The 288,358-nt window shown below is 40.4% G+C and overlaps 6 protein-coding genes and 3 non-coding genes across 23 annotated transcripts in view; 6 read left to right on the top strand and 3 right to left on the bottom strand.

Moving 5' to 3' along the window:
• The window catches only part of LOC112581868, a 10,023-nt gene extending 4,037 nt beyond the window's left edge, over positions 1–5,986 (top strand). For all 3 annotated transcript variants that reach the window (XR_006640576.1, XR_006640575.1, XR_006640577.1), the window contains 3 exons: positions 520–589; positions 3,995–4,160; positions 5,735–5,986. This is a non-coding gene — a transcript (uncharacterized LOC112581868). The remainder of the gene's footprint in view (positions 1–519; positions 590–3,994; positions 4,161–5,734) is intronic.
• Positions 5,987–22,682: 16,696 nt separating this feature from the next.
• Positions 22,683–23,062, bottom strand: LOC123331610 (cytochrome c oxidase subunit 7A2, mitochondrial-like). Its single transcript, XM_044936157.2, has one exon. It carries the CDS (start codon positions 23,060–23,062, stop codon positions 22,811–22,813), a length of 252 nt encoding a protein of 83 aa, XP_044792092.2. The 3' UTR covers positions 22,683–22,810.
• A 3,084-nt stretch (positions 23,063–26,146) lies between these two features.
• On the top strand, positions 26,147–26,291 carry LOC123465357. The gene has a single exon (XR_006640588.1). It is a non-coding gene; the product is annotated as a small nucleolar RNA SNORA43 (small nucleolar RNA).
• Positions 26,292–37,567: 11,276 nt separating this feature from the next.
• On the top strand, positions 37,568–59,445 carry LOC112581789. The gene is made up of 3 exons (XR_003106418.3): positions 37,568–37,994; positions 40,725–40,856; positions 58,374–59,445. It is a non-coding gene; the product is annotated as an uncharacterized LOC112581789 (transcript).
• A 34,110-nt stretch (positions 59,446–93,555) lies between these two features.
• Positions 93,556–116,967, top strand: ACSM4 (acyl-CoA synthetase medium chain family member 4). The gene is made up of 13 exons (XM_025275589.3): positions 93,556–93,756; positions 95,692–95,902; positions 99,582–99,789; positions 105,469–105,612; positions 106,347–106,503; positions 108,783–108,862; positions 110,441–110,564; positions 111,596–111,676; positions 111,814–111,915; positions 112,390–112,517; positions 112,610–112,709; positions 115,571–115,690; positions 116,835–116,967. Exons 1-13 carry the CDS (start codon positions 93,556–93,558, stop codon positions 116,919–116,921), a joined length of 1,743 nt encoding a protein of 580 aa, XP_025131374.3. The 3' UTR covers positions 116,922–116,967.
• Positions 116,968–117,643: 676 nt separating this feature from the next.
• THUMPD1 (THUMP domain containing 1) lies at positions 117,644–125,076 on the bottom strand. 2 transcript variants are annotated; one of them, XM_006062625.4, is made up of 4 exons: positions 124,732–125,076; positions 123,283–123,460; positions 122,060–122,308; positions 117,644–121,555 (listed from the first exon to the last, which is right to left on the bottom strand). In XM_006062625.4, the coding sequence occupies exons 1-4, from the start codon at positions 124,960–124,962 to the stop codon at positions 121,137–121,139; spliced, it is 1,077 nt and encodes a 358-aa protein (XP_006062687.1). In that variant the 5' UTR covers positions 124,963–125,076; the 3' UTR covers positions 117,644–121,136. The 2 variants fall into 2 exon arrangements, with proteins under 2 accessions (XP_006062687.1, XP_006062688.1); XM_006062626.4 differs by having other exon boundaries at positions 123,283–123,457; positions 124,732–125,070.
• A 29,245-nt stretch (positions 125,077–154,321) lies between these two features.
• Positions 154,322–211,801, top strand: ACSM3 (acyl-CoA synthetase medium chain family member 3). Of its 3 annotated transcripts, none has more exons than XM_044935812.2 (14): positions 154,322–154,454; positions 162,433–162,702; positions 163,496–163,706; positions 186,234–186,441; positions 190,810–190,953; positions 194,609–194,765; positions 195,251–195,330; positions 197,044–197,167; positions 198,522–198,602; positions 207,409–207,510; positions 208,168–208,295; positions 208,400–208,499; positions 211,033–211,152; positions 211,549–211,801. In XM_044935812.2, exons 2-14 carry the CDS (start codon positions 162,502–162,504, stop codon positions 211,633–211,635), a joined length of 1,743 nt encoding a protein of 580 aa, XP_044791747.1. In that variant the 5' UTR covers positions 154,322–154,454; positions 162,433–162,501; the 3' UTR covers positions 211,636–211,801. The 3 variants fall into 3 exon arrangements, with proteins under 3 accessions (XP_044791747.1, XP_006062695.1, XP_006062696.1); XM_006062633.4 differs by having other exon boundaries at positions 154,371–154,506; XM_006062634.4 differs by lacking the exons at positions 194,609–194,765; positions 195,251–195,330 and having other exon boundaries at positions 154,371–154,506.
• ERI2 (ERI1 exoribonuclease family member 2) lies at positions 211,023–228,294 on the bottom strand. 3 transcript variants are annotated; one of them, XM_006062632.4, is made up of 9 exons: positions 228,156–228,294; positions 224,369–224,436; positions 224,199–224,282; positions 222,781–222,908; positions 222,015–222,171; positions 220,541–220,641; positions 219,901–219,982; positions 214,196–214,284; positions 211,023–213,994 (listed from the first exon to the last, which is right to left on the bottom strand). In XM_006062632.4, exons 1-9 carry the CDS (start codon positions 228,176–228,178, stop codon positions 212,657–212,659), a joined length of 2,070 nt encoding a protein of 689 aa, XP_006062694.4. In that variant the 5' UTR covers positions 228,179–228,294; the 3' UTR covers positions 211,023–212,656. The 3 variants fall into 3 exon arrangements, with proteins under 3 accessions (XP_006062694.4, XP_025130351.3, XP_025130352.3); XM_025274566.3 differs by having other exon boundaries at positions 222,036–222,171; XM_025274567.3 differs by having other exon boundaries at positions 224,199–224,277; positions 228,156–228,279.
• Positions 228,295–228,403: 109 nt separating this feature from the next.
• REXO5 (RNA exonuclease 5) lies at positions 228,404–286,719 on the top strand. 8 transcript variants are annotated; one of them, XM_006062629.4, is made up of 20 exons: positions 228,404–228,543; positions 228,722–228,866; positions 236,996–237,108; positions 238,043–238,169; positions 239,283–239,379; positions 242,856–242,999; positions 253,191–253,279; positions 254,540–254,655; positions 258,624–258,762; positions 258,905–258,999; positions 263,879–263,981; positions 266,029–266,120; positions 266,886–267,006; positions 273,755–273,859; positions 274,345–274,482; positions 276,227–276,319; positions 281,408–281,624; positions 281,863–282,047; positions 283,177–283,295; positions 286,434–286,719. In XM_006062629.4, exons 2-20 carry the CDS (start codon positions 228,726–228,728, stop codon positions 286,549–286,551), a joined length of 2,352 nt encoding a protein of 783 aa, XP_006062691.1. In that variant the 5' UTR covers positions 228,404–228,543; positions 228,722–228,725; the 3' UTR covers positions 286,552–286,719. The 8 variants fall into 8 exon arrangements, 5 of the variants coding, with proteins under 5 accessions (XP_006062691.1, XP_006062689.1, XP_025130348.1 ...); XM_006062627.4 differs by having other exon boundaries at positions 228,473–228,615; XM_025274563.3 differs by having other exon boundaries at positions 228,478–228,619; positions 281,408–281,486.
• Positions 286,720–288,358: the final 1,639 nt, after the last annotated feature.

The raw sequence follows: 288,358 nt of genomic DNA, 5'->3' as shown, positions 1-288,358 counted from the left end.
CCTTTTCTCATTACTATAAAATTAGTCTATTTCCCTTTATGAATATTTATGTAATACCTGGTCACATATAGAAGACAACTTATACAGAGACAGGAAAATTGAAAAATCCCCCTGTGGCCCAAAAAAAGAACTCCTGTTCATGTTGAGGGTTTGTTGATATTCTGCCTATCCAAGGATATTCTCATTTCAGTTTCTAATCTGAGATTAAATTGGGATTTCCTCTGACATATATTGGGAAACGGTTGCTTCAATGTTGATTTCCAGCTAGTTGAGACCATCCACAGTTGGTTGATTAGTTATGAAAATACATGAACTCTGGCCCTGTGGTCTTCCTCAAAAGTCAGGGTCTTGCTCGCCTCCTGGGGATCACTTGAGGCATAGGGGAAACCCTTGACCTCTGGTAATGGACCTGAGAGTGGAAAAGACTGTAAGGTGGTGGAAGAAAGTACGTAGGATTGTTTTTCTTTCTCAAAATCTGTATAAATTTGAATAAACCTCCAATCACTTCTCCTTTATCAGATACAGGACCTGGCATGGCTCCCATGAGAAAGAGCAATCTTTCCCTACTAAGGATGTACAAAAGGGCCAGGTAAATGCTGTGGTCATTTATGGTTGCAACTATTTCTGGAAACTTCTTTTTATACAACACCCTTTCTTGACTTCATCTCTAGATTGTGTGGTTGATTTTGCTATATCTACCATGTCATTTTTACTTGGGAAAGCAAACTCCTCCCCAAGAATCTACAGGCTTCTCTGTTTTCAGCTAGTCACATTTGGTATCACTCCCAGAACCGGCATAAGCATGGGTTGACAGTGGTCTGTCATGAGGTCAGGGGCACCGGCAGCAGCATTCCTAAGAAGCATGGCATGTTGGCATAAGTCCTCCTAGAGGAGGTTGCCATTAGGCTTACCACAAAGACTATAGCCCTTCCTTAGAGACTACAGACCTTAGGACTGGGCCGCCTCAGGCCAAACCATAGAGGGAGAGAGCACAACCCCACCCATCAGCAGAAAATTAGTTAAAGATTTACTAGCATGGCCCTGCCAACCAGAGCAAGATTCTGTTTTCCCCACAGAGAGTCCTGCCCATCAGGAAGCTTGCACAAGTCTCTCATCCACAACCATCAGAGGGAAGACAGAATGAAAACCACAATCACAGAAAACTAACCAAAATGATCAAATAGATCACAGCCTTGTGTAACTCAGTGAAACTATGAGCCATGCTGTGGAGGCCCATCCAAGACGGATGGGTCATAGTGGAGAGTTCTGACAAAACATGGTCCACTGGAGAAGGCAATGGCAAACCACTTCAGCACTCTTGCCTTGAGAAACCCATAAACAGTATAAAAAGGCAAAAATACGTGACACTGAAAGATGAACCCCCCGGGCAGGTAGTTGCCCAATATGCTACTGGAGAACAGTGGAGAAATAGCTCCAGAAGGAATGAAGAGGCTGAGCCAAAGCAGAAATGACACCCAGTTGGGGATGTGAAAACTGGATGAAACTCACCCAGTCTGGTGGTGAAAGGCCAAACTAGAGATAGGGAGCACAACCCTACCCATCAGCAGAAAATCGGATTAAAGATTTACTGAGCATGGCCCAGTGGGCTCTGGAATCACTGCAGATGGTGAATGCAGCCGTGAAATTAAAATGCCTGCTCCTTGGAAGAAAAGACAAATCTAGACAGTGTATTAAAAAGCAGAGATATTACTTTGCCAAGAAAGGTCTGTATAGTCAAAGTATTATTTTTCCAGTAGTCATGTACTGGATGTGAAAGTTGGACATAAAGGAGGCTGATTGTCAAAGAATTGATGCTTTTGAACTGTGGTGCTAGAGAAGACTTTGAGAGTCCCTTGGACAGCAGAAATCAAACCAGTCAATCCTAAAGGAACTCAACCCTGAGTATTCATTGGAAGGACTGAGGCTGAAGATGAAGCTCCAGTACTTTGGCCACCTGATGTGAAGAGTCAACTCATTGTAAAAGACCCTGATGGTGGGAAAGATTGAGGGTGGGAGGAGAAGGGGGTGACAGAGGATGAGATGGTTGGATGGCAATATTGACTCAGTAGACATGAGTTTGAGCAAATTCTGGGGGGTAGTGTAGGACAGGGAAGCATGGCGTGCTGCAGTCCATGGTGTCCCAAGGTGTCAGACACAACTGAATGACTCAACAACAACAACCAGAACCATAAGTGCTTAGAGACTGAGGCCTGCCCAACTTTCTACTGTGTGTTCCTGAGGCCTGCCCACTGTGTGTTCCTGGAAATAATGTGAGAAGGATGACAGATAGCTCCATACTTAGGTCTCCTGGCACAGTTGACTCCCTCCTGATCTCCTTTGGGAATGTTACTAGATTACTGAAATGTGATATTACTATTGTTATTTTGTACCTTTGTGTGTTCTGTGAAAATTTAACGTACTTCACTTCAGTTCAGTTGCTCAGTCGTGTCCGACTCTTTGCAACCACATGAATCACAGCACTCCAGGCCTCCCTGTCTATCACCAACTCCCGGAGTTTACCCAAACCCATGTCCATCAAGTCGATGATGCCATCCAGCCATCTCATCCTCTGTCATCCCTTTCTCCTCCTGCCCGCAATCCTTCCCAGCATTAGGGTCTTTTCCAATGAGTCAACTCTTCGCATGAGGTGGCCAAAGTACTGGAATTTCAGCTTCAACATCAGTCCTTCCAATGAACACCCAGGACTGATCTCCTTTAGGATGGACTGGTTGGATCTCCTTGCAGTCCAAGGAATTCTCAAGAGTCTTCTCCAACACCACAGTTCAAAAGCATCAATTCTTCGGCACTCAGCTTTCTTCACAGTCCAACTTTCACATCCATACATGACCACTGGAAAAACCATAGCCTTGACTAGATGGACCTTTGTTGGCAAAGTAATGTCCCTGCTGTTTAATATGCTGTCTAGGTTGGTCATAACTTTCTTGGATAATATAAATTTTGTAATTCATTGCTACCCCATCTCTGTTGGAAAATATGCTAAACAGAATCATTCTAGTGACAACTAGGTTTAAAAATCTCAGTTTTCAGAAATATTATATTTTTAGTGGAACATGTACACTAAACAGAGTAGTGAAGGTCAATAATAACCTGCTGGGGTGATTTCCAACAAGCCCTTACATTGTGTTCATGTGAGCAGGTTGTGTCGTGCCCTTTAAGCTGTTAGAGCTGACACCTCTCTCATCTTACATCACAGGATTTATATACCTGAAATCAAAACACATTTGACTTAGTTCTGTTATTTACAGTGCTCAATTCTTTTTTTTCCATAGTATGCATTTCCCATAGGGTAGTTAAAGTTCAGAATTTCCTATGTATTAAGATAAATGAAACTGGGCCTGTCTGTTTATCGGTTTAGGATTCCCTGAAATCTTAAAACAGATGCATGGCTCCCCTGCAGGACTCCAGGAATCCCCATCTCCCTAGACATCTTTGTGCCCACGGGCAGCACGTCCAAGGAGATTAGGTCTCCTTTGTCATTAAGGAAACACAGAGGATGTGGGCATGATCTTGCAGGCAGAGCTTTTCCTAAGAGTAGCTATGATTCCATGTGCAGAGAATGGGCTTTTCATTTCCTTTCATTCTCTCTCTTTTTAGTGTACAAAGAACAAGTTTCTTTGGTGGTAGTGAAGGAGTGGTGGAGGGTTCTTCTGCACATGGAGGCCTTCCTGTCAGGAATATGCTACTTTAGCACTTTGGTATTTCCTCTGTTAATCCTCTGAGCTAGGACCCTTGACTTTATACATTTATAGATGCAGGCATTAGTATGTGTTAACAGTGTTTTATACCCTTTTAACCAATGCTGTGGGCAGGACCTAGAAAGATATGTGGAGTTCTCTGGCATTAGGCTGCTCTCTTGGAACCTGGAAGAGGGGAGGGTACCAGGTGCTGGGACCTGCTTCATTGGGTTTCAGCTTTTGTTGATATTGGGGCTTTTGTCTGTCATATCAACATATTTTAAACTTCTGTTCTACAGGTCAGTATGGATGCAAGAGGGCGCTTTCCTTTCCCATGACCACCCTGCTGCATGCCCTACCCCATGGGCTGCCCTTTATCACCACTCAAGGGCTGTGGGCCTCTTCCACCTCCTCCACCCTGGCTTCCTCTGGGACCCCACCCAATGCCTCCATATCTTTAAGATGGTAAGATGATCTGAAGAGTATGCTAACTTGCGAAGCATGTTCATTTATTTTTCTTTTGAGTTTTTAGAGGCAATGCAGATATGTATACTGATGGCTTTGTAATGCAAAGACAAACCTGACTGAGGTCATTGTAACATTTATTCCTCAAGTTTCTCAGGACATACATATGATGGACTGGTCTTCACATATACTGATGGGCTGGTCACCCAAACTGAGCTGGGCATCAGGTGTTCCTTGCAGAGAAGAAAAGAGGCTTTTTAGAGAACGAGAGAAATACCAGTTTTGCAGATTTGCCTCATACAGAAACCACTTGTTGGGTTCTGTGAAACATAAGACACATGCCTAATTTCAAGAATTAAAATATCCCGAGAGAAGCAGAGAGAGAGATAAATGATACATAAGTGACCCAGAATTTGTGATCATCGTAACAGAAGCACCAGTTCAAGGCCCTAGAGTGCAAAAGAGGAATCTGTGAGTCACACAGGAATACATGGGATGTTTTAGAAGAAAAAGTAAAAAGTGAGGTGGTGTCACTTAGATGGAACTGGAAGGCCATTCCCAGCAGGGCAAACAGTTTGGGCAGGAACTCTGAAGGCAGTAAGATGTCCACACGGGGCCGCTGTGTGTTGAAATGACACAGTTCTGGCAATGCATTATCCCCTTTAGACGCCATTGTTGCCGTAAAGCCCTTAGATAATAATGTCTCATTAGGATTATTGTTTTCATTGGATTTCTGAAAGTTCTGATTATGGCTGAAAGAAGGCTCTGGATATCAGGGGAACAGGGATGTTTAACTTGGTTCTTTCAGAATATTTTGTGTGGCTGAAGTTTTTTTTTTTTTTTTTTTTGGTCCAATGATTTGAAAATGCAGTCAGGATCTAGCCTTCAGCATAAGGCAGGCTCTTCCCAGGGAATTCAAGGTTGATCCAGGGCCACTCCTGCAGGACCCCTGTCACCACATCCTTGCATCCTCTAGTCTCCACCCCTGACTGTCAGCTTTGCATCTCCCGCATTTTCCTCACAGTATATTGTACATGATTCTTTGCTTGTATACCTGTTGTTCAGTCCCTAATACTCAGTGGGACCTAGACAGAGTATGAGCTTTTTATCATTAAAACAGGGATAATATTGATTTCTGATGTCATCGTGAGAAAGATGAGATCAAGTACATATAGAATTTTGCAGACTGGCTGAGACATGTTTGTCGCTCACTGCTCTTGTAGTTTAAAAGAAAATGTCTACACACAGAATCATCAAAGATATCCTGGAAAATACATTAAATTAACCTAAGGATATAAGCCCTGAGGCCTAGAGCTTAGCAATCTGTGCTTTAAAATACAAGGCAAAGACACTCTTTCCCCATAACAATTCATGTCCCACTCGTTAAAAAAGAAAGTAAGAGTGTGTGTACATTCAGAGATCTGACAAGAATTGTTTTCACTACGTATAGAGTCATAGATGCAGCCACAGAGTAAAGTGTTCATCAGAGATCACAGATATATTAGAGAAGGCAAAATGTGTGTAGGGAAAAATCAGATTACATTGAAATAAATCTGAATGTCTTTCCCTTACAGGAGAACCAGTTTAAATTTGAAGAGGATTTTGAGCCATGACAAGCAGACTGTGGTAATTGTATATTTAAAGAAGGTGTCAGGTCTACATTCTGGCCCGAATGTTTCCCTGCCCCTTCCGCTACTGTCTCTCCCATTGTCAGCCCTAATAAACCTTCCACAGTTCTATCTCTGTGTCAGTGTGTGCTTCCTGGAGGACCAAGAGTCACACCCATTGTGTACACGGGGTGTGGTTCATTGACACCCAGGTCACAAACAGGCAGGACCTACAGCAATGGGGCAGAAGCAGGGGCATCCGCAGAGGTGGTGTTGAGTGCAAGGGGGCCCAATAGATCCTTCCAGGGTGCTGGACACATCCTATGTCTGGACCTAGGGATGGTTGTGTTTATTCAGTCTATAAATACTCACTGAGTGCACGGATCCTGTCAGTCACAGGGGTGTCTGGTCATCAGAGAGACAGGCATCTGTCCCCACGAAGTGGCCATTTCTTATTGTGAGGAAAGGAGGATTTGCCAGGAGTGGCTGAGGGAGTCCAATGCGGGGGTCCTGACTAATCCAGGCTTTGTACTCTTCTTCCCCCACCCTGCCGGCTGTCCCTAATAGCACAAATCCAGGTGGCTCTGAGTGGGGTGAGTAATGGCAAAAGTTTCCTTAGTAAGTCCCATGAGCTCCTTTAAGCCTCCCACAATCTCTTTATTGGCAAATGTGCAGTGATGGTTGAGACCCCCATCAGTGTCTAGAAGAAGATGTTGGGTAGAAATATCTATCTCCCTTCAAGTCCCCCAATCCAACCCATCCTGCCCCAGTAGCCCTTGGAGCCTGCAGGGTCCCCCCTCCTTCCAGGTGGCAGAGGCACCAAAGTCCTTCAGCAGCTCTGGGGTCAGGGCTGGGCCACCAACAGGTCCAAAGTGTGACTGGGCTGCCCAGGAATAGCTGGGAGCCCCAGGGCAGCAGATAATACCAGTATGAGCAGTCTCTAAAACAGATTCTTGCCCACTATGAGCAGAGCCTGGGCCAAATCTTGCCAATGAGGGTAGGAGGACTGGGAGAATTGGTGCCCTGTGGGCCTCGATAGTGATGGACTGGAGCAGCGTGCCTGAGGGCCTGCGGAGAGAGAGATAGAGGAAGGGAGAAGCAGGGAGAGAAACAGTGATTGAGAGAGAGGGGTAAGAGTCAAGTCCCAGAGAGTGACAGAAAGTGCCAGAAGGGAACAACTGTAGAGAGAAGCAGAGATGAGAGGAAGCAAAAAGGAAGGAGTGGGCCAGTCCAGTGTATGTGGTGGGGAATGATGGACCAGAGTTGAAGCCACTCTGTGAAAAGACCGAGAGTGGAGGAGGCAGAAAAGGCAAGATTCCTAGGCATCACAGTTTCTGGAGTTCTGATGCTGCATCCTTCCTGAAGCTGAGCTTCCTAGGGATCATCACACTTGGAAAGATTTGTACCTTCCATTTTGTTTGGGATTGCTGGTTCCAAAGGATTAGCTTTCAGGAGTAGAATTTCCTTTTAGCAATAAATCCTAGAGTCTAGCTTGTGGGGAGTTGACCCTGACTCCTCATATACCTAGTCATGTTGCATTTCCCACCGCACCAGCTGGGCCTCCATTGTTCAAAACCTGACTTGAGGCAATGTGCTGGCCCCACTATCCATAGCCTGGAACTAGCAAGGATGGAATTGAATCCCTCCTGAGGTTATCAGGCTTCAAAGATACTGGGTCTCTTACTGTCAACCAGCTTCCCTGGTGGCTCAGGTGGTAAAGCGTCTGCCCGCAGTGCGGCACACCTGGGTTCAATCCCTGGGTCAGGAAGATCCCCTGGAGAAGGAAATGGAAACCTACTCCAGTATTCTTGTCCGGAAAATTCCATGGATGGAGGAGCCTGGTGGGCTACACGGTTCATGGGGTCGCAAAGGGTCAGACACCACTGAGCGACTTTGCTTTCACTTTACTGTCAGTCAACCGGAATTCCTTCCAACCCTAAGGAGCTGGGACCACCAATAAATTACTGAGTAGTATCAAATAAAATGTATCGTGGATTCACACTGAGCACTATAATGTGCAAATTGACCAAATTAAGTGCACTGTTGCATTTACATAACTCTCAATAACCCATTTTGTGGATGAGGCAACACAGAGGGGCTGTGAATTTCCCAAGGTCTCATGGGAGGGGGTACTATAACTTTGCCTTGAACCAAGGTCTACCTTGGAGAAGGATTCTACCTTTTACAATCCTCTTCCTATGACCTCTCCCTGAGGTTTTGAGGAAGATGGTTGATTCTATATTGGAAAATTTCTCCTCCAAAGACATTAAGTCATGCATCACTCAGGACAGACATGGTTATAGTGTGTTCACTTGTGATTCAGATTCTCAGTGGCTTCCCGCATGAAGGTTTAGTTCTCTCACAAACTGCATATTTGCAGAAGGTCAACTGTGTTTCTGGTCCACATCATCATCTTAGTGAAATTTAGGTTAATAGTTTAATGTCCCTTTGGAACATAAACATTCCTGTGAAGTTTCAAGGAAGACTTGATAAGGCACCATTGTCTCAGGAAATTGGCTCCCTACTAGTGTTAAGTCATGTATCATCATAAATAATAGAAAAACCCCTCAATCCAATATGCATATGACCAATATTTAAAATATAAGTAATTTTATGAAATATAAAGCACTGCATTGGTTTATTCCATGACAAATAAGACATAACACTTACAATGAATTGCTGTTTCGAATGGGAAAGTGGTGAAAAAAGCAGTGTCATTTCTGCAGAGATGCAGGTACTTCAACTCTCTAGAACAAGCTGAGTAAGTTTACAATGCTTTTCTCCATTACCAGTCCCTCATCACATACACCCATCCTGAAATGAGCATCTGCTTCTGATCATAAAAAAGCTAAAAACCTGTGCACACATTACCAAGCAACATATCAAATACACAGATCACAAGATACACACAGACACTGTCAATTTAGTTGCCTGACAGTGCAGGTGTGGGTGTCGATTATGATCTGACACCTCGGCATCTACACAGAACATCAGATTGAGAGAGGGAGGCATGGGGTAGAGGGATAAAATGGAGACAAGGTACAGTCAGTCATATACATGCATGTCCATCACCCAGCCACAAACCACCCCGTGTATCTGTGATCTTTTTCCTTAGTGACTAGCGTAACAGAATGTTTGACGCACAATCAAAAATACAATCCTGTGCAAAGTGCAAGAACTATGATCAATAAAAGAAAAATTAAAAAAAAAAAGAAGACTCATATAGATTAACATGTTGGAGTTAGATTAAAAGGAATTCAAAACAAACACTATATAAAGATTTTAAAAATGAAATTAGTAGAAATAAAAAATAATTTTCGTATAGAATGCCAATTTATTAAAAATCAATTGAACATTTGAGAGCAGATATCCTAAATTATATTTGAGCTGAAGAACTCAAAAGAGAACTTGGGTAGGTTGGACTCCTAGAAGGTTTAATTTTTAAGCTTTAATACAGTTAGTGGAAAATATCCCAAACAAACAAAAAACCTAGAAAAATATTGGGATAAAAAAGAAGAAGCTATCTAAATAATTGGGAAATCATGAACTTATTTATTTATATGCCGCTACAAATCTCCATTTCCTTATCTGTACAACACATATATGCATTGCTTCCTCTGTGGTTTTCCCAGGGTTTACCCTGTATCTGTTCAAAGTGCTCTGCATGAGCATGTAGTCTGCACTGGGATCCTCTCGATTGGTTGGTTGGGGATTTTGAATAATGCAAATGTCTTGGGTATTTTGGGGAATCTGTATCCTCATGACTCTGTCCTCCCTCCCTGAGCTTTGCTTGCTTACTGCTCTGCCAATCCCAAGAAGAGACCTGAGAAAGAAATGTGGTGTTGTGGCCTTTGGCAATGCAACCACATATGATAGGGATTTCCCCTTTTCCCTGATAACTCAGTTGGTAAAGAATCCACCTACAATATAGGAGACACAAGTTAGTTCAATTCCTGGGTCTGGAAGACCCGCTGGAGAAAGGATAGGCTACCCACTACAGTATTCTTGAGCTTCTCTTGTGGCTCTGGTAAAGAATCTGCCTACAATGCAGGAGACCCAGGTTCGATCCCTGAGTTGGGAAGATCCCCTGGAGAAGGGAAAGGTTACCTACTCCAGTATTCTGGCCTGGAGAATTCCATGGATTGTATAGCCCATGGGGTTGAAAAGAGTCGAACACGACTGAGTGACTTTCACTTTTCGCTTCACTTGCACTGAAGTGAGTACATCTTCATTCCTGGAAGATGTAGAGTTTTCTGCCTCTTTTCCATCTCCCGGGCCTAAATCTTCTTGCCCAAACCAGGTCATGTCCATGACTCTAATCTCCAGTTTTGCTCTGCCTAGATCACAGTGATTCTTCCTGTAGTCAAAATCTCAGTAAGGAATTACATCCTATCCAACATATACTCAAGGCTTCCCTGGTGGCTCAGACGGTAAAGCGTCTCCCTGCAATGTGAGAGACCAGGGTTCAATCCCTGGGTCAGGAAGATCCTCTGGAGAAGGAAATGGCAACCCACTCCAGTACCTTTGCCTGGAAAATCCCATGGACAGAAGAGCCTGGTATGCTACAGTCCATGGGGTCGCAAAGAGTCGGACACGACTGAGCAACTTCACTCACTCACTCATTAATGTTTAAGATTGTTGACATAATAATGTAAATACCTTGAGTCATCAACATATTAAATATAATATTGCTGCAGGAAGGGGGGCCCCTTCCAGGGCCCGAAAGTGGGCTCTTGTCTAACACTCGGAAATGAATCATCCAAGGAGACACATGTGCTGACAAAGCAAGAGATTTTATTGGGAAAGGGCACAAGGGCAGAGAGAAGTAGGGTAAGGGAACCCAAGAGAATTGCTTTGCCATGTGGCTCACGGTCTCTGGTTTATGGTGATAGGATCAGTTTCTGGGTTGTCTTTAGCCAATCATTCTGACTCAGAGTCCTTCCTGGTGATGTATGCCTTGTTCAGCCAAGATGGATGCCAGAGAGAAGGATTCTGGGAGGTGGTTGGACACGTGATGTCACTTTTTGACCTTTCCTGAACTCTCCTGGTTGGGGGTGGCTTATTAGTTCCCTGTTCCTTTCCAGGACCTCCTGTCATAAAACAACTCATGCAAATGGTTACTCTAGTGCCTGGACCGGGTGGGCAGTTTCAGTCAGTGTGTTTCTTCTAACAATATTAAGTATAATACTTCCATTGTGCCTAAGTTTAACATAAATAAAGTATTGTATCTGTTACAAATTTGTCAGCCCCCCAAACAATTACCGCAATGTGGAAAAAACTTTTAAACCTTTAAGGAAACCAAGATATGTTTTTCTGTCATGGTCTGTGCACGGGTTGGAATAGAATTTCCAGACATGAGACAGAGTGAGAAGGAAATAAAGTTTATTATTTGTTAGAACAGTGTGCCAGCTCAAGGGAGAACTGACATTGAACTAGGGGTCCCTAGTCCACCTTTATACCCAGGGTCACTGCAGATGGTGACTGCAGCCATGAAATTAAAAGATGTTTACTCCTTGGAAGAAAAGTTATAACCAACCTCTACAGCATATTAAAAAAGCAGAGACATTACTTTGCCAACCAAGGTCCGTCTAGTCAAGGCTTGCTTTTTCCAGTAGTCATGTATGGATGTGAGAGCTGGACTATAAAGAAAGCTGAGTTTCAAAGAACTGATGCTTTTGAACTGTGGTGTTGAAGAAGACTCTTGAGAGTTCCTTGGACTGCGAGGAGATTCAACCAGTCCATCCTAAAGCAAATCCATCCTGACTGTTCATTGGGAGGACTGATGCTGAAGCTAAAACTCCAATATTTTGGCCACCTGCTGCAAAGAACAGACTCATTTGAAAAGACCTTGATGCTGGGAAAGATTGAAGGCGGGAGGAGAAGGGGACGGTAGAGGATGAGATGGTTGGATGACATCACCGACTCAATGAACATGAGTTTGAGTAAATTCCAGGAGTTGGTGATGGACAGGAAGGCCTGGCATGCAGCAGTCCTTGCAGTCGCAAAGAGTTGGAGACGACTGAGCACTGAACTGAACTGAATACCCAGGGTGCAAGGAGTGGGATAGGGGTCTTGTGGGTCATTTGCTGATTGGATGAGGCACGTATACTGGGTGGAGGAAGAGTAAGGCAAATACCTTCTCCGTGTGAGGCAGGTTAAATGCTCAGGATGACCTGAAATCCCTTAATAGTTACAATATAGGGGAGGGAAGGATGATAATGGTTTTTCCATTCCTGCATTCCAGGACCCTCCTTGGTTTTATCTGCTCTTTCATACTTTAGTCACTGCTGAGGTCCAGCCCTGGCTGATCCAGGGTATTCGAAGGGGAGACGGCTTCAGCGAGTTCACTGGATACAATAGCTTATAGCTTTATTTAAATATTAATTAGAAATATAAAGAGAAATAGAATGAGGATAGCTCAGTAGGAAAATTCAGCGGAGAAAAAAGGCCAAGTAGCTTGGTTTACACGGAAAATCAATATAACCTGTGACATCAGGTTAGCTCTGACTATGGAGGCCGCAGGCGCCCTCTCGAATAGCAGAAGGTGCCCCACCTTAGACACCTTCTCGAGTGGGTCTTAGAAGCCCAGGCAAATAAATGGTCTCAGAGGACCTCCACACTCCAGATGGAGACTCAGCCGGAATGTGAAAAGAAAGAATGACATGGGGAGACCAAGCTTTGGTGAGCAAGGCCCGTAGCTTTATTTTCAACAGGGGCTTTTATACCATAAGTTGTACATAGAGGATAATAGGGGGCATGAAACCATGCAAAGTCAGCAGTCTTTGATCCTTATCAAAACCAGGGTTTCTTTCCTGCAAATTTATCTTATACAAATAGTTTAGGTGATTTACATCATCTTCTGGCCAGAAGGCCTATTAACATTTTATGACTCTTGACAAAGGTTTGTCAACCATAAGACTTATTTTCTCTGAGAGTAATTATTTTAAGGTTTGGCACCATCCTCCGAAGGTATTAGATAAAGCTGCATTCCTATAGGGCAGAGGTGCAGTGGGTTTACAACAAAGGAAAGAATTTATTACCTTAAGGGTCTAAAGTTGCTAACACCAAGGCCACTACTTATTTTTTCTACATACAAACTATATTAATTAATACACATTCAAGGATACAATACAGGGGATGTGGAAACTTGGCAGCAAGCATTGGCTCATCAATGAAATCTTTTACTAGTTTTATTCTGACAGTTTCTAACTCTCTGACAGGCTCTAAGCTATTTGAATATCTTAAGCTTCCCGTGCCTCTAGAGACTGAGAGACTGTAAACAATCGTATGCATAGCTGTAGGAGTCCAGGTAAATTTGTCAGGCAAGTTAGAGAGCTATCTGAGGGGTTTGGATATAAACACTCCTAATGCCCAGGAACTTTATTAACCAGAGCTGTAAGTTAACTCTTTATCAGAGAGAGATGGTGGTGGGGGGCAGCCCCCAGTAAAGTCAGAGGTGGGAGCACAAAGCAGTAAAGTAGGCAGACTCTGGTTTTGGGGGGTAGATGCTCAAGAGTATCCGGGGGGACTCCTGAGGCTCGATCCCGCCTTTGCGTATGTCGAGCCTCCTTCCTCATGACCTTTGCCATGGGTGGAGGTCCTCACGCCAGCTCCCCGCAAGTCACCACATCTTTCAGTAGACAATATGAGAAAAAAAAAAATACTGAAAACAGTTATACATGATCAGGGTTTCCTAAGACTGAATTAAATTTTGTTGGGTAAATGATTTATGGGAGTGACCTAAGACTTGGATTTGGTTTTTTTACTTTCTGTTTAGAAAAAAAGTTTTCTTGGAAAACATTTTTGATAACAGATACCTTTTAAATAATCTGAATTTGCCTTTAAATATTTTATTGTCACTTTGTTTTGTTTTGTTTTTTAATTTAAATTTATTTATTTTAATTGGAGGCTAATTACTTTACAATATTATATTGGTTCTGCCACACATCAACATGAATCCACCACGGGTGTACACGTGTTCCCCATCCTGAACCCCGCTCCCACCTCCCTCCCTGTACCATCGCTCCAGGTCATCCCAGTGCACCAGCCCCAAGCATCCTGTACTGGAACCTGGACTGGGATTCGTTTCTTATATGATATTATACATGTTTCAATGCCATTCCCCCAAATCATCCCATCCTCTCCCTCTCCCACAGAGTCCAAAAGACTGTTCTATACATCTGTGTCTCTTTTGCTGTCTCCCATACAGGGTTATCGTTACCATCTTTCTAAATTCCGTATATATGTGTTAGCATACTATATTGGTGTTTTTCTTTCTGGGTTACTTCACTCTGTATAATAGGCTCCAGTTTCATCCACCTCATTAGAACTGATTCAAATGTATTCTTTTTAATGGCTGAGTAATACTCCATTGTGTACCACAGCTTTCTTATCCATTCATCTGCTGATGGACATCTAGGTTGCTTCCATGTCCTGACTATTATAAACAGTGCTGTGATGAACACTGGGGTACACGTGTCTCTTTCCCTTCTGGTTTCCTCAGTGTGTATGCCCAGCAGTGGGATTGCTGGGTCATAAGGCAGTTCTATTTCCAATTTTTTAAGGAATGTCCACACTGTTCTCCATAGTGGCTGTACTAGTTTGCATTCCCACCAACAGTGTAAGAGGGTTCCCTTTTCTCCACACCCTCTCCAGCATTTATTGCTAGTAGACTTTTGGATCGCAGCCATTCTGACTGGCGTGAAATGGTACCTCATAATGGTTTTGATTTGCATTTCTCTGATAATGAGTGATGTTGAGCATCTTTTCATGTGTTTGTTATCCATTTGTATGTCTTCTTTGGAGAAATGTCTGTTTAGTTCTTTGGCCCATTTTTTGATTGGGTCATTTATTTTTCTGGAATGGAGCTGCATGAGTTGCTTGTATATTTTTGATATTAGTTGTTTATCAGTTGCTTCGTTTGCTATTATTTTCTCCCATTCTGAAGGGTGTCTTTTCACCTTGCTTATAGTTTCCTTTGTTGTGCAGAAGCTTTTAATTTTAATTAGGTCCTATTTGTTTATTTTTGCTTTTATTTCCAATATTCTGGGTGGCAGGTCATAGAGGATCCTGCTGTGATTTATGTTGGAGAGTCTTTTGCCTATGTTCTCCTCTATGAGGTTTATAGTTTCTGGTCTTATGTTTAGATCTTTAATCCATTTTGAGTTTATTTTTGTGTATGGTGTTAGAAAGTGTTTTAGTTTCATTCTTTTACAGGTGGTTGACCAGTTTTTCCAGCACCACTTGTTAAACAGATTGTCTTTTCTCCATTGTATATTCTTGCCTCCTTTGTTAAAGATAAGGTGTCCATAGATGTGTGGGTTTATCTCTGGGCTTTCTATTTTGTTCCATTGATCTATGTTTCTGTCTTTGTGCCAGTACCATACTGTCTTGATGACTGTGGCTTTGTAGTAGAGCCTGAAGTCAGGCAGGTTGATTCCTCCAGTTCCATTCTTCTTTCTCAAGATTGCTTTGGCTATTCGAGGTTTTTTGTATTTCCATACAAATTGGGAAATTATTTGTTCTAGCTCTGTGAAAAATACCGTTGGTAGCTTGATAGGGATTGCATTGAATCTATAGATTGCTTTGGGTAGTATACTCATTTTCACTATATTGATTCTTCCGATTCATGAACATGGTATACTTCTCCATCTATTAGTGTCCTCTTTGATTTCTTTCACCAGTGTTTTATAGTTTTCTATATATAGGTATTTAGTTTCTTTAGGTAGATATATTCCTAAGTATTTTATTCTTTTCGTTGCAATGGTGAATGGAATTGTTTCCTTAATTTCTCTATTTTCTCATTATTAGTGTATAGGAATGCAAGGGATTTCTGTGTGTTGATTTTATATCCTGCAACTTTACTATATTCATTGATTAGCTCTAGTAATTTTCTGGTGGCATCTTTAGGGTTTTCTATGTAGAGGATCATGTCATCTGAAAACAGTGAGAGATTTACTTCTTCTTTTCCAATTTGGATTCCTTTTATTTCTTTTTCTGCTCTGATTGCTGTGGCCAAAACTTCCAAAACTTTGTTGAATAGTAGTGGTGAAAGTGGGCACCCTTGTCTTGTTCCAGACTTTAGGGAAAATGCTTTCAATTTTTCACCATTGAGGATAATGTTTGCTGTGGGTTTATCATATATAGTTTTTATTATGTTGAGGTATCTATGGGGTCACACAGAGTTGGACATGACTGAAGCAACTTAGCAGCAGCAGCAGCAGCATTTTGAGGTATGTTCCTTCTATTCCTGCCTTATGGAGAGTTTTTATCATAAATGATGTTGAATTTTTTCAAAGGCTTTCTCTGCATCTATTGAGATAATCATATGGCTTTTATTTTTCAATTTGTTAATGTGGTATATTACATTGATTGATTTGCAGATATTGAAGAATCCTTGCATCCCTGGGATAAAGCCCACTTGGTCATAGTGTATGATCTTTTTAATGTGTTGTTGGATTCTGATTGCTAAAATTTTGTTAAGGATTTTTGCATCTATGTTCATCAGTGATATTGGCCTGTAGTTTTCTTTTTTTGTGGCATCTTTGTCAGGTTTTGGTATTAGGGTGATGGTGGCCTCATAGAATGAGTTTGGAAGTTTACCTTCCTCTGCAATTTTCTGGAAGAGTTTGAGTAGAATAGGTGTTAGCTCTTCTCTAAATTTTTGGTAGAATTCACCTGTGAAGCCGTCTGGACCTGGGCTTTTGTTTGCTGGAAGATTTCTGATTACAGTTTCAATTTCTGTGCTTGTGATGGATCTGTTAAGATTTTCTATTTCTTCCTGGTTCAGTTTTGGAAAGTTGTACTTTTCTAAGAATTTGTCCATTTCTTCCACGTTGTCCATTTTATTGGCATATAATTGCTGATAGTAGTTTCTTATGATCCTTTGTATTTCTGTTTTGTCTGTTGTGATCTCTCCATTTTCATTTCTAATTTTATTGATTTGATTTTTCTCCCTTTGTTTCTTGATGAGTCTGGCTAATGGCTTGTCAATTTTATTTATCCTTTCAAAGAACCAGCTTTTGGCTTTGTTGATTTTTGCTGTGGTCTCTTTTGTTTCTTTTGCATTTGTTTCTGCCCTAATTTTTAAGATTCCTTTCCTTCTACTCACCCTGGGGTTCTTCATTTCTTCCTTTTCTTGTTGCTTTAGGTGTACAGTTAGGTTATTTATTTGAATTTTTTCTTGTTTCTTGAGGTATGCCTGTATTGCTATGAACTTTCCCCTTAGCACTGCTTTTACAGTATCCCACAGGTTTTGGGTTGTTGTGTTTTCATTTTCATCCATTTCTATGCATATTTTTATTTCTTTTTTGATTTCTTCTGTGATTTGTTGGTTATTCAGCAGCGTGTTGTTCAGCCTCCATATATTTCCATTTTTAACAGTTTTTCTCCTGTAATTGAGATCTAATCTTACTGCATTGTGTTCAGAAAAAATGCTTGGAATGATTTCAATTTTTTTGAATTTACCAAGGCTAGATTTATGGCCCAGGATGTGATCTACCCTGGAGAAGGTTCCGTGTGCACTTGAGAAAAAGGTGAAATTCATTGTTTTGGGGCAAAATGTCCTATAGATATCATTTAGGTCTAACTGATCTATTGTATCATTTAAAGTTTGTGTTTCCTTGTTAATTTTCTGTTTACTTGATCTATCCATAGGTGTGAGTGGGGTATTAAAGTCTCCCACTATTATTGTGTTACTGTTAATTTCCTCTTTCATACTTGTTAGCATTTGTCTTACATATTGTGGTGCTCCTATGTTGGGTGCATATATATTTATAATTGTTATATCTTCTTCTTGGATTGATCCTTTGATCATTATGTAGCGTCCTTTCTCTCTTTTCACAGCCTTTGTTTTAAAGTCTATTTTATCTGATATGAGTATTGCTACTCCTGCTTTCTTTTGGTCTCTATTTGCATGGAAAATCTTTTTCCAGCCCTTCACTTTCAGTCTGTATGTGTCCCCTGTTTTGAGGTGGGTCTCTTGTAGACAACATATATAGGGGTCTTGGTTTTGTATCCATTCAGCCAGTCTTTGTCTTTTGGTTGGGGCATTCAACCCATTTACATTTAAGGTAATTATTGATAAGTATGATTTTGTTGCCATTTACCTTATTGTTTTGAGTTCGAGTTTATACACCGTTTTTGTGTTTCCTGTCTAGAGAAGATCCTTTAGCATTTGTTGGAGAGCTGGTTTGGTGGTGCTGAATTCTCTCAGCTTTTGCTTGTCTGTAAAGCTTTTGATTTCTCCTTCATATTTGAATGAGATCCTTGCTGGGTACAGTAATCTGGGTTGTAGGTTATTTTCTTTTATCACTTTAAGTATGTCCTGCCATTCCCTCCTGGCCTGAAGAGTTTCTATTGAAAGATCAGCTGTTATCCTTATGGGAATCCCTTTGTGTGTTATTTGTTGTTTTTCCCTTGCTGCTTTTAATATTTGTTTTTTGTGTTTGATCTTTGTTAATTTGATTAATATGTGTCTTGGGGTGTTTTGTTTTGGGTTTATCCTGTTTGGGACTCTCTGGGTTTCTTGGACTTGGGTGATTATTTCCTTTCCCATTGTAGGGAAGTTTTCAACTATTATCTCCTCAAGTATTTTCTCATGGTCTTTTTGTCTTCTCCTTCTGGGACTCCTATGATTCGAATGTTGAGGCATTTAACATTGTCCTGTAGGCCTCTGAAATTGTCCTCATTTCTTTTAATTCGTTTTTATTTTTCCTCTCTGATTCATTTATTTCTACCATTCTATCTTCTACTTCACTAATCCTATTTTCTACCTCTGTTATTCTACTATTTGTTGCCTCCAGAGTGTTTTTTATCTCATTTATTGCACTATTCATTATATATTGACTCTTTTTTATTTCTTCTAGGTCCTTGTTAAACCTTTCTTGCGTCTTCTCAATCCTCCAGACTATTTATCTGTGATTCCATTTTGGTTTCAAGATTTTGGATCATTTTCATTATCATTATTTGGAATTCTTTATCAGGTAGATTCCCTATCTCTTCCTCTTTTGTTTGGTTTGGTGGGCATTTATCCTGTTCCTTTACCTGCTGGGTATTCCTCTATTCTTCATCTTGTTTATATTGCTGTGTTTGGTGTGGTCTTTCTGTATTCTGGCAATTTGTGGAGTTCTCTTTATTGTGGAGTTTCCTTGCTGTGGATGGGGTTGTATGGGTGGCTTGTCAAGGTTTCTTGGTTAGGGAAGCTTGTGTCAGTGTTCTGGTGGGTGGAGCTGGATTTCTTTTCTCTGGAGTGCAATGAAGTCTCCAGTAATGAGTTATGAGATGTCAATGAGTTTGGAGTAACTTTGGGCAGCCTGTATTGAAGCTCAGGGCTGTGTTCTTGTGTTGCTGGAGAATTTTTGTGGTATGTCTTGCTCTGGAACTTGTTGGCCCTTGGGTGGTGCTTGGTTTCAGTGTATGGATGGAGGCATTTGATGAGCTCCTGTTGATTAATGTTCCCTGGGTCAGGAGTTCTCTGGTGTTCTCAGGATTTGGACTTAAGCCTCCTGCTTCTGGTTTTCAGTCTTATTTTTACAGTAGTCTCAAGACTTCTCCATCTCCTTTTGAAGACACTGGGCTGCTTTTCTCAGTGCCTGATGTCCTCTGCTGGCATTCAGAAGTTGTTTTGTGGAATTTACTCAGCGTTTAAATGTTCTTTTGATGAATTTGTGGGGGAGAAAGTGCTCTCCCATCCTATTCCTCTGCCATCTTAGGATTGCCCCCTTTATTGTCACTTTGGCCAAGTTTCACAGTGACCCATGGTCGGTTGTATTTTAAAATGTTACTTGGTGTTCCTTTGAAAAGTCTTCCCAAATCAAACTATAATAAAGTTCCTTTGACCTCTAGCTAACTTTGGGGTGCTTCAAAGTTCCCCTGAGGAACTCCAAAGGGAGATATTAAACTAATCATGTTTATTTGGTATGTTTGGTTTAAGGGAAGTGTTGTCAAATGAATCATAAACTTTGTTATATAATATGGCAAATGGTACAGATATTCTCAAGATTATAGGGAGTTCCTACAAATCTGCTATGTCTTGGTAAAGTATTATCAGTCATAATTTTAGTTATCTGAGAATGCTACGTGTCACAGCGGTAATCAGATTAAAGTTTGTCTTTTTTAAAGCCTTTTGTTAATGTAGACAGTTATGGTTTTACTCTAATGCCTTTACAAAATGTCTCATCTTCAAGATTTATAAAAAAGACTTTACAAGTTTCTGACTTTCAAAATATAGTACTGAACTGAATAAAAACTTGAAGAATTCTCATGGGAAACCTGACGACTTCATAAAGCTGTTAACAAAAAGGATTATTTATATAAAACCTAAGTAAACTGGTAAATATGGTTGTAATTTTTATAGATTTCAAGGATTACTGGCTTAAATTTATGTTTTCCAGGTGAAAGAAAAACTTCTCCAATTAATTATGACTTCCAATAGTTTGGTAGATTATACCTTTTGGAATATATATCTTTTTCTCTCTACCTGGTCAATTCTGCCAGTAACACACACTCATCTCAAAGATTAGGCTATGCATAAGTATTCATGGCCAGTGCAATGAAACTGTAGATAGCTCTTTAAATCAGCTATGGCTCCTTTGGTCACTTGATTATTGCAACTGGATTACAACTACTTATACTGATCATCTAATCATTATTTATATTTGTTTTTTGTTTTCATATTGTGCTTTGTGTCTCCCTACCGCACTGTGTCTTTGCCTACATTATTTATATCCAGTTTAATTTATAAGATTGTTGTCTCTTGCAGTAACCAATGTGTAATCAGGCCTCCAACAAAACTTCTATGGCTAAACATTTTAAGAAACTCACATTTGTAATATAAAATATTTGTATTTTATAGTATAAAATACTCTGATTCTAGGTATGGGAAGAAGCAACAAGGGAAAATGTCTCCTGGATTATAGTTAGAATCCAGAGAATTTTTAATTGTTGATGGGGCCTGATCTAAAACTTAACACCTGGAATGGCATATCAAGAAATTGTGACTGAACTGGGATGAGCCGTCTAGTAATGTGGGACAAAAGTTAATGATGAAATGTTTCCCAGATAATGCTCATTCATGACCAAGAGGGGAAGACTTGAAGAATGAATCAGCAATTGCAGCCCTTCAATGTGAGCCAGTGAACCCCAAGGAAGGTGAATACATGCCACTTATCAGTCCATAGACTGCAAGCATTCCAGCCACTCCCAATGGTGAACCCTGAGGAAACTGAGAGTGCAGGATTGCAGGCCCCAGATGGGTGAGGTACATACCAAGGAAATAATTTTAATGAGCCCTGACTTTTGCATCTCCCCATACATAGAATCTATGTATTCCCTGGTGGCTCAGCTGGTAAAGAATCTGGCTGCAATGCGGCAGACCTGGGTTCGATCCCTGGATTGGGAAGATCCCCTGGAGAAGGGAACAGCTATCCACTCCAGTATTCTGGGCTGGAAAATTCCATGGACTGTATAGTCCATGGGGTCACAAAGAGTCGGACACAACTGAGCAACTTTCACTTCATACATAGAAAAGGTCTAAATTTCTTAATTTGAGGTGCTGTCTCATGTATTTGAAGTTCAGCTTTTCTAAGCCTACCAGTGTGAAATAAACACTTTCCCAAAAAATTAAAAAATGAAAGACAAATCTCAACATCTGAAACACTGGCAATGAGGGCAGACACTCCCTGAAAGATCCATCTGACTAAGCAGAAATATCGTCACCCCCTTTTCCCACAAGATTGTGGAAGGGACTTTGACAGTGGGGAATTGTTGCACAGAAAAAGCCAAATTCCTACATTTTGGAAATGGTTTCTTTGACTTGCTTTTCATTGCTTTTGCTACTATAATCATACAGAATGGCCTGCCTCAGAGAATCCTGCCCCTCTGTCTGACTGTTAAATTAAGTGCCCTTGTTCAGAACTCTGTTCACCTGTAGATGGCAGGAAGGAAGAAATTAATTCATCTCTGCCTGAGGCTTGCCATTCTAGGAGATGTTTGCAAGATGAATGGCCTTTTTACTTTGATTCCTCACCTCCTGCCATATCTCTGATCTATAAAAAACCCAGCATCCAGATCAGATAAGATGGTTATTTTGGGGTACTAGCCTGCCATCTTCTCGGTCAGCTGGCTCCTCAATTAGTCTCTTCCTTGCCTTAACCCCTCGTCTCTCAGATTCATCGGCCTGTCGTGCAGCGAGCAGAGCAAGCTTGGACTCAGTAACAAATACATTGAATAATCAATATAGAGATCTTCCAAGAAAATAAACTGGTGATCCACTTTCCAAATAATCTTGGGAAAAGAACCCCAGGTAACAAGTGAAAATGCACGCCAGTGCATAATATTCTTTCACTAATTTTTAATGGCTGTTTTCCAACAGCATTGAAGTAGCTGAAAATTATGGAGAACATGACAAGTAAGTATGATAAAACTTACATTATTTTAAGCTTAAATATTTCATTTATACCCAAGTGAAAGTCGCTCAGTCAGGTCTGACTCTTTGCAACCCCATGGACTATACAGTCCCTAGAATTCTCCAGGCCAGAATACTGGAGTGGGTAGCCATTCCCTTCTCCAGGATTTATACCCAAGGCAGAGTTTATTATAATTTTACTTTACTGCCTTTAATAAAAGTAAAGTCATTAATAATGTTTTAAGAATTTACTTGTTAGCTTATCTCCTTTTCAGCTGAAAGACTTGCTGTGTTTTACAATTTGTCATGATCTACAATGATTTTAAATAATTTTGAGTGATTCAGCTTACTAAAAATTCATTCAAAGGACCTCACTGTAGTTATTATTGTTAAATAAAAGGTTAAGACCATATTAGAATTGGTTAAGATTTAAGTAAGCAAAGTTCATGCATCAGTTGTCTTTTGTTGTGGTTTTTTTCTTTTTCTTTTTTTTTCATGGTAAAGACTGGTTTATTGGTGGCAGTTAGTACCAGTCAATAAATACTGATCTCCAAAGAATTCGGTTATGTATCAGATTACTGGCCCACAGAGAGCTGAATGGAATTGAACCAACTCATTGCTGGGAGGATAAACTGAAGTCAATCCTGCTTCTTGGGAAATGAAGCCACAGCCAGCTCATATATGGCATATGCCATTCCACCAACTATAAGAATCATGGTGGCTCTATACAGGAGGGCATCAGCTATCCCACTCTTCAGAGGCACTGGAATTCCATTATCTTCCTGGAACAGCTTTTGTTTCTTTGGAACCTTATTTTCAAACTGCCTGCCTGAAGCAGTACTTATGGTCCTCTTAGTAATCTGATGGAGAGCAAGAAAATTCTGTAGCATCTTGGCTCAGTTACTGCTCACCAACCACGACAACTGACCACTAGGAACCCGTGCATCAGATTTAGAAGCAACAGCACAATGGTGTTCTCTTTTAATTAAAAAAAAATTTTTAAGGTATTTTTTTCATATATAAACATTGATGCTTGCTTTCACACATTTACAATTTATTTTTCTTTTTTGTGTACTTTCTAATTCAGATATATTCAGATGTTTTCCTATGTCTTACATTCATCACCTATACGTTCAAGGCTCATTTCATTTGTTGTAAGAAAGGACATAGGCCTTGTACTGCTCATGTGGCTTTATATAATATCAGAATTGTTTTTTTATATCTTTGTTAACACCACTATATTGAAAATATCATCCAGTAATGACAAGTTACATATATAATCACATCTCACTATAGCACAATGATTTTATTTCCTCATAGTGTATTTCTTCATTTGATATTTTGTGTCTATGTATTTATTGGCTATATGTATACTAGACATGAGATTATTCCGTCAGTTCATTGAATTTAAAAGTGATGAAGTATTTTTCTTGTTACATTCTCAGTAGTTACAGGTCTAACATAATTACCTAAGAGCATTTTAAATTCCTTTTGAGTTTTATTGCACAATAAGGGCCATAATTAGCTGTATTCTTAGGTGTGTTGTTGTCGTTCAGTCAATAGTTATATCTGACTCTCTGCAATACCATGAACTGCAGCACACCAGGCTTCTTTGTCCTTGCTTATCTCCCAGAGTTGACTCCAACTCATGTCCATTTAGTTAGTATTGCCATCCAACCATCTTATCCTCTCCTGCCTTCTTCTCCTCCAGGCCTCAGTCTTTCCCAGCATGAGGGTCTTTTCCATGATGGCTCTTCACATCAGGTGACCAAAGTATTAGAGCTTCAACTTCAGCATTATTCCTTCCAGTGAATCTTCAGGGTTGATTTCCTTTAGGATTGACTGGTTTGATCTCCTTCTAGTCCTAGGGACTCTCAAGAGTCTTCTCTAGCTTCACTGTTTGAAAGCAACAGTTCTTTGGCACTCAGCCATCTTTATGGTCCAAATGTCACATCCATACATGACTCCTGGAAAAACCACAGCTTTGACTATTTGGATCTTTGTTGGCAAAGTTATGTCTCTGCTTTTTAATTTGCTGTCTAGGTTTGTCATAGCTTTCAAAGAGCAAATGTCAAAGAGAAAATGTTTATTCATTTCATGGCTGCAGTAACCATCTGCAGTGATTTCGGAGCCCAAGAAATAAAAAGTCTGTCACTGTCCATTTTTTCCCCCATCTATTTCCCATAAAGCATTGGGACCAGATGCTATGATCTTAGTTTTTTGAATGTTGCATTTTAAGCCAGCTTTTACCCTCTCTTCTTTCAACTTCATCAAGAGGATCTTTAGTTTCCCTTCATTTTCTGCCTTTGACTGTGTGGATCACAATAAACTGTGGAAAATTCTGAAAGAGATGGGAATACCAGACCACCTGACCTGCCTCTTGAGAAACCTATATGCAGGTCAGGAAGCAACAGTTAGAACTGGACATGGAACAACAGACTGATTCCAAATAGGAAAAGGAGTATGTCAAGGCTGTATATTGTCACCCTGGTTATTCAACTTCTACTCAGAGTACATCATGAGAAACGCAGAGTACATCAAGGAAACAAGCTGGAATCAAGATTGTCGGGAGAAATATCAATAACCTCAGATATGCAGATGACACCACCCTTATGGCAGAAGGTGAAGAGGAGCTCAAAAGCCTCTTGATGAAAACGAAAGAGGAGAGTAGAAAAGTTGGCTTAAAGCTCAACATTCAGAAAACGAAGATCGTGGTATCTGGTCCCATCACTTCATGGGAAATAGATGGGGAAACAGTGGAAACAGTGTCAGACTTTATTTTTTGGGACTCCAAAATCACTGCAGATGGTGATTGTAGCCATGAAATTAAAAAATGCTTACACCTTAGAAGGAAAGTTATGACCAACCTAGATAGCATATTGAAAAGCAGAGACATTTCTTTGCCAACAAAGGTCTGTCTAGTCAAGGCTATGGTTTTTCCAGTGGTCGTGTATGGATGTGAGAGTTGGACGGTGAAGAAAGCTGAGCGCCGAAGAATTGATGCTTTTGAACTGTGGTGTTGGAGAAGACTCTTGAGAGTCCCTTGGACTGCAAGGAGATCCAACCAGTCCATCCTAAAGGAGATCAGTCCTGGTGGTCTTTGGAAGGACTGATGCTGAAATTGAAACTCCAATACTTTGGCCACCTCATGCGAAGAGTTGACTCATTTGAAAAGACCCTGATGCTGGGAGGGGATGGGGGCAGGAGGAGAAAGGGACGCTGGATGGCATCACCAACTCGATGGACATGAGTTTGGGCAAACTCTGGGAGATGGTGATGGACAGGGAGGCCTGGTGTGCTGCAATTCATGGGGTCATAAAGAGTCGGACACGACTGAGCGACTGAACTGAACTGAACTGAACTTCTTAATCTCTACTACTTGTTAGGTCCATACTGTTTCTGTCATTTAATGTGCCCATATTTTCATGAAATGTTCCCTTGGTATCTCTAATTTTCTTGAAGAGATCTCTAGTCTTTCCCATTCTTTTGTTTTCCTCTATTTCTTTGAGGAAATTAAGGTTTCCCTTAAGAAAGCTTTCTTCTCTCTCTTTGCTATACTTTGGAACTCTGCATTCAGTTGGATATAATTTTCCCTTTCTCCATTTCCTTTCACATCTCTTCTTTCTCAGCTATTTGTAAGACCTCCTCAGACAACCATTTTGCCTTCTTGCATTTCTGTTTCTTGGGGATGGTTTTGGTCACCACCTTCTGGACAATGTTGAGAACCTCAAACATAGTACTTCATGCACTCTATCAGATCTAATCCCTTAAATCTATTTGTCAATTCCACTGTAAAATCATAAGGGATTTGACTTAGGTCATATCTGAATGGCCTAGTGGTTTTCCCTACTTTCTTCAATTTAAGTCTGAATTTTGCGATAAAGAGTTCATGATCTGAGCCATAGTCAGCTCCCCATCTTGTTTTACTGACTATATAGAGTTTCTTCATCTTCTTCTTCAAAAGAATATAATCCACTGCCCTGCAGATGAGGGACTTGGCGGCACCACGGGTGCAGCCGCCCTGCTGTGCCTGTGCCGTTGGGGCAGAGAGGAAGCGGCTATTTCTACGCTCAGTGCTCAGAACTGTGGGCACTAAGAATGGTTTGTAGCCGGACATCAGTGGGAAAAAAAAAAAAAGAATATAATCAACCTGATTTCAGTATTGATCATCTAATGATGTCCACTCAGAAGAATTATACAAAAAAGATCTTAATGACTCAGAAAACCATGATGGTGTCATCACTCACCTAGAGCCAGATATTCTGGAATGCAAAGTCGAGTGGGCCTTAGGAAGCATCACCATGAAGAAAGCTAGGGGAGGTAATGCAATTCCAGCTAAGCTATTTCAAATCCTAAAAAAAGAGGCTGCAAAAGTGCTGCACTCAATATGCCAGAAAATTTAGAAAACCCAGGAGTGGCCACAGCACTAGAAAAGGTCAGGTTTCATTTCAACCCCAAAGAATGCTCACACTGCCACAAAATTGCTCTCATTTCATATGCTAGCAAAGTAATGCTCAAAATTCTCCAAGCAAGGCTTCAATAATATATGAACCAAGAACTTCCAGATGTTCAAGTTGCATTTAGAAAATGCAGAGGAACCACAGATCAAATTGCCAACATTTCAGATAACATCTACTGCTTCATTGGCTACACAAAAGCCTTGGACTGTGTGAATCACAATAAACTGTGGGAAATTGTTAAAGAGATGGGAAGACCAGACCATCTTATCTGCCTCCTGAGTAAAATGTATGAAGATAAAGAAGCAACAGTTAGAACTGGACATGGAACAATGGACTGGTTGCAAACTGGGAAAGGAGTATGTCAAGGCTTGTGTATTCTCACCTTGCTTATTTAACTTATGTGCAGAATACAACATGCAAAATGCCAGGGTGGATGAAGCACAAGTTGGAATCAAGATTGCTGGGAGAAATATCAATAACCTCAAATATGCAGGTGACACCTCCCTTACTGCAGAAAGAGAAGAGAAACTAAAGAGCCTCTTGTTGAAAGTGAAAGATGGGACTGAAAAAGCTGGCTAAAAGCTCAACATTCAAAAAATGAAGATCATGGCATCCGGTCCCATCACTTCATGACACACAGATGGGGAAACAGTGGAAACAGTGTCAGACTTTATTTTTCTGGGCTCCAAAATCACTGCAGATGGTGGCTGCAGCCATGACATTAAAAAAATATTGCTCCTTGGAAGAAAAGCTATGACCAACCTAGACAGAATATTAAAAAGCAGAGATGTTACCCTGCCAACAAAGGTCCATCTAGTCAAAGCTATTGTCTTATTTCCATTAGTCTTATATGGATGTGAGATTTGGACCATAAAGGAAGCTGAGCATGAAAGAATTGATGCTTTTGAACTCTAGTGTTGGAGAAGACTCTTGAGAGTCCCTTGGACAGTAAAGAGATCCAACCAGTCAATCGTAAATGAAATTAATCCTGAATATTTATTGGAAGAACTGATGCTGAATACTCTGGTCACCTGATGCAGAGAACTGACTCATTGTAAAAGACCTTGATGCTGGGAAAGATGGAAGGAAGGAGGAAGAGGATGACTGACGATGAGATGGTTGGATGGCATCACTGACTCCATGGACATGAGTTTGAGCAACTTCTGGGAGTTAGTGATGGACCAACTCAGGGAAACCTGGTGTGTTGCCATACATGGGGTTGAACAGACTGAGCAACTGAACTGAACTGAACTGAAGCTCCTTGAGCAGGAATCTTAAAGTTGTTGTTACAGGAAGTGACCGCAAGGTGGTGGCATGTCTTCATGCCTGACTCTGGGTCCTTGGGCAAGCAGAGCCTTTTGCAAGTACTGCCAATTAGAGTCAGTGAACCAGGAGAAACACCCAAGGCCTGTGTCCCATTACTTCTTCCCCCATAGCCTTGAGTCCCAGGACTCATCCGAACTCCTGCAAAACCACACTGCCAAAGGGGCGATAATCCATAGCTGAGGTCATACTAAGAAAGGTGCCAGTGTTGAAATCCTCAGTCCAAGGGACACATGGAGCCCAGGGTGTTTGGAAATCTATTACAGACCAGAGGTTCCACTGCATTTGGGTGCAGTTCGCTTGGATTTCCTCGAGGAAGGCCAGCCAATATCCAGACTTTGGTGGGCTCAAGGAGATGGCACGAGCCACTCCAGGTCCATCTGGGGTCACACTGGCATCCACATGCTGCAGGCTCCCTCATTCCACATTCCAGCCTTGGGGCCCCCGTCTCTCAGGCTCCAGGGATGCGACTCCACTCACGTCAGAGTGGCTTGAGGGAAAGAAAGTCTGAAATTTTTTCCTTGTTTGTCCTATAATTGGAACTGGGCTGTACACATTAGTCACAATCTTGGGGGCTGTGTTTTTTTGTTTGGTTGGTTGGTTGGTTGGTTGATTTTTTGCCTTCTTTCTTGTTTTTCATCTACAGCAACAAGATTTGCCTATAGATAGAAACATACATTCTTCTTGGCTTCTTTTTCCAGATGGGTTGCTATGGAGTGTTGAGTAGAATTTCTTGTGTTACATACTGGGTTTCTTTGCTGTTTTGCTTTGTTTTGTTTTTATACTAGTGAGCACATGTTAGTCTGAACCAGTTCATTTCACCCTGCCACCCACCTTTTTTTTTCTGGTAAACATAGGTTTTTCTTCTCATTCTCTGAGGCTGTTTCTCTTTGCTAAACAGTTCATTTGTATCTGTTCATAGGGGTGCTGAATATTTTCCCTGTGTCTAATGCAATCTATATTTGTTCCTCAAAGAAATCTCCTTTTCTATTCTGACCCATTGTTTTGTTTTGTTTTGACCAGGGGAGGTTGTTTGTATTTCCAAAATGTAGCTGCATGCGCTGTGTGTGTGTTTTGGAGACAAATCCCTTGTGGGTGTCTTCATCTGTTAATATTTTTCCTATTCTGAAGGTTGTCTTTTAGGGTTTTCTTTTCTGTGCAAATGACTTTAAGGGTAATTAGGTCATGTTTTCTTATTTCTGATTTATTTTCATTATTCTTAGGGGTCCATGAAAATGTTCCTTAATGCGATTTAAGACAAAGCATGTTCTTCCAATATGCATGCATGCGTGCTTAGTCACTTCAGTCCTGTTTGATCCTGTGGGACTCTATGGGCTGTAGCCTGCCAGGCTCCTCTGTCTGTAGTATTCCAGGGAAGAATACTGAAGTGGGTCACCATGGCCTCCTCCAGTGCATCTTCCCCACCCAGGAATCGAATCCTTGTCTCTTATATCTCCTGCATCGTCAGACAGGTTCTTAGCATAGAATTCGACCTGAGATACTCCCGTCCTTTGTGATATATTCCTCAAGGTTTCCTAGGATCCGTGCCTACACTTGACACTTTTAATTATTTGTAGTTGCTTTTGGTATATGGTGTGAGGAAATCTTCCCATCTCATTCTCACTTACATTGTTTACGGAACCTCTGCACTGCACTCCATCATGGCTCTTACCATTTACATCCTCAGCTGCGGTGGAGGAGGGTTCCCTTGTGTCCACACCCCTCCACAACTTACTGTCTGGGGAGGTTTTGACAGTGACCATTCTGATGTGTGCAAGGTGATACCTGGTGGTGGTTCTGATTTCCATTTATCTAATACTTCATGGTGTTGACAACTTTTCATGAAACTTGTTTAAAACGGCATGATTGAAACTAGCCTTTTGAAATCAGCTTCTTTAAGGTCTGCCCAGGTTTAAAATCGTTTTGGCTGACCAGCCCTAGGACATTGCCTGAGGGGAGGTTTTTCTCACTGACGCCCATTGGCCTTTGGGAGTATTGAGTGCCCATCAGCATAGCTTTGCAAGTGGTTTTATGGCAAAAAAACAGAAGGTGACAGCGTGTCTTCAGGCCCCACTCTTGTTGTTTTCTGCTGTAATTTCATTATTATCGTGTACGGGTGTAGGATTCTTTCGTGTTGTGTTTGTTTCTGGTGTACAAGAACTTGATTCGGTTCCATCTAGAATTTCATTAGTTTTGGGGAGATTTTTTTCTTTACGATGATTACGAGGTGTTCTTAACTTTTCCTGTGGTATTCAGTATGTTTGTGTAGCTTATCTATTTGAAATATATTCATCTGTAGATGTTTATTCCAACCTCTTAATTACTCCCTGTGCCCTCATATTTTCTTTCTGAGAATCAGAAGTTATTTAAGTTTCTGAGTGTGTTTCTTTGTGTAAAGTAGTTCCTTTGTATGAATTTTTAGATCCACCAGTTAGGGACATCTTGTGATATTTGTGTTTCTGTTTCTGACTCAGTTCCCTTAGTATCCCAATCTCTTCCATCCATGCTGAGGCCACGTTCACTATTCTGTTCTGTTTTCTATAATAGCAAATTGCAGTGGAGAGGTGAGCTACTTAGACCTCATTTTTCTCTCCTGATACATTTGATTTCATTCTAATGTCTTGGCTCTTGTAAATCGTGCTGCCCTGAAAACAGGGGTGCATGTGTCATCTCAAATTCACATTTTCTCTGGATCTAAGCCCAGGAGTGGGAGAGTGGGATTGGCCAATCACATGGTTCCTCTATGCTTAGTTTTTTTTGTTGTTGTTTGTTTTTTTTTTTTTTAAGGAAACTCATGCCTCTACCCATACTTCCTATACCCATTTACATCCCAACAAGGAGAGAAGGAGGATTCCTTTTTCCCTAAGCCCTCTGCAGGACTTCCTTTTAATAGACCTTTTTGATGCAGGTCATTCTGAGTCATGTGAGGTGATTTCTCATGGTGGTTTTGATTGGCATTGTTTTAGGAGTTCGTGGTGTGGAGTATCTTTCAGGTGCTTCACTACTGACCTCTTGAAATTGGCTTCTTGAAATAAGGCCCCAATTTGAAATCTTTTAGGATGATTTTCTTAGGGACATTACTTGAGGGCAGGTGTCATTTACAGCTGCACAGGCCATTTGATACCAAGGGAACTTTCCATGCAAAGATGGGCACAATAAAGGACAGAAACAGTATGGACCTAACAGAAGCAGATGATGTTAAGAAGAGGTGGCAAGAATTCACAGAAGAACTATACAAAGAAGATCTTAATGACCCGGATAAGGACAATGGTGTGATCATTCACCTAGAGCCAGACATCCTGGAGTTCAAAGTCAGGGGGGGTTAGGAAGCACCACTACAAACAACGCTAGTGTAACTGATGGAATTCTAGCTGAGCTATTTGAAATCCTTAAACATGATGCTGTGAAAGTGTGGAACTCAATATGCCAGCAAATTTGGAAAATTCTCAGTGGCCACAGGACTGGAAAAGCTCAGGTTTCATTCCACTCCCAAAGAAGGGCAATGCCAAAGAATGTTCAAACTCCCAAATAATTGCATTGATGTCACAGGCTAGCAAAGTAATGCTCAAACTTCTCCAAGCTAGGCTTCAACAGTACATGAACTGAGAACTCCCAGATGTTCAAGGTGGATTTAGAAAAGACAGCGGAACCAGAGATCAAATTGCCAACATCCATTGGATCATAGAAAAAGCAAGAGAACTCCAGAAAAGCCTTTGCTTCTGCCTCATGGACTACACTAAAGCCATTCACTGCTTGGATCACAAAAAAAACTAGGTAAAATTGTTAAAGATTTGGGCATACCTGGCCACGTTACCTGCCTCCTGAAAAATGTAGATGCAGATCGCGAAGCAACAGTTATAACTGGACATGCAACAGCAGACTGGTTGCAAGTTGGGAAAGGAGTATGTCAAGGAGGTGCATTTTCACCTTGGTATTTAATTTATATGCAGAATACATCATGCGAAATGCCAGGGTGGATGAAGCACAGCTGGAATTAAGACTGCCATGAGAAATTATATCAATACCTCAGATATGCACATGACATCACCCTTATGACAGACAGTGAAGAGCAACTAAACAGCCTCTTGTTGAAGTGAAGAAGGAGGGAGAAAAAGCTGGCTTAAAGTTCAACATTCAAAAAATGAAGATCATGGCATCCAGTCCCATCACTTCTTGGCAAAGAAATGGGGAAATGATGGAAACAGTGATGACTTTATTTTCTTGGGCACCAAAATCACTGCATATGGTGATTGCAGCCATGAAATTAAAAGACGCTTGCTCCTTGGAAGAAAAGCTATGACCAACCTAGACAACATATTAAAAAGCAGAAATCTCTGCTGACAAACATCCATCTAATCAAAGTTTTTCAGGAAGCTTTTTCAAAGGGTTTACAGGAGTTGTGTATGGATGTGAGAGTTGGACCATAAAGAAAGCTGAGTGCCAAAAAATTGATGCTTTTGAACTGTAGTATTGGACAAAACTCTTGAGAGTTCCTTGGACAGCAAGGAGATCCAGCCTTCCATCCTACAGGAGATCAGTCCTGAGTATTCCTTCCAAATAATATTCACAACTGATGATGACACTGAAGCTCCAATACTCTGGCCACCCGATGCAGAGAACGGACTCTTGGAAAGACCTTGCTGCTGGGAAAGATCAAAGGCAGAAGGAAAAGTGGATGACAGGGGATGAGATGGTTGGATGGCATCACCAACTCGATGGACGTGAGTTTGAGTGAGCTCTAGGAGTTGGTGATGGACCACCTCAGGGAAGTCTGGTGTGCTGCAGTCCGTGGTGTCGCAAAGAGATGAGCACAACTGAGCCACTGAACTGCACTGAACTGAGGCCTTTTGACCAGTAAGAGCCACTGAGCAGGAATCTTAAAGTTGTTGTTAGAGGACATGACCACAAGGCACCAGCATGTCTTCATGCCTGACTCTGGGTCCTTGGGCAAGCAGAGCCTTTTGCGAGTACTGCCAATTAGAGTCAGTGAACCAGGAGAAACACCCAAGGCTTGTGTCCCATTACTTCTTCCCCCTTAGCCTTGACTCCCACGACTCATCCGAACTCCTGCAAAACCACACTGCCAAAGGGGCGATAATCCATAGCTGAGGTCATACTAAGAAAGGTGCCAGTGTTGAAATCCTCAGTCCAAGGGACACATGGAGCCCAGGGTGTTTGGAAATCTATTACAGACCAGAGGTTCCACTGCATTTGGGTGCAGTTCGCTTGGATTTCCTCGAGGAAGGCCAGCCAATATCCAGACTTTGGTGGGCTCAAGGAGACGGCATGGCATGAGCCACTCCAGGTCCATCTGGGGTCACACTGGCATCCGCATGCTGCAGGCTCCCTCAGCATTCCACATTCCAGCCTTGGGGCCCCCGTCTCTCAGGCTCCAGGGATGTGACACCGCTCACGTCAGAGTGGCTTGAGGGAAAGAAATTCTGCATTTTTTTCCTTTTTTCTTCTATATTTGGGACTTGGATGTACAGGTTAATCACAAGCTTGGGCGCTGTTGTGTGTGGGTTGTTTTGGGGGAGTTTTTTGCCTTTTTTCTTGTTTTTCATCTACAGCAACTTGGTTCACTTAGAGATAGAAACAAAGGTTCTTCTTCAGCTTCTTTTTCCAGATGGTTGCTATGGAAGGTTGAGTAGGGTTTCTTGTGTTACATAGTGATTTTTGGGGGGTTCTTTTTCTGATACTAGTGAGCACATGTTAGTCTGATCCAGTTCATTTCACCTTCCAACTCACCTTTCTTTTTTTGGTAAACATAGGTTTTTCTTCTCATTCTCTGAGGCTGTTTCTCTTTGCTAAAGAAGTTCATTTGTATCCATTCATAGGGATGTTGAACATTTTCCACATGTCTAACGCAATCTGTATTTGTTCCTAAAAGAGATCTCATTTTCTATTCTGGCCAATTTTTTTTTTTTAATGAGGAGAGGTTGTTTGTATTTCTGATATGGCACTTCCCATGCTGTTTGTGTATTTTGAAGACAAATTCCTTGTATGCATCTTTGCCAATATTTTTCCTATTCTGAGGGTTGTCTTTTAGGGTTTCCTTTTCTGTGCAAATGGCTTTAAGGGTAATTAGGTCATGTTTTCTTATTTCTGATTTATTTTCATTATTCGTAGACGTGCATGAAAATGTTCCTTAATGCGATTTAAGACAAAGCATGTTCTTCCAATATGCATGCATGCATGCTTAATCACTTCAGTCCTGTTTGATCCTATGGGACCCCATGTGCTGTAGCCTGCCAGGTTCCTCTGCCCGTAGTATTCCAGGGAAGAATACTGAAGTGGGTTGCCATGGCCTCCTCCAGTGCATCTTCCCCACCCAGGAATCGAATGAGTGTCTCTTTCGTCTCCTTCATCATCACACATGTTCTTTATGTAGAATGCGACCTGAGATTCTTCCATCTTTTTTTTATATATTCCTCCAGGTTTCCTAGGATCAGTGTCTACACTTGACACTTTTAATTATTTGTAGTTGCCTTTGGAGAAGGAAATGGCAACCCACTCCAGTATTCTTGCCTGGAGAATCTCATGGACGGAGGAGCCTGGTAGGCTGCATTCCATGGGGTCGCAAAGAGTCCGATACGACTGAGCGACTTTACTTTCACTTTGGTATACGGTGTGAGGAAATCTTCCGATCTCATTCTCAGCTACATTGTTTAAGGAACCTCTGCACTGCCCTCCATCATGGCTCTTACCATTTACATCCTCAACTGCAGTGGAAGAGGGTTCCCTTGTGCCACACCCCTCCACAACTTACTGTCTGGGGAGGTTTTGACAGTGACCATTAAACAGTGTGAATACTGTTGACCTCCTCAAATTGGCTTCTTGAAATTGGACTCCACTCTGAAATCTTTTGGAGAAGGCAATGGCAACCCACTCCAGTACTCTTGCTGGAAAATCCCATGAACAGAGGAACCTGGAAGGCTGCAGTCCATGGGGTCGCTAAGAGTCAGACATGACTGAGCGACTTCACTTTCACTTTTCACTTTCATGCATTTGAGAAGTAAATGGCAACCCACTCTAGTGTTCTTGCTTGGAGAATCCCAGGGACGGGGGAGCCTGGTGGGCTGCCATCTATGGGGTCACACAGAGTCAGACACGACTGAAATGACTTAGCAGCAGCAGCAGCTGAAATCTTTTGGGGTGATATTCCTGGGGACATTACTTGAGGGCAGGTGTCATTTAAAGTTGCACAGGCCATTTGATACCAAGGGAACATTTCACTCAAAGATGGGCACAATAAAGGACAGAAACAGTCTGGACCTAACAGAAGCAGATGATGTTAAGAAGAGGTGGCAAGAATTTACAGAAGAGCTATACAAAGAAGATGTTAATGACCCAGATATCCACAATTGTGTGATCATTCACCTAGAGCAAGACATCCTGGGTGTGAAGTCAAGGGGGCCTTAGGAAGCATCACTACGAACAAAGCTAGTGGAGGTGATGGAATTCCAATTGAACTGTTTCAATCCTTAAAGATGATGCTGTGAAAGTGCTGCATTCAATATGTCAGCAAATTGGGAAAACTCAGCAGTGGCCACAGGACTGGAAAAGGTCGGATTTCCAATGTGTTTCTTAGGTGTCCAAGAGCTTTATTCAGATATATATAGATGTGTATCTATTCTTGCTCTGAAAATTGTGTTCAGTAGCATTCTCTGTGCAACTCAGTGTGTCCTTTCTGATTATCTAATGGATACATATTAGTGTGTATGTGATAATGCAAAAGTCTTAATTTTTCTTCTTTCTAACTTTTTTTTTTTTTTTTTTTTGGTAATCATAAGTTGGTTTGTGAAGTTTGTAAGTCTGTTTCTGTTTTGTATGGTAGTTCATTGGTATAAATCGACAGATTCCACTGGTAGGTGATATCTCATGATATTTCTGTCTCTCTCTCTGATTTACTTCACTGCACATGGTAATATCTTGGTCCATCTTTGCTATTGCCAATGGCATTATTTAATTCTATTTTATGAGTGAGGAGTATTCCAGTGTCTATTTGTCTCACTTAGTCTTCATTTTTCAGTCTCTGGCCTTGGTTGATTCTCTATCTCGGCTCTAGTAAATAGTGCTGGTCTGAATATAGGGGTGCACAAGTCATTTCAAATTATGATTTTTTCCATATCTGAGCCCAAGAATGGGATTGCTGGATCATATAGTGCCTGTGTGTTGAGTTTTTTAAGGAACCTCCTTGCTGTTTTCCATAGTGACTGAACCCATTTACACCCCCACCAAGAGTGTAGGAAGATTCCCTTTTGTTTCCAAGCTCTGCAGCATTTAATCTTTGTGGCTTTTTCTGATGATGGCCATTCTGACCATGGTGAGGTGATTCCTCAGTGTTGTTTTGATTTGCATTGATTTGATAATTAGTCATGTGGAGTATGTTTCCATGTGCTTTTTGATCTAATACAGTGTGAGTATAGTTTACTGTTGAAATTGGCTTCTTGAACATCGACCCGGTTTTGGATTCTTTTTTTGGTGATTTACCCCAAGGATTTTATTGAGGGCAGGTGTCCTTTCCAGTCCCGCATGCCTTGTGAATATTCAGAGATCACTAGCACCAGTTTTAAAGTTGTTATAGGAAATGGCGACAAAGCAGCAGCATTTCTTCCTGCCCTACTGTGGTGACTTAGGCAACCAGAGCCTAAGGGAAATCCTTGCTCCTGGATTGTCAGTTTGAGCAGAATGTGGCAGAAGTAACAGACAGCCAGGGTGAATTGTGTCTCTTGATTTCTTGTCCCTTAACCTTTATTTCCCAGACACGTGCTAATTCCTGCAACTTCACTCTGCAGAGGGTGATGTCATCTGCAGGTGGGGTGACCCCAAGGAACCAGGTTGGAGTTGGGATCCCCACCACCAAGAGCCTTGGAGCCCCGAGGACTTTTCAAAGCTCTTCCATCGCCAAATTCCAGCATCCTTTGGGTGCAGTAGGCTTGGGTTGGCTGCAGGAGGACCTCACCCAACCCTTGGAGCTAGAGAGTCTCCAGGTCTTTTGGTAGAGGGCTCATTGCCAGGCACATCTCACTAGCCCCCTCAGATGCAAGATACTCCAGCCCTGGGACCCAAGTCTGCACAGGTTCCAGGGATGTGACACTGAAGAGGAAAATTTTAAACTTACACTCAACTAGAAATAATTTCATGCTCATTCTGCTTCTGTAAGATGCTTGCTGCACTGAGCAAGGAACAAGATGATCTAGCAATCAACTATATGTAACCATAGAAAGAAAGAAAGAAAGTGAAGTCTCTCAGTCGTATCCGACTCTTTGTGATCCCATGGACCATAGTCTACCAGGCTTCTCTGTCCATGGGATTTTCCAGGCAAGAGTACTGGAGTGGGTTGCCATTTCCTTCTCCGATGCATGAAAGTGAAAAGTGAAAGTGAAGTCGCTCAGTCGTGTCCGACTCTTAGCGACCCCATGGACTGCAGCCTACCAGGCTCCTCTGTCCATGGGATTTTCTAGGCAAGAGTACTGGAGTGGGGTGCCATTGCCTTCTCCGAGGGAAGCCCATATGTAACCATAAGATACTCTGATAAGCATGGAATGTTCTGTTCCTGCTTCTGTGAGTTTCTGTCTGGAAATTCCCTGCATGTAAGCCATACCAATTCCTGTGCTCTGTAACTGCTCATAGCCGATAGCAACCAGGTAACCAATCAACCAGCTGTACTTGTGTATACTGACCCTATAAGAGTAAAGCTCACCCTGAGCTCAGGGCCCCAGAATTTCAGAGCATTAGCTCATCTGGGACCTCCAGCTCAGTAAACCTGAGTTCTCTTACCCTCCAAGTGTGGTGCTTGGGTTCTCAACAGTCCAACTCCTGCAGTATTTCTGGAGGCCTCAGTGAGATTCCAACCACACCGGCCCCTTGAGCTGCCAGACTGGTGGCTTAGCCAGGCCAGAGCAGAGGAACTCTGAGACGACCAAGGCGACACACCACCTGACGGTTTTCTGGGTTCTCTTTGAGACTGGTGTTCTGACTTTCCAGACAGCTGAACCCTGACCAGACTCATTGGAGGGGCAGACCAACTAGCCAGGTAAGGCCACAGGATAAGGTAAGGCCCTGAGGCACACTACCCAGCCAAGTCCTGTCTCTGGATGGAAGAGGAATTTAATCACCTCCTATGGTCTTCAGTAAGAAGACCACCAGTTAGGGACCTTTCCAGAGTGGGGAGGCACTGTGATAAACTCTGAACTAAACGTGTGTGTGAGTGAACACTCTGGTTCGCCCTTGCTCCAGGGCGATTGTGTGGCTCCATGGCCCTCATGGCTACAGAGTCTGAGTGGGCCCTAACCTGTAGTTCCATGGTAACATCATACGGCTCAGAGTGGTGTCTGTCTCTGGGGGACCCAGTCCCTTCCTGCAAGTCAGATCCTGGTCAGGGGCTTATACTGACCCACCAAGGCTAAGAGATACCTAAGTTCCCCACGGGAACATGGCCAGGTGGGCACCTGAATGGTCCCCTCTTTTGAGGGGGCACCCACCCTTGTTTGTCTTCATGCCACCAACACAGGGCAGGATACACAGGGAGGGGAATAATTGGTTACTGATTTGATTTAGAAGTGGCGTATGTCCAAATGTTCCTTTTGCCCTAGGGCCCTCTGCCAAAATTACTTTCTTAAAAATTTTAAGGCTCACTCTCCCCTTCCATCAGTTGACTCTTTGAGCTGACTTATTGAGAAATTGGGTTTTTCTCAAAAAACTTGTCCCTTTTGCCAAACAGATCTGTACCTCCCTCTCTCTTGGTCCCCTGAGCCAGCCCATGTGGACTGGCAACTCTGACATGCTCCTGCATACTTTTGGATTTTCATTACAAGGCTTCCTTCCTCTGTCACCTTTTCCTTCATAATCCCCTGATTCCCCAAGGATTTCAGGCCCTTCGCTTAGGCGAGGAGTACACGTACTGCTCTCTCTGCCAGCTTAGCACCCTCGAGAGGGTCAGTCACCCCAGATCCCCTCTGGAGCCCCACCTGAAATTATTCCTCTGTGAATCCCATTACAAGGGATCACCTCCTTTGGGTCCTATCTCCCTGAGGCATTTAGCGATCAGGGCCATCTTCAAAGAGGCATATAATTGTGCTATCTGGGAATACTGGGCCTTCCAGGACTGGTGACATCAATGCTACCTAGGTCTCCCTAAGATGAGGCCCTTTCCTTCCTAGCCAAAGAGGTGGATTACATTTGTCAATATGGGGGGAAGCTCCTCTAAGCCAACTGTTTTATACTGTATGATAAAAATTTTAAGAAGGGTTTTTCCTTAACCCCATCGGGTTAAGATGACCTCAGGGTTAAGATGGGGTTAAGATGACCTTGAGAAAGCTCCGCAGCCTGTGTGAGTCAGAATGGCCCACCTTCGGGGAGAGATAGCCTGCAAAGGGTACTCTAGACTTTCCTATAGTTAGAGCTGTATACTGAGTGGTGACAGGGGCCCCCAGGCACCCAGACCAGTTTCCACACGTAGATTCCTGGTTGCAGACTGCCGATCGGCTACCTCCTTGGGTTCAGTTCAGGAGCACTGGACAGACAGAGATTACTGCATGGATGGTACCGAGGTCCTGGATGGGGCGATAGTCATTCCCTCCAGGCTTCTTGACTGGTAGCAGCAGAGTGATCTAGGGAACCTGACCCTCAATCAGAATTTTAGCATTGCATAGGCTTGGATGTGGTCCCAAATTCCCAGGTGTGCTTTCCATGGTACTGGATATTGCCTCTGTCTGACAGGAGTGGCCCCTGGCCTCAGATCCACCACAATGGGTGCATGGTTTTTGGCCAAACTTGGGGGCGCCTTTTCTGCCCAGACAGCAGGGAGCTCTTTTAGCAGGCTGGTTGGATTTGTTTGTTCTCTCCTTGAAGAATAGAGGAGCCATTCAACTTCCCTGGGCACAGTCACAGCCATCATCAGGAAAGGACTCTACTGAAGTCAAGCCTCGCAGGGGCTATAAATGTTTACTTGTGGTAGTCTTCACCTACTCAGGATGCAGTGAGGTCTACCCCTCCCACACACACTGAATGGGCACAAGAGGTTGCCAGGCCCTACTAAGAGACACAATCCTGAGATATGGGCTACCCCTCTCCATAGGGTCTGACAACAGGCCAGGGTTGCCCCTCTCCATAGGGTCTGACAATGAGCCAGCCTTTGTGTCTGAGATAAACCACACTTTGTTCAAGACACTGAGAGTCAAATGAAAGCTCCATGCTGAAAACTCCATACTGCTTACAGGCCACAAAGCTCAGGGAGAGTTGAGTGCATGAATTGGACCCTCAAGACTATGTTAGCTAAGCTCTGCTACCCAGTTACCTTGGGTTGGCATGCTACCCCTACCCCTGCCCTGAGCCTGGTGCACCTTGAGGGCCTCAGGCTCTTCTCCCTTTGAGATCTTATATGGGAGACCACCCCCAGTGATAGGGAAGCTCAAGGGAGACCCCAACTACTAGCTGACCTTGAGATGTCCCGACACCTCCAGACCCTGGGAAAAGTCTTCCACCATATCACTTGAGAAACCTTAGGAAGGATTTCCATTCCTTTGGGCAATTGGGTTCATCCCTATCCATCAGGAGATGAGGTATGGGTTAAAGACTGGGAAAAGGAATCACTTCAGCCAGTCTGGACAGGCCTTCATAGGGTCGTCCTGGTGACCCCTACTGCTGTTAATGTCACCCCGTGGATTCACCAAAGCCGGGTGAAGAGAACAGCACCTCTAGAAGGGCAAGAGACCTGGACTGCTGAGGCTCATCTGAACCAGACGCTTCTGGTTTTTTTTCATAGGCACCTGAATCCTGCCCAAGATCTTCAGCCCTGCTCCGGTCACTCCAGGGCTGGCTGGTCCATGCACGGCAGAAGCTTGAGGAATTCAACGAGGGACATCTGAGAGTCAGGGTTATGATGGCACCCTGCCAAGTAGGGACTGGTTGCACCACTGGCCTTGATGCTTTCTGTGGGTCAAACACGAGGGGTTGCTTTGGCTATAGTCTACCCAAAAGGAATGGGTTTATTAAGTGCACTCAAATGTTTAGTGTAATAGCGGTTTATATCCTGCTGAGCTGTAGTGCATTAGAAAGTAAAATAGACCCCTCATGTACTCCATGCGTATGCATGACTAGATCAGGTCAGGGGGTCACTTGGACCTTGCTTTACTATATTCACTTCTCCTGTGAAGGAGAGGTCTGAGGAACCTGTGTACATAATAAAACAACCTATTCTATTTGTCTACAAGAAAACAGACAAATTTGTTTTGACCACCTGTCCCTCCCCACTGAAGATCGGTTAGAGGTTAGGCACCAAGAAGGAGGGATTCTGATTAACCAGACACGAATTGAAAATTTAGACCTTCCAGTGTCGGTATACTTTGATGTATGTGCTGCTATTGACAAAAACCCCAAGAATGTTACAAATTGCGGGAGCTTATCATGGGAACAAACATACACACACAATGACAAATATATGTGTCAATTAGCATCCCCTGGCTCCTACTGCTGTGGTGACCGCTGGTTTTACTGCCCTTACTGGAGCTGTGTCACGTGGGCAACCTGGGGAGATAAAAGCAAGATAGCTCACCTTCAAAAGGGAACTGCTAGCCCCAGTTGTAAACGAGGGACATATAATCCGGTCAGTTTCACTGTCTTCAATCCCAGAGACTCAAAATGGAAAAATGGTGTCAAAATCGGTACTTATATCTATGGGACAGGTGCTGACCCAGGAACTGTGTTAGAGTTCCGCCGTATTTCTGTTCCATACCAGACTTCTTTACACAAGGTCTTCCATTCTTTTCATGAAGAGATAGAAAGTGGTCCCCCCTACAATTTCAGTCAAAACTAAAAATCTGTTCTTAAAATCTTAAAAATCTGTTATTAAAAATAGCCCAGACATTAATGGTTTCTTCTTGCTATGTAACCATTCTTGCTATGTGTGTGTGTGTGGGGGGGATTAATATAAGAGAACCATGGGCCTAGGAAGCTAAAGAATTAGATCCCCAGAGACCCTTCAACAACTCAGGGGCAGTGGGGCCCATTATTCAATGTTCTGGTAGGAAACCTCTCTTGTCTTGGCCAAAAAATATTATAATGCAACTACTCACACTTCTGATTGGTGGGGAAGCCCAAACTATATAGAGCCTAATCTTCACCCTCTAGCAAGCTTCCCTGATTTAAAGACCAGCTGGGATGACTTGTCCACTGAAGGCCGTTGGTCTGCTCCAGAAGGATTTTATTGGATTTGTGGGGTTAACACATATTCAGTTTTGCCAGCCAGCTGGTCAGGGGCATGGATATTGGGGACTGTCCATCCCTCCTTTTTCCTACTTCTCCTACCCCAAGGTGAATCACTGGGAGTCCCAGTTTATAAAGACACAGGCCTCCCCAAAAAGTGCAGGTCTCTATAGATTGGAAACTGGAAAGATGATGAATGGCCTCCTGAATGCATAATGCAATACTGCAGGCCAGCCATTTAGGCATAAAATGGGTTCTGGGGCTACCAAAGCCCAATTTACATGGTTAACAGAATTATCTGAATCTAGGCAGTGGTTGAGATCATTACTAGTGAAACGGCCAAGGCTCTTAATTTATTAGCAGAACAACAAACCAAGATGCATAAAGCTATCTATCAGAATCACCTGGCCCTAGATTACTTGCTGCAGAGGGGGGTGTCTGTGGGAAGTTCAATCTTAGCAACCGTTGTCTACAGATAGATGATAAAGGCAAGGTTATAGAAGCCATAACCAGGGAAATGACTAAAATAGTTCTTGTCCCAATCCAGACTTGGAAGGGATGGAATCCCAGAGAGCTATTTCAGGGATGGTTTTCTTATCTAGGAGGATTCAAAACTCCAGTGGGGGTAGTCCCAAGGAGGACCTTGGGACCTGCATCCTCTTCCCTTGCCCCTTGCCATTATTCGTGAGGATGGTTTCCAGCCTAGCTGAAGCCGCCACAGACAGGAGGGCTACCACACACCTCCTAGCCCTGAGAGGTTATCAGCTCCTGGGCCAAGAAGATCAAGCAGCTGATGCCTTATAAGATTTAAGGGGTATCAAGAGGGGGGCCAGAAGAGGAAAACTGAAAACTTACCCTCAGCTAGAAATAACTTCATGCTCATTATGCGTCTGTAAGATATGCTTACTGCGCCAAGATAGGAACAAGATGACCTAGCAATCAACTGTAACCATAAGATGTTTTGATAAGAATGGAATGTTCTGTTCCTGCTTCTATGAGTTTCTGTTTGCAAATTCCCTGCATGTAACCTGCAGCAACTCCCACACTCTGTAACTGCCCATAGCCCATAGCATCCAGGTAGCCAATCAACCAGCGCCAACTGTTCTTGTATGTACTGACCCTATAAGAGTAAGGCTTACCCTGAACTCGGGGCCCCAGAACTTCAGAGCATTAGCTCGTCCGGGACCACAGGCTCAATAAACCTGAGTTCTCCAACCCTCTGAGTGTGATGCTTGGTTTCTCAACGGTCCAACTTCTGCAACACCATCAGCCTAGGCCACCATGTCTGAGGGGACTAGAGTCAGCATTTCCATTTCTTTTTTTTTTTTTTAATTGTATCATTTGAACTGGGGGATATAAGCGATTTATGACGTTGTAGATATTTTTTCCCCAACAGACAACAACTTTATTCACTTATTGGAGAAGGAAATGGCAACCCACACCAGTGTTCTTCCTTGGAGAATTCCACAGACAGGGGAGCCTAGCAAGTTGCAGCCCATGAGGTCGCATAGAGTCGGACATGACTGAGCAATTTTCACTTATTCACTTATGTATAGACATCTGTATGTTCTTTTTGGGTGCTTTTCCCATATAGGTTCTTGCAGAGTGTTGAATAGCGGTCCACATGCTATACAGTGGGTCCTTCTGGATTATTTTATTATTAGGAGTGTGTTCATGAACCAGCTAATTTCTCCCCAACCCCTTTCCTTCTTGGTAACCATAAGTTTCTTTTCTATGTCTGTGAGGCTGTTTCTCTTTAGAAAAGATGTTCATTTGTATCCATTTTTGATTCCACCTAGAGATGGCAACCCACTCCAGTGTTCTTGCCTGGAGGAGGGGGAGCCTGGTGGACTGCCCTCTATGGGATCGCACAGAGTCAGACACAACTGAAGCGACTTAGCAGTAGCAGAGGTGATATCATATAATCCTGGTCTTTTCCTGTCTTTCTACTTCACTTAGCATGATCACCTTTATTTTCATCTTTGTGACTGCAAATGGCCTTATTTCATCCTTCTTGATGGTTGAATATTACTGCATTGTGTCTCGGTACTCATTTCTTTATCCATTCATCTGTCCTTTCACACTTGGGTTGCTTCCGTGCCTTGGCTACTGTACCCAGTGTGGCCGTGATTGCAGAGGTGCTGCTGCTGCTAAGTCGTTTCAGTCGTGTCCGACTCTGTGCGACCCCATAGACGGCCTCCCACCAGGCTCCCCCGTCTGTGGGATTCTCCAGGCAAGAATGCTGGAGTGGGTTGCCATTTCCTTCTCCAGTGCATAAAAGAGAAAAGTGAAAGTGAAGTCGCTCAGTCGTGTCCGACTCCTAGCGACCCCATGGACTGCAGCTTACCAGGCTCCTCTGTCCATGGGATTTGCCAGGCAAGAGTACTGGAGTGGGGTGCCATTGCAGGTGTCCTTTAAAACTGGTGTCCTCAGGATCCAGAACCAGACATAGGGTTGCTATCCCATGAACTTATATGTTTAGTTCTTTAAGGAAACTTCATACTATTCTCCCTAGTGGATGTTCTGATTTACCTTTTCAACAACAGTGAGGGAGAGTTCCCCTCTCTCCATACCCACTTTAGGATCTATTGTTGGAGATTTTTTGAGATAGCCATTCTTGATCTCGGTGATGCAGCAGGGAGATCTTAATTCGCTGCCCAGGATTTGAACCTGGGAAGCCTGGATGAGAACCAGGAATCCTAGCCACCAGACCAGCAAGGGTTAGATGCTACAAACTATTTTCCCCTGGATCTTTGCCCTCAGTGAAAAGTGCATTTGTCCCAGAGGCAGAAACTATAAATGCGGGTACAAAGTTTATTATTAGAGACATAGCACAGCAACAAGTGGGAGAGCACATAGATAAACTGTTAAGTAAGACAGAAGCAAGGCAGAGATGCACACCAGAGAGAGAGGGAGAAAGGGTGTGGGTGTCCCCCTCACCCCGCCCCCCGCAGTGAGGAGTGCAGTAAAGAGGAGGTCAAGTCATTTATATAGGACAGTTCTTCCAGGTCTTTGTCTTCCTTCAGGCCAATTATCTTGTTTCTTTTTCCACACCTGACCTATCCTGGGACCCTCCCCTGGGTGTGCACGCACCCCTCAGTCAAGATGGATCTCAAAAGGAAGGCTTCTGGGAGGAGCAAGATTCATTATGGCCTGGCATTATTCCTTGACTTTTGACCCACAAGGAGCTTTTCTGTGCATGTGTAGTGTCTCCCTTGTCCAAAAAGATGAGGGAGGGAGATCCCTTAATCCTTTCCTCATGGGGGGTTTTGTCCCCTCTTTGTCCTTGCCTTGGCTACTGCTATGACTATCACCTTCACGTCTTTACAAAAGCAAACACTGGTATTTTCCCTGTTTGTTGTTGCTTCCATTTTGCAGGGCAAACAGGAGGCTGATTGTAAATACCTTACCTGGAGCCCACCTGTCTCTTGCCTCAGGAAATGTTAACAATTCTAAGTATTCAGCCTGCAGCCTGCTTCTTCGCGCCCAGTGTAATGTAAACAAGAGGTCAGTTGTAAATGTCAAACCTAGAGCCTACCTGTCTCCTAACTCATTCTGACTGGTTTGAGGTGATATCACATTGGACTTGATCTGCCTTTCTCTTATAATTCGTGATGCATCTTTTCATGTGTCTTATGGTCCTGTGTCTACCTTATTCAGAGAAATGTCCATTGAGATCTTTGGTTCAATTTTTTTAATTGAGTTATTTATGTCTGTTTTTTATATTGAACTGCATGAGCTATTTCTACATTTTGGAGTGAAATCTATTTCGTTTGCAGACCATTTTTTCCCACTCTGAAGGCTGTCTTTTTCTTTCGGTTAGGCTTTCCTTTGCAATGCAAATCCTGTTAAGGTTAATTAGGTCCCATTTATTTTTGTTTTATTTTTCATTAATGTAAGTGGTGGATGAAGAACAACTTGCTGAGGTTTATGACAAAGTGTATTATGCCTATATTTTCCTCAAGAGTTATATAGTACCTGTCTTTTTGTTCAGATTTTTAAACTGTTTGGAGTTAATTTTTGTGTATGGTGTTAGGAAGTATTCTAGTTTCATTGTCCTTTTCATTGTGTAAGGAAGATCCACAGTGTCCTCCAGAGTGGCTGTTCTCAATTTATATTGCCAGCATCCGTGTAGGAGGGTTCCGCTTTCTCCACACATTCTCCAGCACTTATGATTTCTAGGGTTTTTACCAGCGGCCATTCTGAACCGTGTGCGGTGATACCTCGGTGTCGTTTAGATTTGCAGTTCTCTGTATTTATTGATAGGGACATTTCCTCCATGTCATTTTTTGAATGGGTGTGAGTGAAACATGCTTCTTGAACATCTCCCTGATTTGAGTCCTTTTCTGATGACCATGCCTAGGACATCCCTGAAGGCAGGTGTTTTTAACTGATAGCCCCACAGGCCTTGTGAATATTAAATGCCTATCAGTGCAGTTTTAGGATGTTGTTACAGAAAATGACCACAAGGCAACAGCGTTTCTTCTTGCCCTACTTTTTTGTGGTTGTATTTTTCATTTTTATTGTGTATTGTGGTAGCATAGATTTCTGATGTTGTCTTTGTTTTAGGTATCTAGGAACTTGATTCAGATATACATAGACATGTATCTATTCTTCATCTGGGTTATTTTCCTATATAGGTTTTATGGTGCGTTGAGTAGGATTCCCTGTGCAACTCAGTATGTCTTTTCCGATTATCTATTGGATATATATTAGTGTGTATTGGTTAATGCAAGAGGCTTAATTTATCACTCTTCCTAACTTGGTTTTTGAAGCTTGTGAGTCTGTTTCTGTTTGTATAGATTGATAGATTCCACCTGTGAGTGATACCTTATGATATCTTTTTCTCTCTCTCTAATTTACTTCCCTGTGTATGACAATGTCTTGGTCCATCTATTCTTCTGTCAGTGGCATTATTTCATTTTGGTTTTTGACTGAGGAGTATTCCAGTGTCTTGGATCCCATTTAGTCTTCCTTCGTCAGTCTCTGTACATGCTGGTTGATTGTCTGTCTTGGCTCTACTAAATAGTGTTTAGTAGAAAATAGGGTGCACAAGTCATTTCAAATTTTTATTTTCTTTGATTTTGAGCTCAGGAGTGGGATTGTGGGATCATGTGGTACCTGTGTGTTGAATTTGTAAGGAACCTCCATGCTATTTTCCATAGTGGCTACACACATTTACACCCCCACCAAGAGTGTAGGAAGATTCCCTTTTGTCTCCAAGCTCTGCAGCATTTAATCTTTATGGATCTTTCTCATGATGGCCGTTCTGACCATGGTGTAATGATTCCTCAGTATTGTTTTGATTTGCATTGATTTGATAATTAGTCATGTTGAGTGTGTTTCCATGTACTTTTTGATCTTATACAGTGCGAGTACAGTTTACCTGTTGAAATTTGCTTCTTGAACATCGGCCCTGTTTTGAATTCTGTTCTTGATGGTTCCCTTGGAGAAGGCCCTGGCACCCCACTCCAGTACTCTTGCCTGGAAACTCCCATGGACAGAGGAGCCTAGTGGGCTGCAGTCCATGGGGTCGCTAGGAGTCGGACACGACTGAGCGACTTCACTTTCACTTTTCACTTTCATGCATTGGAGAAGGAAATGGCAACCCACTCCAGTGTTCTTGCCTGGAGAATCCCAGGGACGGGGGAGCCTGATGGGTGCCGTCTATGGGGTCGCACAGAGTCGGACACGACTGAAGCGATTTAGCAGCAGCTATGAGATCACCTGTGGTCAGGTGTTTTTTCCAGCCCCACAGGCATTGTGGGTATTCAGAGGCCATCAGCACTGGCTTTGAAGTTGTTGTTATGGGAAATGGCCAGCAGCAGCATTTTTTCCTGCCCAACTCTGGTTACTTAGGCAATCAAAGCCTGTAAGAAAGCCCTTCTGGATTGTCACGCAGAGGAGAACGTTTCAGAAGAAACACCTTCCCTCTTACCTTTTATCCCCTGGACGTATCCCAGGTCCTTCAACACTCTTCTGTGGAAGGTGATGCAATTCGTAGGTGGGGCAACCCATAAAGAGTGAGGCTGGAGGTGGGAATTTCACCACCAGGGACTTGGCACCCAGGGGACTTTTCAAAGCTGTTTCATCTCAGAGGTTCAGTATCCTTTGGGTACAGTATGCTTGGTTTCACTTCAGGACACCCCCCCACCCCAGATCTGGTGATCATGGACTTATGCAGAGGGCAGCAGGAAGTCCAGGTCCAACCAAGGGAGGCTCATTGTCTGGCACATCCTCTCAAGCTCCCTCAGATCCAGGACACTGCAGCATTAGGACCCAAGCCTACTCAGGCTCCGGGGATGTCACATCCACACTGGTCACCATACCTGAGGGGAATGGAGTCAGCATTTCTTTTCCACTTTTTTAAGATATGATGTTTTCTTAATTTTTTTATCTCTAATTGAAGGATAATTACAATATTGTGATGGTTTCTGCCATACATCAACATGGATCAGTCATAGGTATACATATGTCCCCTACCTCTTGAGCCTCCCTCCCACCTACCACCCCATCCCACTCCTCTGAGTTGTCACAGAGCCCTGGTTTTAGTTCCCTGAGTCATACAGCAAATTCCCACTGGCTATCTATTTTACATATGTTAGTGTATATGTTTCCATGCTACTCTTTCCGTTAGTCCCACACTCTCCTTCCTACCCACCATGTCCATAAATCTGTCCTCTATGGCTGCATCTCCAGTGCTGCCCTGCTAATAGGTTCATCAGTACCATCTTTCTAGATTCCATATATATGCATTAATATATGATATGTATTTTTCTCTTTCTGACATACCTCATTCTGCATAATAGGCTCTATTTCCATCCACATCATTAGCACTGACTCAAATGTGTTCCTTTTTATATCTGAGTAATATTTAATTGTATATATGTACCATAGCTTCTTTATCCATTCATCTGTCAATGGACATCTAGGTTGCTTCCATGTCCTAGCTATTGTAAACTGTGCTGCAATGAACACTGGGATACATGTGTCTTTTTCAATTTTGGTTTTCTCAAGGTATATGCCCAGTAGTGGGATTGTTGGGGCATAAGGTAGTTTTATTTCTAGTTTTTTTTAAGGAATCTCCATACTGTCTTCCATAGTGGCTGTCTCAATTTAAATTCCCACCAACAGTGCAAAAGGGTTCCCTTTTCTCCATCCCCTCTCCAGCATCTATTGTTTTTAGATTTTTTTGATGATGGCCATTTTGCCTGGTAAGAGGTGATATCTCATTTTAGTTTTGTTTTGCATTTCTCTAATAATGAGTGATATTGAGCATCTTTTCATGTGTTTGTGGCCATCAGTATGTCTTTATCAGAGAAATGTTTGTTTAGGTCTTCTGCCCACTTTTTGATTGGGTTGTTTTTCTGATATTGAGTTACATAAGCTGTTTCTATACTTTGGAAAGTAATCCTTTGTTAGCTGTTTCATTTGCTATTATTTTCTCTCATTCTAAGGATTGTCTTTTCACCTTGTTTATAGTTTTCTTTGCTGTGCAAAAGCTTTTAAGTTTAATTAGGTCCCACTTGTTTATTTTTGTTTTTATTTTCATTATTTTAGAACGTGGGTCACAGAGGATCTTGCTGTGATTTATGTCATAGAGTGTTCTGCCTATATTTTCCTCTAAGAGTTGTATAGTTTCTGGTCTTACACTTAGGTCTTTAATCCATTCTGAGTTTCTCTTTGTGTATGGTGTTAGGAAGTGTTCTAATCTCATTTTTTTTTTTACATGCAGCTATCTAGTTTTCCCATCACCACTTATTGAAGAGACTATCTTTACCCCATTGTATATTCTTGCCTTCTTTGTCAAAGGTAAGGTGCTCATAGGTGAATGGGTTAATCTCTGGGCTTTTGAGCTTGTTCCATTGGTCTATATTTCTGTTTTTGTGCCAGTACCATACTGTCTTGATGATTATAGCTTTGTCAGTTCAGTTCAGTTCAGTTCAGTCACTCAGTCATGTCCGACTCTTTGCAACCCCATGAATTGCAGCACACCAGGCCTCCCTGTCCATCACCATCTCCTGGAGTTCACTCAAACTCACGTCCATTGAGTCGGTGATGCCATCCAGCCATCTCATCCTCTGTCCTCCCCTTTTCATACTGCCCCCAATCCCTCCCAGCATCAGAGTCTTTTCCAATGAGTCAACTCTTCGCATGAGGTGGCCAAAGTACTGGAGTTTCAGCTTTAGTATCATTCCTTCCAAAGAACACCCAGGGCTGATCTCCTTTAGAATGGACTGGTTGGATCTCCTTGCAGTCCAAGGGACTCTCAAGAGTCTTCTCCAACACCACAGTTTAAACGCATCAATTCTTCGGTGCTCAGCTTTCTTCACAGTCCAACTCTCACATCCATACATGACCACTGGAAAACCATAGCCTTGACTAGACAGACCTTTGTTGGCAAAGTAATGTCTCTGCTTTTGAATATGATATCTAGGTTGGTCATAACTTTCCTTCCAAGGAGTAAGCGTCTTTTAATTTCATGGCTGCAATCACCATCTGCGGTGATTTTATAGCCCAGAAAAATAAAGTCTGACACTGTTTCCACTGTTTCCCCATCTATTTCCCATGAAGTGATGGGACCAGATGCCATGATCTTCGTTTTCTGAATGTTGAGCTTTATGCCAACTTTTTCACTCTCCTCTTTCGTTTTCATCAAGAGACTTTTGAGTTCCTCTTCACTTTCTGCCATAAGGGTGGTGTCATCTGCATATCTGAGGTTATTGATATTTCTCCCGGCAATCTTGATTCCAGCTTGTGCTTCTTCCAGCCCAGCGTCTCTCATGATGTACTCTGCATAGGAGTTAAATAAGCAGGGTGACAATATACAGCCTTGATGTACTCCTTTTCCTATTTGGAACCAGTCTGTTGTTCCATGTCCAGTTCTAACTGTTGCTTCCTAACCTGAATATAGGTTTCTCAAGAGGCAGGTCAGATGGTCTGGTATTCCCATCTCTTTCAGAATTTTCCACAGTTGATTGTGATCCACACAGTCAAAGGCTTTGGCATAGTCAATAAAGCAGAAATAGATGTTTTTCTGGAACTCTCTTCCTTTTTCAATGATCCAGTGGATGTTGGCAATTTGATCTCTGGTTCCTCTGCCTTTTCTAAAACCAGCTTGAACATCTGGAAGTTCACAGTTCATGTATTGCTGAAGCCTGGCTTGGAGAATTTTGAGCATTACTTTACTAGCGTGTGAGATGAGTGCAATTGTGCGGTAGTTTGAGCATTCTTTGGCATTGCCTTTCTTTGGGATTGGAATTAAAACTGACCTTTTCCAGTCCTGTGGCCACTGCTGAGTTTTCCAAATGTGCTGGCATATTGAGTGCAGCACTTTCACAGCATCATCTTTCAGGATTTGAAATAGCTCAACTGGAATTCCATCACCTCCACTAGCTTTATAGCTTTGTAATATAGTCTAAATTCATGAGGGTTGATTCCTCCAGCTCCATTCTTCTTTCTCAAGATTGCTTTTGCTCTTTGGGGTCTTTTGTGTTTCCATACAAATTGTGAAAATGCTTGCTCTAGTTCTGTGAAAAATGCTGTGGTAATTTGACAGGGATTGCATTGACTCTGTAGATTGTATTTGATAATATACTCATTTTCACAATATTGATTCTTCCAACCCCGGAATATGGAATATCTCTCCATCTTTTTATGTTGTCTTTGAGGTCTTTTATCAGTATCTTACAGTTTCTGTACACAACTTTTTTGTCTTCTAATTTTTTAAAGATATAATTTGAATTGTAGTATATATGTAATTTAGGGCATCTCTGGTGGCTCAGTGGTAAAGAATTTGTCTGCAAAGCCAGGAGACATGGGTTTGAACCCAAGGTAGGAAGACACCCTGGAGAAGGAAATATCCACCCACTCCAGTGTTCTTGCCTTGGAAATCCCATGGACAGAGGAACCAGGTAGGCTACCTTCCAAGGGGTCACAAGAGACAGACACAGCTTGGTGAGTAAATCACCACCACATGTATGTGATTACAATGTTGTGGGGTTTTCCCCTGATATACAGCAACTATGTGGCTTCCCAGGTGGCACTAGTGGTAAAGAACCCAGCTGCCAATGTAGGAGACATAAGAAATGCAGGTTCGGTCCCTGGGTCAGGAATATCCCCTGGAGTGGGGCATGGCAACCCATTCCAGTATTCTTGCCTGGAGAATCCCACAGACAGAGGAGCCTGGTGGGCTAGAGTCTGTGGGGCCGTAAAGAGTCAGACACAACTGAAGTGACTTAGCTAGCTAGCTATACAGCAGCTATATTCACTTGTACATTGGTGTTTATATTCTTTTTTGGGTTCTTTTCCTATATAGGTTATAGAGTATTGAGTAGGGTGCCTTGTGCTATACAGTGGGTCCTTGTGGATTGTTTCATAAATAGTATGGTTTTTCCAGTGGTCATGTATGGATGTGAGAGTTGGACTGTGAAGAAGGCTGAGCGCTGAAGAATTGATGCTTTTGAACTGTGGTGTTGGAGAAGACTCTTGAGAGTCCCTTGGACTGCAAGGAGATCCAACCAGTCCATTCTGAAGGAGATCAGCCCTGGGATTTCTTTGGAAGGAATGATGCTAAAGCTGAAACCCCAGTACTTTGGCCACCTCATGCAAAGAGTTGACTCATTGGAAAAGACTCTGATGCTGGGAGGGATTGGGAGCAGGAGGAGAAGGGGACGACAGAGGATGAGATGGCTGGATGGCATCACCGACTCGATGGACGTGAGTCTGAGTGAACTCCGGGAGTTGGTGATGGACAGGGAGGCCTGGCGTGCTGCGATTCATGGGGTCACAAAGAGTCGGACACGACTGAGCAACTGATATGATCTGATCTGATCTGATCTGAGTGCATATATATTAAGCTGAACCAGATAATTTCTCCCTGCCCCCCCCCCACCCCCAGCTTTTTTTCTTGGTAACCATATATTTCTTTTCTAAATCTGTGAGGCTGTTTCTCTTTAGAAAAGAAGTTCATTTGTATCGATGTTCAGATTCTTCCTAGAAGTGATATCGTATGATACTAGTCTTTCTTTGTCTTTCTTGCTTCCCTTAGCTTGATCATGTCTACTCTGCTCCCTGTGGCTGCCAATGTCATTATTACATCCTTCTTCATGGCTGAGCAATATTGCACTGTGTTTATGTACCCCATCTTCTTTATTCATTCATCTGTCCTTCTACATATAGGTTGCTTTCATGTCTTGGCTATTGTATCTACTGTGGCCATGATTGTAGGGGTGCAGGTGTCTTTTAACATTTTGGTATTCTTCAGATCTACACCCAGGCATGAGATTGCAGGGTCCCATGGTTCTTGTGCTTTCTAACTGTGGTGTTGGGGAAGACTCTTGAGTTTTGGATAGCAAGATCAAACCAGTCAATAATAAAGGAAATCATCCCTGAATATTCATTGGAAGGACTGATGCTGAAGCAGACCTCTGACCTTGCCTCTAACTGCCTGGATACTGCCCTGACTGTGAGTGCCCTGCCTGCCTGCTGAGAGTGCAAGACTTGTGGCACCACAGATAAGATAATGGACAAATCTTACAATTGTTGAGCCCCTAAAGGGAGGCTGGATGACCAAGCCCCAGGCTTAACAACATTCCATTTACAAGACAAAACAAACAGTAGTAACATGAAACCAGAGCTGCAATTTGCTCACAGATTGATGAAGATACCAGTTTGTATCCTGGGATTATCAGCAGGATCCCTGAACTGCAATCTTTGAACTTGAACCCACAGAGTGGATTTACTGCCTGGGACCTTTTCCCAACTGGGACTCCAGATGTGCTGTGACACGGGATTTCCCAGAGCCATTTGAGTCTGAATGTTGGTCAGAACCCAATTTGATGATGTAGCCTCTGCTGTTTTTATTTCTGTTTTCTTTTAATGTTGGTATATTGAGATTCAGCTAGATAATTCTCTAATAAATATTGGTATTATTTATTTATATAGAACAAGTGGCCTATTTTGTTACCAAATCCTTTGAACCTGAGACAAAAGTGAAAACTTTCAAAAAAAACAATAGCCCCCGCTTTTTTTTTTTTTTGGCGGGGAGGTTATCTGTATTTTTTATGAAGCTACAAGAGCTGTTTATGTGTATTACAGACCAATTCATCCTGGGTATCTTTGTCTGACAGTATTTTTCCTATTCTGAGGGTTGTCTTTGTCTTTCCTTTAGGATTTCCTTTGCTGTGCAAATGATGTTGAGATTAATTAAGTCCCATTTTCTTATTTCTGATTTATTTTCCATTATTCTAAGAAGTGCATGTGATTGATGGCAAAGCGTGTCCTTCTGAAATATTCCTCTGGAATTTCCTAGGATACATACTTACACCTGGAACTTTATATTACTTGGAATTTCTTTTGGTGTATGGTGTTGTTGCAGGAAGGGGGACCCCTTCCAGGGCCTGAAAGTGGGCTCTTGTCTAACACTCAGAAATGAATTGTCCAAGGAGACACATGTGCTGACAAAGCAAGAGATTTTATTGGGAAAGGGCACCCGAGTGGAGAGCAGTAGGGTAAGGGAACCCAGGAGAACGGCTCTGTCAAATGGCTTGCAGTCTCAGGTTTTATGGTGATGGGATTAGTTTCCGGGTTGTCCTCAGCCAATCATTCTGACTCAGAGTCCTTCCTGGTGGTGCATGCCTTGTTCAGCCAAGATGGATGCCAGAGAGAAGGATTCTGGGAGGTGATCAGACAGGTGGTGTCTCCTTTTGACCTTTCCGGAACTCTCCTGGTTGGTGGTGGCTTATTAGTTCCCTGTTCCTTTCCAGGACCTCCTGTCGTAAAACAACTGATGCAAATGGTTACTATGGTGCCTGGCCAGGGTGGGCGGTTTCAGTCATGTGCTTCCCGTAACCGTGTTAGCTAGTCTTCCCATCTCATCCTGTTTTTCATGATTTGAGGAACCTCCACACTGTTGTCCATCATTGCTCTTACTTAGGTCCATCCTCAACGTCAGTGGAGGTGAGTTCACTTTTGTCCACACCCTCTCCACAGCTTACTGTCTGTTCAGTTTCTGACAATGGCCATTCTGACTAGTGTAAGGTGATAGATACCCCGTGGTACTTTGGATTTCCATTTTTCAAACACAGTGATGTTGAGACAACTTTTCACGGGACTTGTTTAGAACGGAGTGATTGAAACTTACCTGTTGAAATTGGCTTCTTGACGGTCTGCCCAAGTTGGACTTGCTTTTCACTGACCAGCCCTAGAACACTTTGTCAGGGGAGGTATTTCCTACTGGCTGCCCGTGGGTCTTATGAATATGGAGTGCCCATCCACACACCTTTGCAAGTAGTTTTATGGCAGAAATCCAGAAGGCGACCACATGTCTTCAGGCCTCACGCTGATTGTTTTTCTGCTATAATTTCATTGTGATTGTATATTGGGGTAAATTTGTGTTGTCCTGCTTGTTTCCGGTGTACAAGAAGTTGATTCAGTTCCACTTAGACGTTCATCTAGTCTCTTCCGTGTTCTTTTTTCCTATGAAGTGATTACAGTGTGTTCTCTAGCCTTTCCTATGGCATTCAGTAAGTCTTTTTGGCTTCTTCATTTGATATCTATTAAAGTGTATGTCGTGGTCTGTGCGTGAGCTGGAAAAGAATTTCCAGACTGGAGGCAGAACAAGAATTAAGGTTTATTAAAGTGGGAGACACTGTCAGAACAGTGGGTGGGCTCAAGGGAGAACTGACACTGAACAGGGGTCCTTAGTCCACTTTTATACCCAGGGTTCAAGGAGCGAGATAGGGGTCTTGCAGGTCATTTTGCCAATTGGATGAGGCACATATACTGGGTTGGGGAAGAGTAAGGCAAATACCTTCTCCCTGTGTGGGGTAGGGGGGGAAACAGGTTATACTGCTCAGGAAGACCTGAAATTCGTTCTGCCTTAACATTTTTTTTCTGAGAATCATAAGTTGGTTTTGTAAGTCTGTGAGACTATTTCTCTTGTGTAAATGAGTTCCTTTGTATCAATTTTTAGATTCCGCCAGTCAGGGTTATCTTATGCTATTTTCCTCTCTCACTTCCCTTAGGATCCCAGTCTCTGGGTCCATTCATGCTGTGGCCACTGGCATTATTCTGTGCTGTTTTATGACTTAGCAGGATCCCGGTGGAGAGGTGTACCTCTTAGACTTCAATTTCTGTTTCTGGACAATTGGTTTGATTCCAATGCCTTGGCTCTTGTAAATCATGCTGCCCTGAAAGCAAGAATGTGTGTGTCATCTCGAATTCTGATTTTCTCTGGATCTCAGCCCAGGAGTGGGAGAGTAGAATAGCTCGATCAGAAGTGTCGACTAAAATTTATGGTCACAACCTGAACGTAGAGAGTTATTTTATTTGGTGGAATGTTCAGGACTCTGAGCCCAGGGGATAGCATCTCAGTAGCTCTGAGAAACGTGCTGCAAGGAGGCAGGAGGGGGAGTCAGGCTATATGCAAGTTTGCAACAGAGGCAGCAGGTATTCTGAATATCCAAGATCAGGTATCAAATCAAGGAATTTAGCATGCTATGTATGGCGAGTTGCAAGCCTCTGAGCTCACTGAATTCTTCCTTTCATCTGCATCTCAGCTATCTGGCATGAATGCTGTGTCCCTGTCCACCTTGCTTCTTGCAATCCCCAGCTCCTCAGCCGTCACCCTGAGGGTTGGCAGCATCTGAAGGATCGCAGTTAGGGGCACCCTCATTCACATTTGGAAGCCAGAAATCGCTGATGGCTGTGACGTCCTGTTTATTAATATGGCAGGAGGTATTTTCACTTCAAAGAAGGTTATCCTGTGCTTACTTTTTTTTTTTTTTAAGAAATTCCTATGCTGCTTTGCATATTTCCTGTACCCATTTACATCCCAATGAAGAGGAAAGGAGGATTCCTTTTTCTCTAAGCCCTTTGTGGGATTTAGTTTCAGTAGATCTTTTTGATCCTGATCTTTCTGAGCAATATGAGGTGATTCCTCATGGTGGGTTTGATTGGCCTCATTTTAGGAGGTAGTCATGTGTGATAGGGCCCACGTGGGGTCTCACTGATAAGATGGCTTGTTATGCCGACCTCGCAAACAAAGCATAAATCACAGTTATCCTTGAGACTGACCAAATTGCCCAAATGGCATCCTGTTATCTCACTGGCACCTATCTTCTCAAAGCTGTGAGACCACCAGATTCCAGACCTCCGGCTACATGACCATCCCTTCAGAGAATTTTTCATTGGTGGAGTGTAAGAAGGACTCCATCAGAAAGGAAGGACGCTGGTTCTCCTTAAGGGCCAGTCACCATCTCTTTTCCCTCTAATAAATTTCCCTTTTCTTGCCTGACTGCCCGGCTCGCTGTCTTTTTCTCTGCACTTGCCTTACAATGTGGAGTAGGTTTCCAAGTGCTTTTGGACTTGGACCCTGCTTTGAATTCTTTTTCGATGATTTTTCCCACAGACGTTACTTGAAAGAAAGGAATCATTTACAGTCTCTCATGCCTTTTGAATAAAATTAGGCTTCCCTGGTGACTCAGACAGTAAAAGCATCTGCCTACAATGCGGGAGACCCGGGTTCGGTCCCTGGGTTGGGAAGATCCCCTGGAGAAGGAAATGGCAGCCCACTCCAGTATTGTTGCCTGGAAAATCCTATGGACAGAGCCTGGCAGGCTGCAGTCCATGGGCACGACTGAGCGACTTCACTTTCACTTTACTGGACATAGCCACAAGGTGGCAGCAGGTTTTCATGCCCAACTCTGGTTCCTTGGGCAAGCAAGAGCCTCAGGGAAAACACTGTCCATGGATTGTCAATTAGAGTGGAATACTTTAGCCACCTGATACGAAGAACTTACTGGAAAAGACCCTGATGCTGGGAAAGATTGAAGGCAGGTGGAGAAGGGGACGAAAGAGGATGAGATGGCTGGATGGCATCACTGGTTCGATGGACATGAGTTTGAGCAAGCTCCAGGAGTTGGTGATGGACTTGGAAGCCTGGCGTGCTGCAGTCCATGGGGTCGCAAAGAGTCGGACACGACTGAGCAACTGAACTGAACTGCAGCACAGCTTTCGATGTTGTTGGTATGGCCACAACAAAAAACGGCCACAAGTCAGCAGCATTTTTTCATGTCCCTTTTTTTTTCTTTTTCTTTCTGCGCAATTTCGTTTTGATCTTATATTGGAATAGAGTTGTGTTGTGTTTGTATAAAGTGTACAGGAACTTAATTCAGTCATGCATAAATGCATATCTATTCTTTTTCAGGTTCTTCTTTCCATATACAGAAGATCCTTAAAAGTACTGGAGAAGCAAAAGTCAGAGAAGAGAAAAAAAATACAGCAAGAGGTGGTGAAGGTATTGGAAACAAATGCAAAATCCAAGAAATGTAATCCAGTAGAAGCAGGGCTTTACAAATTTAAAGCATAGAAACTGGATTCTGGCATTCTTTTCAGTGGGTGCAGTTTCCCTAGGAAACTGCCAGAGAAGACACCCACCATGCCTATTGGCTTTGATTTTGAAATGGAGAAAAGAATCAATCCCCAAGAAGCAAAGAGGGTGTTGGAGGACAAACAATTTAAATTTAAGCGAAAACTTGCCCTATGGTATCTTGATAGGTGTTGTGGGTGTTCCTGATAAGAAAGAAATTCCACTCACTGTCCCCAGGACTCCTGCTTTTGTTCAGAAAAAGAGAACCCCCAAACCCACCCAAGACGATGAGGATGAGAAGCAGCCAGTAGTGATAAGAGCTCAACAATTGTCCCATTAAGCCCTTAAAAGTACCTTTTAAGCCCCAAATCTCAGTGAGGAGAACTGTAGAAATACACTCTTCTTCTTTTGATTCAAAAAAGTCACTTACAGAAAGAGAAGAAAATAAAACACCTGCAGAAAGGGAAGGTGCCCAAGTTCTAGGAGCTTCCTTTGCCTCATTTTACCACCATTAACCTGCAGCAGAAGAAGGTGAAGAACACAACTCAGGTTGAGCCTTCTGCTTGGAGTCTGACAAAAGAGGAGCCTGAATGCACAGACTTGGGTTCTCTCTGTGCCCTGGTGACAAAGAAGGCCCCTCCTGGTGTGATGAAAAGAGCAGCTCTGGTTCCCAGATGGTGTCTGCAGCCAACTTTAGCAGTGGAGTTGACTGGAGCACTTGGATGGTACCCACTTAGTCAAGGGCTGCTCACTTACAGTAATTTGTGTTGCTTGCATCCTTCTCCTCCTTTATATAAGCCAGAATATATAGTTGATTTAGTTTGTAATTTATTCACTTAAAGTGCAATTTTTACTGCTTTTATCCTTCACTTTTTATAGTTAAATTTAAAAATAAAGAGACCTGATTGAATTTATAGTTTATGTCTGATTCTTTCCTCTTCTCTGTGCAGAATGAATTTGGAGTTAAGGAGCCCTTTGCTATGAGGGGGGAGCCTTGTTAACCACCTGACGAAGAAGAGACTGGACTGATGTGTTCTGCACCGAGGCTGTCTTCCGGTTTCGGGCGGAGCTGCTGTTCAGGCACCTTCTTCCCTTGTTGGTTCTGACAATGAGGGAACGCTGAGCAGGACATGTTTTAAGTCTTCCTGTGATCTGGGGTGGAATCAATATGTTTTGTCTTACTAAAAATTAAAAGAGGCCATTCCATACTCCTCTCAACAGTGATTGTTAGCATTTGCGTCTCATCAGCACCGTGAGTGTGCTCTTTCCTCTATGTCTTCTCCACCATTTACCTTTGTAGACTGAGGCTGGCCTTTCAAACAGGTGCAGTCTTCCCTCGCTGTAGTTTTGATTTGCACGTCTCTAACAATTCCTGACGTGCAGCACATTTTCATGGGCTTTGATTTTAACCAGTGTGTGTGGAATTGACTGTGGAAATTTTCTTCTTCACAGTCTGCCCAGTTTTAATTTATTTTCAACTAGTTACCCATGGAAATTTTTAAAGTGCTGGTATCATTAGAGCCCAGCAGTCCTTGTGAATATGAAGTGTTTATGTCTTGCAGTGAAATAAAAAATAGTTTTCTTTTTCTCTTTTGTCTTTTGAGTCCTTGTCTATTTTAACTGTTCCTGATCTACAGTCTGCATTGATAACTAAGTTTCCTTCTTTTCAAAAGGCTAACCTGTTGTGTAAGCTATATCCTGCAACTGTGTGTGTGTGTGCGTGCACACGTGTGTGTTAGTTGCTCAGTTGTGTCTGACTCTTTGTGATCCCATGGACTGTAGCTCACCAGGCTCCTTTGTGCATGAAATTCTCCAGGCAAGAATACTGGGGTGGGTTGTCAAGACCTTCTCCAGGGATATCCTGCACCTATCACCCTCTAACTCTGCATGAGCCACACTTTGCATCTATTATCTTTTGATTTTATGCTAGTTACATCCTCTCTCTACAAACCTCCCCTTATAGTTTGTTTTTCCCTCTTTTTGCATTACAGAAAGAAAGGTGCAGTGCAATCCACAAAAGACAATGGACCCTCCTCCTGGGACTGCCTGCTGGACTCAAGTTACTGGGCTCTCTGATGCCAGCCTATTGACTGTTCTGAAACAATGTAAAAAGAATGAGTACAGGACCCTTACATGTTTGTTCTTTATCTCCCGTCTCTGACTATGAGCCCCAACTGTGTGATCCCCTTGATTCCCCATGGGGGGAGACACAGTTCTTGAGGCACAAGCCTGCTGTGTTCTCTCCTCTGCCACCTTGGGGATTAAAGTCATCTTTCTATTTCCTCCAAAAAACATTTCTTTCTACAAAGGTATAAGGGTCCTATATTCTTGTTCCTTTTTGCATTGTTTCAAAACAGTTAATAGGTTAATCTTCTGAAAAGAAGGAAACAGTTATCAGTGCAGACTGTAGATCAGCAACAGCTAAAATAGAGAAGGAATCAAAAGGCCAAAGAGAAAATACTTTTTCTATTTCACTGCAGCATAAGCGATAGCTTTCAAGTTTCTGTTGCGGGAAATGGCCACAAGGAGGCAGGATTTCTTCATGCCCTACTCCTGCTACTACAGGAACCAAAGCCTTAGGGCTACTCCTAGTCCAGGATTTCTTCTGGCACATGCCAGAAGCCTGTGTCTCATTAATCCTTGTTTTGTTTTTTGTTTTTGTTTTTTAAGTTAGTGTTTACTTTCTTTGCGGCATAGCCAACTTACAATGTTGTGTTTGTCGGTGTAGAGATTCTTCGTCAGTTATTCCCATACACATATTGATTCATCTTTGTTTTTTTCACATACACATTATTATAGAGTGTGTAGCACACCACCCTTCCTAAAATAGGTCTATGTTGATTCTATAGTCTATATATATTTGTGAGTATAAATGAATCCCAGCCTCCTAATTTATCCCGTCCACCCCCCACTCCCCTTCGGTAACCATGTACAGAGACCTGAGTGCGCTCCACCCAGAACTGACCTTCAGGATGGACGGACTGGCTCTCCACGCCGGACCGTGAGGGACTATCCTTCCTGGGCGTCAGGGGCAGCGCCGCCTGCTGGAAGCCTGCGACGCTGCAGCCAGGCCACTTCCAGTCTGGCGTTGAAGAACACTGGGCTTGGGTTATAGGAGGTTCCTGGCTCACCTCTGGATCCTGGCCACCATGTGGCTGCAAAACCTGGTCACAGTTTTGTTTTGCTCCGTTGAAACGTTTAGTGACAAAGCTTTTGTTCCGTTTCCTGATGTGGGTGAAGTATGGAGCCCAGTAATGATTTCTTCTTCAAGAAAGGTACATCCAAGTTCCCACGCGCTGGTGAGCCCCCTGTCCGACAGTGAGAGACCCCAGGTGTGTGACTTGTGCCTCCAGGGAGCGCAGCCCTAAGCTACTTTGCGGCTGACCAAGTTCTGTCTGCATGGTAGATTCAGACCTCCCCAAGTCCCGTCTACACTGATTATGTTTAGCTAAGATCGTGTGCTTCTGCAATGAGAGCATTTACACCTGACCGGGCTCTCTGTATGGTAGGACATGGAGACCTGGGTAAAGACTCGGCCTGGCCTCCGTCCTGGAAAACTCCGTGCCTGCATCTGAACGTCAGTGCTCAGATGTCTGGGGTCTGGATCTAAGATGGGTTTCTCTGGTTAACCGTGCTTTTCTCTGAATGGGGTTCCATGGCTCTCCCAGAGGTCAGCATTGAGGTAGGGCTCCTAGGCTTTCCCTCTGACAAGTACACCTTCCCTGGGTCTCATCGAGACACCTCAGGTAGGCTCCCTGCTTGTTGTTCAGTCTCTAAATCGTGTCCAACTCTTTGTGACCCCATGGACTGCAGCACGCCAGACTTCCCTGTCCTCCACTATCTCCTGGTGTTTGCTCAAACCCACGTCCGTTGAGTCAGTGATGCCATCCAGCCATCTTGGCCTGCATTGGCAGGATGTGCCTCCTGCATTGACAGGTGGATTCTTTACCCCTGAGTCACCAGGGAAGCCCCCAGCCATCTGTATTTAAATAAGCCTCTGGGTGATTCTGTTGTGTTCTAAAGTGTGAGAACAAATTACAAGATGTCGGTAGAGCTGTGATGAATGGACCTGGGGGGGAGCGTGTGGCAGCAAGATACCAAAGATAAAAATGGTTGAAAGAAGAGGGATTTCCTCTTCTAACCAGGGAGCCTACCTGACGTGTCTCGATGAGCCAGCATATGGCAGCTCACCAGCCCAGCATCTGGTGTGTTTTCTTTGCACCTCAGCAGGACAACAGGCTTGAGCCTGCAGGAACCAAGGTAGTTTGTTCAACATTTTTATTACAGCTGTAAAAACAGTTAATATCACACAAAAGCAAAGGGAAAAGAGGAGGGTTTCTCTGGGACAAGTGTGGGGGGAGGAGAAAGACCCTACACTTCTATCTACCAAGCCAGGAGGTTATAGGAACTTGCTCATTTCCACTATAGGGGCTCAACCAGCAAAGACCTGGTGTCCTAACCAAGGGTCATGGGAATCTGGGTGCAGGGTCTAAGGAAAGGGGTCACCCTGGAGACTGTGGATGTGTAGCCTCAGTTTCAGGATCTGGGAGGGGGATCACCATGGAGACTGGACATGTGACCCCAGGTACAGGATCTGGGGAGGAAGATAGAGGGTCAGATCCCCAGCCTTTGGGAGCATTAGGGACTCTGGTCTCAGTCAGGGAAACCAGACAGAAGAGGTTTAAGAGGGGCTCAATTAAGGGCTCATTGCTCAGCTATCTCAGTTCAGTTCAGTTCAGTTGCTCAGTCGTGTCCAACTCTTTGCAACCCCATGAATTGCAGCACGCCAGGCTTCCCTGTCCATCACCAACTCCCAGAGTTCACTCAAACTCATGTCCATCGAGTCGGTGATGCCATCCAGCCGTCTCATCCTCTGTTGTCCCCTTCTCCTCCTACCCCCAATCCCTCCCAGCATCAGAGTCTTTTCCAATGAGTCAACTCTTCGCATGAGGTGGCCAAAGTACTGGAATTTCAGCTTCAGCATCATTCCTTCCAAAGAAATCCCAAGGCTGATCTCCTTCAGAATGGACTGGTTGGATCTCCTTGCAGTCCAAGGGACTCTCAAGAGTCTGCTCTAACACCACAGTTCAAAAGCATCAACTCTTTGGCGCTCAGCTTTCTTAACAGTCCAACTCTCACATCCATACATGACCACTGGAAAAACCATAGCCTTGACTAGATGGACCTTTGTTGACAAAGTAATGCCTCTGCTTTTGAATATGCTATCTAGGTTGGTCATAACTTTCCTTCCAAGGAGTAAGCGTCTTTTAATTTCATGGCTGCAATCACCATCTGGTGATTTTGGAGCCCAGAAAAATAAAGTCTGACACTGTTTCCCCTGTTTCCCCATCTATTTGCCATGAAGTGGTGGGACCAGATGCCATGATCTTCGTTTTCTGAATGTTGAGCTTTAAGCCAACTTTTTCACTCTCCTCTTTCACTTTCATCAAGAGGCTTTTGAGTTCCTCTTCACTTTCTGCCATAAGGGTGGTGTCATCTGCATATCTGAGGTTATTGATATTTCTCCCGGCAATCTTGATTCCAGCTTGTGCTTCTTCCAGCCCAGCGTTTCATGATGTACTCTGCATAGAAGTTAAATAAGCAGGGTGACAATATACAGCCTTGATGTACTCCTTTTCCTATTTGGAACCAGTCTGTTGTTCCATGTCCAGTTCTAACTGTTGCTTCCTGACCTGCATATAGGTTTCTCAAGAGGCAGGTCAGGTGGTCTGGTATTCCCATCTCTTTCAGAATTTTCCACAGTTTATTGTGATCCACACAGTCAAAGGCTTTGGCATAGTCAATAAAGCAGAAATAGATGTTTTTCTGGAACTCTCTTGCTTTTTTCGATGATCCAGTGGATGTTGGCAATCTGATCTCTGGTTCCTCTGCCTTTTCTAAAACCAGCTTGAACATCTGGAAGTTCATGGTTCACGTATTGCTGAAGCCTGGCTTGGAGAATTTTGAGCATTACTTTGCTAGCGTGTGAGATGAGTACAATTGTGCGGTAGTTTGAGCATTCTTTGGCATTGCCTTTCTTTGGGATTGGAATGAAAACTGACCTTTTCCAGTCCTGTGGCCACTGCTGAGTTTTCCAAATTTGCTGGCATATTGAGTGCAGCATTTTCACAGCATCATCTTTTAGGATTTGAAATAGCTCAACTGGAATTCCATCACCTCTACTAGCTTTGTTCATAGTGATGCTTCCTAAACTCCACCTCAGTCCAGCAATGGGACCCAAGCCTGCTCAGGCTTCAGGGACGGAATAGCAGTGCAAGTCGGAAAGGCTGGAGGGAATAAACAAGGCGATGCTTTTATTTTCCTTAATTCATCCCTATGCTATGTTGGAGAATATTAATTTTGTGGCTTTCTATTTGTCATTAGGGTACAGCTGCCTGATTCATTTATGAAATATACATACAGCGTATCTGTTCTGTTTGTATTCTTTTGCCATAAAGGTTTTGCAGAAAGTCGGCATAGTTCCCTGTGCTGATCATCAGGTCCTTGTGGAGCATCTAGTACAGACACAGATTTCTGTGTATGTGTTATTCCCAACCTCCTAATTAATTCGTTGGCCCTTCCTTTATTTTTTTTTTTTAAATTCTTGTGTTTGAATTCTCAGAATCAACTTGTGTGTTGTAATTTACTTCCTTTGTATCTCTTTTTAAATTTTGCCTAGAAGGGACATCATATACTCTTGTCTTCCCCTGGCTGATTTGGCTTAGAATGTGATCCTCCAGCATCCATTTCTATGGCTACAAGTGGAATAATATCATAATTTCAGTGCAAGCTTTTCATTGCTGAATAATAGTCCGTTGTCTATAAGTACAGGTCTTTTTTGAGCTTTAATCGATCAGTGGACGTTTTGCTGGGTCTGTGTCTTAGCTCTTGTAAGTAGTGCTGAAGTGAATGTTGAGGTGCATGTGACTTTTTGAATAATGGCTTTCTCAGGATATAGGCTGAGATGTGGGAATGTCAGACCCTAGGGTTGCTGCTGCTAAGTCGCTTCAGTCGTGTCCAACTCTATGCGAACCCAGAGACGGCAGCCCACCAGGCTTCCCCGTCCGTGGGATTCTCCAGGCAAGAACACTGGAGTGGGTTGCCATTTCCTTCTCCAATGCATGAAAGTGAAAAGTGAAAGTGAAGTCGCTCAGTCGTGTCCGACTCTTCGCGACCCCATGGACTGCAGCCTACCAGGCTCCTCCGTCCATGGGATTTTCCAGGGAAGAGTACTGGAGTGGGGTGCCATCGTCTTCTCCGGACCCTAGGGTTAGCGCTCTTGAAAAAAATTATCTCTGCCGTGCAGCGGCTGTCAGTTCCAGCAGCTGTAGCCAGTGTTCATTCTGCCGAACATGTGGGTGGTTCCCCATTCTTCCCTGCTCTCTTCCATATATACTGACTTATGAAAATGGCCTTTCTGACTCGTGGAATTTGATTTCTTGTTGTCGTTTTGAATTCGCATTCCTCCTGCAATAACTAGGGATGCTGAGCATCTTGTCTTGTGTTGGTTAGAGTATTTTTCCTTTCTTTTTTTTTCTTTTAGGCATGTGTGGAAATTTTACGTTTCGATTGGAATCTTGCAAGTTGGGTGTGTTTGCAACTTTTTTCTCTAATATTTACCCCAGGACCTTTCTTGAGGCAAGCTGTCATTGACAGCAGCCGCCCCCACCCCGCCCCCCCGCGTCCCCTTGTGAATTGGAGATGCCAGTAAACGCCTTTGGTCAAGTTGTAGTTGCACAAAATGTCCACAAGGTGGCAGCACTTTTGATGACCACTCCGGTTCCTGGGGCAAACGGAGCATTAAGGAAAGTCGGCTAGGGTTATGAGAGTGGAATGTATCTGAGCGAACATTTAAGGGGTTGTATCTCACTACTTATTCCCACTAAAGCATCACACACACACACACACGGCTTCCAGACTAATCCCAACGGGAGCCACAGCACCTTCCTGACTGTGCTTCAGTGCCTGAGGAGTCTGTACTCTCTGGAAGGAGGCTTGAGCTGGAAGTCTCCAGCACCAGGAGACTGGAGGTTAGGTGACTGTTGCCCCCAAGGTCTTTGAGACTTGATCCCACTTGGGTCTGTGGTCCCAACCAGATCACAGAGGACTGTATAGGCTTAAAAAGGGCTCAACGAACACCCTGACGGGCTGTCTCAAAAACACAGCTGTCTAGCCTGGAGACCCAAGCCTGCACAGGCTCCAGGATGGATCACACCCCAAGTCAGGGAGATAGGAGGGAATCAAGCAGGCATCGCTTTTCTTTCTTTTCCTTTAACGTCATGCTGCTGCTGTGTTGGAGAATAGTCGATTTGCAGTGCTGTGCTTGTCCTCAGTGTACAGCTACCTGATTCAAGTATAACATATCCACGGTTTATCGCTATTGCAGTTTTGAACTGTTTACCATAGAAGGTCGAGAAGAGTGCCAAGCATCAGGTCCTTGTGAATTATATATCTCAGATACACTTTTCTGTGTACATAAAAAAGGAAGTTAGGAGATAATTTCTGTGGATTATCTCTTAGAGATACAGATTTCTGTCTTTAGAGATATGGATTGCTGTCTATATATGGAAGGTAGAAAGGAAAAAAATGGGATAATCACTGTAGATTATCTATTACAGTACAGATTTCTTGTGTATATAGGCACGGACATCCTAATTCACTCCTGGGCCATCACTTACATTTCTCTGGAACCCTTCCTTTGAATTCTCAGAATTCAAACTCTGAGAATTCAAAGGTTGTAAGTTTCTTGCCTTATATGTCTACTTTTATTTTGCCTGGAAGGTACCTCATAAACCGTGGTCTTCCTCTGCCTGACAGACTTCCCTTAGTGTGTGATCCTTCAAGGATCATCCCTGTGGCTACTACCGTCATAATTACCTAATTTCAGTGATGGTTTTTTATGAGTGAGAAATAGTCTACTGTATATGTGTACCACAGCTTGTTTCAGCTTTAATCCCTCATTGGAGATTTTATTGGTAGTGTGTCTCGGCTATTAGAAGCAGTGCTGAAGCTTTGTTGGGCTGTCTGTGCCTTTTGATCAATGGTTTTCTCAGGATATAGACTAAGGTGTGGGAATGTCAGATCCTAGTTTTAATCTCTCTGAGAGTCTTTTTTCAGGCTTTCAGAAACTGTCCGTTATATTGACTGTTGCCAATGTATATTTCCAGAGACAGCTTAGGGGGATTCTTTTTCCTCCAGGCTCTCTCCCACATCCATAGGTTGTAGATTAATGATGACCACTGTGACTGGTGGGATTTGATTTCCCATTGTCGTTTTGAATGGCAATCCTCCTGCAATTAGGGATCCTTAGTATCTTGTCTTGTTGTGGAGGTTTGATTTTGTTTTAGCTTCCCCCCACCCCACCCCAAAAGGTTGTCAGGAGAATTTTTGACAATTGGGTTATTGAAAGTTGGCTGTGTTTGGCATTTATTTTTCCATTACCCGCCCCAGGACATTTCCTGAGGAGGGTAATGTTAATTTCTGTCATTAACGGAAATCCAGCCCTCCTGCTTTGAGTTGCCGGTGCACATCGGAGAAAATGTTGTAGTTACAGAAAATGTCCACAAGGCAGCAGCATCACCCAGGCCTACCTTTGGTTCCTGGTGTAACAAAAACCTTAGGAAAAGTTTGCTTCTTGGGCCGTGAAATAGGGAGGAGTGTGCCTGAGCTAACCCAAAAGGGCTTGAGTCTCAGTAATCTTTCCCCCTGAAGCGTCACACAAACAGCCCGCCCTGGCTAATCTTTCCAGGACCACAGTACGCTGCTGAGGGTGCTTAGGTTCTAGTGCTAGGAGGCTGCACTCTCAGGAACAAGGCTTGAGCTGGGATCCCCAGCACCACAAGAGGTTGAGGCTAGCTGAACCTTGCCTTCAAATCCCTTGAGGCCCTTGGTGCCGTTTGGGACTCTGGTCCCAGCCAGAACTTAGGAAACAGTATTAAAAGGGTCAACCAAGGGCACCCCACCAGGCTGTGTCAACCACCCCAGTTCAGCAGTGGGACCCAAGCCTGTCCAGGCTCCAGGGACATGATAGCATACCAAGTCAGGGAGGTCGGAGATAAGAGAGTAGGCACTGCTTTTCTCTCCTTTTCATACCATCTTGTCGATGCTGCAGTGCAGTACACTCGATTTGCCATTTTGAGGTTGTCAGCGTACAGCTTCCTGACTCAGGTATACTATTTATGGGGTGGGGCCGCACTATTTTTTTGGCCATAGAAGGATAAGCAGAGTGCTGAGCATCAGGTCCTTCTGAATTATCTATCTCAGTGTATACATAGAAAAATCTTAGGAGATAATTATTGTGGATTATCTCTTAGAGTTACAGATTTCTGTGTATCTGTGCAAGGAAGGAAGTTCCCAAAGACCATGGTCTCAGGCTAATTTCAGGGATTCTGCTGCACCTGGGGTGTAAGAGCTAATTTCTTTCCTCTTCTTCCATCCCATAGCCCCTGGTGTTCTTTGGTTTTGGACACAGCTCTGCTTGTATGCTGCCTTCTGGTGTCTGCTCTCTGCCCAAACAAGATGGGGTGAAGGCCAAGACTTACTAGGGCTCACTTGTTCAGTCAGGCTGGCATATGGTAGCCACAATTGGGACTTACTGGGCAGTGCCTGCAGCTGGACAGACCTACTGGATGTTGCTATAATCTGAGGTGTGTCATGCACGCTCCCAGAGGAATTGGCCCTGCATCATGGGTCCCTAGGAAGAGCCAAGCTGCTTAAGCTCCCAGCAAGTGCTGCACAGTGACCTGTGGCAGCTCCACCTCTAGAGTCAAGCCCGCAGGGGCAGCGTTTTCTCTGCTGCCCCCTGTGTTCTCCCTGGCTTTGGCAGTGGCTAGTGGCTTACATTTTCCCCTCTGGAATCATCAACTGAAGTCCTTACATAAGCATAAGGTGAGTGATAACTAATGTAAAATTAACAATGTGCTATTATTCTTTGCAAGAGTTGGACACGACTGAGCAACTTTCACTTCATGATGATCATGATTATTCTTCCTGTTTGATAACTTTGGTTTCAAAGAATTACATTACCATACATTGTGCCCTTCTTGATCTCTTTTAACTGGAGAAACTGCATTTCAGTCTATCATCACAAATAAGCAGGGTTTTTTAAATATAATATTACTGGTATTGTATTATGAATATGACTATAATACTATATGCCAAGAACATTTATGATTCATTCATTAATGTATAGGCTAGGTTATGTGAAGAAATCATATGGTTTACTTTAGGCTACCATAAAGCAATCATATTTCTGCTTCTTCATTATCAATGCATGAATCATTATACCTGTAATGATATAAATAAAATTTTCTTTTTCATATCATTTTTTCATTTTTGGTGTCTAGCATTAGTAATACATGTAACACCTACAGTATTTTGTATCATGTAAGATAATATTGATGTTTGTACCAACAGACCATCTTGTAAACAGTTGATATAAACTTAAAGTATTGATAAATACCGTATGGCAACTTACTCCAGTTTTCTTACCTGGAAAATTCCATGAACAGAAGAGCCTGGCAGACTACGGCCCATGGAGTAGCAAAGAGTTGGACACAACTGAGTGACTAAGCACACCTGAGATTGCACACATCCACAAAATATACATAAATCTATTTATAACAACAACAACTGACAGACCATCTTATAAACACATGATATAAACTGAGAGTATTGATAAATACAGTACAGTACTATAAATGTGTTTCCTCTTCCTTATGCTTTTAAAAGTTCTTTCTCCAGCTTACTTTATTGTAAGAATATAGTATACAGTAAATATAACACAAAAAATGTTTTAATGGACATTTATGTTATCTTTAAGGTTTCTGGTCAGCAGTAGGCTTATCGTAGTTAAGTTTTAGGGGATTCAAAAGTTATACACAGACTTTCAACTGTGCAAGAGTCAAATGTATATTAAAATTCGAGAAGATACCTTTTAGAAAGAGAGAACAATGAATGCAAAGGTCCTGAAGTAGGAGCGCCCTTGGCATGTTTGGTGAACAAAAAGATGGCCGGAGCGTGATGACCAAGAGAAAGAGGGGTGGTAGTAGATGAAGCTGGAGAGGTGAGTAAGAGCCAGAATATGTAGGAAATGGTTCTCAATACTCATTTCTCATTAGAATCAGTAGAAGTGCTTTAAGAAATACACATGACTAGGTCCCCTTTCTTCAAGAAACTGATTTAATTAGACTTAGGTGGGACTGAGACAAAGGTGTTGTGAAAACATCTTTGGGGAAACCAATGGATATCCGAGGTTTGGACTTTCTAATGTTGAGACTTTCAGAGAAACTTGAGTAGGAAGACACATGTGAAAGATTGTGTGTAGAAACAGAGAATTAATGAAGGCTAACCCTGGTAAGCTAAAGAATCATTTCCAAAGAATTGCTCTTTCAAGAACATTCCCCCACAAATAACTCTGAGCAGTCTTAATTGCTAGACCTCCTGAGAACATAAAAGCATCCTCTGCCAAGAAAACTTAACCCAAGAGACACCAACTAATAAAATGTCAAGACAATCCATCTTTCAAGTAAGCTAATGTGTATTGAATTTCAAACATGTGTCAGACATTGTGCGCTTGGCACTTCTTTATAGGATCTCATTTTATCTTCACAATTTCATTTTACCTATGAAGTAGATATATTTTAAAGATGATAATACTCATCTTGGAGAGATTAAGTGTCTTACATAATGCCACATGTTAAGTGGCAGAGCAGAAACGTGAACTCATGTCTCTCTGATTCCAAAAATTCTATGATTGTCACCCTGTGCTGTATGCAAGATCTAGTTTGCTAAGGTTACAAAGCCTTAGCTGAAAGCAAAAGTGAAGATCTAAAGAGCCTCGTGATGAAAGTGAAAGAGGAGAGTGAAAAAGCTGGCTTAAAGCTCAACATTCAGAAAACTAAGATCATGGCATCTGCTCCCATCACTTCATGGCAAATAGATGGGGAAACAATGGAAACAGTGACAGGCTTTATTTTCTTGGGCTCCAAAATCACTGCAGATGGTAACTGCAGCCATGAAATTAAAAGATGCTTGCTCCTTGGAAGAAAAGTTATGACCAATCCAGACAGCATATTAAAAAGCAGAGACATTACTTTGCCAACAAAGGTCCATCTAGTCAAAGCTAAGGGTTTTCCCCGTAGTCATGTATGGATGTGAGAGTTGGACTATAAAGAAAGCTGAGTGCTGAAAAATTGATGCTTTTGAACTTTGGTGTTGGAGGAGACTCTTGAGAGTCCCTTGGACTGCAAGGAGATCCAACCAGTCCATTCTAAAGGAAATCAGTCGTGAATATTCATTGGAAGGACTGAAACTCCAATACTTTGGCCACCTGATGTGAAGAACTGACTCATTTGAAAAGACCCTGATGCTGGGAAAGATCAAAGGCAGGAGGAGAAGGGGACAACAGAGGATGGAATGGTTGTATGGCATCACCGACTCAATGGACATGAGTTTGAGTAAACTCCAGGAGTTGGTGACGGACAGGGAGGCCTGGCGTGCTGCAGTCCATGGGGTTGCAAAGAGTCGGACATTACTGAGTGACTGAACTGAAGGTTACAAAATGGTCAATCTTATTTTTTTTTCAAAACACTGCTTCTCCAGGAAAATTCTCTTGAGTTTCTTATGAAATACCTCCAGATATAGAATGAATCTAAGACACTCTGGTTAAGAGATAGTTGTGAGAGTCATTACCCAACTATCCGTACCTCCCCATGTAGTGATAGAAAATGCAATCTAGCCAAGTGACAGGTTCTGGCCAGTGAATGGGAATGAGTGAGAACAATTTCTATCATTTCTAGGGTAGAGCACATAATTTCTCCCTATACCACATCTGCTAGCAACCTTTCAAATAACAGCTGTTCCATCAGCCAATTCACAGAACTGTGATGGACAGGTAGTAAGAGCAAAAAAATAAAGGAATTTTTGTTTTTTTATCAATGACTGAGTTCTGTGGGATTGTTGTACAGCATAGCACACTTTATCACTTATCCTGATACAAATTTGATCCCCTATCTGTGTTTTATAGGGATGACAAATTACCAGTTCTAATTATGTAAGACACATACCCCAAAGCATGTCTGTGTTTTATTTTGTTGCCAAATCTACATGAAGTTTGAAACTCCAAGTCCTTTAGTGGAAAGCATTCCTTGAGATATTTTTTCAGTATTAAAAAATCAGTTGTCAAGGCAGTTGAGTAGAAGATTAATAAAAGCCATATTCAGACCACAAATCCTTCCTTGGACAGAAAACGCACATATGAACCAAACAAGGGTAAAAGGAAAGTCTCCAGAAGAAGAACCTACACATATTAATGTTCCAATGGGAGAACTACATCAGTTTATTCAGCAAATATTGACAAACTTACTGGATTTCAGGTATTATTCAGAGTTATAGAGATAGAATAGTGGACAGAACAAAGATTCTTCTTTTCACAGTGTTTATATTACAGTGGAGTGAGGGAAGATAATGGCATGGATTCGAAAACATTTAATTGTGCCAGTATAAACTCTCCTTATTTCTCATATGATCAGAATAAATGAGAAATGTGGAAAGCCAACAACTGCATTCTTGCCTCAACATTTAGGGTTAAGTATGAAGCAATACATGTGGTAATGTAACCTACATCATTTGGGGCCCTGAGATGCAGGTCATTAATTTGCCTTAAACTTTAAATACAGGTTTTTTATTTCCCTTCACAGGAAACAACAGTTCTTTCTTCTTCTAGCTGCACCTGGAGACCTGGCCATTCTCCTGGAGAAGGAAGTAGAATCAATGTTTTGATACTACATCTGGCATCTAGGGTTGCCTTCATCCCCTTAGGAACCTCTGAAGATATAAAAGTACGGTTTAAGAGGAGATTCTTCCATGAGAATCTACTATTTTTCCCTCTAATGTATTTTTAATCTAAGTTATAATGTTGTTATTGCTGATTGTCTATTCTTTATTTTTTCCTGTTGCTTTTGTTCAGTCACCAACAGCAATGTCTGACTCTTTGTGACCACATGGACTGCAGCTCACCAGGCTTTCCTGCCTCTCACCATCTCCCGAAGTTTCCCAAGTTCATGCCCATTGACTAGGTGATGCCATTGAACCATTTCATCCTCTGTTGCCCTCTTCTCCTTTTGCATTCAATCTTTCCCAGTATCAGGTTCTTTCCCAATGAGTTGGCTGCTCGCATCAGGTGGCCAAAGTATTGGAGCTTCAGCTTCAGCATCAGTTCTTCCAATGAGTATTCAAGGTTGATTTTCTTTACGGTTGACTGGTTGGATCTCCTTGCTGTCCAGGGGACTCTCAAGAGTCTTCTCCAACACCACAGTTTGAAAGCATCAATTCTTCAGTGCTCTGCCATCTTCATTGTCCTGCTCTCACATCCATACATGACGACTGGAAGGACCATAGACTTGAATTTATGGATCTTTGTTGGAAAAGTGATCTTTGCTTTTTAACACACTGACTAGGTTTGTGAGAGTGTTCCTGCCAAAAAGAATCATCTTCTGATTTCATGGCTGCAGTCACCATCTGCATGATTTTAGAGCCCAAGGAAAGGAAATCTGTCGCTGCTTCCACCTTTTCCCCTTCTGTTTGCCATGATGTGATAGGACCAAATGCCATGATCTTAGTTTTCTTAATATTTAGTTTCAAGCCAGCTTTTTCACTCTCCTCCTTCACCCTCATCAAGAGTCTCTTTAGTTCCCCTTAGCTTTCTGCCATTAGAGTGAAGTTGTTGATATTTCTGAAGTTGTTGATATTTCTCCTGGAAGTCTTGATTCCATCTTTTAAATAGCTTATTTCTTCTAGGCCCTTATTAAACATTTCTTCTGTGTTTTCATTTTGTTTAACTTACTGTGTTTGTGGTCTCTTTTCTGCAGGCCAGAAAGCTCATAGTTTCTCTTATTTGTGGGGTTTGCCCCCCATAGGTAGGGTTAGACTAGTACATTTTGAACAATACTCATTGGGGGAACTTGTGTCTGTATTCTGGTGGATAGAGTTGGATCTTGCCTCTCTGAAAGTCAGTGCCGTGTCCAGTAATGTGTTTTGGGTTGTCTTTGCACTTGGTATTGCTCTGGGCAGTCTATCTGCTAATGGGCAGGGTTGTGTTCCTGTTTTGCTGAAGGATCGGCATCAGGCATTTGGCCCTGAAGCTTGCTGGACTTTGGGTGGTATCTGGTCTTATTGTTGAGATGGAGGCCTTTGGGACAACTCTTGCCAATTAATGCTCTATGGGATTGGGAGTTCTCTGGTAGTCCAAAGTCCTGAACTTGGGTTCCCTCACCTTGGTTGTTGAGGCCCAACCCCTTACTGTAGCACTAAGACTTCACAGGCCATACAGCACAGAAGACAAAACCCAAAGACTAATGGTGAAAGCAACATTTGACAGCCAAGAACACCCAAAGAAACTCAATGCCTACAAAGAGAAGAGTGAAAAAGGAAAAAAGGATAAAAATGGAGTCAAAAAAGAAGAGAGCACTCAAGCCAATAAACAAATCCATAAAAATGAAAACTATACATTTTTAGTTTTTGAAAAACTATACATTTTTGAAAACTATACATTTTTAGTTATTGTAGAAAAAATACAAAATCAAAAACACAGGGAAAAATGCAATATAACTAAAGAGTACTGTAAAACTAAGGAAATAAAATAAAATGAATATCTAAAAGTAAGATGTTTTTAAAAAGCAATAAGTAGTTTACAAAAAATAAAAATTAAAGGAATAATAAAGAAAGGACAATATTCGAACAATATGCAAAAGAAAAAAATAGAAAATATACAGAAAGGTAGTAGAAGAATTGGAGAAGGCAATGGCACCCCACTCCAGTACTCTTGCCTGGAAAATCCCATGGACGGAGGAACCTGGTAGGCTGCAGTCCATGGAGTCGCTAAGAGTGGGACATGACTGAGCGACTTCACTTTCAATTTTCACTTTCCACTTTCATGCATTGGAGAAGGAAATGGCAACCCACTCCAGTGTTCTTGCCTGGAGAATCCCAGGGACGGAGGAGCCTGGTGGGCTGCTGTCTCTGGGGTCACACAGAGTCAGACACGACTGAAGTGACTTAGCAGCAGCAGTAGCAGTAGAAGAATCTCCTCATGATTCCTCCATTTTCCACTTCATACAGTGTGCTCCAGACAAACTGCCTACTCAGAAAGTCCTCCAATATTTTTAGAAAGATCTCTGGACCTTTTGTTGGCCGTGTGGGGTCAGCTTACACTCAGATCTTGCCTTACTCCAGCTTGAACTTGCTCCCAAAGTCCACAATTGCCCCTAAAGTCTCAGGCTAATTGCAGGGATTTAAGCTGCTGCACCTGCAGCTGCAGGTGCTAATTCCCTTCCTCTTCTTTAGTCACACGGCCCCTGGATTTCTGCTTTTGGGCCAGACTCTGCTTGTAGACCACACTCTGGTGTCTGTTCCCCACCCATTCAAGAGCAGGCGAAGGCTGAGACTTATCAGGGCTCACTTGCTCAGTCAGACCAGAGAAAGGGCAGGGTATGGCAGCCACAAGTGGGATGTATCAGGGAGAGCCTATGGTGGTAGAGACCTGCTGGATGTTGTTACAGTCTGAGGTGGGCAGTGCAGTCTCCTAGAGGAATTGGCCCTGGATCATGAATCCCTTGGAAGAGCTTGGAAGAAGGTCAGCGGTGACCTGCTGCAGGGTTGGGGGCACTGATTGTAAGTGTGTGCATGGGACCTTTTGAAGGAGGTCGCCATTATTCATTACCTCCACCATGGTTTGGCCTCAGGTCAAACAACAGAGAGGGAACACAGCCCTGTCCTTCAACAGAAAATTGGATAAAAGATTTACTGAGCATGGCCCTGCCCATCAGAACAAGACCCAGTTTCCCCCTCAGTCAGTCTCTCCCATCAGGAAGCTTCCATAAGTCTCATCCTTCTCCATCAGAGGGTAGACAGACTGAAAACCACAATCAAAGAAAACTAACCAATCTGCTCACATGGACCACAGCCTTGTCTAACTCAATGAAACTATGAGCCATGCTGTGTAGGGCCACACAAGATGGACGGGTCATGGTGGAGAGGTCTGACAAACCATGGCCCACTGGACAAGGAAATGGCAAACCACTTCAGTATTCTTGCTTTGAAGACCCCATGAAAAGTATGAAAAGGCAAAAATATAGGACACTGAAAGATGAACTCCCCAGGTCGGTAGGTGCCCAGTATACTACTGGAGATCAGTGGAGAACTAACTCTAGAAAGAATGAAGAGATGGAGCCAAAGCAAAAACAATACCCAGTTGTGGATGTGACTGGTGATGGAAGTAAAGTCCAATTCTGTAAAGAGCAATATTGCATAGGAACCTTGAATGTTAGGTCCAAGAATCAAGGTAAATTGGAAGTAGTCAAACAGGAGATGGCAAGAGTGAACATCGACATTTAGGAATCAGCAAACTGAAATGGACTGGGATGGGTGAATATAATTTAGATGACCATTATATCTACTACTGTGGGCAAGAATCCCTTAGAAAAAAGTGGAGTAGCCATCATAGTCAACAAAAGAGTCCGAAATGCAGTATTTGGGTGCAATTTCAAAAACGACAGAATGATCTCTGTTCATTTCCAAGGCAAGCCATTCAATATCACAGTAATCCAGGTTTATGCCCTGGCCAATAACGCTAAAGAAGCTGAAGTTGAACGGTTCTATGAAGACCTACAATACCATCTAGAACTAACACCCAAAAAAGATATCCTTTTCATTATAGGGGTCTGGAATACAAAAGTAGGAAGTCAAGAAATACCTGGAGTAATAGGCAAATTTGCCCTTGGAGTACAGAATGAAGCAGGGCAAAGGCTAACAGAGTTTTGCCAAGAGAATGCACTGGTCATAGCAAACACCCTCTTCCAACTACACAAGAGACGACTCTACACATGGACATCATGAAATGGTCAATACTGAAATCAGATTGATTACATTCTTTGCAGCCAAAGATGGAGAAGCTCTATACAGTCAGCAAAAACAAGACAGGGAGCTGACTGTGGCTCAGATAATGAGCTCCTTATTGCCAAATTCAGACTTAAATTGAAGAAAGTAGGGAAAACCACTAGACCATTCAGGTATGACCTATATCAAATCCCTTACGACTATACAGTGGAAGTGACAAATAGATTCAAAAGATTAGATCTGATAGACAGACTGCCTGAAGAACTATGAATGGAGGTTCATGACATTGTACAGGAGACAGTGATCAAGACCATCCCCAAGAAAAAGAAATGCAAAAAGGCAAAATGGTTGTCTGAGGAAGCCTTACAAATAGCTGAGAAGTGAAGTGAAAGGCAAAGTAGAAAAGGAAAGATATACCCATTTGAATGTAGAGTTACAAAGAATAGCAAGGAGAGATAAGAAAGCCTTCCTCAGTGATCAATGCAAAAAATTAAGGAAAACAATAGAATGCGATAGACTAGAGATCTCTTCAAGAAAATTAGAGATACCAAGGGAACATTTCATGCAAAGATGGCCACAATAAAGGACAGAAATGGTATGGACCTAACAAAGCAGAAGATATTAAGAAGAGGTGGCAAGAATACACAGAACTATACAAAAAAGATCTTCAAGACCCAGATAATCATGATGGTATGATCCCTCATCTAGAGCCAGACATCCTGGAATGTGAAGTCAAGTGGGCCTTAGAAAGCATCACTACGAACAAAGCTAGTGGAGGTGATGGAATTCCAGTTGAGCTATTTCAAATCCTAAAAGATGATGCTGTGAAAGTGCTGCACTCAAAATGCCAGCAAATTTGGAAAACTCAGCAGTGGCCACAGGACTGGAAAAGGTCAGTTTTCATTCCAATTCCAAAGAAAGGCAATGCCAAAGAATGTTCAAACTACCACACAATTGCACTCATCTCACACGCTAACAAAATAATGCTCAAAATTCTCCAAGACAGGCTTCAACAGTATGTGAACTTCCAGATGTTCAAGCTGGATTTAGAAAAGGCAGAGGAACAAGAGGTGAAATTGCCAACATCTGCTGGATCATCGAAAAAGGAAAGAGTTCCAGAAAAACATCTATTTCTGCTTTATTGACTATGCCAAAGCCTTTGACTGTGTGGATCACAGCAAACTGTGGAAAATTCTTAAAATATGGGGATACCAGACCACCTGACCTGCCTCCAGAGAAATCTGTATGCAGGTCAAGAAGCAACAGTTAGACCTGGATGTGGAACAACAGACTGGTTCCAAATCGGGAAAGGAGTACCTCAAGGCTGTATATTGTCACCCTGCTTATTTAACTTATATGCAGAGTACATCATGTGAAATGCTGGACTGGATGAAGCACAAGCTGGAATCAAGATTACCAGGAGAAATATCAATAACCTCAGATATGCAAATGACATCACCCTTATGGCAGAAAGTGAAGAAGAACTAAAAAGCCTCTTGATGAAAGTGAAAGAGGAGAGTGAAAAAGCTGGCTTAAAATACAACATTGAGAAAACTAGACCATGGCATCTGGTCTCATCACTTCATGGCAAATAGATAAGGAAACAGTGGAAACTGTGACAGACTTTATTTTCTTGGACTCCAAAATCACTGCAGATGGTGACTGCAGCCATGAAATTAAAAGACATTTGCTCCTTGGAAGAAAAGTTATGACCAACCTAGACTGCATATTAAAAAGCAGAGACATTGCTTTGCCAACAAAGGTTCATCTAGTCAAAGCTATGGTTTTTTCCAGTAGTCATATATGGATGTGAGAGCTGGCCTATAAAGAAAGCTGAGTGCCAAACAATTGATGCTTTTGAACTGTGCTGTTGGAGAAGACCCTTGAGAGTCCCTTGAACTGCAAGGAGATCCAACCAGTCCATCCTAAAGGAAATCAGCCCTGAATATTCATTGGAAGGACTGATGCTGAAGCTGAAACTCCAATACTTTGGCCACCTGATGCAAAGAACTGACTCATTTGAAAAGACCCTGATGCTGGGAAAGATTGAAGGCTGGAGGAGAAGGGGATGACAGAGGATGAGATGGTTGGATGCCATCACCAACTCAATGGACATGAGTTTGAGTAAACTCCGGGAGTTGGTGATGGACAGGGAGGCCTGGCGTGCTGCAGTCCATGGGTTGCAAAGAGTCAGACATTACTGAGCGACTGAATTAAACTGAACTGAACTGGAAGAGCTAAGCTGCTTAGGCTCCCTGCAAGGTGCCTGCTCACAGTTTGGTGGCAGCTGCCACCTCTGGGTTCAAGAGCACAGCAGTGGCATTTTGTTTGCTGCCTCAGGCACTCTCCTTGGCTTTGCCAGTGGCTAGTGGCTTACATTTCCCCCTCTGGAACTGTAAACTGTGGTCACATCTATCTCCACCGCTGGTACTTCTGCCCGTTTTAGCGGCCTCCACTGGGTATACAGCTGCTGTCTGGGAGTGGGCAGCGTTAAAGGGCCCTGATGCCAATGATCTCTTTTCACTGGGAGGCCCAGTATTTTCCCTGGGCTCCCTCAGCTGTCGTATTTGCCCCCTCAGAGTATCTTCATGGCAGTCAACCCCAAACCTCTCCCTGTGGTCCCACCCCCACCCCCACCCCCCACCCCTCATAAGCCTGAGCCTCAGCACCCAGCCCCCACTCTCCATGATGGGTGCAAGAGTTCAGGCCCTTTCTCAGCTGGTAAGTGCTGTTCAGCAACCATCTGTACGGTGAATTCTCTCCATTTTGCCTTCTGAGCAACTGTTGCTGCGTTCCCCTCTGAAGTTTTGAAGCTCCCCTCAAACCCCCTACCCCGGACTCTGAGTGTGCAGAAACTTTTCCTCCTTCACAACACCCTCCCTGGGGTGCAGGTCCTTGTCCTGAAATCCTTTGTCTCTTTTTTTTATCTTTATCTTCTGCCCTACCTTATTCTAAGGAGATTGGCTTGCCTTTTTGAAAACCTGGGGTTTTCTGCCAGCATTCAGAAGGTGTTCTGTAGGAGTTGTTTCACATGCAAATGAATTTTTGATGTATTTGTGGGGAGGTGGGTGATCTTCCTATCTTATTCCTCTTCCATCTTGGAAGTCCCCCACAATGGAGTCTTGTCAAAGGGCCACATTATAATCAAGCATTAAAATAATCCTTCAGTTCGGTTCAGTTCAGTCACTTAGTCATGTCCGACTCTTTGTGACCCCCATGAATCACAGCACCCCAGGCCTCCCTGTCCATCACCAACTCCTGGAGTTCACTCAAACTCATGTCCATCGAGTCAGTGATGCCATCCAGCCATCTCATCCTCTGCTGTCCCCTTCTCCTCCTGCCCCTAATCTCTCCCAGCATCAGAGTCTTTTCCAATGAGTCAACTCTTCGCATGAGGTGGCCAAAGTACTGGAGTTTCAGCTTCAGCATCAGTCCTTCCAGTTAGCCCTCGGCAACAACTTAACCTCTCAAAGTTCCAGTTCTCATTTGTAAAATAATGGTACTACTAGTGCCTACTTTATAAGAGTTTTGTAAAGATTATAATGAAATAATAGCACATAGGATCCCAGGAAATTATGAAGTATTGTATTCATGTTAAAATAGCTGTTACTACTATGTGAACGATTTCCAGATGAAAGAAATCTCTGAAGATGAAACAGACTCCTAGCATCTGGATTGGTGTGCTTATCCCTGAGGAGCGAGTCAACATTCTTAGCCTCCAATTCAAACAGCTTACCTAAGGGGTTAAGTGTATATTTTCTATTCTGATATGATTTGCAATGTCCCCTAGAAACCTATGGGTTACAATTGCTGTATTCCCTCATTCACCAGGGATGGAGTATGTTCCCTAAGGTCTCAGCCAATGGTCCAAGCTGCATGTCCATATACTCCCTGGGGTCTACTGCATAACAAGGTCCCTGATGTTTATCATCCCTGGAAGAAATGTTGGTCCTTCCAGAAGAATCATTAGAGGCCTGGTGGCAATCTAATGATGGTGACTTATTACCTGGCCTTCCTAGTTACTGCAAGAGGCTCCCATGGGACACCTGAATAACCAAGTAAGAAAGCATAGAATACATGCTACTCCTTGCTGGAGGGAGAATTCAGTTCTTACAATGCAAAAGAAACATTCAAAGGCCTCAGAGAGGCTCAAGGAGCCAAATGGATCCCAAGATCACAGTTGGATAACTTTGCCCCAAATTTTGGATGAAAGTACTAACAGGAGGGAACATGTGAGAAGTGGAGTTTGAGAGCAGGTTATCCAGGAACTACTGATTTTTGCAGGGGCAGGGGTATTCCTGAGAGAGAATATTGAATACTGTCTCATATCCCCAGCTCTGGCCTTGAGGCTGTCATAATAAGAATTTAATAAGCAAGACAGATATCTAAAACTGTCTATACAGCAACCATCCTCCTGGAGTAGCCTGTCTCGTCAACTATATGTCTATCAGGATAGCTTTCATGTTTTTCCTTGACCCCATCTCCACCTTGGCTTCTATTAATTAGTTCTTAACCAAACCCATGGAGAAGGCAATGGCACCCCACTCCAGTACTCTTGCCTGGAAAATCCCATGGATGGAGGAGCCTGGTAGGCTGCAGTCCATGGGGTCGCTGGGAGTCGGACACGACTGAGCGACTTCCCTTTCACTTTTCACTTTCATGCATTGGAGAAGGAAATGGCAAGCCACTCCAGTGTTCTTGCCTGGAGAATCCCAGGGACAGGGGAGCCTGGTGGGCTTCCGTCTATGGGGTCGCACAGAGTCGGACACGACTGAAGCGACTTAGCAGCAGCAGCAGCAGCAACCAAACCCAAATCTTTTCTCCCGAGTTTTTCAACTTATAAATAAATAGTCAATCTCTTGAGTGGCAGAGATCTTAAGATGAAAAACCTTAGTGTTAACAAAGGCCAGTGTCCAGTGTGGAGAAAGCCAGTTTTCAGGGAAATAAAACAATTTCTCCACACAGGTAGGGAATTCCCTCCTGGTCCAGTGGTTTAGGATTCAGTGATCTACTGCCCTGGCCCTATGTTTGATCCCTGGCTGGGGAACTAAGATCCCACAAGCCAGAGGCGAGGCCAAAAAAAAAATAATAATAATAAACCAAAAACAAACAAAACACACACACACAAAACAACAATGAAATGGAACAACAACAACAGAAACCACACAAAGAAATAGAGACAAGAAAAGGAAAGTACAGATTCCTATGACATTCAAGAGTCTCTGGTTTCCCAAGGCCCAGGTGTAACTGGTCTTCCTATCGTTTGGTTGATCAATGCATTCTTGATTCAACAAGCTAACAAGCACTTCCTTTCCCTCAAGCTGTGTAGATTTGGGTTCTGTCACTTCCAACCAAAATGGTCTTGACCAATAGATGACGTTCATATGGGCCAGAAACAGAGTTCAGTATCCAAGCAATCTTTCTATTTCACCTCTGGAATGCCTCCAACTCCAGTGTGCATCTGGAATCTTCCCTTCCTACACATTTGCTGAACACCACCAGAGTAACCATGCTGAATACCTCTTCTTCATAAATATATTCTGATTCCCACATCTCCTTCACCACCACCACTAGGGCTACCCTCTCTATAAACCCGTTCACATGTCACATGTGCACTAGCTCTTCTCAGCCAGGATGCAATACCCACCAAAACAGATACCATCCACGTCTCATTCACCTGTGACACCCTAGCTCCTAGCACAGGGCATAGAATATTCTAGTGTCTGAGGATTATTTGCTTCCCTGGCCTGTCTCTATGTGGAGTTGATACGGTTCTTACCAGGCTGCTTGACTTTCTGAAAGATACTAATCTAACCCTCATCCCAGCTGATTACCTGCTTTAGCTTCTGTGTTTGTTAATACTCTACTCCCAAACATTCATAGTATTTGCTTTTACTGTATGTTGCTGAAATGTTATGGATTGGGTACAGAAACGAACTAAAGAGAAACCTCGTTGTTGAATATACTATAGGAATGACAGGAAAGATGATGGTCACAGTAAGATACAAAAGAAAGTTCTCCCTCTGGTCTCAGTATCAGGAAAAAGTGAGACTTTTCTGCACAACCGGTCTGTGTTACCTTTATGGACACTGCATGCACCTGATCATATTCCCCTCTAGGGAGAGCTCATGCCAAACTTCTGGCACACTTCCAGCAAATGAAATAGGTCCTCGTGACATGAGTTTTGTCTGTTTCTCTCACTCTGGTTTGTATCTTGCTTTCCTACTCTATTTTTTATTTTCCTGCATTTCCTCATCTCTCTTTTTTAAAAGAAAAATATTTTGTGCAATTCTCCAATAACCACGATTACTTACTGATGTAGCCATCTGTTGGGCACCGCACCACTTCTCAATCCTTGGAATCAGATTGGAAGCAATCGACATCATTTTCTCTTCCACACTGATTTTCATACGGTACTTTTTAAGTAAAACATTTAATATAGTCTTTATCCCATTTCCTTGAATATAATTTTTATTTTAGAATAGTTATTCATTTACAGAAAAGTTGCAAAAACAGTACAGAGAGTTCCCATATAGTTGTCACCCAATTTCCCCATTGTTAACCTCTAACATTACCCTAGCACATTTGTCCCATTATAAACCAATTTTAGTACATTAGTATTAGCTAAACTCCACAGTTAATTACGATCTCCCTAGTTTTTCTGTATTGTCCTTTTTCTGTTTGAAGATCACTTTAATGTAGTAATGTGGAACCATTATGACGTTTAGTCATCATGTCTCTTAGTTTCTTTTGGTCTGTAACAGTTTTTCAGACTTTCCTTATTTCTGATGACCTTGACAGTTTTAAGGTGTGAGGTGTGCTGGTTGAGTCCTTTGTAGAAAGTCTGTCGAATCAGGATTTGTCTAATGTTTATTCCATGGTCAGACTGGGGTTATTGGTTTTGGGGAGGAAGCCTGCAGAGGTAAAGTGCCATTCTCATAATACCAAGTCAGGGGTGCATGCTATTAACTTGACTTGTTACTGATGATATTAACCTTGATCACCTGGCCAAGGTACCATTTCCAAACTTTCTCCACTATAAAGATACTTTCTCTACTCTACTCTTTAAATCACATTGCTAAGCACAGCCTCCAAGAAGAGATAAGAAAGCCTTCCTCAGCAATCAATGCAGAGAAATAGAGGAAAACAACAGAATGGGAAAGACTAGAGATCTCTTCAAGAAAATTAGAGATACCAAGGGAACATTTCATGCAAAGATGGGCTCTATAAAGGACAGAAATGGTATGGACCTAACAGAAGCAGAAGATATTAAGAAGAGGTAGCAAGAATACACAGAAGAACTGTACAAAAAAGATCTTCACGACCCAGATAATCACGATGGTGTGATCACTCACGTAGAGCCAGACATCCTGGAATGTGAAGTCAAGTGGGCCTTAGAAAGCATCACTATGAACAAACCTAGTGGACGTGATGGAATTCCAGTGGAGCTATTTCAAATCCTGAAAGATGATGCTGTGAAAGTGCTGCACTCAATATGCCAACACATTTGGAAAACTCAGCAGTGGCCACAGGACTGGAAAAGGTCAGTTTTCATTTCAATCCCAAAGAAAGGCAATGCCAAAGAATGCTCAAACTACTGCACAATTGCACGCATCTCACACGCTAGTAAAGTAATGCTCAAAATTCTCCAAGCCAGGCTTCAGCAATACGTGAACCGTGAACTTCCAGATGTTCAAGCTGGTTTTTGAAAAGGCAGAGGAACCAGAGATCAAATTGCCAACATCCGCTAGATCATGGAAAAAGCAAGAGAGTTCCAGAAAAACATCTATTTCTGCTTTATTGACTATGCCAAAGCCTTTGACTGTGTGGATCACAGTAAACTGTGGAAAATTCTGAAAGAGATGGGAATACCAGACCACCTGACCTGCCTCTTGAGAAACCTGTATGCAGGTCAGGAAGCAACAGTTAGAACTGGACATGGAACAACAGACTGGTTCCAAATAGGAAAAGGAATACATCAAGGCTGTATATTGTCACCCTGCTTATTTAACTTCTATGCAGAGTACATCATGAGAAACGCTGGGCTGGAAGAAACACAAGCTGGAATCAAGATTGCAGGGAGAAATATCAATAACCTCAGATATGCAGATGATACCACCCTTACAGCAGAAAGTGAAGAGGAACTAAAAAGCCTCTTGATGAAAGTGAAAGTGGAGAGTGAAAAAGTTGGCTTAAAGCTCAACATTCAGAAAACAAAGATCATGGCATCTGGTCCCATCACTTCATGGGAAATAGATGGGGAAACAGTGGAAACAGTGTCAGACTTTATTTTGGGGGGCTCCAAAATCACTGCAGATGGTGACTGCAGCCATGAAATTAAAAGATGCTTACTCCTTGGAAGGAAAGTTATGACCAACCTAGATAGCGTATTCAAAAACAGAGACATTACTTTGCCAACAAAGGTCCATCTAGTCAAGGCTATGGTTTTCCCTGTGGTCATGTATGGATGTGAGAGTTGGACTGTGAAGAAAGCTGAGCACCGAAGAATTGATGCTTTTGAGCTGTGGTGTTGGAGAAGACTCTTGAGAGTCCCTTGGACGCAAGGAGATCCAACCAGTCCATTCTGAAGGAGATCAGCCCTGGGATTTCTTTGGAAGGAATGATGCTAAAGCTGAAACTCCAGTACTTTGGCCACCTCATGCGAAGAGTTGACTCATTGGAAAAGACTCTGATGCTAGGAGGGATTGGGGGCAGGAGGAGAAGGGGACGACAGAGGATGAGATGGCTGGATGGCATCACTGACTCGATGGACATGAGTCTGAGTGAACTCCGGGAGTTGGTGATGGGCAGGGAGGCCTGGCATGCTGTGATTCATGGGGTTGCAAGGAGTCGGACACGACTGAGCGACTGAATTGAACTGAACTGAAGCACAGCCTAAACCCAAGGGGAGGGAAGTTAAGCTCCACTTCCTTCATGTGGCACCTACATAAATTATTCAGAATACTTTTGCCCTATTTATTTATTGAATCTTTTTTTTTTAATAAATATACTCACAGCTATTTTCTTTTTCCTCAGCAACTTTTTAAAGATTGAACTGGATGGTATTTGGAGATATTAAATGAGGTTGTTTTCAGTTCCAAAATGTGTTCGAAACCCTTATCAGCATCAGTAATATTGAAAACAGGTTTTCAACTGAAGATCCAGGCTTTTATAAATCATTGTGCATTTTTTAATAATTCATTGTGGTGTGTGTGTGTGTGTCCAGGAGCTTAATTATGCATATGAAGAACTAAAAACTCTGGATAACTCAGAACATAGGGTGGGAAAAGATGGCAAGAATGTGTAAATACCTTTATTCTTGCCCTGAAGAAGATAAAGGTTAACTAGAGGGTGGGCAGTGTGCCTGCCCATGAAAAGACTCTCTACCCAGGGACAGAACACGACACACACACACACACACACACACACACACACATTCCAATAGTGCACGTTAAGTCTGAGGGAGCCACAGCCAGAGAGGTCTTATGACCCATTTCTGGAGAGAAGCCCACAAAGCTGTACATCTCCATATAGAAATGTGCCCCCACATGTACAGATGAGTAAAAAGGAAATGATGGTGTGGAAGAGAAGACCTACATGTCCTTAGCACCCCAACATGACATAGAAGAGCATCTAAAAGTATTCCAAGAGGGGTGCTGAGAGGAGGTGGAAGACTTGCAGGCAGGACTATAAAGAGGACCTTTCAACTCTGGTAGCTATAGAGCAAAGAATGATGGGGACAGTTCACAGTGGGTGAAGCAGAAGGGTGCAAGGATTAAAGATCAGCGAGGGTTGCACCTTTCGGCAGGAGTACCATGGATGATGTCAACAACCATGGACCAGATTCTGTTCTTTGATTGCAGGATGACACATTAGCCCTCTGAATTCTATACTGCACCCCGGGAGATGGAAGGGAAGGTCAGTATGTTGACTGAATTTTAGCTTTAAACTGGACCAAAAAAAGGTTTTTTATTGGAGGATAGTTGATTTACAACATGGTGTTAGTTTCTGCTGTACAGCAAAATGAATCTGTTTTCCCATACAGGCCATTACAGGGTATTGTACATAACTCACCTTTTCAATATCGTCACCCACCATTCCCTAAGAGAAAGCTTTGCTTTAGAAACTTGTCTATTTACCATCCCTGACTAGGCCTGCTCATTATTACCTCCATGTCTTTCTCCATGTTGTAGTCTCCTTCTGACCACTAAAAGCTCTCTTTTCTACCTATAGTCTTGCCATCCTCCAAAGCCCGGTTCGAGACTCACCTCTTCTATGAAGCTGTTCAGGCAGCTCAGCCTGCAGTGAGCTGTATTATATCAGAGCTCCCACGGGGAGATGGAAGGAGCAAGGGAGAAGGATGCCTCTTCCTAATGAGCATTGTCATTGTTTACCCCTAGCTATTTGCCAGGTGCTGCCTTCCCCTTATAAGGACACTTGTGCTCATCTAGGTAATCTGGATAATTTCCCCATCTCAAGATCCTTAACTTAATCACATCTGCAAAGTCCCTTTTGCCACTTAAATAACATATTCACCTATTCTCAGGGAGAGGCTTTATTCAGTCTACCACAATGGAGTTCATTTATTAAAGGAGTTCATTTATTAAACGACTAAGGCTCATGTCTGAGCCCAAAAGATATGCTGCCTTCTGGATATCACATGAGGTACCAAAGAACACAAGGTGAAAAGTGCCACTGTCAGGTCACTGGCCCCACCATTGCCACCAAAAAGCAACATTTAGGCACAGACTTCATGCAATCCAATCCTTGTTACCTATAATTGACATTCAAAAAGCCACAGGCAGGCAGAGTTTACATTCAAACTATCGATGACATTGTCTCAAAATGATTTCTAGTTAGGTAACATTAGGACCAGAGAAGGCCATGGCACCCCACTCCAGTACTCTCGCCTGGAAAATCCCATGGACGGAGAAGCCTGGTAGGCTGCAGTCCATGGGGTCGCGAAGAGTCGGACACGACTGAGCGACTTCACTTTCACTTTTCACTTTCATGCATTGGAGAAGGAAACGGCAACCCACTCCAGTGTTCTTGCCTGGAGAATCCTAGGGACGGGGGAGCCTGGTGGGCTGCCGTCTCTGGGGTTGCACAGAGTCGGACACGACTGAAGCGACTTAGCAGCAGCAGCATTAGGGCAGGCAGCTAGTCCTGTGGTAGCACACAGTCAGTGCTCAATGAAAGTCAAGAGTTGGAGGATTTCTCATAATCTCCTCTAATTAGTTAGTTGAGAGTTCCAGTATGATTTCTCTGGCTCTCCTTGGGTAGGTTTGCCAGGCCAGATCCATTATGCCCCAGTACTCCTGGGTTATTCAATAGTCATGTCAAGAAGTCCTGATAATATAGTCCACTTGAGTAGTATAAATCTTGATATTGTCAGTTCAATGGGTGATGATAATCGTTAAGTGGGCTTCCCCCCAGTAGCTGAACTGGTAAAGAATCCTCCTTCAATGCAGGAGACCTTGGTTGGATTCCTGGGTGAGGAAGATCCCCTGGAAAAGGGAACGGCTATCCAATCCAGTACTCTGGCCTGGAGAATCCCATGCACAGTATATTCCTTGGGGCCGTAAAGGGTCAGACATGACTGAGCAACTTTCACTTTTCACTTTCAATCTAAGTAGTAGAGTTAAGCCATTGTTTGGCACTGAACCATGAGAGGAGGTTGCTCCTGCATTTCCTCCCTCCTCCGCAAACTGCGTCTTATAAGTCGCTATCCCTTTAACCACAGGCTGTACAGAGAAATAAGAACTCTCCTCCCGGGGGATTGTGATCCTCCCAGCTGCACGCCAGAGACTTGGGGCTACAATGGCATAGATACCACCAAGAGAAAAGAAGGAAGAAAGCAAATTTCTGGCAGATACAGTGTGGAGTCTTTGTGAAGGAGCTGAAGGCCTTTCTGTATCAATAATACCATTTTCTGGTAAGGAGAAAAATGCATGTGGTATCATGAAAGTGACTTTAGTAAATGAGAAGTTGTGAAAGTGTATTTAAATCCATAGAAAGCTCTAAAAGTCACATTGTCTTGTCTTAACTGAATTACTGCAGACCCTGGATAAGAATGTCTCTTTGACAGAAAAATGGGCTGTTCTTCTATTTAGTGAAGTTTAGTAGAAATATTACAAAGATCTGTGATAGTGTTTCCTTTCATTGGCTTTGGAGACAAGTGCAAGCTGCTTACTAGATGAATGGCCTTTGGTAAACTGCTCACCTCTCAGTACCTCAGACATCTTATATGTAAAGTAAACTGCCTGCCTTCTAGGCCTGTTACGAAAATTAAACAAGTTATTGGATGGAAATACCTCACACAGTGCTCAATACATATTTTTCACTGTTCATTTCCTCTAACACATTGGAAATAACTAAGACTTCGAAAATCACCTAGTTCAACTCTCACTTTTACAGATATCTTCTGGAGATATTTTGTTAAACACATTTACACACAGATTTCTACAGAGATAATGTCTTGACCCAAAACAGTCAGTAATTCCTCAGATTTGGTCCCGGAATCATATTAACTTTCCACAGAATACAAAGTCAGAAAATGGGTCTCTTCAATGCAAAATGGCAGCTCTTCAGAGTTTTGTGGTCTCCTTAAAAATTCATCCACACTAAACCTTTAAGAGAATCAAAAACAGACAGGAGAGATAGAAAGAAAATTATTGGCAAAAATATTTTAAGGTCAATTAAGAAATCCTACTCTATATATCTTGACTTGTCTTGGTCAGTAATGATCATGTTTGCATATGTAAAGCCATTTTCACTGTTTACTCACGTAACATAGGGAATGCTGAAACATATATTCAGATCCAATCTTTTTATGACATGGTTTTAGATTTGTTGATATGTTAATTTGATGATTTATTAAGACATGGAAAATTTGCCCATAGAGATATGGAAAATAAAACAATTCATGAAAAATTACTTTTCAGTTTGGAGAAGATGGAGAGGAAATTTGCATTAAAAATATTCACTATATTTTCTGGACTATTTTCTCTGGGAAGCAAGAATACTCCTGGTGTCCCATATCTTAAGCATCTTTCCAGTACAGCATTAAAATGGAACCAAGAAAGGTCCAAATGATGTATTAATAAGTGAAGGCCAGAATGCTTCAGGTGGATCGGGGCTCATTTTAGCCCCAAGAGCCTGTCAGGGCATTAAAAGAGGCAGAAATAGGATAAGGCACCAAGATGCTGGTGGCTCCACCCAATACTTTTCTAGGGTTTTTGTACATCAAGCAATTAAAGCCTTCTGCCAGAAATAGTTCTGGGGTTTGATTTTGTTTAATGTGCATCATCTATTGAGTCCTAGTCATACACCTTGCACTATCCTAAGGCACTCACTTGAACCCCACAACTAGCCAATGAAGAAGGTACAATTATTACTCTCATTGCACAGTTAAAATGAGACTTAGAAGTATTAAACACCTTGACAAGGTCATCCAGAGAGGCAAGCGTGGATGCATGATGGTGTGTGGTACGTGTGTGTGTATATGTGTGGTATATGTGCCTGTATACATGCATGTGTACATGTGTGTACCTAGGAGGGGATGGGTTCTCACTTTCAGCAGAAAGATCCTTCTCCTTTCTACCTGGACATAATAAAGATTTTTTAACATCAATGATATTACCAAACTTAATTTTGTGTAACTATGGCTAAATTGGGCTTCCCTGGTGGCTCAGATGCTAAAGAATCTGCCTGCCAAGCCAGAAACCTGGGTTTCCCTGGGTTGGGAAGATCCCTTGGAGGAGGGCATAGCAACCCACTCCAGTATTTTTGCCTGGAGAATCCCATGGCCAGAGAAGCCTGGCAGGCTACAGTCCATAGAGTTGCAAAGAGTTGAACATGACTGAAGCGACAGCATGCATGGATGCATGGCTAAATTATGCTGATCTTTCCTTATAAGTTTTCATACTTTCATACATAAAACTATAAATATTAGTCAAAAAAGAAGCAAACATGATCATTTTGTTGTTGTTCAGTCCCCCATTCATGTCCAACTCTTTGCAACCCCATGGACTGGAGCACACCAGACTTCCCTGTCCTTCACCATCTCCCAGAGCTTGCTCAAAGTCATGTCCATTGAGTCGGTGATGCCATCCAATTATCTTGTCTTCTGTCATCTCTTTCTCCTCCTGCCTTCTATCCTTCCCAGCATCAGGGTCTTTTCCAATGAGTCAGCTCTTCCCACCAGGTGGCCAAAGTATTGGAGTTTCAGCATCAGTCCTTCTGATGAATATTCAGGGTTGATTTGTTTTAGGATTGACTGGGTTTGATCTCCTTGCAGTCCAGGGGACTCTCAAGGGTTTTCTCCAACACTACAATTGGAAAGCATCAATTCTTTGGTGCTCAGGCTTCTTTATGGTCCAACTTTCACATCCATACATGACTACTGGAAAAACCATAGCTTTGACTAGACAGACCTTTGTTGGCAATGTAATGTCTCTGCTTTTTAGCACACTGTCTAGGTTTGTCATAGCTTTTCTTCCAAGGAGCAAGCACCATTTAATTTCATGGCTGCAGTCACCATCTGCAGTTTGCAGCCCGGGTAAATAAAGTCTTTCACTGTTTCCATTGTTTCCCCATCTATATGCCATGAAGTGATGGTACTGGATGCCATGATCTTAGTTTTTTGAATGTTGAATTTTAAGCCAGCTTTTCACTCTCCTCTTTCACCTTCATCAAGAGCCTCTGTAGTTCCTATTTGACTTCTACCATAGGGTGGTGTCATCTACATATGTGAGGTTATTGATATTTCTTCCGGCAATCTTGATGCCAGCTTGAGCTTCATCCAGCTCAGCATTTCGCATGATGTATTCTGCATATAAGTTAAATAAACAATATACAGGGTGACAATATACAGCCTTGATGCACTCCTTTCCCAATTTTGAAGCAGTCTATTGTTTCATGTCCAGTTCTGATTGTTGCTTCTTGACCTGCATACGGGTTTCTCGGGAGGCAGGTAAGGTGGTTTGGCACTCCAATCTCTATTACTGAAGATAGCTGTATGAGACATGTTAAGTGCTAAGGGTGCAAAGCATAACCTCTACTTACATCAAGATAGGTTAGAAGACAAGGCACATATGTTAAAAACAAGAGTTAATGACACAAGGTAGACAACTGTTGCATGAATAGTATAGATGCATGTTATGGAAATTCAAAGGAATAAATAAATCAGAAAATTAGGGGAAAAAATGTTAGAATACAGATGGCAGTACAGAAAGGAAAGAAGGTTACTTTACCAATGTCATAAAGCTAGTCTTGAAAGAGTTGAGAGTAAATCACAAGTTTCCTGATTCATATTGTAAGACTGTTTCATGGAACTATGCTAATGAAAATTATCTTAACAATAGCATTAGTTAACACTTTGAAGACACTTTTTACATACTGGGCATTTTACAGACATTATCTTATTAAATTCTCATAATAACCCTAGGACAGAGGTGCTGTATTTTCCCCCATTTCACACATGAGGAAATTGAGGTGTAAGAAAGATAATTTTCATAAAGCCCTACAGCCAGAAAATGGCTGATCCAGTACTTACACCAAGGTGTCTAAAGAGCTATAATGAAGGCAGGAAGCATGGCCCAGAAACCAGGGGAATGACAGGTCAAATCTAAGTGGTGGAAACAGACATTTATGAAAAGTCAGTGGGCTGCTTTACTGGAAGAGGAAATTCGAGAGAGGACTTAGCAGATAGAGTTAGAACAGAGTATGAGGCAGAGAGAAGGAGGTCGTGAATGTCAATCCAGGCAGCAAATATTCTGTTTGTCTATCATGTGTTTGGGAAGAAGGTAGGAACAGAAGATAGGAGCTTGACAACTCTATAGTTGTGGGCTGTTGTTGTTGCTGTTATTTTTAAGATTAACCTGGTCACAAAGAGAATGACGAGGAAGAGTCTAGTAGTAGAGGACTGATCAGGGGCTAAATCCTCAGCTCTAGAGAAGGATGGGGTGTTTTCAGGTGTTTTCCAAACTTCTGAGGGTACACAGCTACAGGTCCGCTTCCCAATCTCACCACAGAGCATGGGAAGAGACTAACACTCCTCACCAATATTTCCCCACAGACTGCAGTATTTCCATATCCACACAAGCTAACAAAGCCCTTTGGAACCATGAAGATTTTTTTCCGCTACCAGACATTCAGATTCATCTGGCTCACAAAGCCATCTGGCCGGCGCTTTCACAAAAGTCACCAGCTGGGGGCGCCTCTGACTCTTGCCGACTTTGAAGCCATAAATCGCTGTGAGAGATCATTGCCTAAGAACTTTAACTTTGCTGGGGATGTGCTGGACCAGTGGTCCCAAAAAGAGAAGGTATAAGATGACGGGCCTCCTTTAAATTCTTGGTGTCTACCTGTCTCTCAGACTTCCGTTTCCTTGTTCTGTGGCCATTTTTAATTCCATTTTTTCATACCTCATGGTTTCCTTTGTTTTCCAGTTGCCCTTCTCTCTCTCCAGGGAAGAACTTTGCACCTCAACTACGTATGGCTGTCTTCATCCTCAGCCCCCCTCATCATGGTTACTCAAAGAACTATGCCTCTTTCCCCTCGTTTTCCCCAAGTCGAACATAGCAGCTCTTTGTTCTCCAATTCTTCTGTTTGGTTTGGTCACACAAAAAACAGTAACTTGAGCTTTGGTTTTATGAATAGTCATTGGTGCAGAAGCAGAGCTTGAAAAGGAAAAAGCAATATGTTTTATGAAGTGTTTAGTGTATCCCCAGGTCAAGGTCCCTGCATACTGACCCCCCCCACCCCCAGCCAGGCACTAAGCTGAACACTCTACTTATCAATGCTTACCAAAGTGCACTGCGAGGGCCCGTGCTTCAGAATATATACTACATGTACAAGGTACTGAATATGTGGAGTTAATTCTTCCTAGTAAATAGAATGGACAATCTTCCTTCAAATCTATTGTCTTTAGCAGCTCTCTTATATTTGATACACTCACTTTTGAACAGAGAGCACAGATAGAAGATGAAAATCTCTAGATAAAATGTAGGGACATATTTTGTTTTCAGTATACATATTTATTTTTCAGTAACCCATTTTTAGCAAGTTGTACTGATTTTCCCATTATGGTGGTATTAATAATTAAACATATTTTCCTTCTTAAGTAAAGTATTCAAGTAAAAATGAGTCAACAGTGTAAAGAAGAATACAAAGAACAATAGCACAAGTGTAGACAGATCTGGAAAAATAGTGATACTCAAATGACTAACAATTGAGAAATATGGATCTATATTATTTCATCAAATCCCCATCACCACCCTGCAGCTAAGGGGGCTGCAGATAAGGAACTTAACCTCACAGAAGTTAAGCTACTTATGCAAGTTCACCAGTTCAAAGGTAAATGAACCAGCTTCTGATCTTACAGAGCTTTAATCCATTGGATAGGGATGACTCTATGATATCACAAAGTTTAATGGAATAAATGGGAACGTGCATACAAAGCTGCAGGAACACAGAGAAGTCAGGAGAAGAAGTGGGAGCTAAGAAAGACTTGACCAAAGAAGTGAAATGAAAACTGGGCTTCCAAGTATTTTCCAACTAGGGAAGGTAAAGGGAGCATTCCAGATAGGGGAAGAAAAGGAGAGTAATATCTCCCCCAAGTAATACATAAAGCAAAGAGATTTTACAGTACAGACTTCTAGAATCATGTATAAGACATTTGCTCCAGAAAGCAATCAAGCTTCTTCTACAAAGGCCCTCCGTCTTGTTCTCGGTTACCTACGAAAGCCATAGCTTGTCCTTTTGGGTAAAAAATAAGTTCCTAATCAGTCTTGGTCCATTCATTTTGGCTTTTGGTTGGAAGAGACTCTAACTTAAACAAGAAATAAATTTATCAAAGGGATGTGGGAGAGGTCACAAAATTGGGTTGGAAGCTGGAGTTTTCACAAGGACAGGAAGCAGGACAGATGCATAAGCACCAAGAGCCAATAGACGGATTTTGCTCCAACCATTTTCTATCTTTTTGTTCTTCTCAGAAAACTCAATCAGGGACAGGAGGTGTGATTGGCCCAACTTGGTTCACAGGCCCACACGCTGATCAGGGAAGAATGGGCACCCTGGTGGGTTGTCTCAACAAGGCGGTATTTGATAGAACAGTGGCTCCCCCACAGACAAACTGGGTTCTGTTACTGGGCTCCACCAGCACAAGTGCTGAAGGAAAGATAACAAATATGTCCCATCTATTTGATGACCACTCAATCAAGCCTTCTCCCCTCTTCCCCATGTGCCCATGCATACCTAGACAGGAGAGAGACCAGCCAACCCAGCCCTGTGGTGGGTGAATGGCAAAGGGGATGAGGTGAAATGGAGCTTTGGAGAACTGGGCTCCTTGTCCCGGAAGGCTGCCAATGTGCTCACCAAGCCCTGTGGTTTAGAGAGAGGAGACCGAGTGGCCGTGATTCTTCCCCGAATCCCAGAGTGGTGGCTCATAAACGTGGCTTGTATGAGAACAGGTCAGTGCCAATATTTAACATTTTTAAATCATGCAGAAACAGAAAAAGACTGAAAGTAGAGGTTTTTATGAATTGTTAGTCCTGACTGAAGTTATGCTTACAAAGAACAGAAAAACTGGGTTGAAATTAGAAGCAATCATGATGCAATAATAAAACACTACCTCAAGAGGTAAGTATTATTGATGCCCATTTTGCGAGAAAGGAAACTGATGTTCAGAAAGGTTAAGTTTGCCCTGAGTCACACAGCTAGAAAGCTATGCAATTGGAGCTTAAACACGAAACTCTATAAAAGCGAATGTGGGTACCAATGCCTCTTTGCAGTGCTGGTTATGATGTGTTCATCCAGATGCTCCAGAACTTACTTCCCTGAATACATTTGGATTCTCCCTGACATAGCAGTACAAAAGGAAGAAAAAAGGACTTTATAACAAAATGACTTTTAAGACTAAGGTTGTAGATTCCAGCTGGAAAACCTTTGCCTCTTCCCAGAAAATTAATGTATTAAATGACACATTTTCTCCCACAGTAGTAATTTATAATGTACCCCAGTAAAATTTCTACAGAACTCTTTTCCTTTCTAGGACAGAGTCCAGCAGAAACCACAGCCAATGAGTTGGCCGTTTATTTTTGTAAATAAAGCTTTAAAGTTTTAATGGAATACTGCCATGCTCACTCATTTACATATTGTCTAAAGCTCTTTTTCGGAGAAGGCAATGGCACCCCACTCCAGTACTCTTGCCTGGAAAATCCCGTGGATGGAGGAGCCTGGTAGGCTGCAGTCCATGGGGCCGCTAAGAGTCGGATATGACTGAGCGACTTCACTTTCACTTTTCACTTTCATGCACTGGAGAAGGAAATAGCAACCCACTCCAGTGTTCTTGCCTGGATAATCCCAGGGACGGGGGAGCCTGGTGGGCTGCCGTCTATGGGGTCGTACAGAGTCGGACACGACTGAATTGATTTAGCAGCATAGCTCTTTTTGCACTACAGCAGCAGAATTGCTAATTGAAATAGAGATGGTACGACTCACAAAGCCTAAAATGTTTACTGTCTGGCCTTTTACTGAAAAAGTTTGCACACACAACACAAATGTTTATACGTCAATCAAAAATAAACAAGAATACCAAAGGATATACTACTATACAGAACACGAAAACATGTGTTGCAATATCATTAATAATAGGAAAAAATGGAAACAACTATATAAGAACTATTAAATAACTTAAAAACTAGCTGAGAATAAAGTTTAGTGGAGGTGTGGTTATTGCTAATTGAAATTATGATGCTTCAATTTGCTGGAGTGTCATTAAAAGAATAATTACAAGGATTTCATAATAGTGTTGAAAAATGCTCTCATTGCCAATATTACATAAAAATAGCAATATATAAAATTCTTTTTACATTCACTATAAAAAGGAATTTGCAAATGTGAAACAAATTGTGGGTTGGAAAGAGATTAAAGGTTTTATTTGCCATAAAAATATACTAATATTACTTAACATAATGTATGCCATTTGTGAATGCTGAGATTAAAAACAAACCCACAAGCAGAATGGTCAAAAATATACAATTAATTAAATGTTAAACAAGTGCCTGAGGATTATGTTTTCAAGTTCAGAATAATTAAATCTCAGTAAATAGAGATACTAGTACTATGCACCACATAGCTAAACACTTTGCTTTTGCTGTAAAGCGTAAAAATCTGAAATCCACTAGAAGAGAACTTACTCCTGACCCCCAAGCTATCCATTAAATACATCCACATCACAAATCCCCCAAGACTACTAATAATTTCTGAGCCACTAAGAACAAATGATTTGCAAAATAATCTTATATTTTTATATTGAGTGAATGATGAGATATTTTCTTGATTAACTTATCACATCAAATATTTATTCATCTTCTCAAGAAGGGGTGACATGTAAGAGCTTTTAAGATATATTCAGTAATTGAAGTTTCCTTCCTAGGAATTCAACTCCATATCTTCCTATTTAGCGTACTTCAGGGAACTCACCAAGAAATAAGGAGTCTGGTATATGACATAGGTCTTGGGAGTCTGGGAAGTGTATCTTTGAATCTTGGTTCTTCCACTTACTTTACAGCCCTTGGGTTAGTTGTCATCTGCATGCTGGGATTAATTTTAAGTGAGATATCAGGCATATATTCGGAGAAGGCAATGGCACCCAACTCCAGTACTCTTGCCTGGAAAATCCCATGGACGGAGGAGCCTGGTAGGCTGCAGTCCATGGGGTCGCTAAAAGTCGGACACGACTGAGCAACTTGACTTTCACTTTTCACTTTCCTGCATTGGAGAAGGAAATGGCAACCCACTCCAGTGTTCTTGCCTGGAGAATCCCAGGGACGGGGGAGCCTGGTGAGCTGCCATCTATGGGGTCGCACAGAGTCGGACACGACTGAAGTGACTTAGCATTAGGCATATATTACATACTCAATAAATGGCAGTGGCTCTTTGTAATGCTTTACATACATTCCAGTTTCTTGCCATTGATCTGCTTTAGAAAGTGCAAACCACTTTCCCTCTGTTTTGCATCTAACTCTCCCATATATGTTCTTCTCATAAGGAACTAGTACTTTAAAATCAGGCCCATCACAGGCCAATGTTTAGAATGATGTGAAACAGTTGAATAAATTAAGCATTGACAAAGTAATGTAGGCATATGTCAATGAACACAGACCACTGAGAAAACCCAGATTTAAGGGCTGTCTCTACTACTTGCTTGGGTCATATTCCATCAGATGGCAACAACTGCATTGATTTACATGGTTGCTTAGAACAGTGGTCTCCAAGTTTTTTTGGCTATACAATCTATCAATAAAAATTCTTGGGAAACATATACTCCCATCTGGATATAGTTATTTAAGTTGTTCTACTTTGCTAATACAGTATGTACAAAAATATATACAAAAATGAGATAAAGTCATAACAGAATTCCATATCTGCAATAAATTTTTTAAATTCTAATTTCTTCTCTTATCCCTAGTGGCTTATCTTGCCAAACTCATTTGGAAACCATAGGTTCAGATGATTGGATGAGTTGATATTCATGAAAATGTAAACCTGTAAAGTGCTGTAAAATGTAAAGTACTGTTTAAGTGTTATATGACAATGACTAAAATGGAACATATAACAGCCCACCATTATGATGGCTCATGTCAAGAATCATCTGCCAATGCAGGAGATGTGGGTTCCATCCCTGGATCTGGAAGATCCCCTGGAGAAGGAAATAGCAACCCACTCCAGTATTCTTACCTGGGAAATCCTGCGGACAGAGGAGCCTGGCAGGCTGCAGTCCATGGGGTGGCAAAAAGAGGCAGACATGTCTTAGCGACTAAACAACGACAGCATAATGCTTACTATATGCCAGACTTACTATTAGTTTCCCCATTTTACAAAGAAGGAAAGGAAGACACAGAGAGATGAAGGAATAAGTGCAAGGTCACAAAGCAAGTATGTTGCAAGAATGGGATTAGATCCAGGGACTGTCGGACTCTGAAGCTAGTGCTCTAAGGATCTCTCAGAGATCAGGGTCCTGCGGGATGTTCCTGGAGACCAAGACAAGGGTAGCTGAAGGTTAGATTTTGCAGCTCTTTGCCATGCAGGCACAAAGCTCAAGTTTCCACAGTCCACAGTCTATTCAGAGGCCTGTCTCTTTCCCAGGGCTTGTCTTCATGCCAGGAACAACCCAGCTGACAGCAAAAGACATCCTCTATCGGCTGCATGCATCTAAGGCCAAGTGCATCGTGGCCAGTGAGGAGGTGATCCCAGCAGTGGAGTCCATTGTGTCCGAGTGTCCAGACTTGAAGACCAAACTCCTGGTGTCTCCACGCAGCCAGGATGGGTGGCTCAGCTTCCCAGAGTTACTTCAGTGAGTATTTTCCCCACATCACTTGCAGTGCCAGCAATAACACCAGTCACAACTACATCTCAGAGTCTCCTAGCCTCCTGCATACTGTGGACTCCTGCATACTGTGGGTTGATACAGGCTCCTTCTCAGGAAAAGTCACCTAATAAAAACGTTTTAAGGACAGAGAAAGGGCTGCAGCTCTGCTCGCATTTCCCTCCTTTTTGCCAGGGCCTGAGATGAGTATCCTACCCGAGTGAGTACTTGCCTAAGTCCTGGAGCACGTCTCCCACAACTCACGGCCTTGACTCTGGCCACCATTTTTTTCCCTTAAATGTGGTTCACCTCAGGGCTTTTGCACCTGCTGTTTTTTTCTATCTGGAATGCTCTTCCTCAGCCCTCATCAACAGGAAGTTGATGACTTCCTGTCAAACTTCAACTCAAATGTCTTATCCTCAGTGAGACTATCTCTGACCACCAGTTCCAAGCTAGTCTACCACATCATCCTATTGTTTTCTTCATAGTACTCATCACTACCCAAATATCACATCCACTCATTTGTTCCTGTATTTACTATCTGTTTTTCTCCTCTGCAGTTGACAAATGATGACCCATAGGCCAATTCTGGCATGGCATTCACTTTTATAAAGTTGTGTTGGAACATGACCACACCCATTTCTGTGCATATTGTCTAGAGTGGCTCTCATCTCATAAGAGCAGAGTTGGGTAGCTACAGCAGAGACTCTATGACCCCCAAAGCCTAAGATATTTATTATCTAGGTCTTTACAGAAAAAAACTTCCATCCTTCTTCTAAACAGTAAGCTCCAAGAAGGTTTTGACTGATCACTCTATTTCTAGTTCCTACCATTTAGTTGGGCCCTAAGAACTGCTTACTGAGGACTGAACAAAACAGCACCCTTAACCTCAATTTTCCTTATATGTAGAATAGGGATGCACATGTCTTAAGTGTTGTTTTGAGGATAAAATAAGCTAATAAGCAAGAAAGTGCTTCCTAAACTGTAAAAAATGGAGTAAAATGTTTATTAAATGTATTATCCTTCAAAGAGCTGTTAAGTAGCTTATTTAAAAAAAATACTTTTGATCAGCTTATAAAAAGAAGACATATAAACTCTGTTGAATAAAAGTAGTTTCCATGGCTGGAATAAAATTTTACTAGTAATCAAAACTAAACCCTGTTGGTCAAACCCAAAAGGTTTTCCCACAGCTATGCCAGAGAATGCTGTTTGTGTCTTTCATTAACTGAGTACCTCTGGATAAGTCAAGTAACATCTCTAAAACTCTGTATCTTATCCATAAAATAAGGATAGTATAGTATCTACACCAATGAGTTGTATAAAAATCAAATGTGATGAAGCATGTGAAGTTTTTAGCATAATGCTTGGCACAGAGTAATCACTCTATAACATTTATAGTAATTATAATTATTATTAGTCTCAAGTTAACAAAGCCATTCAGCAGTGCAGTAATTCCCTAAGGTCAGTTCAGTTCAGTCGCTCAGTTGTGTCTGACTCTTTGCGACCCCATGAATTGCAGCACGCCAGGCCTCCCTGTCCATCACCATCTCCCGTAGTTCACCCAAACTCACGTCCATCGAGTCGGTGATGCCATCCAGCCATCTCATCCTCTGTCGTCCCCTTTTCCTCCTGCCCCCAATCCCTCCCAGCATCAGAGTCTTTTCCAATGAGTCAACTCTTCGCATGAGGTGGCCAAAGTACTGGAGTTTTAGCTTTAGCATCATTCCTTCCAAAGAACACCCAGGGCTGATCTCCTTTAGAATGGACTAAATTCCCTAAGGTAGTGTTATTCAATTGAATATTCATATTCCTCAGTAAAATATTTTTAACACACTCCCTTAATATATATTTATTTATTTATAAATTATATACATGTACTTTTGTGTACCACACAAATATAAAAAATAATTATTTTAAAGAATGAATTCTAAAATACATATAATTTGAAATTCTATTTTCTTCTCATTCCAGTCATCTTGCATATACTCCTAGGCAGCAAGTTCCCCTACTTTCAAGACTCCTGTCCTAAACAACTCTGCCCATTCTGTTGAGTCCCCAGAAAACCTTTAAAGCGTCACAAAATCCACAGGAGACAGAGAACTTTGAACTCATATGAATTTCAAATTGAAATTTATACATCTGGGGAGTATTTTTCAAGGTAAAGGGAATCCTCACTTCAAACCAACAACTTTGGAGTGTCATAACTTGACAACTGGCATGGATTGTTTCTCTAAAAGCTAAGGAAAAGAGACATAAATTGCCAACAACTGGCTGTTCTGTCAGAAAACCACACACAGCCACAATCAGGGCTATTTCATTTTGTTAGAGTCAATCTTCTGGGAGTTCACTTTAAGGTTTCTCACGCTACTTCTGTCTCCCATGGATAGATGTTCATGGACATTTTCCAGAATATTATACTAGAATGGGGAAACAGTTAAAATTATGGGCCTGACTGATATTTCTCTTTTCCTGTCCTAATAAAAAGGACCCTTCCCTTCAGCTCAAGACCCTGGATTCTGATCATAAGGGGCTTAAAACAATGTTCCAGGAAGAACTATATGAACAAAAGTATGGAGGCAAAGAAAACCCCAAAATGTGTAAAGAAAGGACTGCAAGCAGTTTGGGATGGCTAGAAAAGAAAATATGAAGCCAGAGTGGAGGCCAGAAGAGCAAGCAGAGGCCAGATAATGGCCTCTCATATAAAGATCTGACTCTTTGCGATCCCATGGACTATACAGTCCATGGAATTCTCCAGGACAGAATACTGGAGTGGGTAGCCATTCCCTTCTCCAGGGGATCTTATCAACCCAGGGATCAAACCCAGGTCTCCCACATTGCAGGCATATTCTTTACCAGCTGAGCCATCAGGAAAGCCCAAGAATACTGGCATTGGTAGACTATCCATTCTCCAGTGGATCTTCCCAACCCTGGAATAGAACCAAGGTCTCCTGCATTGCAGGCGATTCTTGACCAGCTGAACTACCAGGGAAGCCCAAAGATTGAATACGCATGCTAAATTTTTAACTTGATCCTATGAACAAGGGATCTAGAAAGGGAAATGGCAACCCACTCTAGTATTCTTGCCGGGAGAATTCCATGGACGGAGGAGCCTGGTGGGCTGTGGTCCATGGGGTCACAAAGAGTAGGACACGACAGAGCAACTAATACACACATGACAAGGGAAGCCAGTGAAGAGTTTTAAGAAGTGAAGTGTCAAGGTCAGTTTCCAGTTTTAAATAGATTTTTCTGGCAACTGCATAAAAAATAAATTTGAATAGAACCAAACTGGAATCAAAGAGACCATCTGAAAGGCTTATCTAGGGGAGCAAAGATGAGATTCTAAGTCCAAGCTCTGATGAGTAGTACTGAGAGAAGGAGGCACACTAAAGAAAGAACTAGAAGGATTTGGAGACTGATTGGACATGAAGAATGAAGGCAGGAATCTTCTGCTTTTAACTCAGATAACTTAGTGGGTGGGATACTATCAGCTGGAGAAAGAGTTTAAAGTTGTGTTCTCAGTCGCTCAGTAGTGTCTGACTCTGAGACCCCACTGACTGTAGCCTGCCAGGCTCCTCTGTCCATGGGGATTCTCCAGGCAAGAATACTGGAGTGGGTTGCCATGCCCTCCTCCAGGGGATCTTCCCAACCCAGGGATTGAACCCAGGTCTCCCACATTGCAGGCAGATTCTTTACTGTCTGAGCCACCAATTGAGGGGACTAAGAACAAACAAATGTGTAGCAAGTGGTAGATATTTGAGTCTCAGGCTCAAGGAGGTAAGGATATAAATCTGGAATCATCAGCATATAATCGGTTCCCAAAAACTGATTATATATATAAGTCAGGTATGCAAAGAAAGACAGAAGTCATACGCTGGAAACCCTGCTTGAAAATCTTCTTGTCACTCACAGATTATAATGTTTCTTTGTTTTAAAAATCAAAAGCTTTATATCAAAAGTTTTACATACTAGATTAAGACGCATTCAAAGATGAGTTGGGCTTTTTTGGTTTGTTTTTGTTTGCTTGTTTGTATCAGATACTATGATGATATTCCCCTTTCTCCAGTCCAACACATACCAATTTCACCATATATTTTACTGAAAAAGTCAATACAATTGAATGGTCTATTTTTATTTGGGGAGAGGGGACAAGGGGTAGGGTAGGCAAGTTACCAAGAAAACCACATTAATATTTCATGAAACTATATTTGACAATATAGTGTGTGTTTATACCATTAATCCTTACTGTTTTAAAATTTCAGTGGCAATCTTAATCTAATTAGGATGGATTAAAATGGTATCCTGAACTCTGTTTCCTTCAACCTGAGATATTAAAAAGATATGTGAGTTTCAAAAATTCATAGGTGTTCTATTGGGTATTAAATACTGAGTAACAAACCAACTCAAAAGTTAGTGATGTAAAAACAATCATTTTATTTGCTCAAGATTCTTTGGGTTAGAAATTCATGTAGGTCTCAGCAGAAGCAATTTATCTCTGCTCCACATCAGCTTGACTGGAGCTGGAGGATCCAAGTGGGTTCACTCATAATTCTGAGACTTTGGTGTTCGTTAAACATTTCTCTTCTCCCACACATGCCCTGTCTCTCCAGCAGGACAATCTGAACATTTTTATGTGGTGGCTGTGTTCCAGTGAAAAGTGAAACTACAAAGCCTTGGTGGCTCAGGCTGAGAAGTTGCACAACTTCTGTCATGTTCTGTTGGTCAAAGCAAATCTTAAGACCAGCCCAGATTCAAGGAGAGAGGACACAGGCTCCATCCCTCAGTGAGGCATGCTTAGATGGAAGGAATTGTTGGGGCTGTCTATGCAGACAATATTACAAAGATATTACTATCAGTTAAAGTGCTCTTAGCTTTAGCAATAGAAGACCCAAGTAAGCATGGCTTAAACAATACAAGTTTATTATATTACAGATAAGAAGTACAGAGGTAGAATGGAATGAGAGTTGGTTAATTCAGTGTTTTTTTGAAGATAGCATGGACCTAGATTCATTCATCTTTCCATCATGCCATCCTCAGTGTGGATGATAATGCTTCTTGTGATCCCAACATGGCTAGGCTAATTCCAGACATCAAGTACTCTTGCAACAATATCCAAAGGTCAAAAAGCAAGATGAATGGGGGTAGGGGGAGGCAGTATTCCTCCCTAATTGCATCATATGCCCATTCCTAACTCAGTAACTCGGAGAAGACAATGGCACCCCACTGCAGTACTCTTGCCTGGAAAATCCTATGGACAGAGGAGCCTGGTGGGCTGCAGTCCATGGGGTGGCTAAGAGTCGGACATGACTGAGCGACTTCACTTTCACTTTTCACTTTCATGCATTGATGGCAACCCACTCCAGTGTTCCTGCCTGGAGAATCTAGTGGTCTAGTGGTCTAGTGGTCTAGACCACTGGTGGTCTAGTGGTTAAGTTTTTATGCCCTCACTTCCAAGGGTACAGGTTCAATCTTTGGATGTAGAACTAAGATCCCACAAGCCATGCAGCACAGCTGCGAAGTCCCTATAAGTTTTCTTGAGAAATTTCTCTCAGGGAGGCTTTGGATTACATTCTGGTGTCAAGAAGGCATAAGTAGCAAAGCAAAAAAAAAAAATCAGAGCTAAACTGGTCTGCTATGTTCAGTCATCATCTTGGGGCCCATACTTTACAGAACTGCCTCTGCAGAGCACAGTTGTGTGGAGACAGGAAGTCAAGAACCAATGGCCATTTATTTCACCAGTGGGACCACAGGCTCTCCCAAGATGGCCCAACACTCTCAGAGCAGCCTGGGAATTGGGTATACCCTCTGTGGAAGGTAAGGAGGAAAACTGTTTTTTGTTTTTTTTTTTTTAATTATCCCCTGAGCTGCCAATATGTATATCCAATTGCCTAGCTGGCACCTCTACTTGGGTGGCTATTAGGTATTTCCAATGAAACATCTACAAAATAGAACTCTCGATGTCTTAATTCAGGAAATTGTACCATCTAACCAACTGGTCAAGCAAGAACTTAGGACCTGACCTTGATTCAGTCCCCACAACAGCATGTCTGGCTCCTTCTCCTTTTGGCCACATAAATTTGCCCACCCAGAAAGGCCTTCCAAGATGTCCTAAAACTATCACATTACCCTATTTCATTTTCCTCATAGCACTTATCACTATTTGAAGTTATGATATTTACTTAGATACTTATTCACTATCTCCCTAAAACAGGGAAGAAATCTGGTCTTCCTTGCACTCTGCTATAGAACAATGTCTATCATATAATATTTGCTCAGTAAATAGTTGTCACCTCAATGGACAAACTTGGAAAAACATGCAAAACCCAGACTCCCACTCTACTCTCAGACTACCTAAGATTCTGAAAAGCCCTCTAACAAGAATGAGAGGTGGTGCTGCTCATCTGGGCGTGGGGCTTCTTTTGACCCTTCTCCGTAGCCATTGAGGTTCCAAGGCAAGGCTGTTCCTTAAGGACACAAATTTGCTTACTTTCCTGTTTCTTTGTTTTATTTCAGCTTGGTCTGTCTTGTTGCTTCCCCATATCACTTAGGTATTGGCTGGACCTGAAGTCCACAGATATCATATGGAACATGTCTGACACTGGCTGGATCAAGGCTGCCATTGGCAGTGTGTTTTCCTCCTGGCTTCAAGGAGCCTGTGTCTTTGTGCATCGGATGGCCCAGTTTGACACCGACACTTTCCTGGATGTAAGTCACTACTTCAAATTACATATAGTTTTCTAAATTGCATATAGGTTTCTCTCGTCTTTCCCAGAACCATAGAGACATGATTCCTCAGAATGCAGGACTTCTTGGGCTTATGAAAATCATTTGTTTTTAAGAAGTGAAGTCTCCAGAGAGTTGGCTTTAAAATGTGTTTAACAGAGTGAAGAAGGAACACCCACAACGCTCTTAAGCATAAGAACCCCTCTTGTGCTTCAAATTGTTCAGGATTTGCTAGTATCACTTAATCAGTGGCCACCTGAGAGTCTGGTTCTAAATAACAGATTAAGTCTCAGTTCAGTTCAGTGGCTCAGTCGTGTCTGACTGCCTGAGAGTCTGGTTCTAAATAACAGATTAAGTCTCAAGTCTAAATAAATCTTTGGTTTCTGTTTCAGTGAAACAAAGACAATAGTTGATAAGTCTGAACTCCTGTGTAGAGGAGATTGAAGGTGGTGTCACCTTTCTCCCAGAGTAGCACCTTTCATTCTCCCTTCGCCCTGTGCTTCTCACTTTGCTAATTCTCAGAACCCAATATTCTTCTTGAAACCAGGAACATCCATCCTTCTCAGCCAGCAACAGCTAGAATGAGGTATCAGATGGCTCCAGTTTCTTAAGCCTTTAGAAAAATGTGATTCAAGGCCAATTATTTTTCAACCCCATGAATGATCAATCAAGTTTAACCAAATACTTATTATTAAAAGCACCACACCTGTGTGTGACTAAAAGCTATGCTCACCCTGTTATTTTGCCAACTGGTTTGACGAGATGGTTTATGAGTTTTCACAGAAATTTAGAGTAACATAAGAACTTGGGTCTCTACATCAGATTTGTAAAGTTACTTGAAGTAGGTAAGTTAATTTTACAGTTTTAAAACCAACATTTATAAAATAAGAATATTTTATTATTTATGAAATATTCTCTTTCATAAAGTAATATATTACAATATGTAAATAGAAATATTTAATAATGTTAATATACCATCACATGTAATTATATATAACATTATTAGTATTCTTATTTAGTATATTCAATGAGACAAAATATTCTTTTTATAAAATATTCAATGTGTAACATCTAAATATCTTATATGTCATTGGCAAATTATATATTAATATAATATTGATATATCTGTTTCATGAAATATTAAATACAAATATTAAAATTGTTCTCATTCAGTTGCTAAATTGTGTCTGAATCTTTGGTACCACACTGACGGCAGCATGGCAGGCTTCCCTGTCCTCCACTATCTCCCAGAGTTTGCTCAAACTCATGTCCGTTGAGTCAGTGATGCTCTCTAACCATCTCATCCTGTGACACCATTTTCTCCTTTTGCCTTCCATCTTTAGCATTGAGGTCTTTTCCAATGAGTTTTCTCTTCACATCAGATGGCCAAAGTATTGGCACTTCAGCTTTAGCATCAGTCCTTCCAGTGAAAATTCAAGGTTGATTTACTTTAGGTTTGACTGGTTTGATCTGTTTGCTGCCCAAGGGACTCTCAAGAGTCCACATTTGAAAGCATCAGTTTTTCAGCACTCAGCCTTTTATATGGTCCAAATCTCAGATCCGTAAATGATTACTTGAAAAACCATAGATTTGACTAAATGGACCTTTGTCAGCAAAGTGATGTCTTTGCTTTTTTAATATGTTGTCTAGGTTTGTCATAGCTTTCCTTCCAAGAAGCAAGTGTCTTTTAATTTCATGGTTGCACCACAATTTGAAAGCATCAGTTTTTCAGCGCTCAGCCTTTTATATGGTCCAACTCTCACATTCATTCATGACTACTGGAAAAACCATATTTTTGACTATATGGACCTTTGTTGGCAAAGTGATGTCTTTGCTTTTTTAATACATTGTCTAGGTTTGTCATAGCGTTCCTTCCAAGAAGCAAGTGTCTTTTAATTTCATGGCTGCAGTCACCATCCACAGTGATTTTGGAGCCCAAGAAAATAAAGTGTTTCACCGTTTTCATTGTTTCCCCATCTATTTGCCATGAAGTGATGGGACCAGATGCCATGATCTTAGTTTTTTTAATGTTGAGTTTTAAGCCAGCTTTTTCACTCTCCTCTTTCACTCTCATCAAGAGGCTTTTTAGTTCCTTTTGCTTTCTGCTATTATAGTGGTATCATCTGTGTATCTGAGGTTATTGGTATTTTTCCATGAGATGATCACATGTCAATGAAAGAAAAGAGGAGGTTGTAGACATCAGCTCCAGTCATTGCCTTTAATTAACCACTGCTGATATTTTGTCTTTCTCCATCATCCAGACACTTACCACTTATCCCATCACGACCCTCTGCAGTGCTCCCACCGTCTACCGGATGCTTGTGCAAAAAGACCTTAAGAGGTATTTGGGCAGAAATCTCCATTTGAACCACAAACAAAAGTTATAATCCAGCAACACAGATCTCCCCTTTTCAGTACAAGATAGTTTCTCAGTCTCACCATTACTTACATTTTGAACCAAATAATTCTGTGTCATGGAGTGCTGTCCTTTGCTTTGTAGCATTCTACCTGGCCTCTACCTACTATTAATCTATATCAGTAGGACTTCCCTCTCCATCAGTGGTGATGATCAAAAATGTCTCCAGACATTACCAAGAGTCTCCTAGAGGGCAACCTCCCACCCCTGGCCCCCAACATCCCCAGTTTAAGAATCACTGGAACAACAGAACACTTCCAGAGACAACAAGAGTTCTGTAATCCCAGTGCTTTTATCACCCCTGCTCTAAACACACACACACACACACACACACATACATCTATATTTATACTGCCCTGAAGTTAATAAAGTCTTATGACTTAAAGCTTATATTCAACTTAGCCAAATCACCTGAACGTTAGGTGAAGTTGCAAAGTATATTTATTTAACTAACATGAATTTAATATATAAGGAGAGAGAGAAAGGAAGAAACAATTTAAGTCATTACAGTCACCTGCTTCTCCCCTAAACCTGGATCCTTCAAAGACAAAACAAACAGAAAAAAGGCTTCCCCCAAGGTGTGGATGTCAAGGAGGGAGATAGCTATGAGAAACAATAAAGGAGACATGAATCTTCCCTTTTCCTAATCAACTCCTTGTGGCCCTCAGAATGTGAACATCTTGCTCAAATTTTAAGATTAATTCAAGGGCTTCTATTCTGAATAGGCCCAATTCATTTTCTACCAAACCCTCCCTCCCATTATGGACCTCACTATGTTAGAATTGAGCTGTTCCAAGCTTTCTCACCTGAACCTGGCTGGGCAATTGAGTAGTAAGCCACTAGTTAAAAGCTCACGCTACAAAGTCAAACAGGTGGACTCTGCTCCTAATAATGGATCTCAATCACTCAAGAAAACCTTGCTAAGGCTCCCTTAACTCCATCCATAAGAAATATTTAAGAGCCACCTCATGGGTTGTGGTAAGAATTCAACAACAGCAGCATGTTTGGTGAATGAGATACTTGACAAGTGATAAGTGTAGAGGACAGATTACTCAACTCTGCTCTTTATCATTTGGGAGGGCTTGGGCAAGTTCTTTAACTTTTTTCAACCTCAATGTCTTCATCTGTAAAAGAGTTTGTGAAGATTATGAGAGTGCTCCACAAGCCCTTGTAACATCAAAAATGTTCAATTAATATTAGCTGCCATATTTCTTGGCTCTTAATAAGTTCTTAATATCATTATTAGCATTTTCTCCAACATTTTCCTCTCTTGAATGACCTGTTAAATGTAAACTCCACCAAGAAACTGTTTTAATCATAACATACCCCATGTGCCTAGAACAACATCTGACAAGAGTATTTGCTCAACAAATATTCTCTGAATGAACTTTCCTAAGACTTGCCCTTCCTCACTCTTTGCTTGTTTCCAATGTCCTAGTTATCTGCCAATGAAAGCCACTCATATTTTGCTCCCCAAAGACCCCAGTGAAACTCTCTCTCCAGATATAAATTCAAGAAACTGCGGCATTGCTTGACAGGAGGGGAGCCACTCAATCCAGAGGTACTGGAACAGTGGAAAGTGCAAACTGGATTGGAGCTGTATGAGGGCTACGGACAGACAGAAGTGGTATGTTTAATGGACAAAGTTTAGCCTTTCAACCCCAGGACTGTCAACTGAGCCCCTGAAGTGTTCCCATCATGCTCTAAATTGTGATGGTATTTCCTAAAACTTCTAAATTGCCCGACTAGGTTTGACTGAAGGGGAATCATGATTATTCTTGGCTTTCCTCCCTCCTTCTCACACAGGCTAAGTCTCAGAGGTGTTAGAGATTGAAGAGGTTCAAAATTGAATAGCTCATCTTTCCAATGCACTGGGAAGGACCCCAGAGAGTCCCAGTGGGCTTAACAGAACTTAAGGTGCACTTAATGGTACTCAGCCAAAAGGAGTGATTTTCAAAGTGTAGTCCCCAAACCAGCAGTATCAGTAGCACCTATGAATTTGGTAGAAATACAAATTCAAATACCCCGGCCTCTCCCTGACCTACGAATGAGAAACTGGGATGGGGCCCCAGCAATGTGTTTTAACTGATACATACTCAAGTTTGAGAACTACTAGTCCTCTCGCCTGGAGAATCCCATGGACGGAGGAGCCTGGTGGGCTGCAGTCCATGGGGTCTCGAAGAGTCAGACACGACTGAGCGACTTCACTTTCACTTTTCACTTTCATGCATTGGAGAAGGAAATGGCAACCCACTCCAGTGTTCTTGCCTGGAGAATCCCAGGGACGGGGGAGCCTGGTGGGCTGCCGTCTATGGGGTCGCACAGAGTCGGACACGACTGAAGCGACTTAGCAGCAGCAGAAGCAGCAGTCTCAAATAATGGAGAAGGAAATGGCAACCCACTCCAGTGTTCTTGCCTGGACAATCCCAAGGACGGTGGAGCCTGGTGGGCTGCCGTCTATGGGGTCGCACAGAGTTGGACACGACTGAAGCAACTTAGCAGCAGCAGCAACAGTCTCAAATAATGTATTTTGGAAGATGAGCTTGAATACTTGAAAAATCAGTCAAAACTGGGTCTTGGATTTCATTGTCATGATATATTAACAGCTACAGAAAAATGAATTTTTACATAGTTACATAAAATATATTCTCTTAATAGGGAATAATTTGTGCCAATCAGAAAGGACAAGAAATTAAACCGGGCTCAATGGGGAAAGGAGTACTACCCTACGATGTGCAGGTGGGTAATACCCAACTGGTTCAACAAAGAAGAGAGACTATTTCAGATTTCTGCTATTTGTTACACAACTATTAATAACCCATTTTCATTTTGTGAAAAGAAAGTTTTAGGTACCTAAACTGTTTCTTTCATTCTAGATTATTGATGAAAATGGCAACATCCTACCACCTGGAAAAGAAGGGGAAATTGCCCTCAGGCTAACATCTACACGACCCTTCTGTTTCTTCTCTGAATATGTGGTACAAGAATGTAGAACTTTAATAGACTTTAATAGAAAAGGTGGTATAATAGGGAGTCATATAGACTTGGGTCCAAATTTCATATCCCACATGTTTTGCTATGTAACCCTGGACAAGTCACAAAATCCAAGTCTATTTCATCAGCTGTAAAATGAAAAAAATAGATATATTATCTCTCTCCTAAGGATTTTGTAAAGATTAAACTCTATGTGAAAGAAACCAGCTACTTTGGTTGTCCTCAGAAAGGACACCTGGATAGGCTTTAGGGGGTGGGGGGAGGTAGATATGTGGTGCCATGGGTGGCATAGATAATATTTTTTATTATACTCTTGTATTCTTTTGTATTCTTTGCCAGGAACTACCTTTTTAAATTTTTTTTTAGAAATAGAATATGAAATGTACTAGTCACTTTATGGGTGCCATACCCCTTCTATTCTGATCAAACTAATCCCCAGTGTCATGTTTGATTCATAGGACAATCCAGAGAAAACTGCTGCCACCGTAAGAGGGAATTTTTACGTCACTGGAGACAGAGGAGTGATGGACAGTGATGGTTATTTCTGGTTTGTTGGCAGAGCTGATGATGTCATCATATCCTCTGGGTATGTACATTTGGTACTTTTAGAAAGTCACCATTTACCAGGGAAATCTACTTAGGTGTAGATATCAAAGGCTTCTTCTTTTCCCCTTCTAGGTACCGTATTGGGCCATTTGAAGTGGAGAGTGCACTAATTGAGCACCCAGCGGTCGTTGAATCAGCTGTTGTCAGCAGTCCAGATCCAGTCAGAGGAGAGGTAGTATGAAGGTCACTAATTAAAGTGGCAATATTGTATTTTCAAGTTGCCCATCTAACCACTTTAAAGAATGAATCAAAAGTAGTCATGTAATGAGACACACATGGCAATATATATTAGGCAATCAACTTTACAAGTGAGTTGTGTACCAAAGGGAATGTTTTAAGATTCTTTTAGTAGCAAATGACAGAAACTCAACTCAAACTGACTTATATTTCTTTAAAAAAAAAAACAAAAACAATCTATTGGCTCACACATCCAAGGGTTCATGTGATATTAGCAAAACTTAGTCTGTCTCTATTTCTTGCTCTGCTGTTCCTTATGTTGGCACTATTTGGGCAGGTTCTTCCCACCTGACGGTAGCAAACACCATATATACTTAACAAATTACACCTTAACAACCCCAGGAAAGGAGACAGCTTTTTGCTGTCTTTGCAAAGATCTTTGCTGTCTGGCTCAACCTGGATCATATGCCAGTCATTGGACATAGGAGTTAGTGTCAACTCCATCAGAGAGGTAAAGTAATCCTCCACAGGCAAATCAGGGTGCTGTTACTGAAAAGGGAAGACCAGATACTGCACAAGCAAAAGCAGATTTTACTATATGTATGATTGTCGTGAAATGCATACTGTACTTTCTCACAGAAACAGTGCAAATAAGAGATTGTGACCAAGTTCCCAAACAAATACCACAATCCTAATTAGGACCCAATGAAAGGGACTTCAGGGAATGACAAAAGTAGCCTTAGTTTTTGATGTTCAGTTACTCAGTTGTGTCTGACTCTTTGGGACCCCATGGACTGCAGCACGCCAGGTTTCCCTGTCCTTCACTATCTCCCAGAGTTTGCTCAAAATCAGATCCATTGAGTCAATGATGCCATCCAACTATCTCACCCTCTGTCGCCCCCTCCTCCTCCTGCCCTCAATCTTTCCCAGCATCAGGGTCTTTTCCCATGAGCTGGCTCTTCCCATAGGTGGCCAAAGTATTGGAGCTTCAGCTGCAGCATCAGTCCTTCCAATGAATATTCAGAGTTGATATCTTTTAGGATTGACTGGTTTGATCTCCTTGCTGTCCAAGGGACACTCAAGAGTCCTCTCCAGCTCCACAATATGAAGGCATCAGTTTTTCAGTACTCAACCTTTTATATGGTCCAACTTTCACATCCATACATGACTAATGGAAAAACCATATTTTTGACTATATGGACCTTTGTTGGCAAAATGATGTCTTTGCTTTTTAATATGTTGTCTAGGTTTGTCATAGCTTTCCTTCCAAGAAGCAAGTGTCTTTTAATTTCATGGCTGCAGTCACCATCCACAGTGATTTTGGAGCCTAAGAAAATAGTCTTTCATTGTTTCCATTGTTTCCCCATCTATTTGCCATAAGTGATGGGACCAGATGCCATGATCTTAGTTTTTTGAATGCTGAGTTTCAAGCCAGCTTTTTCACTCTTCTCTTTCACCTTCATCAAGAAGCTCTTTAGTTCCTCTTCGCTTTTTGCCATTAGAGTAGTGTCATCTGCATATCTGGGGTTATTAATATTTCTCCTGGCAATCTTGATTCCAGCTTGAGCTTCATCCAGCCTGGCATTTTCCATGATGCACTCTGCATATAAGTTAAATAAACAGGGTGACAATATACAGCCTTGACAGACTCCTTTCCCAATTTGGAACCAGTCCATTGCTCCATGTCTGGTTCTAACCGTTGTTTGTTGACCTACATACAGGTTCTCAAGAGGCAGGTAAGGCAGTCTAGTATACCCATCTCTTTAAGAATTTTCCACAGCTCAGTTGTGTCCAACTCTTTGTGACCCCATAGACTGTAGCCCATCAGGCTCCTCTGTCCATGGAATTCTCCAGGCAAGAATACTGGAGTAGGTTGCCATTTTCTTCTCCAGGGGATCTTCCTGACCCAGAGATCAAACCCAGGTCTCCTGCATTGCAGGCAGATTCTTTACCATCTGAGCCGCCAGGGACGCTCCAGCCTTAGTTCTAGGAGGAAGTCAAATAGCATGGAAGAGAGAATTTTCTTTTCCTCATGGAAGTTTCCTATATACTTTATGTTGAAATTTCAAAAACACTTTGCTTATCAGCATTCTCCCACATCTCTTTCTGTATTCCTGGCTCAAATTATACATGACCTTCTGTGGATCCCATTCTCATACCTCCAGTATCACTTCCATGATCAATGGATTCTGTTGTCCAAAATACTTTTCTCCTGTCACCAAATTCTCCTTGTCTCAATACAACCATTTCAGCTGAATATCAGAAGTAAACATGAATTAGAATCAATGTATGAATTGTTACTAACTTATATTCACCTCAGTAGTTATCTAGTTAGTGGGTTTTAAACAGTATTACAAAGAGAAGCAAAAAATATCAAGCAAGAAAGGCTTTTTATAGTAGATCAGTCCTTTCTGAGTCCATTTCTCAACATACACACTTTCTCCATCAGGCCTCCTCAAAACACATATTCTCTAAACCTCCAATAATCCTCTACTACTTCTTAAGTATGATGGAATAAGTGGCTACCTGTCAATCAAGGACTGCCTATTTAATAAACAGGATTAGTCTGGTTGAAATGTTCAATACTAGTGTGGCATGAAAATAAAATGAAGCCTTTAGCTTTATTGAACCACTGCATTCATCACTCTCTCAAACCATTTATCTGGAATTAGATCTCAAAACCTCACTGTATAGTTGTATTCAAGTTTTGTTCATAGGTGATCTCCAGCATATGCATGCATTTCTCAATCTACTATTAACAAACAATTAAGTATTGGTGTTTGCCATTGATTCCAAACTCTTTGATGTGTCTGAAAAAGAAATATATTGATATAAATTGATTTTTTCCCCCTACAGGTAGTGAAAGCTTTTGTTGTTTTATCTGCACCCTTTAAATCATCCAACCCAGAGAAATTAACTCTTGAACTTCAGGATCATGTAAAAAAATCAACTGCACCTTACAAGTATCCAAGAAAGGCAAGTATTGTGCCCAAAAGTTAAATGTGTTACCAAATAAATATCTAAACTAGTAAGTACAAATATTAGCTTTTGATTTTATAGTAACTCATTATACAAGTAGAGGACACCTGTTTCAACTTTAAGAATTTTGCTTTAAAATACTTTATATTAAGATACTACAGATGTTTGAAGAATTAGAATCTTTGGTCATCTCTACAATACTAAGTATACTAAAGATCCTTATCAGACTAATCAGTCCCATTTCATATGAGGAAAAAAAAATAGTGGCCAATTGTTTTCAAAGACAGCACGACTTATCTATCATAGTACTTTTGGGCCATTATACCTTTCTAAATTCAAAGCATGTGACTTTAAGTATTAAGGGATCAAATTTGAGGGACAGGAAGACAATATCATCCAAAGAAACTGGAATTTTTCCTGAAACCTTCTCCAAAGGAGGGATTTAAGGACAATTCTATATAAAGACACACAGATGGCACTACAATTTCCTTCTAGTCCTAGAATCCTATTAGTTGATATTGACTGATCCTCTACATAAGAATTCAGTTTCAGTTGGCATCATTTCAGCTAAAAGGTAGTTAATTTCAACCTAAGCAACCTAATTTCCATTCAGTTCACTTAATCAGTGCCTAGTTTCTTTTCATAAATGTTTGAGGACATTTTAAAATACAGTAGTCATATCTTGAGGGAGAGCAAAAAGTATTTTACTGTCAAGTCAGGGCCTAAGTAGGAAATTGTATATACTCAAAATTATCTTTAAAAAATCTCCCCAGAACTTCCAGGACCCAGTTCTTAAAAGGTCAAAAAAAACGAGAATTAACTTGATGTTTCTCTTTGCATTTAGCTGTGGCCTCCATCTCCCTGGGGAAGTAGAGACCTAGGTCTGGTTTGAATTAGAGGAAAGCAATAGAATAAAGGGACTGTTCTTCTGTAAAGCAAACCAGCATTAAAAACCAGCATGATGGAGCTCCACTGTATATATAAACTGAACAGTTTCTGGTGACCAAGACATTCAATTAGCTTCACGCAACAGACACTGAAAGTCAACAGACACTTGATCAGACACTTAAAGTCACATGCTTTACTAGTGGGGACAGTAAACTTGATCAAGTGTCTCATACTATGTTTTTCTGTTAACTAGGTGGAATTTGTTAAAGAACTCCCAAAGACAATCACTGGGAAAATCAAACGCAACGTTTTAAGAGACCATGAATGGGGTCGAACATAGCCTGACAAGAACACAGTGGCATTAAGCAGTTAACAGGGCTGCCTTCTTTTAGTCCTTGCTTCCCAATAATTGAGCGACTACTCTCTTAAAATGCTTACGATCTTTCCTGGTTGAAAAACTCTACCGAGTTTTTGTTTTGCACTTCGCCAAAAAATAAGTAAGTAAAAATCTAAAAATATTTGGGAAGAAAATGATGATGACCAAACAACAAAGGCAACAATAAATGGCTTGTAGTGTTTAAAATAGGAGTCAAATGATTAATTAGAAAAATATAATGGATGATGAATTTACCTTGTGCCTGATCTTTTCAAAATAAAGATTAGAACTATTCTAAGAGAAATGCCCAAGACACAATTTCTTCTACTTAAAATCTTTATATGCTACTAATTCTTTAAGGTGAATTAAAATACTACTCTTAAAGTAAGGACTCTAAAGAATTCAAAAGTCAATAAATGAACTTAATTAAGTACTGTACTATATACTTCATTTTGAAGCAAACTCACTGTAAAATATCTAACACTTGAATTAGACATAAAATGCTTAAAAGTTTTTAGTTTTAGAAACTAATATTTGTATCTTTACTTTTTGGACAACACACGACTTTTAATACATAATTTGACATAAAAACATCTTTTATGATTAAACTACTTTATAATTACAATTATAGAGCAAGAGCTTTACTAAGAGGCAGAAAGAAAAAGTAGAGACAAAGAACACTAGTCTTTAGGGAACTAATTTTATTTTTCTGAAAACATTAGGAACTATCAAAAAAAAAAAAGCTGAATATCTGGCCATAGCAAAAGCAAAATACAAGTAAAAACAACATTCAGAAATCATATTTAATCATAGAGAAATATGTTTTAAAATATCAAATTTAACACTTTCCTCCATAAAGCAAAACAAGTTCACTAAACCACAACACTGGAGTTTAACTAATTTTTTAAAATAAAAATTAAAAGAGAAAAAGCACTCCATTCCCACCCTGGAATCCCATTATATATAAAATAATATGCTCAAACGTTAGTGGAAATAAACAATTGGTAAACTTGAAAATAAAATCTTTCAATAAATGAACTCAGATTGCAACAGAACACAGTACTACCTCGTATTTGCAGAAGAGCTTTTGTCACACTTAGGCCTTACCAAATACAAACATAAAAGGGGATTAAAACAAACTACTAAATCAAAATCTTTATGTAGAGTAGCAGCTTTCACAAAATAAAACGAAACTAGTTCCATACAATTGTATGCCTACAGCCAATTTTATTCCCCAAGTCTTGTACTATCAAAATAAAAGTATCTTTGTCTTGGCAAGTCGGAAGGCACCAAAATCCTATTATTCACATTCCCCCAATGATACTTAGAATGCTTTTATCATCCTTTCAAGATAACTTCAACTTATTAAGAGTTAACATTCCAAAGATATATAAGGAAGCACCAGCCTCATCTGCATTAGCAAGGTCCTTTCTATTCACATAGCAGGGGTTGGCCTGTTCATTCATCTCTGACTCTTTGCAATCCCATGGACCATAGCCCACCAGGCTCCCCAGTCCATGGAATTCTCCAGGCAAGAATATTAGCGTGATTCGCCATTTCCTTCTCCAGGGGATATTCCTGACCCAGGGATTGAACCTGGCGCCTACTGTGCCTCCTGCATTGGCAGGTGGATTCTTTGCCACTGAGCCACCTGGGAAGCTATTCTCTTTGCCCCATCCCAAATTCTTCTGGTTTGAAGAATTAACCAGCAGAATCATTAGAAGGATAAAAATTATTTCCATGTTCACTAGCCAATAAACAACTACAGCCATTGGTGCAAGAAGACTTAACATTTATACTGCCAAACTTGTTAAAAAATAAATCCAACTCCAAAAGCTAATTTCACAACCCCTCAGTATTCTCAATTCAGATATTTTATTTTGCAATCCTCTTTGTTATCTCTCTTCTTTTTTCAGTTTTACCCCGGAGGAACCCCTGAAAAAACTTTCCAAGTATTGTGTGTGTGAGCACCAAGTTGAAGGATACTCATGTTTCACAGAAATCCACAACCGTGAGAATAGGACTCTCAGTTCTTCTTATTCTCTCAATGACAAAATCTCAAGCTGAGATTTTGAGAAAGGGTTCCTCACCCAGTCACATAGTGTTGGGAAAAGGAGGGGAAATGCTATTTAATTTGGTTTTGCAATTCTTCAAGGAGAGTTTAAATAAGGCTTGAGACGTTGCTTTCTTCATTCTCAAATCCAAGTGTCTGTGGAAACCAAGAGTGCCTTATTCAACATAATTATTCCAAAGAGTCAGTTTCTTTTAATCCAAGACTCCCGTCACTTTAAAGAAAAAAATATTTTTCTCCAGGCCCTCATAAAAACAGCTCATTTGTTCTTGCAATGAAAAAATGACTAATGAGACCATTCTTCATCTTCAAAGCATTTAGCAAAATCTGGCCTAGTGTTTTCTTGTACTTAGAACTTACTGGTAATTCACCTTTCAGCTCAAATATCCTGTGGCTAACTCTTCCTCAGATAAGCATTGGATTTCTGTATGTAAGAGATTTACATGCTCTTCATTCAGGTTTTAGTTGGTTCTTTTGTTTTAAACACATAAATGTATCTTTAACCACTTTTGTAGCATTATTTAGAACTTTCTTCACCTCCAAGCTTTTTCTTCACATTGTGAAGAAAGCAATGTGCTGTAATTACCAAAGTCATAGGATAGTCTTTTAATAAAGTGATGCAGAATTTGTCATGGAGCCAGCCACTGATGGGGAACTAGGAGTACAGATGACAGATCACTGGGTTTTCAGATATGAAGACCTAGTAAATTTTAATGACCACTGTTTGGAGAGGCTCCTAGCAACTTAAAGTTTTCTTGAATTTCCTGATCATTTACAAATGCTACAGCATGACAAATATTCATGAAATCTGTTGATTCATCAGCTCACACAGAGAAGCTGCTGCTTTTATACAAAACCTCTTTAGCATTAAGTAAGTCAATTTATTATACTGACAGTAAAGTCTTTTCAATTTCTTGTACTCCTTGATCTAGCTAAATGTTGGTATTATTAGATTCTTATCAATTATTCGAATTTTTCTTTTCTGGAAAAAATTCTACCACTAAATAATTTGCTTTCTAAACCTTTTCATTGGATACGGTTTTTTTGAACAAAAGGTTTACTGTCCTGGTATTCCAAAGCCATTAAAATAATCTTTATTTGTCAAGGGACTATGCTTTATAGTTACAACTGCTAAAACAAATGTTCAGTTTGTAAGTTGCATTTCACAAAGGATATACAATGGAATGGAACAGCTTGGATTATATATCCCTTTACATTGTAAAGTAGCTTACAGTATAAAGCTTTTGAGTCCCTGCTGCACTAGTAGACTGCAGTGACTCAGAAGACACATTCTTTATAACCAACCTTATCAGAAATGTCTGTAATTCTATGCCTAGAATGGAACATTTTTCTTTCAAAACTTGCCTTCAAAAATTGCACCACTGCACCATCAGATATGTTTGTAACAAATGTTATTAAAACATAAAAATGAGCATAACTTCCACTGTAGGGGCTATGGGTAGGATCCCTGGTCTGGGAACTAAGATCCCACATGCCCTATGGTACTGTCAAAAAAAAAAGGGAGGCGGGGAGTGGATAAAAACAAAACAAGAAAAATCCCCAAAAGTAAAAAAATTCACAAAACAATTCACTTCTAACCTATACAACCCATATTTGTCCAATGTTTACAACAAAGTGGCAGGGGACAACTGAGTTGCAATACACAAAAATTCCTTTCTTAGAATGGAAATTTCCCTCTTCAGTTTTGATTTCACAGAGCCTGTTCATTCCTGTAAGTCAGCTGGTAGTGCAGAAGGGGATAGTGGGGAAGGTAATCATGAAGGAGAGGCCAACATCATTCCCCTACCACCCTCTGCCCTCTGCAATAGTGTTCACCAATTTATCCAAAGTCTCTTCTAACCCAACCAAATGCACGTGGGCCTGCTGCACACTGCCACATAGGGCTGAAAGGCCTCTAACAAAACTACTAACAGAGCTGCTCCACTACTGTGAGTGAACACTTATGGAGAACACAATATCAAAAACAGTATTTTTAGTCACAATTTTATATGGAATCCCAGCAACATCTCACAAAACTCCAGTTGAAAAATCCACCTCCAAAAAAAAAAGAAAAATCTACCTCCAACACCAAACAATTTCTTTTCCTATCAGAGATCATTTGCATTTGATTCAGATCCTTCTGTGACTTGACTTGCAAGTTCAGGTTTAGCCACCCCTTCATTCACCACATGTGTCTCAGATATTGATTCTGTTGGACCCAGCTCCTCACTGTTCTCTGGTACCACTTGTTGGTTATTTTTCCCTTCTGCTGGGTCACTTTGACTTGATTTGTCACCAGATTCCAATTTAGCTTCTTTCCCATTTCCTGTTTGTGCTGCCTGCTTTGGGTTAAGCTGTGACAAGTCCTTAGCACTCTTGACCACCTCCTGGAGATTGTATTTTCTGAACAACATGTAATCTTTCACAACACTCAGGCAACAGACAGCTTTAATGATTTCTACTACCACTGTGTACTGTGGATTGGTAAGATCCACTTTATTTTCTGAATTGAGGCTGCCTACTATTCCTGTAACAAAAAGGAAAAGAAGATAAAAAAAGATACCATTAAGCTCGGTGGATACAAAAACAATCTTTCACCTCCCCCTATTTAGAATTTGTTACATTTATAACTAACCTTATCAGAAATGTAGTTGTTGAAACACTACATATACTAGTAGTGTTATACTATAGTATATATATAAATGCATGTACTAGTCCACTACTTTACATGCATTTGAATCAAGTTTTCTGAATGCTTTCAATATATAAATACAAATGAAATCCTGAGAAAGTTAATAAGAGCCCTTTTTTCCTCAAAGAAAATGCAATTCTGATTTGGAAAAGACTTTAGTATCTAACTACCAAAAATAATCTCATACCCAACATATTGAAGTTAGGCTTGATATTATTTAATGACATTTTAAAATACTTGCTCTCACTCAAAAATATAAGCCCTAAATATTAAAAAAAAAATCTTAAAAGCAAATATTTACCACGGCACATCTTTGCAAAATCCCTAAGAGAAACATACCTGCCAATTCTTTGATAACTTCTTCTCTATTCATATGACTGTTATTCCGAGATTTGTATACAATCTGAAATGTTCCTTTGTTTGGAGCTTTAAACCATGGTTCCAAAAATGTTTCTGCATATTTTTTCATATCTTCTAAGAAAGCCTTGCATGTGCCTGAGATGGGCAACATTCGTAGAATAACCCGAGTCTTCTTCTTCTTGGTTTTGTATATATCTTGGAGAATATGATGCACCAATTTCTCAGGTTCTAAAAGAAAAAAATCAGCACAAAACAAACAGGTAAGTTTCAAAGTCCTCACACATTTTAAACTATTCAGACTGTCTAAAAAGAATTTTCATTGGCAGTGACATAAACTGACGGTAGATTAGAAAAACTTATCATAATGAATTTTAAGCAAGTTTAACCAAACATTTCTTCCAACTAATATTTCTTTGGTGCACTATGTATTAATACTGTATCTAATATTTTAACTCCACTTTTATCAAAAGCAATTGTTCATGAAGACTCTGGAGTTAATTTATTCATGATGTCTGATTTATCTAATGACAACGTCATACTGTTGTTTTCCTGTAACAGCAGCAACAAACTAATAAACATTAAATAGAACATGTTTTACAAAAACAAAACAAAAATCTTCAAGTCACTCAAGATTTAATCAATCCATTAGCTAAGTCTGTACAGAAGTCTAGATTTCAGACCTCAGAGTCATCCCTTAGCCACAAGATCATAATGTAGTCCTTAGGAAGCATCCTGACTACATACAATTCTATTTGGGGCTGTTCAGTGTTTTCAATATTTTTAAATTAGTTAACTACATTTAAAAACATAGAAACTTCTCCAGATTTCCAACTTCTTTTGAAAAATCAGAAGATCTGGCTCTCCTGAGACTACATTCCCAAATGTCTGGAGCCATTCCAAATTGGGAGAGCTGAGTAGCATCTGCTCCTTTTAGACAGAACCATGTACTCTTGTTTTGCCTAAAGTTAAATACAAAGGAAGTGGCAAACCCAGGTTTCTACTCCTAAGCCCATGCTGGTCCACCACCCCATTTTGCCTTTCCATATGCCCAGTGCCAACACAGTGCTAACACAGAAAGGATGCAATCAAATGATTAACTGAGCCATGCCCATGAAGCCATTTTGTAGGCAGTGTTCTCAGAGTCAGGGTGATGTCCTGATATTATAGGATCAATAATCTTAAAGTGTATTAGTCAGACACACCTATCCCAAGTGTCCTGATGAAGACTACATTATTTGCTCCACTCTCCACTGACTGGAATCTTCTTAGCCTCATCTCAGTGGATGCCTTAATGTCACCAACTTCTTTCTTCAAGGCAGCTTCCACATCATCATCTTCTCCCTCACTTCCAGAGGGTTGTTGATCCTTGTCTGCAAACTGCTTGCATAAAATTAATGAGGAGAAACGCCACAACAGCTCATATTAAAAGCTCTTAATTCACTATTTATGTAAACCCCACCCCCAGGGGCAGAAGATGCAATATTAACAATAAAACTTTTTATTTAGACACCACCTCCTCCAAAATGTGGAGAAAGAAGAGTTTCCTCAGACTACCATACATATCATTTGAAAATGTTTTCTAAAGCATCTTGACAGTCTGGGACAGAGGGAAATGTGCTCACAAGATGAATCATTACAGGGTGGACTGTAACTCTATCAATAGATATCTCTGTGCCTGATATGACACTCTCCTTTCATAAGATTAAACTAAATAGTTATGAAGTTAAAAATCCTTTACAATTGTACTACTGAAATAGTTAAAGAACTTGCTCAAGGTATCCACATAGACAGGACATACACTTGTTGCCCAGTTCTCTGCTCCACTAGTGATGAATATGGTTACCAATCAGGCACTAATCTTACACATTTATGGAGCATTTTTTATTTACAGGGATGTTATTTTATGTACATATGCAATTTTTTTAGCCAACTTTCCAAAGTCCTATAACATTCTTTTTATGTAGCTCGGCAGAATTAAATAACGTGTTCATCCTTTGAGCTAGTAAATGACAGTACCTTTACCTGAATTTAAATTAAATAACCTTTGTACTATGCTCCTCCATTTAATTCCCTGGGGTGTGCATGTGTGTGTATTGGTCCCAATCCTAAACCAGTAATATAATTATTTCCAAAACTGAACAACTAGATTTCATACGGTATTGTTATAAAATATTTTTTCTGCTTGAAATGCATTTTTATATGCATTTGAGAAGAAACTGGCATTAGTACCCAAACCACTATTTTAGAGATGTTACCGCTTAGGACAAAGACTGTACATTACAGCCATACGGTTCCAAACGGTGGCAAAAACCTTAAGTACGAATGAAGTGTGAATCTGAACCAGTGTCCTGGTGAGCAATACTTCCCAAAGCTACAATGAGAAATACGTGTTTCTGAAAGAGCTTCAGAAACAACGCCTGAAAAAGCAATCTATACCTGGAAGCCACTGTGATTAACGATGGGGGTGGAAACCAAGGGGTGCAAGCATTTCAAGCACAAGACCAGGCAGGGATGGGGCGGGGGAGGGGCTGAGGGAAATATACCTAGGCGAGGCCACGCCTCCTCACCGCCACTGTGGCAGCCAAATTCACTCAACTAGCTTGCCACCCTTCCCTTCTGCCTCAAAGGCCGGCCCTCCCTGGGACTGGTACCTTTTCTGGTCCATACATGTCGTCGCCGTATTCGTTGAGCAGGCTATAGGCCTCCTCCACGCACTTGCGCTCGTTCATGTTACAGGTGATGAGAATGCCCTGAATCCCGGGCTCCAGCTGGCGGGGCCCACCGCCATCCCAGCGCCGAGCCCGCTTGGCCTGCACATACTGAGCCTTGCCTTTACGCTTCCCGCCGCCAGGCTGAGGAGACTGCTGTATGCGGGCCGCCATGGTAGGTCAGAGTTGAGGCCCGCCGGAAACGTGTTTCTCCACAGCCCGGGCCACTGCTGGCGCGGGCTGATTACGTCAGCTATGCGCAAAGACCTCCTCTAGTCCCTCCCCCGAGCCTCATTCCGTGCTACGCCGGGTCCTAATGCCGGTACTAAAGGGCGGAAGGCTGTGGCGCGGTGGCGCGAGGCCCGCCCCTCGCCAGGACTGGCAGGCACTCGCCTTAGCCTCACCTCGGAAGAAGCTGTTTCTCTGGTGTAGGGGCCGGCCACAGGTGGCAGCAGCTTACTGCATCCAGTATCAGCAAATTGGCAGCCCTTTCAGAAGTGGCGGTAGTGGAAGTTTCCAGAACGTTAATGCCGGTTCAAGCCTCCAAGATTCCCCAACTGTAAGGCCAGTGCGGAGAAGAAGAGAACAAGCCAGGCAGTTAGGCAAAGAAAAGGAGATTTATTAAAGCGAAGTGAAAGAGTGACTGGCTCTCGAAAAGAAACCCAGTAGAATCCTTCTTATACCCAGTAGAGGGAAACTGGGTCCCCTGAAGTTGGGGTGGTTAGTTTATCTTTAGCCTGCAAGTGGAATTCGGCAGTCACGTAGTCTTGAGAGAGTCAGAGGTGTCCCACGGTAGGGTGATCGGGTAGTCTTGGGAAAGTAAGTGCCAGCGGTGAAAATTGGATGTTGCTTGAGCAATGTGATCAGTTTCATGGGTCTCTGTGACTTTATCTTTTGTTGGCGAGGTCAACACAATGAGGCCCCATGCAGACCCTATCACCAAACATCTTTGGCACCTGTTCCTCCAGCCTTCCCTATAATTCTATCAGCTTTCTGAAAGTTTCCAGTAAATTCCTTTTTAGCCTAAATTTGCCAGAATGTTTCTGTATGACTTACAACCAGGAATGGTGGGTTGCATAAATGTTTCACACTGCTTTCTCTGTGGTTTTATCCATAGGCTCAGCAACTATCATGTTAATATATTTATCTTTAAAAAGCGTTGAAAAGATATCCGTTTTGAGGTATGTGTTCAGGAGGAGTAAGTGCTCCCCACACTCACCCACAGTTACTACTCAGGTACAAAGTTGTTGCCAGATTTGAGTTGCCACAAACCCTAAAGGAGGTAATCTGCAAAAGGTGCACTGAACTTAGAGTCAATAATCGTTTATTATTGATAAACAATATTTTTTAATCCCAGGTTTACCATTATTTCAAAAAACCTTATCACCATCTTACTTTTTGCTTTCCTTATTTTTTGCTTGCCTTTGCTTCCACCTTTACTTTTCAGAATGTCATCTGTGAAGTTTGCATAGCATATATTTCTGGAGATCCTGAGCTGCTTGTGAAAAGCAGTCACATTACACTTGCCATGCTGTGGTGTTGTAGCAGTGGTCCCACATGGGACCTAAGGCATAAGGGGCCTTTCCCTCCCTGGCTCCGGCCTGCATGCTCCATTGAGACAGACACCAGCTATAACAGTCCCACTCAGCAGTTGGTCAGGGCACCCCAGGGGGATGACCCCTCCCACCCAACCAAGTGAGCAACTGTCAACCAGCAACTAGCTTGTAGCCCTGTTTTGCCATTGGTTGGTGCCACTGAAAGCCCCTTCCCCCTCCCTATTGTATATAGAAGGACCCTGAATCCTGACTGAGATAAGATGGTTTTTGGAGACTCTAGTCTACCATCTTCTTGGTCTCTAGCCTTCCGATTAAACTCATCACTCATTGCTCCAACAACTTGTCTCTTGATTTATTGACCTGTCATGTGGTGAGCAGAATGAACTTGGGCTCAGTAACACATTTTGGCAAGCCAGCCAGGAGCCATGCTGCTCGTGGTGAACTGGCCCCACCTGGGGAATTTTCAGGAAAGGCCCTAGCAGCTGCCAGGATATTTGTCCTCAGAATCCTCCCTTCAGAATTTCCTGAAGTGGCACGGGCTGCCCCAGTGTTTGGTAGTTGGAGCAAGGAATTGACATTTGGGAGCTGATGGGCTCCATATAGTAGGGTAAGTTGCTCTGGTGTGTACAGCTGGGAACATATTCACCTCTCAATTTGGACTTTTCCTTTAAAGGAAAAGCCAATTTGCAGGGTACCTTTTTGAAAGGGGGGATTGTTGAATGTACCTGATTTTGTGAACTGGTTCATTTGCTTTTGGTTTTGTGTCCATTCATAATGGAGTCTGTTTGTGCCTTTGGTATTAAATTTGTTTTGTGATTCTTGAACTTATCAGTAGAGGAAATACTCCATCTGTCCCTAAGGAAAGCTGTTTGGGCTGTATCCTAAATAAATGGGCAAGATATAGCTATGGGCCTATGACTAAGAAAGAGATGATATCCTGTTGTAATGGTGTGTAGTCCCAATATATTCTAGAATCAGGGACTCGATGGCCCTTAAATGGCTCACTTAATTATTATGTGATCTCACAATTAAAATTGTTTTGTGAAAGGGCAGGTAAAAATGATGAGATTCCATAGAGGCATTTATGGTATTACATCAGGAAGAACAGTCAAATGGCTGCTGCCTTCTGGTGCAGCAATCTGGAAGGAAAGTCAAGGAAACACCTGTTCTACAAGAGGGAGAGGGAGAAAGTGAGAGTGAGGATATGTTGTTTCAGAACTTAAACTCTCTCTGACCAACCCAACTCCTCCACTGGCCAAACACGTTGCATTGGCAGGTGTTCCAACTGCCCATGCTCTGTTTCCCCTCCTTGTGGAGATCAATTAGGGGTTTCTATGTTAACACCCAGGGCACAGGAGCCTGGCTTGGCATCACCATCCAAGACCCTGTAGGGACCCCAGTTTGGACAGGAGCCACTTCTGAAGCAGGGCAATTTGCCTTGCACCAATATGCCATTGGAGACGTTAATGCAGATGGCTAACCAACTGGGTTTCTATGGATGCACAAGCCATTCTCAACTTCATATTTGTTTAATTGGAAAAACAAGAACTCTACATATCGAGAGGACCCAATCCATATGACTGAACTTTTCTCTTCGATCTTTGCTACTTACCATCCCTCTTGGGCAGACATTTCTACTCTTTTGAATTTGATGCTCACAGGGGATAAAAGAAGGATGGTTATTGACAAGGCTAGGGAGGAAGCATACCAGCTTTATTTATCTAGCTAATCCAGTTGAAACTCCAAAAGCAAATCTGGCAACTCCTATTTCTAAAACTGACTGGGATCCTAACAGTGGAGGTATGCTGCTCCTAAAGCATTATAGGAAGTGTATCTTAGTGGGTCTTCAAAAGGGGTACCTAGGCAAAAGAGCTTAAACAAAATTCAGGAGATACACCAAAACCCCAATGAGAACCCATCAGAATTTCTAGAAAGAGTTTATCAAGCTTATGGGCAGTACACAGATGTTGACTCTGAGGCCCCTGAAAACATGAGAATGGTGAATATGACTTTCATTGGGCAAGGTAACCCAGATATAAGAAGAGAATTACAAAAGTTAGATGGTGCATTTGGAATGAACCCTTCTCAGTTAGTAGATGTTGCTTTTAAGATGTTCAATAACAGGGAACAATGAGAGAAGCAAGAGGATGCAGGCAGAGCACCACCTTACTGACGGTAGCAATGGATTCCCAGAAGGCTTGTAACCAGAAGAGAGGTAAGCCACCACTGGGGAAGGAACAATGTGCTTACTGTAAGGAGGAAGGTCATTGGAAGACAAATTGCCCTAAGTTAAAGAATAAAAAAGATAACAAAAGAAAGAGTCTCTCTAATGGTAAAAAGAGGAGGACACTCTGATGATGAATGAGGAGACCACAGGGCTCCCTTGGACTTGAGACATCCGATTCAAATTTTCCCACAGGAGCCCCGGTAACTTTAACAGTGGGGAACAAATTAATTGACTTTCTAATACATACAGGTGCTACATACTCTGTGGTGAACACCTAGGTGGCACAGAAAACATCTCAGTTCATCCCCACTGTCACAGGAGTGTCTGGGAAAATACAAAATTGCTCCCTCTTACAACTTTTAGAATACCAATTAGGGGACTATACCCTGAAACACAGTTTTTTATATATCCCAGTGTGTCCAATCCTTCTTCTGGGTAGAGATCGTCTCTGTAAATTAAATGCTCAAGTAACTTCTTCAGCAGGTCAACTTGATATCAGAGTCTTGCCAGAGCAATCCGTACACCTATAGATGGCACTCATGGATGCCCCTGAAAAGGAGACAGAGCCTTTTCCCACTGAAGTCTATGAAAAGGTAAGCAGGAAGTGTGGGCTGATGGCACCCTGGGAAGGCCAAGAATGCACGGTCAATACAAATTACATAAAAATGCTGGGACACCTAATTTAAAAAATACTCTGAGACGAGAGACCAATTTTCGAGAAGATTTTTAAAAATAGGACTGATTAAACCTTGCAGGTCCCCATATGACACCCCTATTCTCACTGTCAAAGATCCAAACTCATCAGAATATCACTTTGTTCAAGATTTGAGAGCTATTAATGAAATAATCCAAGATTTGCACCCTGTTGTACCTAATCCAAAGCTCAACATTCAGAAAACACAGATCATGGCATCTGGTCCCATCACTTCATGGGAAATATTTGGGGAAACAGTGGAAAACAGTGTCAGACTTTATTTTTGGGGGCTCCAAAATCACTACAGATGGTGAGTGCAGCCATGAAATTAAAAGATACTTTCTCTTTGGAAGAAAAGTTATGACCAACCTAGATAGCATATTGAAAAGCAGAGACATTACTTTGCCAACAAAGGTCCATCTAGTCAAGGCTATGGTTTTTCCAGTGGTCATGTATGGATGCAAGAATTGGACTATGAAGAAAGCTGAGCACCGAAGAATTGATGCTTTTGAACTGTGGTGTTAGAGAAGACTCTTGAGAGCCCCATGGACTGCAAGGAGATCCAACCCGTCCATTCTAAAGGAGATCAGCCCTGGGTGTTCTTTGGAAGGAATGATGCTAAAGCTGAAACTCCAGTACTTTGGCCACCTCATGCGAAGAATTGACTCATTGGAAAAGACTCTGATGCTGGGAGGGATTGGGGGCAGGAGGAAAAGGGAACGATAGAGGATGAGATGGCTGGATGGCATCACCGACTCGATGGACGTGAGTTTGAGCGAACTCTGGGAGTTGTTGATGGACAGGGAGGCCTGGCGTGCTGCGATTCATGGGGTCACAAAGAGTTGGACATGACTGAGTGACTGAACTGACTGAACTGAGTCGCCATAGCAACACAGGATTAAAAGAGCCTCCTACATGACTAAGGCTTAGTGAAGGAATGTAGAGGGAAAGAAAAAAAAAAGTCCACCATTTGTCCCTTCGCCTCCTCTGCTCGTTTGGGGACCCTGGCAGCCTACCTGATCATTAACTCTTTTACCATAAAGACAAAGTTAGTCCCAGCTCTGGCCTAAGGACTACCAGACTTAAAGAAACCTTTCAAATTGTATGTCCATGAGAGATAAGGCAAAATCACTGTAGATAGTGACTGCAGCCATGAAATTAAAAGATGCTTGCTCCTTGGAAGAAAGGCTATGACCAATCTAGACAGCATATTAAAAAGCAGAGACATTACTTTGCTGACTAAGGTCCATATAGTCAAAGCTATGATTTTTCCAGTAGTCATGAATGGATGTGACAGTTGGACCATAAAGAAAGCTGAGCACCAAAGAATTGATGCTTTTGAACTGTGGTGTTGGAGAAGACTCTTGAGAGTCCCTTGGACAGCAAGGAGATTAAATCAGTCAGTTCTAAAGGAAATCAGTCCTGAATATTCATTGGAAGGACTGATGTTGAAGCTGAAGCTCCAATACTTTGGCCACCTGATGCAAAGAACTGACTCTTTGGAAAAGACCCTGATGTTGGGAAAGATTGAGGCAGGAGGAAAAGGGGACAACAAAGGATGAGATAGTTGGATGGCATCACTGACTCGATGGACATGAGTTTGAGCAAGCTCTGGAAGTCACTGATGGACAGGGAGGCCTGGAGTGCTGCAGTCCATGGGGTTGCAAAGAGTTGGACACAACTGAGCAACTGAACTGAATGGGGCCAGATGCCATGATCTTAGTTTTTTGTGTTTCTTTTTATCTTAGTTTTTTTTTTTTTTTTTTTTTAACATTTAGTCTTAACCAGCTCTTTCACTCTCCTCCTTCACCCTCATCAAGAGGCTCTTTAGTTCCTCTTTGCTTTCTGTCATTAGAATGATATCATGTGCATATTGATGTTTCTCCCACCTATCTTGATTCCAACTTGTAATTCATCCAGCCCAGCATTTCTCACAATGTGCTCAGCGTATAGATTAAATTAACTGGGTGACCCCAGACAGCCCTGTCATACTCCTTTCTCCATTTTGAACTGATCAGTTGTTCCATACAGGGTTCTAACTGTTGCCTCTTGACCCACATATGGGTTTCTCGGGAGACAGATAAGATGGTCTGGTATTCCCATCTCTCTAAGAACTTTTCACAGTTTTTCATGATCCACACATTCAAAGATTTTAGAATAGTTGATGAAACTAAGATAGATATTTTTCTGAAATTACCTTGCTGTCTCTATAATCCAGTGAATGTTGGCAATTTGATCTCTATTCCTCTTTCTTTTCTAAACCCAGCTTGGACATCTGGAAGTTCTTTGTTCACATGATGCTGCTGGATGTTCACAATCTAGCATGCAAGATTTTCAGCATGACCTTGCTAACATGGGAGATGAGTGCAATTGTCTGGTGGTTAGCACATTCTTTGGCACTACCCTTCTTGGGAATTGGGATGAGGATTGACCTTTTCTGGTCCTGTGGCCACTGCTGGGTCTTCCACATCTGACATAATGAATGCAAAACCTTGATGGCATCCTCCTTTAGGTATCTGAATAGTTCTGCTGGAATTTCATCGCATCCACTAGCTTTATTAACAGCAGTGCTTCTTAAGTCCCACTTGACTTTGGACTCCAGAATGTCTGGCTCTGGGTGACTAACCATAGCATCATAATAATCCAGTTATATATTAAGATATTTTTTGTACAGTTCTTCCAAGTATTCGTTCCATCTCTTCTTGATCTCTTCAGTATCTACTAGATCTCTACCATTTCTGTCCTTTATTGTGCCCATCTTTGGGCGGGTTGCTCCCTTGATGTTACTGATTTTCCTGAAGAGATCTCTAGTCTTTCCCCTTTTGTTGTTTTCTTCTATTATTAAACACTGTTCATTGAAGAAGGCCTTCTTGTCTCTTCTAGCTATTCTTTGAAACTCTGCATTTCTCCCTTGCTTTTCTCTTCTCTTCATTCTTCCACTATTCATAAAGCCTCCTCAGATAACCACTTTGCCTCCTTGCTTTTCTTTTTCTTTGGGATAGTTTCGTTCACTGCCTCCTGTACAATATTACAGACCTCTGTCCATGGTTCTTCAGGCACACTGTTAATTAGATCTAGGCCCTTGAATCTGTTCATTACCTCTACTGTGAGTTCATGTGGGATTTGATTTAAGTGATACCTGGCTCACCTAGTGTTTTTTTCTGGTTTTCTTTGGTTTAAGCCTGAATTTTGCTATGAGAAGCTGATGATCTGAGCCACAGTCAGCTCCAGGTCTTGCTTTTGCTGACTGTATACAGCTTCTCTGTCTCCAGCTACAAAGAATGTAATCAATTTGAGGTGATGTTGATGTGTAAAGTAGTCTCTTGTGTTGTTGGAAAAGGGTATTTGCTATGACTAGGGCATTCTCTTGGCAGAATTCAGTTACCTTTTGCCCTGCTTCATTTTGTTCTCCAAGGCCAAACTTGCCTGTTACTTGAGGTGTATCTTGACTTCCTAATTTTGCAATCCAATCCCCGATGATGAGTAGAACATCTTTTTTAGGTGTTAGTTCTAGGAGGTCTTCTAGGTCTTCATAAAACCGGTCAACTTCAACTTCTTCAGCATCAAAGGTAGGATCATTGACTTGGATTACTATGATGTTGAATGGTTTGTGTTGGAAACAAACCTAGATCATTCTGTTATTTTTGAGGTTGCACCCAAGTACTGTATTTTGGACTCTTTTGTTGATTATGAGGGCTACTCTTTTCTTATATGGGATTTTTGCCCACAGTAGTAGATATAATGGTCATCTGAATTAAATTCACCCATTCCTGTCCATTTTAATTCATGGATTCCTAGGATGTCACTGTTTATTCTTACCATCTCCTGTTTGACCACATCCAATTTTCCTTGATTTATGGACCTAACATTCCAGGTTCCAGTACAATACTGTTCTTTGCAGCATTGGATTTTACTTTTGTAACCAAGGACATCCACAGCTGAAGGTTGCATTTGCTTTGGTCCAGATGCTTCATTCATTCTGAGGCTATTGGTAATTCTCCTCTGCTCTTTCCCAGTAGCATATTGGACACCTTCAGACCTGGGGGATGCATCTTTTGGTGTCATAGCTTATTTGCTCTTTATGCAGTCTTATACATATATATATATATATATATAGGCTTCACTGGTGGCTCAGACAGTAAAGCATCTGTCTACAATGCAGGAGACCTGGGTTTGATCCCTGGGTTGGGAAGATTGCCTGGAGAAGGACACGGCAATCCACTCCAGTACTATTGCCTGGAAAATCCCATGGACAGAGGAGCTTGGTAGGCTACAGTCCATGGGGTCACAAAGAGTCAGACACTACTGAGCGACTTCACTTCACTTCACTTCATACATATATATAGATATAGATACATAGATGTCATTTATATATCTATATCCATGTGTATATACATATCTCAAAATGATGCTTAGACTTTTGCTCTTCTCCACATTTCTCAACTAAAGCTCAAAGCTAAGAATTAAGAGGCACTGTCTCAGCCATTTCCAGTGTAAAAGGAACTGTAAACAAAGACTAAGTTAGGTACATCTCTCCAAGTTTGGAAAAAGATGACTTAATTAGCCCTGCTACATCCACACCACTCTGCTTCTCAATTTACATCAAAGTCTGGTCAGGGGACAGAAGAGACTGCTGTCACCTCCCTTTCCTACTTCTTATTTCCACTTTAGTCAATGCTGCTAAGAATGTTTTCACCCCCTTTGCAGAGAGGGGCATAAAGGGAATCCCTTATAAAGGTTAAAGGTGTTTGGGAGAAAAAGAAACTGGCATCATATTCCTGAGTTGATGTACCCTTCCACCTGGTTAAGTGAGAAAATGAGCCAGGATGGCAAGAAGAGATAGGTGGCAGGATACAGAGAGGGAAAATGGGGAGGGACACAACAACAGAGGAGAGGACTGTAGCCCAGGACAAAGTATTCTAAAGATGTGTGAGTTATCTGTGTCAAGTAGACTCCCAGAAAGTACTTGGGCTTAAACAGGTAGACCCAGCAGATAGAGGATTAAAGACACATTGTCATGGTGACTCCTGTTACCCTAGTATTTTTTCCTTATCCCCAAGAAGAGAATATCTAGAGTTTAGAATTGGGAAGGGAGAGAAAGTGGGAGATCGATAAGACTGCTTGTTTCTATTCCAGGCACTAGACTTGGAGGAGCCACAAAAATGTGGTCAGCCCTCCTGTCCAATGCTGGTTCTCAGAAGTACAGAGCAAGTCTGTGCTGAAGGGAGAGGAACAGGTAAAAGGTACATTGTGTTTGAGATTTAAATTTTGAGTGGACAAACTTTTAATAACTGAAAGTTATTGGAAAGTTGTAGGACTATCCCAAGAAGTCTTTCATTTTTCTCAGTTTAATTACTGTGTGTTTTGGTGTGTTCCTCCTTGGGTTTACCTACCTGGGACTCTGCACTTCCTAGACATGAATAACCTGTTTCCTTTCCCATGTCAGGGAAGTTTTCAGCTATTATTGCTTTAAATATTTCCTCAGGTACTTTCTCTTTAACTTTCTTCTCCTTCTAGGACCCCTAATAATGTGAATGTTGGTGCATTTAATGTTGTCCCAGAGGTCTTCATTTATTTTCACTCTTTTTTTCCTTTATTCTGTTCTGGGGCCATTCTGTTTTCTAGGTCAGTTATCTGTTCTTCTGCCTCAGTTACTCTGCTATTGATTCCTTCTAGTGTATTTTTTTATTACAGATATTGTATTGTTCATCTCTGTTTGTTTGTTCTTTAATATTTGCCTCCATTCTTTTTCCAAAGTCTTGGATCTTCTTTATTATCATTATTCTGAATTCTTTTCCTAGCAGGTTTCCTATCTTTGTTTCTTCTAGTGTTTTATCTTGTTCTTTCATGTAGGACATATTCTTATGCCATCTCATTTTGTCTAACTTTATGTGATTGTGGTTTCTATTCTGAAGACTGCATGGTTGTAGTTGTTTTTGCTTCTGCTGTCTTTCCCCTGTTGGATGAAGCTGTCTAAGAGGCTTGTGCAGGCTTCCTAATGGGAGGGACTCCACGGGTAGGTGGAGCTGGGTCTTGTCCCTCTGAAGGGCAGGGCCATGCTTAGAAAAACTTTAATCTGTTTAAGGTTTAAGGTTTAAGCTGTCTGCTGATGGGTGGAGCTGTATTCCTGTCCTGTTGGTTGTTTGGCCTAAGGCATCCGAAGAGATCAGCCCTGGGATTTCTTTGGAAGGAATGATGCTGAAACTCCAGTACTTTGGCCACCTCACGCAAAGAGTTGACTCATTGGAAAAGACTCTGATGCTGGGAGGGATTGGGGGCAAGAGGAGAAGGGGACGACAGAGGATGAGATGGCTGGATGGAATCACTGAATTGATGGATGTGAGTCTCAGTGAACTCTGGGAGTTGGTGATGGACAGGGAGGCCTGGCATTCTGCGATTCATGGGGTCGCAAAGAGTTGGAAATGACTGAGCAACTGATCTGATCTGATCTGATCTGATCCGAAGTCTACTGGCTATTGGGTACAGGTAATGGCAGCCTCTGGGAGGGCTTATGGCAAAGTGTACTCCCTAGAACTACCACCACCACTGTCTTTGTCCCCACTGTAAGCCACAGCCATCCCCTGGCTCTTCAGGAGACCCTCCAATACTAACAGGTAGGTCTGACCTGGTGTCTTATGAGGTCACTAATTTTTTTTCTCCTATGTGCATGGGACCTTGCATGTATCCTCCAAGAATAGAATCTCTGTTTCCCCTAGTCCTGTGGACTACCTGTAATCAAACCATCAGATCAGTCGCTCAGTCGTGTCCGACTCTTTGCGACCCCATGAATTGCAGCACGCCAGGCCTCCCTGTCCATCACCAACTCCCGGAGTTCACCCAGACTCACGTCCATCAAGTCAGTGATGCCATCCAGCCATCTCATCCTCTGTCGTCCCCTTCTCCTCTTGCCCCCAATCCCTCCCAGCATCAGAGTCTTTTCCAATGAGTCAACTCTTCGCATGAGGTGGCCAAAGTACTGGAGTTTCAGCTTTAGCATCATTCCTTCCAAAGAAATCCCAGGGCTGATCTTCAGAATGGACTGGTTGGATCTCCTTGCAGTCCAAGGGACTCTCAAGAGTCTTCTCCAACACCACAGTTCAAAAGCATCAATTCTTCGGTGCTCAGCTTTCTTCACAGTCCAATTCTCACATCCATACATGACCACAGGAAAAACCATAGCCTTGACTAGACAGACCTTTGTTGGCAAAGTAATGTCTCTGCTTTTGAATATGCTATCTAGGTTGGTCAAAACTTTCCTTCCAAGGAGTAAGCATCTTTTAATTTCATGGCTGCAGTCACCATCTGCAGTGATTTTGGAGCTCAAAAAAATAAAGTCTGACACTGTTTCCACTGTTTCCTCATCTATTTCCCATGAAGTGATGGGACCAGATGCCATGATCTTTGCTTTCTGAATGTTGAGCTTTAATCAAACCATACTGGCTTTCAAAGCCGGATTCTTTGGGGGCTCCTTCTCCTATTTGTTGGACCCCCAGACTGGGAAGTCTGATGTGGGGCTCAGGACTTTCTCTCCTGTGGGAGGGCCTCTGTGGTATAATTACTCTCCAGTCTGTAGGTCTCCACCCAGCATGTATGGGATTTGGTCTTATTGTGATTGCACCCCTTCAACAATCTTGTTGTGTTTTCTTTATCTTTGGATGTAGGGTATCTTTTTTGGTAGATTTCCATGTCTTTCTGTCAATAAATGTTCTGCAGTTAGTTGTGATTTTTGTGTTTCTGTAAGAAGGGGTGAGCCCATGTCCTTCTACTCCACTATATTGAGCTCAACCCCCCTCCAAGAAGTCATTAAGTGATGGAAAAAGGGTATTGAATATTGAGGAGGAAAACAGAAATTGAGGGGGAAATAGTTTTAAGAGTCATTTGAAAAGCTACATATAAATTATACATATTAACTAATTTTTATAGATATTCAATATATATAGATTTACATGCTGCTGCTGCTGTTAAGTCGCTTCAGTCGTGTCCGACTCTGTGGGACCCCATGGACTGCAGCCCACCAGGCTTCTCCGTCCATGGGATTCTCCAGGCAAGAACACTGGAGTGGGTTGCCATTTCCTTCTCCAATGCATGAAAGTGGAAAGTGAAAGTGAAGTCACTCAGTCATGTCTGATTCTTAGCGACCCCATGGACTGCAGCCTACCAGGCTCCTCCATCCATGGGATTTTCCGGGCAACAGTACTGGAGTGGGGTGCCATTGCCTTCTCCTAGATTTACATATCTATATCTATATATCTCCCTTGCACTCCCCCCCCCCCCACACACACAGTTACATAACACATTTGGTGACAACTTTATGTCATTCTGTATCTTTTATACAGAATGTATAATGCATATGTTCTTTTTACAAGTGAAAATAAGGTGCCATTTTCTTGATGTAGATATTCACCAAAGTATTTCTCTTTCCTCCTTGGGTATACAGCTAGACTAATATTCAGCCCCCTATAGGTAAGGGTGGAGAAACATGGGTAGATGTGATGCATGCTTCTAGGCCTAAATTCTTGAGATCCTCCACAAATGCACTCTTGTGATGTTCCCTTGCTCTGGCTCTTACTCTCCTGCTTGTCAACTTGCTGATTTTAGAGGATCCAATAGAGGAATATTAGGAAGCCTAGGAGAGAGTGAAATCTATGAATATAAGGACTCTGACTACTGTATAGAGGGGAGCCATCTAGGAAAGTCCATCAACCAGGAACTTCTGCATTAGATTTAAGCCTCTGAGTTCCGGGTTTGTTTCTGCAGCACAGCCTAAAAGAAAGAAAGTGAAGTTGCTTAGTCGTGTCCAACTCTTTGTGAACCTGTGGACTGTGTCCATGGGATTTTCCAGGCAAGAGTACTGGAGTGGGTTGCCATTTCCTTCTCCAGGGGATCTTCCCAAGCCAGGAAGCGAACCCAGGTCTCCCGTATTGTAGACAGATGCTTTAACGTCTGAGCCACCAGGGAAGTCTAAGCCTGTGTGCAGCACAGCCTAGCACATGTTAACTAATATACTGGCAATCTAAAGTTTGTTCAGAATGTCTTTACTATTCTTGTTAAAGTCTTATTGTCTATAGTGATTATGAACACTCTCTTTCTGATAAATTAAAAGAATAGGCCTCATAACAAAATGAAGAAAGTGTGGGTTTTGAGATCTGACCTGAGTAGACAGCCCAGCCCTGTTGTTTCTTTGGCAGTCTCAGAGGGAAATTTTAGCCTGTTAGTCAGGCCTCTGTTTTCTTGCCAAAACACCACACTGTACTTCTTACTTTCTCCTTAGAAAATGCATATGAAGTAGACTTCTGTCTGGAAGTAGATTACAAAATGGTTGAGACAATTCTATAAATTTTTTTTTCCTTTTTCCTGTAGAACCATTTATGAAAATGTTTTATTTTTGAAGAATTTTTTGGTTATTGTTATTTAAATTATTTGGGGATATATTCATAACTTCAGACTATTTTACTAATACATTTTGAGAAAATATTTAGCCAACCTTGGCTGGTGCGATAGGAACTCAGGAGAGGTGGAGACTATTCCAGGTAACATTTTCCCCTATTTGACTTAATTGTGCCAGTTCCACAAAGCACACACACCCAGCTCTTTGAAAGTGATGGGAAAACCTCAGTGGGGCTCAGAAAAGGCCTGCCATTTTCCCTCTGCTTTTGTATCCCAAAGTTGGTCTACATAGGAGTCAGGGTCTACTGGGAAGAATAAAAATGGAAAGATGGGGTCTAATCACATGTTGGTTATATTACCTTGCCTTTTCCCCTTCTCCCTTCCCTTGGGAACTTTATGGGTAGGCAACATAAGGGCTGTTTCGACATGTTCATTATCAAAATCTTTGCTCCAGTCAAGTTGATTCTAAGTGTAATCAAATGACTTGACATTAAAGTAGAAGGATATTACCCTTCTAACAGAGTCACTTTGAAGCTGTATGATTTATTTTACGGTTCTTTGTTCTCTGCTCAACATTATTTCCTCATTTAAAAAAAAAAAGGGCATAGTTCTACTTACCTTACAGAGATGCTATATGGCCTATGAAAAACATTCAAGAAATGGTAATCCTCTTCCACTCTATGTAAGAGATGTTCTGAGGGAATTAAAGCTTAGGGCCCTTTAAGAAGGAGGTGAGCATTCTTGCTGATGCTTTCCTTAAGCCTTGTGCAACAATGTATCTTATCCAAGAACTGGCCTTTCAGTTCAGTTCAGGCGCTCAGTCCTGTCTGACTCTCTGCTATCCCATGAATCATGGCACGCCAGGCCTCCCTGTCCATCACCAACTCCGGGAGTTCACTCAAACTCATGTCCATAGAGTCAGTGATGCCATCCAGCCATCTCATCCTCTGTCGTCCCCTTCTCCTCCTACCCCCAATCCCTCCCAGCATCAGAGTCTTTTCCAATGAGTCAACTCTTCACATGAGGTGGCCAAAGTATTGGAGTTTCAGCTTCAGCATCAGTCCTTCCAATGAACACCCAGGACTGATCTCCTTTAGAATGGACTGGTTGGATCTCCTTGCAGTCCAAGGGACTCTCAAGAGTCTTCTCCAACACCACAGTTCAAAAGCATCAATTCTTCGGTGCTCAGCTTTCTTCACAGTCCAACTCTCACATCCATACATGACCACTGGAAAATCCATAGCCTTGACTAGACCGACCTTTGTTAGCAAAGTACCCCAGCTGATGATCACACAGCACAATATCTTACTCATGGAAGTACTTTTCTTAGACTCTGTGTTAATAATTATAACTGTAACAAATCTTGCCTGGGAATCTGTTTCTCAGCAACAATATATCTCACCCAGAAACATATTGCCCAGAACCCTTTCCTTCTGACTAATCTTGTACTGAAGGTATCTCAGGATGTATGCCTTGGGAAAGGGTCTAATGGAACTTGTACAACCTTGAAGTGTTCTTTTTATCTATTCTCAGCAGCCAGTTGAGAAGTTTGCAATGCCCTGCTTAGTGAGGCGGGTACTCTACTACCCGCTTCTAATGTCTGTGTCAGTAGCTTTTTCTGTCACTTTCACTTTAAATAAACATCTACACAAAGCTCTGAGTGACTGAGACTGTCCTCAATCCCAGTGTTAAATATTCTTTGGAAACCACGAATCTGGCAGCACCGTTCACTGTAAGATATCAGTTCCAACACTAAACTCATTTTCTTGTTGTTATGATGGAAAAGGAGGTATGTTAAAAGAACCTCTCAGAAACCTGGTGTTGACTGGGAAGTGCATTTATTTATTCAGATTTTTCTTAAGACAGGTGGGTATAAGAATGATTCCAATCACTTAGGTTAGAATTCTCCAGGAGACTTCGTTTCAAATAATCAGAAGATGACTCAAGTGCAATGGATTATTCTCTGGGATTAAACTTGGAGTGAGGGTGGTTATTATACTTGAGTTGCATGCTTGAGAAGAAAACCTGATCTACTTCCAGAGAAAACAGATCTCTCTATAAAATGAGGGATGCAGTGTTAACAAAATACACTGGGTAAATTTTAAAGCTCTAATTGGTTTTATTGCACAATTTATGAATTGAAAAGTGTCCCATCTAGCAAACAGAGAGGAACACCAAAGAACTATACAGAGAGGGAAAAGTGTTTAAAAGCAAGACAAGGAAATCATAGACAAAAACTATTACTTCAGATTTATCTGTGGGGAACAAAGGGGTCTAAGTGGCAGATGACTTCATCTTTCTTTTGGGGATGGAAAGGATTACTTCATTGGTGCTGATCAATAAATTTCTTATTGACCAGTTAGAATTACATTCATGGAGAATGTTGTGAGCTTTTGAAAGACTACAAGGAACCAGGGAGATTATTGTAATTATTATAAACAGGATAATTCCCAACATTTGGTGTGTACTGTGGAACCATGGTCCCTAAGGACGAAACCCAATCAAAATCAAATAAGTTGAAAAAACACTCTAAAGTAGTCATCTTTTTAAGCCAAGTTGGATCATTTCAGTGGTTTCATGTAACTAAATTTTAACCTCCCCAGAAATGTTCATCTACATGCAGTGGGTGTGTTGGCTACAACACAGACACTTCCTTGTTCAGCTAAAAGGCAATCAAGGGCTAACCTATTATCAAGAACAACTTTGGCCAAAGAATCTAAAGATTTTGTTAGACAATTATTGCTAAAGCAGCAGATCCTGCAACATTTTTAAGAGTAAGGAGAGGCTCCTTGTATGTAGGGAAGTAAGAATCTATCAAAGGGAGCTAATTTTGAATCTTGAATGCCTCCTGGTAATTTCTATTTGAATTTGTATAAGGGTTCTGGTTACCCTTACTTTATATTCCTTTCTTTGTATAGATCCTGAATGCAAAATTCCCCACGTTTACAGTAGTTAAGCAGAGATAGGGGTTCTTTGGCAGCCAGGGCAGATATGATTTTTTTTTTTTTAATGACAAATCCATCAGTCTGAGAAATTACCTACACCCTCCCTCTCCTTAACAAAGGCCTGGGAGATACAGTCAATGGTGTCATCTTTCCAGGCTAAAGGAAGAAAGAGAAAAAGAGAGGGTTTTATATCTTGTTAAAGTATTAAGTCCTAATCTGGCATCTTGGAAGGATGTCTACTTTGATGTCAGCTACTTATTTTCCCAGTCAATTTGATTTGGCATTCTCTAGTGTTTCTATTGGATCAGATGTCAGGTAGAGCCTTCTTTAGCTGTGAGACGTACATACAAAGTTCAAGTCCCTGAAGTTTGGCTGCCACCTGGATAGTGAAGAGGACCTGAAACAGTCTCTTCCAAGGAGATTTAAGAGCAGTCTTGGTTCTTACTATCTCCAAATGAGAAGGATGGGGGAAAAAATGTAAATGTTTGTTTGGAGACTTGTAGCCAGATTTCAGGAAGCTGGAAGAATTTAAAATCCAGTCCAGGGAATTCCCCAGCAGTCCAGTTAGGACTTAGCACTTTCAGTCTGGTGACCTAGGTTCAATCTCTGGTCAAGGAACTAAGATCCCACAAACTACATAGCCAAAGAAAGGAAGAAAGAATCCCGTCCAGTTTACAAGTATAAAAGAAAACTCCAAAGTTGATTAACAGGATTATAATCTAACATCAACAAAAAAAGTGCAAACATAATTTTTCTCTTTCAATTGCTCCTGTTTTTCTTTTCTTTTTTTTTCTAGGATAATTAAAGTAAAACTAATGTTTACATGAGACTTAGCCTAAATATTTACATAAATACAATAAGAATAGTGATTGGCCATATAAATTCCTTTGAAGACTGCTTTGCTAGAACTTTTTATAAATTTAAACTTTCAAGGCCAGGAAACCAAACTAAAGTTCAAGTAAGTCCTTAAAGCTGTCTGATCATAGCTGAGTCTATTCATATTTATTTCAAATGTTATTACAGTCAAAGCATTGATTCTAATTACAATGTTTCTAATTGTCCTGTTACAGGATAGCAGATTTTTATTGAACTTATGTAAATAACTATGTTGCCAGAAAAGAACACTAAACAGTTTCCATATATTGGAGACAGGTAGGGAGAAAAAGTAAATGTTTCATCTTTGTTTACAAAGGTATATTTTATCAAATTGATGTAAGTCCAAATAGCTTAGGAAAAAACATTTACTTAAATCTGGAATAGGAAAATATTAGGGAACTGGCAATGTTTCCAAAAAAAAGTCATAAGAACTGTAATTATCCTCCTCAGCTTATTCACTCTGATGTTATTAATTCTTATTCTTGAATCCTCTTTTCCTCCTGGTTCTAGAAGAAACTAGGAAGAAAAAAGAATTACCAGTTCAGTTTTATGATCTTAAAGTTAGCAGAAAACTGCACTTGTCAAAGTTCTTTTCCATGAATTCTCTTTGAAAATTCACTTTTGCAGGAGGGCTTTTGTAAAAGCATCAGAGTAAAACAATAATTCTCTGCAAATGACAAAGAGTTTAAAATGCCCATTAGGACGAGAGTTCATTATAATGGAATTAATAAGGAAATTTGGTTATATCTGTGACAAACAACATTTTAAGATAATAACTAGAATTATGACCGATACACTAGGACACATCAGATTTCCAGGATAAGTAGAATTATGACTGATACTACCAGGACACATCAGATTTCCAGGAATGTCATACAATTTCTGAAACAAATCTAACCCATATAAACAAAACATAAAGAAGGCTTTGTGTTACTTATTTGACACTACTTCCCATGTAATTTTGAGACAGGAAGACAAGAGTATAGCTATTTTGGAAAAGAACTGAGAAACGGGCTTGGGCAAAACAGACCTTAGAAGCTAATGCACAGAGGCCCTGGGGTCTGAGTCCCAGAGACAAGAATCAGAAATAAAATATTAACTTTATCTCTGTTACACTAAGGAGTGTACCTAGAAATTCAACTATAAACTATAACTTTATGTCTTTTGATGTTTTCTTGCAGAAAATTCTCATGCACTCCTCTTCCCTAATAGAAACACTCCCTATTCCTGATAGCCACCTTGAAGCCATCTACTACTTATCAAGAGGTCTGACAGTTTCTGGAAATTATCAGTGATCATGAGACAAACTTGCCCTTTTGTTATAAAAGCAACCTGCCCATTCTATCCCTCGAGTTGGCACTTTTGTTCCCACCTTTTCCTTTGAGCACACGCTATCTCTTTTAATAAAAAGCTTTGCTTGTCTTAAAGTCTTATGGAAGCAATATTCATTTCTATGGTATTGCTGTCTAAGAATCAGGAAAGGGCCTCTTAACATACCAAATAAGCCTAAATAAGCTCTCTACCTTTTTATAAGGAGAGAGAAAAAATCTTTTGAAATGTTTTAGAGACGCTTTGGAAATTTTCAAAGTTACTTTGCGGTCAAAAAGGACTACATACAGAATTTGATTTGGGGAAGTTTGTCACAAGATCTCAACAAAGGTTTTAAAATAACTTGGTTAAATAGGATCATAGGTCACTGTGAAACAGCACTTAGTTACCCATTCAACTAAAGTGACAACAGAAAATGTTAAGGCAAATACAGAAAGTTAAATAGATTTCTTTTTAACTTTAGCTTTTTTAATAGAGAAGATTAGGATTTCTGAACACAGAAACTTATTTGACAAAACACAGAATTCCTGTTTTTAGGAAGATGATTTTGAAAGGTAAATAAAAATCTTTTGTAATCTGTTATCAAGAGCAAACCAAGAGCCCAAAAGACTTTGTCCTTACAGCAGAGAGAAAACCAAATGATAATTTTACAGCAGTTTATTTTTGGTATTAAAACCCTTATACTTAGTTAAATTCAAATCTTAGCCAGTTCTGACTACACAAAAATATTCCTTTCCAAAGATTTCTTTGTCACGAATCTTCTTTTACTGAAAACACATGTCCTACTTCCCATGCACATAGAAATGTTTCCCTTATAATTTCCAATAGCTTTAATCACATATATTAGAATTTTTAACCCTCAGAAATCTTTAATTTTGAATGAAAACTAAAAAGTACATGATCATAAACTATTTTTTACATTCAGTTCAGTTTAGTCGCTCAGTCGTGTCCGACTCTTTGCGACCCCATGAATCGCAGCACGCCAGGCCTCTCTGTCCATCACCAACTCCCGGAGTTCACTCAAACTCATGTCCATAGAGTCAGTGATGCCATCCAGCCATGTCATCTTCTCTCGTCCCCTTCTCCTCCTGCCCCCAATCCCTCCCAGCATCAGAGTCTTTTCCAATGAGTCAACTCTTTGCATGAGGTGGCCAAAGTATTGGAGTTTCAGCTTTAGCATCATTCCTTCCAAAGAACACCCAGGGCTGATCTCCTTTAGCATGGACTGGTTGGATCTCCTTGCAGTCCAAGGGACTCTCAAGAGTCTTCAACACCACAGTTCAAAAGCATCAATTCTTCAGCGCTCAGCCCTCTTCACAGTTCAACTCTCGCATCCATACATGACTACAGGAAAAACCACAGCCTTGACCAGATGGACCTTTGTTGGCAAAGTAATGTCTCTGCTTTTGAATATGCTATCTAGGTTGGTCATAACTTTCCTTCCAAGGAGTAAGCGTCTTTTAATTTCATGGCTGCAATCACCATCTGCAGTGATTTTGGAGCCCCCCAAAATAAAGTCTGCCACTGTTTCCCCATCTATCTCCCATGAAGTGATGGGACCAGATGCCATGATCTTAGTTTTATGAATGTTGAGCTTTAAGCCAATTGAACTAACATCCAAAAAAGATGTCCCTTTCATTACAGGGGACTGGAATGCAAAAGTAGGAAGTCAAGAAACAATTGGAGTAACAGGCAAATTTGGCCTTGGAATACAGAATGAAGCAGGGCAAAGGCTAATAGAGTTTTGCCAAGAGAATGCACTGGTCATAGCAAACACTCTTGTCCAACAACACAAGAGAAGACTTTACACATGGACATCACCAGATGGTCAACACCGAAATCAGATTGATTATATTCTTTGCAGTCAAAGATGGAGAAGCTCTATACAGCCAGCAAAAACAAGACCGGGAGCTGACTGTGGCTCAGATCATGAACTCCTTATTACCAAATTCAGACTTAAATTGAAGAAAGTGGGGAAAACCACTAGACCATTCAGGTATGACCTAAATCAAATCCCTTGAATTTTTACATTATCATTCTGTAATTTGGCAAACATAAAATTTTAAATAATTTCTAGAAAGATGTACTTTCTGAAAGAAAATTTCTCAGCCTAGAATTAAGCATCAGTTCAGTTCAGTCGCTCAGTCATGACCAACTCTTTGTGACCCCCATGGACTGAATCACACCTTGCCTGTCCATCATCAACTCCTGGAGCTTGCTCAAAACTCATGTCCATCAAGTCGGTGATGCCATCCACCATCACTGACTCAATGGACATGCAAGCTCTGGGAGTTGGTGATGGACAGGGAATCCTGGCATGCTGCAGTCCATAGGATACGACTGAGCAACTTAACTGAACTCAACTGTAGAGTCATGTGAATTGTAAGAGGTAATACAGGTAGATTCCATGTATCCTTTACCCACTTTCCTTTACCACTTTATCATATTGTGCAAAATTTTATAGCACAATGTCACTACCATGATATTGACTTGGTACAATCAAGAAAGAAGGTATTTCCATCACCTCAAGGATCCCTCATGTTGACTTATTATACCCACATCCCTCACCTCCCACCCTGACCCTCTCCTTAATGTGCCCCCACAACTACTATGTGATGTGTTTTCCACTTCTGTAATAATGTCATCTCAAACATGTCAGATAAATGGAATTGTACAGTATGAAAAAAAAAAGAATAATCAAAAGGAAAGTTTACAAATAAGAAATACAATAAGAGAAATAAAAAGCTATTTAGATGGACTAAAAAACAGATGAAAGGAACATTAAAAAAATCAGTGACCTGGAAGGTAGAACAATAGAAATTACCCAATATTTATGACAGAAAGAAAACAATATATAAAAGGGGGGTTTCAAGGTGGCTCCCATGAATACATCAAAGTTTGCTGTTACTGCTTTTGCTAAGTCAAGTTCGACTCTTTGCAACCATAGACTGCAGCCTGCCATGCTAGGCTCCCTTGTCCTCCACTGCCTCCCAGATTTTGCTCAAATTCATGTCCATTGAGTTGGTGATGCTATCTAACAATCTTATCCTCTGCTGCCTCCTTCTTCTTTTGTGTTTAACCTTCCCCAACATTGGTCTTGTCCAAAGAATGGGTCTTTGCATCATGTGGCAAAAGTAATGAAGCTTCAGCTTCAACATCAGTCCTTCCAAGGAATATTCAGGGTCGATTTCCTTTAGGATTGATTGGTTTGATGTTCTTGCTGTCCAAGAGATTCTTAAGAGTCTTCTCTAGCATCACAGTTTGAAAGCATTAATTCTCAGGGCTCAGCCCTCCTTATGGTCAAACTCTCACATCCATATATGACTATTGGAAAAACCTCAGCTTTGACTATACAGACCTTTGTTGGCAAAGTGATATCTCTGCTTTTTAATACATTGTCTAGGTTTGTAATAGCTTTCCTTCCAAGGAGCAAATGCCTTTTAATTTCATGGTTGTAGTCACTGTCCACAGTGATTTTGGAGCCTAAAAAATAAAATATGTCACTGTTTCCACTTTTTCCCCTTCTGTTTGCCATGAAGTGACAGGCCCAGATGCCATGATCTTAGTTTTTCCACTGTTGAGTTTTAAGGCAGTTTTATCACTCTCCTTAAAAGGTCCTGAAAATTTGGTAAGCAGAGTACCCAAAACAAAGAGTAAAAGGACAGTACCAAGGTGGTAGGAGAAACAGATACAGACTCACCAAAGAAGAAAACCACACCCTAGCCATGGTGATCCACAGATGGGAAGGCTTACAAAACTATATTTATTTTCCCTCAGGAGTTAGAGATTTGAGCTCAACATGAGGCATCTTAATCCATTGATCCTACACAAAAGAGACAAGCTCTCAAAACACCTGGCTTTGAAAACCAATGGGGAAATTACCCAGGAAAACTATAGAACTAAATGGAACAGAAAATCCACTCTTAAAAGGGCTTGTTCACAGTCTCACTCAACCCAAAACCCAGCACAAGAACACCAGATTGAAAAGCACAAGGATCATAGGTGAATGGGATGCAACCACTAATCTTGAAGCATCTGCTGGGGAGTCAAGAACCTGTTGGGATGCTCCCTGGGGATTGAGACACTGGTGTAAATCATTTTTGCTATCCCAGGCTATGTTGTCAATACTGAAGCTGGCAGGTGCCATTTTGAAATTCTCCCTCTAACCCTGCTAGCACCTGTAACTGCACTCTGTCAAGAGCTAGGCACACATCTGTGCCTCAGCTGGGCCTTATACTAGCCGAGCGATAACTCTGCCCACCAGTGCCTGGCAGTAGCCATGTCCTGGCCCTGCAGCTAGGGGCCATCCTCACCCACCAGCATGCCACAGCAGCAGTGGCAGCTCTACACAAAGGAAGGTGAACATAGCCTACATAAAAGATACTTCTTGAGCACCTCGCTCTGTGGCCAGGTGGGACTGCACTTCTGAGCCCCATAGGACGTCTCCTACGTAAGTCACTCCTTCAAGATTCAGAGAGGTAGATGATTTTATCTACTACATAGAAACAAACACGGAGAATTAGGAAAAATGAGGGGATGAAGAAATATATTCCAGTTGAAAGAACAAAATGAAACCTCAGAAAAAGAACCAAGTGAAACAGGCACAAGCAATCTACTCAATAAAGAGTTTAAGTTAATCTTTCTAAACATGTACATTGAACTTGGAAGATGAATGGACAAACACAGTGAGAACTTAAAAAACAGACAGAAAATATCTAAAAATATCAGACAGAAGTTATAATGAACTGAAAAATATACTAGAGGTGTTGAGCAACAGACTGGATAAGATAGAAGAATGAATAAGTGAGCTGGAAGACTAAGTGATGAACTCAGACAAGAGAGAAAAATAAAAAAGAAAATTTTAAAAAGTAAAGATAAATTAAGGAACCTCTGGGACAACATCAAGGATATTAATATTCACAATATAGGAGTGACAGGATGGGAGAGAGAAAGAGAAGAGGTCTAGAAAAATTATTTGAAGAAATAGTGGCTAAACATCTATAATTTGGGGAAGGAAACAGACATCTGGAACCAGGAAACTCTGGAATTACAAATAAGATGAATCTCAGGGGAAAAAAAGTTGAATGTAAAGATAAACACATCAAGACTATAATTAAAATATTAAAAGTTAAGAATAAAGAAGAAACTGTAAAATCAGCAAGAGAAAAACAACTTGTTATGTGCAAGGGAAACCCTATAAGGGTATCAGCAGATTTTTCAGCAGAAACTTTATAGGCCAGAAGGGAGTGGCATGACCTATTTAAAGTGCTAAAAGGAAAAAACTTCCAACCAAGAATTCTCTACCCAAGAAGTTTATCATTAAAAAGAATAGAAGGATAGATTAAGAATTTCCTAGGTAAACCAAAACAAAAGGATTTAATCACCATTAAACTGACACTACAATAATTAGAAAACACATGAAAATTAAACTCTCACTATAAAATGTAAATGTATAATAAAGGTAGTGAATAAGTTACCTATAAAGCAAGCAAAAAGATTGAGAGATAAAAGTAGTAAAATAAACCAAAGTTAAAATAATTAGTTAAGTAATACATCAAATAAAAAGATATAAAATGTATCATCAAAAGAATAAAGTGTTGGGATGGGGAGTGAAAACATAAAGCTTTGGAATGTGCTAAAATTTAAGTTGCTATAAAACAGACTGCTTTTTAATAGAATGTTGTGTGTGAATCTTATGGTAACTACAAAGAATAAACTTATAGTAAATATACAAAAGAATTTAAATATAACACTAAAGAAAACCAGCAAAATATAAGGGTAGAGAGAAAGAGAAAAAAGAACAGAGAGGAAACACAAAAAGAACCAGAAAATAATCAACACAGTGGCAATAAGCACACACCTATTCATAATTACTTTAAATGTAAATGGGCTAAATTCACCAATCAAAAGACACAAGTGGCTGAATGAATAAAAAAAAACAAAATACACTGATGTGTTGCCTAAAAGGGACTCATTTCAGAAGTAAGGACACACAGGGACTGAAAGTGAAGAGATAAAAAGATATTCCAGTAAATGGAAATGAAAAGCTGGAGTATCTATACTCATATCACACAAAATAGACTTTCAAACAAAAATTTTCAAAAAAGACAAAGAAGAGCATGACATATGATAAAGTGACCAATTCAGCAAGAAGATATAATTTTCATATGCATCCAACATAGAAACATCAAGATACATAAAACAAATATTAACATCATACATCAGGAAAAAGACAAGGATGCCCTTTTTACATCATTTTTATTCAACATAATATTTGAAGTCATAGCCCTGACAATTAGGCAAGTAAAAGGAATGAAAGGCATCTAAGTCAGAGAAGAAAAAGTAAAACTATCATCATTTGCAGATGACATGATCCTATAGACCCTAAAGACTGCACCAAAAGAAAACAATTAGGACTAACAAACAAATTCAGTAAAACCAAAGAATACAAAATCAATATATAAAAACCAGTGGCATCTATACATTAGTAACAAACTATCAGAAAGATAATTAAGAAAATAATCCCACTTACATTTGCATGAAATAGAATAAAATACCTAGTAATAAACATAACCAAGGAGGTGAAAAACCTGTACACTGAAAACTATAAGACATTGTGGAAAGAAATAGTAGAAAGAAACGCAAAGATATATAATGCTCATGAGACGTAAGAATAATATTTTTAAAATGTTCATATTACTTAAAACAATCTACAGATTCAATGTAATCTCTACCAATATGCCAATGGCATATTTCACATGACTAGAATAAATAATTCTAAATTTTACTTGGAGCCAGGAAAGAATAATAACCAAAAAATCTTGAGAAAGAAGAAAAAAGTTCAAGGTATCACACTTTCTGATCAAACTATACCACAAAACTATAGTAATAAAAACAGTATGGTACTGGCACAATAACTGACACATAGATCAATGGAACAGAAGTGAGAGCCCAGAAATATACCTACACATATATAGACAATTAATTTGCAACAAAGGAGAAAAGAACATATTATGGAGAAAGGACAGTCTCCTCAATAAATAGTGCTGGGAAAACTGGACAGCCACATGCAAAAGAATGAAATTAGACTATTACATTTGGGCTCCAAAATCACTGCAGATGGTGACTGCAGCCATGAAATTAAATGACGCTTGCTTCTTGGGAGAAAAGCTATGACCAACTTAGACAGCATATTAAAAAGCAGAGACATTACTTTGCCAACAAAGGTCTGTCTAGTCAAATCTATGGTTTTTCCAGTAGTCATGTATGGACAAGAAAACTGACTATAAAGAAAGCTGAGCACCAAAGAAGTGATGCTTTTGAGCTGTGGTGTTGGAGAAGACTCTTGAGAGTCCCTTGGACTGCAAGGAGATCAAAACAGATCCTAAAGGAAATTAATCATGAATATTCACTGGAAGGACTGATACTGAAGCTGAAGCTCCAATACTTTGGCCACCTGATGCAAAGAACTGACTCATTGGAAAAGACCCTGTTGCTGGGAAAGATTGAAGGCAGGAGGAGAAGGGGATAACAGAGGATGAGATAGTTGGATGCCATCACTGACTTGATGGACATGAGTCTGAGCAAGCTCCTGGAGTTGGTAAAGGATAGGAAAGCCTGGTGTACTGCAGTCCATGGGGTCGCAAAGAGTTGGACATGATTGAGCAACTGAACTGAGCTGATACATCATACACAAAAGCTAAAAAGGGATTAAAAGCTTGTAATACCTGTAATAACTGAAATAATAAAATTTCTAGACAAAAAACATAGGCAATATCTTCATTGACATGGGTCTTAATGATATTTTTGTGGCTCTAACTCCAAATTAAAGGAAACAAAAGCAAAAATAAACAAATGGACTACATCAAACTAAAAAGCTTCTGCACAGTGAAAGAACCCATTATCAAGATGAAAAGGCAACAGACTAAAATGGGAGAGGATATTTGCAAATCATATATCTAACAAGTGCTAATATCCAAAATATATAAAGAACTCATTTAACCCAGTGACAAAAAAAAAAAAAAGTAGGTGAAAAATGGGTACAGAATCTGAATAGACATTTTTCCAAAGAAGACACAGAGAAGAGGGAAAGATGTTCAATATTGCTGATTATCAGGTAAATTCAAATCAAAACCACAGTAAGATCTTCACACCTATGACTATCATCAAAAAGATAAGGAATAACAAATGTTGGAGAGGACGTGGAGGAAAGGGAACCCTCTTACACAGTTTATGGGTACAGTCCTATGGAAAACAGTATGGAGATTTTTCAAAAAATTATGAATAGAACTACCATATGATTCAGCTATTTTACTTCCGCGTGTTTATCTGAAGAACAAAAAAGCCACTAATTTGAAAAGATATATGCATCCTTATGTTATTGCAGAATTATTTACAACAGAAAATATATGGAAACAACCTAAGTGCTTATTTATAGATAAATGGAAAAAGAAGGTAACACATATGGATAAACATATATATGTTCATATATGTATGTGTGTGTTTAAATAGAATACTACTCAATCATAGAAATGAATGTAATCCTGCCATTTGTGACAACATGGATTGACTTTGAGGTATTATGCTAAGTAAAGTAAGGCAGACAGAGAAAGAAAAATACCATATGATTTTTATTCATGTATGGATGGCTTCCCTGGTGGCTCAGATAGTAAAGAATCTGCCTGTAATGCAGGAGACACGGGTTTGATCCCTGGGTCAGGAATATAAAACAAATAAGTGAAAAACTCACAGGTACAGAGAACAAAACAGTGGTTACCAGAGGGTAAGGTGGTTTAGGGCAGGTGAAATGCAAAAGTCAACTGTATGCTGATGGATGGTAACTAGTCTTGTAGTAGTGATCACTCTGTAGTGTATATAGATGCTGAACTATAATGCTGTACACCTGAAATGCATATAATTAAAAAAATATATCAGGGCCCCAGAGATCTGTGGGACTATCATTAAAAAAAAAGTAACATTTGTGTCATCAGAATCTCAGAAGTTGAGAAAACTAGGGCAGGTCTTTCTTCAAAGAATGGTTAAAAAGTTCTAAACTTTGGCAAGAAAAATAAACTATAGAATTTGGTAATATATGAAAATAATTATACAAAAGGATGAAGTGGGGTTTATTCCAAGGAAGCGAGGCTGTTTAATGTTTAAAAATCAATCAACATAATCTACCTTATTGACAGGGTAAAGAAGAAAAAATCAGATGATGGTGTTAATTGATGCATAAAAGACGTTTACCAAAATTCAAGACTTATTGATAATAAAAACTCTCAGGAAAATAGGAATACATAGGAGAATTTCCTACACTTGATAAAGTTTTTTGTAGATGCTCTTTATCAAGTTAAATATGAGGGACTGAATGTTTTCCCATTAGTATCAGGAACAAGGCAGGGATGTCTGCTCTCAACACTCTTAATCAACATAGTGCTGGAAATTCTAGGCAGTCTAGTAAGACAAGACGGGAAGTAAAAGGCATATATCTGAAAGGAAGAAGTAAACCTGTCCCTACTTGTAGATGATATAATTATCTACATGGAAAATCCCAAGGAATCAACAACAACAAACTCCTAGAACTAAAAAGGGACAAATAAATGCCTCATCTTGTTTAAGTGATTTTGATTTGGGTTTTTGTCATATGTAACCAAGTCATTTATCTTTTCATTTTCCCATCAAATATTTATTGAATGCCTAAGATTTGCCAACAACTGATCTAGATAATAGTGATACATCCATGGAAAAAAGAATTGCTTACTTGTAAGGGTGGTAGTAAGAGATGTGAACAGTTAAAACAGGGTAAAGAGACAAAAATGAGGGATGCTATTTTAGAAAATGTGGTAAGGGAAGACCTCTTTGAGAGGACATCTCATAAAAGAGGGATTTGGTGAAGGCAATAGTCCAGGGAAGAGTGTTCTAGGCAGTGGGAACTGTAAGTTCAAAGATCCAAAGGCTGGAATACATATGTTACAAGAAAAGTAAGGGGGCTGATGTGGCTGCAGCAGACTGAGGGAGTGAAGGAGAGGGCAGTGGGTCAGAAAGGACACTGTGTCAGATCATGCAGTTTCTTGGAGTCCATGTAAAGACTTGAATTTTTACCTGGCGTGAACTAGAAAGTGTTGAAGGATGTAAACGGAAGAGCAAGCTGATACTATTTATTCTTAGTCCTGACCGGTTCAACAGGTGCAAAGATAAACATAGCAACTGGTTCACTGTAACCTAGAGCAACCTATACCTTAATTTCTTTCCTTTCTATTCAAAACCCCTTTGCTTTCTTTCACCCTCTTTTCTTTCTTTCTTCTGAGAGAAAATTCCCTCAATCCCTTCATGAAACTAACCCCTCCATCAACTCCATGGACATTTTCCCGCTAATAAATACAGTATTTTCCCATTCCTGCAAAAGCCTGTGGTGTATGTAAATTATTAACTATAAAAGGGATAAGTAACCTCAGGGGATTGTGTAAACTTACAGTGTAAACTTAGCCCAGAATGTTTGCTCCTCCCTCCAGAATGTCTTCACCAATCCAAGCAAGACACTTCTAAGCATAATTTAACCTTTCCCAACTGTCAGGCTATTCTCTCTTCTTTTCGTTATTACCACCACCAAAGCAGATGCAAGAGTTCAAGTTTCAGGGATCCTCCTCTAGGAAATAAGTCTGCCATCATCCGTCATCTCCAGCTGTGTCAGAATCTGTCACTTTAGTGAGTACCACCTTATCTGTCTTCTAAGTAAGGTTTTCTGGGCTGGCACATGTACTTTTAAACAAAGATAGCAAACAAACAAGACCAACAAATCAAAAATGGTCTCACTGAAATCTTGGGCAGCTGGGGTGTTTCTATCAGAATTTGTCAGTTGTCATGTAATGCTATCGAGTAAGTGACCAGGAGTATGTACACAAAAAAAGGCTATAAACATAGCAGCTAAGTTTTTCATTTTAAGCTTTTCATGCTATTTAATTTTTTAAAAAATCATGTTCATTTGTTAATTTCTTAAAGTGTTTTTTAAAAAAATTCAATTGAGTCCAAGTAGCAGCTGAGTTTTTCACTGTACTACTTAGCTCCCTGCCCTGCTCAGTGGCAAATAAGAATCCATCTTCTGCATCATCGAGGAAGTATGCAAGCTTTTTCTAGGAACTTTTAGGAAACATGCATGCCCACTCAAGGAAATAACCTGAGGGCAGCCACTTTTCTCTGCTACGTGGTCAAGCATAGATCTAAAAACTCTGTATAGAAGTTTTAAGGCAGGATCTTGTTAGGTTGGGGAAAATAGTAGGGATTTTACCTTGCTTTCAGGCTATATATGCCAAGCTACCATTATTGCTTGGATTACTTGATAGGAAAGATAGTTATGGAGATGTGGGGTGGTGAAAACTCTCTTGGCACTGCAGCTTATATGGATGTAGAGGCTACATTGCAGATGAGGCCCTGAAAAGTTCATCTGGCCAGAAGTGGTACTGTCTTTATTATAAGAGTTTTCTATGGCTCATTATAAAAATCCAGGCTTACACTGGGAAATTATCTCAGCTCTATCACCTAAAAAGAATACTAAAAGCCTATAAAATGGATGTTATGAAAAGTTAAAATCACTGAAAAGATAGGAAAAGAACTTTGTTGGGGAAAAGGTGGTCTTAGTTTTGATGACAAAGTTGTTGGGATTTTCTTTTTGGTAGAACAAAATGATTAGGCCATTTTAAGCTCCAAATGCCTGGCCAATTTTCTTTTCAACATATGTTTGAAGGATTCTGAATACACTGGAGAAAATTTTTGAAATTTTCACTTTAATTGCAAAATAATGGAAACAGTCCAAATGAAGATAGATAGGGGACTGGCTTAAGATATTATAGCACAGCTGTTCTGGAATGCCATACAGCTATTTAAAACAAAAAAGCAAAATAAGGAAGATCTGTGCACAGATATGGAAAACCCTCCAAAGTTGTATTACATTAAAAAAAAATTATGGACAAAATTGTGCGTATTCTGGAAAATAAGTGGTATAAAAGTGGTGGAGAAAAAAGAAACTATAGTCATTTGCTTGAATATATATAAAGAAACTTTGAAAAAATACATAGAAATAATAATAGGGTTTTCTGAGGGAATAAGGATGGGATGATCAAGACCATCCCCAAGAAAAAGAAATGCAAAAAGACAAAATGGTTGTCTGAAGAGGCCTTACAAATAGCTGAGAAGAGAAAAGAAGCTAAAGGCAAAAGAGGAAAGGAAAGATTATATCCATTTGAATGCAGTTCCAAAGAATAGTGAGGTGAGATAAGAAAGCTTTCCTCAGTGATCAGTGAAAGGAAATAGAGGAAAACAGTAGAATGGGAAAGACTAGAGATCTCTTCAAGAAAATTAGAGATACCAAGGGAAGATTTCATGCAAAGATGGGCACAATAAAGGACAGGAATGGTATGGACCTAACAGAAGCAGAAGATATTAAGAAGAGGTGGAAAGAATACACAGAACTATACAGAAAAGATCTTCACAACCCAGATAATCACAATGGTGTGATCACTCACCTAGAGCCAGACATCCTGGAATGCAAAGTCAAGTGGGCCTTAGGAAACATCACTACGAACAAAGCTAGTGGAGGTGATGGAATTCCAGTTGAGCCATTTCAAGTCCTAAAAGATGATGCTGTGAAAGTGCTGCTGCACTCAATATGCCAGCAAATTTGGAAAACTCAGTAGTGGCCACAGGACTGGAAAAGGCCAGTTTTCATTCCAATCCCTAAGAAAGGCAATGCCAAAGAATGTTCAAACTACTGCACAATTGCACTCATCTCACACACCAGCAGAGTAATGCTCAAAATTCTCCAAGCCTGGCTTCAACAATATGTGGATCAAGAACTTCCAGATGTTCAAGCTGGTTTTAGAAAAGGCAGAGGAACCAGAGATCAAATTGCCAACATCTGCTGGATCACTGAAAAAGCAAGAGAATTCCAGAAAAACATCTACTTCTGCTTTATTGACTATGCCAAGGCCTTTGACTGTGTGGATAACAACAAACTGGAAAATTCTTTAAGAGATGGGAGTACCAGACCATCTGACCTGCCTCCTGAGAAATCTGTATGCAGGTCAAGAAGCAACAGTTAGAACTGGACATGAAATAACAGACTGGATCCAAATAGGAAAAGGAGTACGTCAAGGATGTATATTGTCACCCTGCTTATTTAACTTATATGCAGAGTACATCATGTGAAATGCTGGGTTGGATGAAGTACAAGCTGGAATCAAGATTGCTGGGAGAAATATTAATAACCTCAGATATGCAGATGACACCACCCTTATGGCAGAAAGTGAAGAAGAACTAAAGAGACTCTTGATGAAAGTGAAAGAGTAGCGTGAAAAAGTAGGCTTTAAACTCAACATTCAGAAAACTAAGATCATGGCATCCAGTCTTGCCACTTCATGGCAAATCGATGGGGAAACAATGGAAACAGTGAGAGACTTTATTTTGGGGGGCTCCAAAATCACTGCAGATGGTGATTGCAGCCATGAAGTTAAAAGATGCTTCCTCCTTGGAAGAAAAGTTATGATCAATCTAGAGAGAAAATTAAAAAGTAGAGACATTACTTTGCCAACAAAGGCCCGTCTAGTCAAAGCTATTTTTCCAGTAGTCATGTATGGATGTGAAAGTTAGACCATAAAGAAAGCTGAGCGTTGAAGAATTGATGCTTTTGAACTGTGGTGTTGGAGAAGACTCTTGAGAGTCCCATGGACTGCAAGGAGATTCAACCCGTCTATCCTAAAGGAAATCAGTCCAGAATGCTCATTGGAAGGACTGATGCTGAAACTGAAACTCCAATATTTTGGCCACTTGATGCGAACAGCTGACTCACTCACTAGAAAGGACCCTGATGCTGGAAAAGATTGATGGTGGGAGGAGAAGGGGATGACAGAGGATGAGATGGTTGGATGGCATAACCAATTCGATGGACATGATTTTGGGTAAGCTCCGGGAGTTGGTGGACAGGGAAACCTGGCGTGCTGCAGTCCATGGGTTTGCAAAGATTTGGACATGACTGAGCGACTGAACTGAACTGAAACTGGGCAGCTATGTGATGGGGTGGAAGGCAGATTTTTCACTGTGTACCTTTTATAATTTTTTAAATCATTTGATAGTATTATCCTCCAAAATTAAAAACAAAGTTATAGCACTAAAAACAGTGTTGTGCTGTGCTCAGTCTCTCAGTCATGTCCGACTCTCTGTGGCATAATGGACTGTAGCTGCCAGATTTCTCTATCCATAGGATTTCTCAGGCAAGAATACTGGAACCAGGTTGCCAAAAACTTAGTGTTGACTACTTAACTGTTTCCTTCCCATCGAAGGAAACATTGTTAATTCTGTAAGAAGGAAGAGAGTTGCAAAATGTGCAGGATGTAACTTGCCAACAAATAAGAGAGGTTTGTTCCTTCCACTCAACCCTCACTGCCAAAGAGAATGATGTTTGAAGATTCAGGGCTTCATTTCTGTTCTAAAAAGCAGCCTCTTTTAGAGCCTAAGAGAACTGCCAAGGGATCTCTGGTGAATAATTAACACTTTTCCTCACGCAGCTTCAGGCAAGAGGAAAGTGATGAGTAAATAATTTACTATACCTGAACTTTTTTTTATTTATTTATTTTTAATACCTGAACTTTTAGAAAAATCTTATCTTGGGAATGCTTCCTCTCAAGTTTCCTGTATATTAATGTTTCATATCACTCCAGTTCTGAGCTACTATCAACAAGAATTTTCTGCAATGATAGAAATGTTTTGTGACTGCACTGACATGTGTATGGTAGCCACTGGCCACACGTGGCTATTAGGCACTTCAAATGGAGCTGCTGCTGCTGCTAAGTTGCTTCAGTCGTGTCCGACTCTGTGTGACCCCATAGACGGCAGCCACCAGGCTCCCCCGTCCCTGGGATTCTCCAGGCAAGAACACTGGAGTGGGTTGCCATTTCCTTCTCCAATGCATGAAAGTGAAAAGTGAAAGTGAAGTTGCTCAGTCGTGTCTGACTCTTAGAGACCCCATGGACTGCAGCCTACCAGGCTCCTCCATCCATGGGATTCTCCAGGCAAGAGTACTGGAGTAGGTTGTCACTGCCTTCTCTGTGAAATGTAGCTAGTGTGGCTAAGAACTAATTTTTAAATAGTATTTAAATTAATCTAAATTAGCCACATGAACAGTGCAAGTTGTCACACAATTCTGGTTAAAGTAGGAGAGGCACTTCTCAGGCCTACTATAATTCTGCTGTGTTGTAAGTGTGTGTGTGTGTGTGTTTGTGTGTGTGTGCTCAGTCCTGTCTGACTCTTTGCAACCCATTGGACAGTTCTGATTATTGGGGGAAAAAAAAAAAAAGAAACCACCGTGTGTAAAGTTTCTGCCTTCTGAAGAAGTCATTTATTCATTCAACAAATATTTATTTAGCACTTACTCTGGCCAAATGCTATTATAATTCCCATGAATATAATAGACAATGCCCATACCCTCATAAACTTTATATTCTAGTGCAAAGATTAGCAAACTATGGCCCATGGGCTAAATCCGGCCCTCCACTTGCTTTTGTACAACCTGTGAACCAAAAATAATTTTTGAATTTTTAACTATTTGGAAAAATAAAAATGGAATAACAATTCATGATGAGACATAATTAGTATTTTTAGTTACACAGTTACAATTGTTCATTTATGTATTGTCAGTGGCTGCTGTCTCAACTAGAATTGAGTGGAGCAGTTGCAACAGAGACCAAATGGCCCACAAAGCCTAAAATATTTATTATTTGACCCTGTACAGAAAAAGTTTGCTGACTCCTGAGCTAAAGGATAATGATATGCTAGACACCATGATAAGCACTTTGTCTCATTTAATCTTTGGGACAACTCTCTGAGGGTGATTCTACTAGTCTCTTCATTGGTAAATTGTGAAACTGGGGTCTGAAAATGGGTATTTCTAATAAGTTTCCAGGTGATGCTGATATTGATTGTTCATGGATCATAAACCTCCAAATCAGTGACTCTCTGCCTTGGTTGCACAGCAGAATTCTCTGAGGAAATTTTAAAAAATATGATTCCCAAGCCCTAATGAAGGAGGAAACAGACAAAGCTGGACTCCATCTTAGGCCAGGGTGTGAACATTAGGCTACACGCATGGTCACCCTCCCAATGGACTTTGAAATTTGTGCCCGGTGTCTATAGAAATGGCATACCAATGGAAAACCAGACTCCCAGATAAAAGAGCCTCAGGACTTGTACTTGGACTCTGTTGCCTAAAAGAATATGCTAATTATTTCTGTAACAGAACAAAGTGGTAAATTCCATTATGTTTATCAGGATATGACCACAGGGCTATTGATAAATATCCACTGTTTATTTAGTCTTGTGACACATGAATCATGGGATAACTTTGATCATATCTCTCTTTTACCTTGTCCAGACCAGTTTCAAGGAATTTGGGGAGGTGGGTTTGAGCAAGTACACTTAGGATATATAAGGTTTTCACAAAAACCGGTTGGGGTCCTTGGCTAAGAAGAGACTCTGCCTTGGGCCTGCCGGTATAATAAACTGCACTCCACTATCTGCACTGTCCTTCTGAGTGAGTCTGTTTCCCAGAACGCGTGGCTACAACACTAACCCCAGAGATTCTGATTTAATTAAGACTCAGGCATCAGTACATTTATAAACCTTTCCTCATGATTCAAATATATAACCAGGTTTGAGAAGCACTGCTGGAATGAAATTCCATTGATCTGTAGACCAACATTCTAGTTCTAATTCTCATATCACATTAATGCAAGTTGCTTCCCTTCTGCGGGATCCTGTTTTCTTTGCAGGTGAAAAATGAGGAGGTTTAAATCAGATGATCTCAAAGGGCTTAATCTCATTGCCTTGTCAGGTCTGCACACAAATAGATCAAAGGGTCAGACAAAATACCCAGGTCTCCTTGGCTCCTTGGCTTACAGTAAATCTCAGTGAAATATTTGTTGAATTAATATCTTTATTATCATAATAAATCATTATATTAAGTAACCATGAGGATGCATTGAGTGCAACAATATGATGCCCAATTGCCAGGTCCATTTAGGGTTAAATATATGGCTGGCATCCATTATTAATCATTGTTTGGAAATATATCAATACATAAATGCTTCCACACAGCTACTCTGCCTTACATACCGTAAAGTTAGAGTTGAAGCTAAAAATGATGATTTAATGATTGTGAGCCGGAGAAGGCAATGTTGATCCACTCCAGTACTCTTGCCGGGAGAATCCCACGGATGGAGGAGCCTAGTAGGCTGCAGTCCGTGGGGTCGTGAACAGTCGGACACAACTGAGCGACTTCACTTTCACTTTTCACTTTCATGCATTGAAGAAGTAACTGGCAACCCATGCCAGTGTTCTTGCCTGGAGAATCCCAGGGATGGGGGAGCCTGGTGGGCTGCCGTCCATGGGGTCACACAGAGTTGGACACGACTGAAGCGACTTAGCAGCAATGATTGTGAGAGTAGTGTTTCATTGCAGGAAATGTGGAAGATTACAGAAAGTATAAAGAAGAAAACCCGTAATCCCTAAAACTGCTTTTAAATAGCCTCAATTATGAGACCTCAGCCAAATAAATGACATTGTGATCAAATGATTTCCCACAGAAGGAGGGAGGGCTGGGTGGCCCAGAGAGGCCTCTCCTACAAAAGGCTAAACTCTATTTTCATATCTCTGGTAAATGCAGCTCCAAGCCTGGAGGTAGTGTGGGCTCCTATCTGGAGTGTGGGAATTATAGTCTATAAACTAGAGGAGCTTTGACAGTGCTTTCATGAGTAACTGGTACTTTGCTACCTCAGTTTCTTCATCTGTGGATTATCCATTGCAAAAAATTCTCCTTAACATGTCTACACTCCTTTTGAAATCCTTAGATGAAAGAGAATAAAAGCTTAACTCTTTGCTTTCATTGAGAGTAACTGGATGACACAGATCTTTTCTTTTTTAGAAATGTATATGGGAGGCACTAGCCCTTACTTGTCAGAAGAATGGGCTGGAATGAGACAGTTCTAGGTTCAAATCCAATCAATGCCTCTGTTACAGACTGAATGTTTGTATCCCAGTTCAAAACAGTTCTTCTGTTAAAGCTTTGACCTCCAATGTGATGGTATTTGGGGATGGGGCCTTTGGTAGGTAATTAGGTTTAGATGAGGTCATGACAGTGAGGCGCCTGATGGGATTAGTATCTTCCAAGAAGTGGAAGAGAGAGCAGGGTTCTCTCTCTCTCCATCATGTGAGATCACAGAGGGACAGCAACCATCTGCAAGCTAGGAACAGACCTTCATGGGATAACTGAACCAGCCAGCAGCTTGATCTAGGACTCCCTAGCCTCCAGAACTGTGAGAAATAATTATCTGTTGTGTAAACCAGAGAGGACTGAGACAACCTCTTATTCATCATATTCTCCATCTGCAGAGATGATAATAGCACCCACTTTACAGGGTTACTCTGAAGATTTAATGATAAATTGTATGTAAGTAAAGCATTGAGCACAGTATTTGGGACATAGTGAGTTCTCAAAAAATAGTACTACTCTGATGATTAACAATAATAAAACTTGGCTGCTTGGGGATATGGCTGAAACAAATGCATGTCTTTTTGTTTGTCTTTTAGATGGATTGGTATCTGTAGAAATTCTGGGTGCTAAAATACTTAGCCAGACTGACGTTAGCCCTTGTCACCATGAAGATATTACTTTGTGCCAAATATTTTCAGTGCCCAGTAATTCCTGGCTCTATGAGAGCATTGCATAAAAATTACAGAACAGTGACCCCTCAGAATTTCTCCAACTATGAATCCATGAAACAGGACTTTAAACTAGAGATCCCAGAGTATTTCAACTTTGCCAAAGATGTCCTGGACCAATGGACCAATATGGAAAAGGTATGTAGCAAGGACCAGTCAGACTGCAGTTTCTTAACTGAGAGTGATTTTTCCCCCCAGGGGACATTTGGCAATGTCTAGAGATACTTTTGTTGCTGTGAGTTGGGGGAGGGTGTATGCTAATGGGTGGAGGCTAACGGGTGCTGCTAAATACCCTGTAATGCACAGGACATCTGGTTCACTGTTAAGAGTTCCATGGTTGAAAAAGCCTGGGTTATAAAAATCTATGATTACAGGTTAATTTTTTTAAAAATAAAAAGGAGTAGGGACTTCCCTGTTGGTCCAGTGGTTGGGAATCCACCTTCCAAAGCAGGGAACATAGATCTCACATGTCATGGGGCAACTCAGCCTGCTGGCCACAGGCCACAACAAAAGATCCCATCTGCTGCAGTGAAGATCCTGTGTGCCACAACAAAGACCTAAAGTGGCCCAATAAATAAATAAATACTAAAAATAAATAAATATAAAGGACTAGAATGAAATGGGAACCCAAGAATTAAAAATGGCAGGAAATGAGGCAAAGAGCATTGAGAGAATATAAAGGGATGCAAGAATTCTACCTTTATGGAAAGAAAAATAATCAGGCTAAATGAGAAATCACATGTGCTGAAAGAAGTGACATGGCTCCCAAAATCTAGAAATAAGGACCCCAGAGTTACTCCCAAATACTCCAAGTATGTCCTAACTAAAGACCTGTGAATTTTCTTCAGGGAAAATATTACATTAAGTCAGTTGAAATAGAATTTAGCTGCATAACCACCTTTAAATCTATGACTTGTTTGTCTTTCCTCAGGCTGGGAAGAAACCTTCCAATCCAGCCTTCTGGTGGATAAATGGAAACGGAGAAGAAGTGAGATGGAGTTTTGAGGAACTAGGATCTTTATCAAGGAAATTTGCAAATATACTTACAGAAGCCTGTGGCCTGCAAAGGGGAGATCGAGTAATTTTGCTTTTGCCCAGGATCCCTGAATGGTGGCTTGCAAATATAGCCTGTCTGCGCACAGGTTAGTAGTGTTGGTGTTGCAATATTTAAAGTATGGTGGATGAGAGATTTTCCAAAACATCTAAGTAATCATGAGACATTTATTTTGGCCATTTTTATCTGAAGAACTATACACAACATGGTATTATTCTCGAGAACCTTAGAAATGTGTTGGAAACATGCCATATCTTTTGACCTATGAGTTGGGTTTTTTTTTAATAATGAAATACATTTAAGTTAATACCAATCAACAATCAAACACCTATAGACCAATTTCTTCTCTCCTCCTATAGGATTCACAATCATCTGCAACTCAATCAGTCACAAACTCAAGGAACCCATCCTAGTTCCTGCGTCAAACCTTTATTCCTCTCATGGTTAATTACCATTCATCTAGTGCCCTAAGCCAGGCATCTGCTACTCCTCCTTCCTAATCAGTTCTTACATCTTATAAATTTTACTTCCTACATGGCTCCAAAGTACCTCCTCTTCTCCAACTTCATTGCCCTTTCCTTACTTCATTTTTACTATCTTCTGAGTGGATTTTCCCAAAAGAATCCCTACTCCTGATTCTGTGTGTGTCTATACCCTATCTCAATCCAATTCATCCTCCACAGCAGTGTTCTTTCTAGAACACATATGTTATCCTTTTATTTTGTTGCTTGATAGTATTTAATAACTCTTTGTTGCCTACCAGATAAAATCTGAGGTGAACTGTGGAAAGCTCTAGCTATCTTCCATGTGTTTTTCTCATTTTCCCACACTCCTACTCGTCAGCCATCTCAAACAGTTTCCTATAAGGTTTGTGATCTTTCTTGTCTCCTTGATTTTGTGCACACTATTTCCTAGGCTTAGAAAGTATTTCATTCACACCTAACCCATTAAACAACTCCTATTAAACTTAAAAGTCTCAGTTCTAATGTCACCTTCTCAGCAACATCGCACTGATCTCCCAGTCTAGGTGCTTTCTTTTTTGGGTGGCCACAGGACTAGGTCAATTTTCATTCCAATCCCAAAGAAAGGCAATGCCAAAGAATGCTCAAACTACTGCACAATTGCACTCATCTCACATGCTAGTAAAGTAATGCTCAAAATTCTCCAAGCCACGCTTCAGCATACGTGAACCATGAACTTCCAGATGTTCAAGCTGGTTTTAGAAAAGGCAGAGGAACCAGAGATCAAATTGCAAACATCCGCTGGATCATTGAAAAAGCAAGAGAGTTCCAGAAAAACATCTATTTCTGCTTTATTGACTATGCCAAAGCCTTTGACTCTGTGGATCACAATAAACTGTGGAAAATTCTGAAAGAGATGGGAATGCCAGATCACCTGACCTTCCTCTTGAGAAACCTATATGCAGGTCAGGAAGCAACAGTTAGAACTGGACATGGATCAACACACTGGTTCCAAATAGGAAAAGGAGGACGTCAAGAATGTATATTGTCACCCTGCTTATATAACTTCTATGCAGAGTACATCATGAGAAACGCTGGGCTGGAAGAAGCACAGGCTGGAACCAAGATTTCTGGGAGAAATATCAATAACCTCAGATATGCAGATGACACCATCCTTATGGCAGAAAGTGAAGAGGAACTAAAAAGCCTCTTGATGAAAGTGAAAGATAAATGTGGAAAAGTTGGCCAAAAGCTCAACATTCAGAAAACTAAGATCAGGGCATCTGGCCCCATCACTTCATGGCAAATAGATGGGGAAACAGAGGAAACAGGGTCAGACTTTCTTTTTTTGGGCTCCAAAATCACTGCAGATGGTGATTGCAGCCATGAAATTAAAAGACGCTTACTCTTTGGAAGGAAAGTTATGACTAACCTAGATAGCATATTGAAAAGCAGAGACATTACTTTGCCAACAAAGGTCTGTCTAGTCAAGGCTATGGTTTTTCCAGTGGTCATGTATGGATGTGAGAGTTGGACTGTGAAGAAGCTGAGCGCTGAAGAATTGATGCTTTTGAACTGTGGTGTTGGAGAAGACTCTTGAGAGTCCCTTGGACTGCAAGGAGATCCAACCAGTTTATTCTAGGGGAGATCAGTCCTGGGTGTTCGTTGGAAGGACTGATGTTGAAGCTGAAATTCCAATACTTTGGCCACCTCATGCGAAGAGTTGACTCATTGGAAAAGATTCTGATGCCTGGAGGGATTGGAGGCAGGAGGAGAAGGGGATGACAGAGGATGAGATGGCTAGATGACATCACCAACTCAATGGACATGAGTTTGGGTGTACTCCAGCAGTTGGTGATAGACAGGGAGGCCTGGCGTGCTGTGATTCATGGGGTTGCAAAGAGTCGGACATAACTGAACTGAAAGAAATAGTATGTGTTTCTAATTTAACCTGTACTGTATTGTCTGGGCATACTCAGTTCAGTTCAGTTCAGTTCAGTCGCTCAGTAAACTCCCGGAGTTTACTCATAACTCATGTCCATTGAGTCAGTGATGCCATCCAGCTATCTCACCCTCTGTTGTCCCCTTTTCCTGCTGCCCCCAATCTCTCCCAGCATCAGGGCTTTTTCAAATGAGTCAACTGTTCGCGTGAGGTGGCCAAAGTTTTGGAGTTTCAGCGTTAGCGTCAGTCCTTCCAATGAACACCCAGGACTGATCTCCTTTAGGATGGATTGATTGGATCTCCTTGCAGTCCAAGGGACTCTCAAGAGTCTTCTCCAACACCACAGTTCAAAAGCATCAATTCTTCGGTGCTCAGCTTTCTTCACAGTTCAACTCTCACATCCATACATGATCACTGGAAAAACCATAGCCTTGACTAGACAGACCTTTGTTGGCAAAGTAATATCTCAGCTTTTCAATATGCTATCTAGGTTGGTCATAACTTTCCTTCCAAAGAGTAAGTGTCTTTTCATTTCATGGCTGCAATCACCATCTGCAGTGATTTTGGAGCCCCCAAAAAGAAAGTCTGACCCTGTTTCCTCTGTTTCCCCATCTATTTGCCATGAAGTGATGGGACCAGATGCCATGATCTTAGTTTTCTGAATGTTGAGCTTTAGGCCAACTTTTTCACTGTCCTCTTAAACTTTCATAAAGATACTGTTTAGTCCTCTTCATTTTCTGCCATAAGGATGGTGTCATCTGCATATCTGAGGTTATTGATATTTCTCCCTGCAATCTTTATTCCAGCTTGTGCTTCTTCCAGCCCAGCGTTTCTCATGATGTACTCTGCATATAAGTTAAATAAGCAGGGTGACAATATACATTCTTGACGTCCTCCTTTTCCTATTTGGAACCAGTGTGTTGATCCATGTCCAGTTCTAACTGTTGCTTCCTGACCTGTATACAGGTTTCTCAAGAGGCAAGTCAGGTGGTCTGGTATTCCCATCTCTTTCAGAATTTTCCACAGTTTATTGTGATCCACAGAGTCAAAGGCTTTGGCATAGTCAATAAAGCAGAAATAGATGTTCCTCTGGAACTCTCTTGCTTTTTCAATGATCCAGCGGATGTTTGCAATTTGATCTCTGGTTCCTCTGCCTTTTCTAAAACCAGCTTGAACATCTGGAAGTTCACGGTTCACGTATGCTGAAGCCTGGCTTGGAGAATTTTGAGCATTACTTTACTAGCATGTGAGATGAGTGCAATTGTGCAGTAGTTTGAGCATTCTTTGGCATTGCCTTTCTTTGGGATTGGAATGAAAACTGACCTTTTCCAGTCCTGTGGCCACTGATGAGTTTTCCAAATGTGCTGGCATATTGAGTGCAGCACTTTCACAGCATCATCTTTCAGGATTTGAAATAGCTCAGCTGGAATTCCATCACCTCCACTAGCTTTGTTCGTAGTGATGCTTTCTAAGACCCACTTGACTTCACATTCCAGGATGTCTGGCTTTACGTGAGTGATCACACCTTCGTGATTATCTGGGTCACGAAGATCTTTTGTGTATTCTTGCCACCTCTTCTTAATATCTTCTGCTTCTGTTAGGTCCATACAATTTCTGTCCTTCATCGAGCCCATCTTTGCATGAAATGTTCCCTTGGTATCTCTAATTTTCTTGAAGAGATCTCTAGTCTTTCCCATTCTGTGTTTTCCTCTATTTCTTTGCATTGATCGCTGAAGAAGGCTTTCTTATCACTCCTTGCTCTTCTTTGGAACTCTGCATTCAGATGTTTATATCTTTCCTTTTCTCCTTTGCTTTTCGCTTTTCTTCTTTTCACAGCTATTTGTAAGGCCTCCCCAGACAGCCATTTTGCTTTTTTGCATTTCTTTTCTATGGGAATGGTCTTGATCCCTGTCTCCTGTACAATGTCACGAACCTCATTCCATAGTTCATCAGGCACTCTATCTATCAGATCTAGGCCCTTAAATCTATTTCTCACTTCCACTGTATAATCATAAGGGATTTGATTTAGGTCATACCTGAATGGTCTAGTGGTTTTCCCTACTTTCTTCCATTTCAGTCTGAATTTGGCAATAAGCAGTTCATGATCTGAGCCACAGTCAGCTCCCGGTTGTTTTTGCTAACTCTATAGAGTTTCTCCATCTTTGGCTGCAAAGAATATAATCAATCTGATTTTGGTGTTGACCATCTGGTGATGTCCATGTGTAGAGTTTTCTCTTGTGTTGTTGGAAGAGGGTGTTTGCTATGACCAGTGTGTTCTCTTGGCAGAACTCTATTAGACTTTGCCCTGCTTCATTCCATACTCCAAGGTCAAATTGCCTGTTACTCCAGGTGTTTCTTGACTTCCTACTTTTGCATTCCAGTCCCCTATAATGAAAACTACATCTTTTTGGGGTGTTAGTTCTAAAAGGTCTTGTAGGTCTTCACAGAACCGTTCAACTTCAGCTTCTTCAGTATTACTGGTTGGGGCATAGGCTTGGATTACTGTGATATTGAATGGTTTTCCTTGGAAACGAACAGAGATCATTCAGTCGTTTTTGAGATTGCATCCAAGTACTGCATTTCAGACTCTTTTGTTGAGCATGATGGCTACTCCATTTCTTCTAAGGGATTCCTCCCTATAGTAGTAGATATAATGGTTATCTGAGTTAAATTCACCCATTCCAGTCCATTTTAGTTCGCTGATTCCTAGAATGTCGACGTTCACTTTTGCCATCTCCTGTTTCGCCACTTCCAATTTGCCTTGATTCATGGACCTAACATTCCAGGTTCCTATGCAATATTGCTCTTTACAGCATCGGACCTTGCTTCTATCACCAGTCACAACGACAACTGGGTATTGTTTTTGCTTTGGCTCCATCCCTTCATTCTTTCTGGAGCTATTTCTCCACTGATCTCCAGTAGCATATTGGGCACTTACCAACCTGGGGAGTTTATCTTTCAGTATCCTATCATTTTACCTTTTCATACTGTTCATGGGGTTCTCAAGGCAAGGAGACTGAAGTGGTTTGCCATTCCCTTCTCCAGTGGACCACATTCTGTCAGACCTCTCCACCATGACCCGTCCATCTTGGGTGGCCCCACACGGCATGGCTTAGTTTCATTGAGTTAGACAAGGCTGTGGTCTGTGTGATCAGCTTGGCTAGTTTTCTGTGATTATGGTTTCAGTGTGTCTGCCCTCTGATGCCCTCTTGCAACACCTACCATCTTACTTGGGTTTCTCTTACCTTGGAGGTGGGGTATCTCTTCACAGCTGCTCCAGCAAAGCACAGCCGCTGCTCCTTACCTTGGATGAGGGGTATCACCTCACAGCTGCCCCTCCTGACCTTGAACTTGGAGTTGCTCCTCTCGGCCCTCCTGCACCCGCGCAGCCGCCACTCCTTGGATGTGGGGTTGCTCCTCAGTCATTCTCATAGGACTGTGAAAAAGCTTCTAAAAGGCAATGACATATTCATCTCTGTGACTCCAAAGATTGGCTTACAGTAAATTTCAGCGAAATATTTGTTGAATTAATATCTTTATTATAATAAATAATTATATTAACTTTCTTAATTTACTATAATCATTATTTGCATTTGAGGAGAGCTATATGCTCTAATCTCATGTGTACTTGTAAATTATTCACTGGAGTTGCACAGTCCACTTTTGCATAGTTTTTTAACAAAATGACCGCTTTCATGAATACTGTTCAAGCTCACTGTCTTAATAACACAGGGCTTCCCTGGTGCCTCAGTGGTAATGAATCTGCCTGTCAATGCAGTAGATGCAGGCTCAATCTGGGTTGGGAAGATACCCTGGATAAGAAATGGCAACCCACTCCAGTATTCTTGCCTGGGAAATCCCATGGACAGAGGAGTCTGGCGGGCTACAATCCATGGGGTCACAAAAGTGTTGGACACAACTTAGCAACTAAAAAACAGCTTAGTAAAAGACTAATGTTATATATATATAAAACATTATATTATATATAATGTTTGCAGTATATATAATGGCTGCAGTAGGTCTTCTTTGCTGCACGGACTTTCTCTAGTTGCAGAGATTAGGGGCCACTCCCTAGTGGTGTGTGAACTTTCACATTGTGATGGCTTCCCTTGTTGTGGAGCATGGGCCCTAGGGCATGAGGTCTTCAGTAGTTGCAGCTCATGAGCTACAGAGTGCAGGCTCAGTAGTTGTGGCACACGGGGCTTAGTTGCCCCATGGCATGTGGGATCCTCCCAGACCAGGGATCAAACTGGTGTCCCCTGCCTTGCAAGGTAGATTTTAAACCACTGAACCACCAGGGAAGCCCCAGTAACAGACTATTTGATTGCCAGGACCAGAAATCCATTCATATTCAATAGTTCAATAGTGAAGAAGAATTATTGAATATTTACTGGAGAATTTTACAGGGGAAAAAGTGCAGAAAGAAAAACTGGCCTCAGTAAGAGGTCAGGCTATTCAGCAGGCAGTTTCTGTCTCTACTTTTTTTGCTCTGAAGCTGTTGCACAAAGGGGGACCCCTTCCAGGGCCCAAAACTGGGCTCTTGTCTAACACTCAGAAATGAATTGTCTGAGGAGACACATGTGCTGACAAAGCAAGAGATTTTATTGGGAAAGGGCACCTGGGTGGAGAGCAGAAGGTAAGGGAACCCAAGCAATCTTGGGTTTTATGGTGATGGGATTATTTTCTAATGTGTTGTCTTTATCCAATCATTCTGACTCAGAGAACTTCTTGGTGGTGCATGCCTTGTTCAACCAAGATGGATGCTAGAGAGAAGGATTCTGGGAGGTGGTCGGACATGTGGCGTCTCCTTTTGACCTTTCCTGAACTCTTCCAGTTGGTGAAAGCTTATTAGTTCTGTGTTCCTTACCAGAACCTCCTGTGGTGAACAACTCATGCAAATGGTTATCATGGTGCCTGGCCAGGGTGGGAGGTTTCAGTCAGTGTGCTTCCCCCCCTAACAGAGCCACAGGGCCTCTTGTCTCTCTGCTTCTCTCAAGCACCTGCTCCTTTGACCTCTTCTTTCTTGCTAAGGAATAATTTCTCTTCATTTTGGTTGGTGCATGGTTTTGATTTGCTAGACAAATATCTCAGGTCCTAACCTATATGTCACATCCATTAATCCACTCAGTCTCTTAAAATTTAAGGCAGAATCTGATTGGCACAGCTTAGATTAGGCCAATCAGAAGTGATCAGAGGCAGCTTCAACTGATAAAGCTTGGTTATTGGGGCTGTGGGCAGAAGGAAGGAAGGTTCTCTTAGAATAAGGAGGAATAAATGGTAAACCTAATATACTAACAATGCTAGTCTTCCAAATAGAATTAAAAATGAACTTATAGTTATTGGATTTCTTAATAATTTTCCCCTTTTAATAAAACTTAACTAATTTTTGCAAGTAACCTCAGCTATTTATGTATTACATAGGGCTATATACATGTGACAAAATGATAAAGAAATGCAAAGGAATGGTTAACACAATATTCTGGATCATGACTACCTGGAAATTTGGGGCAGAGCTCACAGAAGGCTTTAAACATATTGTTAAACTCTCTTTTTAAAGCTAGATGGTGGATAATTCTTATTTTCTTATTTTTTAAGGGGATACACTACATAAGCTCTGTTGCATAGTTGGTAGTTTTTGCAATAAAATAAGAAAAATATACAATTTAACTGTACCTTTGTAGGAGTCATAAATGTTTGGGGATGCATTACTAAGGGTATAGTCGTGAGAAAACTGTTACTGTACTTTCAAAAAAGGAAAAGTACATAGTACTGAAGAGGAATAATGTTACAATATAGCATTCAAAATCAGAATTACTGGAAACTTGGAGAAATGTAAGTTCTTCAGCTCCACTCAAGGTTTACCGAATCTAAAACTGGAGTTGAGATATAAAAACCTAGAAATCTGTTTTATTAAGCCCTGTAGGTGATTCTGGTGCATGTTCAAGTTTGAGAACCACAGAACTAGAAGAAATAAGCCTCTCTCTTTCTGGGGGCCTGGAGAATGACAAGAAAGACCTGGGTAAACTGGCAGATTTTGCTACTGGTCACTAACCAGCTTATGTTAGTGTGTGGAGAGCGGAGCTCTGCATCTTAGGAGAGGCCTCTCATTATCCTGTTTATGATACGGGGTATATAAAATTACCAAATTTATTAATTTGCCTGAAGGGTCAAAAGACTCTGACATGAGTAGCCCTCTCTCCCTGCTAACAGACCTACTTAAGACAAAATTAAGCCAGAAGTTTGTTTAGCGGACAAAACAAGTAACTTTCATAATTTAATTTATTGGCACTGGAGTTTGAAAGCTCAGTTCATCCACCTCGTCTTATTATACTTTCAAGCAATAAGTGTTTACTGGTCACTTGCTATGTTTTAGGAGCTGTGGTGTTTATGATCCAGTGGGAGCGAGAGTCAGGAGTCAAGTAAACACAGAGTTGATAAGTGTGACAGGTGCTATAAAGGCAATAGCACAAGAGCCACTGTAATGTATGAGGGGTACTACTACAGACTGCGAGAAGGTCAGGCGCATGAGTCAAGCTGAAACTGAGGGATGAGTCGGCCAGAGGGAGAAGGTATGGGTGATGGGAGCATTCATTCTAAGCAAATGGAAAAGCTTCTACAAAGGTCCTGAGCCAAGAAATAATTTGTAGATTTGAGAAAATGAAAACAGTGCAGTGTGAATATAGGTACTGGCTAGGGGCCACTTCATCCCAGGGATTATAATATGTAAAATCTCTTAACAGAGACTTCTCCTCTAGACAGGCTTAGATGCATACTACCAGGATTTGCCCTAGTAAGTCTCCTTTTTCTATGTTCTGTGGCTGCAGTATCCCTTTCTGAAACCAATTTTATATTAATATATTATATATAAGGGTATGGCTTAATCTTGCTGCTCTGTGAATCATTATGTCTGTTTATATTGACTATGAATATCTCTATTCTATTTTATATTGAGTTTACAGTTTAGCTCTTGGAAGGCAATCTATTTCCCTTATTTCCAAGTTCTTAGAGAGATATGCCTATAGTCTCCAGGGCCAACAACAAACTCATCATATTTTCGTTTTCAAACTCTTGCGTATATATGTAGGTCAAATTCCTTTACAACAGAAATCTCAGTATATAATCATTAAAAAAATAGTAATTGCCAAGAACATGTTCCTTTAAGTGCCATTTACCACAAAAAGTTACTATCCCACCCAATCTCGGCCTACAGGTCTTGAAGAAGTTTATATAACATTTGTGGTCCCTCTGGAATTATAATAAACATTCACTCATTTTGAAAGATTGTTGCTGAGCCATGAAAAGACGCTGGAATTCTTGGCCTCTGGAGGAGAGGAATTCAATTCAGGGCCAGTGACGAGGCTTGATCACTCAGAGCTTTTGTGTAATAAAGTTTTATTGAAGTATAAAAGAAATAGAGAAAGCTTCTGACATAGACATCAGAAGGGGGCAGAAAGAATGCCCCCCTGCTAGCCTTTAGCAGTATGTTATACACCTATCAGCAAGCTGTTAATTAGAGAAAGGAGATATCCTGAAATTCAGAGAGGCACCAGGTCCCTTACCCACAACATGAATTTTAAGATAACATTGGCACTTGTCCCGGGCCATAAAATGATTGACATGAATCTTGAAGAAAGACAGGTTTCCAAGTAAATATATAGTTTTATTAATATAGATTAGGAGAACAATGTATGAGTAAAACATACAGGTTTGTTGAGCCCTTATCATTCTGAATCTTAAGCGAACTGACTTGAAGAAAGACAAAGTTTAGGGTGAATACATAGTTCATTAACATAGCTTAAGACAAACATTTCCATAAGAAAATATGCATTGATTAGCTCAAGATTTGAGAAAAGTGAAGTTCAGGTGGAGCCAGGTGTCATCATGGCAACACAGAATTTTAAGAGAAACCTTTTAATTTTGTATAGAGATGGGAAAAAAATCTGACATTTGTTTGTTTCCTCCTGCCGCTTAAGAGAGATAAAAAATGTCTGACACTTGCAGCCTATTTCCTCTGTTTGGAGACCCCTGGGCTTCCTGCCTGTTACTCTCTCAATTTGCTCGTTTTATCATCACAAAAGCCTTATGATTAGGAAGAGAAAATCTCATTTTATAAACAGAGAAGGGAAAGCTTTCATAGTTGGGGGAAAAGGAACATTAAGTCATTTGCCCAAAGGCATTCAGAAACTCAGTGTAGAGCCCAATGCACCCTCTAGAATTTTCTAGAAATTTTTATAAAATTTGAAAATAAGAACAGTTCTTTAAAAATCAACTATATCTCAATAAATTTAAAAAAATCATCTAGATGTGGTAATTCAACATCATGGTAGTGTGAGATGTTTACTTTTTCTCTCCCCTTCAATTTGCAACAAGTAAAACATATAACTCTACAAAGGTTCCTCTGCCCAACACACCAGGGTACCAGAGAGATCCACACATCTGTACATCTGAAGGTGGATGGAATGGTACATAGGAGGTGGAATCAAGGGAACAAGGTGGGGGAGTGCCCATAATCCTGGCTCTTTGACCACAGTGGATGAACACACATCTGAGAAAGAATTCAGTGGTGGCTGGGGAGGTGGTGTACACAACTCCAGCTTTCCAGCAGCAGCAGTACCTGCAGCTAAAGGGAACCAGGCAGCAGCGGCAGAGCCTGCAACCCCAGCCCTACCAGCTACAGGGGTGCTGAAGGCTCCAGCACCCCTGCACAAGGCAGCAATGCCTGCAAACCTGACAACCCCAACCCCAGAGGTAGCAGAGGTGCCTGCCATTATGGTGCACCCAGTGGTGACATGAGCAACAACAGCAACGCTTGCAGCAGAAGGCACCAAAGACTCCAAAGGCGCAAGCAGTGACAATGAGGGCTCCAGGCACACCCCTGACAGAGGTAACGAAGGGTGGAAAATACTGATTCCATAGTACTGTCAGAGGCTGGTCAGGTTAGGGAAAGCAAAGATGCGTGTTGTGGTGCCACCTGCTGGAAAACAAAACAAAGTCCTCTAATTACCAATGTATTGAATTTTTAGAATCAAAGTAAACAAATCTTCCCAGGTGGCCCCTAGTAGTTAAGAATCTGCCTGCCAATGGAGAAGATACAATAGATGCTGTTTCAATTCCTGGGTCAGGAAGATCCCCTGGAGTAGGAAATGGCAACGAACTCCAGTATTCTTGCCTAGAAAATTCCATGGACAGATGAGCCCAGTAGGCTACTGTCCATGGGCTGCAAAGAGTTTGATATGTTTGAGCACACACACACACACACACACACACACACACACAACAATCTTACCTAATAAGAAAGATACTCACTCCTTCAAATGTGTGGGCAGAGGAAAAAGATAACGAGCACTGTGAAAAACCACAGTAATAAAGTATCACAAAAAGAAAAGTGACACTTCTCCAGAAACCAAACTTAAACTCATGGAAGATTGCAATCAGATAGAATTCAAAATAGCTGTCAATAAGCACAAGAAAACTCAGAAAGTCATTTCAATGAGCTCAGGAATAAAATAGAATAAAAACAGAAGGAATATTTTACCAAAAGGTTGGATCTCTAAAAGAGATACAAACAGAATTTCTAGAGCCAAAGAACTCAATAAATGATATAAATAATGCAATAGAAAGCACTGGAAATAGAGCAGACCATAAAGAAGAAAGAATTAGCAAGCCATGACTTCAGAAGTCTAGAAATGATCCAGACCAGAAAGGATAACTTTTATTTTTTTTAATGCAGAGATCTATTTGATTCCCTTAGGAAAGGCAACATAAGGAGGCTTCTGCAGAAAAACTAAAGCTGAGGGAGTTCATCACCTCTACACCTGCCTTACAGGAAATGTTGAGGGCTTCTTGAAGATGGCAAAGAGTACATGGCAGTAATATCCTCCATGAACACATCAAAAATACATTTACTTGTGGAAAATTCTCACTGAAAACTAATTGGAAACTGGCAGAAGGACTTCTGTACAACCAAGGCTATAAGAAAGACATACATATAAAAGGGTAGGGTGGGAATAAAAGTGATTGAGTTGGGACCTGTGCTCCTGGGAGGGAACTTAGAGGAAAAAGGAGATTTCTTGGGTGGACACCTGCCCTAGGGAGTGAGTAGGTCAAGTCACAGACAGGGCATCTCAGCCCTGGGGACCCATGTGGAGGAGGCAATACCCACTAGCTGCTTGGAGAACTATTGGTACAGATAGAAAGGCTGGAGAAGCTTAGATTCCTCTTGTGAGGAGCACACAGATGCTGGTTTGTCCCTGGGCAGAGCGGAGAGAGATCTGCCCTAGGGGTTACCAGGTTTTCTGAGACCACCTAACTGTGCACCCCAGTCCAAGGTGACCAGTTCCCGCTCATTCCACACCACAGCATGGCACTAGATATAGGGAAACCACAACCCAGGAAAAGACATGACAGTAGGCTACATCTAAGTGGAGCCCCAGACACCTACATAGACAGAACACTGGACCTCTAGACACACAAGCCCTATTTCCTTTATCACTTCCGACCTTTGGGGCAAAGGTCCTGGTGCAGGAAGAAGGAAAAACACACATTCAAATGGAACAGTGCCAGTTCCAAATGGCCAAAAGACACATGAAAAGATATACAACATTACTAATTATTAGAAAACTATAAAACAAAACTACTAGATATAACCTCATACCTATCAGAATATCTATCATCAAAAAGCCTACAGATAACAAATGGAGAGGATGTGGAGAAAGGGGAACCCTTGTACACTGTTAGTGGGAGCTCAGATTGGTACAGCCACAGTATGGAGGTTCCTCAAAAACTAAAAATAGAACTATCAGATGACCCAGCAATTCCATTCCTGGGTATATATCTGGAAAAAATGAAAACACTAATTCAGAAAAAAGATACATGCACCCTAATGTTAATAACACAATTTACAAAGTCATGGAAGATATGGAAGCAACCCAAGTGCCCACCAATAGATAACTGGATAAAGAAGATGTGAGATATATAATGGAATATTATTCAGTCATTAAAAAGAATAAAATTTTGCTATTTGCAGCAACATAGATGGACCTAGAGAATATTATGCTTAGTGAAATAAGTCAGACAGAGAAAAACAAATACTATATGTTATCCCTTATATGTGGAATCTAAAAATAACACAAATGAATGTGTATGCAAAATAGAAACAGATTCACAGATATAGAAAACAGAGTGGAGGGGAGAGAGGGAGGGACAGATTAGGGGCATGAGATTAACAGATACAAACTACAATGTATAAAATACACAAGCTATAAGGATATACTGTATAGCACAGGGAATTAAAGCCATTATCTGTAACAACATAAAGGAGTATAATCTGCAAAAATACTGAATCATTATGCTGTACACATGAAACTAATGTAATATTGTAAATTAACTAAACTTTAATTTAAAAAAGAAATGTTGAAAGGCTCTTCTACCAAAAACAAAAGGGCAGAAGTACACAAAACCTTGAGGAAGGTAATAGAATCAGAAAATTGCAACTGTACATTAGAATAGGTTGTTAAACAATTATAGCATAAAGGTTAATGGGGGAAAGCAATAAAAAATAACTACAGTTACTTCAATTTGATAATGACCTCACAACACAAAAAGATAATTTTGAAACAACAAAATAATTTGAGACAATAGAAACATAAAAGGGGAAGAGAGAAAGGAGAGAGACTGTATAACTAAATGAAGAGAAAGTGAAAGTGTAAATCTCTCACTCGTGTCCAACTCTTTGCAACTCTATGGACTATACAGTCCATGGAATTTTTCAGGCCAGAATACTAGAGTGGGTAGCCTATCCCTTTCTCCAGCAGATCTTCCTGACCCAGGGATCACACCAGGGTCTCCTGCATTGCAGGAGGGTTCTTTACCAATTGAGCTATCAGGGAAACCCCCCAGTGAAGACAAGATGTTATTGGCAGTAAAAGGACTATTGAGATACAGTGCAACCAGAAAACAAGATAAATGGCAGTACTAAATCCTCATTTATCAATAATTACCCTAAATGTAGATTCATTGGTAAAAACTTTAAAAAAAATTTTTAATTAAAAAAATTAAGTAAAAAAAAAAAAAAAAAAAGAGTAACTGGATGGATTAAAAATAAGACCCAACTCTATACCTCCTCTAGGAAACTTCTCTCAGCTCTAAGGTCAAAAATAGCCTCAGATTGAAGGGATGTTAGATGATACTCCAAGCAAATGGCGGCCAAAAGAAAGTAGGTGTAGTCATACTCATATCAGAGAAAATAGACTTTCAAGCCAAAAGATATAAAGCCAGAAGAGATAAAGGTGGACATCATATAATGACAAAGGGAACAATCCCTCAAGAAGACACAAATAATTGATATCTATCTATGTATCTGTAGATCTATATTTATCTATCTGTTTGTCTTTCTATCTATATACATACACATTTAACACAGGAGTAGCAAAACATATAAAGACCTACAATGGAGAAACTGACAGGAGCATAATAATGGAAGGGTACTTTAATGCCTCACTTACATCAATGGACAGATCATTCAGACAGAGTGTCAATAAGAAGGCAATGGCACCCCACTCCAGTACTCCTGCCTGGAAAATCCCATGGACAGAGGAGCCTGGAAGGCTGCAGTCCATGGGGCTGCTGAGGGTTGGACACGACTGAGTGACTCCACTTTCACTTTTCACTTTCATGCATTGGAGACGGAAATGGCAACCCACTCCAGTGTTCTTGCCTGGAGAATCCCAGGGATGGGGGAACCTGGTGGACTGCTGTCTATGGGGTCACACAGAGTCGGACACGACTGAAGTGACTTAGCAGCAGCAGCAGCAGCAGCAGCAGCAAAACATATAAAGACCTACATGGAGAAACTGACAGGAGCATAATAATGGAAGGGTACTTTAATGCCTCACTTACATCAGTGGACAGATCATTCAGACAGAGTGTCAATAAGAAAACGTTAACTTTAAATGAAATATCAGACCAGATAAACTTAATAGATTTATATGAATATAGCATAGCCCATCCAGTGCAACAGAATACACATTTTTCTAAAATGCACATGGAACATTCTCCAGGATAGATGACATGTTAGGTCACAAAGCAAGTCTCAATACAATCAAGGAGATTAAAACTATATTAAGCATCTTTTTTGACCACAATAAAATGAAACTAGAAATCAACTATAGGAAATCTGGAAAAATCACATATATGTGAAGACTAAACAACATGCAACTTAAAAACTATTGGCTCAATGAAGAAATCAAAGGAGAAAATTTAAAATACCTAAAGACAAATGAAAAGAAAAAGATGATATACTAAAATCTATGGGATGCTGCAAAAGTGGTACTAAGAGTGAATAATATAGGCCTACCTCAAGAAATAAGAAAAACCTCAAATAATCTAAACCTTATACCTAAAGGAGCTAGAAAAAAAAGAATAAAAAGAAAAAAAGAAAGAACAAAGCAAGCCCAAAATCTGTATGAGAAAGGAAATAATGGTAAAATAATAATAAAAGTTAGAGCTGCTGCTGCTGCTGCTGCTAAGTCGCTTCAGTCGTGTCCGACTCTGTGCAACCCCATAGACGGCAGCCCACCAGGCTCCCCCGTCCCTGGGATTCTCCAGCCAAGAACACTGGAGTGGGTTGCCATTTCCTTCTCCAATGCATGGAAGTGAAAAGTGAAAGTGAAGTCGCTCAGTCGTGTCCGACTCCCAGCGACCCCATGGACTGCAGCCTACCAGGTTCCTCCGTCCATGGGATTTTCCAGGCAGGAGTACTGGAGTGGGGTGCCATTGCCTTCTCCAAAGTTAGAGCAGAGACAATGAAATAGAGACTTAAAAGACAATGGAAAAGATCAATGCAACTAAAAGTTGGTTCTTTGAAAGGATAAACATGACAAATCTTTAGATAGACTCACCGAAAAAACAGAGAGAAGGCTCAGATAAATAAAATCAGAAACAAAAGAGGGTAAATTACAATGGATACAATAGAAATACAAAGGATTATAAGTCTACTATGAAGTCTACTACTATACACCAACAAATTAGACAACCTAAAATAAATGAATAAATCCCTAGGATCCTACAATCTTCCAAGACTAAAGCATGAAGATATAGAAAATTTGAATTGACTGATTACTAGTAAGGAGATTGAAACATTAATCGAAAATCTTCCCCAAAATAAAAGTCCTCCAGCAGACAGCTTCACAGGTGAATTCTATCAAACATTCAGAGATTTAGTAGCTATCCTTCTCAAACTATGGGGCTTCCCAGGAGGCACTAGTGGTAAAGAACCTGCCTGCCAATGCAGGAGACTTAAGAGATTCAGGTTTGATTCATGGGTTGGGAAGATCCCCTGGAGGAGAGCATGGAAACCCACTCCGGTATTCTTGCCTAGAGAACCCCATGGACAGAGGAGCATGGCAGGCTACAGTCCATAGGGTTGCAAAGAGTTGGACATGACTGAAGCAACTTAGGACACACACATGCACTTCTCAAACTATTTCAAAAAAATTGAAAAGGAGGGAATGCTTCCCTAACTCATTTTACAAGGCCATCATTACCCTGATTACAAAATCAAACAATGAAAACACACAAAAAGAAAATTACAGGCCAATGTCTCTGATGAATATACATGCAAAAATCCTCAACAAAACATTAGCAAACCAAATACAAAAATGCATTAAAAGAATCACACACCAGGATCAAGTGGGATTTATTCCAGGTATGCAAGGATGATTCAACATCTGCAAATAAATCAACGTAATATACCACATTAACAAAGTGAAGAATAAAAATCATATAATCGAGAATTCCCAGGCGATCCAGTAGTTTGGACTCTGCTTGCTCACTGCCAAGAGCCTAGGTTCAATCCTTGGTCAGGATCCCATAAGCCACAGGGCACAGCCAAAAAAAAAAGAAAAAAAAAAAAAATCATATGATCATGTCAATAGATGCAGATGCAGGAAAAGCATTTAATAAAATTCAATACTCATTTATGATAAAAACTCTCAAAAGGGGATAGAACAAATGTACCTGAAAAGGCTATTTATGACAAACCCACAGCTAACATAATACTGGTGAAAAACTGAAAGCTACCCCTCTAAGATCATGAACAAGAGTACCCAATCTTACCACTCTTACTCAACATAGTGCTAAAACTCCTAGTGACAACAATTAGGCAAAAAAAGAAATAAAACACATCTAAACTGGAAAGAAAGAAGTAAAATTGTCATTATTTGTAGATGACATGATTTCATATATTGAAAACCCTAAAAATTCAAATGAATGAAACTAGACCATTATCTTACACCATTCATAAAAATTAACTCTAAATGGATTAAAGACATGAATGTAAAAACTAAAACCATAAAACTCCTAGAAGAAAACATATACAGTATGCTTGTTGACATTTTTCTTAGCAATATCTTTCTGGATATGTCTCCTCAGGCAAGGGAAGCAAAAGCTAAATTAAACAAACAAGGCTATATCAAAATAAAAAGCTCTGCACTGCAAAGAAAACCATCAACAAAACAAAAAAGAAAACCTACCAAATGGGAGATGTTTGCAAATAAGATCTGATAAAAGGTTAATATCCAAAATATATTAACTCATGGAACTTCCCTGTGGTCTATTGAAGGACTCTGTGTTTCCATTGCAGGGGGCATGAGTTTGATCCCTGGTTGGGGAACTAAGATCACACATGCTGCACAGCACGGCCAAAACCACCAAAAAAAAAAAAAAAAAGTTAGCTCATGAAACTCAACAACAAACAACCCAATTAAAAAATGGGCAGAGGATCTGAATAGACATTTTTCCAAAGAATATATATGATGTTCAACACCTGTATGAAAAGTTGTTCATCAGCATGAATTATCAGGTAATTGCAAATCAAAACCACAATATTACTTCACATCTATTAGAATGACTATTGTCAAAAAAACAAGGAATAACGGAGAGGATGTGAAGAAAAAGGAACCCTCATACACTGTTGGCGAGACTGTAAATTGGTGCAGTCACTGTGGAAAAAAGTATGCAAATTCTTCAAAAAATTTAGAACTACACACACACACACACACACACACACACACACAATGGAATACTACTCAGCCATAAAAAGGAATGAAATCTTGCCCTTGCAACAACATGGATGGACCTTGAGAGTCCATAAGGCAAAGTTGTGAAATAAGGCAGACAAAAAAGACAAATACAATATGATTTCACTCATATGTAGAATATAAAACAAATAATAAAACAAAATAAACAAAAATAAAATAACAAAAACAAACTCAGAGAACAAAATAGTGATTACAAAGGGCAAGGGGTTTGGGGTGGGAGAAATGGGTAAAGGAGGTAAGATGAGCATGGAAACTAGTCTTTGGTTATAAGTTAAATTATAATGTTGTCAATTTATAAGTCAAATTATAAGTAAATTTACAATTATTAGTCAAATTATAATTTCTAAGTCAAATTAAAATGTATACACAAAACATATGTTATAAACCAACATTACTGGGATTTAAAAAATCATCTAATTCACTTTCTCAAACCTTGATATGCATATGAATCATTGGGTTCTTGTTAAAATGCAGATTCTGATCCAAGAAGCCTGGGAGAATCCTGAGATCCTGCATTTCTAACAAGCTCCCAAGTGATGTAGATGCTGCTATTCCAGGGAACACCCTTCAGTTCAGTACAGTCCCTCAGTCATGTCCAACTTTTTGCAGCCCCATGGACTGAGCATGCCAGGATTCCCTGTCCATCACCAACTCCCAGAGCTTGCTCAACTCATGTCCATAGACTCGGTGATGTGATCCAACCATCTCATCCTCTGTCATCCCCTTCTCCTCCTGCCTTCAATCTTTTCCAGCATGAGGGTCTTTTGAAATGAGCCAATTCTTTGCATCAGGTGGCCAAAGTATTGGAGTTTCAGCTTTAGCACTAGTCCTTCCAGTGAATATTTAGGACTGACTTCCTTTAGGATTGACTAGTTAGATTTCCCTGCAGTCCAAGGGACTCTCAAGAGTCTTCTTCAACACCACAGTTTAAAAGCATCAATTCTTTGGTCCTCAGCTTTCTTTATAGTCCAAATTGCATGTCCAAACATGACTACTGGAAAAAACCATAGCTTTGACTAGATAGACCTTTGTTGGCAAAGTAATGGCTCTGTTTTTTACTGTGCTGTCTAGGTTGGTCATAGCTTTTCTTCCAAGAAGCAAGCATCTTTTGATTTCATGGCTGCAGTCATCGTCCGTAGTGATTTTGGAGCCCAGTAAAATAAAGTCTGTCACTGTTTCTGTTGTTTCCCCATCTATTTGCCCTGAAGTGATGGGACCAGATCCATGATCTTAGTTTTCTGAATGTTGAGTTTTAAGCCAGCTTTTTCACGCTTCTCTTTCACTTTCATCAAGAGGCTGTTTAGTTCCTCTTCACTTTCTGTCATAAGAGTGGTGTCATCTGCATATGTGAAGTTATTGATATTTCTCCTGGAAATCTTCATTCCAGCTTGTGCTTCATCAAGCCCTGCACTTTGCATGATGTACTCTGTTCAGTTCACTTCAGTCTCTCAGTCATGTCCGACTCTTTGTGACCCCGTGAATCGCAGCATGCCAGGCCTCCCTGTCCATTACCATCTCCCAGAGTTCACTCAAACTCATGTCCATCGAGTCAGTGATGCCATCCGGCCATCTCATCCTCTGTCATCCCTGTTTCCTCCTGCCCCCAATCCCTCCCAGCATCAGAGTCTTTTCCAATGAGTCAACTCTTCACATGAGGTGGCCAAAGTATTGGAGTTTCAGCTTTAGCATCATTCCTTCCAAAGAACACCCAGGGCTGACCTCCTTTAGAATGGACTGGTTGGATCTCCTTGCAGTCCAAAGGACTCTCAAGAGTCTTCTCCAACACCACAGTTCAAAAGCATGAATTCTTCGGCACTCAGCTTTCTTCACAGTCCAACTCTCACATCCATACATGACCACAGAAAAAACCATAGCCTTGACTAGACGGACCTTTGTTGGCAAAGTAATGTCTCTGCTTTTGAATATGCTATCTAGGTTGGTCATAACTTTCCTTCCAAGGAGTAAGCATCTTTTAATTTCATGGCTGCAATCACCATCTGCAGTGATTTTGGAGCCCCAAAAAATAAAGTCTGACACTGTTTCCTCTGTTTCCCCATCTATTTCCTATGAAGTGATGGGACCGGGTGCCATGATCTTCGTTTTCTGAATGTTGAGCTTTAAGCCAAGTTCTTCACTCTCCACTTTCACTTTCATCAAAAGGCTTTTGAGTTCCTCTTCACTTTCTGCCATAAGGGTGGTGTCATCTGCATATCTGAGGTTATTGATATTTCTCCCGGCAATCTTTTCCAGCTTATGCTTCTTCCAGCCCAGCGTTTCTCATGATGTATTCTGCATAGAAGTTAAATAAGCAGGGTGACAATATACATCCTTGACGTACTCCTTATCCTATTTGGAACCAGTCTGTTGTCCCATGTCCAGTTCTAACTGTTGCTTCCTGACCTGCATACAGGTTTCTCAAGAGGCGGGTCAGATGCCATTTTAGTTCAGTGGTTCCTAAAATGTGGACGTTCACTCTTGCCATCTTCTGTTTGACCACTTCCAATTTACCTCATTAAAAAATTTAACTCATTTAAAAAAAAAAATTAACTCATTTAATCCTTAATAATCCTATAAAGAAGGTAGTGTTATTATAATCCCCATTCTACAGATGCAGAATCTGAGACTCTCAGAGGTAAAGTAGTCTTGTTCAAGACCAAGCTTTAAGAGTATCTGTCTCTAGGACACTCTCTTGACCACTACACTGTACCTTACTGTACCTTACAGTACAGTTTATAGCAGATGGGAAAAGAAGCACAGAAAAGATGAATGCCTCAATCCTTCTCTTTGGAAAGAAATTATAAAATTAATGTATGTTTTAAGAGGCACTTTGGCCACCTGATGCAAAGAGTTGACTCTCTGGAAAAGACCCTGATGCTGGATAAAACTGAGGGCAAGAGAAGGGGGAGACAGAGGATGAGAAGTTGGATGGCATCACTGACTCAGTGGATGAGCAACTTTTGAGCAATTTCAGGGAGATAGTGATGGACAGAAAACCCTAGTGTGCTGCAGTTCATGGGGTCGCAAAGAGTTGGACACGACTCAGCAACAGAACAGCAACAAAAGATGCACTGAACCAAGGTGGTTAAATTACAGCCTAAGTCAGGCTGCAGTGTTCAGTCCATGCACTGCCCCTGCTACTTCAGTGATTCAGACATTATTTATAGGGTGGACTAAGAATGCTGCCTGCCATATCAGCAAACAAAGGATGTCATGTCCATCAAGCCGTCGGCTACTACAGTTGCCTCCAGAGATGAGCCCTGAGGGAACTCAGGTTGAGAAAGAACAGATTAGCCCTAGATAGTTAAGGTGAATATCAAAGGAATGAGATCAGTGAGCCTAGACTCTTGCATCTTCCCATACACAGAAAAGCACTAATTGATTAACTTGCCATGTCTGGTTTTCTTTAATTAACAGTAATCTTTTGATGTTCCAACTACCTGGTTTTTGTTGCAAACCCCCGTGTATATCCTGGCTTCTCCCTTCACCCTTCAGAACAGTCCCTCAGAGCTATCTGAGAAAGCCCTCAGAAAGTCCTCCCAATAAAACATAATTCTCAACTTTTATGTTGTGTATTTTCTAGTTAACAATAACATTTGTGTTTTTGGTAGAGATTAAATGTTAAAATATGCAAACACTTACACAGCACCTAACACTCAAAGTACTCAATAAATGTTGGGTAATATTACTTTTTAATTCAAAACCCTCTTCAAGTTAAATGTTATGAATGGTCTCCAGATAGAAAATAATTAATTATCCAGGATTTAACATCCTTTCATGTTAGATCAAAAGGGTCCTAGACTTTGAGATTCCTTTAAAGGCAAAAGTATAGTAATGAAAGGGAGACAAATAGATATCCTGCCTGGAAAATTGACTAACTCACCCTGAGAAGGAAATGGCAACCCACTCCAGTGGTCTTGCCTGGAGAATCCCAGGGACGGTGGAGCCTGGTGGGCTGCCGTCTACGGGATCGCACAGAGTCGGACATAACTGAAGCGACTTAGCAGCAGTAGCAGCAGCACCCTGAGAAACACTGAATATACATGGGTTATCTATACTACCTTAATTAATATGATGAAGGAAATCCTTTCTAAATACTTTCTTTTCTTCTCTTTTAGGGACAGTTCTAATTCCAGGAACCACTCAGATGACCCAAAAAGACATCCTCTACCGACTACAATCTTCAAAGGCAAAGTGCATTATTACCAATGAAGTTTTAGCTCCAGCAGTTGATGCTGTTGCATCTAAATGTGAAAATCTGCACTCCAAACTAATTGTGTCTCAGAGCCCCAGAGAGGGTTGGGAGAACCTAAAGGAGATGATGAAGTGAGTAACCATAATTGTTGTAGAACAGCTTTCCAAAAAGAAACACAACATTGATAAGATAGTCAACCCTGGATTAACCAGAAAAATGAAAATTAAAATAATAGACAAAGGGAACAACTGGTGATTATAGTGCAAAGCTCTGAGGCAAGGAACTGGTGGTGTTTTTCATAGGTTGGGATCTCAAGGAAGCACACCATAAGACAGACATTAGTTGTGTAAGTTTAGTAAGAAGTTATCTTAGGAGCAATACCTGTGAAGAAAAGGGAACAATGTGGGATTGGGCGGCTGTTGAAATTTATCATCCATATACTTCAAAAAAGCCATCAGTCAACTTATGGGGATCACTGGAGTTTACATAGCCCTTCAAAGCTATGTCCAGCTAAAGCAAGAGGTCTAATCAGATCAGATCAGATCAGATCAGTCGCTCAGTCGTGTCTGACTCTTTGCGACCCCATGAATCGCAGCACGCCAGGCCTCCATGTCCATCACCAACTCCCAGAGTTCACTCAGACTCACATCCATTGAGTCAGTGATGCCATCCAGCCATCTCATCCTCTGTTGTCCCCTTCTCCTCTTGCCCCCAATCCCTCCCAGCATCAGAGTCTTTTCCAATGAGTCAACTCTTTGCATGAGGTGGCCAAAGTACTGGAATTTCAGCTTCAACATCATTCCTTCCAAAGAGATCCCAGGGCTGATCTCCTTCAGAGTGGATTGGTTGGATCTCCTTGCAGTCCAAGGGACTCTCAAGAGTCTTCTCCAACACCACAGTTCAAAAGCATCAATTCTTTGGCACTCAGCTTTCTTCACAGTCCAACTCTCACATCCATACATGACCACAGGAAAAACCATAGCCTTGACTAGACGAACCTTTGTTGGCAAAGTAATGTCTCTGCTTTTGAATATGCTATCTAGGTTGGTCATAACTTTCCTTCCAAGGAGTAAGCGTCTTTTAATTTCATGGCTGCAATCACCATCTGCAGTGATTTTGGAGCCCAAAAAAATAAAGTCTGACACTGTTTCCACTGTTTCCCCATTTATTTCCCATGAAGTGATGAGACTGGATGCCATGATCTTCGTTTTCTGAATGTTGAGCTTTATGCCAACTTTTTCACTCTCCACTTTCACTTTCATCAAGAGGCTTTTGAGTTCCTCTTCACTTTCTGCCATAAGGGTGGTGTCATCTGCATATCTGAGGTTATTGATATTTCTCCCGGCAATCTTGATTCCAGCTTGTGTTTCTTCCAGTCCAGCATTTCTCATGATGTACTCTGCATATAAGTTAAATAAGCAGCATGACAATATACAGCCTTGACGTACTCCTTTTCCTATTTGGAACCAGTCTGTTGTCCCATGTCCAGTTCTAACTGTTGCTTCCTGATCTGCATACACATTTCTCAAGAGGCAGATCAGGTGGTCTGGTATTCCCATCTCTTTCAGAATTTTCCACAGTTTATTGTGATCCACACAGTGAAAGGCTTTGGCATAGTCAATAAAGCAGAAAGAGATGTTTTTCTGGAACTCTCTCGCTTTTTCCATGATCCAGCGGATGTTGGCAATTTGATCTCTGGTTCCTCTGCCTTTTCTAAAACCAGCTTGAATATCAGGACGTTCACGGTTCACATATTGCTGAAGCCTGGCTTGGAGAATTTTGAGCATTACTTTACTAGCATGTGAGATGAATGCAATTGTGCGGTAGTTTGAGCATTCTTTGGCATTGCCTTTCTTTGGGATTGGAATGAAAATGGACCTTTTCCAGTCCTGTGGCCACTGGTGAGTTTTCCAAATGTGCTGGCATATTGAGTGCAGTACTTTCACAGCATCATCTTTCAGGATTTGGAATGGCTCAACTGGAATTCTATCACCTCCACTAGCTTTGTTCGTAGTGATGCTTTCTAAGGCCCACTTGACTTCACATTCCAGGATGTCTGGCTCTAGGTCAGTGATCGCACCATCGTGATTATCTGGGTCGTGAAGATCTTTTTTGTACAGTTCTTCTGTTAATCAGTAACTGGGTACAAACTGTCTTTAGAAGGAGGCATGACCTTGAGCAAGGCAGCTATCTTCAGCCAAGGCAATATCTAAAGAGGGATCTCAGCACCTGAAGGGCAGCATGTCCTAAAATTCTGCAGCAGGATCTAGGAGGTACATCACAGCATCAACCACAGAGCTATTATCGTCTCCCATAGGAACTAATCAGAATCAATCCTTCTGTGGATGCTGTATTATTCCCTTGCTGACAGTGACATTTCTATCAGGTTATAGTAAGAAGAATACTTAATAGATGCAATTAATAAAACTATTACACAGATATTCAAGCCCTGATATGGGGTGCTTCTAGGGGTCACTTGGAACTTTTTGTCAAGTATTGGTTATCTTAGCTTTAGGGTGGCAGCAAATTCCCTCTCTAGAATGAGCTTCCTACCTTTACTCAATGATTTTGGAGCAAGCTTGCAACTATGGACTTGTTCTTTGTCATTGTTTAGTTGCTAAGTTATGTCCGACTCTTTGTGATATCATGGACTGTAGCGCACAGGGACTTGTTATGACTCTTCTAAAATAGTTAACATTTGTTGTGTGCGTACATGCTCAGTTGTTCAGTTGTGTCCCACTCTTTGAGACCCTATGGACTGTAGCCCACCATGCTCCTCTGTTAATGGCATTTTCCAAGGAAGAATACTGAAATTGCCATTTCCTATTCCAGGGGATCTTCCCAACCCAGGGATTGAACCCATGTCTCCTGTGTCTCCTGCACTGGCAGGTGGATTCTCTATTGAGTTCTTACCAAAAGCCAAATTCTGTTCTAATAAAAATAGTGTTATAATTGTATAATATCTAACACTTATATGGCACTGGTTATGTGCCAAAAACTGCACTTCAGATATATTGGGTTGGCCAAAAAGTTCATTAGAGTTTTTCAATAAGATATTATGGAAAACCTCAAATGAACTTTTTGGCCAACTCAATATTAACTCATTTAAATATCACAACAAACTATGGGGTAGGAAATGTTAAATATACAGATACTCATGCTCAGTCGTTTCAGTCATATCCAACTCTTTGCGACACTATGGATGGGATTTTCTGGGCAAGAATACTGGAGTGGGGTTGCATTCCCTCCTCCAGGGGATTTTCCTGACCCAGGGATCAAACCCACATCTTCTGCATTGCGGGTGGATTCTCTGGTTAGACAGATAAATAAGGTCAAATGTTAGGATCTGGCAGAACTGGGTTTCACACTCAGGCAGTCTAGCTTCTAAGCCCACACTATTACCTGCTAGGTTTACTGCTTCTGAGAGATTGGTACAATAAACCTGCCTTAGGTTTCATGAGCAATAATATCTGTGATAGAAGTGATAGGTACACAGTTATAGGTACTAGCTTTATAATGAAAAAAATTATGGAATCATAGCCTAAACATTTGGTTTAGGATTTAAGTCCTATGTTAGGATTTAAAAATAGAAATAGTTCTCATAGCTGAATATTTCTGATTCATTCATTTTCAGCTCAATATTTCCTAATAAAATTCTGTATGATTCTTAGAGCCTCAAATGTACAGAGTTTACTTCCTCTCAGCTGCCCTGATGTATGACATATATAAAAGCCCAATTATCATTTGGAACCAAAATGTTTTCTTTCTTTAACTGAAACCCTTCCTTCCCTAAGTGGATACTTAGATCCTCTTCAGTCTTTTTGCTTACTATATTCAGAACTATGTAGACTCTCTTGTGTGAAACAGAAAAACCATCCTTTTGAGGGGGCAGCAAATGGTTTTTTACAAACAGGATGGATAGTAAATATATAGGATTTGCAGGCCATGTAGTCTCTATCATACCTACTCACTGTCATAGTGTAGAAAGCAGTCATAGGCAATATGTACAAGAATGGACACAGTTGTGTTGCAATAAAACTTTATGTGTGAAAACAAAAGGCAGGCCATGTTTGGCCCATAGGCCTGTAGTTTAATGATCCCTGCCTTATACCATTACACATGACTTCTATCAACATACTCATTTTTTTTTTAATCACATTTTACCTCACATATACATGATTAGAAGATCATAGAATACTCATTCTGTAGAAGGTATGATAAAATTCTTGAGTTTTTTTTGTAATGCTTTCACTCTTCTTCATCACACAGTAAAAAGCTATGAAGTCAACCTGTTATAAATGGGCTATTGATGGCAAAGTTTAGCTTGTTTCCAGAAAGCACCTTAAAAGATGGAGACAGATGGCTTTTACCTTGGAATTCAGTATAAGTCCTTAGGGCTTAATCAATGAGATGAAGAGGTCTGAGTAAATCCTTTTCTGTGGTAATAGTCTATGATACTGTGTTTAATATATACAACCATTGTAATTCTTCCTTCATAGACATGCCAGTGACAACCACACCTGTGTGAAGACAAAACACAATGAGATGATGGCCATTTTCTTTACCAGTGGAACAAGTGGATATCCTAAAATGACTGGCCACACCCACAGCAGTTTTGGTTTAGGATTATCTATAAATGGAAGGTATTTTCACAGAACTGTAGTTTGAAGTGTCAATGTTACAAAAATGATGATTCCTTTATTTGTATTTTAAATTTGTTTCCATATATATATATATATAGTTAAGTCTCTATATATATCTCAAGTGTGCGTATATATATATATTTATTTATATTTATATCTCAAATGTATATATGTTGTTGTTGTTCAGTTGCTAAGTTGTGTCCAACTCTTTGCCACCCCATGAACTTCAGCACGCCATGCTTCCCTGTCCTTCACTATCTCCCAGAGTTTGCTCAGATTCATGTCCATTGAGTTGGTGATGCTATATAGCCATCTCATCCTCTGCTGCCCTCTTCTCCTTTTGCCTTCAATCTTTCCCAGCATTAGGGTGTTCTCCAGTGAGTCTGCTCTTCATATCAGGAGGCCAGAGTATTGGAGCTTCAGGTTTAGCATAAATCCTTCCAATGAATATTCAGGGTTGATTTCCTTTAGAATTGACTGGTTTGATCTCCCTGCTGTCCAAGAGTCTCTCAAGAGTCTTCTCCAGCACCACAGATTGAAACCATCAATTCTACGGCGCTCTGCCTTCCTTATGGTCCAGCTCTCACATCCATACATGACTACTGGAAAAACAGTAGCCTTGACTATATGGCCTTTTGTCAGCAAAGTGATGTCTTCTCTTTTACTATGCTGTCTAGCTTTGAAATAGTTTTCCTTCCAAGGAGCAAGTGTCTTTTAATTTCATGGCTGCAGTCACTGTCCACAGTGATTTTGGAGCCCAAGAAAATAAAATCTGTCACTGCTTCCACTTATCTCCCTCCTAAGTGATGGGACTGAATGCCATGATCCTAATTTTTTAAATGTTAAGCTTTAAGCCAACTTTTTCACTCTCCTCTTTCATCTTCATCAAGAGGCTCTTTAGTTCCTCTTCACTTTCTGCCATTAGTGTGGTTTCATTTACATATCTGAGGTTGATGATATTTCTCCAGACATTCTTGATTTCCGTTTGTGATTCATCCAGCCTGGCATTTCCAATGATGTACTCTGCATATAAGGCAAATAAGCAGGGTGACAATATACAGCCTTGTTGTGCTCCTTTCCCAATTTTGAACTAGTCAGTTGTTTATTTATTGTCCAAATAAAGTTCTAAATGTTGCTTCTGGACCCACATACAGGTTTGTCAAGAATACCAGGTGGTCTGGTATTCCCACCTCTTTAAGAATTTTCCACAGTTTGCTGTATCTATCAAGTCCATTCTTTGTACAGTCAGTGGCTCAAACAGCAAAGAATCTACCTGCCACGTGGGAGACCTGGGTTCAATCCCTGGGTTGGGAAGATCCCCTGGAGAATGAAATGACAACCCACTCAAGTATTCTTCTCAGGAGAATCCCATGGACATAAAAGCCTGGTGGGCTACAGTCCATGGAATCGCAAAGATTCAGACATGACTAAGTACAGCACAGAAAATACAGTCAGCAAAAAAAGAAAAAAAAGACTGGGAGCTGACTGTGGCTCAGATCATGAACTCCTTATTGCCAAATTTAGACTTAAATTGAAGGAAGTATGGAAAAGCACTAGACCATTCACATATGACCTAAATCAAATCCCTTACGATTATACAGTGGAATTGGCAAATAGATTCAAGGGATTAGATCTGAAAGACAGAATGCCTGAAGAACTATGAACAGAGGTTCATGACATTGTACAGGAGGTAGTGATCAAGACCATCCCCCAAAAAGAGAAATGCAAAAAGAAAAAATGGTGTCTGAGGAGGCCTTACAAATAGCTGAGAAAAGAAGAGAAGCTAAAGGCAAAAAGAAAAGGTAAGATATACCCATCTGGACGCAGAGTTCCAAGGAATAGCAAGGAGAGATAAGAAAGCCTTCCTCAGTGATCAATGCAAAGAAATAGAGGAAAAAAACAGAATGGGAAAGACTAGAGATCTCTTCAAGAAAATTAGAGATACCAAAGGAACATTTCATATAAAGATGGGCACAATAGTACAGAAACAGTATGGACCTAACAGAAGCAGAAGATATTAAGAAGATACAGAATGTGTGGTAAGAATACACAGAAGAACTATACAAAACAGATTTTCACAACCCAGATAATCACAATGGTGTGATCACTCACCTAGAGCCAGACATCCTGGAATGCAAAGTCAAGTGGGCCTTAGGAAACATCACTACGAACAAAGCTAGTGGAGATGATGGAATTCCAGTTGAGCCATTTCAAGTCCTAAAAGATGATGCTGTGAAAGTGCTGCTGCACTCAATATGCCAGCACATTTGGAAAACTCAGCAGTGGCCACAGGACTGGAAAAGGTCAGTTTTCATTCCAATCCCTAAGAAAGGCAATGCCAAAGAATGTTCAAACTACTGCACAATTGCACTCATCTCACACACCAGCAGAGTAATGCTCAAAATTCTCCAAGCCTGGCTTCAACAATATGTAGATCAAGAACTTCCAGATGTTCAAGCTGGTTTTAGAAAAGGCAGAGGAACCAGAGATCAAATTGCCAACATCCATTGGAACATTGAAAAAGCAAGAGAGCTCCAGAAAAACATCTACTTCTGCTTTATTGACTATGTCAAAGCCTTTGACTGTGTGGATCACCACAAACTGTGGAAAATTCTTAAAGAGATCGGAATACTAGACCACCTTACCTGCCTCCTGAGAAATCTGTATGCAGGTCAAGAAGCAACAGTTAGAACCGGACATGGAACAACAGACTGGTTTCCAATTGGGAAAGAAGTAGATCAAGGCTGTATATTGTCACGCTGCTTATTTAACTTATATGCAGAGTACATCATGAGAAACGCTGGGCCAGATGAAGCACAAGCTGGGATCAAGATTGTTGGGAGAAATATCAATAAAATCAGATACACAGATGACACCACCTTATGGCAGAAAGTGAAGAAGTAAAAAGCCTCTCGATGAAAGTGAAAGAGGAGAGTGAAACAGTGGGCTTAAAACTCAACATTCAAAAAAACTAAGATCATGACATCTGGTCCCATCACTTCATGGCAAATTGATGGGGAAACAATGGAAGCAGTGACAGACTTTATTTTCTTGAGCTCCAAAATCACTGCAGATGGTGACTGCAGCCATGAAATCAAAAGCTGCTTGCTCCTTGGCAAATAAGCTATGACCAACCTAGAGAGCATATTAAAAAGCAGAGACATTACTTTGCCAACAAAGGTCTGTCTAATCAAGGTTATAGTTTTTCCAGTAGTCATGTACGGATGTGAGAGTTGGACTATAAAGAAAGCTGAGTGCCAAAGAATTAATGCTTTTGAAATGTGGAGTTGGAGAAGACTCTTGAGAGTCCCTTGGACTGCAAAGAGATCAAACCAGTCAATCCTGAAGGAAAACAGTCCTGAATATTATTGGAAGGACTGATGTTGAAGCTGAAACTCCAATACTTTGGCCACCTGATTCGAAGAACTGAATCCTTGGAAAAGACCCCGATGCTGGGAAAGATTGGGGGCAGGAGGAGAAGGGGACGACAGAGGAATCGATGCTTGGATGAAATCACTGACTTGATGGACATGAATTTGAGCAAGCTCCAGGAGCTGGTGATGGACAGAGAAGCCTGGCGTGCTACAGGCTATGGGGTCGGAAAGTGTCGGACACGACTGGGCGACTAAACTGAGCTGATTCTTTGTTTACCTAGGTTCTGGCTGGATTTGACCCCTTTGGATGTCATGTGGAATACCTCTGACACAGGCTGGGCAAAATCTGCATGGAGTAGTGTTTTTTCTCCATGGATCCAGGGAGCATGTGTATTTGCACATTATTTGCCGCAGTTTGAGCCAACTTCCATCTTCCAAGTAAGGCAGAGCACAAGAGGTCAATATTTAGAAGTGAATTAGCACTATTACTGACAGGACTAGTGAATAAAGTAACTTGTAGAAATCAGAGTAGATAATGTTATTTAAGGTATTCCACAATGGAAAATCAATAAGCTTGAAAAGATATACAGAGGAAAGGTGTGAGAGTGTTTGTGTGTGTGTGAAAGTCATTCAGTCGTTTCCGACTCTTTGCGAGTCCATGAACTGTATTATACAGTCCATGGAATTCTCCAGGCCAGAATACTGGAGTGGGTAGCCTTTCCCTTCTCCAGGGGACCTTCCTAACCCAGGAATCGAACCCAGATCCACGGCATTGCAGGTGGATTCTTTACTAGCTGAGCCACAAGGGAAGCCCATTAGAGTGTTTACATTAGAATAAATAATGGTCTAAGTTTTACTATGTCTACCATAGGTATTTAAGTACTTATTAAAAATTGTGTAAGACTACTTCTTCTAAATTGCAGACACTTTCCAAGTTTCCCATCACAGTCTTCTGTTCAGCACCAACTGCATATAGAATGCTTGTACAGAATGATAAGGCCAGGTAAGCAAAGTTGGTAAATGGGCACTTATGGGCAGAGAGGAAAGGAAGAGGAAGATACAAAATAAAGGATCTCTCTGCCTAAAAACATATCTCCAGATCAGTAGGTATGGTATTTAGCAATCTTTTCTCTTCCTCGTCCTTCTTGCTTATATTCTGTACACGATAACTACTATATCCAATGTGGGTTCCCTCAAGCAGAGAGAGGAAAGATGGTTCAAGCCACATGTATAGCTCTGAGCCCAGTGTTTATCCTTTGTCTGTTACATGAGCTGAGAAAATATACATCACCCTTATTCAAAACCCTATCCCAGCAAACAGGAAAGAAAATGAATGTCTTTTACTTAATTACTGATTCCATTTGAAAGTATTACGTGGTCACTACTTTTAAATTGATTTAATTTTTAAATAGGAAACAATTCACATGACATAAAATTCAATAGGTATGTAAGAATATATAGTGAAAAGTCTTCCTCCACACCTTGTCTCCAGTTTTAGTTCTCCTTCTCCCTGAGATTTATGCCTGCACAAGCCAATATGCACATGTTCTCTCCCCACTCTTTTAAAATGAGACATGATATGCACACAGTTCTGCCCCTTCTTTTCTTCACCTACAATACTTTCTGAAACTGTGCTGTCCAATTTGGTAACCACTAGGAGAAGGCAATGGCACCCCACTCCAGTACTCCTGCCGGGAAAATCCCATGGACGGAGGGGCCTGGTGGGCTGCAGTCCATGGGGTTGCTAAGAGTCGGACATGACTGGGCGACTTCACTTTCACTTTTATGCACTGGAGAAGGAAATGGCGACCCACTCCAGTGTTCTTGCCTGGAGAATCCCAGGGACGGGGCAGCCTGGTGGGCTGCCGTCTATGGGGTCACACAGAGTTGGACACGACTGAAGTGACAGCAGCAGCAGCAGCAGTCACATATAGTTATTTACATTTTAATTAAATTAAAATTCAGCTCCAAACTATAATTAATAATACTGTATTACATATTTGAAGTTGCTAAGACAGTAGATCTTAAAACTTCTCATCACAGGAAAAAATAGTCTTTTAACTATGTAGGGTAACAGACGTTAACTAGACTTGTGCAATCATTTCACCATATGTACAAATATCAAATCACGACATTGTAAATCAAAAAGTAATATAACATTATAAATCAATTATATTTCAATGAAAAAAAATTCAGTGCCTTGGTTACACTAGTCTTGTTTCAAGTGCTCAATAGTCACACAGGACTAGAGGATACAATAGTGGACAGCTCAGTATAGAAATTTCTGTCATAACAAAAAATTCTATTGGATAGTACAACCCAGGAGCATCTTCACTCCTTCTATTTTTTTTTAACAACTGTATAGTGTTCTATTGTATAAATGCTCCACAATCAATTTAACCAATTAGGAAGCTTTTTATCACTGATTTAACATAATATTATGTGGTACCTTCCCTAGGGATGGCATGGTTTTTCTTTGCAAAAAGTCACGCCACCCCCAATCCTCCCCCTGCCCTCCACCCCCCACCAATAAAATGGAGAAAAAGAAAAAACAAAACTTGGTGTTTCATGATAAAATTGTTTATTTTGTATCAGAGAGGAAAGTTAGGGGAAAAACTAAAACATTTTGTACTGAAATTTCACTAGAAATAATCCTAATTTCCATTTTTATCCATTTTCCTCCTAAATTTAACTCCTTATCTGTTTTTCTGAGAAGCTATAAGTTCAAGAGCTTGAAGCACTGTGTAAGTGCTGGGGAACCAATCAACCCTGAAGTGACTGAACAATGGAGAAACAGGACAGGTCTGGATATCTACGAAGGATATGGACAGACTGAAACGGTATACAGACTTCACTGAAAAGACACGGCTGAATTCAATTCAGCCAGATAAATAAAAACCAAAGTGCTACCATGTGTAAAATAGCTAGTGGGAAGCTGCTGCTATATAACACGGGGAGTTCAGCCTGGTGCTCTGGGATGACCTAGAGGGGTGGAATGGGGGTGTGTGTTGAGAGAGGTTCAAGAGGGAGGGGATATATATATATATATATATAAAATTATGACTGATTTGCATTGCTGTATGGAAGAAACCAACACAACACTGTAAGGAAATTATCCTTCAATTAAAAAAAACCAACAAATTGTTTATTGTAGCTTTGTGATTGAGGGATAGGGAGGGAATGGAGTGATTAGAAGAAACAGTTTCTTTAAAAAAAAAATGAGGGAAGATGGTTACAAAAGAGCTCTGTAAGAGATGCAATTGTTTACATAGTCATTCACTGAGGAAAGCCACTATAAAATTGACTAGGACCAGGGCATTAAAAAATTTATGTATAATATCATATATGAAACGAATAGCCAGTCCAGGTTCGATGCATGATACTGGATGCTTGGGGCTGGTGCACTGGGACGACCCAGAGGGAGGGTACGGGGAGGGAGGAGGGAGGGGGGTTCAGGATGGGGAACACGTGTACACCTGTGGCGGATTCATGTTGATGTATGGCAAAACCAATACAATATTGTAAAGTAATTAACCTCCAGTTAAAATAAATAAATTTATTAAAAAAATACTAGATGTATAAAAAGATTTCTCTTTGTATAATAAGGAAATATCTTAGGGCTTTGCTGATAAAATAGAAAATGCTGAGCTCCTTGTTACTTGAAATGTTAAGTTTGCTGGACAATTACTTCACAGAACACTATAAAAAGGTTTATCTAAAGAACTCATAGAAATAAGAAATTCTAGAGGAAATGAAATAACAAAAATTGTTATGTAGGAAAGAGAGGGATAAGATAGGGCAGATAAGTGAAAGACTGAAATAAATTTTTCATTGTCTTTATATACCGCTTCGATTTATGAACCATGAGAAAGTAGTACCTGGTCAAAAATTAAAATACAAAAAATAAAATAAAAACAAAAATCGATGAATTTATTAAATAGAAATAGCATAACAAGTACCATATGAATAAGAGTATAAATGTTTTCATAAATATGGATGTTTTAGTAGTTACAAATTTACTTAATATTTTAACTATATTAGTGTCTATCTATAATTCTTGAGAGCAGAAAATATGTTTTAATGTGAGCCTGGTTCATAGTAAACTCTGAATAAATATTTATTGAATGAATGCGTGGTGGATAAATGAATAGATATAAGTTATTTGTAATGTTACTCTTTTTTATTCTTAACTAGGTACTAATCTGTGGAAATTTTAAGGGAATGAAAATTAAGCCTGGCTCAATGGGAAAACCTTCTCCTGCTTTTGATGTTAAGGTTTGTACATCCCTTTCCAGGAAAATATTTAACAACCCATTCTGTTTACCCCTACCCCACTTCTATTCCCTTACACTATTGGTTTTGATGATGATTATGCTACTTCCATGATATCTTAACCTCCATATAAAGATGGAAATGGTTTAGAAACATTAGCTTGTCTCTTTTTTTCTCCAAAGCAGTTATTTGTGCCAAATAGTTTTATGCATTTTATAAATATTTATTTTCAGAAGGAACCTATGAGAGACATAGCAATATCAGAACCATTTTACAGATGAGGTTGAGAGAGGTTAAAGGACTCACCCAAGGCTACATAGTTAGTAGCTGCTAGTTCTAGAATTCAATCCTAAGCAATCTGGGACGAACATCCATACTCTTGACTGAAACACTATGTTGCCCCTTCTGGTTAGGGAGCTCCAGATCTTCTAAAAGGGTTGACTAGGACAAAACAGGCTACAATTCAACAGTGGTTATAGGTTCTCCCTCTTCCTGCAGCATGCCTGGCTAGTTCCTGGCAGTCAAGAAACTATTTTCATCACTTGATTCTGAGGGGGCATCCTATTACCCTATTAGCGCACTTTGCTCAGGGTTAGAACTGTTCTCAGATCAATCCAGCCAAAGTTAAGTATAGACAAAGGAACTTATATTAATACATAAAACAATACCAACAAAAACACAAAATGGATGAGTTTACAGAGAACTCAGTATCAAACTTAACTGAGGGTTAGTTGTAAATTAGACCAATGCTTCCCAAGCTTATCTGATCATAAAGAATCACATAGGTACATGTGAAAAATACAAATTCTCAGGCTTCTTCTTCTCTAGAGAGTCTGATTCAATAAATTTAGGGTAGGATCCTGAAATCCTAAGGTGTTTTAAACAAGCACCTCAAGTAATTCTAACTCTGCTATGAAAACTTGTCTAAAGGTAGGATTGCCTGATGGCTTTTATTTCAGCTCTCCTGTTCATTACTGAGTATCTCTGGGTAAGCTGTTAAAGTCTGTTTCCTGATATATAAAACAGGGACCAAGGTGAACAACTTGTTCCAGTTTGACCGGAACTTACTTAGCTCTCAGTTCAATTCAATTGCTGTCGTGTCTGACTTTTTGCGACCCTATTGACTGTGGCACACCAGGCTTCCCTGTCCATCATCAACTCCCAGGGCTTGCTCAAAATCATGTTCATTGAAGTCGGTGACGACATTCACGTCTCCTTCTGCCTTCAGTCTTTCCCAGCATCAGGGTCTTTCAAATGAGTCAGTTCTTTGAATCAGGTGTCCAAAGTATTGCGGTTTCAGCTTCAGCATCAGTCCTTCAAATGAATATTCAGGACTGTTTTCCTTCAGGATTGACTGGTTTGATCTCCTTGTAGTCCAAGGGACTCTTATGAGTCTTCTCCAACACTACAGCTCAAAAGCATCAATTCTTCAATGCTCAGCTTTCTTTATAGTCCAACTCTCATGACCATTCATGACTACTGGAAAAACCATAGCTTTGACTGGACAGACCTTTGTCAGCAAAGTAATATCTCTGCTTTTTAATATGCTGTCTAGGTTGCTCATAGCTTTTCTTCCAAGGACCAAGCATCTTTTGATTTCAAGGCTGCAGTTACCATCTGCAGTGATTTTGGAGCCCAAGAAAATAAAGTCTGTCACTGTTTCCATTGTTTCCCCATCTATTTGCCATGAAGAGATGGGACCAGAGGCCATGATATTAATTTTTTGAATGGTGAGTTTTAAGTGAGCTTTTTCACTCTCCTCTTTCACTTTCATCAAGAGGCTGTTTAGTTCCTCTTCATTTTCTGCCATAAGTGTGGTATCCTCTGTATATCTGAGCTTACTGATATTTCTTCCAGCAATCTTGATTCCAGCTTGTGCTTCATCTGGCCTAGCATTTCACATGATGTACTCTGCATATAAGTTAAATAAGCAGGGTGACAATATATAGCCTTGATGTACTTCTTTCCCAATTTGGAACCAGTCTGTTGTTCCATGTCCGGTTCTGTTAATTTTTGACCTGCATACAGATTTCTCAGGAGGCAGGTAAGGTGGTCTGGTATTCTGATCTCTTCTAGAATTTTCCAGTTTGTTGTGATCTACACAGTCAAAGGCTTTGGTGTAATCAATAAAGCAGAAGTGGATGTTTTTTGGGAAATCCCTTGCTTTTTCTATGATCCACTGGATATTGGCAATTTGATCTATGCTTCCTCTGCCTTTTCTAAATCCAGCTTGAACATGTGGAAGTTCACAGTTCATGTACTGTTGAAGCCTGGCTTGGAGAATTTTGAGCATTAGTTTGCTAGTGTGTGAGATGAGTGCAATTTTGTGGTAGTTAGGACATTCTTTGGCATTGCCCTTCTTTGGTATTGGAATGAAAACACCTTTTCCATTTCTGTGGCCACTGATGAATTCTCCGAATTTGCTGGCATAATGAGTGAAGCACTTTCACAGCATCATCTTTTAGGATTTAAAATAGCTCAACTGTAATTCCATCACCTCCACTAGCTTTGTTTGTGGTGATGTTTCCTAAGGCCCACTTGACTTCACATTCCAGGATGTCTGGCTCTAGGTGAGTGATCACTCCATTGTGGTTATCTGGGTCATGAAGATCTTTTTTGTATAGTTCTTCTGTGTATTCTTACCACCTCTTCTTAATATCTTCTGCATCTGTTAGGTCCATACCATTTCTGTCCTTTATTGTGGCCATCTTTGCATGAAATATTCCCTTGGTATCTCTAATTTTCTTGAAGAGGTCTCTAGTCTTTCCCATTCTATTGTTTTCCTCTATTTTTTTTGCACTGATCACTGAGGAAGGCTTTCTTATCTCTCTTCAGAACTCTGCATTCAAATAGGTATATCTTTCCTTTTTCTCCTCCTTTTCTCAGCTATTTTATGGCCTCAGAGAGCCATTTTGCCTTTTTACATTTCTTTTTCTTGGGGATGGTCTTGATCACTACCTCCTGTATAATGTCAAGAACCTCTGTCCATAGTTCTTCAGGCACTCTGTCTATCAGATCTAATCCCTTGAATCTATTTGCCAATTCCACTTTATAATCGTAAGTGGTTTGATTTAGGTAATATGTGAATGGTCTAGTGGTTTTCCCGACTTCCTTTAATTTAAGTCTGAATTTTGCAATAAGTTCATGATCTGAGCCAGAGTCAGCTCCTGGTCTTGTTTTTGCTGACTGTATAGAGCTTCTCCCTCTTTAGCTGCAAAGAATATAATCAATCTGATTTCGGTGATATCCATTTGTAGAGTCTTCTCTTTTGTTGTTGAAAGAGGGTGTTTTCTATGACCAGTGCTTCCCCGATAGCTCAGTTGGTAAAGAATCCACCTGCAATGAAGGAGATCCTGGTTCCATTCCTGGGTCAGCAATATCCAGTATTCTTGGGCTTCCCTGGTTGCTCAGCTTGTAATGAATTTGCCTGCAGTGTGGAAGACCTGGGTTCGATCTCTGGTTTGGGAAGGTCCCCTGGAGAAAGGAAAGGCTACCAACTCCAGTATCCTGGCTTGGAGAATTCCAAGGACTATACAGTCCATGGGCCACAAGACTCAGACACGACTGAGCAACTTTCCCTATTTAGCTTTAGGTCTGAAAGTATTGATAGTATGTCCTGAGGATACACCCCTGCCTTCAGTTCAGTTCAGTTCAGTTCAGTCACTCAATCGTGTCCGACTCTTTGAGACCCCATGAAGTGCAGCATGCCAGGCCTCCCTGTCCATCACCAATTCCCGGAGTTCACTCAAACTTACGTCCATCGAGTTGGTGATGCCATCCAGCCATCTCATTCTCTGTTGTCCCCTTCTCCTCCTGCCCCCAATCCCTCCCAGCATCAGAGTCTTTTCCAATGAGTCAACTCTTCGCATGAGGTGGCCAAAGTACTGGAGTTTCAGCTTTAGCATCGTTCTTTCCAAAGAATACCCAGGGCTGATCTCCTTTAGAATGGACTGGTTGGATCTCCTTGCAGTCCAAGAGACTCTCAAGAGTCTTCTCCAACACCGCAGTTCAAAAGCATCAATTCTTTGGCACTCAGCTTTCTTCACAGTCCAACTCTCACATCCATACATGACCACTGGAAAAACCATAGCCTTGACTAGATGGACCTTTGTTGGCAAAGTAACGTCGCTGCTTTTCAATATGCTACCTAGGTTGGTCATAGCTTTCCTTCCAAGGAGTAAGCATTTTTTTAATTTCATGGCTGCAGTCACCATCTGCAGTGATTTTAGTCATGGGCAAATCAAGATGGTTAGTAACTCTAATAATAAAAGGACAGATTTTATAGGGTTCTAGTGAGGATTAATGCAATAATATTTCTAAAGAGCATAGAAAAGTGGTTGGCACATAAAGATCCACAAGATAGGTATTATTAGAAATATAGACCAGTGGAACAAGATATAAAGCCCAGAGATAAATGCACACACCTATGGGCACCTTATCCACAATGGAGGCAAGAATATACAATGGAGAAAAGACAGCCTCTTCAATAAGTGGTGCTGGGGAAACTGGATAACTATGTGTAAAATAATGAAATTAGAACATTTCCTTAACACCATACACAAAAATAAACTCAAAATGGACTAAAGACCTACATGTAGGGCCAGAAACTATAAAAGTCATAGGGGAAAACATAGGCATAACACTCTGACATAAATTGCACCATCTATTTGACCTATCTCTTAGAGTAATGGAAAGAACAAAAATAAACACATGGGATCTAATTAAACTTAAAAACTTGTGCACAGTGAAGGAAACTATAAACAAGATGGAAAGACAACCCTCAGAATGAGAGAAAATAATTGCAAATGAAACAACTGACAAAGGATTAATCTCCAAAATATATAAGCAGCTCATACATTTCAATATCAGAAAAACAAACTAATACAAAAATGGGCAGAAGATCTAAACAGACCTTTCTCCAAAGACACATGGCCAACAAACACATGAAAAGATGCTCAAAACCGCTCATTATTTGAGAAATGGAAATCAAAAACACCATGAGGTATCACCTCACAATGATCAGAATGGCCAGCATTGAAAAATCTACAAACAATAAATGCTGGAGAGGATGTGGAGAAAAGGGAATCCTCTTGCACTGTTGGTAGGACCAACAGTTGTTGATGCAACCACTGTGGAGAACCTTATAGAGATTCCTTTAAAAACTAGGAATAAAACTACTACATGACCCAGTAACCCCATTACCAGGCATGTACCCTGAGAAAATCATAATTGAAAAAGACACATGTACCCCAAAGTTCATAGCAGCACTATTTACAATAGCTAGAACATGGAAGCAACGTAGATGCCCATCAACAGATGAATGGATAAAGAAGTTGTGGTACATATATACAATGGAATATTACTCAGCCATAAAAAGGAATGAATCTGAGTCACTGGTAGTCAGGTAGATGAAACTAGAGCCTGTTACACAGAGTGAAGTTAAGTCAGAAAGAGAAAAACAACTATTGTTTATTAACACATATATACTGAATTTTGAAAAAATGGTACCGATGAACCTATTTGCAGGGCAGGAATAGGGATGTAGAAGTAAAGAACAGACTTGTGGACACAATGGGGAAGGGAAAGGTAGGACAAATTGAGAGAGTAGCATTGACATATATACACTACCAGGTATAAAACAGATAGGTAGTGGGAAGCTGCTATTAATATACAACAGAGAAAGCCCAGCCTGGCACTCCATGACAACATAGAGGGGTGGGAGGGAGGCTCTAGAGGGAGGGATAGTAATAGTTATGACTTATTTGGGTTGTTGTATGGCAGAAACCAATGCAACATTGTAAAGCAATTATCCTCCAATTAAAAATAAAATAATAATAAAAAACAAAAGATAGGTGCTATTATTATTATTATTCACCTCTCCCTCGAATTTGTTTCCTTTGAAAAGCTTTTCTAAGAAGAGATGGTAGAACAGCACTAGTTACATTCAGTAGAAAGACTTAATAGTTCATTGGTTAATATTAATAGGCTGCCTTAAGTTAGAGAAAGAAATATTGATGATTAAGCATTATCTGCAATACAAGTAATCAAGCTGGCATTTCACACAGATGTTTTCTCTTGATGACAACCCCCAACATACATGGCTATCAGGGTCTCACAGACATAGCTGTATTCATAGCCATCCCAACTGCAATGTACCACCAGTTCCCCACTCATTCAAGCCCAGTGATTTATTAGAGTAACTATCTTTGAATGAAAACTTGTGTGGACGAGAGGAACAGTGCACCGGCATCTCTACCTTCATTTATTTATCCAAATCTTTTCTACTGTGGTAAAAAACATGTGACTTAAAATTTATTAGTTTGACCATTTTTAAGTGCATCATTCAATGGTATTAAATAATACCATATTAAATAATGTTGTGCAGCCGTCACCACTATCCATCGCCATAACTCTTTTCATCTTCGAAAACTATAACTCCATATATACTGAACAATAACTCAATTCCTCTTCCCACTTGACCCTCACAATCACCATTCTACTTTCTGCCTCTATGATTTTAACTACTTTAGGTACCACATATAAGTGGAATCATACAGTAGTCATTTTTTGTAATCAGCTTATTACATTTAACATAATGTCCGCAAAGTTCATCCATGTTGTAGCTGCTGCTGCTGCTGCTAAGTCACTTCAGTCGTGTCCGACTCTGTGCGGCCCCATAGACGGCAGCCCACTAGGCTCCCCCGTTCCTGGGATTCTCCAGGCAAGAACACTGGAGTGGGTTGCCATTTCCTTCTCCAATGCGTGAAAGTGAAAAGAGAAAGTGAAGTCACTCAGCCGTGTCCAACTCTTCGGGACCCCATGGACTGCAGCCCACCAGGCTCCTCTGTCCATGGGATTTTCCAGGCAAGAGTACATATTGTAGCATGTGTCGGGATTTCTTTCCTTTGAAGGCTGAATAATGTTCCATTGCATATATGTACCACATTATGCTTGTTTATTCATTTATTGATGAGTGCTTGGGTTGCTTCCACATTTTAACCATTGTGAATAATGATAAACACGGTAAACCAGTAAATCTTTGAAACCGTTTTTAATTCTTTTGAGTATATACTCAGAAGTAAAGTTGCTGGATTATACGGTAATTTTATTTTTAAAATTTTTTATTGGAGTATAGCTGATTTACAATGTTGTGTTAACACACAATCAAGGTATACAACAGGTATACAACAAAGTAAATCACTTGTACACATGGTAATTTTAATTTTTTGAGAAACTGCCATGCTGTTTTCTCCAGTGGCTGTACCATTTTGCATTCCCACCAATAGTGCACAAAGATCTTTACCAACACTTGTTAGTTTTTTTGATAGTAGCCATCCTAGTAGGTGTGAGATTGTAGTTTTGATATGCATTTGTCTCATGTGGCCACCTTCATTTTTAACTCTTTCCCATGGGCTTTTGTTATTGTGTCCCTCCTTACCTACCTAGGAGCATCTTTAGTGATATTCTAAAATCTGAGCATGTACTCTAACTAGCTAGATGCCAGACTTTTGCAACTTAAAAGATCAAAGCTCATAATTTTCATATTTAAACATTCTAAGACCCCTTGAACAGGGAGGTATGTGATTCTTCCCAGAGATAGAACATTTTATCTATGTTCTTATCTACTAAATAGTAGTCTGTGTAAAGTAATCAGAACTCTTAACATTTCTCTTTTCTATCAATAATACCTTGATAGCTGTAGCCAAATATTAGATGACTTGGTGGGAATTTACACTTTTTTATTTGCAATAATTTAAAAATAAGTTCTTACATTTAGAATTCTTTTGCCTTTTCAGTTTCTTATTGGGGACACAAGCCCTTTTTGTTCTGGAAAGGGCCAGATAAAGATATCCTTTGCTAACAAGCTACATCTCAGATTTGAAGGGTGTATATAAAAGCAGTGTGGAGTTTTCATATTTAGAAACAGCTAAAAGAGCAGAATAGGTAAGCAAGCAATCTGAGAAATGCTTAGTTATATTTTTAGAAAATGAATTTAACTCCCTGGAAAGGTTGCACAGAGAAGTATGATGAAAACCACAGGTTCTACAGTATGATTGCTGAGATTTGAATTTCACCTCAATCATGCACTGTGGTGTTACTTAAACTCTCTGTGCCTTTGTTTTCTTACATGTAAAATGAGCATAATAATACTCCTAACCAGATAGGGTTGTTTTAAGGACTAAAGAAGACAGCACATGTGAAATAGAGCATTAACATTTATTATTTAGGATGTGGTAAGTGCTTAATAAATGCCAGCTACTATTAGGTACTTCAGAGAACATGAGAGGATAAGAGAGCAAGGCTTCAGCTTACCCACCACTGTCTCAGCCACAAAACAGTTCCCTTTTCCTGATAACTCACATTTGGCTTCTGTGGTAAGATTTTGTTTGTTTCACAAAGTTGGAAAACCAGTAATGAAATACTTATGAAAGAAAAAGACAATAAGATATATCACAAATGATAAAAGCAGGTTGCAAAACACTATAATATAAAGTGATCCTATTTTTTCTGTCTATAGCATCTCAAAGGATATTACTAGAATGTGATTATTGCTGGATGATAGAATTATAGAAAAATTTTATTCTTTCACATTTTGCTAACCTGTATTTTACAATATAATTTACAATAAGAATTTAAATTATATTTCTCTTAGGAATTTTGCTTAATTTTTTAAACTTAAAATTTTTCTGAAGTCTGCATTCTTAAATGGCAAAAAAACACACAAACCCACCAAAAACTGCAGTGCGAAGATTTCAGATGTGGCATTAAATAAAAATTTCCTGAAATAAATTACTCTGTTTCATCCTAGATTTTAGATGTAAATGGCAACGTTCTACCACCTGGAAAAGAAGGAGATATTGGCATTCGAGTTCGACCTAACCGACCACTTGGCCTTTTTACCCATTATATAGTAAGAGATTACTAAATAGCATCTCATTTCCTATTTATTTCTCAGAAGTGCCTGGTAACTATCCCTATTTGCCACAAAATACAACTAGGATAGGTATTTGGCCTTTTCTTGAGAGATTCATTGTCCTGAACAGTAATCCCTTAGACAGGGAACTGAAGAAACACCCAAATGTTTTTTAAAGAAGGGCACTCGAGTCCCCCCCAGGCTAGATCACTGCTCCAAGCCCATGAAAGTAAAAGGAAGGGGGCTCTAGAAAGAAGACTGCCCTCTTAACATCATTAATCCACTCCACTGTAAATCAGCACCCAATAATTTTCCTGAAATCTGATTAGTGGTCTCCCTTCATGGAAAGAGTGAGAGAATTGAGATATTAACCAATTAGCAAAAGACTTATTTAGCCTACTCCTCTGAGTTTCTGCAATATTTATTTTGTGACCAATCTAAAAGAATTCCCAGCATGCCTAGTCTTTGTAGTTATAGTTTACCTTTCTGATTTTGGGCTGGCTCAATGCTAGACTTCCATCTCTATTTCTCATGTTAGCTCCTCTTCATTCTAAGAATTCTCAAAAACACTAAACTTTTTTTTTTCTCCTTAAATATTTAAAAATTCAACTGGATCAAAGAATAACATTCAAAATAAAATTATTTGTTTTACAGGATAATCCTACAAAAACTGCTTCAACTCTACGAGGCAATTTCTATATCACTGGGGACAGAGGCTATATGGATGAGGATGGATATTTCTGGTTTGTTTCAAGAGCAGATGATATCATATTATCTTCCGGGTAATTTTCATTTGTCGATATGTCTGTGTTGACTGCTTGTTAGTAGTCTGGAGTGAACTTTTTGCTCACCTTTATAAATTCCTGCCTTATGTTTTATTTCCCAGTTACCGAATTGGTCCGTTTGAGGTAGAAAGTGCCCTGATCGAACATCCTGCAGTTGCAGAGTCAGCTGTTGTCAGCAGTCCAGATCCCATCAGAGGAGAGGTAACTGATTCATCTCTCCCTTAGTTTGTTGGCAGCCTAACACATACTTTTAAACAGTAGTTCACTGAAACAGAATTACCTAAATGATTCATTCACTAATTATGTAATTTAGAGACTCATTATTAAATATGCTAGTCAGATAGAAATATGCTAATTAGAATGAACTGCTACAGAATGAGACTGAAAATATACACTCTATAAAGAATTTGAATCCTCTCCATGGAGTATTGGGGCAAAGACAGTGTGAATGCCAACAACCCAGGTTCACACCAGAAGCGACCCCATGGGCTGTAGCCTACCAGGCTCCTCCATCCATGGGATTTTCCAGGCAAGAGTACTGGAGTCGGTTTGCTATTTCCTTCTCCAGGAGATCTTCCCCACCCCGGGGTCGAACCCGGGTCTCCCGCATTGTAGACAGACGCTTTACTGTCTGAGCCACCAGGGAAGTCAGAAGCTAATTAGATAGGTTCAAGTTGTTACCCAGATCTGGAAACTAACATGGCCCCTAGTGTAGCTGAGGATAGGCTGGCATCAAATATCAGGACTAGGAACAAGGTCAGAAATAGGAACTACATAACCAGAAGCAAGCTGGGTCGGTCAGTAAGTAGAGGCTTCAGGAAATAATAAATAAGACATAAGTCCTGAAAGCTCACTTCTATTGGGGTTGATAACATGGTAGTCTGGGTTTAAAGATTCCATGCCACTCTTCAGGTCCTTTTTGCCAGGCATGGTCAATAATATTCCACATTCCAGTAATGCAAGTAGGGAAAAGATTCCGTGATTATTGAAGTTTGTTCCTTTGCTTTGAATACCATCAGTAGGTGGGATGAGTCTCTCCCCTAATATCAGTCATCATTTCCTCCTCTGAAAAAGGATTCTGTGAGGGGAATTACACTCCATATTTTGTAATAAATCTACAAGGGAAAAGAATCTGAAAAAAACTATATCTTATCTATATCTGAATCACTGTGCTGTACACCTGAAACTAACAAAACAGTTAATCAACTATACTTCAACAAAAAAATTACAAAAAGAGAGAAGGATATAAAGTTGTAATGTACAGCAGGGTTCCAATTTTAAGTATAAATGTCTTAGGAAAAATAGGAATAATTCACACCACTTTGCTGGTTTTCTCTGGAGAATAAAATTTAAAATGATTTTTAATTTATTTTTTAAAAAGTTTGTGAGGATTAAATAAGTTAACATAGGTATAGGGCTTATAACAATACTCAGAACATATTAAGTCATTAAAAATATTAGGTATTAGTTGCAGTAGTAGAAGTATAAGATTTTTTTAACCTAAAATCTGTAAGTGGGCTTCAAAGTTTCCCTGAAATTCTGTGCAAAAAAAATTACTACAACCGATACCTCATGTTTTTAATGACTTAGTATGTATGTTCCAGGTATTGTTATAAGCTCTATACCTATGTTAATTTACTTAATCCTCATAAACTCCTTTCACAGAGAAGGAAACTGAGGCAGAGATGTGTCCTTACTTGCCTGAGATTATAGGCAAAGTGTGACTCAAATCCAGGTTGTATACTTCAGAGTTCATGCTTTTAACCATGTTAGATTTTTCTTTATTAATTTATCATTTTCTGTAATGGTTTATAAAGAATTCTATAAAGATAAGTTAGATTTTATCCAAGGTGTATGACTCATCAATATGCAAACCAGTAATTACAAACACTAGTTCTTAAAATAACTTGCCTTTGCACAATTCACTTATAGCAAGGATGCAATTTTTTAATTCATAAAAATGTTGATAAGCAATAGAACAAGCATAAATACAAATAAATTTTCTGAAATGTCAAACAATGAATACAATAAAATTATATACATGCATAGACACACATACACAACTGCCTTGCATCAACAGAAGTGTCTATGAAATAAAGAGTGGACAGTCTCAGCGAACTGTTTCTTTTAACAAGGATATGGCAAACCCAGTGAGAAGACTGTTTATTAGGACCATACTGAGTGTGGTGACCTATAAGCTAGACTAGATCAGGATGGGTTGTTTTATAAAAGACTGTGCTTAGTGCACTACCAAGTTTCCAAAAGAAAATTTTTTGAAGGGGATAACAGATGAGGCAAGAAGTCAAGAGCAGAGATGATCAGAAACACATCAGAAAGTAGTTTAAGATGTAGTGAGATGAGACAGTTCAAGTATAGATCAAAATCAAAGTAGGGGTTCCAAAAGCTCTGTTGTATTAAGATCCCCTGGAGTAGGAAATGGCAATCTGCTCCAGTATTCTTGTCTGGAAAATTCCATGAACAGAGGAGCCTGGCAGGCAACAGTCCACGGGGTCACAGAGTTGGAGACAACTGAGTAACTGAGCACACATGCACACATTAGATACAAAATCTAGGTGTGGGAGTCAACTGGCTGGCTTAAGAGCAGAAAGCTGAGATCAGACTCTAATAAACATTTTGGCTCACCGCATGAGGTATTTATTTAGATTCTCAAGTTAAGAGAAAGATACATTGAAACATAAAAATATACAACTCATCATTCAAATATTTATTTTAGGTAGTAAAGGCTTTTATTGTTCTGAATCCTGATTACAAGTCACATGATCAAGAACAACTGAAAAAGGAGATTCAGGAGCATGTAAAAAGAAATACAGCACCTTACAAATATCCCAGAAAGGTAGGTACTCTAATTAAGAACAATATTTGCTTAGTATTCTAGAAATTTTTAGCTGTTTATTTTTTCCATTTTAATGAACATTCTCTTGAAATGTGCTATACCAAACATTTCAAACTGAACTAATGACATGGTTAAGAAACAGAATCTTTGGGATTAAAATGAAACTCTTAACCTAATTTGTAGGATCATTTGGCTTACTGGACTTACAGTAAATACTAAATATCACAAAAAATATCCTCAACAATATCCCTTCTCCCTTTTTTGGCTGTTACCAAAAAAAACCTCCCAATTGGTGTCCTGATTCTTTCACCTAGTTCATAATAGAACTGTTACATAATTGACTTTGTCTAAAGATGAAAACTTCTGGCCTAATTTTCTTCCCTTGGATATCTACAGGTAGAATTTATTCAGGAGCTGCCAAAGACTATTAGTGGGAAGATAAAAAGAAACGAACTGAGGAAGAAAGAATGGGAAACAATTTAAGTCTATTCCATTAATTATGATGGTCTCTAAAAAATAAGACTCTGTAAAATCAAAGATTATGAAACGGTGGTAAAAAATGTGATAGTATGCTTATGAACTAATTGATTTAAAATATCCTGTGGTTATAACCTCACAGGCTGGATTCTGAAATAAAACATTCAATAAATTCCTCTGCATCAGTGTCAATGTTTTTAAAATTTGGTAATATAAAAAGAATACCACCAGTTGTTGAGGAATTTTTAAACACATAGTGTAGAAGCAATTTCTGAACTAAATCTCTGACCTATTGAATTTCAGATCTTAGTTGAGTAATTCTACCGATACACTGACTATAAATCAGAACCAATTTCTAAGGGGTGAAATAAAATGAAACAAGTTATAAAGGTTTTAGAAAAGTCTTAAATAATAGATTATCATAATTCTCAAAGTACAAGTATCTCCCTGAAAATAGTGTAGGGATTTTTTTATTGGTCACACTGTTATTCACATAATTTAAAAATAATTTAAAATTCATTTCAAGGTCTAAGTGTAAAAGGATATCATATACTGTACACCTGAAATTGATATAATATTGTATGACAATTATAATTCAATATAAAGAAATAGGATATCATGTATTAATATTGCTATTATATTTAATCTAATAAATACAGTTTACCAAATATTTAATTTGTGGTTCTTCAAAAAAGTGTGATAAGTTTGGTAACAGTTAATATATGAAATATAAATAAAATAGTGTAAGACATTATCAGCATACTCGTGTGTGGAAATTCAGGGGACAATCAGGATTCATACATGGAGAGAAGACAAATTAGATAACTGGTGAATGAAATTAGAAGACTGTGATATTATTTTTTTCTATTTTCAGTGTGTGTGTGTGTGAATGTGCTGAATAGCCCCAGAGTAGCTTACAGAGCTCAGATATGCAGTCCTCACAACACGTAGTCCTATACACACTTTTTTCTCTTTACTGCACTAAAAGTCACACTGAAGTAAAAACATAGTTTAGACATAAAAAAGGTCAATTTCTCATTGAAGGTCTGAGTCTCAATGAATGTTTAGTAGAGAAATTTACATTTCTGTCACAAATAAGGTTTGTTTCTAGAGAACTAAAAGTGAGTCCTCCTGGGGAATCAGATAGAACTATACTGTTCGCTCTTTCCTTTTGAAGTGTTTGTTCCCACTTGAAATAACCACAACATTTTCTCTTTTCTTGGTACTTCCCAACAGGACAACAATAGAAGACTTTTCCATGGTTTGGTCCATTATTAGAAACAGTAAGTCTCTTAGATCTTCGGCCACACTTGCATAAAGGAGGTGTTATTTTTCCATTCTTCCAAGGCTCTTGCAGATTAACTGTAGAAGTTAAGACAGAAGGGACAATCTTCCAGGAAGAAATTGCTCCTGGGGAGTCATTAGATGATGCAGGCTTTTCTTCATGAATAGTGAAAGTCTGTTTTTTTGCTGGTGGGAAAAGTGGAGGACTGGATGGATTCCTTTTACTATCATCTAAACAAAGACGATGTTTCCCCAAAACTAAAGGATGAGACACATCGGAATTAACACTGTTGAAATTACTTGATTTACGTTCAGGTAATTTAAAGCCAAAAGTATCTGAACCTGGATCTTTGGCTTCCTTTATATTATAAATAGTAGTATGGGGACTCTTATATACAATAGACTTAGAGGTAACAGATTTTTGAGGAGTTTCTTCTGTGCCTCCAAAGTTTTCATGACTTAACATTTCAGATTCTTCTAAAACTATTACTCTTTCTCCAGAATTAAGTGAAGTGCCTACATTTGAGTCACTAACGGGAGGTATACAAGATATATTTTGCTCGGGCTGAGATGCTGGCAGTAAAGCTACATCCTCCCAATCAGCCAACATAGGTAAACAGTCAAGAGCAGAACTCACTTCCATATCAGAAACATTATTAAAAGATGAAATGGTAGTTAAAACAGGTACCAGTTCTGAACCAACTGCTAAAGACTTAGAATTGGTATTAAATGCAAGATGTTGGTTTATTTGCTTCTGCATAGGTGTATTCCGGCTGGAAGACTGCAACTGCCCCAGAGAAGTCCAGGACTTAGTAGCATTAAAGAGAGATAAACAGCTTCTGACATTGCAAAGACCTGCTTTTATGCTGTCCTTTTGTTGTAACTGATCCTGCTGTACCTTTATAGGAGAATTCACACCAACTGACTTCATTTGAATTTTCTTGTAAGATTTTATTGAATTTTTAGGCTCCCCACCATATATGCTGGGATCATGAGTGTTATTGGTACAGGCTGATGTTTCTTCAACTTGATCCATATTCAAATTTCTGGTGAAAATGTTAGGATTCCTCTTAGTGGAAACCTAAGATTCCACAGATAAAACCAACAATTTTAGAAACCCTGCATTCATAATTTCTTTAGTATTATATAATATGACAAAAAAGAAAAACGTCAGCACCGATTGATCTATAAATGACAGCATACATAACATCTACATTTCAGTTAGCCTGTAATTACTTCTGGAGTTTGAAATAACAGAATAAAGAGGCAAGACACCACTAACCTTGTTCAAAGACCTTGTAATCTTCATTAAGCAACCATCCCTGATCATTTTCCAAGCAAGAAGGGCAGTATTCCGAGAATCATCCAACCCTGAGGAAACGGATATTAAAGACTGAATTTAGTGGTACCTATGTAAAGAAATAAACTACCACTTAAGCAGAAATTGGAACATACAGTTGGTTTTATGATCATCTACTAAATTTCATCATATAAAATGGTCTTGTGGAAAGCTGTGGCAGCCTCACCAATGAAAGATTTCCCACATTTAGTCATCTGGTCCTGAACTTTTGTTTGTTAGGAGTTTTTTTAATCAGTTTTGATTTCAGTACTGGGATTGGTCTGTTCATAATTATTTTCTGTTTCTTCCTGCTTTGGCCTTGGGAGACTGTACCTTTCTAGGAATTTGTTCATTTCTTCCAGGATGTCCATTTTATTGCCACAGAGTGGCTGGTAGTAGTCTCTTATGATCCTTTGTACTTCTGTGATGTCAGCTGTAATTCTTTTTTCATTTCTAATTTTGTTGATTTGAGTCCTCTCCCTTTTTTTTCTGGATGAGTCAGGCTAAAGGTTTCTCAATTTTATCTTTTCAAAGAACCAGCTTTTAGGTTCACTGATTTTTGCTATTGCTTTCTTTGTTTCTATTTCATTTATTTCTGTCTGATCTTCATGGTTTTTTTCCATCTACTAACTTTAGGTTTTGTTTGTTCTTCTTTCTCTAATTGCTTTAGGTGTAGGAATAGGTTGTTTGAGACTTTGTTGTTTCTTGAAGTAAGACTGTATTGCTACAAACTTCCCTTAGAACTTCTTTGGCTCCAGCCCATAGGTTTTAGATCACTGTGCTTTCTTTTTGTCTCTAGGTATCATTCTTTAACACCATACATAAAAATAAGCTCAAAATGAGTTAAAGACATAGATGTGAGACTGGACACTATAAAATTCTTAGAGAAAAACACAGAACACTCTTTGACATAAATCACAGCAATATCTTTTTTGATCTGTTTCTGAGTAATGGAAATAAAAACAAAAGAAATAAATGGGATCTAATTAAATTCAAAAGCTTTTGCACAGCAAAGGAAACCATAAACAAAATGAAAAGACAACTCACAGAATGGGAGAAAATATTTGCAGATGATATGACAGACAAGGTATTAGTCTCCAAAATTTACAAACAGTTCATGCAGCTAAATATCATCAAAATAAACAACCCAATCAAAAAATGGGCAGAAGACCTAAATAGACATTTCTCCAAAGAAGACATACAGATGGCCGAGAGGCACATAAAAGATATTCAACATCACTAATTATCAGAGAAATGCAAATTATCAGAGAAATGCAAATTAAAACTAGAGATCCCTCACCTCACACCAGTCAGAATGGCTATCATCAAAAAATTCACAAACAGTAAATGCTGGAGAGGGTATGAAGAGGAAACCCTCCTACATTGTTGGTGGGAATGTAAACTGGTACAGCCACTATGGAAAACATAAGTGAGTTCCTAAAGAAACTAAAAACAGAGCGACCATATGATCCTGAAACCCTACTCCTGAGCATGTATCTGGAGAAAAACATGGTCCGAAAGGATACATGCACCCCAATGCTCACTGCAGTGCTGTTTACAATAGCCAAGACATTGAAACAATCTAAATGCCCATTGACAGAACAATGAATAAAGAAGATGTGGTACATATATACAACGGAATATTATTTGTGGTAGTTATAGTCACTAAGTCATGTCTGACTCTTCTGGGCTGTAGCTCACCAGGGATTTCCCAGGCAAGAGTATTGGAGTGGGTTGTCATTTGCTTCTTCAGGGAATCTTCCCAACACAGAGATCAAACTCATATCTACATTGCAGGCAGATTTTTTACCACTGAGGCATCAGGGAAGCCCAAAGGAATATTACCCAGCCATTAAAAAGAATGAAATAATGCCTTTGCCACAACATGGATGGACTTAGATACACTGACTGAAGTAAGTTAGACAAAGAATATCCTGTATCACTTACATGTACAATCTATCTATCTACCTATATATACAAATGAACTTATTTACAAAATAGTAACAGACTCAGAGACTTAGAGAAAGAACTTATGGTAACAGGGGGAATGATGGGGGGAGGGATAGTTAGGAGTTTGGGATTGACATATACATTCTGCTATATTTAAAATGGATAACCAACACAGACCTACTGTATAGCGCATGGAAAGCTGCTCAGTGTTATATGGAAGCCTGGATGGAAGGGGAGTTTGGGGAGAATGGATACATTTACATGTATGGCTGAGTCTCTTCACTATTCACCTAAAACTATCATAACATAGTTTGTTAACTGGCTATACTCCAATACAAAATAAAAAGTTAAAAAAAAACAAACAACAAAAATTAAAACAAAAATAAAATGGATGGGGACTTCCTTGGTAGTTCAGTGGCTAACACTCTGCAGGGGGCTGGGATCCCTGGTTAGGGAACTACATTCCACATGCTGGTAACTAAAGATTCTGCATGCTGCGACAAAGACCAAATATCCCATGTGCCACAGCTAAGACCCAGTATGCTGCTGCTCATCACTTCAGTCGTGTCCGACTCTGTGTGACCCCATAGATGGCAGCCCACCAGGCTCCCCCGTCCCTGGGATTCTCCAGGCAAGAACACTGGAGTGGGTTGCCATTTCCTTCTCCAATGCATGAAAGTGAAAAGTGAAAGGGAAGTCGCTCAGTCGTGTCCGACTCTTCGCGACCCCATGGACTGCAGCCTACTAGGCTCCTCTGTCCATGGGATTTGCCAGGCAAGAGTACTAGAGTGGGGTGCCATTGCCTTCTTGAAAAAGAACAGATACATGTATATGTATAGCTGAATCACTTTGCTGTATACCTGAAACTAATAACATTATTAATCAACTATGCTGTAAAATAAAAAGACTAAAAAATAAAACCACATGATTATCTTAATAGATGCAGAGAAAGACTTTGACAAAAATTCAACACCCATTTATGATAAAAGCTCTGAAGGAAGTGGGAATAGAGAGAACTTACCCTAAAATAATAAAGGCCATATATCACAATCCCACAGCTAACATCATTCTCTATGGTGAAAAGCTGAAAGCATTCCCTCTAAGATCAGGAACAAGGCAGGGATGTCCACTCTCACCATTTTTATTCAACATAGTTTTAGAAGTCCTAGTCATCACAATCAGAAAAGAAAAAAAACAAATAAAAGGAATCCAAATTGGAAAAGAAGAAGTAAAACTGATACTGGCTGCTGAAGACATGATACTAGTCATAGAAAATCCTAAAGATGCTACCAGAAGACTACTAGAGTTTATCAACAAATCTGGTAAAATTTCAAGATACAAAATCAACACACAGAAATCTTGCATCCTTATACACTAACAATGAAAGAGCATAAAGAGAAATTAAAGAAACAACCTCATTCACCACTGCATCAAAAAGAATAAAATACCTAGGAATAAACCTACCTCAGGAGACAAAAGACCTATACTCAGAACACTTCACAGTGTTATATGAAACACAGCATATCTTATGATACTGCTGAAAGAAATCAAAGATAACACAAACAGATGGAAAGATATACTGTGTTCTTGGACTGGAAGCACCAATATTGTGAAGTGACCATACTATCCAAAGCAGTATACAAACTCAATGCAATTCCTACCAAATTATCAGTGGCATTTTCCACAGAATTAGAACAAAAAAAAAGTTACAATTTGTAGGGAAACACAAAAGTCCCCAAATCACCAAAGCAATCTTGACCAAAAAAAAAAAAACAAAAAAAAACAAAAAACCGAGCTAGGGGAAACAGGCTTCCTGACTTCAGACTATACTACAAAGCTATAGTAATCAAAATAGTATTAAACTGGCACAAAAACAGATATATAGATCAATGGAACAAGATAGAAAACCTAGAGATAAATTCATATACCCATGGTCAATTAATCTATGATAGAGGATGCAAGAATATACAATGGAGAAAAAAACAGTCTCTTCAATAAATGATGCTGAGAAAACTGGACAGCTACATGTAAAAGAGCAAAATTAGAATACTCTTTAACAATATACACAAAAAATAAACTCAAAATGGATCAAAGACCTAAATGTAAGCCCAGACACCATAAAACTCTTAGAGGGAAATGCAGGCAGAACATTCTCTGACATAAATCACAGAAGTTTTTATTTTGATCTACCTGCTAGAGTAATGAAAACGAAAATAAAAATAAACAATTGGGACCTAATTAAATTTAAATGTTTTGCATAGCAAAGAAACCAATAAACAAAATGAAAAGACAACTCACAGAATCAGAGAAAATATGTGCAAATGAAGCAACAAGCAAGAGATTAATCTTCAAAATTAACAAACAAAATAAATAACTCATGCAGCTCTATGCCAAAAAACCAGATCACCCAACTGAAAAATGGACAGAAGATCCAAACAAACATTTCTCCAAAGACACACAGATGGCCAAAAGCACATGAAAAGATATTTAACATCACTTATCAGAGAATTGCAAATTAAAGCTACAATGAGGTATCATCTCATGCCAGTCAGAATTGCCATCATCAAAAAGTCTCCAAACAATAAATGCTGGAAAGGCTGTGGAGAAAAGGGAGCCCTTCTACCTTGTCAGTAGGAATGTAAATTGGTACAACCACTACAGAATAGTATGCAGATACCTTAAAAAAACTAAAAATAGAACTACCATTATGATCCAGCAATCCCACTCCTGGGCATATATTCAGGGAAGACCATAATCTGAAGATATATGCACCCCAATGTTCACTGCACCACTGTTTATAACAGTCAAGACATGGAAGCAATTTAAATGTCCATCAATAGAGGAATGGATATAGAAGATGCGGCACATATATACAATTGAACATTACTCATCCATGAAAAGGAATGAAATAATGCCATTTGTAGTCACATGGACTGACCTAAAGATTATCATACTACATGAAGTATATCAGAGAGAAAGACAAATATGATATCACTCATACATGGAATCTGATTTTTAAAAAAGATATAAATGAACTTAATTACAAAACAAAAACAGACTTTCAGATATGAGGGGAAAAAGGGGTGAGGTATAAATCAAAAGCTTGGGATGAACATACACACACTACCATATATAAGATAGATAACCAACAAGGACCTACTGTATAGCACAAGAAATTCTAATCAATATTCTATGATAACCCAAATGAGAAAAGAATCTAACAAAGAATACATGTATATGTATGTAAGAATCATTTTACTGTACACCTGAAATGAACACAACATTGTCAATCAACTATAATTGAATAAAACTAAAATATATATAAAAAATATGACCAACATTCTGTAGGGATCATGTTTTATGCATAATCTAATAGTCTTGTTCAGTTTTTTCACTAGTCTATTCTATTATTTGGGCATTTGTTTACAGTCTCCATTTGATATGGCTAATTCTTTTCATTTTTTTTTTTTTTAAGAAACTAGAAATCCACTAGATAACAGTCTTATATAAAACCTTACAATATTTTAAGGAAGTGGTAATTTGAAAATCTTGGAAATAATCTGAATGTATAGACTAGGGCTTTTTTCAGGCTGAGGATATTCTTTGTTAACGACATCACTGAAAAATGAGATGCAAATGAAAGACTGTATAAAAATAAAATGACTTACATAATAAAATTAATCTCAAGATATACTAACCAAAATGTTCTCGCCCCAAGAATTGCATTCCCACTTCCTGCAGGGCACCACTGAGTCCTTTTGGTTTTCTTCTATAGAAAATCTAGTCAAATAAAAGACAATATATTTTAAAAAATAATTACTATGTGAAAGGCTATATAGTTAGCCATTTACTTCTCATGATTTTTTTCTATTAGATTTGAAATGTGCTTATTTTTGTGTTGTTTTTATATACTTTAAGAAAAGTATTTATATGGATGCTTCAAAACAAAATATTTTGTTTGTAGAAACCCATACCCATGTGTGAAGTGAAAGTCGCTCAGTCGTGTCCGACTCTTTACAGCCCCATGGACTATACAGTCCTTGGAATTCTCCAGGCCAGAATACTGGAGTAAGAAGCCTTTCCCTTCTCCAGGGGATCTTCCCAACCCAGGGATTAAACCTAGGTCTCCTGCATTACCAGCTGAACCACAAGAGATGCCCAAGAATACTGGAGTGGGTAGCCTATCCTTTTTCCAACAGATCTTTCTGATCCAGGAATCAAACCGGGGTCCCCTGAATTGCAGGTGGATTCTTCATCAACTGATCTATCAGGGAAGCCTATGTGTAGGATAAAGTTTAATAACTTTTCAACAGAAGGAAAGTGAACATGCCCCCTTACCTTGTAAGTTACTCTGAGATCAATCCAAGAATTAAGGAACACAGGTTTTAACAGTTGTTTTCTTTTACATTCATACTCCAGGCAAACCCCCAAGTCCCAGTCTGCATCAAGAATATTAGAACAAAGTCAATGATGCTAATGGGTTTTACTTACGCTATTATTTATAAACAAAATGCTGAAAGTCAACATAAAACAGAACTTAGAATAATATATAACAACATACACTATACTATATTTTATATATAGCATATACAACATATGGAATATATTATATACTATGCAACACATAATAGAAGAGTAAGATTTTTTTGCCCTAATATTTAAAAATTACTCATAACTTACTAGTAAGAAATTAGGTCAGTAACTAAGTTTCAAAATGATTTCTTAAAAGCCCAGTAAAACACACTGATATTTCAGAAAGAAGAGTAAGGCATCACATTACAAGGCTTAGATGGAAAAGATTATCTGCTTTCAACATTCTAGAAAATATTAATGTAACTGAGAAACCAAACATCTTACAGGGACCCTGTTGGGCTATACCCCACAACCATGCAAGCACTGTACTTGCCCAACCTCAAGACCAAAGAAAGAGCCCAGAGTCAGTGACAGAGACATCAAGGGTTTAATGAACAGGGGGATTGTACATGTCTGAAGCATGGTCTTGGAGCATACTCCATCACGTGAAGCAGATGGTGGGCAGGACATGACGGCAGCAGTCTTCGGCAAGGTTTTACCAGTTATAGAGGGAATTGACATCAGTTGGTTCATCACTTACTAGGGAAACCAGCTGAGGAGAAAGCCCTCATGTCCCTTTGATAAGCTATCATGGTGGAGATAAAGATTCTGGTCTAAAGATATAAAGATTAGAACAATCACTAGCTGGGGCTAAGGGCAAGTATGTATTAAGAGGGGAGGTCAGTCATATGAGTAGGGTGTAGGTCAAGCAGGGGTATACAGAGAACAAAAGAACAGCCATCTTGAATGGCCTGATCATACAGACCCATACACAATTATCAATGCTATGCTGTCAATGACAGAGCACTGTTAACAATGACTATTAATGGCAATGCTCTATCAGGGCATATAAAAGATGTACTTTAAATGGCCCATTTTTTCCCTTGATGTCTACATTAGAAGCGTGAAAGTATAAAAGCAAAGATTGCAAGGTGAATATGGATTCTTTTTATCAAAATTGTAGAAATACCATGATAAAAAAACTTTCACCGGTCTTTGCCCAGATTCAGGAGAATAGAGAAATCTAGAAAGATTCTTAAAATTTAGAGCTTAACTTTTAAAGGTGTTTAAAAATTTAAAAATATGAATGTTTACTTTTGTTGGTTAACATCATGCTAGACATTTAAGATTTCTTTTTGTGGCCAGGAAGGTAACAAGTGTAATTCTTACTAGAGATAAAGAATTACCTAGTGGCAATGCTACTCATTAATGATTGCTAAATATAAGTTATTTTTTTTACCTGACCAAGTAACAAACGCACATAATTTTACTTCAGAAGTGGAAATATCTGACACTGTAGTAGCAAAAATAATTTTCTTCTGTTGCTGAATCTTCTGAATCCATTTACAGAACTGAGATAAACAAATCTTCAGAGGGACTCCTTCATCAACTTGAGCCTAAATAGAGTCATATAATCTGAATTCAATAACTGAATTCCATTATTGCACACATAATTAGGCACTATGAGGAGGATATACAACAAGGAAGAAGAGGTTTTAACTGGCAGTTTATCTAGTGAAAAGATGTTAAAACACACAGGAGAGAGATAATACAACAATTAGAATTCTGCAAGATAAGAAAAATTACATTGACTAATCTAAAATCACACAGAAATACAATAAAGATATCCTGATAGGCAGAAATCTGATATCACTTAATTTTCATAAAATATATTTGATATACATTTTTATAACACTATTCTTTCCAATTTTTTTTTTTTTTTTGCTGTACCATGGGGGAATCTTAATTTCTCAACCAGGGATCAAACCCACGACCTCTGCAGTGGGAGTACAGAGTCATAATCATTGGACCACTGTGGAAGTCCAGTTTTTTCTGATTTTTAAAGATTCCAATGGGCTTCTGGAGGGGACAGTATTTCTAACAGTGAATGAATCTAATTCCACATGGCATATAGCTTTTATTCTCTGAGTTTTAATATTTACATCTTTCCTGCTTGTTTTTTGTTGGAATGGGAGGATGAGAAGTGGGAAAAAGAGAGGGCATACCTGCTTTATGCCTGTCAGTTCCATGCAAAATTCAGAAAGAATTGGATGTTCCTGAGGCTGAACATAAGCATGGAACTCAGATTCAATCTCTCCAGTTGATGTGTTCAGTAATACAGCTGGAAATTCAACTACATGAAAGAATCATCAAATGACAGTTGAATACATAATTGTTAAACTAATGCTGCAATCACTTTAAATTAAGTATATATTGATATTACCTTCACATAGTATTATTAAATAATCATTGTTTTAGTGAAAGCACATTAAAATGACCAAAGCAGTGTAATGTAATGGTTATATAAAATTATGCCAAAGAATAAATCAAACTATTAAAGTTACATGTATATCTATTTAAAACTCTTGAATGTATTTCCATAATTAGAAGACCATATGAAAGTTGAAACATAGTTCTTTTTGCAAAGGTATTTTTTTTTTTTTTTGAAAAAATCTCTAAATGGATTTTATTTGCATATACTGAGCAAAACAAGCCAGAGAAAAAGGGTTCATACTGTATGATTTCACTTACACAAAACTCAAGAACAGGCAAAACGATCATGCTGATAGAAACGAGGCCAGTGGTTAAGGATGGAGGTGAGATTGACTAGAAGGGTTTTCAAGGACCTTCTAGGGTGATGGCAATGTTCTATATCTTGAATGGGGTATGAGTTATATTGTTGTATGTAGGTATAGGGACAATCTCATTATCCTTATAAAAGTAATTGTTTTTACATGAAAGCCCCAAATTATCTGGCTTTCTTGCACAATGACAAGAATGAGTTTCGAGTGATTCAGGAGACTTTTATTATTCAGTTCTTTAGAAGATTTCCAATCCTTTCCTGGGGTAGATTCATGCTAATCTTTACCCCAGAGAATTTCTTGATATGGGCAAGAAATATGCACAAAAGTGTTTCTGTACTATCCATAATAGTATAAAAATCTCACCCCACTGAAATAAATCTTGATCTTTTAGATACTATTAACGTCAACCATGTTTAACAAAACTTAAAAAAAAATACACCCCTTGGTTAAGGCAGAACTACAACTAAACTATCACTAAACTAAAGATGATAACTAACTGGTTTTGAAACTTTCAAGCAAAGGTATTTTTTAAATCAATTTCTATGTATTTGAGATTTTGAAACAATTATTTTATATGCTGACACTCTTAAGTATTAGGTTTGTGGTCTTTTTTGTCATCAGATTTCATAGTAAATTACCAATCCACAGATCATTTTGTTTTCTTATTTAGCATTGTGTGTGCTGTGTGCTAAGTTGCTTCAGTCATGTCCAACGACCCTATGGACTGCAGCCCACCAGGCCCCTCTGTCCATGGGATTCTCCAGGCAAGAATACTAGAGTGGGTTGCTGTTCCCTTCTCCAGGGGATCTTTGGCCACTGGCAGTCAAGTTCAGACTTACTTATTTCCTGATTCCGGTGGCATTTCCCATCATTCCAACATGTTGACTCAAAATCAATGATGATTAAGTAGTCAAACAACTGCTCTGCAAAAGATCAGAATGTCCTTATGTATTACCAGTGTTAAAAGTGCAAGACTACAGAATGTAAAGAAATGAGGCACATTACTTACCAGATTTGCTTCTTCCTAGGTTTCCATTTGCTGGTGGAATTGATTTTCTCCTAATTAATCCAAGCTGCCTAAAAATGTAAAACAACCCAGGTATGTTCAACAAAATCATTCATATTCCTGTTTACATAAGTTAACAAACTGATGGTATAACCCTCATTAATGTACTAATGTATTGTGATTGAGAGGAAACTGAACTAGACTTTGAGGGCAAAAGACTTTGGTTCTTTGCCCTCTTCTGACTTTAGCAGTCATTCTACCAAAGACTGTTCAAACTACTACACAAACTACTGCACTCATTTCACATGCTAGCAAGGTAATGCTCAAAATTCTTCAAGCTAGGCTTCAAACAGTACGTGATCTCAAAATTTCCGGATGTACAAGTTTGATTTAAAAAAGGCAGAGGAACCAGAGATCAAATTGCCAACATTTGTTGAATCATAGAAAAAGGGAATTCCAGAGAAGTATCTACTTCTGCTTCAATGACTACATTAAAGCCTTTGACTGTAGATCACAACAAACTGTCAAAAATTCTTCAAGAGATGGGAGTATCAGGCCACCTTACCTGCCTCCTGAGAAACCTGTATGCAGGTCAAGAAGCAACAGTTAGAACTGGACATGGAACAACAGACTGGTTCCCAATTGGGAAAGGAGTAAGTCAATGCTGTATATTGTCACCCTGCTTATTTAACTTATATGAAGAGTACATCATGAGAAATGCCGACATGGATGAAGCTCAAGGGGGAATCAAGATTGATGGGAGAAATATCAATAACCTCAGATATGCAGATAACACCACCCTTATGGCAGAAAGTGAAGAGGAACTAAAGAGCCTCTTAATGAACGTGAAAGAAGAGAGTGAAAAAACTGGCTCAAAACTCAACATTCAAAAAACGAAGATGATGGCATCTGGTCCCATCACTTCATGGCAAATAGATGGGGAAAAATGGAAACAGTGACAGACTTTATTTTATTGGGCTCCAAAATCACTGCGGATGATCACTGCAGCCATGAAATAAAAAAATGCTTGCTCCTTGGAAGAAAAGCTATGGCTAACCTAGACAGCATATTAAAAAGCAGAGACATTACTTTACCGACAAAGGTCCGTCTAGTCAAAACTATGGTTTTTCCAGTAGTCAAGTACGGATGTGAGAGTTGGACCACAGAGAAGGCTGAATGCTGATGAACTGATGCTTTCAAATTCTGGTGCTGGAGAAGACTCTTGAGAGGTCCTTGGACAGCAAGATCAAACTAGTCAATCCTAAAGAAAATCAACCCTGAATATTCACTGGAAGGACTGATGCTGGAGCTGAAGCTCCAATACTTTAGCCACCTGATGCGAAGAGCTGACTCATTGGAAAAGATCCTGACGGTGGGAAAGATTGAGGGTAGGAGGAGAAGCGGGCAACAGAAGATGAGATGGTTGGATGGCATCATCGACTTAATGGACAAGAGTTTGAGCAAACTCTAGGAGACAGTAAAAGACAGAAAAGCCTGGCATACTGCAGTCCATGTGGTCACAAAGAGTCAGACATGACTAAGCGACTTAACAAGTCATTCTCCCTGCATGGGCTTCAAAGTGCATATTTGCAAACAGACTGTTTCTCTGTGCTCCTATTATTTTATAGTAATAATGAGGAACTCAAGCGGTTGTAAAGATGCATTGAAAACCTAAGTTAATTTTGCTTTTGTTTTTTTCCAGTCTTTGCTATGTGAAGAGCACAGTGGAGAGGAGAGAGGGCAGGTCCAGTCTTCTAGGAGTTTAAAATATCTGGGTAAGTAAACTAGATATTCATGGAAAACTAGTGTAAGGTAATATATAATAAAGGATCCTTATGGGCAATATTCTAAGTCCACAGAAAGGGAATAGCTTGTTACCTGAAGCCTCTTGGTAGGTGTCAAGACAAAAGACCACCAAGGCAAAGAGCAGAAGGAAGGATTTATTACTTGCAGCAAGTAAATATAACACTAGGGATCTTTCCTGGTGTTTCCCACACCAGTGTCGCCCCTAAACTGCAAAACTGGGTAAGTTTAAGCTAAGGGTACATGCATGTTTCATGTAGGGGCTTAGGTGGTTGAGATTCCAAACATTAGCTGATTGAAGTCAAGAGAGTCAAAAAGGTCAACATCATCATCCCTTGGGTTCCAGGTGATTGGGTGGTTGAGTGCTTCAGGTTAATCTTTACCATTGAAACAGAACTAGGAATTTTTTTTTTCTTTTTGGCAGCTTGGCAGGATATTGGTTTCCAGAGCAGGGATCAATCTTGTACCCTCTGCAATGGAAGCTGGGAGCCCTAACCACTGGACCACTAGGAAACTCTCAAGACTAACAGTCTTTACTTCTGAGATATTATCTTTGCCACTGTTACTTCTCTTGCCTGGTAACAGCTGTTTCTGCATTCTTTGTTTCTTTAATAGCATTAATTTCTGAACTTCTCTGGCAGTCCAGTGGTTAGGAATCCACTTGCCAATGCAGGGGACATGAGTTCAATCCCTGCTCCAGGATGACTCCACATGTTGAGGGGCAACTAAGCCCATGGAGCACAACTACTGAGCTCGCCCTCCCCAACTACCAAAGCCAGTGCACCCTAGAGCCTGTGCTTTGTAACAAAGAGTAGCCATCTCAATGAGAAACCTGCAGACCATGACTAGAGAGTAGCCTCTGCTTGCTGCAACTAGAGAAAAGCCTGCACACAGCAACAAAGACCCAGTACAGCCAAATACAAAATAAAAAAAATTTTTTTAAAAGGATCACTGTGGCCAGCCTCAGACCACAAAATGGCTTCTCTAATACTGAGAAAGTCATGTCTGGTTGTCTTTCTCCAGCGAATATCTGCTTATATGCTTATTGAGGTCTTAGGCTTACTGACATCTTAAGTGTCCTGAGACAAAACTATTCAATACTTTGCTAGGTAGACCAGGCAGACACCACTCATTCTAGTTTCCCTGTTTGACCTGTGATGGGAAGTTGAGAACAATGGTTAACATCTATTGATTCTTTACCATATAATGGTGGTGGTAGTTTAGTCAGTCTTCTGATTCTTGGAATCCTCTGTCCATGGAATTCTCCAGGCAAGAATACTGGAGTGGGATGCCATTTCCTTCTCCAGGGGATCTTCCCAATCCAGGGATCAAACCCCGGTCTCCTGAACTGCAGGCAGATTCTTTACGGACATATTACGCACTGAATCAAGATGGTGATCTCATTTCATCCTCAACAACTGTACAAAACAGTCCTTTCTGCTACCTATATTTAATCGGTGAGAAATCAAATTCGGCAATTTGCCAGAAAACACGTATTTACTATGTGAAACCAGGATGATCCAACTGTGAAACCCATGCTTTCACGAATGCATTCCACTGTTCCTATTAATTAGAAATGTGAAAAGCGTGTCCAAGAATCAGGAAAGAGGCCATGATTCACACTGTGAATTAAACAGATCACTAGTAAGTGGTAGGGTGAACAGCTTGATAGGTGGAGTAATCTTGATAGCTGCCGGTGAACTCCAAATGGTCCCCTAGGGCCGTTCTTAATGTTCCCGGAGACCTAGAATAGGCAGACACTGGCTGAGGGGCACAGAGTAGAGAGCCCTCCCTGGTCCTTCACGCTGCAACAAAGAGCTGACTGAGGCTCGAGACTGAAGTCCCAGAAGAGTGACCTTCCAGTTCAGGCTGGCCAGTGCACGCCCAAACTGCAGAAAATGGAAGCTGAACACCGCGGACACTGACGCGAACGCCAGCGCCGGATCAGGAGCGATCCCCCGCCACCGCCCAGAACCGCCTTGCATACCGTGCGAGTCTTTTGGTCGCCATTCCTGACGTTCCTTTCTAGCCTCAGCCCAACTGCCGGAAGTCGCTGTACCCCTACTTCCGGCCCATTCAAACGCCCCGCGCGGCTGGGGAGGCTGCTGCGGCGGCTTCTCTGCCTGTGGCTGAGGCAGAGGCGGCGCTCATTTTTACTCTCTCTCCCGGCTTCTTTCGGCGTCTTCGGGGATACGGGGTTTGGGGAGTGGTTTTTGGCAGAGAAGCAGTTAGAAAGCGCTCCCTTCCCTCTTCCTAACTGACGGAGGCGCGTTTGCGCCGTTGGGGAAGCGTTTCGAATTCGGCCTCCAGCGTCAGCAGTAAAGCCGTTTGGCTTGATGCTGCGTCGTTTTCTGCGTGGAGTAACGGGGAAGACGGTTGGTGCCCTCGCTTTCTGCGGTGGGCGGGGAGCGCTCTGTAAACTGATTTGAGAGGATCTGAGAAAGGTGGTAGGTAGGCTGTCGAAGCCCTTGCTCCTCCCCACTCTGGAGACAGCCCGGGCCCTCAGGGCGTCGGGGTTTTCTCAGAGCGCTAAAAAGCGATCTTTCTCAACAGGCTCATGGAGCCAGAGAGGAAAAGGAGCGGGAGCACCCTCAAGAAGGACAGAAAGAGGAGGCTGATTCCGAGCAAGCTGGTCGGGGCCGCTGAGGCGATGAGATCCCATTGGGATCTTGAGGAAAGGCAGCAACCTGTAGCCAAGGTGAGCAATGGGGGATCCCGACTGGGCAGCCCGAGGCAGTTTGGAACTCCCAAATAATAACACAATACCATTTACCTTGGGGCTGGTATTGGCGGTTTAAAACTGGTATTGTGCCTGGCACGCGACAAGAATGTTCAACAAATATTTTGAAGTCTTCTGTGTGCGGGAATTGTTCTAGGTTCTGCAAATATACCAGTGCATAAAAGCACAAAATTTCCTGCCCCTGTGCAGTTTACGTTCCAGTAATGGAATAATAAGGCTGATAATCTACCATTTCTTCAGCATTCTGTGGCATTCATCCCCATAGTCATCAGATTTCTATTGTCTTTCTAGGCACTTGGGGAACATTAGTGAGTAAACAAAGATCGCTACTACCTTTCTGGTGGAGAGAGAGATAAACAATAGTAAGGGAATTAGTGCTATGAAGTCTTTTAAAATGCTATTCCTTTTGGGGGAGCCTATCAGATTGGCAAAACAATTTTTTTTTAAAGGTTAACGTGGTAGAAAGTTGAAGTTGACAATCTCATCACTTTATTTTGAAACCGTCTCAAACTTAAAATTTGCGAGGACAGTATCAGAAACTTTTATCCACCCACATATTTTAGTGTTTACATATTTTCTAATATCTAATAACTAAAATGCAACCAGCAAAATCAGGAAATAACATGGATATATGCTACCATCTAATTCTTAGATCCCATTCAGGTTTCTCCAGTTCTAATAACGTCCTGTTTAGCAATAAGATCTAGTTTAGAATAAATGTGTTACTTTAGTTATGTTTCCTTCAATGCAAACAATTGTTCAGTCTTTGACATTTGTGGCTTTACTACCTTTGAAGAACCTGTACCAGTTATTTTGTAGAATGTCAGAATGTCCCTCAAGTTAGGTTTGTTTTCTCATTATTAGATTCAGGTTATACATCTTTGACAGGAATGTCACAGAAGTGATACTATGTTCTCTTGTGTTTTATAAGGTCGTACCCTAATTTGACTTGTCCCAGTACTGATGATATTAACCTTGATCATTTGATTAAGACAGTATGTGCTAAATTTCTCTAAAGTTGCTCTTTTTCTGTTATTTTGTGGGGAGTTGCTTCCTCATTAAACCTTCAGTTTATTCATTTTTTATTAGTATGAATTTGTGGATACTTATTTTATTCAATTAATTATAATCCATTACTATATTTTGGTGCTCAAAATATCCCAGATTTGGTCATTAAGCTAGCTTCTGTGTCCCTTTGACATGGACCTGATCATTCTTGAGCATTTCCTTATTTTTCTGGCACAAAAAGATATTTCAGACTCTTCTGTGCTTCCCCTGTCTTAGCCCTGAAATCAGCCATCTCTCTGAGAAGACTTGGTTCTTTTTAGTGGAGAATGACATTTAGAAATTCAAGATCTGGGTGCTAGATGTGCTGATTGCTGTTGGGATGTCAATATTCCAAATGAGAGCTAAGAAATATGTGTGTGTAGGTTTATACACACATACATATGTTTACATTAAAATACTTTTATATATATAGATATATCTATACATATTGAAAAACTGTCAATTCATATCAGAATCTTTGCTTCCAATCCAATTCCACTGAGTTCATTCTAGTTGTCTCCCTTTTCATATTTATAACTTCCTTATATAGCTGAAAATTTTGACTCTTGTTACCTTCAAATATATTTGATTTGGTCCCCTCTTTCTGCCATTGCCTCACACCCTCACACCCTCCTCACCCAGCTTAGGCTCTGGTCATTCTCCATAATGTACCAGGTCACTCTCCATTGTGAATGCCTTCATTGCTGCTGTGACAAGCCACTCACATGGTGGATGCCTGCGCATATCCTTTTCAGGCTCTGAATTCAGTGACACTACTATTTGTCCCTCAGGACTGGTGCCCTCCTTACCCTAAAGAACTTCTTACATCTGATGCCAGCTTCACTGCTCTCCAGTTCCCACTGCATGGATACCCTCCTCATACTGCTCAGGCTTTGACACTTCACACTGGGCCACTGTTCTGCAATGTATATTCTGGTTTCCTAACCCTTGTTGTTCAGTCACTAAGTCATGTCCAACTCTTTGTGACCCCATGAACTGCAGCATGCCAGGCGTCTCTGTCCTTTGCTAATTCCTTGAGTTTGCTCAAACTCATGTCCATTGAGTCAGAGATGCCACCCAACCATCTCTTCCTCTGTTGCCCCCTTCTCTTGCCCTCACTCTTTCCCAGCATCAGGGTCTTTTCCAATGAGTAGGCTCTTCGTGTCAGGTAGCCAAAATACTGGAGCTTCAGCATCAGTCCTTCCAGTGAACATTCAGGGTTGATTTGCTTTAGGATTGACTGGATTGGTCTCCTTGCTGTCCAAGGGTCTCTCAAGAATCTTCTTCAGCACCACAGTTCAAAAGCATCAACTCTTGGGCATTCAGCCCGCATGAAGCCTTCTTTATGGTCCAGCTTTCACATCCATACATGACTGCTAGAAAAACCATAGCTTAGACTATGCAGATCTTTGTTGGCAAAGTGATGTCTCTGCTTTTTAATATACTGTCTAGGTTTGTTACAGCTTTTCTTTCAAAGAGCAACATCTTAATTTCATGGCTGCAGTCCCATTCACAGTGATTTTGGAGCCCAAGAAAATAACATTTGTCACTGTTTCCATTTTTCCCCATCAATTTGCCATGAAATGATGGGACTGGATGCTAAGATCTTTGTATTTTGAATGTAGAGTTTTCAGCAAGCTTTTTCACTCTCCTCTATCACCTTCATCAAGAGGCTCTTTAGTTCCTTTCCGTTTTCTGCTGTTAAAGTGGTATCATCTGCATATCTGAGGTTGTTGGTATTTCTCCCAGCAATCTTGATTCTAGCTTGTGAGTCATCCAGGCTGGCACTTCTCATGATGTACTCTGCATATGAGTTAAATAAACAGCATTAACAATATACAGCCTTTGACGTACTCCTTTCCCAATTTTGAAGCAGTCTGTTCCATGTCCGATTCTAACTGTTGCTTCTTGTCCTGCATACAGGTTTCTCAGGAGGCAGGTAAGGTGGTCTGGTATTCCCATCTCTAAGAATTTTCCACAGTTTGTTGTGATCCACACAGTCAAAGGCTTTGGCATAGTCAAAGAAGCAGAAGTAGATGTTTTTCTGGAACTCTCTTGCTTTTTCTATGATCCAAAGGATGTTGGCAATTTGATCTCTGGTTCCTCTGCTTTTTCTAAATCCAGCTTGTACATCTGGAAGTTCTCAGTTTACGTACTGCTGAGGCCTAGCTTGAAGGATTTTGAGCATAATCTTGTTAGCATGTGAAATGAGTGCAACCCTAGGGTAATTTGAACATCCTTTGGCATTGCCCTTTGGAATTTGAATGAAAACTGACCTTTTCCAGTCCTGTGGCCACTGCTGAGTTTTCCAAATTTGCTGGCATATTAAGTGTGGCACTTTAACAGAATCATCTTTTAGGGTTTGAAATAGCTCACCTGGAATTCCATCACCTCCACTAGCTTTGTTCATAATAATGCTTCCTAAGGCCCACTTGACTTCACACTCCTAGGATGTCTGGCTTTAGGTGAGTGACCACACCATCATGGTTATTTGGGTCATTATAACGTTTTTTGTACAGTTTTTTCTTTGTATTCTTACCACCTCTTCTTTATATCTTCTGCTTCTGTTAGGTCCTTACCGTGTCTATTCTTCATTGTGCCCATCTTTGTATGAAATGTTTCCTTGGGATCTCTGTTACCGAGTCCAAGCTTCCTCTGCTCACCGCACAATAGGCCAGTGAATCCGAGAGACGAGGTGTTGAGGCAAGGAAGAGCTGGCAGACCGAGAAGATGACAGACTAGCACCTCAAAGTAACCATTTTATTGGGGGCTAGATGCCAGGTTCTTTTAAAGGTAGAGAGAAAGAAGCAAAGTAAAAAGGCCATTAGTTTTGCAAACATCTCCTAGAATGGCAAGCCTCAGGCAGGGATGTGTTAATTTTTTCCTTCCTGTCATCCACAGGTGGACAGGGTTCTAAACAAAGACATTTTAGTTCAGAACAGTCAGGCAGAGGGGCAGGATTCTCTGAGGCAGACCATTCTGTATGATTATATATAATAACAAAAGCAACGAAAAACAAGTCAAAGAAACAGTTCCAACATGGAGTCAGAATTGGCTTCCTCTCTGCAACATCTCCTGTTTTCTTGAAGAGTTCTGTGGTCTTTCCCATTCTATTATTTTCCTCTATTTCTTTTCACTGTTCATTTAAGAAGGCTCTCTTACCACTCCTTCTGGAACTCTGCATTCACCTGGACTTCCTCCTGTGTAATATGCTTTCCTCATCCTACTCAGGCTCTGACATCCCATGTTTGGCAACTGTGATTACTTACTGCTACATATAGAGTCCTTCATACATTGTCAGTATTGTATATTTTTATTTGATTATTTGATAAGTATAAATTTGTATATTTTTTCAGGAGTTAGCAATTTTGTCAGAATGTAAGGTATACGTGATTCAGTTCAGTTCAGTCGCTCAGTTCTGTCTGACTCTTTGCAACCCCATCAATCGCAGTACACCAGGCCTCCCTGTCCATCACCATCTCCCGGAGTTTACTCAAACTCACGTCCATCGGGTCGTGATGGACTCCAGCCATCTCATCCTCTGTCGTCCCTTTCTCCTCCTGCCCCCAATCCCTCCCAGCATCAGAGTCTTTTCCAATGAGTCAACTCTTTGCATGAGGCGGCCAAAGTACTGGAGTTTCAGCTTTAGCATCATTCTTTCCAAAGAACACCCAGGACTGATCTCCTTCAGAATGGACTGGTTGGATCTCTTTGCATTCCAAGGGACTCAAGTCTTCTCCAACACCACAGTTCAAAAGCATCAGTTCTTTGGCGCTCAGCTTTCTTCACAGTCCAACTCTCACATCCATACATGACCACTGGAAAAACCATAGCCTTGGCTAGACGGACCTTTGTTGGCAAAGTAATGTCTCTGCTTTTCAATATGCTGTCTAGGTTGGTTATAACTTTCCTTCCAAGGAGTAAGCGTCTTTTAATTTCATGGCTGCAGTCACCATCTGCAGTGATTTTGGAGCCCCCGAAAATAAAGTCTGACACTGTTTGCATTGTTTCCCCATCTATTTCCCATGAAGTGATGGGACAAGATGCCATGATCTGACCAGATGCCATGATCTTCGTTTTCTGAATGTTGAGCTTTAAGCCAACTTTTTCACTCTCACCTTTCACTTTCATCAAGAGGCTTTTGAGTTCCTCTTCACTTTCTGCCATAAGGGTGGTGTCATCTGCATATCTGAGGTTATTGATATTTCTCCTGGCAGTCTTGATTCCAGCTTGTGCTTCTTCCAGCTCAGCGTTTCTCATGATGTACTCTGCATATAAGTTAAATAAGCAGGGTGACAATATACAGACTTGACTAACTCCTTTTCCTCTTTGGAACCAGTCTGTTATTCCATGTCCAGTTCTAACTGTTGCTTCCTGACATGCATATAGGTTTCTCAAGAGGCAGGTCAGGTGGTCTGGTATTCCCACCTCTTTCAGAATTTTCCACAGTTTATTGTGATCCACACAGTCAAAGGCTTTGGCATAGTCAATAAAGCAGAAAGAGATGTTTTTCTGGAACTCTCTTGCTTTTTTGATGACCCAGTGGATGTTGGCAATTTGATCTCTGGTTCCTCTGCCTTTTCTAAAACCAGCTTGAACATCAGGAAGTTCACGGTTCACATATTGCTGAAGCCTAGCTTGGAGAATTTTGAGCATTACTTTACTAGTGTGTGAGATGAGTGCAATTGTGTGGTAGTTTGAGCATTCTTTGGCATTGCCTTTCTTTGGGATTGGAATGAAACCTGACCTTTTCCAGTCCTGTGGCCACTGCTGAGTTTTCCAAATTTGCTGGCATATTGAGTGCAGCACTTTCACAGCATCAGCTTTCAGGATTTGAAAGAGCTCAACTGGAATTCCATCACCTCCACTAGCTTTGTTCGTAGTGATTTTTCTAAGGTCCAGTTGACTTCACATTCCAGGATGTCTGGCGCTAGGTGAGTGATCACAGCATCGTGATTATCTGGGTCGTGAAGATCTATTTTGTACAGTTCTGTGTATTCTTGCCACCTCTTCTTAATATCTTCTGCTTCTGTTAGGTCCATACCATTTCTGTCCTTTATCGAGCCCATCTTTGCATGAAATGTTCCCTTGGTATCTCTAATTTTCTTGAAGAGATCTCTAGTCTTCCCTGTTCTGTTGTTTTCCTCTATTTCTTTGCGTTGATTGCTGAGGAAGGCTTTCTTAGCTCTCCTTGCTATTCTTTGGAACTCTGCATTCAGATGCTTATATCTTTCCTTTTCTCCTTTGCTTTTCGCTTTTCTTCTTTTCACAGCTATTTTTAAGGCCTCCCCAGAGAGCCATTTTGCTTTTTTGCATTTCTTTTACATGGGGATGGTCTTTATCCCTGTCTCCTGTACAATGTACATGATTATTTGACCAGGAATTTATCCTGAGAAAATAGGTGTGCAAGGATGTCTATACAAGGACCCTCATCATAATATTGTTTATAATTTAAACAAGTGTCATCAACTGGGAATTTTTTTTAGATAAGCTGTAAGTTTTTAGGTAAGTTGAAAGAGTGGACTATTATTAAAATTGACGTTTGTTATATTTAACAGCTATGGAAATATACTTACAGATTTTTCCCCCCCATACCAAGCAGCTTGCAGGCTCTCTTTTCCCTTACCAGGGATTGAACCCTGAGCTACAGCAATTACAGTTGGCCGAATCCTAACCAATAGACTTCCAGGGAACTCCTTCCCTGGGGTTTTTTTTTTTTTTTTTGTGGTGGTGGAGGGAGTTGGTTACAAAACAATGTAAAGTGTAATCCCTTGGGGACAGTATAAGATAGAGACGAAAAGAGTTTAAGCTTTGGAGCCTGCATTCTGATTTTGGTTCTGTAGTTATCTGTCGTTCCTCCATTTCTTTATTTGTAAAATGGGGATAATAGTAGTGCCCACTTACAAAGAATTAAATGATTTAATAGATGTGGGTAAGAAGTGGGTAAGTGCTCAGCATTAGCTTTAAATAGTCACATGGGAAAACAGCAATAATAATAACTGGTGTTTACTTATAGGGTATGTTGGGCACTGGCTTCAGTACATTACTCTTGCCTCAGTACATTACCTTGTTGGTTTTCCCAATAATTTCATAAGGTAGAATTATAATTATTCTGTAAATGAAGAAAACCTTAGTCTTAGATCAAAGTACTTGTCCCTAACCTCTTAACATCTTACAGCACTTAGAATGGTAGAATTTGGTATTTGACCTAGGTAGTGGAACTCTGGGGCTTGAACTCCTAACCACTGTTACTCTGAGGCGTCTCAGACCAAAAGGAAAATGATATGAGTTGTACTTGAATTGTACAAGTATAGGTGACTTATTTTCACCTATCTGTTGTCAGTTGTACTCTTCTCTATTATTTGACTCTATTTTAATAAGCGTGAATTACTTTAATAACTTTATGTAAGTACAAAGCTGTTTTAAGGAGAGGCTTAAAGTCTGATTCCTTTGCTTAGGCCACATTGGTCTTCTATGATCTGACTCCAACTTCACCTTCCTCTCATATCTCCATTGCTCTACGAAACATGCAGTCTTGGCTGCAGCCAAACTTAACTACGTATTTAGGCACAATGTTTGCTCCTACCTGGCTGACTCATTACTTTCAAGGTCCAGTTCCATTATTTTCATCTCAGTTATGCTATCTCTAAAATTCTCCAAGCCCCCAAGACAGTTTTAGCCTCTTTGCTCCTTTATCTTTAGAATAGCACCTACATCTTAAATAGGAATTACCTGTTTCTGCATTTTTTCACCCTGGTAGAATGGGCTTCTTAAGAGCTTATTTTATTCATCCTGCTATTACTAGCACATAACAAGCTAGGGATATCTATAATTAAGGTTCCGTATCAGTGTTTATTAAATATCTTATTAATACTGTCATATCACAGGTTGTTTTAGACCTTCATTTCTAATTAATTAGAACCCTCCTTATGGTTATATTATGGTAAAATAATAAGAAACTAGAATATTTTAAAATTTGCCTTGTTTTTGTTGCTGTTGTTTATAACAATAATCTGTTATGCCCTGATTTACTTTTGCAGAAAGCTCGATTATCTACCATTGTATTTGCTGAAAACTGTGAAGTAACCCATGGCCAGCTATGTGAATTGCTGAAGTATGCAGTTCTGGGCAAATCCAGCTTTCCTAAACCCAGGTATGAGATGAACTTTAGATGGATATAGACCTGAGGTTTCAAATTTGTATCTAGGGAACCATATCTGCCTGACATTTTTTATTTGCCACTCAGAATGTCCTAATTTTTTAAACAAAATTACCAACAATTTAAATTGGAAATTCCTTTATAAAAATCCATATTTCTTGAAAAAATTCTGGCAACTGTCCCTATGAATAGTGGCCTCTCATTTTAGATGTATACTTCAATGTCCCACCTGGCCTGCTTCCCTTATTTATATTATCTGTCTGGCTGCTATAGGTATTTTAGTTTATAACCTTTGATGGAGACCTGATTGAAATAACATCATATATTAAAAATCCCAATCTTTTTTCTTCTCTACAAATCAAGGGCAAAGAGAATATGACTGTTTTGGTATCCTTAGTGCCATTATTAAATGTCTAATGAAAATTGTGTTTGTGTATGTACCAATAGAGAGATTTTCAGATGTATACTTCTGTCTGGGGGTGGAGTAGCTAAATACCTCAAAAACCCTCTCTGCATTAACAGATACTGCCATTGCTCTGTCACTTTATCTAAAACTGGCTTTCTTGAAGCCAGTCATGTGCTTACTTGCTTAGAAAGGATGGTAGAGCAGATTGGGATGTTGAAGGTATGCCTTTGTAAATTGAGCTTAATTAGTTCCAGTTTAAAACACATCTTAATAGGATTTTGGATTTGAATTCATTGTGTTTCACTTGGTATTCTACTTGATTTGAATGAAATAAATAATTACCTCAGGAGATCTTTGTTTAAATTCTGTGCTGTAATAGCTGTTCTTCATTTCCAGGCAGTCAGTGAGCAGTGATAAACTCTGATAGCTGTTGCTCAGTGCTTTTTTCACACTTCCTTTCTGAATGCTTGTAACTGACTTAAAAGTTTCAGTCTTAGCTGTATTGGTTTGATTTTTCAACAGCTGGTGCCAGCTTTTTCACCAAAACCACCTGAAAAACGTGGTGGTTTTTATACTGCAGGGATTGAGTCAGCTACACTTTTACAAGTTCTATTTGGAATTTGGATTTCTCCGAAAGACATTCAAACATGTAAGTCAAGAAAACTTTTTATTTGGACTTGAGTCACGTTCTCACACTTTGCGACTAGTGCATATATTTCAAATTGTGCTGGTTGGCAGCCTGATTGAACAAGAAGTAGAAGTTGTAGAAAGCTAAAAAGGTTATGATTGATAGCTTGTGTTGGCATTAGATTTGTCTCTGATGTTTTTCTTTTGGTAATCTAAGCAAAAACCTCAGATTGCAATCTATAGTTCCTGGGCTGTAATCTATAGTTCCCAGATTGTAGTTGACATTGTCACATTTTATTTGGGCATTGGTGTTTTTGAAAATTGTAAAATTTATATAAAATCCATATTTCTTGGCCTCTCGACAATATCACAAGATTGAGTTCCCTTAAAACAGTATCTGGAGCTGAATAGCAGCTGTCTTCTTTAGAAAGGTATGTACTCTTCATTTTCCCATAGCCTCCTCCATTCTTTATCAGACTGTTTCATCCATTTACCCTCGAGAGCATTTGAATTTGTTAGCCCTAACCTAATTCTCCTTGGGTCTTCATTTTCCTTTCTGCTTTAATTTGTTGAATACTACCTATGTGCTCAGCCCTTTATTATTCATACTTAGCATGCATCATCTTCAATTCTCACAATAGTCTTATAAGAGATACTTTTTAAAATTCCCATTTTATTTATAAGGAAACTGAGTAATGCATCCAAATTACAGCTAGTAAATGGTTGAGCTGGAATTTAAGCCCAGGTGAGCCTGAGGCTTGAACTCTTAATCATCGCTTTTCTGTGTCATTTTTACCTGGCATGTTATCCACTAAAGTAATGCATATGAAAGTGCTTTGAAAAATAAAGGGTACTTTGCTTTTCTGAGTTACATGTTTTTTAATGTTTGTTTCTTTAGTATAATGTATAGTCAGGGAAGCAAAGAAAATTGCTAGGGTAGGATAAATGGTATTTCACTTATTCAGTCATTTTTACACATTAAGGAAACAGTTCTCATTTTACAGTGCCAACAGTTAAGGTCCAGATTTTTCATAGCACTGAGCTGAGTCTACATAGCATAGCTCTGAGTCTAGACCTTTGACAGTATTTTAACTGCTTTCAAACATTTTTGTAAAAGCCTGTTATGTATTTTCAGAAATTCCGCTTGCCTCCCCCTTCATCTGATTTCCTAGCTGATATCATTGGGCTGCAAAAGAAACAAATAATTGGGAATCTGCCCAAAGCAATGGAAGGTATGATTATGACTCTGGTTTGATATTTGCTGATATGGATATGCTTTGTTGTTCCTTAGTCACTAAGTCATGTCTGACTCTTTGCTACTCCATAGACTGTAGCCTACCAGGCTCCTCTGTCCATGGATTTCTCAGGCAGGAATACTGGAGTGGGTTGCCATTTCCTTCTCTAGGGGGATCTTCCCAACCCAGGGATTGAACCTGCCGGTTCCTGCCACATCTCTTGCACTGCAGGCAGATTCATTGCTGCTGAGCCACCAGGGAAGCCCTTGGATATGCTTACAAGTAGGTTTATCAGTCAAGTTTTTTTTTGCAAACAACAAAACTCAACTCCAATTAAATTAAGCAGAAAAGCAATTTTGTGTGTGTGTGTGTTTAAGAAAGAAGAAAAGTATATTCCCTGGTTATCACTGACAGTAGATTCTTATCAATTACTGTGAATCATTTTTAAACTGTCACTGGGTCTTTGTACACACAAGTGTACAAATGGGAAGGAAGATCTTACCTCTTACTAATGAGGGGATGCTCACTAATACTGCTCACAGTGGGGAATAGGCAAGTTTAGATGCTGGCCAGCTAAAGTATAAACATCCACAATAGCAGTGTTTTTCAGACTGGGTTGTGTCCCATTAGCAAGTTATAGCTGACCTTGTCTTTGGAGGGGCAAGGAGGTGAGTGATGGAATAGACCTTAACAGTTCATTGCAGATAGTAAGTTAAGTATTGTTCAGTAATGCATTTTGTATGTGTATTCAGAAATAATTTAAATTATTGAATAGTTGCACTGAGGGAACATGAAAAAGTGGTGAGGAAAAACCTATGATTCCTTTCCATATTCTCCATGACTGTGTTTCCTATTATCTTCTATCTCAAAAGCATCTAACTTCTTACCTTTGCATTGTTCCCCTTTCCTTCTTTCTAATAGATGTCCATATCAGACCTGCAACTTCATTTAATTTGACATCTACTGTGTTTTGACATATTTGAGTGAATCACAGAGTAGTCATTATGAGATTCAAAACTCATGTAAAAGCATTGAGTTGTAAAAGAAAGGATGTAATCTGAAAAAAGAAATTGATGTGACTAAAGAATATGGATTGTTGAGGGTGACTAGGGGTGGAGATGGAATAAGAGGAGATGTAGTAGTGAGAGATGAGGCTTAGAGGTAGGTTTAAACTTTGTTTTGCAGGCTGTAAATGCCATGCTAATAATTTTGGGTTTATTCTGTAAGCATTGAGCAACTAGAGGATTATAGCTAATTCTCTCCTAAGGATTTTGCTTCAGTTTCCCAACCTAAATATCAAAGTCCTTAAGTTATAGTCCATTAGATCCTAGCACTTTGATCTTTCTTCACTTTAGTCTTTCTTTGAAATATTCATTTATTCTTCTCCAGTTTACCCACCTCTTCTGTGGATAACTTCTGCATCTTTAGCTTTGATATCCCAAATTCCAGGCCTACATTTTCTCAGCTGCCTGCTGGATGTTGCTACCTGGATGCTCCATTGTACCTTCAATCATAGCATAATTAAAAGCATTTTTTTTTTGTCCTTAAATAATAGACTTCCACCTTCAAATCCTCTTTTCTGTTAGTGTTGTTTTTCTCTAAGACATCAGTCTTGAATTTTAGAATTTCTTTTCTTTTGGCTCCCCATACCCAATCTGCATGACTCATTCCCTTTGCTATTAAGAATCTCTATTCAAATGTTACTTTATAAGAGAGACCTTCCCTGATTATAAAATATATGACATTAACCCTTTTCCTGCCCTAGCGCTCCCTTTCCTCCTTTACCTTATCCTCACCTGATATATTATGTATTTGTTTATTGTGCATCTTCTCAACTAGAATTTAGGAGAATTTGTTGATTTTGTTCATTGGGGAATCTACTGGGTAGAGCAATGCCAGGCATATAATAAGTACTCAGTAAATATTTTGTTGACTGAACTGAATTATTCTGTCACTATGCTTTATCAGTTTTTCTTCTGTAATGTTTCTTTTATCCTTTTTCTTCCATCCCTCCACGATCTTAATCCAGACTGTTTTTTTGCCAGAATTACTGCAAAGTCATTTTTCTCTCTACTACATTTTCTACATATCTTTGAGATTGATCGTTCTTAAAGTAGTGTTTGGTTATGCCACTTCCCTTCTCAGGAGCTTTCTGTTGCTCCATAAGTCCAGACTCTTGAGCCTGAAATTCATAGTGGTCTACAGTTCACTTTTTCCCTCTTCTTTCAACTTGTATCTTATACTGCTCTTCTACAAAGATCTTTTGTCCTCCCTGACTTGTCTAGTCATTACCTTACCAAGTTTGGTTTGTACATTTTTCTTACTGGGAATGCCCTCTTTTCTTATTTCTGATATTTTGGCTTTTTAGGTTGCCAGGACCAGATACTCATTTAGGCCACCTTAAGTGAGAGGGTATTATTTGAAGGATGCCTGTGCACTAGAAAGACATCAAGAATCTAAGTGCCTCTGGTGAAGACCTTTTCTTTATCCTTTTCATGGCATCTTAGCTTCTTTGTTTTCTGTTCTAACTGGTCTGTTCTCTGTATTTCTAGTTCAGTTTTGGAAGCAAGAAAGCAGATCAGCTTAGCTAATACCCTTATCCCTTTTGAGCATGGCAAGGAATATCAAGTTACTAGTCAGTTTATAGTTGGTTCCCTCTTTAGCCAGGTCCCCACTCTTAATCTGGAGAAGGCAATGGCACCCCATTCCAGTACTCTTGCCTGGAAAATCCCATGGACGGAGGAGCCTGGTGGGCTGCAGTTCATGGGGTCTCAAGGAGTCGGACACGACTGAGCGATGTCACTTTCACTTTTCACTTTCCTGCATTGGAGAAGGAAATGGCAACCCACTCCAGTGTTCTTGCCTGGAGAATTCCAGGGACGGCGGAGCCTGGTGGGCTGCCGTCTATGGGGTCGCACAGAGTCGGACTTGACTGAAGTGACTTAGCAGCAGCAGCAGCAGCCACTCTTAATCCAATCAGTAACTGCTGCTTCTTAAAGAACAGGCTTGTGTTTGAGCAAGTGGTTAGGGGTGCAGTAGATTTATTAGGAGTGGCAGACACTGTAACAGACTAGTTTCAGTTCAGTTTAGTTGCTCAGTCATGTCTGACTCTTTGCATCCCCATGTACTGCAGTATGCCAGGCTTCCCTGTCCATCATTAACAGGCTAGTTTAATACAGCAGATATCTGAATTCTGCTCTTTAAGACTAGACTCAGCTAGTCTTTTCCTGTCTCGAACCATTTCTGACTATCTCAGCCAGTGTATTCTCCCTTTCCCTTTTATAGCTTTTATTGTTACAACCCATTTTAGAGTTATTTTTGCTTTGTGTTCCTATAAATATATTAGAATGCAAGCTCCTTTAAAGTTGGGACTGGGTCTTATAAACCTTTTGATCTATACATCATTAAAAGACATGTCCTCTGAGGTCTTATAAACATACTTTATAACATATATGTGATTGTCTTTGTTTCAGGGTCTTTACCTTTTGCCAGCTCAAAAGTTAGCATCAACTTGCAGAAAGACCCCATCATTCAAAAGTATGGCTCTAAGAAAGTGGGCTTGACTAGATGCCTTCTCACAAAGGAGGAAATGAAAACATATCACTTTCCATTACAAGGTTGGTATAGATTTTATCCTGTGTTGGCAACAATGGAAGAATGTCTGTTAGTTTATTTAAAAATATTACTGTTGAAAGTTTGTTTTTATGGACTGCTTTCCAAGTGACTTATTCCATCCTCTATTAAAGAGGAAATACTTTAAGTGCAGTGTTTCCTAAACTGTAGGATGTATACTGTGACTGATTTTAGGTAGTACATGAACATGACCTTAAATAACATTGAAATATTTTGTGGGAATAAAAAAATATTCCTTTTTTATTTTTCTTTCATTCCTTCTTAGTGTATTGAAGTCAATATGTCTTTAACATTTTAACACTTCTCTAGTACTTCTAATATTCCTCCCACCCACCCCCACCTCCATTTTCTTTAATAAATAGGTCTAGGCTCAGAGCCTTGGTCAGTTATGTAGTAAGACTTTAATAAAAATTCTTTTATTTATTACCTCTTAATCACAGCAGTAATATTATAATTTCTTAAAAAAAAATAAAGCCCTATTGAGATATAATTAACCTACCATACAGTTCACCCATTTAAAGTATACAATTTCAATAGTTTTTAGTATGTTTGCAGATTTCGTCAACTATTGCCACAGTCAGTTTAGAACACTTGCATTACCCCAAAAGAAACCTTGTACTATCATTTCCTGCAATGTCCTTTAGCCCAAGGCAACTACTAATTACTCTCTGTTAATAGATTTACCTATTGTGAATATAAATGGAATCACACAATATGTGGTCTTTTGTAATTAACTTTTTTAGCTCAGCATAAAATTTTCATGGTTTATCCATGTTGTAGCATGTATTATTATGTCCTTTATTTTCATTCTAATGATATTCCATGTATGTTTATACATTTTATTTATCCAGTCATCAGTTGATGACATTTGAATTGTTTATACTTTGGGGCTGTTGTGAATAATGCTACATCCAGATGAAAGTTTTTGCATGGGTATATGTTTTCATTTTTCTTAAGTATGTAGCAAGGGGTATATACCTACCAAATCCTATGGTAACTCTATGTTTATCCTTTTAAGGAACTACCAGACTTTTTTTTTTTTCCTTTTTAAAAAATTTAAAATAATTTACTTATTTGTTTAATTGGAGGCTAATTACTTTACAATATTGTGGTGGTTTTTGCCAAACATCAACATGAATCAGCCATGGGTGAATATGTGTCCTCCCATCCTAAACCCCCCTCACACATCCCTCCCTACCCCATCACTCTGGGTTGACTTGGCTTCGAGTGCCCTGTTTCATGCATCAAACTTGCCCCAGTCATCTGTTTTACATATCGTAATATACATGTTTCAATGTTATTCTCTCAAATTATCCCACCCTCGCCTTCTCCCACATAGTCCAAATGTCTCTTCTTTACATCTGTGTTTCTTTTGGTGTCTTGCAGATAGGGTCGTCATTACCGTCTTTATAAATCCCATATATATTCCATATAAATTACATACATACAGTGTTAATATACTGTATTGGTGTTTCTGTTTCTGACTTACTTCACTCTATATAATAGGCTCCAGTTTCATCCACCTCATTAGAACTGACTCAAATGCATTAATTTTTTATAGCTGAGTAATATTCCATTGTGTATATGTACCACAGCTTCCTTATCCATTCTCTGCTGATGGACATCTAGGTTGCTTCCATGTCCTAGCTATTGTAAACAGTGCTGCAGTGAACATTGGGGTACATGTGTTTCTTTCAATTCTGGTTTCTTCGGTGTATATGCCCAGCAGTGGAATTGCTGGGTCTGAGCCTGGTAGGCTGCCATCTATGGGGTTGCACAGAGTCGGACACGACTGAAGCGACTTATCAGCAGCAGCAGCATGGTAGTTCTGTTTCCAGTTTTTTAAAGGAATCTCCACACTGTTCTCCATAGTGGCTGTACTAGTTTGTATTCCCACCAACAGTGTAAAAATGTTCCCTTTTCTCCACACCCTCTCCAGCATTTATTGTTTGTAGACTTTTTGATGGCAGCCATTCTGATCCACATAAGATGATACCTCATTGTGGTTTTGATTTGCATTTCTCTAGTAATGAGTGATGTTGAACACTCATTCATATTTTCATTTTTGTTAGCCATCTGTATGTCTTCTTTGGAGAAATGTCTGTTTAGTTCTTTGGCCCACTTTTTGATTGAGTCTTTTGTTTTTCTGGTATTGAGCTGCCTGAACTGATTATATATTTTAAAGATTAATTCTTTGTAAGTTGCTTCATTTGCTGTTATTTTTTCCCATTCTGAAGGCTGCCTTTTCACCTTGCCTATAGTTTCCTTCATTGTGCAAAAGCATTTAAGTTTAATTAGGTCCCATTTGTTGTTTTTTGTTTTTATTTCCATTACTCTGGGAGGTGGGTCATAGAGAATCTTGCTGTGATTTATGTCAGTGTTCTGCCTATATTTTCCTCCAAGAGCTTTATAGTTTCTGGTCTTACATGAAGATCTTTAATCCATTTTGAATTTATTTTTGTGTATGGTGTTAGAAAGTGTTCTAGTTTCATTCATTTACATGTAGTTGACCAGTTTTCCCAGCACCACTTGTTAAAGAGATTGTGTTTTCTCCATTGTATATTTTGCCTCCTTTGTCAAAGATAAGGTATCCATAGGTGTGTGGATTTATCTCTGGGCTTTCTGTTTTGTTCCATTGGTCTATCTTTCTGTCTTTGTGCCAGTACCATACTGTCTTGATGACTGTAGCTTTGTAGTATAGTCTGAAGTCAGGCAAGTTGATTCCTCCCGTTCCATTCTTCTTTCTCAAGGTTGCTTTGGCTATTTGAGGTTTTTTTGTGTATCCATACAAATTGTGAGATTATTTGTTTTGCTTCTGTGAAAAATACCGTTGGTAGCTTGATAGGGATTGCATTTAATCTATAGATTAATTTGGGTAGCAAACTCATTTTCACTATATTGATTCTTCAATCCACAAACATGGTATTTCTGCATCTATTTGTGTCATCTTTGATTTCTTTCATCATTGTTTTATAGTTTTTTGTATATAGGTCTTTTGTTTCTTTAGGTAAATTTATTCCTAAGTATTTTATTCTTTCCATTGCAGTGGTGAATGGGATTGTTTCCTTAATTTCTCTTTTTGTTTCTTCATTGTTAGTGTATAGGAATGCAAGAGATTTCTGCGTGTTAATGTTATATCCTGCAACTTTACTATATCATTGATAAGCTCTAGTAATTTCCTGGTGGTGTCTTCAGGGTTTTCTATGTAGAGGTTTATGTCATCTGCAAACAGTGAGTTTTACTTCTTTTCCATTCTGGATTCCTTTTATTTCTTTTTCTTCTGTGGCTGCTGCTGCTAAGTCGCTTTAGTCGTGTCCAACTCTGTGCGACCCCATGGTCAGCAGCCCACCAGGCTCCCCTGTCCCTGGGATTCTCCAGGCAAGAACACTGGAGTGGGTTGCCATTTCCTTCTCCAATGCATGAAAGTGAAAAGTGAAAGTGAAGTTGCTCAGTCATGTCCAATTCCCAGCAACGCCATGGACTACAGCCTACCAGGCTCCTCCATCCATGGAATTGTCCAGGCAAGAGTACTGGAGTGGGGTGCCATTGCCTTCTCCATTCCTGTGGCTAGGGCTTCTGAAACTATGTTAAATAGTAGTGGTGAAAGTGGTGAACAAGACTTGTCTTGCTCCTGATTTTAGAGGAAATGCTTTCAATTTTTTGCCATTGAGGATAACGTTTACTATGGGTTTGTCATATGTGGCTTTTATTATGTTGAGGTATGTTCCTTCTATGCCTGCTTTCTGGAGAGTTTTTTTTTATCATAAATAAGTGTTGAATTTTGTCAATGGCTTTCTCTATGTCTATTGAGGATTTTTGCATCTATGTTCATCAGTGATATTAGACTGTAGATTTCTTTTTCTGTGGCATCTTTGTCTGTTTTTGGTATTAGGATGATGGTGGCCTCATAGAATGAGTTTGGGAATTTACCTTCCTCTGCAATTGTCTAGAAGAGTTTGAGTAGGATAGGTTTTAGCACTTGTAATTTTTTGGTGGAATTCACCTGTTTAAGCCATCTGGTCCTAGGCTTTTGTTTGTTGGAAGATTTTTTATTACAGTTTTGATTTCCATGCTTGTGATGGGTCTATTAAGATTTCTTTTTCTTCTTGCTTCAGTTTTGGAAGGTTATACTTTTCTAAGAATTTGCCCATCTCTTCCAAGTTGTCCATTTTATTGGTATATAATTGCTCATGGTAGTCTCTTATGATCGTTTGTATTTCTCTGTTGTCTGTTGTGATTCTTCATTTTCATTTCTAATTTTATTGATTTGATTCTTCTTTTTTTCTTGATGAGTCTGGCTAACAGTTTGTCTATTTACCTTCTCAAAGAACCCACTTTTAGTTTTGTTGATCTTTGGTATAGTCTCCTTTGTTTCTTTTTCATTTATTTCTGCTCTGATTTTTATGATTTCTTTCCTTCTACTAACTTTGGGGTTCTTCTTTTCTTCTTTTCCTAGTTGCTTTAGGTGTAAAGTTAGGTTGTTTATTTGATGTTTCTCTTCTTTTTTGAGGTAGGCTTGTATTGCTATGAACCTTCCTCTTAGCACTGCTTTTACTGAATCCCATAGGTTTTGGGTTGTTGTGTTTTCATTTTCATTTGTTTCTATGCATATTTTGATTTCCTTTTTGATTTCTTCCATGATCTGTTCGTATACAAAATTGTGTTGTTTAGCCTCCATATGTTTATATTTTTAAATAGTTTTTTCTTGTAGTTGACATCTAATCCTACTGCATTGTGATCATAAAAGATGCTTGAAATGATTTCAATTTTTTAAAATTTACCAAGGCTAGATTTGTGGCCCAGGATGTGATCTATCCTGGAGAATGTTCTGTGTGCACTTGAGAAAAAGGTGAAATTCATTATTTTTGGGTGAAATGCCTTACAGATATCAATTAGGTCTAACTGGTCTATTGTATCGTTTAAAGCTCGTGTGTCCTTGCTAATTTTCTGTTTGGTTGATCTATCCATAGGTGTGAGTGGGGTAGTAAAGTCCCCCACTATTATTGTGTCACTGTTAATTTCCCATTTCATACTCATTAGCATTTGCCTTACATATTGAGGTGCTCCTATGTTGGTTGCATATATATTTATGATTGTTATATCTTCTTCTTGGATTGATCCTTCGATCATTATGTAGTGTCCTTCTTTATCTCTTATCATGGTCTTTATTTCAAGGTCTATTTTATCTGATATGAGTATTGCTACTCCTGCTTTCTTTTGGTCTCCATTTATATGAAATAACTTTTTCCAGCCCTTCACTTTCAGTCTGTATGTGTCCCTTGGTTTGAGGTGGGTTTCTTGTAGACAGCATATATAAGGGGTCTTGTTTTTGTATCCATTTGGCCAGTCTTTGTCTTTTGGTTGGAGCATTTAACCCATTTACATTTAACATAATTATTGATAAGTATGATACCATTACTGTTTATTTTGTTGTTTTGGGTTCATTTTTAGAAACCTTTTCTGTGTTTCCTGTCTAGAGAAGATACTTTAACATTGGTTGAAGAGCTGGTTTGGTGGTGCTGAATTCTCTCAGCTTTTGCTTGTCTGTAAAGCTTTTAATTTCTCCTTTATATCTGAATGAGATCCTTGCTGGGTAGAGTAATCTTGGTTGTAGGTTATTCTCTTTCATAACTATGTCCTGCTATTCACTTCTGGCCTGAAGAGTTTCTATTGAAAGATCATCTGTTATCCTTATGGGATTCCTCTTGTGTGTTATTTGTTGCTTTTTCCCTTGCTGCTTTTAATATTTGCTCTTTGTGTTTGATCTTTGTTAGTTTGATTAATATGTGTCTTGGGGTGTTTTGCCTTGGGTTTATCCGGTTTGGGACTCTCTGAGATTTTTGGACTTGGGTGGCTATTTCCTTCCCCATTTTGGGAAGTTTTTGACTGTTATCACCTCAAGTGTTTTCTTATGCCCTTTCTTTTTGTCTTCTTCTTCTGGGACACCTATGATTCGAATGTTGGGGTATTTAATATTGTCCTAGAGGTCTCTGAGGTTGTCATCATTTAATTCTTTTTTCCTCTCTGCTTCATTTATTTCTACCATTCTATCTTCTACCTCACTTATCCTCTCTTCTGCCTCAGTTATTCTACTGTTTGTTCCCTCCAGAGTGCTTTTAATCTCAGTTATTGCATTGTTCATTATTAATTGACTCTTCCTTATTTCTTCTAGGTCTTTGTTAAATATTTCTTGTATCTTCTCAATCCTTGTCTCTAGTCTACTTATCTGTAACTCCATTTTGTTTTCAAGATTTTGGATCATCTTTACTGTCATTCTGAATTCTTTTTCAGGTAGACTCCCTATCTCCTCTTTGGTTTGTCATGTTCCTTCACCTGCTGAATATTTCTCTGCTTTTTTGTTCTGTTTAGATTACTGTGTTTGGGGTGCCCTTTCTGCAGGCTGGTTCCTCTTAATTGTGAAGTCTGCTCCCTGTGTATGGGGTTGGAATAGTGGCTTGTCAAATTTTTTTGGTTTGGGGAACTTGCATCTGGGTTCTGGTGGGTGGAGCTGGATCTCTTCTCTCTGGAGTGCAATGAAGTGTCCAGTAGTGAGTTTTGTGGTGTCTATGGGTTTGGCATGGCTTTGGGCAGCTTGTCTTTCAATGTTCAGGGTTGTGTTCCTGTTTTTCTGGAGAATTAGGGTGGTGTGTCTTGGACTAGAACTTATTAGCTCTTGGTTGGAACTTGGTTTCAGTGTAGTTGTGGAGACTTTTGGGTGAGCTCTTGTCTATTAATGTTTCCTGGAGTCAAGAGTTCTCTGATGTTCTAAAGTTTTGGAGTTAAGCTTCCTGCCTCTGGCTTTCAGTCCTTCTCTTACTGTAGCCTCAAGACTTCTCCTTCCGTACAGCACAGAAGATAAAACCCTTAGGTTAATGGTGAAACAATTCTCCATAGCCAGGGACACCAGGGAGATTCACAGAGTTATGTAGAGAAGAGAAGATGGAGGAAGGAGATAGAGTTGACCTCGAGGAGAAAAGGGAGAGTCAAAGGGGAGAGACCAATCAAGCCAGTAATCAAATCCCTAAGTGAAAATGGATACTGAAGACTAGATTCTTAAAGGTACAGAATTGCTAACAAATATCAAGAAGCAAAGATTAAAAACCTAGAATAGAGGTTAGACTCTCATAAGTACAATATAAAAAATACAAAACAAAATCAATCACAAAAATTAAAAAATATTATATATATGAAATTTTTTTTAAACTAGGTTTTTTTTTAAGAAAGGTAATAGTAGGCTATAAAAATGAAAGTTAAAGGAGTAATAAAGAACTAAATTTTTTTTAAAAATTAAGAATTGATAATAGTAAAAATATATCTAGGAATTTCTGTGGAGCTGTTGTGAGCAGTGTGGGGTCAGTTCAGTTTCAAATAGTCCCTTGTTCCAGCTTGTACTTGTTCTCAAGTTCTATAGGTGCCCCTCAAATGTGCACAGTCCCAGTATTAACTGCTGAGTTTTAGTCTGATGCACCTGTCACTTCCAGAGTGGTTCCTCCTCCTTTATTTTGGCTTCCTCTGTTTGCAGATCTCTTCAGTGTGTAATCTCTGCCCTGACACAGGGGTCAAAGGTGGCCACTTATTTAGGCTCACTTGTTCAGTTGTCTTGTGGGGAGGGAGGGACATTGCAAACAAATACTGCTGGCATGTGTGGGGAGTGCTCATGGTGGATGGACCACACTGGGTTTGCCACAGCCCAAGGTGGCATGTACTTCCCGGGTCTATACTTCTCAGGCTCCAGGGTGCTCTGCAAGGGCGCTGTCCCAAGTGGGCCCTGCATTCCATGCATTTCCCAGGTCTAAACTGCTCAGGTTCTTAGGTTCTCCACGGGGGGACAGACCCAGATGGGCTGTGCGTTTTGTGCCCTTCCAAGATCCAAGTAGCTTATGCGAGACCTGGTGCTTGGCTACTACTCTGTCCCGGGTGGGCTGTGTGTCTTATTCACCTCCCAGGTCCTGGCTGCTTGGTTTCCCAGGTGTGCAGTGAGAACACAGTCCCAGATATGCCATGTGTCTCCTCTGGGGAGCTGATCTCAGACTGTGATACTCCTGGCAGATGTCAACCGTCCAGGATCCCAGGAAGACATGGTTAGCAACTGGGAGCCTGCTCAGTTTGTTGGAAGAAGTCTCTGGGGCCAAGATTGCAGCAGCCCCTTGCCTTCCAGCTCTGGCTGTCACACGCCTATCTCTCTGCCTTTGGGGAGGGAGAGCCCTATACAGCAGCCAGCAGCTAGCTTGCTGTCCTTTGGTATTCGCTCAATCCTTTGTTATGTGAGCACACCAGGGGTCACCATGTGGTGTTAGAGCCTTTTGAGGGAAAGTTCTTTTTTTTTTTTGTCTTTGTGGAGCCCATGGTTTGGGTTGCTGTCTCACATTAGCTCCCTCAGATTGTCTTCAGGGAATTCAGGCCCGGTCCTCGGCATGAGCCTCCATGCCACTTCCTCATCTCCACTTGTAGTTGCAGTTAGGCACATATTCTGTGGGTTTTGTTTTTTTTTTTCTCCTGGTTGTGTTGCCCTCTAAGATTCAAAAACTCCCCACAGACATGCCTGTGAGAGGGTTTCCTGCTGTTTGGAAACTTCTTCTCCTTCGTGACTCCCTCCCTAGGATGGGTCTCCATCCCTAAATCTTCTGTCTCTGTTTCTGTCTTATATTTTGTCCTACCTCCTTTCAAAGAGATTGGACTGCCTTTGTGGGTGCCTGGTGTCCTTCACAGTGTTCAGAAGTTGGTTTGTAGAAGTTGCTCAACATTCAAATGATCTTTTGATTAATTAGTCAGGGAGAAAGTGGTCTCCCCATCCTATTTCTCCTCTATCTTTGGACCGCCTCCCCCCAGACTGTTTTACAAGGCCTCTGCACCATTTTACATTCCCTCCAGCAATGTATAAGGTTTCCAATTTCTCCACATCCTTACTAACACTTGTTATGCTCTTTTTGATTATACCCATCCTAATGTGAATTAGTGTCTCGTTGTGATTTTGGTTTGTATTTCTCTGATAGCTGATGATATTGAGCATCTCATTATATGCTTATTGGCCATTTGTATATCTTTTCAGATCCTTTGTCCATTTTTTAATTGGGCTGTCTTTTTTTATTACTGGAGATCTTTTTGTATTCTGGATACATACATTTCCTTTTAAAATAGATTTACTTAAAGTAAAAAAGCTATTTGTAAGATGGAGTTAACAGTTCATATATCATAGGATTGCCATGAAGATTGAGTTAATGTACAGAAAAAGCTTAGCATGGGGCACATAGTGCTTTAAAAAAGTTATTTTGTGGTATTATTGATACTAATACTACAGATAAGGAGGTCAGCAAGTACCATGTCTCCAAGATTTGAGAATATTCCTTTTGGGTTAGACTTTTTTGATTCTTTTAATTGTAATCAGTTGGAAATTTCAAGGTACTGTGACATAGAAACTGGTGAAAGCTTTTCATACTCCCCTTAGTTTCTTGTCAGATAAAAATCTGTTACCTTTAACTGTTTCAGCCTCTATCTGAAGGTAGGAATATTCAGTGATTCAGACACTTTTGGGCTTCTCAGATGAATGTGCCTGATTTATTGACTTAGGAAGGGGTATCCTAAGCCTATATCTGAGCCTCTGTACGGAGTTTTCAGGCTGGGAGTCTAGAAAATGCGGCACATTTCTAAAAAGCGATCTCAGAGAAATTTTAAGGGTAAGGTTAAGTACTAGAGTGTATATGGTGAATGTTAAACTTTCGACCTTCAGTGAAATCCTTTTAGATCTCTGCTATGGTGGAATTTCATTCCTTCTTTTTCTTGTTTGTTTAGGAAAGAAAAATACCACATACAGTCATTTGCATACTTTATTCATCCTCTGTTAGTGCATACATGGAAAAGGTCCCATGACTTAGGATTTAGGTACAATTTGTTATTGCTAATAAGGAGGAAAAAATTGTTACTTGGTAACTGCAAAAAAGTCTAGGCCCTAGTATCCCCAATAACAGCAGCCTACATTATTCTCCCCAAATATAAAAATGAGTAGATGGATAAAAAATTAAGGACAGAAATTATCTCATTTAATCTTCATATTTCAGGTGTCTAACATAGCGAAATGCCCCACAAATGTGGAGTCTCAGTTTTCCCTGAATAAATATAGGAGTGATATTTACCATTTCTAGTTCTAAAGGTAAATGTTTTATTCCTTTTCCTCCTAGGTTTTCCTGACTGTGAAAACTTTGTACCTACCAAATGTAATGGTTCTGTAACAGACAACAGTCCTCTCTTTGGCCTTGACTGTGAAATGGTAAGTGCTACTTTTGATTTTCAACTGGAGTGTTGCACACTAGGGTCTAGTTGTCTTGATTGTGTTCAGTTCTAGCATTCGGTTTAAATAACTGAAAGTGGACCCATTTCATCACGCTTTAGGAAAATTGAATCTTTGCTTCAGGATGAGGAATAAGTATCACATAAGTTTTCTAACTAGTCAATCTAATTTTTGATTATTACTCGAAGTTGATTGCTTCTGTTTTTTGGGTTTTTTTTTTCTGCACTGAGACTCTCTTGCTGTGTGCAGGCTTTCTCTAGTTGCAGCGAGCAGGGACTACTCTGTAGTTGCAGTGCAAGGGCTTCTTGTGGTGGCTTATCTTGTTGCAGAACATAGACTTTAGGGCACATGAGCTTCAGCAATTGGAGTTCTTGGGCTTAGTTACTCCATAGCAGCATGTGGACTCTTCCCAGACCAAGGACCAAACCCATGTCCCCTGCATTGGCAGGCAAATTCTTAATCACTGGACTACCAGTTGAAGTCTGCTTCTGTCTTTTGCACAGGTTTTTTGTCATTGTTGCCTTGAAGTCTTGCCTCAATTACCATTGGTTTGACTTGGTTTTACACATTTAAGATTAGAAGAAGGATTTCCCTGCTTCAGCTTCCTTTGTGTTTTACTTTGTCTAAACCTCCTTTCAAATGCTGTGTATTCCCTCTCACTTAGTGCTCAAGTAATAGTTTCTTAACTCTTAACAGTGGATAAGATCTAAGGATTTGGAGTCATATCAGGGTGTGTATCCTGGCCTTGCCTGTCTCCTTGGGCAAACTAATTCCCTAATTCTTCCTCTGCAAAGTGAGGCTAATGTTAGAGGCTATTTCATGGGGTTATTATGAGATGATATATAAAATACCTAGTATTGCATTAGATAATAGTGCATGCTAATAAATATTACTTTGTAGTGATACTTAGCATGATACTGGGTTGTAGTACACAGTAAATGGTACAATTATAATTGATGTTATGGTACAATTATAATTGATGTTATTGTTTCTGTCCCTCTTAAGCACATCCTTCCCAGAGAAATAGTACTGTGTTGGTTACCTTTAACTATAATAATGTTCAGCAGCCTGCCTAGCTTTAATTTCATTCATATTGGATCTTCTAGTCAGCAAACAGCTGTACTGTTGTCTCAGGGACCCCAGTAGCTTAGAATAGATGACAGCTGATATAGTCTTAAATAATGAGAGAAAGCAAGAGCTTCCACAGTTTAGCAGCCTAACTACATCCTAATCTTTCAGTGCCTTACATCCAAGGGAAGAGAACTAACACGTATCTCACTGGTTGCTGAAGGAGGCGGCTGTGTTATGGATGAACTTGTTAAACCTGACAACAAGATTGTGGACTATCTCACCAGGTATTTTTAACCCTGCCTCCAGCTCTTGATAGATGTCAGACTAGAGTGGAATGAAACTTACCAGGAATAGCCTGTAGCTTCTATTTAGTTAATTATTATCTCAGTTCAGTTCAGTTGCTTAGTCGTGTCTGACTCTTTGCGACCCCATGAATCGCAGCATGCCAGGCCTCCCTGTCCATCACCAACTCCTGGAGTTCACTCAGACTCAGGTCCATCAAGTCAGTGATGCCATCCAGCCATCTCATCCTCTGTCGTCCCTTTCTCCTTCTGCCCCCAATCCCTCCCAGCATCAGTCTCTTTTCCAGTGAGTCAACTCTTCACATGAGGTGGCCAAAGTACTGGAGTTTCAGCTTTAGCATCATTCTTTCCAAAGAAATCCCAGGGCTGATCTCCTTCAGAATGGACTGGTTGGATCTCATTGCAGTCCAAGAGACTCTCAAGAGTCTTCTCCAAAACCACAGTTCAAAAGCATCAAGCCTTCTTCACAGTCCAACTCTCACATCCATACATGACCACTGGAAAAACCATAGCCTTGACTAGACGGACCTTTGTTGGCAAAGTAATGTCTCTGCTTTTGAATATGCTATCTAGGTTGGTCATAACTTTCCTTCCAAGGAGTAAGCGTCTTTTAATTTCATGGCTGCAATCACCATCCGCAGTGATTTTGGAGCCCAGAAAAATAAAGTCTGACACTGTTTCCACTGTTTCTCCATCTATTTCCCATGAAGTGATGGGATCAGATGCCATGATCTTTGTTTTCTGAATGTTGAGGTTTAAGCCAACTTTTTCACTCTCCACTTTCACTTTCATCAAGAGGCTTTTTATTAGTTCCTCTTCACTTTCTGCCATAAGGGTAGTGTCATCTGCATATCTGAGGTTATTGATATTTCTCCCAGCAATCTTGATTCCAGCTTGTGCTTCTTCCAGCCCAGCGTTTCTCATGATGTACTCCGCATATAAGTTTAAGCAGGGTGACAATATACAGCCTTGACGTACTCCTTTTCCTATTTGGAACCAGTCTGTTGTTCCATGTCCAGTTCTAACTGTTGCTTCCTGACCTGCATACAGATTTCTCAAGAGGCAGGTCAGGTGGTCTGGTATTCCCATCTCTTTCAGAATTTTCCACAGTTTACTGTGATCCACACAGTCAAAGGCTTTGGCATAGTCAATAAAGCAGAAATAGATGTTTTTCTGGAACTCTCTTGCTTTTTCCATGATCCAGCAGATGTTGGCAATTTGATCTCTGGTTCCTCTGCCTTTTCTAAAACCAGCTTGAACATCAGGACGTTCACGGTTCACGTACTGCTGAAGCCTGGCTTGGAGAATTTTGAGCATTACTTTACTAGCATGTGAGATGAGTGCAATTGTGCGGTAGTTTGAGCATTCTTTGGCATTGCCTTTCTTTGGGATTGGAATGAAAACTGACCTTTTCCAGTCCTGTGGCTACTGCTGAGTTTTCCAAATTTGCTGGCATATTGAGTGCAGCACTTTCACAGCATCATCTTTCATGATTTGAAAGAGCTCAACTGGAATTCCATCACGTCCACTAGCTTTGTACGTAGTGATGCTTTCTAAGGCCCACTTGACTTCACATTCCAGGATGTCTGGCTCTATTATTATCTGCTGCTGCTGCTGCTGCTAAGTTGCTTCAGTCGTGTCTGACTGTGTGACCCCATAGACAGCAGCCCACCAGGCTCCCCCGTCCCTGGGATTCTCCAGGGAAGAACACTGGAGTGGGTTGCCATTTCCTTCTCCAGTGCATGAAAGTGAAAAGTAAAAGTGAAGTCGCTCAGTCATATCCAACTCCTAGCGACCCCATGGACTTCAGCCTACCAGGCTCCTCCGTCCATGGGATTTTCCAGGCAAGGGTACTGGAGTGGGGTGCCATTGCCTTCTCTGTATTATTATCTACTTACTATCAAAGAAAAGGCTGGGGTACCACAACTGTAAATTTTAATACTGAAATTGTACAGTGTTGGTATATAATGCTCTTATCCTTCTTGCACTCTAATTTTCCTATGACTTTAAGTCATCAGAATATTATCTTCCTTGTCATAGAATCTGACAGTTGTAGCAACTGCCAAATATCTTTGCTCTCTGATAAGACCCCATCTGAAAAAATCTATAAATCATCTTTTGGTTGTCAAATGATCTTAGACCTTAATCTCCCTTGGCCCCAGAAACCAAAATGAAACTGAGTTTTTCCACAGCAGAAATTTGAAGTTAAAATTTTTTTTTTATCATTCCAAAGATAAGCATGCAATTTCAGAATATACACAGTACTGTGATTAGGCAAAGAAAAGCCAGGAAATATTACTGTTGTTGCCCATTGTAGTTACATCTATCAGTTCATGCTTACTTAGGCACAGAGAGGCCATGATAATGATAAAGACTGTCCTATTAGTAACAAGACAATTACACGATATTGTTAGGGAACAGTCATATGTAACAAAGCTGTATGTATAAGCACGTTTGTCATAGTATTGCAAAAATATGGGAATATAAATGTAGGGGGTTGGTTAAAATGAAAATGGGGGATTGGTTAAAATGTTATATCTACTCTAACCATTTAAAATGATGTGCTGAAATAGATTTATTGATATGAAAACTTGTTCATGACATATAGAAAATGTTATGTTTATATTATACAGTAATATGCATTATGATTGCCACGTGGCTTGTGGGATCTTAGTTCCCCAATCAGGGATCAAATCTGGCCCACCACAGTGAAAGCAGGGAATCTTAACCTCTGAACCACCAGGATAGTCCCATGATAACATTTTAAAATTGTTATTTATTTTTTCATTTTTAAAATTTATTTATTTTTAATTGGAGGACAATTGCTTTACAATATTGTGTTGGTTTCTGCCATACATCAACATGAGTCAGCCATAGGCACACATATGTCCCCTTCCTTGTGAATCTCTCTCCCACCTTCTACCCGATCCCATCCTTCTAGGTAGTCACAGAGCACTGGATTTGCACTCCCTGTATTATACGGCAGATACCCATCAGCTATCTATTTTACATATGGTAATATATATGTTTCCACGCTACTCTCTATTCAACCCATACTCTCCTTTTCGCCATGTCCACAAGTCTGTTCTTTATGTCTGTGTCTCCATTGCTGCCCTGCAAATAGGTTCATCAGTACCATATTTCTAGATTCTATACATATGAATTAATATATGATATTTATCTCTTTCTGACTTACTTCACTCTGTATAATAGACTCTATGTTCCATCCACCTCATTAGAACTGACTCAAATGCATTCATTTTTATGGGTGAATAATATTCCATTCTATATATGTACCACACCTTCTTTATCCATTCATCTGTCCATGAACATCTTAAATTGCTTCCATGTCCTATCGTAAATAGTGCTGCAATGAACATTTGGGGTATATGTGTCTTTTTCAATTATGGTTTTCTTAGGGTTATATGCCTAGTAATGGGATTGTTGAGTCCTATGGTAGTTTTATCCCTAGTTTTTTAAGGTATCTCCGTACTGTCTTCCGTAGAGGCTGTATCAATTTATATTCCTACCAACAGTACAAAAGTGTTCCTTTTCTCCATACTCTCTCCAGAATTTATTGTTTGTAGATTTTTGGATGATGGCCATTCTGACAGGTGCATTTCTCAAATAATGAGTCATGTTGAGCACTTTTTCATGTGCTTATTAGCCATTGCATTTTTATAAAAATGAAACATACATGAATATATATGTATCAAAAAATATGAAAGGGTATTTATTAAAGTGTAAAAAGTGATCTCTGGGTAGTGGGATTATAGGCAGTTTTTAATTTCTTCTTTGTTTATTTTCAGTCTTATTACACTGAGCATTTATTAATGTTTTATCAATTTTTTAAAATATTCTTTTTGAAGTGGCTTTCCAGGGAGGAAAACTTAGTAATATCCTGGTTTGTCCATTTCTGTTTTTTTTGTTGTTGTTGTTGTTGTTGAAAGTTTCTCTGGAATCACAAAGAAGATTCTTAACCCAGTGACAACCAAACTCAAAGATGTACAGAGACGGTTGAAGATCCTTCTTCCTCCTGATGCTGTGTTAGTGGGCCACTCCTTAGATTTAGATCTCAGAGCACTGAAAGTGAGTATCTGATTTAGGACTTAGTTTTTCTAGCATATGAGCCTGTTTTATCTATCTTAGATCTAAAGCCTTCTGTTCCCCAGTCCACTTATTTTTTCCTTTAACATAGGATGCTACTCATTCTATTCTCTTTCCTCCTCAGATGATACATCCATATGTTATTGATACATCATTGCTGTATGTCAGAGAGCAGGGCAGAAGATTTAAGCTCAAGTTCTTAGCCAAAGCTATTTTGGGGTAAGTTTGTTTGAATATTATATTATCCTGATAGACTGCATATAAGTTAGCATATTGTGTCTTATTTAAAGAATATTGCAAAAGGTCAGCCTCTCTGCTCTTCCTCTCTCTTAGTTTGTAAACATTATTAGGAATTCTGAGATCCTAACTTCAGAGAGAAGTATGACACATAAATGAAAAAACTTTGGGAATACAAAAAGGAGTTGCATTCGTAGCTGAAGATTGATGGATAGACTGGACAGAAAAGGCAGAAAAGTTAACCAAAACTTTGAAACATAACATTTCTATATTGATAGTATCCTAGTACGTATAAACACATGTATAATGATGTTCATTATAGTGCGGTTTAAAATAGCCCCCAAATCTTCAGATATTCTACAAGACTAGTTAAATAAATTATGGTTATCTGTATAACTGAAGCTTTGTTATTGAATGTGATGATATGTGCTAATAGTTCAGTTCATTCACTCAGTGTGTCCGACTCTTTGTGACCCCATAGACTGCAGCACACCAGGCCTCCCTGTCCATCACCAGTTCCCAGAGTTTACTCAAACTCATGTCCATTGAGTCAGTGATGGCACCCAACCATCTCATCCTCTGTCATCCCCTTCTTGTCCCGCCTTCAATCTTTCCCAGCATCAGGGTCTTTTCAAATGAGTCAGTTCTTTGCAGCATGTGGCCAAAGTATTGGAGTTTCAGCTTCAGCATTACTCCTTCCAATGAATATACAGGACTGATTTCCTTTAGGATGGACTGGTTGGAACTCCTTGCTGTCCAAGTGACTCTCAAGAGTCTTCTCCAACACCACAGTTCAAAATCATCAGTTCTTCAGTGCTCAGCTTTCTTTATAGTCCAACTCTCACATCCGTACATGAATACTGGAAAAACCATAGCTTTGACTAGGTGGACCTTTGTTGGCAAAGTAATGTCTCTGCTTGTTAATACACTGTCTAGGTTGGTCATAACTTTTCTTCCAAGGAGCAAATGTCTTTTAATTTCATGGCTGCAGTCACCATCTGCAGTGATTTTGACTGTGACTGGTGATGGAAGTAAAGTCGGATTCTATCAAGAGCAATATTGCATAGAAACCTGGAATGTTAGGTCCATGAATCAAGACAAATTGGAAGTGGTCAAACAGGAGATGGCAAGAGTGAACATTGACATTTTAGGAATCAGTGAACTAAAATGGACTGGAATGGGTGAATTTAACTCAGATGACCATTATATCTACTACTGTGGGCAAGAAGGCAATGGCACCCCACTCCAGTACTTTTGCCTGGAAAATCCCGTGGATGGAGGAGCCTGGTGGGCTGCAGTTCATGGGGTCGCTAGAGTCAGACACGACTGAGCGACTTCACTTTCACTTTTCACTTTCATGCATTGGAGAAGGAAATGACAACCTACTCCAGTGTTCTTGCCTGGAGAATCCCAGGGACGGGAAGCCTGGTTGGCTGCCGTCTATGGGGTCGCACAGAGTCGGACACGACTGAAGTGACGCAGCAGCAGCAGCAGCAGTGGCCAAGAATCTGTGAGAAAAAAATGGAGTAGCCATCATAGTCAACAAAAGAGTCTGAAATGCAGTACTTGGATGCAATTTCAAAAATGACAGAATGATCTCAGTTCATTTCCAAGGCAAACCATTCAATATCACAGTAAGCCCAAGTTTAGCCCTGACCAGTAATGCTGAAGAAGCTGAAGTTGAATGGCTCTGTGAAGACCTATAAGACCTTTTAGAACTAACACCCCCAAAAGATGTCCTTTTCATTAGAGGGGACTGGAATGCAAAAGTAGGAAGTCAAGAGATACCTGGAATAAAGGCAAATTTGGCCTTGGAATACAGAATGAAGCAGGGCAAAGGCTGATAGAGTTTTGCCAAGAGAATGCACTGCTCATAGCAACACCCTCTTCCAACAACTCAAGAGAAGACTCTATACATAGACATCACCAATTGGTCAATACCGAAATCAGATTGATTATATTCTTTGCAGCCAAAGATGAAGAAGCTCTATACAGTCAGCAAAAACAAGACTGTAAGCTGACTGTGGCTCAGATTATGAACTCCTTATTGCCAAATTCAGACTTAAATTTAAGGAAGTAGGGAAAACCACTAGACCATTCATGTATGACCTATATCAAATCCCTTATGATTATACAGTGGAAGTGACAAATAGATTCAAGGGATTAGATCTGATAGAGTGCCTGTTGAACAATGGACAGAGGTTCGTGACATTGTAGAGGAGGCAGTGATCAAAAGCATCCCCAAGAAAAAGAAATGAAAAAGGCAGAATGGTTGTCTGAGGAGGCCTTTTAAATAGCTATGAAAAGAAGAGAAGCAAAAGGCAAAGGAGAAAAGGAAAGGTATCAGCATCAGAATGCAGAGTTCCAAAGAATAGCAAGCAGAGATAAGAAAGTCTTCCTCAGGGATTAATGCAAAGAAATAAAGGAAAACAATAGAATGGGAAAGACCAGAAATGTCTTCAAGAAAATTATAGATACCAAGGGAAGATTTCATGCAAAGATGGCCACAATAAAGGACAGAAATGGTATGGATCTCTCAGAAGCAGAAGATACTAAGAAGAGGTAGCAAGAATACACTGAAGAACTATACAATAAAGATCTTTACAACCCAGATAATCACGATCATGTGATCACTCACCTAGAGCCAGACATCCTGAAATGCAAAGTCAAGTGGGCCTTAGGAAGCATGACTAGGAACAAAGCTAGTGAAGGTGATGGAATTCCAGTTGAGTTATTTCAAATCCTAAAAGATGATGCTGTGAAAGTGCTGCACTCAATATGTCACCAAATTTGGAAAACTCAGCAGTGGCCACAAGCCTGGAAAAGGTCAGTTTTCATTCCAATCCCAAAAAAAGGCAATGCAAAAGAATGCTTAATCTACCGCACAGTTGTACTCATCTCACACGCTAGCAAAGTAATGCTCAAAATTCTCCAAGCCAGGCTTCAACAGTACATGAACCATGAACTTCCAGATGTTCAAACTGGATTTAGAAAAGGCAGAGGAACCAGAGATCAAATTGCCAACATCTGTTGGATCATGGAAAAAGCAAGAGAGTTCCAGAAAAACATCTATTTCTGCTTTATTGACTATGCCAAAGCCTTTGACTGTGTGGATCATAATAAACTGTGGAAAATTCTTCACGAGATAGGAATCCCAGACCACCTGACCTGCCTCCTGAGAAATATATATGCAGGTCAAGAAGCAACAGTTAGAACTGGACATGGAACAATAGACTGATTCCAAATTGGGAAAGGAGTACATCAAGGCTGTATATTGTCACCGTGCTTATTTAAGTTATATACAGAGTACATCATGAGAAATGAGGGACTGGATGAAGCACAAGCTGGAATCAAGATTGCTGGGAGAAATATCAATAATCTCAGATGTGCAGATGACACCACACTTACAGTAGAAAGCAAAGAAGAACTAGAGAGCCTCTTGATGAAAGTGGAGAGTGAAAAAGTAGGCTTAAAGCTCAACATTTAGAAAACTAAGATCTTGGCTTCTGGTCCCATCACTTCATGGCAAATAGATGGGGAAATAGTGACAGATTTTATTTTTTTGTGCTTTAAAATCACTGCAGATGGTGGCTCCAGCCATGAAATGTGCAATAAAGGGACGTCTAAGATGTTACTGAGAAAAAATCTGGGTATTATTCTCCAATTTATAGATTAATCTCCATAAAATGGAGATTCAGAAGAAGATTCAAAGATTTTGAGATATTGATATGATGTAGCTTAGATTTAGATATATCTATAGACAGAAGTATGAGTGAGTGAAGTCGCTCAGTCGTGTCTGACTCTTTGCAACCCCGTGGACTGTAGCCTAACCAGGTTCCTCCATCCATGGGATTTTCCAGGCAAGAATACTGGAGTGGGTTGCCATATCCTTCTCCAGGAGATCTTCCTGACCCAGGGATTGAACCCAGGTCTCCCACATTGTAGGCAGATGCTTTACCATCAGAGCCACCAGGGAAGATATGTATTTTTACAAGTTTTTTAAAATAATGAGACTTCTCTGGCATTTCAGTGCTTCCAATGGAGGGGGCACAGGCACCATCCTTGATCAGGGAACTAAGACCCATATGCCACACAGTGCAGTCAAAAAATTAAAGAACTTTTAAGTATATAACAGACATGCGTGCATGCATGCAAAGTTGCTTCAGTTGTGTCCCTGACACAACTGTGTTACAGTTGTGACCCTGTGGACCATAGCCCACCTGGGGCCTCTATCCATGGCATTCTCCTGGCAAGAATACTGGAGTGGGTTGCCATGCCCTTTTCCAGGGGATTTTCCCAACCCAGGGTTTGAACCTATGTCTCTTAACTCTACCTGCATTTTTAGGAGTGTTCTTTACTGCTAACGCCACCTGGGAAGGCTGTATATTAGACACTTGTATACAAATAGAAAATTTCTGGAAGATAACTTTAAAACCACAGCTATATCTAAGAAATGAGACAAGGGATTGACTAGGGAGTGAACCAGAGACTTTTTATTAAATAGCCATTGATGATGTGCTTACTGTAGACAAAGCCATTCCTGATCATTTTGTATTCTCAGAACCTCTCAGATCTTGGCACTAAGGAATAAACGAATCTTGATTGTTGTGATTCAAATCTAATTACTGGGATGCTAAAATTTTACATGTAGCGAGGACTTTGGGGTAGTTGAAAGAATCTGTCATTAAAAATGCTCTCAGAACTTTCCTGGCCTTCCAGTGGTTAAAACTCCATGCTTCCAAAGTAGGGGGTGTGGGTTCAATCCCTGGTCGAGGAATTCCACATGCTGCACCTCACAGCCACAAAATTAAAAAAAAAAAAGAATGCTCCCAGTTATCTCAATTTTACCTTGACTTTCCAGGAAGGATATACAGTGTCCAGATAGGCTTGGTCATGATGCTACAGAAGATGCTAGAACAACCCTTGAATTGGCTCGATATTTCCTCAAGTATGGCCCAAGGAAGGTTAGTATCTTTGCTTTCCTTAAAATTATGAGACTAGAACAGTGTCACAAACCACCATATCCTATTTATTTACAAAAATGGGAGTGTAATTCAAGGTGAACATATATTTGAAATTAAGATGTGTATCACTAGCATAATATAGTGGTTAAATGTCTCTGAAGTTAGACTTAACCTGTTTTTCAGTAGGTGAAATGATATATATTATAGGTGAAATGATATGTGATATCTAAGGCAATTTCTCTGAAGAACTTTAGTTTCTAGTTTTTAGTTTCTAGATCTGTAAAATGGGAACATACTTCTCTGGGATATTGGTGAGGGTAAATGAGATATTATATAGTACAATACTCTTAGCATAGTGCCATGAATATATTAAGCACCATAAAGTGGTATTAATCATTATAGTTGATAGAATTCCAGTGGTTAAGACTCTGTGCTTCCATTGAAGGGGGCATGGGTTTTATCCCTGGTTAGGGAACTAAAGATCCTGCATGCTACTTTTAAGTCACTGTAACTGATGTTAATAATTGTGATAATTATAAATATCTACATAGATTTTTGCTCTCTTGGGGTAGCACTGTTTCAACAGGAGTTGCCACTTGACTTCTAGGAAGAACTGCATATCACTTGAGTAAAATCTAAGGAAATCTGAATTAAGCATAGGCTTTAGTTAATAACACACTGGAAAAGAATCTATAAAAGAATGGATATGTGTAACTGATTCACTTTGGTATAAATAGAAACTAACACAACATTGTAAATCAACTATACTCAAATAAAAAATTTAAAAAGAAAAAACTAACATCAATAATTGTGCCAAATATATACTACTAATCTAAGATATTAATAATAGTTGAAAATGGCAGTTGAATATGCTTGGGAACTCTATACTCTCTTTATAATTTTTCTGCAAATCTAAAATGATTCTAAGTAAGAAAACTTGTATCTCTATACACGAAAACTCCCAAAGGGCTCTCACTTTATGCAAAGAGAATAAACTAGAATACTTTTAATAATTTTGTATTAATATAGTAAAGTCTTTTTTTCTTCATATTGCCATGAAAACTATTCTTTTATAATTTCAAAAGATTGCATGTTTACAGAGAAGTAAGTTTTAAGTGACTTGGGAATGAATGAATTGTCACTGCTTTTCACTTAGCCCCGCTTGGTCCTTTCCCATATTAATGTTACATCAGCAGCTGGTAACAGATTGCCATTCTTGGCTGAGCAGCCAGACGTGATCTGGTAAGTATGTCCCAGTCTAGGACTGTGGCATCAGCAAAGTTCACTGTCTACAGAAGCAAAGAACACCACTTGAGTAGGTTTTACAGGTTTGAGCATTTTGTTTGTTTTGTTTTTTAGCCTCAAATACTTTCAGTTCAGTTCAGTTACTCAGTCATGTCTGACTCTTTGCGACCCCATAAACCGCAGCACGCCAGGCCTCCCTGTCCATCACCAACTCCCAGAGTTTACTCAAACTTATGTCCATTGAGTCGGTGATGCCATCCCACCATCTCATCCTCTGTTGTCCCCTTCTCCTCCCACCTTCAATCTTTCCCAGCATCAGGGTCTTTTCAAATGAGTCAGTTCTTCACAACAGGTGGTCAAAGTATTGGAGTTTCAGCTTCAGCATCAGTCCTTCCAATGAATATTCAGGACTGATTTCCTTTAGGATGGACTGGTTGGATCTCCTTGCATTCCAAGGGACTCTCAAGAGTCTTCTCCAACACTACAGTTTAAAAGCATCAATTCTTCGGTGCTCAGCTTTCTTTATAGTCCAACTCTCACATCCATACATGACTACTGGAAAAACCATAGCCTTGACTAGATGGACCTTTGTTGGCAAAGTAATGTCTTTGCTTTTTAATATGCTGTCTAGGTTGGTCATAATTTTCCTTCCAAGGAGTAAGCGTCTTTTAATTTCACCATCTGCAGTGATTTTGGAGCCCAAAAAAGTAGTCTGACACTGTTTCCACTGTTTCCCCATCTATTTGCCATCAAATACTTTACAAGATACTAAATGATTTTTACCACTTTATTTTCTTTTAAGATTGCAGAACTAAATCTGGAGGCACTATCTAGTCACCAGGAAAGCCAAGAGCTAAGAAATACAGCAGAAGTAGTTCAGCAGCTAAATACAAGGTAATATTTTTCAGTTCTAAATAGTTACAAAGATAAATGGAGTATCTGATTGCTTATTTAACAACAAAACCTGGCAATTTCTTTTCTCCTTTTGAGTCTATTGAGAAATGTTTACCAATAATATGAGTAACATTCTTCCATTACAGAAACTATGGAGGGAAAACTATCATCTACTTCCCTGAATAGCATGCTTTTCTAATTTTCTGAATATATTGACTTGTCTTAAAATAACTCATTTTACCAAAAAAGTGAGACATTGAAATAACATTGAACTAAGTAGCATGAGAGGAGATATAGACTAGTGACTATTTGGGTTAAAGGAGTCAGCTGTAGTCTTGATGTCTTGCCCAGATTGGGGAAAATACAAACAAAAAACAGATTCAGAAGGGGTTTGTCTCTGCAGCATAATAAATATATCAGATCCTTACAATCTAGCCAAAACTTTGATAAAGAGCTTTGAATATATTTTTGTTTATCCTTCCTCTCCCTGAATCAAGAGCAGCAATGACAAATATGATTTCTATAGTGGTGGAAATGTTCTGTAACTGTGCTATCCACATGTGTGAACCTTTTAGTACACATGACTACTGCAATTAAGAAACTGAATTTTCATTTTATTTAATTTTAATTAAAATAACCACATGTTGCTAATTGGTACCATGTTAGACAGTACAAGTATAAAGAAGTAACTCTTGGGTTAGTAACTCTTGGGTTATTCCTAACCTCTTAACCTTGGGTTATTCCTTAACCTCTCCTTCTTTACAGTGTTTTAGAATGCCTGGACTCAGTGGGCCAGAAGCTCCTTTTCTTGACCCGGGAGGCAGATGCTAGTGCACTTTCTTCTTCCAAAAACTGTCAAACTATTAAGTGCCTTTCAAATAAAGAGGTGAGTGACCCACTGTGTCTTTGAAGGTTGTATTCAGAGTAGAGGGTAACATAACCCTTCGTAACCAATGCCAGTATCAAGCTGTTATTCATTAGCAACCTTGTGTACCATTAGCCAGTCTTCTGTCTCAAATTTTGTATGGAGCACTTTTAGTCTTAGTTACCCAATAGGAGCAGAACTGTCAGCTGCCAGTGTCTTTTTCCAGATTCTAGCAGGCCTGTGGCTTTGGCTATTGAATTTCTGTCTCTCATGACATTGGTAATTTCATTTTGGGTTTCCTTATAATTAGATTCAGGTTATGCAGACTATATTTTTAGCCAGATCATACATAAGTAATATGTCCTTTCAGGGTACCACATCAAGAGGCATATTTGTCCATCTGTCCCTTTCTTGTTTTTATTTTGATGATCTTAACGAGATGTTGTCTGCTTTCTCTGTTAGAGAGTTACTGCTTTTTCCCCTTATTTCAAATAAGTACTATGTGAGGATATACTTTAAGAAAAGCAAATACCCTGCTTTTCATCAAAATCCCCTCCTGCTCTTATCAGACTGGTTCCAAATAGGAAAAGGAGTACATCAAGGCTGTACATTGTCACCCTGCTTATTTAACTTATATGCAAAGTACATTATGAGAAACGCTGGGCTGGAAGAAGCACAAGCTGGAATCAAGATTGCCAGGAGAAATATCAATAACCTCAGATATGCAGATGACACCACCCTTATGGCAGAAAGTGAAGAGGAACTCAAAAGCCTCTTGATGAAAGTGAAAGAGGAGAGTGAAAAGTTGGCATAAAGCTCAACAATCAGAAAACGAAGATCGTGGCATCTGGTCCCATCACTTCATGGAAATAGATGGCGAAACAGTGCAAACAGTGTCAGACTTTATTTATTGGGGCTCCAAAATCACTGCAGATGGTGATTGCAGCCATGAAATTAAAAGACGCTTACTCCTTGGAAGGAAAGTTATAACCAACCTAGATAGCATATTCAAAAGCAGAGACATTACTTTGCCAACAAAGGTCTGTCTAGTCAAGGCTATGGTTTTTCCTGTGGTCATGTATGGATGTGAAAGTTGGACTGTGAAGAAAGCTGAGTGCCGAAGAATTGATGCTTTTGAACTGTGGTGTTGGAGAAGACTCTTGAGAGTCCCTTGGACTGCAAGGAGATCCAACCAGTCCATTCTAAAGGAGATCGACCAGTCCTGGGTATTCTTTGGAAGGACTGATGCTAAAGCTGAAGCTCCAATACTTTGGCCACCTCATGCAAAGAGTTGACTCATTGGAAAAGACTGATGCTGAGAGGAATTGGGGGCAGGAGGAGAAGGGGATGACAGAGGATGAGATGGCTGTATGGCATCACCGACTCAATGGACATGAGTCTGAGTGAACTTTGGGAGTTGGTGATGGACAGGGAGGCCTGGCGTGCTGCAATTCATGGGGTCGCAAAGAGTCAGACATGACTGAGCGACTGAACTCAACTGAACTGATGATTCTTAGCTGAACCAATTTTACTGTGACTGTTGTACAAGGATGACTTTCCAACTCTATATACTTCCTCCATATTTACTAGTTGTTACTCAGCATTCTATGAGTAAGAGTCCTCCCATTACCTTATTTATTTGTTCATTCATTCATTAATTTCACATGGACCTGTGGATTCCTATTTTATTTCAGTATGCTAAGTTGTGTCTGACTCTTTGTGACCCATTGGACTCTAGCCCACCAGGCTCCTCTGTCTGTGGAATTTTCCACACAAGAATACTGGAGTGGGTTCCAATTTCCTACTCCAGGGGATCTTCCGAACCCAGGGATTGAATTCACATCTCTTGCGCCTCCTGCACTGGCAGTCAGATTCATTATCACTGTAGCTTCTGGGAAACCCTATTGATGTCTATACATTTATGCAAAATAACTACTGTGAAGCCAAAATGGGCATTTCATTTCTGGACAATTTGAACTTTTTTTTTATATGAAACTTAAATATTAGGTATCCTCCTCAGAGGATATTTTATTACTCTGGTTAGGACTCTCAATACTGTGTTGAATGTAGGTGGCAGGAGCGGGAATCCTTGTTTCTGATCTTAGAGAAATAGTTTTTAGTCTTTTACCTTTGAGTATGATGTTCAGTTCAGTTCAGTTCAGTCATTCAGTCATGTCTGACTCTTTGCGACCCCATGGACCACAGCACGCCAGGCCTCCCTGTCCATCACCAACTCCCGGAGTCCACCCAAACCCATGTCCATCGAGTCAATGATGCCATCCAACCATTTCATCCTCTGTCATCCCCTTCTCCTCCTGCCGTCAATACTTCCCAGCATCAGGGTCTTTTCCAATGAGTCAGCTCTTAGCATTAGGTGGCCAAAGTATTAGAGTTTCAGCTTCAACATCAGTCCTTCCAAAGAATACCCAGGACTGATCTCCTTTAGGATGGACTGGTTGGATCTCCTTGCAGTCCAAGGGATTCTCAAGAGTCTTCTCCAACACCACAGTTCAAAAGCATCAATTCTTCGGTGCTCAGCTTTATAGTCCAACTCTCATATCCATACATGACTACTGGAAAAACCATAGCCTTGACTATGTATAATGTATCTGTATGTATGTGTGATGTTATCTGTGGGCTTTTCATATATGGCCTTTATTGTGTTTGGGAAGTTTCCTCCTATTTTTAGTTTTTTATTGTTTTTATGAACTAGTGTTGAATCTTGTCAAATGCTTATTCTGCAGTTGAATGATCATATGGTTTTGTCTTTCATTCTGTTAATGTGGTATATTACATGGAATTATTTTCATACACTGAAACATCCTTGCATCCCAGGAATAAATTTCAGTGGATCATGGTGTGTAATACTTTCAATGTGTTGTTGAATTCAGTTTGCTAATAACATTTTGCTGTCTAAAGTAATCATTGGATTGGAAGGATTATTTCCATTTTATTGTTTTCTGTATCTTTTACAGCTTTTTGTCCCTCCTCTCTTTTCTACTGTCTTCCTTTGAGTTTCATTGATTGTATGTGTATGTGGGTGTGTAGAAACAGACTTTGATACCCTTCTCATTTCCTTTTGAGTATGTTCTGGAGATATTTTCTTTGTAGTCATCATTGCAGTTACCTTAAAGTTAAAACATTGTTTTAAACTGATAACAACTTAATTGCATACAAAAATTCTACTCCTACAAGCTCCACACCACTCAACTTTGTTACTGATATCATAAATTGCATTTTTATATATTATATACACATTAACGACCTCAGATATGTGGATGATACAACTCGAATGGGAGAAAGTGAAGAGGAACTAAAGAGCCTCTCAATGAGGGTGAAAAGGAGCGTGAAGAAGCAGGCTTAAACTCAGTATTAAAAAACTTAAGATCATGGCATGTGTTCCCATCATTTCATGGCAAATAGAAGAGGAAAAAGTGGAAGCAGTGACAGATTTCCTCTTCTTAGGCTCTAAAATCACTGGGGATGGTGACTGCAGCCATGAAATTAGAAGGCAATTGCTTCTTGTCAGGAAAGCTGTATCAAACCTAGTTGTTGTTGTTCAGTGGCTCAGTCATGTCTGACTCCTTGCAACCACATGCACTGTACCATGCCAAGCAACCCTGTCCATCACCGTCTCTGGGAGCTTGCTCAAACTCATGTCCATTGAGTTGGTGATGCCATCCAACCATCTCATCCTCTGTCATCCCCTTCTCCTGCCTTCATCCTTTCCCAGCATCCAGGTCTTTTCCAGTGAGTCAGCTCTTCTCATAAGGTGGCCAGAGTACTGGAGCTTCAGCTCCAGCATCAGTCCTTCCAATGAATATTTAGGACTAGTTTCCTTTAGGATGGACTGGTTGGATCTCTTGCAGTCCAAGGGACTCTCAAGAGTCTTCTCCAACACCACAGTTCAAAAGCATCAATTCTTCGGCGCTCAGCTTTTTTATGGTCCAACTCTCATATCTGTACATGACTACTGGAAAAATCATAGCTTTGACTAGACAGACCTTTTTGGCCAAGTAGTGTCTCTGCTTTTTAATGTGCTGTCTAGGTTTGTCATAGCTTTTCTTCCAAGGAGCAAGCGTCTTTTAATTTCATGGCTGCAGTCACCATCTGCAGTGTTTTTGGAGTCCAAGAAAATAAAGTCTGTCACTGTTTCCATTGTTCCCCATTTATCCCCATCAAAAAGCTCTTTGGTTCCTCTTCGCTTCCTGCCATAAGGGTCATGCCATCCGCTATCTTAGGTTATTGATATTTCTTCTGGCAATCTTGATTCCAGCTTGAGCTTCAACTACCCTGGCATTTTGCATGATGTACTCTGTATGTAAGTAAATAAACAGGGGGACAGTATACAGCCTTGATGTGCTCCTTTCCCAATTTGGAACCAGTCTGTTGTTCCATATCAGAACAGCAATTAACATAGGCATGTAGTTATTTTTTCCATGTTTTTGTCAATTTAAGTTCTGGATAATTAAAAGTGAATTTATGCACCAAAATTACATCAATACAAGTGTATTATGTTTATGTGTGTTCATGCATTTACCTTAATTGGAATACTTTCATGTTGTCATCTAGTATCCTTTCATCTTAAAGGACCCCCCCTGTAGCACTTCTCATAAGAGTAAACATAGTGATGATAAACTTCCTCAAGTGTTTTTTTTTTTTTTTAACCTTCATTTTTTAAGCATAGTTTTGCTGGATACAGTTTTCTTGGTTGATGGGGTTTGTTTGTTTTTTAGCTCTTTGAATTTTTCACTCTCTTCTGATTTGCAAGGTTTCTGTAAAGAAATCCACTGATAATCTTATGAAAGCGTCCTTGTATGTGATGAATTGCTTTACTCTTGCTGCTCAAGATTCTCTCTTTAATTTTGTCTTTTAACAAATTTGATTGTAATATGTCTTTGTGTTGGTCTCTTTAGATTTATCCTGCTTGGAGTCCTTTCAGTTTATTGAATTTGTATGTTCTTTCCTTTGCTCAGATATGGGGGGTTTTCAGCCATTATTTCTTCAGATAAGCTCTCTATCCCTTTTTCTCTTCTTCTGGGATGCCTATATTTTTCTATATTAGTCCTCTAGATGATGTCCTGTAAGCCTCTTAGATGCTATTTGCTTTTCTTTATTCTTTTTGCTCTAACTTAGTGATTTCAAAGATATATTTTCAAGTTTGCCTAATCAAGTCTGATGTTGAAACCCTTTAGTGAATTTTTCAATTCACTTAATGTATTTTTCAGCTCCAGAGTTTATTTAGTTCTTTTTTATATAGTTGCTGTCTCTTTAATGAAATTCTCATTTTGTCCTGATTTCATTAGTTGTTTATCTTTGTTCTCTTTTTAGTTCATTCTGTATTTCTTTAGGTCAGCTACCTCTCCCATTGTTAGGGCCTGGCATTGTGGAAAGGAAAGCTTTCACTGATCAGCTCAGAGTGAGGTTTCAGGACCTCTCAAATCTACTTTGAGGATGTATTGTCACTGAGCTTGTGCAGGTGCTTTTAGTTGTTTTAGTTTACTCCCCGAGCAGCTTGTCCCTGTTTCCTTTCAGAACTTGTAATCTGTTGCTCCTCCTGACATCTGCGTTTGGAACTGCAGCTCTAATGTGCAGTGATTACAAGTTCATTATTAAGATGTGATTGCATCAGTGGCTTACAAACAAGGCTGCCAGTCCTATCAGTGGTTTGAGTCAAGTGAAACAGAAACTGATCAGTCCCTCAGGCAATGCCCAATCTAACCATGACATTGAGTGCATGGTCCACTCTTGTTTCTGTCCAGAGGGAAGATCCCCAATATGGGAAGTTCCCTCTATGTTGAGCTCTTCTAGGTTAGATAGTGCAGGCATAGATGGGTATACAAAACCTGCATATTTTCCTTTTCCTGTTGCTGGGATCCCTTGTTGTTGTTGTGTCTGGGTGCTGTAGTTCTCCACCAGTCTCTTATATTCTTGCAAAGATGTTTTGGCTTACATAGTATTAAAGTGGTGTGTGTGGGAAACTGAGGGCCTAAAGCTTCCTTGTACTCTTATCTTGCGATGTCAGGCTCTCTTTTTTCTTTTTTTTAAGTGTTGATGGTTTTTTTGAGAAAGATGTGCTAGGAAGAGTAAGTTTATAATGCTCTTGTGAGGGATTGGTATTTATCTTTTCCTATCTTTTATTTCTCTTTTTTCCTTAATTTCTGTCCTGATTTCTTTTTTTTTTCCCTTCACTGCAGTGGCTCCAATAGGGTATTGCCTCTTCTCTATATATCTGATTTTTCCCCAGAAACACTGTTTCTCTGAGGCTGTCAAGTCTCTTCCTTGTAGTCAAGGGCTTGAACCTTCAAAGTTGTGACCTGTGTTCATTGCTTTGGCATTTAGTTGTACTTTTTTCTGGGCCTGATTTTGTTTCACCCAAGCCTTCTGTGCCCCTTGGCTCCCTGCCCCTCAAAGTCTTTTGCACCTCTTTTCCCTCTTTATTCACAGGCTTGCAACAGTGTGGGGTGATGGTAGCTCTGTTGGAATTTAACTTGTTTTTTTACTTAGAGGTAATTTGAAGGTTGTAATAGCCTGCTTCTTAGTAATGCTAGAGATCTGGGTCGTATGTGATTCTGTTCTTTTTACTGATTAGATGGTTTTTTACAAGGCTGTGTGGTATCACCATTTTTTTTCCAGACCTTGAAGTCAGCCTCACATTGCTTTTTAATATGGGTAAAAAGACAACCATTGTTTATATTACTGTGCCTCACCTCCACAAGCCACAATAGACTAGATTCCTGCCTCATCCAGGCTGTGCTGTTTTCTACAGGTTCTTGAGCAGGCTAGAGTGGAAATCCCCCTGTTTCCCTTCAGCATCGTGCAGTTCTCTTTTGAACCCTTTTCACCCAACCTCACTGAAGAGATGAACAAAAGGGTAAGTGAATGGGTTCTACTAGATGATTTATTTGATGACATTATAATCTCCTCCAATTAAGGAAAGTAATACCTACTTATATTAAGTTTACTATATATTTCTCTAAATTTTTTCTATAGGTATATTACCATTTACATTTTTATGATGGGAATCAGACTATATATTCTATTTTGCAACTTTATTTTTTCACTTAACAGTATATCTTAAACATCTGTTCATAACACTATATAATCTTTGTGCTGCCTAGTTTTCTTTTGTACGATATACCTATTATTTTCAGCATTTGGATTTGATAAAATTTTGCTATTCCATATAATGATGCCATGAAATCCCTGTAGACAAATTCTTGTACATTTGACGGGTGTTTGTGTTGAGAAATTCCTTGAAAGGATTTATCCCATGTTTCAACTTACGATTTCTTTGGATTTGACTTGATTCTCTTTCCACATCCATCTCCTCACTGTATTCTGTTGTTTTTCTTGTAGATAAAGATCAAGTGGACAGAGATGTCAACTGTCTACGCTGGGCCATTTAATAAAAATTGTAACCTCAGGGCTCTGAAGAGGCTGTTTAAGAGTTTTGGTCCAGTCCGGTTAATGACTCTTGTTCTTGAAACACATCAGGTAATGAGACAAGAAAACTTAGATTTTTGACCTTCTAATCTATTGTGGTAAATTCAGATGCCTTCTAGGGCCATTCAGATATTAGTGATTTGAGCTTGATTGTCACCAACTGGAATATGAGAGAGACATGCTCTGTTTCATGGGAACAGTGTTGACCCATAAGAATGTGTGCCCAGTATTGACAAGATCTGATTTTTTGAGAATCAAGAAATCTGTCAATACTCATATTGCCTCCAATTTTCTTAAATATCATGTTCAGTTCAGTTTCAGTTCAGTCGCTCAATTGTGTCTGACTCTTTGCGACCCCATGAACCGCAGTACATCGGGCCTCCCTGTCCATCACCAACTCCCGGAGTCCACCCAAACCCATGTTGTTTTTGGTTTGGGGGGCATTTTTTGTTTTGATCCATCCTAATGGGTGTGAGCCAGGGTGGCTTCCCTGGTGGCTCAGAGGTTAAAGCATCTGTCTGCAATGCGGGAGACCTGGGTTCAATCCCTGGGTTGGGAATATCCCCTGGAGAAGGAAATGGCAACCCACTCCAGTATTCTTGCCTGGAGAATCCCATGGACGGCGGAGCCTGGTGGGCTACAGTCCACAGGGTCGCAAAGAGTCAGACATGACTGAGCGACTTCACTTTACTTCACAATGGATGTGATGTAATATCTTGTGGTTTTTCTTGACTTCCAGATCCCTAATGATTAATGATGTTGAGTATCTCTGTATGTTTAGTGGCCATTTGTATATCTTCTTTGGAGAAATGCCTCTCCTAGTCCTTTGCCTATTTTTTTATTGGGTTTGATGTTTTTGTTGAGTCTTAGTAGTTCTCTACATATTTTATTTTTTAATACTTGTTTATTTGGCTGTACCAGGTCTTACTTGCAGTTTGATCTTTGTTGGGACATGCAAACTTTTTAGTTGAAGCATATGGGATCTAGTTCCCTGACCAGGGATCAAACCCAGCTCCCCTGCATTGGGAGCACAGAGTCTTAGCCCCTGGACCACCAGGGAGGTCCCCTATATATTTTGACTCCTTCAGTAGATATGTGATTTGCAAATATTTTCTCCCATTCTTTCTGCTGCCTTTTCACATTGTTGATGGTTCTTCTTTGATGCACATTTTGATTTAGTTCTCTCTCTCCTTTTTTTATTTTGTTGCCTGTGTCTTTAGTGTCATATTCAAGAAATCATTGTCAAATCCAATAAAATGAAGGTTTTCTGTGGGAGCACTTTAATCTCTATGATGATGTTATGGCTTGGACTATCACATAGATTTAGCTATTTGGTTAATCAAATGGAAAAGCAGTAAATTTGAAGACACAAATCCAGTGGAAGAACTTAACCTCCAGAAGTTTGTGGGAAAGCTGCTTATTTAAAAAATTAAGCTAATAAGACAAATAGGAATCTCTGTCTGTGACTCAGAGTGATGACTTTAGTGATTAATAATAAATAATATGAAAAGCAATTTAGGCAGTAAATACTTTTGTTACTTACCCCATAGCACCCAGAGAGAGAAAGGCTTCAATTTTAAGTGACAAATTTAAGGTTATTTTCTGAGAAACTAGGTTCTGCATGTGGTGATTCTACTTAAAATGACAGTTTGTGATCACTGTCAAGCCCAGCACTGCAGGGACATCCATTCTTGTGACTTTGGCCACTGTAGTTTAAGGGGACTCTATTCCCAGACTCTTCTCTGGCAGATTAAGCCTACAAAGCCAAAGTAAGAAAATCTTGTTGTTCCTGCAGCCACATCTCTGTATACAATATGAAGTCCTGGAAGCTGCCCAGCTGGCCATAGAGTCTTTGGATGGCGTCCTGGTAGAGGGTTCCTGCATCAAGGTAAGGTCACCAGAGAAAGCATAAAATAGTACCCTTCACTCAACCCTGTATTTTCCAGCTTAGACAACCACCCTTCAGAAGCTTAGACATGAGACTTTATATTATTGAAAGTCTTCATCCAAGCCTGGTATTCTTATAGTGGTGACCTGGCATGTGATAACTTTCATTTTTGTCAAAATCAACCTGTGCTGCATTGGCATTGTCCTTCTACTCTTTATGACTCAGTTCAGTTCAGTTCAGTCCCTCAGTTGTGTCCAATTCTTTGCGACCCCATGAATCATGGCACGCCAGGCCTCCCTGTCCATCACCAACTCCCGGAGTTCATTCAAACTCAAGTCCATTGAGTTGGTGATGCCATCCAGCCATCTCATCCTCTGTCGTCCCCTTCTCCTCCTGCTCCCAATCCCTCCCAGCATCAGAGTCTTTTCCAACGAGTCAACTCTTCCCATGAGGTGGCCAAAGTATTGGAGTTTCAGCTTCAGCATCAGTCCTTGCAATGACCATCCAGGGCTGATCTCCCTTAGAATGGACTGGTTGGATCTCCTTGCAGTCCAAGGGACTCTCAAGAGTCTTCTCCAACACCACAGTTCAAAAGCATCAATTCTTTGGCGCTCAGCCTTCTTCACAGTCCAACTCTCACATCCATACATGACCACTGGAAAAACCATAGCCTTGACTAGACGGACCTGTGTTAGCAAAGTAACGTCTCTGCTTTTCAATGTGCTATCTAGGTTGGTCATAACTTTCCTTCCAAGGAGTAAGCATCTTTTAATTTCATGGCTACAGTCACCATCTGCAGTGATTCTGGAGCCTAAAAAAATAAAGTCTGACACTATTTCCACTGTTTCCCCATCTATTTCCCATAAAGTGATGGGACCAGATGCCATGATCTTCATTTCTGAATGTTGAGCTTTAAGCCAACTTTTTTCGCTTTCACTTCCATCAAGAGGGTTTTTATTAGTTCCTCTTCACTTTCTGCCATAAGGGTGGTGTCATCTGCATATCTGAGGTTATTGATATTTCTCCCGGCAGTCTTGATTCCAGCTTATGCTTCTTCCAGCCCAGCGTTTCTCGTGATGTACTCTGCATATAAGTTAAATAAGCAGGGTGACAATATACAGCCTTGAGGTACTCCTTTTCCTATTTGGAACCAGTCTGTTGTTCCATGCCCAGTTCTAACTGTTGCTTCCTGACCTGCATACAAATTTCTCAAGAGGCAGATCAGGTGGTCTGGTATTCCCATCTCTTGAAGAATTTTCCACAGTTTACTGTGATCCACACAGTCAAAGGCTTTGGCATAGTCAATAAAGCAGAAAGAGATGTTTTTCTGGAACTCTCTTGCTTTTTCCATGATCCAGTGGATGTTGGCAATTTGATCTCTGGTTCCTGGGCCTTTTCTAAAACCAGCTTGAACATCAGGAAGTTCACGGTTCACGTATTGCTGAGGCCTTGCTTGCAGAATTTTGAGCATTACTTTGCTAGCATGTGAGATGAGTGCAATTGTGCAGTAGTTTGAGCATTCTTTGGCATTGCCTTTCTTTGGGATTGGAATGGAAACTGACCTTTTCCAGTCCTGTGGCCACTGCTGAGTTTTCCAAATTTGCTGGCATATTGAGTATAGCACTTTCACAGCATCAGCTTTCAGGATTTGAAAGAGCTCAACTGGAATTCCATCACCTCCACTAGCTTTGTTCATAGTGATGCTTTCTAAGGCACACTTGACTTCACATTCCAGGATGTCTGGCTCTAGGTGAGTGATCACACCATCATGATTATCTGGGTCGTGAAGCTCTATTTTGTACAGTTCTTACGTGAACCGTGAACTTCCTGATGTTCAAGCTGGTTTTAGAAAAGGCAGAGGAACCAGAGATCAAATTGCCAACATCCGCTGGATCATAGAAAAAGCAAGAGAGTTCCAGAAAAACATCTATTTCTGCTTTATTGACTATGCCAAAGCCTTTGACTGTGTGGATCACAATAAACTGGAAAATTCTTCAAGAGATGGGAATACCAGACCACCTGATCTGCCTCTTGAGAAATTTGTATGCAGGTCAGGAAGCAACAGTTAGAACTGGACATGGAACAACAGACTGGTTCCAAATAGGAAAAGGAGTTGGTCAAGGCTGTATATTGTCACCCTGTTTATTTAACTTATATGCAGAGTACATCATGAGAAACGCTGGACTGGAAGAAGCACAAGCTGGAATCAAGATTGCCGGGAGAAATATCAATAACCTCAGATATGCAGATGACACCACCCTTATGGCAGAAAGTGAAGAGGAACTCAAAAGCCTCTTGATGAAAGTGAAAGGTGAGAGTGAAAAAGTAGGCTTAAAGCTCAACATTCAGAAAACGAAGATCATGGCATCCGGTCCCACCACTTCATGGAACATAGATGGGGAAACAGTGGAAACAGTGTCAGACTTTATTTTTCTGGGCTCCAAAATCACTACAGATGGTGACTGCAGCCATGAAATTAAAAGATGCTTACTCCTTGGAAGGAAAGTTATAACCAATCTAGATAGCATGTTCAAAAGCAGAGATATTACTTTGCCAACAAAGGTCCGTCTAGTCAAGGCTATGGTTTTTCCTGTGGTCATGTATGGATGTGAGAGTTGGACTGTGAAGAAGGCTGAGCGCCGAAGAATTGATGCTTTTGAACTGTGGTGTTGGAGAAGACTCTTGAGAGTCCCTTGGACTGCAAGGAGATCCAACCAGTCCATTCTGAAGGAGATCAGCCCTGGGATTTCTTTGGAAGGAATGATGCTAAAGCTGAAACTCCAGTACTTTGGCCACCTCATGCGAAGAGTTGACTCATTGGAAAAGACTCTGATGCTGGGAGGGATTGGGGGTAGGAGGAGAAGGGGACGACAGAGGATGAGATGGCTGGATGGCATCACTGACTCGATGGATGTGAGTCTGAGTGAACTCTGGGAGTTGGTGATGGACAGGGAGTCCTGTCATGCTGCGATTCATGGGGTCACAAAGAGTCAGACACAACTGAGCGACTGATCTGATCTATGTATTCTTGCCACCTTTTCTTAATATCTTCTGCTTCTGTTAGGTCCATACCATTTCTGTCCTTTATCGAGCCCGTCTTTGCATGAAATGTTCCCTTGGTATCTCTAATTTTCTTGAAGAGATCTCTAGTCTTTCCCATTCTGTTGTTTTCCTCTCTTTCTTTGCATTGATTGCTGAGGAAGGCTTTCTTTTCTCTCCTTGCTCTTCTTTGGAACTCTGCATTCTGATGCTTATATCTTTCCTTTTCTCCTTTGCTTTTCACTTCTCTTCTTTTCACAGCTATTTGTAAAGCCTCCTCAGACAGCCATTTTGCTTGTTTGCATTTCTTTTCCATGGAGATGGTCTTGATCCCTGTCTCCTATACAATGTCACAAACCTCCGTCCATAGTTCATCAGGCACTCTGTCTATCAGATCTAGTCCCTTAAATCTATTTCTCACTTCCACTGTATAATCATAAGGGATTTGATTTAGGTCATACCTGAATGGTCTAGTGGTTTTCCGCACTTTCTTCAATTTAATTCTAAATTTGGCAATAAGGAATTCATGATCTGAGCCATAGTCAGCGCCTGGTCTTTTTTTTGCTGACTGTATAGAGCTTCTCTATCTTTGGCTGCAAAGAATACAATCAATCTGATTTTGGTATTGACCATCTGGTGATGTTCTTGTGTAGAGTCTTCTCTTGTGTTGTTGGAAGAGGGTGTTTGCTATGACCAGTGCATTTTCTTGGCAAAACTCTATTAGTTTTTGCCCTGCTTCATTCCGTATTCCAAGGCCAAATCTGCCTGTTACTCCAGGTGTTTCTTGACTTCCTACTTTTGCATTCCAGTCCCCTATAATGAAAAGGACATCTTTTTTGGGTGTTAGTTCTAAAAGGTCTTGTAGGTCTTCGTAGAACTGTTCAACTTCAGCTTCTTCTGCGTTACTGGTTGGGACATAGGCTTGGACTACCATGATATTGAATGGTTTGCCTTGGAAACGAACAGAGATCATTCTGTCATTTTTGAGATTGCATCCAAGTACTGCATTTCGGAGTCTTCTGTTGACCATGATGGCTACTCCATTTCTTCTAAGGGATTCCTGCCCACAATAGTAGATATAATGGTCATCTGAGTTATCACCCATTCCAGTCCATTTTAGTTCGCTGATTCCTAGAATGTCGACGTTCACTCTTGCCATCTCCTGTTTGACTACTTCCGATTTGCCTTGTTTCATGGACCTGACATTCCAGGTTCCTATGCGATATTGGTCTTTACAGCATCAGATCTTGCATCTATCACCAGTCACATCCACAAATGGGTATTGTTTTTGCTTTGGCTCCATCCCTTCATTCTTTCTGGAGTTATTTCTCCACTGATCTCTAGTAGCATATTGGGCACCTACAGACCTGGGGAGTTTATCTTTCAGTATCCTATCATTTTGCCTTTTCATACTGTTCATGGGGTTCCTAAGGCAAGAATACTGAAGTGGTTCCCCATTCCTTTCTCCAGTGGACCACATTCTGTCAGACCTCTCCACCATGACCCGTCCATCTTGGGTGGCCCCACATGGCATGGCTTAGTTTCATTGAGTTAGACAAGGCTGTGGTCCGTGTGATCAGCTTGGCTAGTTTCCTGTGATTATGGTTTCAGTGTGTCTGCCCTCTGATGCCCTCTTGCAACACCTACCATCTTACTTGGGTTTCTCTTACCTTGGACTCTCTTATCACTACTTAGATCCAAATGGTTTGTTTGTTTTATGGTTGCCCTTTAGCTTTCAGGGAAATCAATGATATCTTGATGTTTCTTATGTAATTAAACCAGAATTTCATTGGTGTAGAAGGCAGAGAACTGATTTCCATTGCAGGTGTTGGGGTGAAAAGGAAAGGTAAGAGAGTATTATTTACACAAAAATATTTACATTTTATTTATCTATTATGTAAGTTACTACCATAGTTCTTTGGGGAAGTTATCATTAGCCTCTGTATATAGATAAGGAAACTGAAGAATTAAGTTACTTGCTAGTATGTAATAGGCCTGGGGATTGAAGTAGTGACTTTTCTAGCACTAATGCCATCTTTCCTTGGTTAGGTGCAGAGGCCTGTGACAGAACTCACCCTTGATTGTGACACCCTTGTGAATGAGTTGGAACAAGATTCTGAGAACCGAGGTACTATATACCTGTCTGGAGTGAGTGAAACCTTCAAAGAACACCTGGTGCAACACTGTAGCCTCTTCCTGGGCCTGGAAGCTATGATCTTGCCTAAAGATCTTAAAAGTGGAAAGCAGAAAAGATATTGTTTCTTGAGTAAGTCTGTGCCACCAAATATAGCCTTGGGGAAGGAGATTAAAGATGGTGATACCATGAGGTCAGAAAAAGGAAACGTTCACCAAATAGGCTCTCCTGGGCTGGATCAGGTCAGCATCTCCTGATTTTGTCCTTCTTCCTTGGCTCCGGGTGAGCTCTAACTTGGATGGTGATCAGTTTTGTTTTTGGTTTCTTTTTTTTGGTCCTTAATAACAGAACAGAGTATTCTTGTTTTCAGGGTTCAAAACATTTGGCAGTGCCCAGAGGGCCCTCAACATTCTCACGGGCAAGGACTGGAAGCTGAGAGGCAGGCATGCCCTAACCCCCAGGCACCTCCATGCCTGGCTCAGGGGCTTACCTCGTGAATCAAGGCTACCAGGGGTTCGTGTCATACCTCCCCCTTCAGAGCAGGAGGCCTTGCAGGTGCGTGAGTTAATGACTGTATCCTGGGGCTTGAGGGGAAAGGTAGCTAGATACTTTAGTTTTCTTGGTCTTGGTGTTGGCCTTCTGATGTTTATGGAAATTAGTCATGAGAGTCCTGGCACTTAACTTCACTCTCCAGCTTCTTCCAGCCCTGGACACACCTTTCTTTCTCCAAGATATCTCATACTTTGTCTCCTCCAAATTTGCTAAAATCAAGTTTTCAAGGTGGCTCTCCAAGGGATTTTGAGGGGTTGATACAGGAAGTTGGAGAGCTGGACCAGTCTTAAGTGATTTAAGGTTTCCTGCAGTGTATATATACACAAGATGATTTTTGGTGGTCATAGGTGGACCTCATTTTTCACCTTTTTTTAGTTATGAACTTTTTTTTCTAACATTTATTTAAGGTAACAACCACCACATTGAACCTATGATTACATGGATAGTATTATTTTTAAAGTGAAAGTGAAGTCCCTCAGTCGTGTCCAACTCTTTGCGACACCATGGTATATAGCCTGCCAGGCTCCTCCATCCATGGGATTTTCCAGGCAAGAAGACTGGAGTGGACTGCCATTTCCTTCTCTAGGGAGAAGGAATTGAACCTGTGTCTCCTGCATTGCAGGAAGACTCTACCATCTGAGCCCCCAGGGATCCCTAGTATTACTTAGATGAAGCTAAGGAGGAAATTGATTCACTTTAAAGAAAACCATTACGGAATATCCAACAGAAGGGTGAAGATAGGAGGTGAGTGGCTAAAGTTTGGGAAACTCTGCCCTAGTCTCATGTCCCACATTTAGCAGATGAGAAATAGAGATGAGAGCTAGTGAATGATTTGCCCAGGTCACAAATATACTTAATAGCAGAGGCCAGACTAGAGCTCTCCTTATGATTTGGTTCCCCTAACTCAGGGCCCTGGAAGATCCATCTGGAGGAATGGACAGCAGCTGTCCTAAACTGACTTGAAAGCCTGGGGATGCTGGGATGGGCCGGGAACCCTATAGTATAGATTCTGGCTTCACACTGAGGATTTGAACAGAGCCTTTCCTGGGAGCCTGAGGAGGAATGTTGCCATCTGTCCAAAAGTGAGCATTGGATACCCTGGCTGAGTGTCTATATCTGGCTTTGATCCTAGATGCTGAAGGTGGACCATCCAAAGATAGCTGCCTGGCACTGGGGCCGGAAGATAGGAAAGCTCTACCACAACCTGTGCCCAGGCACCCTCTGCCTGATCTTGCTGCCAGGAACCAAGAGGTAAGGATTGAAGGGTTGTTCCTTCATGATTCTGACCTCTGGACTTAAGTTTTTATTGGAGAAAGGCCTTTGGTTGATGTCCAGGCACATAAATGAAGACTGAAATGAATCATCTCTTTAACTCTCACAGTTCTAAGAGATAGGTTATTGTATTCCTATTTCACATGTGTTTGCTCTTCTATAACTACATTTTGTGGTCCCTCAAGGTGGCTCATCCCAGTTTAAAGGCAGAGATCTTAGATCCTGCAGCCTCTCTAGAACAAGAAGCACTTGAGTAAAAAATGGTCAACTTCTAGGCAAGGTACAGGCTCAGATGGGACCAGAGCCTACCTTTCCCACATATAAGGAATGTGTTCCTGTCTTCCCTGCCCTTTCTGCCTTTACCAGTTCTGTTAACTTTTAAGAGATAGGGCCTGTTTTGTTGATTCTAAGCCTGAGGAGTAGTGAAGCAGGACTCTGGGTCTAGTCCCAGCTGTATCACTTAACTTTTCTGACAAGTAGTGGCCAAGCCACCTTCCTATTATGGATCTATTTCCCTTTAGTAAGATGAGGGATTTAAAATAAATCAGTAATTTTCAAATACTTTAAACTATAAAAATGAAAGTGTTAATAGCTCTGTCATGTCTGACTCTTTGCAACCCCATGGACTGTAGCCCACCAGACTCCATGTAATTTCCCAGGCAAGAATACTGGAGTGGGTTGCCATTCCCTTCTCAAGGGGATCTTCCCAACCTGGGGAGCAAACCTGGGTCTCCTGCATTCCAAGCAGATTCTTTACCACTGAGCCACCAGGGATCAGTTCTTTAAACTATAAAACCCTTTATTAAAGAGAAAAATTTTGATGTTAAATCTTTACTGAGGCATAAAGATGAGCAGTTCTGAAACGGGTGAGTAGGTATATGAATGAATATGTGTATTGGGGGATGAGGGAAAGAGGGCAGTGGCTCTTTTGAAATAAGCAGTTTGAAAATCACTGGATTGTATTATTTCTAATAAGTCCCTTAAAATTCTGACATTCTAGGATTATTTCACAGGCCCAGGGTTCCAGGTAGTGAAACATGAATGAATGCCTCAGGCCTTGAATCCTGGATCAGAAGTTAATTTCCTGTCATAAAATTCTTATAATATGTATTAGGGCTACTAGTGAAACAGGCTTCCTGCTGGGCAGCTTATAAGAATTACTGTCTCTGAGAAACAGAAATAATTACTAGGTGTTTACAGCAAAAAAAAAAAAAAAAAAAATCTTGGACTGATACACTTTAAACAGGCTTATAGGTAGACTTAACAGTAAGAGGTTAAAAAGTGACCCACAATTGCCAAAGAAAGAGAAAAAAAGCTTTTTGGTTAACAGTTTGGTCTCTAAAAGGGGCAAACTTGAACTCGCCTGGACGAAACTTCTCAGAGCAAGTGCTGTGGAGGTTGAGGTAAAATAGGCAAATCTTCATGTACCAAGTAGAATACTTAGCTTGTAAGTATTCTACCCCCATTGTGTAGGTAAACTAAGCCAAGAGAGGGTCAAAGCTTTCTTCTTCTAGAAGTGGTTGGGATATTCTCAGGGGATGAGAGCTTAGAGGTGGGAACATTGGGTCAGGGAGCAAAAAAGCTTAAGTTCTGACTGAGGCAAATGTCCCAAGGCATGTTTGACAAGTCAGGAGAAAACTGGAAACAGCAAATCCTGTAGTAACAAAACCTGATGTTAGTCCTTTGTTTCAAAAGTTACACTCTCATTTCTGTAGTCATAATGATCTGTAGCCAGCAGCAGGAGCATGTTATTTCCCCGAGCTATAAGCCTTCTTTGTGACTGACTTCTTGTGGCCTCTTCTGTGCAGTGTCTCCATGATGCCAGCAGATAACATTTGGGAAACAGTAAAAGTGGCTCAGGAAGGAGTAGCAAGGAGAGTACAAGGTTTTCCCTCATGGTGGGAGCTTGACTCAGCTCTTAATAATTGCTGTAATTCATCAAACCCTTAATAAATGTCAAGTATTGCTAAGTGTTTTACATGCAGTTTTGGTTAAGGTTATTGCATCTCCAATTTTAACAAGATGAGGAAAAGGCTCAGGTTAAGCACCTTGCCTAAGGTCACAACAGCTTGTAAGTGCACAATTAATACTTGAATTATGAAGTGTAAACTGTTACTCGCTCAGTCATGTCTCTTTGTGACTCCAGCCTTCTCTGTCCATGGGATTCTCCAGGCAAGATTACAGGAGTGGGTTGCCATTCCGTTCTCCTGACCCAGGGATCGAACCCTGGTCTCCTGCATTGCAGGCAGATTCTTTACTGTATTTGAATTATGATTGTCTCTAATTTCAGAGCCACTCTCCAGCACTCAGAACTCCAGTTCTCCATACCCAAAAGGCCTGTGGCTTGTTAGCTTAAGTTCAGACGTTAGGTGGAGACAGATTCCGTGTTTGTCTTTGCTCATTTCTGCCGCCTCCGCCTTGGAGAGCTCCTCAGCCCTCTCACCCAATTCCATGAGTATTCACTATGAGGTCGTAGGAAACTAAAATATATCAGGTGACTCCTAAATTCTAAGCAATGTGCTAGGTGTTTCACAACATATTAAAAGTTAACATAACATTTTTAAGTAGTGCCTGGCATGTGATAGGTGCTACAGAAGTAGTTTTAGCAAAACAACATTCTAACAGCAGTTTAAAAGGATTCTGATGACAGTCTGTTATCTACAGCAGTACCTACTCAAGGTACATTAGCTGTTTGGGAGGAGTAAATGAGGACACATCTACAGTTCTTACTGCTTTAGTTGCAGTAAGTGCTCCATCTACATTAACATGTTAGCTCATACAGTCTACAGTCCTTCCCAAAGCCCTGTGAGATAGTAATTTAAATATTTAATATTTCTTTATCGTTGAAGAAACTGAGTTTGAGATCATTCACCCTTAGTTGAGATGTGCCTCACATCTGTTAAGTGGCAGAGCAGTGATTTGATTCTGGGCATCTGGGACTAGTCAGTATTCTTTCCATTGAACTATTTTCAGCAGGCAGCTTTCCATAGGCTGTCTACCTACCTGGCCCTCACCCCCATGGCACACACCCATACAAAAAAACCCTTTCACCTTTACCTTACTTTTTGTCAACAGGGTTGAATGAATGGTTAACTGTCTACTCCTCCTCCATTACAGCACTCATGGATCGCTCTCTGGCCTAGGACTGATGGGAATAAAAGATGAAGAGGAAAGCACCACTCCACAAACACGTGTTTGTGAGTCTGGCCACCACTTTCCGGGTGTTATTTCTTAATCCCTTGTGGGCAATGGCAGAAAATGTGGTCAGGCTGCAGGCACTCCACAGGCTGCCAGACCTCTCTATATGGCAGACAGTTTGTGGAAACATTGTACTCACTTAAGAGTCTAGTCCATTTATATGGCATGTACAAATTTTCAATAAATACCTAAAATTAAAACCTCATCTTTGAGGGGAGGCTACCAGTTTGTACTTTTTTGGTGTCAGTGGGTTTATATACAAGTATTCTAGCAGGTGCTTATTTCATGTAGCACTCCTATTAAATGGTATACTGTATATAAGTAAGGAAACCAGGAAGAGAAAACCCAGACAGTATGTGGTTTGTCAAAGTTGTAACATCTGTGAAGCAAATTTCTGTAAGGCAAACTACTTTCTATTGAATGACTGTTACAAAATTGAAAGAAAAAGGCTGACTGAAAATCTGGCAGGTCCACAGAGGAAAATAGAAGACTCAGCTTTTAACCAACCCAGGAAACCCTCTTTCAGTTCAATTTTTAGGAACGCTGCCTTCCAGAGTGACTGCAGTGTTACCTTTACCAGTAGGTGCCTCCAACACCAGCAGTCCTAACTTAGAAGCTTCAATTTCAATAAAAACCTTTGCTTTTTAAAAAATTAACTTTCAAATTATCAACATTCTGTGTTGGGAAGGACATGGGCACAGGCACACACAGTTCCAAAACTGATAGCTGATACTAGCTGCCCTTCTGAAAAGATGAACTAATCTGTCAGGCAGTATGTATCATTCCAAAAAACTTTGTAAATTGCTCCCTACCCTGGGACACATTAGTTCTACTCCTAGAGTATTATCCTACAGTAACAAGATAGTTTCTCAAAAACATGTATGGAGGAGATGCTAACGGGTTATTCGGTGGAATTCTATCCTTTAAAAATTATGTGTGTGTAAAAAAAATCTAGTGAAAGATCTACAAGCGGCAGCAGACCTCTGGATCCAGACTACCTGACTCTGAATTCCAGCTTTCCTACTTTTAGTTGTGTGAACCTGAATAAATTATTTAACACCTCTGTGCTTGGTACATAACAATGGTATATATCTTACAGGATTGTTGTGAAGATGAGATTATGCATTCATAGTATATCATCGGTTGTATAATGCATGGAGAGTTACAGAATAATCTGTATAGTTGAGTAGAAAAAAGATATGCATAGGCTTGGAACAAAACCTGGAAGGCTATATGGCAAAATATGAACAGTTTTTATCTCTGGCTGGTGGGACTGGCAGATTCAATTTTACCAAATGCTTTTTTGAAAGTAGCTGGTTTGTTTTTTTAAATCAGCACATATTTGTTTTATAATCAGAAAAAAATAATTTACTTAAAATTAACTCTTAAGTTTGGGCATTTGAGTCCGTGTTTAATCCTTTAAATGCAACTTCCACAAGATCTGGAAGTTGGGAACCAGAAGCCAGAACTGAAGAGTTTGATTTTGGATTGAGATACTACCATTTGAAGTTCCCTTGTAAATTCCCTAGGTGGACTGCTGATCTCAGCTGCAAGGCCTTGAGAACATCTTGAAACAATGTTGCTGGATTCTTTCCTACTGCAGAACTCCAAAGCTGTGGCAGTTTAGCTGCTGTTTACCTCTTGAGACTCCAGTCCTGAGACACAAAATAAATGTCTGCCTGAAGGTTGGCACTTCAGCTCTGCTGCTGGGCCAGTCACTTAACCTTGTTTGAGCCCATTCCCACAGCTCTGTAAAATGAGGATGTATCTACTTTTAAGGATATGAATATTCAAAGATTCAGTTTGTGAAAAATGACTTTAGTGGAATATGTTATGAATTATTT

This window comes from Bubalus bubalis, chromosome 24 (genome assembly GCF_019923935.1).
Source record: "Bubalus bubalis isolate 160015118507 breed Murrah chromosome 24, NDDB_SH_1, whole genome shotgun sequence".
Classification (NCBI taxonomy): domain Eukaryota; kingdom Metazoa; phylum Chordata; class Mammalia; order Artiodactyla; family Bovidae; genus Bubalus; species Bubalus bubalis.
Note: the sequence above shows the minus strand (reverse complement) of the source record. Positions and strands in the feature narration are given on the sequence as shown.

Coding starts and splice junctions, on each gene's coding strand:
- LOC123331610 (XM_044936157.2), bottom strand. CDS start 23,062: ATGCTACAGAATTTTCTTGCTCTCCATCAGATTACTAAGAGGACCATA.
- ACSM4 (XM_025275589.3), top strand. CDS start 93,556: ATGAAGATTTTTTTCCGCTACCAGACATTCAGATTCATCTGGCTCACA. Junction 110,565..111,595: donor GCTACGGACAGACAGAAGTG/GTATGTTTAATG, acceptor TTCTCTTAATAG/GGAATAATTTGTGCCAATCA. Junction 112,518..112,609: donor GATGTCATCATATCCTCTGG/GTATGTACATTT, acceptor TTCCCCTTCTAG/GTACCGTATTGGGCCATTTG.
- THUMPD1 (XM_006062625.4), bottom strand. CDS start 124,962: ATGGCGGCCCGCATACAGCAGTCTCCTCAGCCTGGCGGCGGGAAGCGT. Junction 122,309..123,282: donor CATCAGGACACTTGGGATAG/GTGTGTCTGACT, acceptor TTTTTCTTTTAG/AACCTGAGAAATTGGTGCAT. Junction 121,556..122,059: donor AGTTATCAAAGAATTGGCAG/GTATGTTTCTCT, acceptor TTTTTGTTACAG/GAATAGTAGGCAGCCTCAAT.
- ACSM3 (XM_044935812.2), top strand. CDS start 162,502: ATGAAGATATTACTTTGTGCCAAATATTTTCAGTGCCCAGTAATTCCT. Junction 186,442..190,809: donor AACCTAAAGGAGATGATGAA/GTGAGTAACCAT, acceptor CTTCCTTCATAG/ACATGCCAGTGACAACCACA. Junction 194,766..195,250: donor AGCCAACTTCCATCTTCCAA/GTAAGGCAGAGC, acceptor TCTAAATTGCAG/ACACTTTCCAAGTTTCCCAT.
- ERI2 (XM_006062632.4), bottom strand. CDS start 228,178: ATGGCGACCAAAAGACTCGCACG. Junction 222,172..222,780: donor AACTGACAGGCATAAAGCAG/GTATGCCCTCTC, acceptor GACTCTATTTAG/GCTCAAGTTGATGAAGGAGT. Junction 213,995..214,195: donor TTACAAGGTCTTTGAACAAG/GTTAGTGGTGTC, acceptor GTGGAATCTTAG/GTTTCCACTAAGAGGAATCC.
- REXO5 (XM_006062629.4), top strand. CDS start 228,726: ATGGAGCCAGAGAGGAAAAGGAGCGGGAGCACCCTCAAGAAGGACAGA. Junction 266,121..266,885: donor GTTCAGCAGCTAAATACAAG/GTAATATTTTTC, acceptor CCTTCTTTACAG/TGTTTTAGAATGCCTGGACT. Junction 281,625..281,862: donor GAAAAGATATTGTTTCTTGA/GTAAGTCTGTGC, acceptor TCTTGTTTTCAG/GGTTCAAAACATTTGGCAGT.